This window comes from Rhinatrema bivittatum, chromosome 2 (assembly GCF_901001135.1).
Source record: "Rhinatrema bivittatum chromosome 2, aRhiBiv1.1, whole genome shotgun sequence".
Lineage (NCBI taxonomy): Eukaryota > Metazoa > Chordata > Amphibia > Gymnophiona > Rhinatrematidae > Rhinatrema > Rhinatrema bivittatum.
Window position 1 is genome coordinate 159,864,657 of NC_042616.1, and position 273,268 is coordinate 160,137,924.

A 273,268-nucleotide genomic window follows, 5' to 3' on the forward strand; every position below is an offset into this window, starting at 1 on the left:
GGTAAAGCCATGCTGACTTTGTTCCATTAAACCATGTCTTTCTATGTTCTGTGATTTTGATGTTTAGAATACTTTCCACTATTTTTCCTGGCAGTGAAGTCAGGCTAACCAGTCTGTAGTTTCCCGGATCGCCCCTGGAGCCCTTTTTAAATATTGGGGTTACATTAGCTATCCTCCAGTCTTCAGGCACAATGGATGATTTTAATGATAGGTTACACATTTTTACTAATAGGTCTGAAATTTCATTTTTTAATTCTTTCAGAACTCTGGGGTGTATACCATCCGGTCCAGGTGATTTACTACTCTTCAGTTTGTCAATCAGGTCTATCACATCTTCTAGGTTCTCCGTGATTTGTTCAGTCCATCTAAATCATTACTCATGAAAACCTTCTCCAGCATCCTGGAGAAGGCGGCTGACAGCGGGTTCGAGAACCGACGCCTGTAAAATTGAGCTTCAGCTGTCAAACCCGCTGACAGCCACCGCTTCTGTCAAAAAGGAGGTGCTAGGGTCGCGCTAGTGTCCCTAGTGCCTCCTTTTACCGCGGGCCCTCATTTGCATATTTTTTCTTTCTGAATCACGCGCCCAGGAGAGTGGCCTAGGTGCGCGCCGGGAGAGCGGGCGCTCGCCGGCTCTCCCACGGGTTTTTCTATATCGGCCCGTTTGTGAGTTATCCTCTTTTCAATCTGCTATTGTTATGCTCCAAGAAATCTACCTGAAGAAAAGGTATGAGCACTTGGTGAATAATAGAGATTTTTCTCATAGATTTTTTGCATCTTGTTCTAAAGGGAAATATGCAGGGGTATGTATTCTAATCACACAACATTTAACATTTGAGCTTTTGGTATTTTACCCGAATCCCAAGGGAAGATATTTATTACTTAAAAGAAGGGTGGGAGGCGCCGTGTACACCCTAGTTTGTGTTTGTGCTCCTAATCACGATCAGGAATCTTTTTTGACATCTTTGGAAAAAGTGTTAATCTCTCAATCCGAGGGAATACTGATAGCGGGAGGGGATTTTAACATGACTAGATTTCCTACCCTAGATAATTCTTTTGCGACAGCTGGTGGGCTGAAGTGAGCATGAAACAACTTGTCTCAAATGATGGAAAACTGGTCATGAGTTGATATTTGGTGCCAGCATTTTCCCTCTTCCAGAAACTATACTTTTTTTTTCTAAACCACATGGGTCTTATTCTCAAATTCATTTTTTTCTTGTGGATAAAGGGATCATGAATAACATATCACATGTTGATATTGGCAATATTACTTGGTCAGACCATGCTCCTGTATGGTTTGACCTTCAATTTACTAACTATGACACTGGGAAATGTTACTGGCATTTGAATGAATCTTTATTAAAAGATGAAATTATATACTATCAGTTGCATTCTAATTTACAGGAATATTTTCAATTCAATAGTCAGGAGAATGCCTCCCCTATCTGTGTATGGGAATGCTCCAAAGCAGTATTTCAGGGGTGATTGATTTCCTTAGTCTCCTACATAAAGAAGGAAAAGGATTGAAACTTTATCTCTACCTCACAAATCTACTTTATCTCCCTTAATTTTTAGGAAGCTAAATGTAGATAGAGGAGAACTAAGTGCTCTTGAAACTGAGGCCATTGCTCACCAGTTGGAACTGACACAACAAGCATATTTCGAAGGGGGTAACAAAGCTGGGTGATACCTCGCTCGTAGATTGAAATTCTTAATGACTCAGAACCATATTGCAAAGATTAAATCTACAGATGGCGTATGGTCACCACATCTCTTGACATCAGAGATTATTTTCCTAAATTTTATTCTCAACTATACAGCTTGATGCCACAGTTAGTGAGACAGATATAGATCTATATTTATCCATGGTCAAAATGCCTGCTGCCACCAAAGAACAACAGACTTACTTAGACAGGGAAATCACTATGGTCGAAATACTTCAAGTTATTACGTCACTTAAAGCAGGCCAGTCACTGGGACTAGATGGGTTTTTAGCTAGTTATTACAAGCGCTTTGCTCATGTTTTAGTCACTCCCTTATTGGTGATGTTTAATCACCTTAGGGAAGGGGGCTCACTTATGATGGGAAGTAATCTGGCTGGTATATTGGTAATAGCAAAACCTGGTGTTGTTATTATGTGTGTTTTAGTGGATCCTTGGGTGCTGTGGAGATGACCATGCCCATGGGGAGGAGCCCCGTGAGAAGCCACAGCACTGGGCTAGACTCTGAGACACTAAACACCAGAATTTGAACTCTTTTATTATATAGCTTGAAGTAGCCACCACGTGGCAGTGGTGAGTTGTAGTCCCAGGGACCTCGGCAGAGGGAGCCCTTCTTTCCTGGATAACATCAGGAGGTTCCGCAGCCAGGATATTCTGTGGATGAGACAGATGAGATGTTAGAGTACTCACTCGGTGTTAGCTGTTAAGGATGCGATTCCACCAGATAGTAGTCGTGGGTACAGGCACAGAGGCAGGGAGAGCAGGCCCTCGAGGAGCAAGTACCTGTTCCCTGAATGGCACCTGAAAATAGAACAGAGGGCCCCAGAGGAGCAGGTACCCAAGTTAGCAGTAAAACCCTGAAGGGCAGAAGGAGAGCTTCCTGCATTCAGCAGGGAGCGGCAGAGTAGCACAGACAGGAACAGACGAGTCCATTCAAGTTGTTGCCAACTCAATGAGCTAGCAAAAGTGAGAAAAAGATATACCCGGATGGGCGTGACGTCAGATGAGGTAACGCCCTCGAGGTTTGCGCCACTGGGCGTACTTAGACGTGGGTTGCGCGCGCGCACCCTAGTAGGTATCTGGGAGGAGCAATGGCATACGGCTGCACCATAGCCATTCCGGGGACGCCAGAGAGGTCAGCTTGACGACGCTGCGGTAGCCATCTTGCCCAGGTAAGCGGGAGGAGCCAAGATAGGGGTGCAACAAGCGGGGCAAAGCCGTCGAAGACCAACGGAAGCAAAACTTGGTGTTACGTTCTGTGTGTCAAACTAGGCAGTGGGCTCTTGGGTCATGGAAGAGATGATTCCACCCACAGGAAGGAGCCCTGTGGGGACTCACCACGACAGGCGGGATCTCAGCAGTGATAGACAACAGAGGCAATAGCTTTATGATTACCTAAATTTACTTGTTGTGGAACTGTGGTCACAATCCTAGCATTTAAGAAAGATTTAAGTTGTTCTACAGCAGTAAATGCAAAATTTTCTCCTTTTCCTTTAATAAGACATCTACAAGGATATCTTAAAACAAATGTATAGCCTAAGGCCACCACTTGAGATCTTAATTTAATAAATTCCTGTCTTCTTAATTGGGTGGGTCTAGCAAAGTCTGGGAAAATCTTAACCAATTGACCATAGAAATTTTCAGACGAATTTTGAAAGTACGCCCTCATCACATTGCTAATATCTTTTTCTATGACAAAGGATACTAACAGAGTACCCCTGCCCAATATCTCAATCGCCGAACTTTCTATAAACTGAGTAAGATTCTCTAACATTCCCAATTGGTTTCTTATGATTCTCCTATCCATCTTAGTCAGGAAATAAGCTTTATTCACAATTGGCAATTTAGATTCTTCAAACTTTAAATTCTCTAGGAAAAACTTTTTTAATGTGCTTTGGATATCTTCCCCTAAAGCACGTGGAAAGTTCAAGAATCTCAAGTTCAAATGTCTGTTGTAATTTTCCAATGACTCCAGTCAAAAAGGACTGGGATCCCAGATCTTTAATCATTTTAACATTCACCATTTGAGCTTGTGCAGTTGTTTTCTCAACTTCTTTCAGCCTTTTTCCAAAATCTTTAAAGTGGCCCTCCGCCTTAAGATTCAAGGCTTGCATTTCTGCATCCACTTTCTTATATCTATCATCTGCTTCTTTAACAAACTGGCCTATGTTGGCCATCAAGTCCCACAGCAAGTCCAGGGTCACCGTAGCCGGTTTAGGGGGAATTAGAAACTCACCCCTTTCCCGTTCCATCGATGACGCTGAAATTCCCACCGATAAAACCTCCAGCAGGCTCTTCTCCTCTTCACTCGGGTCAACTGGAGACATTGATGGTTCCGGATCTTCCAGACCCAGCATCGCTGCTGCTCCCAGCAGGCTAGAAGAGAGTCTCGAAAGTAGCACCACTTCACCAACTCGGCGTCCCCCCTCCAGCGGGTGGATGATGTCATCAAAGGGTGCCTCATGCTGGGGATCCGCCCGTTGCACAGGCGCCGGTGGTCGGTAATCCGGGGGACTGAGACTGACCTCCCCAGGCAGCGCTGGAGCTCCCTCTCCAAACGCCGCAGCGGGGACTTCGTCACCCGTTTTCGCCACCCGCACCTTGCCTTTTCTTTTCGCCGGCATCTTCAATCAAGGTAGGAACAAATCGGGAGCGTCTTTCTATGCGACTGCACACGCCGCCATCTTGGCCCTTCCAATCGGCAATAGCTTTATTATGCAGCAAGAATAACCCGAGGAGCGGGTTAATAGACTCAGTCCAAGTAAATAGCCTGCAAGCAGGCTTCTCCGGTAGTGGTCCGCAGAGCAGGGTAATCCGGGAAATACTTCTTCTAGATGAGACTTGTGCTGATGGTCTCCGGTAGTGGTCCGCAGTGCGGGATAGGCCGGAGACTGAAGCTGGAAGTTGCACAAGATAGTACAGATCCGGTAGTGGCACGTAGCGCGGGGTAACCCGGGGAATACCTTCTCTTGATGAAACTTTGTGCAGGCGATCTCCAGTAGTGGTCTGCAGCGTGGGGTAGGCCAGACGCCTGTGGTAATGATTGCACAAGACAGTATGGATCCGGTAGTGGTCCGCAGAGCAGGGTAACCCGAGAATCCACACGATGAAGGAAGAGTAGGTCTAGTACTCACTCAGAGTCAGAAGACGCCGGTTGTAGAGTAGGCACCAAGGAGACCTGGAACAGGAGCACAGGAGGGTCGTCCGAGGTTCATTGAAAGGTAACTGAGACAGGTAGAGATGGCTCTCCAAGGAGTGGATAGCCCTAGGTGCGACAAGGCCCCCGAGGTGATGAGGTTCATTGAAAGGTAACTGAGACAGGTAGAGATGGCTCTCCAAGGAGTGGATAGCCCTAGGTGCGACAAGGCCCCCGAGGAGCGGGTACTGAGATCACCTAGACAGGAACAGCAAAGCGAAGTCCCAGAATGGCGGAATTAAGCAGGACAGGAATCCTTGCTAACTCATAGCTTGGATGGTCAGCTGAGCTTAAGTATTGTAAGTGGATGATGTCATGCGGTGGGGACGTCCCCTAGTTTCCCACCATGACGCATACAAGAAGGGGGCAGGTGCACGCGCGCATGCCCTAGGTTACCCCGGATGCAAGTTGGCTGCCGGGAGCGCCCACGCCGTCCCGGGAACACCATGGAGGTTGGTGAGTGGAAGCGGAGGCAGCCATCCTCCCTAGACTCGTCACTGTAGGAGAAAAGGAGGTAAGCAACAAAGGTCGCAGCCGTCTGCGACCGACGGGCGCATCACCTGGTAAGGATGCGACTCTCTGTGGATCGTATAGGCCCATTTCGCTTATTAATTTAGATTTTAAAATTCTGGCCAGAGTTTTAGCTGAATGGTTAAATGTGGTCATCTCATCCCTCATTCATACGGATCAAGTAGGATTCATTCCCAATAGAATGGCAGCTGACAATGTTCGCAAAATTATTGATCTTATTTGGTGGGTCGAGAAAGAAAATATTCCCTCCTTGTTGACCATTGATGCCGAAAAGGCATTTGATATGGTGCATTGGTCTTTCCTATTCAAAACAATAGAGTAAATGCAATTTGGTGGTTTCTTTTTGGGCTGGGTCAAAAAATTATATGAGGCATGTGTTAAGGTCAATGTTGGGTATGGCAATAGCTTCCCAGTAGGAAGAGAGACTAGACAGGGTTGCCCATTATCACCCTTATTATTTACGCTCGTTTTAGAACCTTTGGCAATCAGTGTAAGGGGGGGCTACGGATGTGGTGGGCATTAAGGTTGGTTCTTTACATTCTAAGTTATCCCTATTTGCAGATGACATTTTATTTACTCTAGCCAACCCAGAAACTTCACACATTACCCAGGGGTAATGTGTAAAGTGAAACAATTCAGTGCTGTTTCAGGTTTCAAAATTAATTTTGAAAAATCAGAAATATGAATATTTCTACCCCAGATCACTTAGCAGTATTTATTCATAGGAAGTTCCCCTTTAAATGGGCCAAACAAAAAAATCAAGTATTTGGGAGTTTATCTCTGCAACTGAATTGTGGATCTATTTAATTTAAATTATAAAGAACCTGGAAAAATGGGATGGGTGTGGGTTCTCCTGGTTGGGGCAAATTGCAATAATTAAATTTAACATGCTTCCTAGATTTAACTACCTATTCTTAATGCTCGCGATTACTATCTCATCAGCTATATTGAAATCATGGCATAAGAAAATGTATTTTATTTGGAGACGCAGACCCCCTAGGGTTTTTCAGTGGATCATATACCAGCCTAAAGTTAGAGGTTAACTTGATATTTTTCAGCCTCACAATTAAGAGCACTTATTGATTGGAACAGGAAAGTAACAGTGAAGCAGTGGGAGAAGTTGGAACAATCTTTTATTGGACTGATATCTATACAAGCTTTACCTTGACAGTTGAGGACTTCTTTTACTTCTGAGAGAAACAGGAAAGGGATATCCCCATTAGGATTTGCTGCATAGGTCCAAGTGACCTAGAGTAGCCAGTGTCAGAGGCAGGATGCTGGGCTTGATGGACCATTGATCTGACCCAGTATGCACCTCCTGCTTATCTGTATATACACATATTAATAATGTAATTGAAAATATTCAATCTGTCATTTTGATGGGCATTTGTATGTTTGCTATATTGGGTTGATCATAATGTATCTTTCTCAAAGCAAGTAGTGAGAGCCTCGTTTATATACCTATGTTAGATTCAACAATTATGCAACTACCTTGATCAGAATAACTTTGCTACTATAATTCATGCACTAATCACCAGTTGATTAGACTACTGTAACTCACTACTGAATGGTATCTCTCAGTACAGACTGAAACACTTCCAACTCGTGCAAAACACTGTGGTCAGAATCTAAAGCACTGGACCACACAAGGCCCAAACTGTACTGGCCTTTTGCTTCATCTTCAGATGTGTGAATAAATAGTTCCCAGAGTATCTCTCTCTCCCTTCTCCTTGCCTCCTACACCCCTCCCAGAGAACCCTAATCTTCCCAAAAGGTCCTTCTATCAGCCCCGCCTTGATTTCTGTGAAACTGACCTGCACAAGATTTTGGGCCTTCAGCTGCTATGCTCCTAACATCTATGAGGAGGAATCACTATCCATTTGCTTGAAGTATGCTACCTCACTTTCGGGAAAAAAAGCAAAGGCAAGGCTGTTCAACCAGGCCTTCTTCCAGACAAAAATACAAATCATATAAAACATTGTTACTATAAATAAATCTTTAAAACAATAAATACAAAATTAAAACATACAGGATTTAAAAAAAAATAATTTTCAATTGAGAAAAGTTTTTGTATTCTTAAATGGTGACATGGAAAAAAGTTTTTCAAAATATTTTTTTGATTTATTACTTGTAAAAAAGGGGGGGAATCACATTGCATTTAATTTGTTGAAAACAATATTGGGTTTGTATAGTAATAATATAGTAATAAAATATGCTGAAAAGATGTGACCTTAAATATATATTCTCATGGACTCATGATGGTGGAATAAGTCATATGCTTGGTTATCAGTTGTTTTTATATCTGTCTGATCCACAAAAGTACTAGATCTATAAAGATGTGCATAAATAAATTTAAAAATAAAAATAAAAAATAAAAATAAAAAATAATATCAATATAAAATAACTGTGTATCATAGACAATTAAATTGTGTTCATGTATAGACTGACCTTATCGCTTGTATGGTCAATCATATTCTTGTAAATATGTTGTATCTAATAACTCCTGGATTCAAAAAATGCACTGGTCATCTAATGCAGCAAAGATGATTAATGCTCCTGATATAAACAGTGAAAGAATTAGATGTTGATTAAATATATATTTATGAAGTTCAAATAATTGTGAATAAGTGTACATACGAATGAAACAGGAATAAAGAGTATGTAAATAATTGATTTTTGTGAAAAAGTATGAAAAAAACATGTATTAATGTAAAAACATAAATAGTGAGTACATATAGATAAACTATAAAGATTGTGTTGATGTGTCATAGCGAAATCTATAGTGTATTTACTGGACAAGGTCATTTTTCAAAAAGTACATAGTGGACCGGATTTTAAAAGCCCTGCGTGTGTAAATCCGGCCGGATTTACGTGCGCAGGGCACTCGCGCGCCGGTGTGCCTATTTTGCATAGGCCGCCAGCGCGCGCATAGCCCCGGGACGCGCGTAAGTCCCAGGGCTTCGTAAAAGGGGCGGGAAGGGGTGTGTCTGGGGGCGGGTCTGGGGGAGTCAGGGGCGGGTCCGTGGGCGTGGCACCAGCCCATGGGTGTGGTCGAGGCCTCCAGACCAGCCCCTGGGTCGGGTGATGGCGCGCCAGCAGCCCGCTGGCGCGCGCAGATTTACGCTGAAAGCAGGCGTAAATCTGCCAACAAAGGTAGGGGGAGGGCGGGTTAGGTAGGGGAAGGGAGGGGAAGGTGAGGGGAGGCGGAGGTGAGGGGAGTTCCCTCCGAGGCCGCTCCGATTTCGGAGTGGCCTCGGAGGGAACAGGCAGCACGCGCCGGGCTCGGCGCACGCAGGTTGCACAAATGTGCACCCCCTTGCACGCGCCGACCCCGGATTTTATAAGATACGTGTGGCTACGCGCGTATCTTATAAAATCCAGTGTACTTTTGTTCGTGCCTGGTGCACGAACAAAAGTACGCGCGCGCGTAAATTTATAAAATCTACCCCAGTGTATTTACTTGACAAGGTAATTTTACAAAAAGTACATAGTGTATTTGCTGGACAAGGCAGTTCTTAAATATCACTATGGGAAAGTAACCATGAGTTAAAAGCATGAGTAATCCTTTATGTAAATAATAAAGTGATAAAGTGTGTGATCGTGAATCAGTGTGTTAAAAACCGAACATATATTCATTGAAAGAGTCAGAGTCAATTCAGAAGTTACTGTCAAAGTGTGTTATACATTAAGCGGCTCGCTATAAAATATTGCAAAAATGAAAAAATTAAAAACAAGGTTGTATATGACTCAATAACTATCCTATTTTTAATGATGCCAAGAATGTGATGTGCCTTACGGCGCGAATCAAAATAAAGTTTTCACTAATCACGGCGAACCTTGAAGCTCTGCCGCTGAATTATTTAAAAGTAAATTATGGCGCCAAACCAAAGTATTAATCATGGTGCTGATACCAAGTATAGGTAAATATCTTAGCTGATCAGTAGAAAATAAAGCATGGAAGTTCAAAAAAAATTTTTTATATAAAAAATTATTTTATCATATCACTAATATGAAGAGCACTATATTGTATATATATATAGAGAGAGAGAGAATTTTTTTTTTATTGTTTATGTGAATAGCAACGCTTATTGGGTAACATTAAAACTGTAATACTATATCATGAATATGAAACAAACAAAGAAGGGAATTGCTATCTGGTATAGTGCTTGGTGGTATTTAGCCCCGGCAGTGGAGAGCGGCTGTGCATAAAGACTAAAACATATTCTATCCCGGAGTGGAGTGATTTTTAAGAAAATTATTTCTCATGGATATATAAGAGCCAATGTATATATAAAACAACGATTCTTAAGATACAGTCTAAATATTCTGCGGATATCTAATCAAAACAAGTCATAATCGACTTGCTGTAAAAAATATTAAACGCTAAACTATTACATACAACTCAAGTACAGTCTTAGCTGAATATTTTTGAAAGGGTGTTTTACCTGACAGTCCACTAACGGGTGCAAGTCTCCACTTGTAATATCAAACATTGGAACTCTGCCGCTAGCTTGTATTTTAAGTGAGTTTTGGCACCAAACCGGGGCTGTCAATCAAATTGCAGATTATACCAGGGAATACTTGGAAATGTTATTTTAAAATTGTATTTGATTAATATTTTTTGAAAGAAGTTGAATACTAAGCTTGGCAATATACATATTATTAAATAATATAACTATCTGAATAAAAGAGCAGCAGTGGTGTTAAGGGAGGGTTTCATGAAGTGTTTTAGGATTTCATATGTAGGATGTGGGGGAAGGGGATCCATTAGAAATGCTAGATCAGTGTCCCAATTTGATGATTTTGTAGGGGAGAAATTAGCCAGTGAGTTAATCTTGGGGCATATATTAGGTCCTTTCACAGTTCCTCCTTTCAAGTTTATGCACTTATCCCCTGTAGCAGTAGTTCCATAGAAAAAGAGGAGGATAGGTTTTGGCTTATTCTGAATTTGTCTTTTCCGCCTGTGGGTTCAGTTAATGATTTTGTCCCAAAGGAGATGTGTACACTTCGTTTTGCTTCTTTTGATGCAGCCGACGCCTTGGTGCATAAGGCTGGCCAAGGAGCTTTGTTAGCGAGTCTGTTTTCGTTTGTTACCAGGGCACCCGGATAGTTTCCATTTGCTGGGTTTTATGTTTAGAAGTAAATTTTATTTTGATCGGTATTTGTCAATGGGATGTTCTATATCATGTGCTTATTTTGAAGTTTTCAGCACATTTGTTCACTGAGCAACAGTGAGAGTTCCGGGTCTTGAACCTATGTTACACTATTTAGATGACTTCTTATTTGTAGGCCCTGCTCTGCTTATGTGGGGATTCATGCATGTTGCTGTTTGGGGATTCCCATAATTGCAGGCAAAACGGAAGGTCTGGTGTCTCGTTTGACCTTTTTAGGCATTGAATTGGATTCAGACAGTATGATGTCTCATTTGCCTAAGGAAAAGGTGCGGAAGTTGAGGGAATTGGTATACCTGGTCAAAAGGGCCAAAAAAGTCACTTTGAAACAGATAGTCTTTGATTGGATCGTTAAATTTTGCATGCAGAGTCATCCCAATGGGTCAGGCATTTGTTAGAAGGCTTTCAGCAGCTACGGCTAGGGTGCGGTGTTCTCATTATTTTTTTGGGGGTAACACAGGGCATTTGCAAGGAGTTGGGTGTTTGGGATATATTTTTACAGGAATTTTAATGGGCTACAGGTTATTCAGGAGGAGTTGGTTACGAATTGGGATTCGGATGCTGCAGGGGCTTTGGGTTTTGGAGTTTTTTGGCAGGGAGCATGGTGAGTGGATAAATGGCCTGCAGCTTGGGTGGAGACGGGGATTACCAAAAACATCACCTTTTTGGAATTGTTTCCCTTGGTAGTGGCTATGTCTATTTGGGGTCAGAGGTTGCGAAACAAAAAGGTGTTGTTTTTGTTGTGACAATTTGGGGGTGGTTGAGGTAATCAACAAACAGGCTGTAAGGTGTGCTTGAATATCTGCATTGTTGAGGGAATTTGTATTGTTATGTCTTAGATGGAATACTTCCGCTAAGGCAAGACATGTTGCTAACTCAATAGCTGAGGCTCTTTCCTGGACTAAGCAGGAGTTATTTCAATGTTTGGCTCCACAGGCGGATGAAGAGGGAGAAGCTGATCCAGTGAATTTGTGGAAGATTAGGATGGCAGAGCTTGTGGATGATACGAGCCTCTTTGGCGCCTGCTACTTGGGTGGTGTATACAAAAGGCAGAGGTGTTATATCTAGTTTTCTTTGGGAGAAGGGTTGGAGAGGGGGTCTGGTGCCAAATGGGGTAATTATACAGTATATTATATGGGCTAAACGGGTAGGATATTTCTTGGCATCTGTGAGAGCTTATATAGATTTCGCAGTGAAGCGGTTACCTGGGGGTTGGGAGAGGGGGTGTGGTCCGTACAAGTTAAGGATTGTCCCATTGATTTTCAGGAATTGCTAACAATTGTGGGGCAGTTGCCTATAGTGTGCCATTCTGAGTATGAGGCGATTTTATTTTGCACGGTTTTTGTGCTTGCCTTTTTTGGTGCAATATGGGTGAGCAAATTGACCGCTAGCTTGACAGGAAGCTTGGGGGATTGAGGGTTATGTTATGAGATGTCTTATGTTGTCTGATGATTATATAAAGCTGCATATTCATCGGTCAAAGATGGATCAGAAAGGGAAAGGGGAAGTATAACTCTGTACCACCTTAATGATTTAAGGGTGTGTCCGGCTGGCTGCATGAGAGTTTTTATGGGTGCAACCAAGAATGGGGGGGTGTCTCCTTTTAGTATGTGCTATTTCCTAGTTGACGCATTATCAGTTTGCAGGGGTCCTTTGGAAGGTGATTCCGAGTTTGGGATGGAAAGAGAGTGTTTTTAGTACCCATTCCTTCCGCATAGGTGCAGCTACAAGTGCGTTTTGCCAGAAGGGGCTATTAGGAAATTGGGTTGGTGGTGATTTCATGCGATGTAGGGGTATATTAGGCCACAAAAAGGGTTGTTCCTCAAGAGCAGTTTTCGTTTTGCTAATGGTTTTCCTTTTTTGCAGTTGCTAGGATGGGCACATATGAGTCCAGGTGTGCCTGGGTTATGAACCACTTATTCATGCATTGGGCTCATTGGACATCTATCAGGTGTCCTTATGGTGACCACTTGGGTTTGGCAGCAGCTGGCAAGAGAATCTGTTGGTTCAACAGAAGAGGTATGAGATGGAACCAATTGATGTTGACTGTGAAGGATTTTCTTAGGACAAGGTTATCATCATTTATTTGGGGGGGAATGACTTGGGTCCCTGGTCATGTTGTGAGTTTTTAATGGCAGCCAGGAAGGATTTAGGTTGTTTAATGAATATGATGTTGTTTGTTAAGTTTGTATGGTCTGATATTTTAGTTAAGACGTAAGATCAAAGATCAGGTGATGTGGAAAAAGGGTGTTAAAAAAGTCAACTAACAGATGGGTAATTGGGTGGTGGCACAGGCAGGTTTCTGGGTGCGTCATGAGTGGGCGTTAGACATACGTTCTGTCCTTCATAGGTCGGATGGGATTCATCTCTCCGATGTTGGGCTTGGCCTTTTTAATAATTCTTTACAGGAGGCTATTGAAGAGGTGTTTAATATACAGTTGTAGGCCGCAGGGTAGAGGGCTGGAGGACTGTCCTTTGAATGTCTCACCTGTGGTGGTGAACCTGAACCTAAGTTTGTTACATTGTATTATGGGCACTTTGTCATGGGGGAATGATATGATGGGCTTGTGTAGTTGGCGGGGCTGCTACACAATGCCAAGAGCAGTATGTGAGGTCAGCAGCCATTGTGATGGTGACTTCTGCTGGGGCAAGGCAGAGTGGTATCGGTAGGTGGTGTGGATCACTGGAGGAGGGGCTCATGGTTTAGGTGGACTTGAAATGTCACACTGTTGGGATGTGGCAGTGAGACATCTTGAGGCCACTGGGGGAAGGGGAGGAGTTTGTTTGTGACTTGTTTAGAATTGTACTTGGCTTCATGTTGTATGCAATAAACTGTGGCCTTATTAATTCCATATTGGAGTCTATGTGTTGTTGTTAAGGGATTTTGGGAGGAATGCTGTTAAGTCCTGCATATCCATGTTAATTATATAATTTATATACTCACTCCCCAGCGAATTAATTCACCCTTAGACTTCAAATATTAGGTAGTGGAAACAGACACTGCTGAAACACACACCTAGAGCACATATGGTTTTCTGACTAAACTCAGAATAACTCCACATGGTTCTCCTATTCATTAGTTATTTCATACTCCTCTTAGTTTTCCTCCCTCATTCCCATGCTTTTTATATTTTTTAAGTTTATTTTTATACAAAGATGCATACTAATATTTTTCTAAATGAAAAGAAAAACAAGCTCACACTGACCCGATTAAGAACACACAACGCTAAGTGACTGACTATGCATTTATGCTTTGGCCAAATGAAGCGGAGTAGAAACTCTACGAGCTGGATACGGCGGACACCAAAGCGCTGGTTTCCGCTTAGGGAAGTTATTCAAGAGTGAGGCAAGGCTAGACGCACTTCAAATAGAAGTTTGAAACACACACCCTCGATCTTCGAGAGAAGGAGTACAGAGGGAGGCTTGAAACGCAATCCCCTCCACCTTCCTAGGGAGCAAGTTTAAGAGGTAAGCTCAGAGAGAGGCTTGAAACGCAATCCCCCCACCTTCCTAGGGAGCAAGTTTAAGAGGTAAGCTCAGAGAGAGGCTTGAAACGCAACCTTCTCCCACCCCCCGACTTCCCAGAGAGCGAGTTGGAGAGAGAAATTCAGAGAGGCGTTTGAAAGCCAACCTCCCCACAACGTCGATTTCCCAGGGAGCAAAGTTGGAGGTAAGTTCAGAGAGAAGCGCGGGCCGGCCATTGCCCCTACCATGTGACAAGGGTCGGCCAATGGCACCGCTAGCCCTTGTCACATGGTAGGAACTAAAGGCCACCGGCGCCATGTTGGTTAGTGGCAGCCAACGGCCGGGAGCGGCAGGTCGTTCCTGGGTACCTCGCTGGACCACCAGGGCTTTTGGTGAGTCTTGGAGTGGAGAAGTTATTTTATTTAAATTTGGGTGGGCGGCGGCGGCGGCATGTGGTCCCCGCCCTGGAGTCGAGTCGGGGTGGGGCTGTCGGTGCAAGGCAGAAGGCTCCTAATCCCCCTTGCACCAGCCTTGCCTCCAACCCCACCCTTCACTTCCCAGGGAGCGAGTTTAAAGAGAGGCTTGAAACGCACATTCCCTCCCCAATCGAATTTATAGGGATATTAAACACAAACATTCACTCTTCAGCCGCATAAGTGCGGCGTTTAGGATCCCAGCTGAGGTCTGTGAGGGGAGAGAGTTGCAGTAGTAGCCCTACTACATTCCTGGTTGCTCTGATGGTGATGAGCGCTTTTGGAGAAACCTGGTTTCAACATCTGGAGGATTACGTAGGCTGTGTGCTGGATTAGTCTATGCGAAGACACAGAAATAAGGTCAGCAAACCAGTTTTAGGTTATACGTTTTTACTGGGCTAATTTAACACGTTTGAAACATGCTTTGTAGACTCCTCTTCATGATTGATTCATTGTGCAACGATCTATAAAATAGAATTTCGCTCTCGAATCCTAGTTACATAGTACAATAAAAGGATATCCTTTGCAATTTGTTTGCTGACCTTTTATTCCTGAGGGATGTGTATGGGATCTGGTTCGCTTCCTTCTCGATTTATATTTAAGAGCACAAATTGCCATTCTGAATCGGACCCAGAGGTCCATCAAGCCTCGTACCAGGCGAGATTGAAGAATCTAAATATGTACACCCTGGAGGAAAGGAGGAGCAGAGGCGATATGATACAGACTTTCAGATACTTGAAAGGTTTTAATGATCCAAAGACAACGACAAACCTTTTCTGTAGGAAAAAAATCAGCAGAACCAGGGGTCACGATTTGAAGCTCCAGGGAGGAAGATTCAGAACCAATGTTAAGAAGTATTTCTTCACGGAGAGGGTGGTGGATGCCTGGAATGCCCTTCCGGAGGATGTGGTGAAGACCAGAACTGTGAAGGACTTCAAAGGGGCGTGGGATAAACACTGTGGATCTATAAAGTCAAGAAACCGCCAATGAAGAGTGGGTGACTCGCCAGAATGATGGCTACTGCCTGGAGACAATACCCTTATTCAATAAACGTACACATGCTTACTGTGACTCTAACATCGTTCTAGCTTCAACAGCAAGAGGAAATGTGGAATAAAGGATCTGCACTCACAAAGGGGGGAGTAGCTGGCTTGTTACGGCGGTTACTACCCCAAACCAAATAAGCCTGTTACTTCAATTTCTATGCATATACAGCATAGTTCTCTGCTTCAACGGCAGGGGAGAAGAAAAACTGATACTACACACATCCACCAGAGCTCTCTGCTTCAACGGCAGGGGAGAAGAAAAAAGGGTTCGCACTCACGAAGCGGGGAGTAGCTGGCTTGTTACGGCGGTTACTACCCCAAACCAAATGTGCCTGATACTTCACTTTCGATGCATATCCAGCATGGCTCTCTGCTTCAACAGCATGGGAGAAGAATAAACTGATACTTCAAGCATATCCAGCATAGCTCCCTGCTTCAACGGCAGGGGAGAAGAAAAACAACCAATAAGGGCTGTATAACATAGTCTGAGTAAAACAAATAAGCATGGGTGTAGCTTGCTTATTGCGGCGGTTACTACCCCTACTACCCCTAACTTATCAAGCTAGATATTTCACTTGGATGCAGCTCCATCACTGCTTTCTACATTAATGGTGGGGGTGGAAGGGAAATAGAACCAAGAGCTAAGAGAAACAGATAAGTATGAGAGAAAAAAGTGTGTGAAGCTTGCTGGGCAGACTGGATGGGCCGTTTGGTCTTCTGCCGTCATTTCTATGTTTCTAAGCCCAGCATCCAGTTATCCAACAGTGGTTTATCCAGGATACAAGTACCTGGCAAGTACCCAAATATTAAGTAGATCCCATGGTAGTAATAGCAGTGGCTATTCCCTAAGTCATCTTGATTAATAGCAGTTAATTGACTGTTTTGAGGATTGTGTTTATTGTATGAAGCTATAGTTTTAGAGATTACAAATGGAAACGGTTTGATCCTTTGCGAGGAGCAAAGTTAATCTTCCTGAGCTTAGGGTGGGGCTCAAGGTCCTGCACAGCATTTTGGTTAGTGGGTTACCAAGCTATTTCATTTTTGCCAAAAAAAAAAAAAAAATCAGTACAAGGCATTGCAAAGGGGAGAGGGGGTGTTATGATTTTTAAACAGCCTTTGAAAGTGGAGTAGCCTGAGATTAAACAAAAAATGGGCCAAGTTCATTTTTTTTAATCTTGTAGAAAAATCATGGTTTCCTTTGTCAGTTATATAAAAACAAAAGCTATTTACATGGGCCTGATGAGAATATAATTTAAAATGTAGTTGCTTTACTGAGAATCAAGAATATGTCTACCATACTTCCTTTCCCCACCTACTCATGTTAATGCCATTCCATCAATTGCTGTTTCAAGAAGTTTGTAATTGATAGCCTGGGTGTAATATGAGAGAGAGGGTTTGCCATCTTTTCCAGGTCTCCATTAAATGGATGAAAATGGAGTTTGTGTTTGACTTGGCTACTCCTTCCTGCTGTTCTGGGCTTCTAACTCAGGGCTCACGGTCACAACTAGGACAAGTTCATCTAAGAATCCATGTTATTTTAGGCTGATACATATTGGTGGGATGCTGCTGCTGGAATTTGATTTGAGTGGCACAGCAATATCCAATTTATGTAGGCTCATAATAGTGCAAGATAGTATAATACAGGCATGGCCAACTCTGATTCTTGAGAGCCACAAACAGGCCAGGTTTTCATGATATTTACCATAGAAATGACGGCAGAGGACCGAATGACCCCTCCAGTCTGCCCATGAATATGTATATGAGAGATTTGCATGAGATACATTTGCATACATATTCCATATGGATATCCTGAAAACCTGACCTATTGAGGCTCTCTAGGACCGGAGTTGGTCACCAATAGGAGCTTTGAAAAATAAATCAGAGAAACAAAGTTGAGAAATGTTCACTTCCAGCATACTATAAAGTAGGGCTTCCCAAACTTGCCTTGGGAGCCCCACAACCAATCAGGTTTTCAGGATATTCACAGTGAATATACATGAGGTAAATTTGCATATACTGAGTCTCCATGGTATGCATAGTCTTTGTAGATATCCTGAAAACTCGACTGACTGTGGAGCCCCTAGGACAGATTTGAGAAGCCCTGTTTTATAGTCTGTGCATTTGAGTATTTTTGATATTCTGGTAAACTTAAAACTTAAACAGTACAGTACCCAACATTGATGTAGTCCCAAACTAGTGGGTGTGGGGGAGTTGTATTTTGACAGGGGATGAGCTGCCATGAGACATAGGACCATTATATGCATTACTATGTGATGTAGTAGCTAAAACATAATTTTAGATATTATGTGAACATGAATGATCTCATATATTAATTTACCAGAACTGGTGAAAATTCATTCAGAGATACACAGCTAGATGGCTATAGACAGATGGACAAACCTACTGAAACTAATAGATGCTTTCATAATGAATGAAACATGCTTAAAAAGGAAGAATCTTAATCATAATTCCTTTTAAAGATTGATATGACTCTGTTTTAGATTAAAAAAGGACAAGCTGTCTTTTATTTTAAATTTATAGTATTACCTTTCTCTGAGGTTTTACTGTATAATGGCACTCATAGTTGCTTCTCATACTGCTTAGCTCATGATGATTTTCCTTTTGAAGTTGGTGCACATCACACCTTGTACAGACATTGTTGTTCATCAACAAACATGGCTGACTTAACCATGAAGAGGTAAATCATTCACAATTGCAAAATTGTACATCTTCAACAAATTTTATCCTACAGAGATAGTTACTTAATGTAAACCAGGAACCAATTAGTCACGGTGTTACTTGGGGTTTCCTCTTAAAATAATCAATTCCTTAAATGGTAACCAGGTAAGTTTACAATTGAGAATAAAGTAGAATGCAAAATAAATGACAATTGTTAAACAGTTAATTTAGAAATAAACAGAATTTTATCTTTCCTAGCATATAGACAGATGGACTCAGGACCTGTGGGTTATGCTTCTCTGCCAGCAGATGGAGAGTGAGCAAGCTGATGTCCCAGTATATATACTGCAGTGACCCCAGCCTGCCAGTTTTCCTCCATCTTCAGCAGATGATGGATGTGCATCTCCCTGTGGGGGTTGCTTCAGATTTTGGAAGAAGAATTTTAAATTAAATGAGGAAAAGCCCCGCTCTCTTGTGGTGATACCATTGTGGTCCCTCCCCCATTTGAGAATTCCTGAGGTGATTTCTGTGGTCCCTCAGAGGTGTGCCTTGGTCCAGTAGCTGGGTTTCCTGACGTGGACTTAGCTGATTGTACAGTTGAAAGGCAGTGGTGCAGGAGGCACAGCGCAGCGGTGATGACAGATCCCCTCTTCCCCCATAGCTGGAGACAGTCTCTGTACTCAGCCAGTAAGCGCTGAGCTCAGGTAAGCTTTCTTAAAACTTTTTTTTTTTTTAAATCTTCCAAGACAGGGGTTTTTAGGACTTTCTCCTGTCTCCATGTTCTGTGCGCCATTCTGACATCTTTCCTGCTTCCATTGGGATTAGGGGAATTGGGCAGCCTGGCAGGTTGAGCGGCCCCACAGTTAGGCTTTTTGTCTGCATGCTGCATGGTAAGCTGTGGAGGCATTTCCTGTTCTCCAGGTGGTGCATTGTCCTTTCGCACCAAGGATATGTCTCCCAAGGCCTACAGCCCAGGAGGGAAGGGTTAGGTCGGCTGTCATAGTTGGTGATTTGATAATTAGGAATGTAGCCAGCTGGGTGGCTGGTGGGCGTGAGGATCGCCTGGTAACATGCCCACCTGGTGCGAAGGTGGCGGACCTTACGTGTTACCTAGATAGGATTTTAGACAGTGCTGGGGAGGAGCTGGCTGTTGTGGTACATGTGGGCATCAACGACATAGGAAAATGTGGGAGGGAGGTTCTGGAAGCCAAATTTAGGCTCTTAGGTAGAAAGCTTAAATCCAGAATCTCCAGGGTAGCATTCTCTGAAATGTTTTTTATGTACATATGTTATATACTATATCAAATGTTCCATGTAATCCTGTTATTTCTGTTATAATTCGTTATATTTTATTACAATGTTATAATGTAAAATAGGGCTGTTACTACCCTATTCTTTTAGTTATCTGGAAACCGATGTGATATCTCGATCGAACGTCGGTATATAAAATAAATAAATAAATAAATGTTCCCTGTTCCATGCGCAGGTCCCCAGAGGCAGGCAGAGCTGTGGAGTTTCAATGCGTAGATGAGACTATGGTGCAAGGAAGAGGGATCCAGTTTTGTAAGGAACTGGGGAACCTTTTGGGGAAGGGGGGAGTCTCTTCCGAAGGGATGGGCTCCATCTTAACCAGGGTGGACCCAAACTGCTGGCACTAACCTTTAAAAAGGAGAGAGAGCACCTTTTAAACTAGAACAAAGGGGAAAGCCAACAGTCGCTAAGCAGCGCTTGGTTCGGAGGGAGGTATCTTCAAAGGATACTAATGATGCATTAGAATTAAGGCATCCTGACCGTGAGGTTCCAATAATAAGAAAAGTAGTCCAAGTGCCTGTAACTAAAAACTCACCTGAGCTAAAAAAAATTCTAACTTATCCCTATCAATTAAAAAGCAGAATGAAAATACAAACAAAAAACAAACTTTGAAATGTTTGTATGCTAATGCCAGAAGTCTAAGAAGTAAGATGGGAGAATTAGAATGTATAGCAGTGAATGATGACACAAACTTAATTGGCATCTCAGAGACATGGTGGAAAGAGGATAACCAATGGGACAGTGCTTTACCGGGGTAGAAATTATATTGCAATGACAGAGAGGAGCACCCGGGAGGCTTTATGTCCGGGATGGCATAGAGTCCAACAGGATAAACATCCTGCATGAGATTAAATGCACAATCGAATCTTTATGGGTAGAAATCCCTTGTGTGTTGGGGAAGACTATAGTGATAGGAGTATACTACTGTCCACCTGGTCAAGATGGTGAGACGGACAGTGAAATGCTAAGAGAAATTAGGGAAGCTGATCAAATTGGTAGTGCGGTAATAATGGGAGATTTCAATTACCCCAATATTGACTGGGTAAATGTGTATCATCGGGACATGTTAGAGAGAAAGTTCCTGGATGGAATAAATGACAATTTTATGGAGCAATTGCTTCAGGAATCGACAAGAGAGGGAGCAATTTTAGATCTAATTCTCAGTGGAGCACAGGATTTGGTGAGAGAGGTAACGGTGGTGGGGCCGCTTGGCAATAGTGATCATAATATGATCAAATTTGAATTAATGACTGGAAGGGGGACAGTAAGTAAATCCACGGCTCTCGTGCTAAACTTTCAAAAGGGAAACTTTGATAAAATGAGAAGAATAGTTAGGAAAAAAAACTGAAAGGAGCAGCTACAAAGGTAAAAAGTGAGCAAGAGGCGTGGTCAGTGTTTAAAAAACAAAACAAAACAAACCATCCTAGAAGCACAGTCCAGATGTATTCCACACATTAAGAAAGGTGGAAAGAAGGCAAAACTATCACCAGCATGGTTAAAAGGGGAGGTGAAAGAAGCTATTTTAGCCAAAAGATCTTCATTCAAAAATTGGAAGAAGGATCCAACAGAACAAAATAGGATAATGCATAAACATTGGCAAGTTAAATGTAAGACATTGATAAGACAGGCTAAGAGAGAATTTAAAAAGAAGTTGGCCGTAGAGGTAAAAACTTTTTAAAATATATCTGAAGCAGAAAGCCTGTGCGGGAGTCAGTTGGACCATTAGATGATCGATAGGTTAAAGGGGCAGTTAGAGAAGATAAGGCCATCATGGAAAGATTAAATTATTTCTTTGCTTCGGTGTTTTCTGAAGAGGATGTTGGGGAGATACCCGTATCAGAGAATGTTTTCATGGGTAATGATTCAGATGGACTGAACTAAATCACAGTGAACCTAGAAGATGTGTAGGCCTGATTGATAAACTGAAGAGTAGTACATTACCTGGACCATATGGTATACACCCCAGGGTTCTGAAGGAACTAAAAAAATGAAATTTCAGACCTATTAGTAAAACTTTGTAACTTATCATTAAAATCATCCATTGTACCTGAAGACTGGAGGGTGGCTAATGTAACACCAATATTTAAAAAGGGCGATCCGGTAAACTACAGACCAATTAGCCTGACTTCAGTGCCAGGAAAAATAATGGAAAGTGTTCTAAACATCAGAATCACAGAACATATAGAAAGACATGGTTTAATGGAACAGTCAGCATGGCTTTACCCAAGGCAAGTCTTGCCTCACAAATCTGCTTCACTTTTTTTAAGGAGTTAACAAACATAGATAAAGGTGAACCGGTAGATGTAGTGTATTTGGATTGTACACTACATCCACCTCCTAGAAGCCTCTCATGAGGGACTTTGTCAAACGCCGTTTGACAAAGTCCCTCATGAGAGGCTTCTAGGAAAAGGAAAAAGTCATGGGATAGGTGGCGATGTCCTTTCGTGGATTACAAACTGGCTAAAAGACAGGAAACAGTAGGACTAAATGGACAATTTTCTCAGTGGAGGAGAGTGGGCAGTGGAGTGCCTCAGGGATCTGTATTGGGACCCGTACTTTTCAATATATTTATAAATGATCTGGAAAGGAATACGACGAGTGAGGTAATCAGATTTGCAGATGATACAAAATTATTCAGAGTAGTTAAATCACAAGCGGATTGTGATAAATTGCAGGAAGATCTTGTGAGACTGGAAAATTGGGTATCCAAATGGCAGATGAAATTTAATGTGGATAAATGCAAGGTGATGCATATAGGGAAAAATAACCTATGCTATAGTTACACCATGTTAGGTCCATATTAGGAGCTACCACCCAAGAAAGAGATCTAGGCGTCATAGTGGATAGCACATTGAAATTGTTGGTTCAGTGTGCTGCGGCAGTCAAAAAAAGCAAACAGAATGTTGGGAATTATTAGTAAGGGAATGGTGAATAAAACGGAAAATGTCATAATGCCTCTGAATTGCTCCATGGTGAGACCGCACCTTGAATACCGTGTACAATTCTGGTCGCCGCATCTCAAAAAAGATATAGTTTCGATGGAGAAGGTACAGAGAAGGGTGACCAAAATGATAAAGGGGATGGAACAGCTCCCCTATGAGGAAAGACTAAAGAAGTTAGGACTTTTCAGCTTGGAGAAGAGACGGATGAGGGGGGATATGATAGAGATATTTAAAATCATGAGAGGTTTAGAATGGGTAAATGTGAATCGGTTATTTATTCTTTCGGATAATAGAAGCACTAGGGAGCACTCCATGAAATTAGCATGTGGCACATTTAAAACTAATCGGAGAAAGTTCTTTTTCACTTAGTGCACAATTAAATTCTGGAATTTGTTGCCAGAGGATGTGGTTAGTGCAGTTAGTGTAGCTGGGTTTAAAAAAGGATTGGATAAGTTCTTGGAGAAGTCCATTACCTGCTATTAATTAAGTTGACTTAGAAATTAGCCACTGCTATTACTAGCAACAGTAACATGGGATAGACATAGTTTTTTTTGGGAACTTGCCAGGTTTATGGCCTGGATTGGCCACTGTTGGAGACAGGATGCTGGGCTTGAAGGACCCTTGGTCTGACCTAGTATGGCATGTTCTTATGTTCGCCGTATTCCTCGGGACATGTTCATGGTGTCTCCTTGCCACTCCCCGCAGAAGAAACCAAAGCTTCCCTGAGCAGGGTGGGACTGAGAGAGTCCCGCTCGGAGAACACTGGCTCCGAAAGAGAACTGGGCTATGGAGCCCGGACCTCTAGATAATACCTGGCAAAGGGGTGTAGATTTCCAGGTTGCCGCCCTACAAATTTCCTGCAGCGACACTTGACATTCCACCCACGAGGCCGCCTGTGACAGAGTAGAATGAGCTTTAAGACCAACCGGAATCAGGCAGCCCTGAAAAATGTAAGCCGAAACAATAGCTTCCTTTAGCCAGCGTGCGATAGTGGCCTTTGAAGCTTTATGACCCCTCCTGGGTCCGCTCCACAGGACGAACAGATGGTGCGAGAGATGGAAACTGTTCGTGACCTCCAAGTAACGCATTAATGCCCTTTTAACATCCAATTTTCTGAGATCCCTAGACTCCGCAGCAGAAGAATCCAGGCCCACAAAGGAAGGGAGCTCCACAGTCTGATTTAAATGAAATGAGGAAACCACTTTCAGGAGGAAGGAGGGAACCATTCGTAAGGAAACTCTTTCCTCAGAAATCCTTAAAAAGGGCTCCCTGCCAGATAAGGCCTGTAGCTCCAATACACGTCTTGCCGAAACGATAGCCATGAGGAATACGACCTTCAACGTCAGATCCTTCATGGTCACTCTCTTCAACGGCTCGAAAGGAGCATGACAAAGGACCATGTTCAGCTTCCACGAGGGACAGGTGGTCCGAACCAGAGGACTGAGATGCTTAACTCCACGTAGAAAGCATGCCACATCTGGATGGGATGCTAGAGCTACGCCTTGGACTTTTCCCCGAAAACAACCTAAGGCCATCACTTGCGCTCGCAGAGAATTAAAGGCCAATCCTTTCACTAGACCAGCCAGCAAAAAGGCTAGAATATCTGCAACTGTAGTCCCGTGCGGCTGCTCCACATGGTCCAGGCACCAGGCCTCAAACACTCCAGACTCGCACGTACACCATGGAGGTAGAAGTCTTCTGAGATTGCAATACGGTTGTAATCACCGCCTCTGAGTAACCCTTATTCCTCAATCTCCACCTTTCAAAAGCCAAGCCGCTAGACAAAAGCGATCTTTTTAAGCTGCAACTCCAATTTGCGATCCTGCAAATCCTTCAGGACCGTGGCTCCTGTGATTGGGATAGTGGTCATCATGCTGAGACTGCAGCATCCACCTTCAGGACCTTGAGTAGGTCCAGTGCTGCCGCCTCCGGTAATGGGTACAATTTATCCATCGCTCGACTGACCTTCACCCCAAGATCTGGAGTGTCCCACTCCTTAAACAAAAGGTCTGTAACAGACATATGAAATGGAAATGATCGAGCCGGACCTCTGAGCCCCACCATCACCGGATCCATAGCCCCAAAACAGGAATCCTCTGGAGGAACCTCAATGCCTAGCTCCTCCAAAATGGCTGGGATAAGAGGCTTTAGCTCATCCTTCTGGAAGAGACAGACCACCTTGGGATCATCGCTCTCCACCATAGGTGTGCTCACCTGCTTGGCAGGAGGTAGTGGCTGATCCGGATATGCATCCGACTTCTCCCTAGGAGCCTCGGAGGGGACTCTGTCTTCCGAAGCATCCGAACAGGGAAAGGACCAGAGAGGGTGTTTAGCCTTGGTATCTCAACCCTGCTGGGCGACTTGGCGCGTTTGCCTGAAGGTGATCCTCTCCCAGCTAGCTGTCGTGGTATCTTTATAACTGTGGCTCTTAGTCGCCTTACGAGCCTTGAAAGCCTTATGCATCAACAATATGAATTTGTCGGAGAATGAGGAAGAAGACTCATCTGAGTCCTTCTCCTGCCCATCCTCTGAGGAACCATCCTGATTGGCTGGACTTTTGTCCCCCCCAGGGGCAGGAGGCCGAGGCGAGAGGGGCCATGGGGAGCTCCCCTCCCCCAGCGCTGCCCTTTATTGGTCCCTGAACGTTTTCAATAAGGTCTCAGTCCCTGCCCTGAGAAGAAAGGGATCCGGTGGCTGATGCTGCCGATTGGGCCTCTCAGGCTCCCGGTGTGCTCTGGAGCTGTCCCTGCCCGATTTTGTGCTACACTGCCTTCCTGGATGTGCCCTCCCCTCCCGACAAGCAGCCAGTGCAAATTCCGGTGCGAGAGAGCTGTGCGTGCACTACCACACGAGGAGCAGGCCGCGCTATGTGACTTGATCCCCAGCCTCTACTTCAAGTGTGCCGGAAAAACAAATTGCAGCGAAAAAAGGACCCCCAAGAGCTGTACGGCGCACGAACAAGCCTTGGAGCGGAGGAGAGGGAGAGAGATTGCAGCGAACACTAGGCCAGTCACAAGAGAGAGAGAAATACCTCGGCGGTTTCCTCCCCCCCCCCCCCCCCTTCGGGCACAGGCCTGCCAAGGGTGAGTGAGCCGGGCTCCCCGGTTTCACCCCAGCCGTGGGCAGTAGCAGGGTTTCCAACCCTCTGCTACCAGGGGGGATGGTCCCATCAGGACCTAGCAACCCCCTGGGAGGCTGAAACAAGCAGCCACCTGTGCTTATGCCTTTTTTACTTTTCTTTCCAATAAACTTTAATTCTGCTCTCTTATAGCCTCTTTCTTCTTTTTTTTTTTTTTTTTTTTAAAACAAATCCTTTCACTAACACCTAACACTCAACCCAGACTAAAGGTTTTGCACCTCCACCATCTGGAGACAGAGAAATACTGACACTCTAGGTGGCACCTCAGGGGTATAGGACGGAGTCCGTTAAAACTTCTCTGTCTCCATCTGCTGGAGGGGAGGCAAAACCCAGGAGTCTGGACTGATCCGGGTACGTACAGGGAATGCAATTTACCTTATTTACTTTGTTAGGTTTGGTTCAACTGAAGTGGAAGATGTTCGTTGGATCTCAAGTTGATTAAACTGGGTTTTACCTGAGACAGCTGTGCTGTTTTCCTTTACCTGACTGTTAAGGAAGGTACTATCATTTTGAGAGAGGATCTGTCTCTTAAGCCTGATAAACTGAAAACAGTATTCTCTATATCTGTTTTCTCTTTTAGTGAAGCCTGCAATTTTCTTCTGTATTGTGCTGCTCTTGCACTTACAGTAGAACTGTAGGAGCAAGTCCCTTCAAAATTATTTCAGCAGGGATACATCCTATTACTTCCAGTCCTGATTTTTTTTTTAATCTGTCTACACACCAACTACTCAGCTGAATGATCCTTACCACTCCCTCAGAAATCCTGTTCTTACCCCATGCTTTATTGGAATCCTATACTGTCCTTGTCTGTACCAGCTGCATTGGAAGGTTTATTCAATGCATCATCCACCTTCTCTGTAAGAGGTTTCTTTACATTACATTACTGGAGTCTACCTCCTTTCACCTTCATCCTATGACCCTCTTGTGTTAAAGCCTTTCTGTTGAGAGGCCTGCCTTCTGTGCATGGAAACCTTAGAGGTATTTAAATTTGTCTTTCATATCTCCCCTATCCCACCTTTTCCTAGGGTGCACATGTTTAGATGTTTGTTTCCATGGGTCCATTAACTCTCAGGATGGATTCCATCCAGTTTATATCTTTGAAAGTACGGTCTTCAGAACTGTACATCGTATGCCAAATGAAGTCTCACTAGGGACTTAAACATTTTCTCCTTTTTATTTTTTTTTTCTGCTGGCCATTCTTTTTTTAAGCACTGAAGCATATTTCTGGCTTTTGCTTTCTACTTATCGACCTGCTTGGCCACCTTAAGCTCATCAGATACAGTCTCCTCCAGATTCTCTTCTTTTGTGCTTGGAAGAATTTAATCCCCTCCACTGTACTGCTCCCTTAGGTTTTTGTAGCCCAAATTCATGACTATTTTTTTTTTAGCATTCAGTCATCACTGCCAAATTCTAGACCATATCTCAAGCTTCACAAGATCCCTCCTCGTTTCCACATCTTCCTTGGGATCTACTGTTGCATATTTTGGTGGTATCAGCAAAAAGACAAATTCTTCTGAAAAGTCTTTCCACAGTATCACTTATGAAAATATTGAAAAGAACTTATCTAAAGATTCTCTGGCCCTCCACTATTAATGCGTCTATCCACTTTTGCACTTCCTCCTACAACTCAAAAACTTGTTCTCCTGTTTTGCCGCCTTAGCTATTTTTTTAAATTTGCATCTTTGCTCTCCGGATTACTTTAACTTTTTACATTTTCCAGATAGTGTTGCCCAACTAACTCTTGCTGTGGCCTTTTATAGTTTATGAACGCAAACCTTTTTTCCTTATCTTTGCAGTTACTACTTTAGAAAACGAGTGGCATATTTTATCCTCTTACCTTTTTACCTACTTTCCTAACGAGGCTAATTACCCTTACAATATTTCCTTTGTTTTGCCCACTGCTTTTCAACTTTTCCCCTACATTTTTCCATCCAGTTAATTCCTTGACATACTCTTATCCCTTGTCCTCATTTAAACAGTTTTCCTGAAGTCTAGGATTCTTGCCTCGCCTACACTACCTACACCCACTGAACTACACCATTTATTGAGCCCTGAATCCTGATGATCATCCACTATAACACCTGAAACACTGTCCCTATTGATAAGTACCAGGTTCCCTATTTGCCCCCTCTTGTGTGGGCTACGTTACCAATTAATGGAACAGTTATCCCTGTAGAGAATCCAAGATCTCCTTCCTTCTAGATGACACTGCAGCCAGGATGTCCCAGTAAACATCTGGCAGAGTGAAATCACCTAGCAATAGCACGTCTACTTTCATAGCAATCTTGTGAATATCCTCCATTAAATCTCGATCCATTTCTTCTGCCTGCAGTGGATGCCTGTATATTATACCAATATAAATTAATGTTCCATTCCCTCTTTCCAGATTACTCCACAGTGATGCTACCTTCTCTTATAAGGACTGCTGTTCTGTTGCTTTAATATGTATAGTTCTACAGTATTTAGAAAAAATAACTGGTAATTGGAGAAGTGTAACACAAGCTATGTTTGCTAGTATTCTTGAAGTTGGTATTCAAAATGGCCTGTCCAGCTAAGGTCAGGACTTAACTGGACAAACTTGGGGTTTTAAATATGTCCTTCCTGCTGACCGGATAAGCTTTTTAGCTGGGCACATCACTAACCAGCTAACTTATCCAGATAAAAAAGAGGCGGACTTGGACTTGGCCAAGAAGCACTGAATATCACAATCCAGTGAAGTATGGTTGTGGCTCAGAGCAGGTCTAAAGTTATCTGGGAATGTGTACCTGGATATCTTTTACCATTCGTGGCTATATTGAAAATATAGTGGGGTAACTTTAAAAAAAAAAAAAAATAAAAAAATAAATTAATTTCTCCCAAACCTCCAAAATACTAAGAATATCAGGGCAGAGCACTCACTTCCCCCTTCACCCTCTATTTATCCAAGCATATCCTGTTGAATATCCATGACAAGTTATCCTGCTAACTTGTCTGCTTGCCAGGTTACTGAATATGGACCTCTGTGTTTTACACTTCAGTTTTTGTTTACTTCTGCTAAATCAGAGTTAGCTCTTCTCTCCTGGAATATTTATCAGGGACCCTCCACCTGGATAGATTTGGCAGGAGTGTTGGACTTTCACTATGAGAGACTCCTGCCAAATGGGTCCATGGATAGGACCACCTGTACACGTTCATGAATGGAGAGAGTCAGACATCTGTGGGAAGAGCGATGGGTACTCTGCACTGGTGAAATGCCCTTAAAAATCCACCCTGATGAGCTGCTCTGTATGTGAAATGATGCTGATCAAGTTGCTACTATCATGTTTGTTTGAAACACAGCACCTGATTTATCATGACTTTTCTGAAATTTTGGGATGGGGGGAGAAGAAAAACCCTTAGTAAATCAGGCCCACAAATTGAGGAGTTTGGGTAGTGCAGCAGTAGCTATTGCAGTTTGAAAGAGAATTTCTTGACTAACACATGTTTTTGTTTTATTAATAGTTGAGGAAAAGCTAAAGATGGCTGCTGCCACTCAAGTAGCCAAAGGATCTGCACGGAAAGCAAAGCCACTTACTGTAAAAACGTCTTTAAACAGCCCTTTTTCTGTGAAGTGGAACACAGTGGGAGGAGAAGACATGCACTTCATTCTGCAGATATTGCAAGAAAAGTTCAGACAGGTTGGACTCCAGAAGATCGAAACCCCAAACAGGAAAAGGATCCGCAGTATTACAAAAAGGGAAAACACACACAAAAAATGCAATAACACAATTGAAGAAACTGCAGCTGAGAAAGAGACACAAGATGCTGAGATCAAACAAGGGTGGACTAACTTTATCCTACGGAAGCAGCTTGCGCTTGGTATTAATGAGGTTACTCGAGCTTTGGAAAGAAATGAACTTAACTTGGTACTTGTGTGTAAATCTGTCAAACCTGCTCTGATGATCCTACATCTCATTGACCTGAGTGTAAGCCGGGCTATTCCTGCTTGCCAAGTCCCACGCTTTAGTGAGAATATAGCACCTGTTCTTGGCTTGAAGTCTGTCTTAGCACTGGGCTTCCGAAGGACCGCAGTGGAGTTTGTTGATGAAGTAAAGGCTATAGCAAGAAGGGTGCCTTCACTGCATGTTCCCTGGCTTCAATGTGCAGTGGAGCAAGACTTGACAGCACCTGTGCAGGGCATACAAGATACTGAGGCTATGGAGATGTCAACCCATGAAACTCCTCGGTGCCTTAAACGAAAATGTAGTCCAACTGGCATTGCTTCTGAAGTTGCTTCATCAAGTGTAACTTTACAGGCCCTCAAAATAAAAAAGCTAGTTCCAAATCCTAATAAAATACGGAAACCAAAGAAAACTAAAAAGCTGCCCTCCAAGTAATTGTATTGTGTTAAATTTTATACTTTTTCCTTTAAGATTTTGCCAAGCTTAATTAAAGTATCCTTGTCTGTTTTTTTAAAGTGGGTTGTCAGATTTATTAGAAGTGTTTATTGTTTATGTATCTCTAAGACTGGAACTATAGTATTTTGGGACAGTGACCCCTTTTTTTTTTTTTTTCCCCTTTTCCTTAAACAACTAACAGAGCTCAGTACAGGCTGCTTACATAGGGTTGCTCCAACGATGAAGCAAGCTGTCAAAACAAGGGGTTAGGGATATGACACTACTTCTCTAATGCTGTGGATTAGATCCTGCAGAAGAGTACTACACTACTACCTATTTTACCAAGAGCATGCTCTATAGGAAAAAGAAATGGAGCATGGTAAACTGTGCAGTAGTACCAAACAGTTAACTTTAGTATATCATGCCCATAATGTGGGATAGCTTAAATATTCTATCTATCAGAGCACCTCTTACCCAGTTACTGATCCAAAATGTGAAAGAGGGCAGGTAATGTGTCCTATTTTAACTGCATGTTGCAGCTTTTTATAGATGCATACCAAGTAGGGATGTGTATCAGGTGCTCGATCATTTGTGCTTTTGGGTTCGTGTGGCCGCAGGAAAATCTTGTTTTCCCGCAGATCGGCAACTTTTTTTTTTTTTTTTTTAGTAAAATTGTTTTTCGGCTTAGTGCGCGCTAACAAAATAACAAAAAGTAACAAACTGTTTTTTGTTAGCGCATACTAAGCCGAAAAACGATTTTCACAAATTCGGGGTGGGGGAGAGTGTTCGTTTCACGATTTACCTGATATATAACTAACTAAGAAATGGTACGATATTTCAATTCGTTATAAAAACTATTCACATCCCTAATACCAAGTGCTCTTCATATAGCAAGCAGAACTTTGTCCTCGTGGCTGTCATATGGAATATACTATAAAGATTGCAAATACTGTATTTTTAATTTTCATATTTAGCTGTAGAATAATTTAAAAATATACTAGCTTTCATACCCCACCCCCCAAAAAAAGGGTCATGCTGTATGTAGGGGATTATAATGTACTAAAATGCTACTCACTTAGCCCTGGGAAGGTGGAAAAGGCTGTGGTTTTCTCACTCTACCCCATCTCTTCCATTTGGGAAGGTAAAAATTACAGTGAACTTATTTTATTTATCTATAGAATTAGTCCAACATTTTGAAACTCTTCAACAGAATGACTAGCAAAAGGTAAAGTTTGCGTGCTGGTATAAGTTCACCTCTTTGTGCTGCTTGGAACAGAGGTGGAGTTGCCAACACCCATTGTTTTCTTTCCATGTTGGCAACTGCATCGTGTATGTATTCCTGGCAGGCAGGACAGCAGGCATGTGATATTTCAGCATGCATTATTTCCTTCCTGTTTAATTCAGCCAGGGTAAGGTACTTTGGGATTGCTTTGACAATTTCCCTCTCTACAGGGGAGCATCATTTTGAAGCAAGACTTAAGTGTTAGACTTTCATAAGCTAATGCTTGCAAGAAAATGAGGAAAGGTTCAGTGAGGTCAGTCTTTCATTTCTAGCAGCTGCTTTTTAAATAATTGCTTTGCCTTAACCAGGAGTGGAAAGTGGTAAGGCTCAATCAGCTGTTTCTAAGATTGGATGCCACTGTTATAGCATGGGTGTCCTAATGCAAGTACAGCTCCAGTCTGTTTCAGAATTTTGTCCTGTTGACCTAAGAAGAGTTACTGATTAAAATTAGTACGGTTCAGCAGTTGTTTTAGGAACACCAACATCCTTCATGGGTTGTTTTTTCCCCCTACTCCAGGTTTTTCCTTAATTCAAAAAGCTTAATATTAACATGCTTTGGGCTTACATGAGAGTAACTGGAGCAAGGGCTGCTGGTATTCATGACTAAGTGAGCATGGGGTTTCCCTGTTACTTTTTGTGTACAGGAAGCTGCTGCTTTTGTACTATGAAAGTTGATATCATGACTATTTTGAATAATTGGGTGAAGTAGAATACATATGTGCTAAGGGTTTTCTTTAGACTAGGCCCTGGATTGAGAGTCAAAATGGAGATGGATGTTGTCAAAAACAAATGCCTGAAAGGGGGTTTAATAACTACCTACCTATAAATCACAGTGCTGTCCCATGTTTAGAGTGGCTCAGGTTGATGCAGGCTTGCTTTTACTCTAGTGCAGTGCTTCTCAGGAGATGGGTCGGGACACACTGTGTCACAAGGTCCCTAGAGCTGTGGTGCAGAGCTAGCAGAAGACTACTCTTTCCTTATCACGCTGGGCAGGAGTTGGCTGACTTTTCCTTTATTGGGTATGATAGGAAGCTGCTCTTCTTTTTCTTCCTGGCCCAGTGTGAGGTTGTTCCTGCCTTCTTTACTCTGATCCTGTTCATATGGGTCCAGCCTGACCTGGCAGTGAGGCTCCTTGCAGTATGGGGCCTGCATATGAGAGAGGGGTGTGGGGTGTATACATCCTCTGCCTGTTCATAATATTCTCACCCTCATCTGCTGTTGGGAAAGAGAGAGGAAAACTCTGAATTGGACTGAAGCCTTTTTGGCTGGCTGGGACCCAGGCATTGGGGAAATGTGCTGGGCAGGAACACGTGGAAAGATAGAGAGGAAGGGGTGAGGGAAAGGAGATTGGGGTTCCTGACTAGCAAGGAGAGAGAAAAATGGAGGCAGATATGGAGGCATGGGCTACTGTGTTTGGGGGGGGGGGTGAGGTCAGGATGCTGAGCAGGAAGAGATAGAAAAGAGGGGGTCATATCTTTGCTGGGAAGGGCAGGGAGAGGATGGGAGAAGTGGATGTGTGGGGTATTGGGTGTCATTATGCTGGACAGGGATAGAAGCATGTTATGGAATAGCTGGGAGAAGTGAGAGGTGATGGGGGCATGAAGGGGAGTGACTGGGTACAGGAATCCTAGTATGGCAACAAAAGAAGTTGCCATACTAGGACAGAGCAAGGGTTCGTCAAGCCTAGCATCCTGTTTAACAGTGCCCAATAGGTTACAAGTACCTGGCAAGTACCCAAACACTAAGTAGATCCCATGCGCCTACTGCCGGTAATAGCCGTGGCTATTCCCTAACTCAACTTGATTAATAGCAGTTAATGGATTTCTCCTCCAAGAACTTTTCCAAACCTTTTTTGAACCCAGCTACACTAACAGCCTTAACCACATCCTCTGGCAACAACTGCCAGAGCTTAATTGTGGGTTGAGTGAAAAAGAATTCTGTTATCCAAAAGAGTAAATAACTGGTTCACATTTATCCATTCTAGCCCTCATGATTTTATAGACCTCTCATATCCCCCCTCCCCCAAAAGCTGTTTCTTCTCCAGGCTGAACAGACCTAACCTCTTTAGCCTTTCCTCAGAGTGGAGCCATTCCATCCCATCCCATGTATCATTTTTGTTGCCCTTCTCTCGTGCAACTTTTTTTTTTTTGTTTGAGATGCAGTGACAAATTGTATTCAGTACACAAGGTGTGTTCTCAGCATGGAGCAATATGGAGGCATTAGGACACTTTTAATTTTATTCACCATTCCCTTCCTGTAAAGGTGGTTGTAAATAGGATCAGTACAGTCATTAATCCTGAATACATTGGTCTAGGCCTCATCATCCAGAAAAGATAGTGATTCAGAAGGTAAGTCATGAATGTATTCACCCCAAATGTCCTTCAGATAAGCAAATTTTATTTGGAGATCTTTTTTTGGGAGTAAGGTAAATAGCTTGTTTGAAATGTTGCTTTGTAGCAAGGCAAGAGTGCTAGAGGTTGATTGGGAGAGAATAACCTATTTGGCTATGAGAGTTACTTTGACTGAGGTGTGGAAATGTCTGGTCTGTCCAAGAAAACACTCACAAATAGCCAAATGTGGGTCTAGTGAGATGTCCTGTTTCCATAGTCTGAAGACAAGAGCACCCAACTCTCTCCAGAAGCAGTGTATAAAGTCTGCAGTATGGTATAGGCAACACTGCAGTGAGGTAGAGGTAGTATCTTCATCAGATAGGCCTTCTGTTGAGAGTAAAATGCCTGATGTAGAAATGTATATTGTTTGTCATGTAAATTTACATTTTTTGAGAGAAGAGAGATTCTAGAAAAACAGTAATGTAAATTAGACAAAGTGAGTGAGACAGGAGCTGCAGTGGACCACTGAGATATCAGAAATGTTAAGTGAGATGGAGGTTGGGTGGCCTGTAAAACTTTATAAAACTGAGTGCCTTTCTGTCTCTTCCTGTCCGTACCCTCCAAGAGTTCTTGCAGTGGCTGGGATCTGAATAAGTGGATTGACCTGTAACATTTCAGAAATAAAATGGCATAATTATAAATAACCATAGAAATCTCTGGAGGGTAAGGAAAGCTCAGTTTGCAAGTTTTGGAAGCTAACTACTGTACATATCCAGCGAAATACATTTGAGAAAGCCTTGAGACCCTTTTTATTCCACTGAGAAAAAAGGCTTTGTTCCATGGCTGGGGGGAGGGGTGGGTTGCCTCTTCTGGGCATACAAGCCATTAACTCAGGTGGCAAGTTTAGCATATTACAGAGGGCTTTCCAGACGGCTTGGAGTACGTAGCGTGTCTGTAAATAAGGAGGAAGTAATTTATGGTCAATATGTAAAGCTGCCCCCAGAGACTGTGCTGCAACCCACTTAAGCTAATCTAATGCAGTAGAATAAGAGGCTTAGAAAACCCAGTCCCGAATGTGTCTGAGCAGACTAGCCAGATTGGAAAGGACCAAATTTGGGAACTTAAGCCCTCCATTTTTTTATAGGTCGAATTAAGGTATCGAGAGAAATTCTGGATTTTTTCCCAAGCCAGAGACATTTCCTCATTTCTTTGTGAATATGAGATCTCTTTTCTTTTTAACCATATGGGTAATGTGGAAAACACAGTCATTTAGATACTGCCATCATTTTTAAAAGATTAATTCTGCCAGACAGGGATAATAGTAAATTTTGCCAAGATTGTCCCTATAAAAATAAAACTGATAAATCTACAATGTTATATTTTGTACAGTTTTGCAGGATCAGTAGGGACATGTATAGTTAGGTCTTTTAATTGTTTTGTGACCCACTTTAAGGGGAAAGCTCCTGGCCATGTTGTTCATAATGTTCCAAGAGCAGGGATGGCAAACTCCAGTCCATGAGGGCTGCAAACAGGCCAGGTTTTCAGGATATCCACAATGAGCATGCATGAGAGAGCTTTGCATCCAGTGCATGCAGATCTTTCTCATGCATATTCAGGGTGGAAATCCTGAAAACCTGGCCATTTGCAGCCCTCACGGACTGGAGTTCGCCATCCCTAATCTACAGCTTTGGATTTTTCATAATTTATCTTCAGCCTAGCAAACCTGCTGAAGAGTGAGCAAGGCTGGTAATGATTGTGTGGAATGACTCAACTATATGAGCACATCATCCACAAAGGCAGCTAAGGTAAAGGTATTTCCATTTGAGGAAGAGCCTTGGATTTGGGAAGTAGCCAATTTCCTCAACAAGGGGTCGAGTGATAAGATATACAAAATTGGTAACAGGGCAACCTTATTGGACCCCTCTCTGAATCTGGAATGCTTTAGCAATCTGGTCATTAGCTACACTATGGGATGTAGGAGTTTGATAAAGAATGGAAATATTGTTTAAGATTGGACCCTGAAAACCAAATTTACAGAGGCCAGAGAACATATAGTCCCATGAAATCCCAAAGGCTTTTTCAGAGCCCAAGCCCACCACAAGAGTTGGGACTTGAGCTAAGCAAGCAGATTCAATTGCTGAAATGAGTCTGATAAAATGAGCTTCCACATTATGGCCTCTCACAAACCCAGTGTGATATGTGGAAACAATGGAGGGTACACCCTTACTCATCTGCTCTGCTGAGATGCATGCAGAGAATTTCAGATCACACTTTCATAGGGATATAGGTCTATATGATGATGCTAAGAGGGGGTCCTTCTCTGGTTTCAGGAGTACTGTTATAAAAGCTTTATTGAAGCCAGAAGGAAACATCCTTTTGACAGGCATCTGGGGGAGAAAGTAAGGGCCCTGCAAGTTGAGAGCATAGTAATTTGTAAAAATCAATTGTGTACCCACCTGGGCCAGGAGCCTTGTGGGATTTGGTTGGTTTTATCACTGTCAAAACTTCAGTTTCTGCTAGTGGGCCATTTAAATAATCTGAGAAGCCATTAGCTGAGGTAACCGGAGGTCCTCGAAGAACAGGTTTTCATTAGTGGATGTACCCTTCCTGTTCTCAGTGTCCAGGAAAACACCAGCGTTTAGGAGGGGATTTTTCCATGGAAAACAAATTATCTGTCCACAGTGGGCATGATCTGTGTTCACAAATGATGGAGCCTATATCAGCAGAGTCTACCCTGGAAAAAATATCCCTGCAAAGGAGACTGTAATCAATACTGGATAGGATAAGATGAGCTCGAGATCCATGCATCTGGGTGCAAAATCCACCCTATGTCAAGAAATTGTAATTTTTGACAAGTAGGTGCCTACCCCTGTATCCTTGATGTCCAAAAACCCTTAGGCAGTTTATCCAGTGGTGCCTAATGTATGCAATTGAAGACTCCTACCCATATCATGGCTCCCTGCCTATGGGTGAGCAGCAAGTTAATAACATTAGGGAAGAAGGTGTGGTCATAGGTATTGGGGCATATATATCACATAGCATTATAGGTTTGCCCTCCAGTTGCCCAAGCAACACCCATCTGTGTCTGTGAATTCTTGAATTAATGGGAAGGTTGTATGTCTGTTCACCAAAATGGCCACACCTCCTTTCTTACCCATTGCTAGTGAAAAATAGCAGGCTACTACCCACTCTCTGCATAATTTCTTACCTTCAAGTACATTTAAATGTGGCTCCTGAAGACATGTGAAATTTACTTTATGCTTTTGAAGTGAATGAAATCTTTTTTCTTTTAATGGGCAAACCCAAAGCATCAACATTCCAAGAGAGAAATAAAATATGAGCAGAGCAGGTGAAAAACAGCAAGAAAGAGTGGAGGAGTTTGCCAGCCATACCTCCCCCTCATGGGTATAAAGTGTATAAACCACTTTTCCTGTAAACAAGTGTTGAAGACAAATAGCCTGTAACTGAGTTTCCCAAAGAATTTCATATAGGAGCAGAAGATTTAAAAAATCCCCCCTCCCCCAAACGGAACCCATAGACTCAGCGAGTCACTACGGGAGATCATGTATAAATGTGACTGGATGTCACATCCTGTCACCCAACAATGAAAAGTATGTTAACAGTGAACTGCTATTTTAGAGAAAGAAATATCACTTATTTACCACCTCACCCATTTTTTTCCAGCAATGGGGGGGGGGGAGTCATAAGTAGCCCATGTCCTTTCATAGAAGACCTTCAGCTTTGCCAGGCATTGGAGGGTAAAATGGATCTGTTTATTCATTAGTTCTCCACATGGAGGTGAGAAAGCCATTCTTACCGCTGAGACTTTTGGGCTAGTCAAACCAAGGCTCCTTAGAAGTGTAGATAAATATTACAAGCAGCGAGAAAAACTTATTTGTGTACATAATTCAATATTTAAAGACAACAGTTCTAGGCCATGGAGCAGAGGGATTGCGTACACCTAGCCGGTGCACCCTTTCAATTTCTAGAGTCCCTTCCAGTCCATGTAGGGCCAAAGGCGCCGGGATCTAGTCAAGGAGAAGTCCACACCACACACCCTACTCAACTGACTCAGGGCCTCCAATAAGCCAGAGATTGGATCAAGGAGATCTAGTTTCAAAATCTTCAATCTTCTCTACTTATTCTTTTAGGTATTTTTCCATCATGGTAATCTTTTGAGTAAGAGTAAGCACATCATCCGCTAGGACCAAGGTTTTTCCCTCAACTTGGTCAATTCACGGTGCACATTCCGAAAGTGAAGTCTGCAGAGCTGTAATTTGCATGGAAATACCTGTATATTTTATTGTCTAGGGCTGCTATGACCACTGTTTTAATTTCTGCGGTTTTGTGATATAGCGAGGTAGTGCTTCCAGTTTTAGTCCCAGAGACCGCTCCAAGGGATGACACCATCTTGCCATCCAAACCCCGAGGTTTCTCTTTATCCTTTCTTGCAGTTTTCGGCAGCATCAAGATTGGAGACTTCTGCATAAAAGATGTGATTGATATAGCCAGTTTTATTTAGTTGCTTGGTAGATCTCCAGAGCAATGTGATATAGTAGATTGTTGAGCATGTAGGGATGCAGCGCCCAGACACAACACAGCATGTAATCTCATCTCCCTTCCTAATAATTCCTAATATGTGTTTGCTTTTTTGACTGCTGCAGCACTCTGAGCCAATTACAATGTATTATCCACAATAATGCCTAGCTCTTTTTTTCTGGGTAGTAGCTCCTAATATGGAACCTAACATTGTGTAACTACAGCAAGGGTTATTTTTCCCTATATGCATCACCTAGCCTTTGTCCACATTAAATTTCATCTACCATTTGGATGCCCAATTTTCCAGTCCCACAAGGCCCTCCTGCAATTTATGACAATCAATTTGTAATTTAACTACTCTGCATAATTTTGTATCATATGCAAATTTGATTTCACTCACCATATTCCTTTCCCGATCATTTATAAATATATTAAAAAGCACCAGTCCAGAATCCTGAGGCACTCCACTGTTAACCCTTTTCCACTGAGAAAATTTACCATTTAATCCTGCTTCCTGTCTTTTAACCAGTTTGTAAGAACATACAAACATGCCATACTGGATCAGACCAAGGGTCCAATCAAGCCCAGCATCCTGGCTCCAAGCCAGGCCATAAGAACCTGGCAAGTTCCCAAAAACTAAGTCTATCCTATGTTACTGTTGCTAGTAATAGCAGTGTCTATTTTTTAAGCCAACTTAATTAATAGTAGGTAATGGACTTCTCCAAGAACTTATTCAATCCTTTTTTAAACCCAGCTACACTAACCACATCCTCTGGCAACAAATTCCAGAGCTTTATTGAGCACTGAATGAAAAAGAACTTTCTCAGATTAGTTTTAAACGTGCCCCATGCTAACTTCATGGAGTGCCCCCTAGTTCTATTATCTGAAAGAGTAAATAACTGAGTCACAATTACCTGTTCTAGACCTCTTATGCTTTTAACCACCTCTATCATATTCCACCCCCAGCCATCTCTTCTCCAAGCTGAAAAGTTCTACCCTTTTTAATTTTTCCTCATAGGGGAGTTGGTCCATCCCCTTTATGATGCTGGTCACCCTTTTCTGTACCTTCTCCATCGCACCTATATCTTTTTTGAGATGCGGCAACCAGAATTATACACAGTATTCAAGGTGCAGTCTCACCAGGGAGCGATACATTTTCCATTTTATTCACCATTCCCTTTCTAATAATTCCCAACATTCTGTCTGCTTTTTTGACTGCCACAGCACACTGAACTGATGATTTCAATGTGTTATCCACTACGACACCTAGATCTCTTTCTTGGGTAGTAGCACCTAATATGGAACCTAACATTGTGTAATTATAGCATGGGTTATTTTTCCCTATATGCATCACCTTGCACTTATCCACATTAAATTTCATCTGCCATATGGATGCCCAATTTTCCAGTCTCACAAGGTCTTCCTGCAATTTATCACAATCTGCTTGTGATTTAACCACTCTGAATAATTTTGCATCATCTGCAAATTTGATTACCTCATGCATTGTATTTCTTTCCAGATTATTTATAAATATATTGAAAAGTAAGGGTCCCAATACAGATTCTTGAGGCACCCACTGTTTACCCTTTTCCACTGAGAAAATTGTCCATTTAATCCTACTCTCTGTTTCCTGTCTTTTAGCCAGTTTGTAATCCACAAAAGGACTTCGCCACCTCTCACATGATTTTTTAGTTTTCTTAGAAGCCACTTCTAAGGGACTTTGTCAAACACCTTATGAAAATCCAAACACACTACACCTACTAGCTCACCTTTATGCACATGTTTATTTAACCGCTTTTCAGAGTATGCATTTCTTCTCTAAAATTTGCTTATTCTAGTTTTTCAGTTTTGCATTACCTGCAGAGGTCATTGTGGGGTTTCCATTTCAGTTTTTGTTTCCACATTTGTAAGTTGTGGTCTTTTATTTTATATTCAGTGAAAGCAGGTCTGTCTGTGTTTATGTAACTGAGATGAGGTATTCACAAGCCTGCAAGGAGGTGTAGGAGTCTTATTTGTTGTACTCTCTCAATATTATATTGCACTGATAGTGAACTCCTGCCTTTTCATAGGTAGGGCTGGTGCTGTTTCATTTCTTGGAGGTAGTGCTGCTGTAGTATGGGAGGTTTGATTGATATATACAGAGTGGGCTTTTTCCTTCCGGTTTTGTATTTTATAATGCACCTACGAGGAGAGGGAGTTTGTGAAGCTGTTATTGCAATGAAACCAGACTATCTTTTTTGCATGGTTAGTTGTACAAGGGAAAGGCTTTGGTTCTGCTCCACACCCATTCCTGTTGATGCAGAGCATATGCTTATATCTACTCCCAAGATGGTTTGGGTTCAGTGTGTCACGCATGTGAGCATCAGCTCTCAGGTGCTCTAGTGGAGGCAGGGGGAGACAGAATGCCTTAGGCCTACCTGGCCATCCACGCAGCAGATAGAAAGTATACGGGGATCATTATGTCCCTTTAGAGCTGAAGCTCGACCAGCAGCTAGGGAAGTAGGCTACTTTTTTTTTTTTTCCTCTCTACCTTCTAAACATTTGACTTTTAAAATCTAAAGCCTTAACTGATAAGTAGTTTTTAGTGGCATCTTAGCTTTCATAAATAGTGCTTCTTGAACAAATATGAAACCAGTGCATAAGCTCTCTGCACTTGGTACACTGCTATGACTGGGAGCAGGCTACACTCCATTTCCCTGACTCTTAAGAGGTAGACCAAACAAACACTCAGGGACAGAGCCGATTTGAATCTAAAGGTGGGACTAGACATACAGATGCAGTTCTGTCAACCTGACTTAAGGGAAATCTTCATTTAATTCTTTCTTGGGCATCCTCTATTGTAATTAGAAAACTAAACTGAATCAAGTACATGACATACCTTATCAAACAAAGTGATGAGATTTTATAGATACCCAAATGACAGCTAGAGAGCATTTTCCAAATGCAAGGCTCTACTGCTATATAAATAGAAAGAGCTGAGGGTTATTATCAGACATATCTTCATGGGGTTCAATTTCTGTCTGTGTATAGGTATAGTAGGACTAGGGCTTAGCACTCTACCCCAACCAGACCTATAGCTGGGAACACCTCAGCTCTTGCACATGTGCCTCCTACCTATGGCCATGAATTTGCTAGCATGTACAAATCAAGTTATAAAGCCCTGTCCAAAATGCTTTTTTCCATTATAAGCAATTGCTATTTTATTCAGTTCAGTTTAGCACTTATGTTCATTTTCATTGATGGTTTTAGAAAAATTCTACAGGATGAAGTAGGTCACAGAGTATGAAAATTTATAAATATGCTGCTAGAGTTGCTTTTGTATCAATTGTACTTTCACAATATGTTGTGAGCCATGCTGAGTCTTTTTGTGGAAGAGGGCACCATAGAACTTGAAAGTGTCATGTAAAATGACATCAGACTAAGTTCAAACTATACTAACATTTCCTGATATCCTAAAAATCCACATCAATTAACCTGCATTCCATATGATTATTCAGATGTCTAGGGACACAGATACAAGCAAGCAGCACTAAACTATTTTTGTATCTTATTTACTTCAGTGTCTGAAGTGACTGCTACGTCAACTGTACTTTGTCAAAGATTTCCATAGCAGAGTATGGCAAGTATTTCTTATATTTCAGACCTTTAGATTGGTTCAAAGTACATAAACAAAATATTTGAAATGGTAATCAAAATAAATTCACTCAAATTCCAGAAGGTTCCCTGCGCATGCTGACAAATGTGCATATCATTTTAAAACACAACATGGTCTGAAGATTATAAAATGAAGCAGAGGTACAAGACACCTTATTAACCAAAAAAAAAAAGAAAACCCCCAAAAAAACAATGTAAATGCATGGCTTGAAATTTGAAAGTACAAGGTGTTAACTGTGCATGTCAAATTCCCAAAAGAGACCCCCCCCCCCCCCCCCCCCCCCCCAGATTGTTAATTTGTAGAGAAGTATATTACTCTGTATCATTACCCTATAAAAAACTGCACCAGAGAAATAAATGCACCATCTAATTTTGATTGTAAGTTTCTCTTGTGAAAAAGGGGTGAATATATACACATGTATATTTTCTCCCACTCTGTACAGAATGCATGTACTGATACCACAGCATGTATATTTGTATAGGCTGAAATTCTTAATACTGTCTGCATGTAAACATAGTGACTCATGAAAATACAGAACAGAGGAAGAGTCATAGCAGCCACTACTCATTGTGCATTCACAAGCACACATGGGCAGGCAACTCATCCCGTTAAGACCAGCATGCTCACAGCTTTCAAGCTACATGGTGCACACATTGTTCTTTGCAATTACAGCAAGCACACAGGAGAATATTTTCTTTTGTACTTTCAAGATCCAGGCTTACTCTGGAAAAAATTCTATTCCTTCAATACATTACGAAATCTCATTTATAAATAAGATCTTTTCATCAGGACTACAAAATTTTCATAAGAAAGAAAATTCATAGAGTGAGAAAAGAATGCAGTTTTTGCACAAATTTTGATTCATTTCAAACCTGTGAGTACAATTCTCCATTTCAGATTTTCTATCATCTTAAGACTGACTATGATCAGGGACAGAAGGGAAATGCAGGTGCTCTGCTGTAACCGGTAAAATAAGTGCAATAGAAAATACATAATCATGCTGGCAGCATGAATGGAATGCCTGCACTCTACAGTGCAAATCAACCCACTGATCTAGCACAGATCAGACTAAATCTTTATAGTGTACTAGAGTGGTAGCACTGCTGATGCAGAAAGTTTTAAACAAAATGTAGTAGTTAAATCAGCACATTACTACCCCCCACAGTTACATAAACAATTCAAGTCTTCCCCTTTCACTTTAATTTTGATAGTACTGTACTCTTTGAAATTTTTCTCTTCCAACACAATATTGACGCTAAGTGAATAAGCCATAAACACAGGTTTGGTTCCTTCATTCGGTTACACTGACATATAACACCACTTAAACAGAAGTGCAGCAGTTCATCACCAGATCTGCAGTTTCTCTCAAAATATCCACCACTGCAGTCAAGTCTGTAACAAAACAGGCAAGAGGCAGGAGAGAGATGCTCTCTTCCTCGGCAAGATGGCACCTCTCCATGTTTCTTGCTTGTAAATGTGAAAGGAATGGGCTATACACCACCAGTGAGGATGGATTTAGAACAATTCCATTTTACCCGACAGTCGATGCAAAATTGTACAGGTTTGATTTTTATTTTCTTCCATTATTTCAGGTTCACCAAATGATTTTTCAGTCTCATGCAGTTGTGCTTTTATGCATTATCTGAGCAGTTATTCCTGGAACACGAAAGCATAATCCCAACTTAACAGATGACCACAGAGCTCTAGAATGCAAGTAGAACTTACTGCAACACAAGGCCAACCTAAGGAAAGAGAGAAAATTTAGTAGCAGCATAAATACAAAGCCCATACATAAGAAAAGAGTATTTTAAAATGGGCTGAGTCAGGTCCTAAAACAGCTGTCTGAAGGAACACAGTAGCAATACACTTCCTCTACTGGTTAAAGAGCTGACTTTAAAGTCAATTAATTTTGGACTGTTTCTCAGCTGCTCCTCCCTATGGTTCTCTCCTGAATTCTTGGGAGCAGCCAGATTCAGAATAGTGCCACAATTCGCTTGTGAGCAGATTCATTCATGCTGGAATTGAGATATTAACTGTTATAATATGGATAAACTGCATGCAGGACAATTTAACAACTTTACAAAATGTTGCTGGGATACTGGTAGAAATGATGGCTATCAACCTCATTTTTGTGCTCAATGGGGAAATCTTTTGATAAATTGGGTCACATATCTTTCAGATATGATAGGGAGGGTTTTAAAAGTATCCAAAAAGGTATATCAGTAGTTCAGGAACTGTCATACTACCGGTATGAGATGTTAATCTTTTTAGATCTAAAACTACACATTTGTTTTCCTTTGGTCAAGCTGGTGCTCACCACCTTCTTTTCACTAGCATTGCTAAACAATTAAAAGCCTACATGACACAAGAAGTCACCGAGACTTCAGCATCTGCCATACTATGCTCCTTCAACAAGCAGACCATAAAGCCAGCATCTCTCAATGCATGCCATAGGCCTACCTCAAGCCAGCAGAATTTTTCCTTCTCCCTATGGCTTTCACTACTTTTCCTGATGCTTATCCCCTCTACAAACCACTGCAAGCATCAAGTCCACTGTCTACATTTTTCACCTACCCAGCCATTCTATCTTCTGCCCTGTCTAATGCGCTTGAGCTTCAAAATATTCCAATTCTCATCCAAGCCTTCATCTGTCTCCCAGACAGCATCTTATGCTCATCACTATCATCACACCTCTGCTCTCCACACTCTTCTCCATTTAGCTGGAGATATCAATCCCAATCCTGGCCCTTCAACCTTATCCCTAAAGCCCTCCTCCCTGCCTCTTTTCTCTAATACATTCCATGTGGAACGCCCGGTCTGGTTCTAGTAAGTTTTCCTACATTCATGACTGCTCTCATAGAATATACAAATGAAGGCAGAAAAGGACCAAACAGTCCATCCAGTCTGCCCAGCAAGCTTGTGGTAGCATCAAGTATCAGGCTAACTGGTTAAGGGTAGTAACAGCCGCATCAGCAAGTTATCCCCATTCTTATGTCTTCCTAGACCTTAAAATTTAGTATCATTGTTGGTTGCTATCCGAGTCTGATTCCCTTTTTTTTTTTTTTATTCCTTCCCCTCGCCATTAAAGCAAAGAATAATATTGGAGAAGAGAGCAGTATTGGAGTTGTAACAGTATGAAGACTTACTAGTTAAGGGTAGTAACCGCTACACAGCAAGTTACCCCATGCCCTTCCTTCATTTCCATCCTTTAGTCCTTAGGGATCCTGGAGCTATCGCAATGTGGGTGTACGCGTCCTGGGGGTCCAGAGAGCAGAGCCAGTCTCCTCTTTGTAGAAGAGGTAGAAGCGAGCTCAAGGTTACCATCTTGAACTTTTCCTGCTGGAGGTACTTGTTGAGGGCACGTAGGTCCAGAATTGGGCGAAGCCCCCCGGATTTTTGGGGGATCAAAAAGTATCGGGAATAGAACCCTAGGCCTTGTTGTAAAAGAGGGACGGGTTCGATTGCCCTTAACTGGAGAAGAAGGGAAACCTCCTGCTCCAGAAGGACAGAGTGGTCGGTTACTCTCCACACTTGTAGAGGTGGTGATTCCGGTGGAAGAGCAAGAAAGTTCAGGTGGTAACCTTGAGCAATGATTGCTAGCACCCATTGGTCGGTTGTGATTGATTGCCACATGCCATGAAAGTGGCACAATCGACCTCCCAATGGTATGCCTGGCAGAGGAATCAGGCTACTGCTCTCGAAGGGAAAGTCAAAAACCTGAAGCAGGCCCCGGCTGGGGAGCTGCTTGCGGCTTTTGCTTCTGGGGCTGGCGAGGCTGAGATTTTTGATAAGGCCTCGTAACTCGGGACCTTGTTGATGGAGGATAGTACTTCCTTGGGTGGAAGAATGACTTCTTAGAGTCCTTCTTGAAGGGCTGTCTAGAAGGGAAGTCAGAAGGTATCGATGAGAGCTGTTTGAGGGTCTCATGATGGTCCTTTAATTCAGCCACTATTTGCTGAATCTGTTCACCGAACAGATTATCTCCTATACAGGGCAGGTTAGAGAGCCTGTCTTGTACTTCTGGGTGAAGGTCAGAAGACTTGAGCCAGGCCCAGCATCTTGCCGAAATGGCAGTTGCAGACACTCTAGTGGAGATGTCAAAGATATCATAAGCTGTTCTTATCTCATGCTTTCCTGCCTCAAACCCCTTGTTGACAAGGGTTTGAAGATGTTCTTGAAATTGGTCAGGCAGGGTTTCAGAGAAGTCCTGTATTTGCTTGAAAATGACCCTGTTGTATTGGGTCATGTACAGCTGGTAAGAAGCAATCCTGGAGATGAGCATGGCCCCTTGGAACACTCGACGACCAATATTGTCGAGGGAGGGGTAGAGGAGTGTGGTTTTGTCCTTTTTGCTTTCTTTTGAGCCGATTCCACCACAACTGAGCGGTGGTCGAGCTGAGATTTTTGAAAGCCAGGGGCTGACTGTACCAGATAAGTAGTATCAGCCTTTCTGTGTACTGGGGCAATGGATCCAGGGTTTTCCCAGTTCTTTTTGAGGAGGTCAAGAAGAACTTGATGAATGGGAATAGAAGTGATCACTTTAGGGGCATCCAGGAATTGGAGAAGCTCATTCATTTGGTGCCTATCATCTTGCTCCCTCTGAAGCTGGAAAGGGACCAATTCTGACATTTCCTTCATAAAATTAATGAAAGAGAGGTCGTCTGGAGGAGAACGCTTTCTACTTTCAGTAGGAGAAGGAGGTGAAGGTAAATCATTGGTGTCTGTGGAAGTATCATCACCCCAGGTGTCATAAGGATCAGCAGGCTGACCTGTAGGATGAGAAGGGGGTTGGATACCCGAAGGGCCCGGCTGAGGCTCCGAGAAAATCGAAGGAATCACCGGGGGGCACTGTGGATGCCCTGGGGGGCATCGGTGCCGGCATCGAAGGCGCCGATGTGCGTATCGCTCCCGATGAATGAATTGGTGGCGAGGGACGACATGGCATCGATGGCTGAGGCAATACCCCCGAAGGAGGAATGCGAAACGGTGTTTCTCCTTCCGATGAAGCTGTCATCGGGGAGCGCACCGGGGCCATCGGAGACCCGGGAATTACCGGTGGAAGGGCAGTCATGAGCACCTCCATCCGGGATAGCAGCGGTGCCAGCGCTTCTGGAATCGGGTCGGTGACCGGTTCCACTCTCAGTGCCGGTGTCTGAGGGACCTGGAGTCATTGCATTGCCTTGTCGATGGCCTCCTGGACCAGCCGGTCCATCCAGTTCTTCCCGGAGACCTGGGGCAATCAGCTCCGGCTCCGTGACGGAAGAGGGAGGCTGAGGCACAGTCGGAGGGACCACCTTTACAGGCGGAATCGCGACTCCCAAACCCCGATCGGGTGAGGGTGGCCTCAATGTCCCGGTTGCAGGAGCAGTCTGTGCCATTCCTGGACGGGGCTTTTTCGATGGTGGCTCAGACGGTGGCGAGGTCGATGATTTCGCTCCCTCGACAGTCCGAGACTTACGATGCTGATGTTTCTCCCTTCGATCCCCTCGATCTTGAGGGGGAGAAACAGGAGTCGATGGCGTGAAGACGTCGATGGCAGGAGGTCACCAGACGGTTGTCGATGGTGGTGTGACTTAGACGGTGCCGGTTCCAATGACGTTGATGCGATGGACGGCGTCGGGGTGTGAGCACGGAAAAGGAGTCCCATCTTCTCCATTCTGGCTTTGGACCTTTTGGTGTTATGAGGGCACATTTGGTGCAAGTCGGGACATCATGCTCACGGCCTAAACACATTACACAGACTCCATGAGGGTCTGTGATAGACATGGTGCGAGTATAGTCCGGGCACAGACGAAAACCCGACGCCATGGCCATAGAAAAAAATCAAGCCGCGGTACAGTCGATGGCCAGTAGGCCACGAGGGCCAAACTCGACGGTAATAGACGAAAAACGGGAAAAACTTACCGGAGTACCGCGGCCTGAGAAAAGTTAGAGGAGGGACCCCTGTGGGGCAAAATAATTTTAAATAAGTCCGTGAGGAAAATTCCTGTCAGGAATCTCTTCAGAGCTCCTAGACCGCGAGGCTACTGATGCACGGAAAAAAGAAGACTGAAGGGGGACCCCTGCTGGCTGCAGGGTTAGTGATTGGGCTCCATCCTGATGATGTCACCCATGTGTGAGGACTACCATCCTGCTTATCCTGTGAGAACCCATGCTACTGAAGCAATTAATAGCAGTGGCTATTCCCTAAGTAAACTTGATTAATAGCTGTTAATGGACTTCTCCTCCAAGAACTTATCCAAACCTTTTTTGAACCCAGCTACACTAACTGCACTAACCACATCCTCTGGCAACAAATTCCAGAGCTTTATTGTGCGTTGAGTGAAAAAGAATTTTCTCCGATTGGTCTTAAATGTGCTACTTGCTAACTTCATGGAATGCCCCCTTGTCCTTCTATTATTCGAAAGTATAAATAACGGAATCACATCTACTCGTTCAAGACCTCTCATGATCTTAATGACCTCTATCATATCCCCCCTCAGTAGTCTCTTCTCCAAGCTGAACAGCCCTTTCAAATGATAAAGTGAGAAAAATGGTTAGGAAAAAAATGAAAGGAACAGCTGCCATAGTTAAGAATTTACAGCAGGCATGGACCTAGTTTAAAAATACCATTTTGGAAGCCCAGACCAGATTTATTCCACGCATTGCAAAAAGGTAGAAAGAACGCTGTATGACTACCAGTATGATTAAACGTTGAGGTGAAAGAGGCTATTATAGCTAAGAGAATATCTTTCAAAAAATGGAAAAGGAATGCAAATGAAGAAAACAGGAAATAGCATAAGCACCGATAAATTAGATGCAAAGCATTAATAAATAAGGCAAAGACAGAATTTGAAAAGAAGCTTGCCATGGAAACAAAAACTCATAAAACCTTTTTCAGGTACATTTGAAGCAGAAAGCCTGCGAGGGAGTCAGTTGGACCATTAGATGATCAAGAGGTAAAGGAGCATCTAGGGAAGACAAGGCCATAGCAGAGAAACTAAATTAATTCTTTGCTTCAGTCTTTACTGAAGAAGATATAAGGGAGATACCCATGCCATGAATGGTATTTAAAAGCGATTATTCAGAGGAACTGAAACAAATCTTGGTGAACCATGAAGATATAAGGCGGCAAATTGACAAGCTAAAGAATAGCAAGTCACCTGGACCACATGGTATACATCACAGTGTGATGAAAGAACTGAAAAATGAAATTGCAGACATACTATTAGTAATTTGTAAACTATCTTTAGAATCATCTACTGTACCTGAAGATTGGAGGTTTGCCAACGTATATCAAATTTTATAAAAGGTTCCAGGGTGATCCAGGAAATTACCGTCCAGTGAGATTGATATCTATGCCAGGCAAAATGGTAGCAACTATCATGAAGAACAAAATTACTGAACAGATAGATAGTCATAGTTTAATGGAAAAATGCCAGCATGGATTTAGCCAAGGGATGTCTTGCCTTACCAATCTGCAATATTTTTTTTGAAGGTGTAAATAAAAGTGGATAAAGGTGAGCCAATTGATATAGTGTATCTAAATTTCCAGAAAGCATTTGACAAAGTCCGTCATGGGAGAATTCTGAGGAAGTTAAAAAGTCATGGGATAGAAAGTAATGTCCTATTGTGTATTGGGAAATGGTAAAAAGACAGAAAACAGAGAATAAGGCTAAATGGTTAATCTTAATAGAGAAGGGCGAATAGATGAGTACCCCAGGGATCTATTCTGGGACCACTGATTTTTAACATACTTATAATTGACCTGGAAATGAGAACAATAGCGAGGTGATCAAATTTGCCGATGACACAAAATTATTCAACATTGTTAATTCTCAAGAGGGTTGTGAGAAATTGCAAGATAACCTTGCAAGTCTGGGCATGCAAATGGAAGATGGCATTTAATGTGGCCAAGTGCAAGATGATGCACACAGGAAAGAGCAATCTAAAGTATAGCTACATAATGCAAGATTCCATATTAAGAGTCACCACTCAGGAGAAGAATCTAGGCATCATCGTGGATATGTTGTTGAAATCTTCCGCTCAGTGTGCAGCAGAAGCTTAGAAAGCAAATAGAATGCTAGGAATTATTAGGAAAGGAATAGACAATAAAAAAGAAAATATATTGCTTCTGCATTGCTCTATGGTGCAACCACAGCTTGAGTAGTGTGTGTAATTTTGGTCACTGTATCTCAGAAAAAGACAGCATAATTAGAAAAGGTACAGAGAAAGGCAAACAAAATGATAAAAGGGATGGAATGATTCTCCTATGAGGAAATGTTAAAAAGGTTAGGGCTTTTCAGCTTGGAGAAGAGATGGCAGAGGGGAGATATGATAGGTGTTTATAAAATAATGAGCAGAATGAAACAGGTAAATGCAAATAGATTGCTTACTCTTTCAAAAGGTATAAAAACTAGGGCACATGCAATGAAGTTACTAAGTAGCACATTTAAAGTAAACAAGAAAACATTTTTTTTTTGCTCAACACATAATTAAGCATTGGAATTTGTTGCCAGAAAATATGGTGAAAACTGTTAGTATAGCTGGGTTTAAAAAAGTTTGCACATGTTCCTGGAGGAAGAGTCCATAAACCATTATCAAGATGGACTTGGGGAAATCCAATGCTTATCTCTGGGATAAGCAGAATGAAGTCTATTTACCATTTGGGATCCTACCAGGTGCTTGCGACCTGGATTGGCCACTGTTGAAAACAGGATATTGGGCTTGTTGGACCTTTGTTCTGAACTAGTATGGCAATTCTTATATTCTCATAAGAAAGAGAATTGTCATCAGCTAATTAGGATGACTTAGTCATCCATCTATTCTATAAAGATGAGTGTTTCTCTCATATCTCAGGTGGTCAGTTTTCTTAGGATGATAGATTCTAAGGTGGAAGAGGTCCTGGTACGGCAGTCTATACTGCAGGGAGTTCATAAGCTGACAAGAGCCTTTGTTGCTAATCACAAGTAGGAGAAATGTTACTGTGTGGGAATCCCCTGAGAGTGAGACTTTAAATGAGCATTTTTCCTCTCCTTCCTGTTTTCCAAAGTCTTTTTCAGATGCTTCAGGTAGATGTCCTTATTTTGGTAGTTACCCACAAAATTACAATTCCTGTAGGATGAGTACTTTTCTCAAAGATCTCCAGGACAGAAAGATTGGGTTACTGATGAAGCATGCTTTCTCTTCCACTGCTGTATCAGTATAAATTAACATCTGTGGAAATTATGTAACTCCAGTGCTCTTGTGCTGAGTGCAGCAGCTCCCAGAATGTCATGATATGGCATGGCTAGAGCAGGCCCCTCAAAGTGACCTACTAAAGGCTGCACAAATATGATGTGCCAGCGATGTCTCGATGGTACGCACTGACGGCACAGAGATGGACCCTGACTGAGCTGGTTTGAAGCCCAGACTCGGCAAGGTGCCACAAGTAGTCCCAACAGCTGGGGAAGGAGGCATGAGAATGGATCTAAGCGTTGCCCCGCACACCAGATGGAGAATCTGCTCGTGGAAGGTTTCCTAGAAGCCACCAGCACCTTGGAGATACTGTCCGAGAGGCCAGGGGTTAAAGTACTAGCCGCTCAACATCCAAGCCATCAGGGCCAGCACCCAGAGATTCGTATGGCAAAGGGTGCCCTGGTTCTGCGTGATCAGATCGGGCACGGTCCCCAGCCGGATGGAGGGCCTGATTGACAGGTCCCGCAGTAGAGGGAACCAGGCCTGTTGGGGCCTGGATCATGGTCCCTCTGTCCTATTGAAGCTTCAGCAGGGTCTTCAGGAGAAGTGGGAGAGGAGGGTACACATACAGCAGACCTCTCCCCCAGTGGAGGGAGAAGGCATCGCAGGCAAGATGCTAGTCCCCCGATGACAGGGAGCAGAACCTGCTCACCGTGGGATTATGTGGTGAGGCGAAGAGTCCACAGCTAGTGTCCCCCACCAAAGAACAGTTTGGTTGCTATCTCCGGGTTGAGGGACCATTCATGCAGCTGGAAGGAGGGACTCAGCCGGTCCACCAGCACGTTAAGAGTCCTACGAAGATATGTCGCACACAATGACATCCCCTGCGACAGGGCCCAGGTGCATACTTGTACCGTCTCGTGACAGATGAGGAACTTGCCCGTGCCTCCCTGTTTGTTGATATACTACATTGCCACCTGGTTGTCTGTCCGGATCAGGACTGCTTTGTGCGACAACTGGTCTCTGAACACCCATACGGTGTAATGGGTCGCCCAAAACTCCTGAAAGTTTATTTGACAGCGGGCATCATGAGTGGTCCAGAGACCCTGCGTGTGAAGGCCATCCAGATGGGCTCCCCTGCCCTGAGGAGAGGCATTGAGGAGCAGCAGATTGGAAGGGAATGCCCCGCTCTAAATTGGAGAAGTGTTCCCACTAGGACAGAGATGCCTGCAGAGGTTCCGTGACTGCAATGCAAGTCTCGAGGTCCTGACAGACCTGTCGCCACTGTGACCGCAAGGACCATTGAGACCTCCGCATGCACAAAACGGGTGAGAGGGGTAATATGGATGGAAGCTGCCATGTGGCCCAGCAAACGGAGCAGAAGACAGGCAGTCACCTGCCGGTTGCTGTGGATGACAGCTGCCTACGAGGCGAGGGCAAGAGCCTGATCGCGTGTTAAAAATGCCTTCGCCTGCACCATGTCCAGTCTGGCACCTATGAAGTCCAGCTGAGGAGACAGGCAGAGGTGAGACTTTGGGTAGTTGATCACGAACCCTAAAGCTTGTAGAACCTGCACTGCCAGGGCTAGAACACTCAGCACCCCTGCGCAGGTATCGCTCTTGATTAACCAGTCGTCTAGGTAAGGTAAGACATGCACCATACAACACCTGAGATATGCAGCCACCACAGTCAGGCATTTGGTGAAGACGCGATGGTTGAGGCCAACCCAAAAGGCAGCACCTTGTACTGACAGTGAGCCTTCCCCCACCAGGAAGCAGAGGTATTTTCTATGGCCGGGGAAAATGGCTAATTGAGCGTAAGCTTCCTTCAGATCGAGGGAGCAGAGCCAGTCTCCTATTTTGAGGGGGAATCAGTGTACCCAGAGAGACCATTTTGAACTTCGGAGAGTTCCGATTGAAGTATGACCTTCTGGGTGGACGAACCCCACGATGGACATGGGGGATAGGTCCCTGGGAGCAGACTGAAGTTGAGACTGTACCCATGACGGATTATGCTAAGGATCCATTGGTCCGAAGTGACATCCTCCCAGTGATGGGCAAAGCCAAGGATCCTTCCTCCCACTAGGGGATCTGTTGTCAGGGGTGTGTTCGACTGATTCGTGCTCCCTTGCTGCCAGTCAAAAGCTTGTAGCTGGGGCTTGCTGGGGCCTAAGCGCTTGCTGCTGGCGGGAGCAGCCCCTGGAGTAGTGCGTGGCGTGCGAGCCTAGGAGTCCGGAGGATAATACTTCCTCTGCCTATAGAAGGGTTTGAGGATTTCGTGGCCGAGAACGAGTATCGGAAGCACTAGTGGAGGAGCTGTTGAAGGGTGTTGTGATGGTCCTTCAATTGCGCTACTACATCTCTGAACTTATCCCCAAAGAGATTGTCACCTGTGCAGCAGAGGTTAGCTAGCTTCTCCTGTACCCCTGGGCGGAGGTCAGAAGCTCTGAGCCAAGCCATCCTACAGGCACTGATGCCCACTCTCAGCGACACAGGCAGTTATCTTGTTGTTGCTGAGGCAGACCCTCTGCAAGGTCCTGGACTCGCTTCCAGAGGTTTCGGCTGTACTGAGTCATGAATAGCTGGGTAGGAGGCAATAGGGGCGACCAGCATAGCGCCCTGAAAGACCTTCCTGCCCAAGGCAACAAGCTCCTTATGTTCTCCCCCAGGGGGGCAGAAGCATGGGTACGGGAGCGCCTGGCTTTTTTTTTTTGAGGCGGACTCCCTCAACCACCGACAGGTGGGTGAGGTGTCGCTTCTCAAATCCCATGGCTTGCTGCACCAAATAGGTGGCATCTGCCTTCCTACTGACAGAGGAAATAGAGATCGGGTGCTCCCACATCCGAAGGAGGAGAGGTCCTTGAAGATGTCATGGATGGGAACCGCCATGATCTCCTTAGGGCAGGGGTCGGGAACCTTTTTGGCTGAGAGAGCCATGAACGCCACATATTTTAAAATGTAATTCCGTGAGAGCCATACTAACTACAACCCCCCACCCTCCTGACACTCCCAAGACCTACCAAATTAATTTACTACAACCCCCTTCTCTCCTGACGCCCCCAAGACCTGCCAAATTAATTTACTACAACCCCCCATCCTCCTAACCCGCCCCCCCCCCCCCCAAGACCTGCCGGGGGTCCGGGAGCGATCTCCTGGACTTGGGCTGTCGGCTGCCAGTAGTCAAAATGGCGCCAACAGCCCTTTGCCCTCACTATGTCACTGGGGTCAACCAATGGTGGCGGTAGCCCCTGTGACATAGTAAGGGCAAAGGGCCATGGACGCCATTTTGACTACTGGCAGCCGACAGCCCAAATCCAGGAGATCGCTCCCGGACCGCTCCTGGACCCCCGCTGGACCACCAGGGACTTTTGGCAGGTCTTGGGGGGGTCAGGAGGATGGGGGATTTTGTTAGATTTTTACTTTTTTATTAAAGATTTGTCTGCGAGCCAGATGCAGCCATCAAAAGAGCCATATCTGGCTCCCGAGCCATAGGTTCCTGACCCCTGCCTTAGGGGCATCGAAGAACTGTAGTACTTCCAGCATCTTGTGACACGCATCCTCCTCCATGAGCAATTGGAAGGGGATAGCCTCGGCCATGGCCCTGACAAACCCTGCGAAGGACAGATCCTCAGGCGGGGAGGGCTCCGAGAAGGGGTTGTCAGAGTAGTCTGAGGAAGACTCCGTGGAGTCATTCCCCCCAATGGTCGTAAGGCCCTTCTTCCTCTCTAACCCTGAGCATCGCGGTCTGAACCCTGTGGTCCAGCTTCTCCTTAAAGTCCGGTGAGGCCAGGACTGAGGGAGGGGGATGAGGCGTCACAGGCTCTTCCTCGGGTCTCCGAGGTGGCACGGTGCCCAGCGCCGACATCGGTGGGAAATGCCTGGGACTCCTGGGGATATCGGAGGATGGGGCCTGCGACGGCCAGGATCGCTTCAGTGATGGTATGGCCACCGCCAGTACCATGCTGGAACCAGAGACATGCACTGACGACCGGTGGAGATTCTTGTGGGATCTCCCATGGTGCTTGGCCCAGTCTTTCCCTGGCGCCGAGGAGGCGGAGGACCCCAATGTTCGGGACACCGGTGAGATCATGGAGGATCTGTTATCGTCCCTGCAATCCTTGAAGAAGTTGAGAGAGGAACAGCGAGAGGGAGCGTATCCAAGGGCTCCCCGTGACCTCTCAGTGTTGAAGGGTCAGACACGGGTGTGGATGGAGCAGACTTGGAAGAACCGAAAAGCTTCTCCATCTTATCGAGACTTGCTCGACAGCCTTTGAGGGTCATCTGATCACACAGACGACACCCACGGTTGTGCAAGGCCCCCAGGCAGAGGATACAGACCTCATGCGGATCTGTGATGGTCTGCGGGCACTGACAAAAGCTGGATGCCATAAAAGCTACCCGGTGCACAGTCAACGACCAGCGGTCACAGTGAGGAGAGGTGTCAGGAATTGACTGCAAGGAGCAAAAAATAGCAATTTAACCTACCATGCCAAGGAGGCATAGACCATGAAGGGGGATCAGATGATGAAAAAACGGGAAACACACGATACTTTCGAGAAAACAAGACAAAGAGTGGAGCTCCACAAACTGCGAGGCAACTGCACCGCAGAAAAAAGAGAGACTGAAAGGGGACCTCATGTGGACATGCGGATAGTGGCATGCTGGGCATGCTCAGTGTGCTGGTCGAAGCTTCTAGAAACTTTGACAAAAGTTTTCCGTGCTGGGCTCCATTGGATGATGTCATCCACTTGTGAGGACTACCATCCTGCTTGTCCTAGGAGAAAAATAAATCCTGCATCATGGTTAAGAATATCCTCAGAATCTTACAACAAATGCCTGTTAAAATTTGTCACTGTCCATCAACATCCCTTATAAAAACTTTCTCCGACTATGGGAAAGGATATGCTTTATCTGATAAAAGCTAATTACATAATGTGATAATTGTGCCAGGTTTCTAAATCCTCAAATTTGCTTTCTGTTTCATGTTATATTTCTCTCTCGCCTTTCCTTTCCTTCTTTGGCTTGGTGCTTTTCTTCCTATTTCAAGTATTTTTTTCTAACTTCTCAGAACTGTTGCTTACCTCTTCAGCTGTCTGTGGAGCTCTCTTTCCGAAGCACTTTTTTCCTGCCTTGGGTTATAGCCAACTTTTGAGGGGGTGCGACCCATGTGATTGCACAGGGCGCTATAACTGAGGACCCACAGTACCGGCGCTTGATGGCATCCCCCTCTCCAATGAGTGCTTTTTCTAGTCTCATTTTCTATTCGCATTTCCAACTTTTATTCAAAAGTGCAGTAGATTTCACAAATGCCTGGCAACATCTTCATTGATTGCATTTTTGATTTGATCATTTCTACAAGGATCCCAGAACCTTTAGCACTATACTATTGAGACATGGTTTGTTACCAGAGTATATACCTCTCATCTTCTCCACCTTAAAATATAACAAAAACCAGCGTCAGGGCCTTCCAGTCCTTCCCCCCCTCCCTTCCCACACCAAGGGGGACACACTACAGGTCAGGAGCAACAGCATGGCGCCAAACCAGATCCTATTCTTTTGGGGCAATATTTTGCTTTTTACTTATACAGAGGTGGAGGGGGAGAATAATGAGAGACTGCAAGCACGTGAGAGCTAGTAAGCATCTGTGATGGAGCGTGTGAATTAGAAAGCATGTATATGAACAAGCACATGCACGTTAGTGAGCATGTGTGAGAGCACATATGAGCATGTGTGAGGATATGAGAGTGTAAGCATGCATATGAGTGTATATAAGAGAGGAGAAAGTTTGTGTATACCCCGCTTCCCCCCCCACCCTTAACTAATCCACGATAATCTCAGGGTGACTGGAATCAAAAGTTCCCAAATATAGGGAGTGGGGGAGGTCCAAGAGTGTGCGCGTGAAAGACAGAGCCTGTGTACATCTGTGTGAGGGAAAGAGGGGAAGTGGGGGAGTGAGTGAAAGCATGGGTGTATATATGAAAAAGGGAGGGTTTGAGATAATGAACATGTGAAATACCGTGTGCATGTGTGTGACACCCTGTCTGTGAGAACCTGTATGAGTGTGTATGAGCGAGAGAGCTTGTGTATGTATGAGAGAGAGAGAGAAACCCCACCTCCCCCAGATCATGACAATCGCTGGGTGACTGGAAATCAAAAGATCCCAGGTATGGAGAGCAGATTTTTTAAAATCCTTATTAGCTTTAATTATTGCGTGTTATTTGATGTTTCTACTGTTTTAAAATATTTTATTGATATTTTTGGAAATTTATAATGTTTTTAATTAACAGATGTTTTATTCATCAGATATTTTGAAATATTTTTTTTATTAGTATGTTTTGCTATTATGATTCAAGATTTATATTTCTTGATTTTAATGTTTGATGAGAAATGGTAATGTTGCACTGCATACAGCGTATAGCTTGTGAGCTCCATTTCAGTTGTTGTCTGCATATTTCTACTTATACTTTGTAGTATCTTTATTTTGTATTTGTGTTAGCTGACACTGTGGCTATATTTTGTGTAATCTATAAGTGTTAATCATCATCTGAATGAGATCTTGTATCCATTTTCTAAAACTGATGATGCAATGTTGCCAAATGATTTAAAGAATAGTTTTGCTGGGTGGCTAGAACTGACCAGGGCTTTCTTTATTGTATTTTAGGCCCTTAGGAGTTTTTCTTGTAATCTCTTATAGCTAAGTTGCCAGATACAGTTAACAGCAGATCAAGATATGCATTATCTAGGGGTTTGCTCTATTTCTTGGTTATTTAGATCAGTGATTCTCAACCCAGTCTACAGGTTTTCAGGATATCAGAATAGATTTGCATGCACTGCCTCCACGGTATGCAGATCTATCTCATGCATATTAATCATAGATATCCTGAAAACCGAACTGGCTAAGTGTGCCCTGAGGACTGGGTTGAAAACCACCGATTTAGACAAAATTTGAAATGTGTTGGAGATTTTTTGGCTCAGTTCTGCTGGTGATGTGTGATCAAGGGATACATGATTGATAGAAAATGAAAAATTTCTTTTTACTCTGTACTTGCAGAATTTCTCTATCTAGAAAATGCATATGTCTATATTTCTAAGGCAGCACAGGAGTGGTGGTGGTGGTGGGGGAATGGGGAGAGTGCTGATGTCAGGGGAGAGATAAAGGTGTGCCCACTGCTGCTAATCCATGTCAATCTGGAGGGGGGGGGGGGGTTTGCATGTTTGCCCTTTTCCCATCTTCTCCCAGTCTGACTTCCTTACCTTTGCTCCCAAAAAGTAGGGATCATTTGGGGGGAAACAAGGGGTGCCATCAATGATTTCCACACAAGGTGCAATCTGCCCTAGAGCTGGTCCTGCTGGGTTCACTTCACCATTTTGGTGCAGGAAGAAAACACTGGGAGATATTTCTCATGCATTCACATTGTCACCCATACTCTCTAGATCTCCCTTGTGCTATAAAACCAAAATAAAGAGATTGGCCACTGGCAGCAATATATGGGAACACATTCATGGAGCATCCCAACAGCAGCATACTCATCAGACCACCTATTCTAACTTAAAAAAATAAAATAAAATTGCAGACTACAGGTAATGGCAAACAGGCAGCTCCAGTTTTGCATTACAGCTCTGAAATGTTTCAGTAAATTCACTGGTTCCTTCCTCTTACCTTTTCAGATTCCATGCCCGGACACCTCCAATTGTAAAAATAATACTGCAAGTTGCCATCTCCTATACCGAACTTGAGTTTTTCCAGGAATGTTTTGTTCTCCATCAAATCTAGTGCATTGAACACATCAAATCCTTTCTGCCAATAGCAAAACATGTGTTAGTTAAAGAAAACACGCTACTTCTCATGTCCACACTCCGGCTTGCATTCAAATTGAAAATAAACTACAGAATACTGCATCCACTAACAGAGGAACTGTATTAGAACTAGATCATTGTTGTAGCTATGACGTAAATGGTGACATTTAAAAACTTACCTGTTATTTTTCTTTCCTTTAGTCTTGCCAAACCAGTCCAATTGGGTTATGTCCTCCTGCCAGCAGATGGAGACAGGGAAAAAAAAGCTAAGGCTGATTTCACTCCCTGATACTGCCTTCAGTTCTTCAGTTTTCTGTGAAAGCTAAGATAACCAAAGCAATGGTTTATTTTAGTTTCCAGATCACCAGTATAACTAAATCTGATGCAGCCAAAACACTTCACTCCATGTCATTAACCAGGGAATAAGATGATCTCTACGTGAAGGTCACAATTAGGCCAGCTACCTTCTGAGTGAGCAACAAAGTACACGTTATTAGTTTTCTGAACTTGTCAGAGCCCTTGATAGCTATGGCTTCCCTGGGTGGGTTCTGGACTGGTCTGCCAAGACTAAAGAAAAGGAAATTAACAGGTAAGTTTAAATTTCACTGGCCTTATCATCCATGCTAGACCAGTCCAGATAAGTGGGACATACCAAGCTCCACCCAGACTGGGTGAAAGGAAGCCATGACAGCTTTCAGGACTTCTGCATTCATGGTATAACCTTTTCCAACCTCAACCCCCAAGTCTGAAGTATTTAGAGCAGGGATGCAATTTAGATAAGGGTACTGCCCTGCCATTATTTCCTGGAAAGAGATTCTAACAATACTTGTTAAGTGTGTTCACCAGCCCTCTGGGACCTGCAAACTTTTGCTGGAGTGGGCCTAAGTGCTCATCTCCTTGATTACTCCTGAAATTGATGCCTTAGAAACCAATGTGCTTTAACAAGACATATCAATGACCAAAGACCTATCTGAAAATCAGAATGAACTAGTTAGCCACAAACATCTCAAAGATGACCTCCAATGGACTTAAGAATGGCCATCCTTGCACTGCCCTATATACTGCCTCTCTCACCGTTTAAACGATAAAAGTTCAATTCCAACAGAAGAGAAACACTACCCTCAGAAGAGGAAGAGTATTGTGTGAGAGAGTCAGGTGATGCTTTCAACTCAATCTCCTCTGTTGGAAGAACAAGACTGAAAGTCTCCTTCAACAGAAATATTATATCCTTCCTTTTAAGTGGCACTTACTGGTGGAATACTATATTTATGGTATATAAATGTGAGGTTGCAGTTGCTTTGAAACTGCAACAGAAAAGAAAAATGTGTATCTTATTTGGAAACCTAACAGATTATCTTGCTTAATAATAATAATTTCACAATCTACACCTAAAAAATGAATGTATTAACATATTATTTATACTCTCCCTTATTTTGCTACATTGTTGTTTTCTTTAAAGTTTCAATAAAAAGAGTGAACACTGAAATATCATTTCCTTAAAAAACTGAACTTGAAAAGTCTCCAAACTAGTCCAGTATGTGGTCCTCTTTCATGCCACCAAAATCTGTAACCTCTAACACTAAGTATTCTCACTAAATAGCCTGATTCAACAGCCAACACTGCTAAAGAGAATGAAAGAGATCTTTCTAGGGAAGAATCATCTGACTGGGGGAAAAAGGTGAACGCTACTACCCAGGAAAAAGATCTAGGCATCATAGTGGATATTTTGAAATAGTCAGCTCAGTGTGCTGCAGCAGTCAAAAAAGCAAACAGAATATTAGGAATTATTATGAAGGGAATGGATAATAAAACGGAAAATGTCATAATGCCTCTATATCTCTCCATGGTGCGACCACACCTTGAATACTGTTTACAATTCTGGTCGCTGCATCTCAAGAAAGATATAGTTGCAATGGAGAAGGTACAGAGAAGGGCAACCAAAATGATAAAGGGGATGGAACAGCTCCCCTATGAGGAAAGGCTGAAGAGGTTAGGGCTGTTCAGCTTGGAGAAGAGACAGATGAGGGGGGATATGATAGAAGTCTTTAAGATCATGAGAGGTCTTGAACGAGTAGATATGAATCGGTTAGTTACACTTTCGGATAATAGAAGGACTAGGGGGCACCACATGAAGTTAGCAAGTAGCACATTTAAAACTAACGGAGAAAATTCTTTTTCACTCAACACACAATAAAGCTCTGGAATTTGTTGCCAGAGGATTTGGTTAGAGCAGTTAGTGTAGCTGGGTTTAAAAAAGGTTTGGATAAGTTCTTGGAGGAGAAGTCCATTAACTGCTATTAATCAAGTTGACTTAGGGAACGGCCTCTGCTATTACTGGCATCAGTAACATGGGATCTTCTTGCTGTTTGGGTACTTGCCAGGTTCTTGTGGCCTGGTTTGGCCTCTGTTGGAAACAGGATGCTGGGCTTGATGGCCTTGGTCTGACCCAGCATGGCAATTTCTTATGTTCTGAGACTCCAAATCCATTCCCTGCAGGAGACAACTCTGCTCAGGTTCTCTCTTTCTAACCTCTTTAGAGAGATAGAAGTAGCTTTGTGACACTGGACTACTGGATATCACCCCGAGAGGCGTGCTAATTGAGCGAGATGCATGTGGATCTGCACCTAAGGTATTACTTTCAGACCCACTTCCCTGGAACCTAGGACCTACAGAACGGACCAAGCTCAGGGCAGACATGGAAACGGGAAATCTGGACACTGGGAGTCAGGCATTGAGCCCTTTACATCCAAGCCCATAAGGCCACTTTCTTCTTCTGATATGAGAGATCTTTTCTATACTCTAGATACTAGGAAATAAAATGAATTGCTGTTTGAAATAATAGTCAGTCTAGGGGTTTCACCCTTGCATAAACCTGGGTGTGGCTGAATGACTTTCCTGCTCTTTCTTTGCCCTGAATAATCAGACATCTGACTAAAGGAGGAAAAAGAGTCCCTCCCTACATAGCCGGCCTTTACTACCACTTGTCAAACAGATACCCATGGTCATTGTTAGCACAAGGGGAGAGCCTAATTGCTATCAGTAAGGGATACAGGAGTATGCATCTGAGAACTATCTGTTAGTGACCCCCCCCCCCCCCCCCCCCGAAGGAGATATGCCCCTGTGTATCCATGTGGGAAAATGCCTAAGAAGAGGTCTGGTATTTTGCATGGGGACCCAAAGAATAGGAGAACTTGCAGACTGGAAATAAATAGTACTACACCTCAACCTCTTTTTTTTTTTTTATTTATGCTTTTGAGGTAGAAATGTAATACAATAACAATCAAAATGGTTACAACTATGTCAAGTACAGAGCCAGCATGGAGACAATAAAATTGTAACATTACATACTGAACATTGATTATCAAAATATACGGGCCGAAACAGTAAAAATCACGCGATACAGTAATTTAATTTATTTAAATTAGGGCCAGTGGTAAAAAGAGGTGCTAGGGGCACTAGCGCGTCCTAGCGCATGTTTTCGGACAGGAGCAGCGGCTGTCAGCAGGTTTGACAGCTGACGCTCAATTTTGCCGGCGTCGTTCTCGAGCCCGCTGACAGCCACGGGTTCAGAAACCGGACGCCGGCAAAATTGAGCGTCCGGTTTTCAACCCGCGAGCCATGGGCCTATTTCAAAATTTTTTAATTTTTTTTTACACTTTTTTTTTAAACTTTCGGGACCTCAGACTTAATATCGCCATAATATGAAGTCGAAGGGTGCACAGAAAAGCAGTTTTTACTAATACAACTAGAGTGAAATCTTATTCTATTAACCTCTCCTGTACCAAAAGAATACAAGTTTACCAAGACTTTGACAGTGAGTATATGCACCTTATACCACAGTTACCAAAGGCAGTGGGTATGATTCTGGTTGCACAATGTTCATATTTAACATTTTTATATACCAAAATTCATGTAGCAAAGTTACATATCACTTCGGTTTACATTGTAACATTGGCAAGCATGTAAGAATGCGGTTACATAGAACAAGGGAGATAACTTGGATCAAAGGAACTGGGGAATAAAATACAACGAATAAATAAAAAATACAATGAATAAATAATAATAATAATAAGAGTCTTTGTGGAGCTAAGATTGACCTGTCTAAAGATCTAGGTGCGTACTGGATTAATGTCAGGAAGTATTTCTTCACGGAGAGGGTGGTGGATGCCTGGAATGCCCTTCCGGAGGAAGTGGTGAAGACCAGAACTGTGAAGGACTTCAAAGGGGCGTGGGATAAACACTGTGGATCCATAAAATCAAGAGGCCGTCAATAAAGAGTGGGTGGCTAGCCAGAATGACGGCTACTGCCTGGAGACAATACCCTTATTCAATAAACATACACATGGTTACTGTGACTCCAACATCGCTCTAAGCTACAACAGCAAGAGGAAATGTGGAAAAAAGGATTTGCACTCACAAAGTGGGGAGTAGCTGGCTTGTTACGGCGGTTACTACCCCAAACCAAATAAGCCTGATACTTCACTTTCAATGCATATCCAGCATAGCTCTCTGCTTCAACGGCAGGGGAGAAGAAAAACTGATACTTCACGCATATCCAGCATAGCTCCCTGCTTCAACGGCAGGGGAGAAGAAAACCTGATACTTCACGCATATCCAGCATAGCTCTCTGCTTCAACGGCAGGGGAGAAGAAAAACTGATACTTCACGCATATCCAGCATAGCTCTCTGCTTCAACGGCAGGGGAGAAGAAAAACTGATACTTCACGCATATCCAGCATAGCTCTCTGCTTCAACGGCAGGGGAGAAGAAAAACTGATACTTCACGCATATCCAGCATAGCTCTCTGCTTCAACAGCAGGGGAGAAGAAAAAAGGATTCGCACTCACAAAGCGGGGAGTAGCTGGCTTGTTACGGCGGTTACTACCCCAAACCAAATAAGCCTGATACTTCACTTTCAATGCATATCCTGCTTCAACGGCAGGGGAGAAGAAAAACTGATACTTCACGCATATCCAGCATAGCTCTCTGCTTCAACGGCAGGGGAGAAGAAAAACTGATACTACAAGCATATCCAGCATAGCTCCCTGCTTCAACAGCAGGGGAGAAGAAAAACAACCAATAAGGGCTGAACAACACAGTCTGGGTAAAACAAATAAGCATGGGTGTAGCTTGCTTATTGCGGCGGTTACTTCCCCTACTACCCATAACTAATCAAGCTTGATATTTCACTTGGTTGCAGCTCCATCACTGCTCTCTACATTAATGGTGGGGGTGGAAGGGAAATAGAACCAAAGAGCTAAGAGAAACAGATAAGTATGAGAAAAAAATGTGAAGCTTGCTGGGCAGACTGGATGGGCCGTTTGGTCTTCTTCTGCCGTCATTTCTATGTTTCTATGTAAATTAAAGTCATGGTACATGGAGCTAAGTTGCATTGTTTAATTACATATTATTTATGCGCATATTTGGATTGATCGATTACAGTGTTGGAATGCTGATCTGAAATATAATCTGATGGATTATATTCATAGATTTTTTTTATTTATGCTTTTATTTTTTATTTATGCTTTTATTTTTTTATTTATGCTTTTTTATTTATGGATTATATTCATATATTGGTTCATACACTGCTTTAGGAGAACTGTGGTACTCAGAATTTAATTAAATACATTAAATAGGTGGTCATTACATTTTTGGGCAGTTAACGTCAGTCAAATACCCTATTTTTAGGTATTTTACAGCGTTGCAGCACAGATCTTACAAGCCCTTTGTCATATGATTACTGTTTTAAGACCATATGAATTTCACCTCCTCAGACACTCCCCACCGTAGCCTAAGGTCTGCTTTCGCCAACCCCCTTGCCCCCAAATATCATCAATGTTCACAGCCACACCCCCCCCCCCCACCCAGCCATCTGATACACTACAGAATGTACCCTGCATGTTTCCTAGTGGCTGCAGTTCTGATCGCAGTACTGCTGTGAAATGCCAGAGACTGTAGTCTGCAATCATGTTGAGATTACCCAAAAAGCAAGATGGTACTAGGAAGCTCTCCCATATCATATGGGCCTTATACAATGGCTGACTTCCTGCAACAATGTGCCTCAGTAGAAGTGCTACTTATTACCATATATTTCCTAAGAGAAACTGCAGTTCAATCACAGTTATTCTGTAAAGTATGCCATACCTGCAGATTGCCAGCATAGCATGTTATACTGCAAGACTATAATCAGATGATCAGTTAGTAGATGACAAATGGTTAAACCTTTCAATTCTGGGCTGGGGAGAGAGGGAGGGAAAAGGTAGGGATCCCTGCTGGGCTTTGCAGGGTCCTTTCAATTAGAAAGATGATCCTACTCTCTCATCATTCTCCTCACCTCCTGCTAGCTCTAGAGAATGACAGGCTTTTATCATATAGCAAAAACTCATCACAACATTGCCATAAAGTACTGTCCTAAAGCAGGCTGTGCTGGCAGGTTTGGATTGCATGTCCGAGGTCACAGAGGGTTATCAAGAGAAATCTTGTACCATATATTCTAAACACCACGTGATCTAGAATATATGATAAAAGATTTCACTTCTGCTTGTTGAAAAAAAGAGTGTAGGAATATGTTATTTTGTAGCCTGTGGACAGCCTGCTTTCCTACCCCCTCGTCTCTCCCCGTCTCTGGGGAGGGACAGCACTACTGAAGTGTACCACTTATTTACCTCATATGTGATCTGAAAATCGGAATTTGGTCCCGGGCTCACTAAATAACAGAAAAAATTTATTGGTAAAGCATGATTATAAAACTTTCAAAGAGCAGGAAAAAGGTGTATGAATCCGCCAAAAGAGAAACCGCCGGTATCCACGGCATAGAAAACGCTAACATAAAGAAAATAAAGAGAAATAAGGGAGTACTATGGTTACCCATGCTTTATCATGCACTTTAGCCACTTTTATTCACCCACAAAATGGCAAACATACATTCCACCACACATCCTCTTGTGATACTAGTGGGGTTATTTATCATTATCTATTCCTGTAATTTACTTAATGTAGGCAAATGACCCGTAAGCTTAAAACTAGAATATCTGAACACTACTCCTGTATTCGCAATACTAGACTCGAGGCTCCTTTGGTAGAACACTGGGTATTGAAGGCTCATTGGCCATCTGATTTGTATTTTTTTGCTTTAGAGGAATCCCGTCAGCCTCCCTGAGGCGGGAATTTTTCTGCTTCCCTTATTAGATGAGAACATTGGATTTCCAAACTGTAGCTCTGACTGGTAGACCACTATGAGCCACTGATCATCCAAACTTCATGTCACTCTCGCTGACATCATTTTGAATGACAGCCTGTTTTGGCGTGCTTTTAAACCGCTCGAGCAATTCCCATCTCTTTTGCTTGGTTGAATCTCTTTTGGACGCATGATATAGCCCCTTTGACAATTACTTTCACTTTTTTTTTTTTTTTTTTTTTAAACTCTCAATGGTTATGGGTAACCAGAGTACTCCCTTATTTTTCTTTATTTTCTCTATGTCAGAGTTTTCTATGCCGCGGATACAGTCTCTCTCTTTCGGCGGGTTCTTACACCTTTTTCCTGCTCCTTTGAAAGTTTTATATCATGCTTTACCAATACATTTTTTTCTGACCTTTAGTGAGCCTGGGACCAAATTCTGATTTAACACCCTGATTTGGCATGTTTCCTTAGCCACCTTGATGTATAACTTTAAAGACCCTGTCATTCAGCTGTGTGCCACCACTTCAGACATTCATTCTGGTCTTTTCATGCAGGTACATGCTAAATCTTACACTCCCCCCCCCCCCCCCCCCCCCCCCCTTTTCTTTATGATATTCAGTCTTACAAATTGAATGTTCCCCTTCTTTTACATTTGTTTTATGTATTATTTAGATTACTCTGAGTTCACATTTGCCATCTTTCCCCTTTAACAGGTAGGTTAAATCCACTCTCTCCATTCTTCTGCCCTGTTCATCCTTTTATTCTGTCCATTTTATTCTGGGTTTCTGGTCAAATTTCGAGCAATTTTTCATATTGAGGTTCACTTTACAGTCTTGAAACACTATGGGCCAGATTTTATAACATGCCCGCGGGCGTATATTTGTGCACACAACCTGGCGTGAACAAATCTACGCCTGATTTTATAACATGCGCGAGCAGCCGCGCGCATGTTATAAAATCCAGTGTTGGCGCGCGCAAGGGGGTGCACAATTGTGCAACTTGCGTGCGCTGAGCCGAGCAGCCTTCCTCCGTTCCCTCCGAGGCCTCTCCGAAATCGGAGAGGCCTCGGAGGGAACTTTCCTTCTGCTCCCCCCACCCCCCACCTTCCCCTATCTAACCCGCCCCCCAGCCCTAACTAAACCTCCCCCCCCCCGACCTTTGTTGGAGAAGTTACGCTTGCCTCCGGGCAGGCGTAACTAGCGCACGCCGGTTCTCCATTCCGCAGCCCGGTGGCTGTTCCGGAGGCCTCGATGTCTGTCCCGCCCCCGGGCCGGCGCCCCGCCCCCGGCACGCCCATTTTTTCAAGCCCTGGGACTTACATGCGTCCAAGGGCTTGTGCGCGCCGCCGAGCCTATGCAAGATAGGCTCGGCACGCGCAAGGGGCGGCAGGGGTAGGTTTTCTAGGGTTGTGTGCGTATCTTACGCACACTACCCCTATATGTATTGTATTCTCATACTGTTGTATTTAAAATTGTTTTTTAGTGTAGGGATTTGTTACCTTCCGATTGAAGTAGTTATTAATTTACATAGTTATCTTCATAATTGATATGTATAATATTTTTGTATGCCTCCTGCATTTTGCCTTTTGTGGATTTGCGTTTTATTGTTATGGTATTCTGATCTTTGTTTACAGGACATACCTATTGAATCTGCTGCTGTCCCTCCTGAACGTTCCTTCTTTCTTGGGAACGATAAAATAGATGGAATAATGTCCAGTATTTACTTGTTGTGGAGGCACCAGTGTTACAGCCTCTAAGGCTAGCAATCTGGTCAGTTTAGCTTCCACTGCCAACCTCTTGGAAGGGTCATGGCAGGGGGATTCCACAAGCCTGTCCGGAGGGAGGTGGTGGAAATCCAGGTAATATCCTTCTCGAATGATGGCTAGGACCCACTTGACCAAAGTTATCTCGACCCATCTTTGATAGAACAGGGCAAGTCTGCCCCCTATGGCTTCTTCCTTTGGATGGGTCAGCTGATTTTCATTGTGGGGTGCGGCTGGGGCCTGGGCCCGAGTTGGCTCCCCTTTTGTTGTGCTTGTTCCAAAAGGACTGGCTTCGGCCTGTGGGGCGGGCCGCTTGATATGTGCTTCTATATGGGTTGAAGCGCTGTGATCCTCTGTCCCTGGAAGTTTGGGGGAAGGGTCGCTGGTTTCTCTTATTCCTTTCATCCGGTAGCCGCGGCAGTGGAGTCTCGCCCCATTTGTTGGCTAGTTTCTCTAGTTCGCTTCCGAACAAGAGGGTTCCCTTGAAGGGCATCCTTGTGAGTCTCGTTTTGGAAGATGCATCGGCCGACCAGTTTCAGAGCCAGAGTTGTCTTCTGGCTACCACGGCGGATGACACTCCTTTAGCTGCAGTGCGCACCAGATCAGAAGCGGCATCTGCGAACTACTTTGACTCCAACTCTGCGCTACATACTTCGTTTTCGCCACTAGCCTGTTGCTCTCAGCCCATCACACTTCTACTCCTTTTCACCTCCTTCCTGATGCGAACCTGTGGATTCGACTAGATCTAAACGTTCGAACCCGGCCCTTTCATGGGCCCCCTGTATATGTTATTTATATAAAACTTGTTTATTTGACTGATTACATAATATATTAACTGTTATATGTAAAATTGTTACCGATATTGTTTTTCTGTAGAACCTGTTATATGTAAAGCCTGTTGCTAAGTTATTGTTCACTGTGAACCGAGGTGATGTAGATCTATACGTACCGCGGTATATAAGAATCTATAAATAAATAAATAAAATAAATAAATAATACCGCTGGTTCCAGGGCTTCCCCGGGAGTGTTGTTCCTGGTCTGTGATAAGCAGGCACGTGTCACCACTGCACAGCAGGCCACGATCTGTAGAGACATAGCGGAGACGTCAAAGGACTGTTTGAGGATGGATTCCAGACGTCTGTCTTGAGCATCCTTGAGTGCTGCTCCTCCCTCCACTGGGATAGTAGTACGCTTCGAGACCGCACAGACCATGGCATCCACTTTCGGACATGCCAGGAGATCTTTGGCAGCTGGGTCCAGAGGGTACATGGCTACCAGAGCACGCTCCCCTTTGAACGTAGTTTCCGGAGCATCCCATTCCAGATCAATTAGTTGCTAGAAGGCTTGTAATAATGGAAAATGATGGGAGGTCTGACAGAGTCCCTCTAGTAAGGGGTTCGTCTTAGGTTCCCCTGATGCACTTGTGCCTGGGATAGCAAGCTCTTTTAAGCTGTGTGTGACCAGGTCTGGAAGCTCGTCCTTGGTGAAGAAGCGTCTCATGGTTCGGTGGGGCTCTGTCCCCAGAGGGAGTTCCCCTTCCTCCAGGGGTTCTGAATCCTCATTCAAGTTGTTCGTGTCCCCGAAGGTGGGGCTTCTGGGCCATGGGATCGCTTCCTGGGAATAGAGGGTCCCGGGATGTTGATGTCCTCTGGTGGGACTTGTGGCCGTATTATATGAGGCCCCGGTTGCATGTGGACGAAGGTATGCAGACCTTTGCATAATTCCAACCAGGAGATAGATGCTGGGTCTAGACAAGGGATGCCATATCCCTGGGGAGCCCCGTTTGAGGGGGGGTCCCGCTGTGCGATGGTAGGTCCGGCGTACTGTTCGAGAGGCTGGAACCCGGTACCAGCTGGGGAAGTCCATGAGTTGGATCCCCTAGGGCCTCTTCGCACTGTATACACAGGACCATGGCCTCCTCAGGCTGTACAGCTCTAATGTGGCATGCTGGGCAAAGGCTCTGAGCCTTGAGTTTCTTTTCCGGTGGTGCCATGACTTGTGCGCGTAAAATACAGTTTTGGTGCGAGCAAAGTGAGATGTGCGCTGTTGTGCGCACAGATCGAGTTGTGCGCGTGGCTACGCGTGTCATTTGTGCGCACGGCTCGCCTCTGTGCGCGCGGATCAGGGCGGCGAACAGGGCGGTGAACAGATCAAAATGGTGACCACCTCGGAGCGTCTCCACGTGGGAGGACCCTCGGATCTAACCGGGGTCTAGCCCTGATAAGGCAGATCAACCCGGCGGCACTGGTCCCGGCTGATGTCCTGTGCGACTCCTCGAGCTTCGGGGACCGGAGGCTTTTAAATAGATTTCTACCTTACCTTGTCTCTGCACTTCCCGGTCTTGTTCCAGGCGGTCTCCGGCTGCGGGGGGAGAGGTTGCACCCGCTGCCTCTCAGCCTCACCCAATGTCAGGGGCTAGGACCCCGCCATGGGTCGGCCACCGGACCGAGGCTTACCTCAGAGGGATTGCGGAAATCACCTCGGGAATTCTCAACTGGGGTAGGGACCCAATGGGTGTCACCGCAGGAGAGCGGGGCTCGTCTGTAGAGGTAAGAATTCTTCTTATTCTTTTGGTTTTCTTTGGTGAAATTACTCTAAAGCTGTGAGAGCGTGCATAGAGTACCTAACTGCTATGGAGACGGAAAATACTGAAGAGCTGCACTTCCTGCAGGGGTATATGTACTAGGGCTGACGTCAGATTGAAATCTGATCCGTCTCCAACTGCTATCAGTACACTATACCCATTGGTCCTGAGTCCATCTGCTACACGCTAGGAAAACAAACATTGCAAACATAAAACTTAGTTTATTAAATATTGTAAGTATATGGATAATAAATCAGCAAAGATAAATATCAAAAACAAATTCAGTATCACATTAAGCGGTACATAAATCAATACAGGTAAACAGGAAAGACGGACAAAGAAATATAAAGCAAAGGACACTTCCCTCATCCCTCTATAAGACAGTGTCCTTGAAAAACCTGGAAGACCGTGAGCTCGGGGACCCCAAAAAGAAACAGCTATTTTGCTCCTTGCGGATCATCCAAAGAAAACGGGCAAATGCAATTCCTTATATATATCCCTCTGATTTTAGAATATAAGAAATTGCCATGCTGGGGCAGACCAAGGGTCCATCAAGCCCAGCATCCTGTTTCCAACAGAGGCCAAACCAGGCCACAAGAACCTGGCAATTACCCAAACACTAAGATCCCATGCTACTGATGCAATTAATAGCAGTGGTTATTCTCTAAGTAAACTTTATTAATAGTCATTAATGGACTTCTCCTCCAAGAACTTATCCAAACCTTTTTTGAACCCAGCTACACTAACTGCACTAACCACATCCTCTGGCAACAAATTCCAGAGCTTTATTGTGTGCTGAGTGAAAAAGAATTTTCTCCGATTAGTCTTAAATGTGCTTCTTGCTAACTTCATGGAATGCCCCTTAGTCCTTCGATTATTTGAAAGTGTAAACCGATTCACATCTACTCGTTCAAGAGCTCTCATGATCTTAAAGACCTCTATCCTATCCTCCCTCAGCCGTCTCTTCTCCAAGCTGAACAGCCCTAACCTCATAGGGGAGCTGTTCCCATCCCCTTTATCATTTTGGTTGCCCATCTCTGTACCTTCTCCATCGCAACTATATCTTTTTTGAGATGTGGTGACCAGAACTGCACACAGTATACAGAGGCATTATGACATCCACCATTTTATTTGCCATTCATTTCCTAATAATTCCTGACATTCTGTTTGCTTTTCTGACTGCCATAGCACACTTAGCCAACGATTTCAATGTATTATCCACTATGACGACTAGATCTCTTTCCTGGGTGGTAACTTCTAAGATAGAACCTAATATTGTGTAACTACAGCAAGGGTTATTTTTCCCTATTTGCATCACCTTGCACTTGTCCACATTAAATTTCATCTGCCATTTGGAAGCCCAATCTTCCAAAATCACAAGGTTCTCCTGCAATTTATCGCAATCCACTTGAGATTTAACTACTCTGCATAATTTTGTGTAATCCACAAATTTGATCACCTCATTTATCATACCCCTTTCCAGATCATTTATAAATATATTAAAAAGCACAAGTCCAAATATAGATCCCTGAGGCACTCCACTGTTTACTTTTTTCCACTGTGAAAATAGACCATATAATCCTACTCTCTCTTTTAACCAGTTTACAATCCCAAAAAGGCCATTGCCTCCTATCCCATGACATTTTAGTTCTCTTAGAAGCCTCTCATGAGGGACTTTGTCAAACACCTTCTAAAAATCCAAATATACCACATCTACCGGTTAATGTTTGTCCACATGTTTTATTCACCCCTTTGCCCTTACCATGTGAGAAGGGCTAGTCTAGCGTCTGCAAGTTAGGTGTTTCAATTTGCACTTTAACAAAAGATTTACAACCAGGAAGATATTTTAGTACTAGTCTTTGAACTTCCCAGTTGTTGAGACACACCAGATGTCTTTTGGGGTTATCTTAACTCTATCAGCTCATTGTTGCCAGGAAGTCTCAGGAATGAAAGGAACAAAGACGGTGATAATATCATGCTTTTATACAATCCTTGTACTTAAATTATATGCAATATATTGATCCACAATCAAACATTAGAGCCTGTTCTGATCCATAGCTCTCTTCACAGCACAAAGACTTCCGGGGATCTAGCTAGCTGCCTAAAATTAACCTCTTGCCGTCGACCACTGAAACCGCACTAAAACTTGAAAACTGCTAAAGCAGTTTTTTGTTTTTTTTTTTAAAGATGAGACTAAGGAAGCCGAGTATGAAACTGAAAAACATGCAAAGCCTATCCCACAACTCAGAAGCCCTCTGGGTCCAGGGATCTGCTCAACTGAAGGAGGGAGTATGCAACTTTCATCTCCGGAGCTGCCCACTCAGATTTAGAAATTCCTCTTCACTGGTCAAACCAGACCTCAGTTCACTGCATAGGTTGCTCTCCTTCCATCTTCTGGAGACAGAGAATACTGGCAGACTGAGGTCAGCACATGAGCCTATAAAGGAGTGGTCAGCAAACATGTTAGTCTCATCTCCATCTGCTGGTTGGTGGGTGTAACCCAGCATCTGAACTGAACTGGCTGGATGAAGAGAAATATGCCTCTTCACAAAGTGGAAATAAGGAGGCGGCAAACTACATTATGGTTAGTCTGACCCCAGGAATGAGCATTAATGGAATTGCTGCTAAAATAGAGGATAATGCAGTTTCTGGAATTTAATGAATTACAAGATCAGAGGCAGTATGGTTTTACCAGAGGTGGATTTTGTCAGACGAATCTGATTAATTTCTTTGACTGGGTGACTAAAGTTGGATCAGGGAAGAACCTTAGATGTAGTGTACTTGAATTTCAGTAAGACCTTTGACACGGTTCTGCGTAGGAAAACTGCAAATAAACTGAATGCCCTTGTATGGTCCCTATGGGTTAAAAACTGGTTGAGTGGGAGGCAACAAAGGGTAGTGGTAAATAGAATTCACTCTGAAAGGGGGGATGTTACTAGTCGTATGCCGCAGGACTTGGTCCTTGGACTGACACTTCATTATGATGTTAAGTGATGTTGCATGATGATTATCAATAAAAGTTTGTCTTTTTACAGATTCTACCAAATTCTGCAATAAGGTAGATACCCAGGAAGGTGTGGAAATCCTGAGGAGGGACCTAGCGAAGCTTGAAGAATGGTCTAGAGTCTGGCAGTTAAGATTTAACACTAAAAAATGCATCATGCATTTGGGCTGCAAAAACCCAAGGAAGCATATCTGATGATATCAGGGTGGCCAAACAGGTGAATAAGGTGATAGCAAAAGCCAGAAAGATTCTTGGATGCACAGGAAGAACGGTCAGCAGAAAAAAGGAGATGATATTGTCGCTATATAAGTCCCTGATGAGCCCGTATTTGGAATACTGTGTATAATTCTGATCTTCAGAAGGATAGCCGTGTTAGTCTAGTGTAGCAAAAATGACAAGAGGCAGGTGGCATTTTATAGCCTAACCAATTTGAGACATGAACTTTCAAGGACAGAGTCCACTTCATCAGTGTCCACATTGACAAAGTGGACCCTGTTCTCAAAAGCTCATGTCTCAATAAATTGGTTAGTCTGTAAGGTAACACCAACCTCTTGTGTATAATTCTGGAGACTGCACCTTCAGAAAGATATAAACCAAATGGAGTCAGTCGTCTTTGTGGTAAAGCATATGTGGACAGCAAAAGATGTAAGTATACATTAGAGTAAATGCTGAACAGATGAGATAACTTGGAGGTAACATCTTAATGCTTCAGGAGGTGTTCCTCTTTCAATGGAAAGACAACTCTGGTATGAGGGATTATGGGATAAGGGTGAAACACTGGAGATTCAGGAGTAATTTAAGGTAATATTTCTTTACAGAAAGGGTGGTGTATGCATGGAGCAGCCTTTTAGTAGAGATGGTAGAAACAAGGGTGGTATCTAAATTCAAGAAGGCATGGGACAAGCACAGAATCTCTGAAGAAGTGATAGCGACTATAGTGCTGAGCAGCTGGTATGGATGGGCAGAATAGATAGGCTGTATAGGTCTTTTTCTGTCATCATGCTTCTATTTTTCTAAATTACATTTATTTATAAGCTTTTCTATACCGATGAACATTGGGAACATCTCATCGGTTCACATAAAACAAACTGAACGAGCTTTACAGATAACAAGGAACAGTTTACATAAAATTGATAAGAGAGCGAGTGAAGTAACAAACAAACAATGGGGTAACCACCTATGGCGAAGGGAAGAGGTAGAAATAACTCTTAACAGGTAACTAATTACAGGTAGGAAGTCTAAATATAATGTTGTCTAGGTAAATAAATACATGCAGAAAAATAGGAGGATAAGACGAGTAGGGGGGAAGGAGAGTAGTTAAGAGAATGCTTAACTAAGAGAATACATGGTTTGACCACAAAATGCCCTAGAAACCACTGCCCTGAAAAGCTTATATATGTAACAAAAATGGATAGAAAGCCAGAGAATGCCCATGTAAAAGATAAGTAGATAACATCAAGAACACTGAACTCCTGGTAGAAGTAACATTAAGAGCTTAAAACAATTCCTTACCCTTGACATTAAATGGGTAGAAAGGGATGGGAAAAGAAGCAGCAGCAGAAGCCAAACACTGCACTCATTGTACAATGCAAAGTATGCATATGTGAAATAACATGATTATATATTTTAACTTTATTTCAAGCAAAACATTTCCATTAGTTATAAAATTACAGGCAAGCAAAATAAGTACAAGAAGTTATCAGGCTCTGTTCCTTTTTTCAGTAGCATTTGGCATTATGTCTGAAATACAACTGATCATGCTAGACAAAATATAGTGTTAATATTTTTAAGAAAGTCAAACCAAGATAATAACTGGGCAATGTGAAGATTGTTTTTAACTGATTAAAGTCATTCAAGATGCACACCTTGAACTGAATCTCCATTCTAATCCATTTTAGTGTCCATCAGACAACAGTTCAAAAACCTTTGATTTGCTTTTTCAATTGGATCCAAATCCAGGTATGTTAATTTCAGTGTATTTTTTTTTTGGTAAGTTTTAAGGCAGGGCTTCCCAAACCTTTAGCTGTTTTGACCCCATTTTAGCACTTGAAAATTCACATGACCCAGAGGATAACAAAAATAGATTAACAGAGATGCGGTCCCCCTCCCAACTATCACTCCACTCTCACCGCACTCCAGCTGATCCTCTCTCTCAACCACCCTCCCCCTTCCAGCTGATTACCTTTTTCATCCCCCGGCTCCTCTCAATGCCCAAGCCTACCCCCTCCAGCCCTTTTTGCATCCCCACTGCTGATCCTTGTCAACCCAAGCTCTTCTTATAACCACCAACTGATCCTGTCCATCCCTTCCCCTCTTCACACCTACTTTCCAATCATTTTCTTGCAGCCCCCAAAGCTGGCCTCCTCTCACTCCCCCCCCCCCAGCTCCTCTCCTACATCCTCCAATCTTCTTTCATTCCTCCTGTTTCACCTTCCACAGTCAATCCCTTTTCAGCTGATCCAACCTTCAAACCCCTCTTGCATCTGATCCCTCCCCTCCTAACAACCCCATCTCTCAACATCCCCCTGTGCCAGGATCAATGGCAACATTTTCCTTTGGGTCCCAGGCTAAAGGTGGATGACAACTGGTGAGAAAAGAAGGCAGGCTAATGACAGGGGCTACATTTTTCTCTTGGGTAGGTTCAGTGGTGGGTGAGAAAAGAAGAGCAGTGTCAATCTTCATGGGCGCATACACATTCAGCCCTCTCATCATGGCTGATCCCAAGTCTAACAGTGGTCTGCAAGCAGCAGCTGCATTAATGCAGCTGCTTGCACTGGCTCACAGGGGACCTGTGAGCCAGTGCAAGCTCACAGTCCCTGCAGTGACCGTAATCCCTCTTTATTTAGGGCTTCTTATTACCATAGGAACTCATGCAAGAATGGGGCCCACTGTATAGCTTGTGAGTGCATGCTGGAGCACAAGCTCCACGCTTACTTCCACTAATGCTGCCACTTCAAAGGCCTGAGGAGTACTGCCATTTGAGGTACTTTTGAGTTCAGCTGAAGGTTGTTAGACCTCATTTGGTGGTCCGACCCATAGTTTGGGAAGCCATGTTAAGGTTTCATCCTACCTTTTTTTTTTATCAGCTGATTCACTCTTGCATAGCTCTTTTACTCATTACTTCTTCCAAAGTTATCTTAATTCCATGCCATCTGAACAAGCAATGGGATAAAACCAAAAGAGCCAGCCTGAATGCTACATCTAGCTCTTACCCAGGAGATATTCTCAGTCTCCAGAATTCTCTGGTTTCTCACAAATCTCTTGCTAGTTAGGCCAAATGCTATAGTGACCTCCTGTAGGAGAACAGGACACATAATTACTTCTAGTACTGCTCTTTATCTAATCACTAGTTGTAAGGTGTTTTTAACATAACTATCAAATGTTATTAGAAGAATAATACCTGACTATCCCAAACTCTAAGGGCCTATAAGTACTACTACTTCAGCATTTCAAAACTCCTTGAATACATTCATGAAAACAAAGGGGAATAGTAGATGACTGTCTGACAAGCATTTTGACTTATCTTCAGAACTTGAACAAACCTGTACAGTTTTCCTCCATCTATATAAACATATTGAAAGATTTGAGACTTCACTTATGAGGTCCAAATTCAGACATGAAGCTTATCCAGCTATCTTTTACCAGATAATCAATGGTGCAGGTGCATTAGCAAATGTTGCTTACCTGTAACAGGTGTTCTCACAGGACAGCAGGATGTTAGTCCTCACATATGGGTGACATCATCAGGATGGAGCCCAATCACAGAAAACTTCTGTCAAAGTTTCCAGAACTTTGACTGGCCCCTACTGGGCATGCCCAGCATGGCACTAACCCTGCAGCCAGCAGGGGTCCCCCTTCAGTCTTATTTGAAAGCTACAGGCAGTGCCGAAAAATAAATAACAAAACGTTACGAACCCAACACCGCAGGGCGGCGGGCGGGTTTCGTGAGGACTAACATCCTGCTGTCCTGTGAGAACACCTGTTACAGGTAAGCAACATTTGCTTTCTCAAAGGACAAGCAGAATGGTAGTCCTCACATGTGGGTGAGTACCGAGCTGAGGATGTCCGAACATGCACCAAATGTACCCAACGGCGTGCAACAGGCACAACAACTGGGGTGGAATTTGGTAGAGGGCATCCTGAACCCCACTGGGCAGGCGGAAGGGTGTTGGTACGTCACGTTGGAAACAGGTTACTCAGGACAGACTGGCCGAAGATGGAATCTTGTCTTCCAGCTTTGTCCAAGCAATAGTGGGCTGCGAAGGTATGGAGAGAACTCCAGGTGGCAGCCCTGCAAATGTCAGGAAGCGGCACCGATCGTAGGTGTGCTACTGAAGTCGCCATGGCCCTCACAGAGGGCCATGGCGACTTCATGGAATGCCCGCTTGCTGATAGCAGAAGGATATGCAGTCCGCCAACCAGGAGGAGAGAGAGTCTGCTTACCCACGGGTTGCCCTAATTTGTTGGGGTAGAAAGAGACGAATAACTGAGTGCTCTTCCTGTGGGCAACTGTACGGTCTAGATAAAAACCTAGAGCACGTTTACAGTCAAGGGTATGCAGAGCCTGTTCCCCTGGATTGGAATGGGGCCTGGGAAAGAAGGTAGGTAATATGATGGATTGATTAATGTGAAAATCCGTAACTACCTTAGGTAAAAACTTAGGGTGAGTGTGGAGTACCGCCCAGTCCTGCAGGAGTTTAGTGTAAGGCGGATAGGTAACAAGGGCCTGTAACTCACTAACCCTGCGAGCTGAAGTGATAGCCAAAAGGAAAATCACTTTCCATGTGAGATATTTTAGGTCACAGGAGTGAAGAGGCTTCATGAGCCGACAGAACCAGGTTAAGGTCCCAAGAAGAGGCCGGAGGACGTAAAGGTGGCTTAATGTGGAGCAAGCCCTTCAAAAAGCATGTTACGAGGGGTTGTACTGATATAGGGACATCCCCGACACTTTTATGGAAGGCGGCTACCGCAATGACATGCATTCTGATGGAAAAGGTCTTTAGACATGACTGACAGATGCTAGAGATAGTCCAAAAACTTTGGGATTGGACAGGAAAAGGGATCAAGGGACTGAACAGCGCATCATGATGTGAACCTTTTCCATTTATAGGAATAAGATTTTCTCGTGGAAGGCTTCCATGAAGCAATAAAGACACGGGAAACTGGGTCTGAAAGGTTAAGTGGTTGAAGGATTAACCTTTCAACATCCATGCCGTCAGGGATAAGGCCTGAAGATTGTGGGATGACGAGGCACCCGTTGTTCTGAGTGATCAAAAGTGGGTCCTTTCCCAAGGGAATGTGCCTGCAGATGGAGAGATCCTGTAGGATTGGAAACCACACTTGGTGTGGGGGCCAGTGAGGTGCTATCAGGATCATGGTTCCCTTGTCCTGACGTAGCTTCACGAGAGTCTTCGAGAGAAGAGGAAGTGGAGGGAATGCATAGAGCAGACCGGTTGCCCAGGAGAGGAAGAATGGATCTCTGGGCTGAGAGTGTTTGCTGCGAATGAGGAAGCAGCAATTGTCCACTTTGTGGCTCTGAGGGGACGCAAAGAGGTCTATCTGAGGATATCCCCATTGTTGAAAGGTTGAGTTTGCTACCGAGGGGTTGAGAGACCACTCGTGCAGTTGGAAGACGCAACTCAGCTTGTCTGCCAACACATTGTCCACTCCCGGCAAATAGGTGGCCTTGAGGTACATCGAGTGGGAGATAGCTTCCGCCCAAATCTGCACAGCCTCCTGACACAGAAGGAAGGAGCCTGTGCCTCCCTGTTTGTTGATGTACCGCATGGCCACCTGGTTGTCCGTCTGAATCAGGATGACTTGATTTGATAGGCGATCCTGAAAAGCCCTGAGAGCATATGGTATTGCTCGAAGTTCCAGGAAATTTATTTGGTGTTTGGCTTCCTCTGCAGATCGTCCACGTGGGCTCCCCACCCGAGGTTGGAAGCGTCGGTGGTGAGAATGGCTTGAGGATTTGGAACTTGAAAGGGCAATCCCTGGAGGAGATTGTTTTGATTTTTCCACCAGGTGAGAGACAGACTGAGTGAGTCAGTTATGTGAACAATGTTCGACAGAGGCTGAATAGCTTGAATCCATTGTGACCTCAGAGTCCAGTGCATGAGTCTCATGGCCAAGCGGGCCATTGGTGTGACATGGGCTGAGGACGCCATGTGTCCCAGAAGGATGAGGAATTGGTGAGCTGTTGCAGCATGTTGAGATTGCAACCGGTGAGTGAGAGACACGAGTGTTAATGCTCGTTGTTGAGGCAGAAAAGGTTTTGCTTGCAAGGTGTCCAAGTCTGCTCCAATGAACGACAAGGTTTGAGAATGGGCTAAACAAGATTTCTTGTAATTGACGAAAAATCCTAGCGAAATTAGAGTATGTAGAGTTAAATCGAGGGACGACCAAGCAGTTTGCCGAGTTGGAGCCCTAATTAACCAGTCATCCAGGTAGGGGTAGACGTGAACACCTTGGGTTCTGAGGAAAGCTGCAACAACTACGAGACATTTGGTAAAGACTCGTGGTGCAGATGCTAGGCCGAATGGAAGCACTCGGTATTGGTAGTGCTTGGGGCCTACTAAAAACCTCAGTACTTGCGATGAGCTGGAGTTATCGCAATGTGGGTGTATGCGTCCTGGAGGTCCAGAGAGCAGAGCCAGTCTCCTCTTTGTAGAAGAGGTAGAAGCGATCCCAAGGTTACCATGTTGAACTTTTCCCGCTGAAGGTATCTGTTGAGAGCCCGTAGGTCCAATATTGGACGAACACCCCCTGATTTTTTGGGGATTAGAAAGAACCGAGAAGCCTTGCTGCGAGTGCGGAACAGGTTCTATTGCTCTTGACTGGAGAAGGAGGGAGACCTCTTGATCCAGAAGAATGGAGTGGTCGGATGTTCTCCACATCTGCAGAGGTGGGGAGTCCGGTGGCAGGGAGAGACAGTTCAGATGGTAACCCTGAGCAATGATTGCCAATACCCATTGGTCGGTTGTGACTGACTGCCACATGTTGTGAAAGTGGCACAATCGACCTCCCACTGGTATATGTGACAGAGGAATCTGGCTGCTGCTTTTCAAGCGGAAGTAAAAAACCTGAAGCAGGTCCTGGCTGGGGAGCTGTTTGTAGTTTTTGTTTTCGGGCTTGGCGAGTCTGAGGCTTTTGATAAGATCTCGTAGTACAGGACCTTGCTGGTGGTGGATAGGCCTTCCTTGGACGGGAGAATGACTTCTTAGAGTCCTTTCTGAAGGGCTGTCGTAAGGAGAAGTCGGAAGGCATCGAAGAGAGCTGTTTAAGGGACTCATGATGGTCCTTTAATTCAGCCACCATTCGTTGGATCTGTTCACCGAACAGATTATCTCTGATGCATGGTAGGTTGGACAACCGGTCTTGCACTTCTGGGCGAAGGTCAGAAGACTTGAGCCAGGCCCATCGTCTTGCCGAAATAGCCGCTGCAGACACTCTGTCATACGATGTTCAAATCTCATGTTTGCCTGCCTCAAATCCTTTGTTTACAAGGGTTTGTAGCTGGTCTTGGAATTGTTCAGGTAGAGACTCGGAGAAGTCCTGTATCTGTTTAAAGATGACCCTATTATATTGACCCTGAAAACCTGGCTGTTTAAACAAGCCTACAATTTATGAACATTTCCCCTTAAGATAATACTAATTGTATGCTACATATACAATAATCTTTATCACCACCAAGCAGTTACTATACAATAACGCTAAACACATTCTTTGATCTATATATTTGCACTACTCTTACTTTTGTAAAGACTATTTTGATTCTTTAATCTGTCAATTCCAGACTCCCAAGTAATTTACATCTCCTGTTATATATTCCCAAATTATATATATTTGTATCGTTATATATCCTCCACCTGGTAAGTGCGCCCCCAATGGATTATTTGATGTTAATTATTTTCTGGTTTTAATTTATATCCGTTATGTACCATTCTAAATTGTTTGGATTGTAAAGCTTGTTGCTGATTTATTGTTCATTGTAAACCGAGGTTATGTTTTCTAACATGCCGCGGTATATAAAAATCCTTAAATAAATAAATAAATATAAAGCTGATAGGCAGCAATTCGGGAGATGAGCATGGCCCCTTGGAATACTCGTCGACCAATGTTTAGGAATTTTTGTTCTTTAGCAGACGGGGTAGACGAGTGGGGTTTTGACCTTTTTGCCTTTTGTGCCGCTCTACCACAACTGAGTGGTGGTCAAGCTGGGATTTTTGAAAGCCTGGGGCTGACTGAACTAAATAAGTAGTGTCAGCCTTTCTATGTACTGGAGCAATTGATCCTAGGTTTTCCCAGGTCTTTTTGAGGAGATCAAGAAGGACCTGATGAATGGGAATAGAGGTGATTACCTTGGGGGCATCCAGGAATTGGAGTAACTACATCATCTGGTGCCTATCATCCTGTTCCGTCTGCAGTTGAAAAGGAACCAACTCAGACATTTCCTTTACAAAATTTATGAATGAGAGGTCCTCTGGAGGAGAACGCTTTCTACTTTCAGTGGGAGAAGGTGGTGAAGGTAAGTCATCGGTGTCTGTTGAAGTATCATCACCCCAAGTGTCATAAGGATCAGCAGACTGTCCTTTAGGAAGTGAAGGGGGTTGGATACCGGGGGTCCCGGTCTAGGCTCCGAAAACATCGGAGGAATCGCTGGAGGCACCAATGATGGCATCGAAGGCACCAGTGCAGGCATAGAGGGCATCGATGGATGACTCGATGGCACCGGTGGACGTATCGGCACAGACAGATGAATCAGTGGTGAGGGACGTATCGGCATCGATGGCTGAGGCAAAACGCCCGATGGAGGGATGCAGAACGGTGTTTCTCCTCCCGATGAAGCTGTCATCAGGGAGGGCAGAGAAATTGGAGACCTGGGATCCATCGGTGGAAGGGCGGCCATCAGCGCCTCCATTCTGGATAGCAGCGGTGCTAGCATCTGGTCGATGACAGGTTCCACAAATCTGTGCCGGAGGAACCTGGAGATGTTGCATCACCTTGTCGATGGCCTCCTGAACCAGCCGGTCCGGTTCTTCTCGGAGACCTGGAGCAAGCAGCCCCGGCTCCGGAACAGAAGAGGGAGGCAGAATCATAGCAGGAAGGACCACCTTTACAGGCGGAATCGGGACTCCAAAACCCCGATCGGGTGAGGGTTGCCTCGGTGACCCAGTCGTAGGAATGGTCAGTGCCTTTCTTGGATGGGGCTTCTTCGACGGCGGCTCGGACGGTGGCGAGGTCGATGATTTCGCTCCCTTGATAGTCCGAGTCTTGCGATGTTTCGCCCTGCGATCCCCTCGATCTTGAGGGGGAGTAGAGTGTGTTGATGGCCATGAAGACGTCTATGGCGGTTGGTCACCGGTCGGTGGTCGATGCTGGCACGAAGTCGACGGTGCCGGTTCCGACGACGTCTATGCAATGGATGGAGTCGGGGTTTGAGCACGGAAGAGGAGTTCCATCTTCACCATTCTGGCCTTGCGACATTTTGGTGTCATAAGGGCACATTTGGTGCAAGTCAGGACATCGTGCTCACGACCTAAACACATTACACAGACTCCATGGGGGACTGTGATAGACATGGTGCGAGTACAGTCCGGGCACCAATGGAACCCCGATGCCTTGGCCATCGAAAAAAATTGAGCCGCAGTACAGTCGATGGCCAGTAGGCCGCAAGGGCCAAACTCGACGGTAATAGACTGAAAACGGGTAAAAACTTACCGGACTACCGCGGTCAGAGAAAAGTTAGAGGAGGGACCCCTGTGGGGCAATTTAACTTTAAATAATTCCGTGAGGAAAATTCCTGTCAGGAATCTCTTCAGAGCTCCTTTACCGCAAGGCTACTGCTGCGCAGAAAAAAGAAGACTGAAGGGGGACCCCTGCTGGCTGCAGGGTTAGTGCCATGCTGGGCATGCCCAGTAGGGCCAGTCAAAGTTCTGGAAACTTTGACAGAAGTTTTCCGTGATTGGGCTCCATCCTGATGATGTCACCCATATGTGAGGACTACCATCCTGCTTGTCCTGTGAGAAACTGAATTTACCCAGCTATCTGCGAGTTAGCCAGATAAGTTTATCTGGCTAACTTTAGGCCTGCTCTGAGAGAGTTCTAAAATTAGCTGGATATTGAACTTTGCTCTGCCCCAGATTATCCTTGCTTGTTCCTGATTTATCCGGCTAAGTTTTTAATTGGCTAACAGCTTATCCAGTAAATCAGGAGAGGTCAAATGGATAGAATTTCAAAACCTCAGTTTCAATGGTTAAATTCTAATTTAGCTAGACAAACCCCTTTCAATATGGACCTCCTAATGTTTTGGAGTAAGTTCCTCAATTTGCAGTGTACTTCAGCAGACAACTTATTCTAGATAATTACAGAAAACATCAAGGCACTTTGAAATATCTTCTGATTCAGCTTCTTTATAAGAGACTAATAGAACTTCTCTGGATTAGCTGCCATGGTTATCCATTATGGTCACAACCCTGTTAGGCACGCCCTTACATTCCAAAGAATCAGTATGAAGCTTTGAGGTCATACTTGATCAAAACCTCAATATGGAAAAACACATATCCAAAGTAGTAAAAACCTCATTCATGCGCCTGCGTCAGATACGCCAACTACAGAATTATCTAAACACAATAAGGCTACAGTAATCCATGCACTAATCACCAGCAGAACAGACTAATAATGCAATTCTTAATACAATGACATTTCCCTATACAATTCAAAATGCCTCCAGCACCTACATAATACAGCAGCAAGAATCCTAGTAAGAGCAGAAGCATCTGACCACATAAAATCTATTCTGTCTCAACTACACTGGCTACCAATGGAGAGCAGAATCAAATTCAAAACATTCTGCTTAATCTTCAAGTACATGAACAAACAGGCCCCAGAATCTCTCCCAACTCCTTCTCCCCTATGCCCTAATACAGAACTCAGATCTTCCCAACTGGCTCTACTTTCCACACTGCCTCTGGCCTCTGCTAGCCTGTCCTGTACCAGACTTCGGGCCTTTAGCAGTTATGCACTAAAGATCTGGAACATGCTTCCATTATCCCTATGCTTGAAGTCCCACTACCTCACCTTCAGGAAGAAAGCTAAAGCATGGCTTTTTAGCCAAGCATTCAAAACAGAAACTTCCTATCCATCAACCAAGTTACCACAGAAGTATTATTTCTACAGCAACAATAAAAAGAACTATTATTCTGTCTTTAAATATACAGATCCTCAACAAATATTGTTTGACGATCTAACACTATTGTAACCTATTTTATTTATTTTTTATTTTTAAGCTTTTATAGACCGTTGTATAAGTATGGACCATTACAACGGTTTACAATAAGGCACCCAATAATCATAATATAAAAGTTAACAGTGCCGTTTCTAAAACATCTGGTACAAAGTAAAAATTTAAAAAACAAACTGTCTTAAATTATGCCTATACTTAAAATCTAAGTCATCTATAAAATAATAATACCATATATCTATTCATCATAAAAATACTATTAAAACTAAATTTTCAAACTATCAATGCAAATTCTCACATAAAAGCTAGATAAATTTATTGTAATTCATTTTGAGGCCATTCATGATAAAAAGCAGAATATCAAATGCCAATAAACAAACTAGTTGAGAAGCAGCACATATGTTTTCCTTAATGGGACTTATTAAATTTTCTGGAATAGGAAATAAAAATAAATTACCAATTTTGCAATAATAAGTGCATCATTCATGAGGTCCAAGAGAGGAGTCTCCGTGTGAATATTGTAGAAGGAATATGCAGCCTTGAGGGTTTTATGAACAGGGTGGTGCATAACTGTGGAGGGTAAGGTATAGAAACTCAAAAAATCTGTTAAAATGCCATTAGAACTCTGTAAAGAAAGAGAATAAAAAATAATCAGTTAAGAATATATCATCTGCTACAGAAATCATACGTGGAGGCTCTTTATGAAATGCAGAGCACGAACTATGTAAATTGGTCTCTGTAGGGGATCTTTAATAAATGCATTGTCATTTAACTGAGATATGGGAGCATGGTACATAAATCATCCCCTGCCCTCCAGATTGGGTGCTGTGCTATCTCAGCAAGTCCCATTACTTGGTACATTGGAAACTATAGTGCATGGACATGTAGCCAAAGTGGGAACCCACTCTCACCTTAGTGTGCAAGGGTTCAGACAACAGGCATTAATTTGATCTTCAACTGCCTCTATAAAGTTTGTTGCTTTCTTGCCATTATTGAATTTTCATGTTATTGCAAGATTCCAATTGTCTTCTGGTTAAGAACACTGGCTCCATTCAAAATGATTTCACTGCTTTCTGGTGAAATTCGAAGGGATTTCTAAAATTCCCTAATACTCATCCACCAGGAAAAAAAGCCCTGCCTAAGGTCAAATACAGCAGCTGATCGCAAAATGCTTACATGTCACATATTTATAAAAATAATTTTATTATATCAAATTCTTGACTCAGGTTTAAGCATATCTAATGTCCCAATGTTTCAGTTCAAAACTGTTATAAACTTCAATTTTGGCTGGTGACTACAAAACAATACATCAAAAGGTACCAATGCTTAAAAAAAAAGCTGTCTCAAAATCATACAATTAAGGTAAGAAAACCAGAAGAGTGGCCTTGGGTGTGGTATAAATTGTGTGTTTACACAGTAAGCCAGTAGCTGAAGTATTCTAGGTGCCAAGGCTGTATGACCCAAAAAAACCCTACACCGGTAAGGTATGTAACAAGCTCCGAGTTTAAGTCATGTGCTTTAGCAGAGGACTGACATAATGCTTAATTTCTTGTGATTTTTTTCTATATCCTGTAGTAGCACAAATTGATATCTGGAATTTAGTGTAATTTTTCTATTTGCTCATTTATATAGGTTTTTTTAATTACAAAATGGGAATAAAGAACAGTCAGTGCTCAAAAAAAATTAATAAATAAAGCACGCCTATTCACTAGCCTTCCAATTAAGGGCTGTCATCTCGCTTTATATTTCCCACTCCCCTGAAAGAACCACTATGGTTACCACAAATATAAGGCAATAAAGCCACAAGAACTTTATTTCATGTGCCAAAATAAATCTTGGAGGAAAGACCCATAAGTGTGCAGAACAAAATATGATATGATTATATATACATACAGTATATGTGCAAGCACAAACTTTTACATATACCATGTATGAAAAAATATTGGCTTATAAAAAAGTTATTTGCCTGTCAGCTGGCCTCAAACAGTGGCATGAATTTGTCTACAAAACCATCATCTTACTTTTACTTATTAGCTATGACCTCTGCAACATCACTCATGATGGCTCATAAGTAAAATTAAGTTTGTGTATGTGTGTGCACACACACAAATTATCGATAGATAGATACAGATGGTGAGAAAGCGAGAGAGACAACCATATACATTCAGAGGGCACATATACATCCAGGTAAAAAGGGCTTTTGGAAAACTTCCCACCCTGTAACCTCTATGCAATAAAAATACTTATAGTGCCACAAGTGCCTACTTTTACCCACATTGTAATAGAGGCTGTCCCGAGTGTGATTAGTTCAGTGGAGAACGCAAAGTTGCTTATCTTGACAGGTGTTCTCTGAAGACTGCAGGACAAGTCAGCCACATATATGGGTGACATCATCCAATGGCACCAGCATGGAATGTGCTCTCAGTGCTAAAAAAGACCTAGTTTTTCTCAGCATGTGCAAGTATTCCCACACAATCGTTTCTGTATGAGTCCTCTTGCTCTTTTTACAAGCAAAGTTTCAACTCTGTGGGGAGTTGGGTGGGACTATAGCTGATTTGTCCTGCTGTCTCTCTCTGGGGGCAAGCAGATTATATCAGACACACAAGTGGGACTTCCAAGTTAAGGGATGCACGCAAGCATTTGTTATACTGTTATATTAACAGAGAAATTGCAAACTGGAATTTGAAGAGGCTAGAAGGAAAGCTGAAGCAATTAGTTGAATAAGTTTTTAAGTACTGCTTGGCCAAAAGTGCTATCCTGCTGGGAGGTGTCTTCAAGGTAGTAATCTTCAATAAAAGTATGGATAGAGGACCAAATAGCATATTGGTAGATTTCTTCTATGGAAGCAAAGCAAAGATGTGCTAAAGAAGTTGCAGTAGCTCAAACCTGATGTGCTTTTATCTTCTTGTGAAGCTGGTAGCCTGATTAAGTATAGCAATTCTAAATGCAGTCAGAAATCCTTGTGAAATTTGTTTCGTGACCAAAAATCTTTGTTTTACTGGGTTAAAAGAAATAACTGGAGTGATTTCCTGTAAGCCTTTGAGCTTTCTAAGTAGAAAAATAAAGTTCTTCTACAATCCAGGGTTTGAAGAGCTTGTTTACTCTTACCAGCATGTGTTTTTGTGTAAAAAGTTGATATAACTATGGATTAATCAATATATTCGCTCATTTTTTCATTGTCTTGTCTGTTTAGATTTTCTTGTGTGTGAAGAATTCAATAAAAAAGATTTGAAATTAAATGAAACTGAGAAACCACTTTAGGAAAAAAATACCAAGGATACTGCTATTAAAAATACTTCCCAAGAAAGAAATTTTAGGGCTGTTGTTGCTAAAGGCTCAAAAGGTGGTTCATGAGCTGAGCAAGAATAATGTACAAGTCCCAGAGGGTAGGTTCATTTTTTATTGGAGGAAGAGGATTCAGGCCTTTTACAAATTTAGCTGCTAGCTCTTCTTAACACTGATATGATATTGCCATAGCACTCAATTGAACTCTTAACAAATTAGTCTTTGATCCGGAATTAAAAAGATTTAAAAAGTATTTTAAGTCCAACTGAAATCAGAGAAACAAATGGATCTTTGTTTTTTTTTTTTTAGTTGTTATACAACCAATGGAAAATCTCTTCCATTTAAAACTGTAGGATTTTCTAGAGCAGGGGTCAGGAACCTATGGCTCGGGAGCCAGATATGGCTCTTTTGATGGCTGCATCTGGCTCGCAGACAAATCTTTAATAAAAAAGTAAAAATCTAACAAAATCCCCCATCCTCCTGACCCCCCCAAGACCTGCCAAAAGTCCCTGGTGGTCCAGCGGGGGTCCAGGAGCGATCTCCTGGATTTGGGCTGTCGGCTGCCAGTAGTCAAAATGGCGTCCATGGCCCTTTGCCCTTACTATGTCACAGGGGCTACCGCCACCATTGGTTGACCCCAGTGACATAGTGAGGGCAAAGGGCTGTTGGCGCCATTTTGACTACTGGCAGCCGACAGCCCAAGTCCAGGAGATCGCTCCCGGACCCCCGGCAGGTCTTGGGGGGGGGGGGGGGGCGGGGTTAGGAGGATGGGGGGTTGTAGTAAATTAATTTGGCAGGTCTTGGGGGCGTCAGGAGAGAAGGGGGTTGTAGTAAATTAATTTGGTAGGTCTTGGGAGTGTCAGGAGGGTGGGGGGTTGTAGTTAGTATGGCTCTCACGGAATTACATTTTAAAATATGTGGCGTTCATGGCTCTCTCAGCCAAAAAGGTTCCCGACCCCTGTTCTAGAGGAAGATTTCCTGGCTTCAAGAATGACTTCAATTACCCCTGAGAACAGATGACAGAATGGACTAGCTTGCTTTCAACGTCCAGACAGTGCCAGCATGAAATGGAAGACTTGGATAGAGAAGAGTCCCATTATACTGTGCGATCAGGGTTGGAAATATTTTCAACTGATTGAGCTGAATAATGGCTAAAAGCATTGAACCCACGGAAACCATATCTGCATGACCAGAAGGGGATTATTAAGATAATTTGTCCTTTGTCTTTTTAAGTTGAGAAGCATCATGGCGATGAGCTGTATCGGAGGAAAAACATTAGGAAGTCCTTAATTCCATGGGATGGAAAACACATCCGTTGCTAAGCAACTAGTTGTTGGTCTTTTTGAACAGTAAAGGGTTACTGTATGGTTAAACAATGCCGTGAACAAGTCTATTTGCAGAGTTCCCCCAAAGACCAAATATTTGTTCTGTTGTGCAGTTGTTTAATGGCCAGTTATGTAATTTCAGTGAATGACTCAAGTAATCTGCTATATGATTTTCTTTGCCTGGGAGTTGAACAGCACTGAGGAATATGTTCTGTGCACCCAATTCCAAATTTTGCATGTTTCTTGGCAAAGTTTGAAGATCCGTTCTCTTCTTGTTTTCTGATATAGTATATTGTTACTTGATTGCCTGTTTGGACCTCTTGCTACCGTTCTCTAACCATGGTGTGTATATATACACATATACAGATACACATATACATATGGAATTTTTGCTCTTACATATTCCAAGCCACTTGAGAATAAATGTTGTTGAAATGCGCTCCCAAACTGAGTGAAAGCATCTGTAGTTATGATCTATTGAATCTGAAGGAGATGAAGTTTGCCCATAAAGGAAATTTGATGATTAGGTCCATCACTTCACAAAGTGTATGAGGGCTTCTGATAGATGGATCTTGTGAGGAAGCAACTTTGATTGTTGGTTCCACTGGAATTTGAAGTGCCACTGTGCTCATCTCAGGTAAAGACAAGCAAAAGGTATGACATGTACTATGGCTACCACGTGACCTAACATTTTCCTGAAAAATATAGCTAAAACTAGTCTGACTGGACAAAATTACATGGATTAGACTGTCCTTTCTTTGATGGGAGAGGAAAGTTTTTCCTTTCATTGTGTCCAATGAAGCTCCTATGAAAGCTGCTACAACTGCGAGGCAATTCGAAATACCCTTGGAGATGCCACACGACCAAATAAGAGAACTCAATACTGGTCATTTGCTACAGTGAACTGCAGATACTTTCTGTGGTCTTTGCGAACAGCATCTAGATCAGACTTTTTAATAACTTTTATGATAATTGACTGCCATTCAGTTTATAAATTAAGTCAAATAAGTGGAAAATATGCATGCTGGCATCCTTTAGATACAGAGTACTTAGCCAATTAACTTCCAAATGTCATAGAATTGTGCACAGAAAAGTAATTTTGATCTTTTCCTTTTTCTTGTGTGTGAAAAGTACGCTGAGCGGTTATTTATTACATCATAGAACATTCTACACACAATCTGGTAAAAGCAAAACTTAGGTTTACTAAATGTTGTAATATATGGTATAATCCAACAAACGTGCAGGAGACAAAATCAGCACGCCAAAAATTATCCACACAAAAGAGAGGGGAGATGCAGAATAGATATACAGTCCAAACGACTTGAATAGTAAATAAAGTAATTTTTTCTTTTTATTTTTCTATGAGTTCAAAGCAGCTCATCCAAAGCTCATTACAATATGAAACAGTCCTCAACAAGGTCCCTCAACGTGGACCAGTGTTTCGCCCAAAGCTGCGTCGGGAAGGACTAGTAAAGTGTATAATTCCAACCACTAGAATTAAAACAAAGACGAAGTTCATCAATACATACATACAGACTGTAAATATGGGCAAAACTCATCATGACGCCAAGACACATACCTTAGCTAATCGTCCATATCTGAAAAGAGGGAGAGCGGTCAGTACCTACTAGAACAGGAATTTAAAGGGAGGATTTTGATTGGTGCAGCTTTTCGCGTCAAACACCAGCATAAAACGCATCCACCAATCATAATCAAACAGCATCAAAGAATATACTGAGACCCCGTTAAATAAAATGATGCCATTCTATTTCATTGTTAAGGCCCCCAGGAGCTACAGTCCAATCTGTAGATCCATTTTTGCTCCCTGTGTGTCAATATTTCAGAAAAATTGCTCCCTCGCGCAGGAGGAGGTACAATATCAATTACCAGAAATTTAAAATCCATCTCAGTGTGTGCACAACTGACCCAATGGGGAACTAAAGGTGCAGATTCTCGGCCAGTGCAAATATTAGAACAATGTTCAATCATTCTAGTACGCACCAGTCTGATAGTATTGCCAACATACAATTTTGGGCAGGGGCAAATGACCACATAGATTAACCCCCGCGAGGCACAAGTTGTTGAAAAATTGAGGCGGTAGGTCTTGCGGGAAATGGGATGTTCAAACATAGTGCTAGAGAGGATGTGAGGGCAGGCAGAACAGTGTCCGCAAGGTAAATAGCCAGAGTGACCAGAGAGATTGGGTAAACAGTGTCACTGAGCTAAGAATGAACCAATGTGTTTCTAAGGTTAAGGCCGCGTCGAAATGTGAATCGTAGTGGATAATCAAAACATTTATGTAAGGCAAGGATGGACAATGACTGCTAATGATTGTTGTGAGATCTTGAGTGTGTGTAGAAAATGGTAAAATGCAATTAATGATATATGGTATGAAATCAATAGAGAGAAACACTATCATAATGAATATTAGTACAAGCACACATCACAGTAGGCATTACATAGATTAATCAAGCAAATAAGACTGCAATCACAGAGATAAGAATAAAGAAAAGGTATTATACAAAGAATATGCTCCTCATAGGTCCTTCTTGCTATGGAATCGTGTATTCTCAAAATGAAGGACTGTGCGATGCAGGGAACGCCACATATAGAACCAACTATTTGCTCTCTTGTTTGTGGCTCATTCAGTGACTCACAATTGCACACAGCTTTATATATCTTATTCTCTCTGACTTTAGCTCATTGTCTGCAAGTTAGGTGTTTCAATTTGCACCCACACCTCTAACATTAGCCATCTGAAGTTGTCAAGCTATAGCAATTAAGACTCACAGTTACAGTAAGATTTACAACTCTGGCTATGGCTATTAGAGAGATATCCTGTACTAGTCTCCTGAACACTGATTCTCATCAATTTTCTCTCTTAGAAGAACACATGTTAGAGGAACCAAATGTCTCTTGCCTCCTACCTTACCAGCTCATCAGTAACAGCCAGAGTCAGTGTGCTGAGACAGTGTTTCAGGCTTTAATAATTCTTATGCTTAAGCTGTACTAAGCTGTGTGCAATATACATATTGATGCACATTTATTGATTTACTGAGGGTTGTTTTGATCCATAGCTAACCCCACTTTTGTGTTTCAATGTCTTCCGGAAATCTTAATTAGCTCCCTAAAATCTACTTACATTCCACCAACAATTTCTTGGACCAAAACAGATATCTGAAAGATTGTCAAGAAAAATGTGGATTTGTGATATCTTGTTATATTAGCAAGCTAGTGTACATGAATTTGTTTCTACTATGTTCCTTAAAAATTATATAATGTGACACTGTAGCATGTATGTGTTCTTCTTCATATGAGTTCAGTTCTTGATCTAAGTGATGCTCATGAAACAAACAATAATCCCTTGTAGTAAAGGCTACTGCACTGTAATGTGTAAAAATAATTCTAAAATTATGAACACTTAAACCTTGAAAGATTCAACCTATTGTTCAATTTCTATACATGTTTCAGAAACTTATGTGCACCAAAACTAAAAATGTATCCATAAAACTTATATTCAGTCTGTACTAATCTTAGACAGCTATCAACTCATTCCAGCACTCAGTACTAGGAGAGAGCTGTTTATATTAGACACACAGTTCACTTATCTAAAGTGAGACAGGAGATAGAGTTGTTTCCTTAAATCATGTCTCCACTTTGTATATGTGACCTTGCATTGTGGCCTGTGTAGGCAGCAAGGTACCAAACTATATTTAGCAAAAGGAGAACAATCTTAAAAATGTTCTAGCAAAATAAATGATCATTGGAATCATACAGTACTACAAAACACAATGCATTTCTCTCACCAAAAATCTAGAAATAAGCACTAAGAAAGGAAATGTGCAGATAAGCATACATTTTCAGTTCTGTCAAAAGGGAAAAAAATGTATATCCCCTTGACAAGGAAAATTACTGTGTGCATTCGTAGCCATTAGGGCTAATGGTATAGGACATTTTAGAATATGCCAAACATAAGATGGTTTAAATAAATATTAAGAAAAGCCAATAATATCCCAAGGGTTAAATTCCGAGGCTTTACTGTTTTACACTTATTATGTGCATGTGATATTTGTGAATGATCCTAATACTAAGTATATAAAATGCAATATAAAAAAAGTTAAAGCAATCAAAGCAGCAACAGTCTTTTGTATAGAATGTTCATAAAGGTAGTCCAAAAAAGAGCTGAAGACAAGAATAAGCAGCCTAGATGGTCTTTTGCATCTCTTCTTGTATCAGGGCTTGTGAATTCATTCTGACGACAGACAAGCAGCAATGTACAAAGTACCTTCACTAAAGAGGAAAAGCAAAGTCTATTAGTCCATTGCTCTGTGTAATTGATCACATGACCCTCACCATTATTACCTAAACCCCATCTAAGCTCAAGTACACTTGGAGTTTAATTGATCCAGAAATCTAGCCAATTAACCCCCCCCAAAAAAAAAAAACCAACCAAAAACAAAACAAACCTCAGCAAAGCGTACTTCCAATCTACTAGGAGTGTCCGTGGCTTGGCATCAGTATATTGTCATCCATTGCAATCTCAATTCAGGTAGTTGTATACATGGTTAGCCTATTCTGACTTTTGGGGGCAACTTGCTGTCAGAATACATAGGCCACCTTTCATTGTGTATTCAAGGTCAGGCTTATTGTGCTCAGTGTAGCCTGCATAACAAAAGCTCCAAAATGTGCAAGTTATTTGGGTGTCTCTCCACCCTGTGATGAAGTATGGTTTCTGGTCCTTGTTCATCAACATCTCTCACTGGCAATGCACAGCTTGCTAATCATTTTTATCTATCTGGAACAGTTAAACCCAGGTATAGCACATACTCCCCCACCCCACTGGTGGTACAAGAGGTGAAAATCTAAACAAACCCATTTCAAAATCTATTCTAGTTCTTTCTAAAAAGAAAAAATTACTATCTGAATGTAGGATTGGCATACAGACAGCATATACCAGGAACATAGAGAATAGTAACTAAGGACTAAAAACTGCATCAATTCAGATTTTATCATGAATGTGAGAAACAAAATGTCATCTGCAAGTATGTATGTAACTAGGTATTAACTAAGTATATCATAAAAATATATCATTATAATCAGTTATTACATTTCAAATAAAAAACTATTTCATAAACAAAACAGTATCTAAGTAGGACGACCTCCCATAGAACAAAAAAAAAAAAAGCAAAGATACAGCTTATGCATTCATAAATTCTAAGCACTTCAGTCCATAAAAATGAAAGGTTGAAGGGGTCTTTCTGCTGCAAAGAATGTGATTGTTTTCTCTCCACCCGGTCATAGCGTCCCTGACAAACGACATGTACAGTTCTCTCAACACAGTATTCTTGAAGCTTGTCATTAAAGCAAAACCTTTGCACTGCTATCATTAAGTCAGATGCATGTGTATGAATTAATACCTGATATGAAATAAACAAAAATTCAAATTAAGTAAAAAACTATGATAGGAAGAAATCTTTATAATTTCTGAAGCAAAAAGCAATAAGATAAGAAGGAAGCTTATCTCATCTCATATCAGATCTTTGTATAAACAGCTACAAACAGCTACTTTGCTCAAAGATCAAAGCACTCAGGAAACTGCATGTTTCAACTCATACCTCTGAAGAGAATCTTCTTTGTATATTACGTTTTATTTATTCTTATCTGTGACTGCAATCTTATTTACTTAATCTATGTAATGTCTACTATGATGTGTGCTTATATTGATATTCACTATGATATTGTTTCTCTTTACTGATTTCATACCATATATTTACATTTAGTAAACAAAGTTTTTCTTTTACCAGATTATATGTAGATTGTTCTATGATGTAATATAGAACCCTCCTTTATTTGCATGCACAAGGGGACTTAACATCAAACGTCTGGTTAGAGCACATATTCTGCACAGCAAATCGTTTCAGATATCACAGGACATACCCCATGTAACAACTGTGATTTATGTGACACCACCATTTCAGGTACACGATGGATTGCTGCTGATTCAGGTATAGGGGTCAACAGATGGAGTAACACTAACTGTCGCGCCACGTTGTCTATGCTCTGCAAAGCCCTTGCTGTAAACTACTTGTGGGTAGAACACCACACTCAATTGGGTTTCACCTAATTAAACAAAGGAGTCACATCTCCATGAGGGATGAACGGGCTCCTATGGTATCACACTGTATTGAGTTTGGTCACTCATTTCAAGATCTTGTGTGGACTGTGTTAGAGCAAGTAACTCCTCATCATAGGGAGGTGATCATAGGACACTACTCAATCACTGAGAAAAGTTTTGGATATTTAAAACACAGTGGCTCTGTGCGGTTTAAATGTCAAAATAGACTGGCATACCTTATAACATTCTAACAAGGTTTACTTATATTTTTGTTAGAGTTTACTTTTAATCAACAGCCGGCATTTCGCACCCTTTTGCTTTTAAAATGGTAGATTAAAGCCACAGACAGACATCTGAGCACCGCTTCTAAGACAGCAATAGCGCTGCAGCGCTGATGCTGAAAATCTTTATAACAGTGAGTTATGACATCTCTAGTTTTAGTGTTCCAGTTTAAGATGAAGCAAAATTATTAGCATTTTTAATATCCATCCATTGCACTTCCTAAATATGGGAGAAGATCTGTAATAGTACATAATGTCTGTGTGCATACTATTTTGTGTTTCAAGGATTTCTATTATTTTAGAAAATGGGATCTCCACGAATATCACTAGTGTGTATTTGAATCACCCCTGAAGGAATAAAGGAAGTTTCCTTCTGAAACACTGCAATATCTGGTTTAACAGAAGGTTGTGATATACATCATGGATATTAAACATACTGGGCAAAACAGACGGTTGTTATAAATATCTTGGGCATCTCCCAGTTCAACAAGCACCGAGATAAATGCAGTTTCTTAATATATTTTTGATAAGAGAATGCAGTAAAAATCGACAAAATATATGCAAGCACACACTATCATGATGAATGACTGATGATCAAAATTTTCAGCATAAAAACGTTTGGTTGGAAGCACTTGTTTATTGTGTCCACCCAGTGCTATATGATAGTCATTCATATGTCTGATAAATGTTTACATCCCCACATTTTATGGATTGTTGAGGAGAGATTATATTTATGATTATTTGAAATTCTTACACTTTTTGGGTTCTTTGTTAATAGTAATATATAACCATACAGCCTATTTTTCACATTGTGTTTGTTTAAATCTCAGAGATCTAAGCTATCTTCTTGAGAATGAGAAAACACTTGAATATAAACTATTCTCTTCCAATGTTGGGACTGGCTGTACTGCTTTGGCTAATAGGAGAGATGAAAGCTCCCTTTGCAAAATCTGTAGCTGCTTGGGAGGAATGCAAGGAATGACTGGAGGGCTATGAAGAGGTAAAGTCTAAAAATTCAGATAACACACATTACGGACCTTTAGTGACCACTAATTTGATGTAACTAGGGATCATTGAGAATTAAAAAAAACTGAAGCCTTCATGCCACTGGAAGACTGGAAACAAAGGAGGCACAACACTTGGCAATCACAAAATTAGAACTAGGATTTGCAGAGCTGATTAGCTTTTGGTTGCATCCTTTCTTTTGTGCGCTGCCTGACCAGCTGCTGCTGCTGCTCTTGTAGACATGGCCTTTGGTAAGAGTATAGTTGGTGTCGCCTGTTAGAACATAAGAAAATGCCATACTGGGTCAGACCAAGGGTCCATCAAGCCCAGCATCCTGTTTCCAACAGTGGCCAATCCAGGCCATAAGAACCTGGCAAGTACCCAAAAGCTAAGTCCATTCCATGTTACCATTGCTAATGGCAGTGGCTATTCTCTAAGTGAACCTAATAGCAGGTAATAGCAGGTAATATAGCAGGATAGAGGTCTTCTATATAGTTGAGGTTGGTATTTCCTATTGTGAAACCACAGATCTGAAGTAGCTACTGACAGTTTGGCGCGTAGAACAATTTATTAGGTCCACTGTTTCCTTAAACCTTTCAAAGAACAAGTGATCTCCTGTACATGGACCTGATGCCTTCATTCAAGCTAACCTCCTGCCCCCTACTGATATGAAGGAAGTTCTTGAGGCAGTGTCATATATGGCATAGGATGAACATATAAGATGCTTTGTGCACTTCTCTGCTTCATTAAGAAGTAGTCTTGAGAATCGAATGAAGCTGAGAAGAGATTTGCTCAGTTCTGGAAGACGTTATACACCTAAAAAGGGAAATCTCCAATGTGGAACCTCTCAGGACCTCTTCTGAACCAACTGGTGCAAAATATATTGCACTATATGAATCTGGTGAACTGATATCCTGGACGTTAACATGGCCGACAGATTTTTTTTTGCAATATTACCCAACATCTTAGTCTCTTTCCCTGGAGGGGTACTGCAGTGTATTTTGGAACTTATTACGTTTTTTTGAGGGCTGACTTCACAACCAAAGACTCATGTAGAAGTTGAATCTTCCTGTAACCCAGATATGACTGGACTTTATATTTTAGATCTAATTTCTAATTTTCTGGCTATTGGTAATGTTGTAAGCATGGAGTATCACCTTCTTGAAAAACTCTGTAGATAGAACTGCTACCATCTGATGGAGTTTGGATATACTTTAAGACTCCAAAAGTTTTATTTGATTTAGATACTGGTGTCTCGGATAATTTTCTCTTCACAGGTGGAGAATTTAGATAATGTTTCAGATCTCTGTAAGATAGAGCCTGGAGAGACATGTGGTCACAGGCTGCACAATTAGAGACAAGGCAGCACAGGTAGTAGTCGTGGAAGTCAAGACTGGACATCTGAAAGTCATATTTTGAACAACTGTTTAAAAAGATTTTTACCTAACAGTGAAGAGAGATGGAGCCAAATCAAAGAATGGTAAAGGAAGAAATTTTTTTTTTTTTTTTTTAAAGAGACTTGAAAAAGTACATGTGTTGTGTGGAAAACTATCAATAAACATGTTTTACCCCCCAAAATAGATGGAGAGGCTATGCGCAGAGAGAGAGGATGCATCCTTTTGCTTTCGTGGAAGAGAAGAGAGACTGAATAGACTCATGCAGTGACAGCTGTGTGGGAACACCTGCCCATGCTCAAAGACATCTAGGTCTTCCTGAGCAAAAAGAGCATGATCTGTGTTGGTGCTTCAAATAACGTCATTCATTTGTGTGACTGATAAAGTACTGCTACGCATGGAGAAAACAACTCGTGTAGGTTTGGAATCTTCAAACTATATACATTGTTTGGGTCAGAAAAAGTAGGTAAACATCTTTGTAGATACTTTTCAAACCAATAGTATGCACATACTTTCTCTTTGAAAAATGATGACAATTCTGTAGGTAAAAGCACCTGTAGACTTATCACTTGTTCACAAAGTTTTGAAAATTGCCCCATAGATGGCAATAATCAGCCACTTCTTCACAGAAAATGGCATTTTACCTGAGGAAATGGGTTGCTTGAAAACTGCTTCTCCTTAATACAGGTAAAAGTATGTTTGAAGTTTTACTTTTACTTGCATAGTAGAGAGGTTCTCCCTGTGCTGGAGATAAGTTGGGGAAGCAACAACACATGGCTTTGTATTTTCAAAACTACGCACATTGAGGTAGATTTTAAAAACATACGCGCGTGCGAACAAAAGTACGCTGGATTTTATAAGATATGAGCGTAGCTGCACATATCTTATAGAATCCGAGGTCGGCGCACGCAAGGGAGTGCACATTTGTGCAACTTGCGCGTGCCGAGCCCTGCGTGCTGCCCGATCCCTCCGAGGCCGCTCCGAAATTGGAGCGGCCTTGGAGGGAACTTTTTTCCTACCCCCCCCCCCCCCGCACCTTCCCTTCCCCTACCTAACCCACCCCCCTAGCCCTATCTAGACCCCCCCTACCTTTATCGGAGAAGTTACTACTGCCTCTGGGCAGTAGTAACTTACGCGCACCGTCGGGGAACTCGGCCACGCCCCTGGTCCGCTCACACGCCCCCGACCCCCTAACCACGCCCACTGGCCACGCCCCCGACTGCCCCTTTTTGCAAGCCCCGGGACTTACGTGTGTCCAGGGGCTTGTGCGCGCCGCCGAGCCTATGCAAAATAGGCTCGGCACACGCAGGGGGGTTTGGGGTAGGTTTTCGGGAGGTACGCGCGTACCCCTTTGAAAATCTACCCATGGAAAAAGTACCAGCAGGAAAAATAGGCACAAATCTTTGTAGGTACTTTTTCCTGCGGTGTTTAATTATTACCCCCTACCAATGTGGGAAGTTTAATTGCTGTCACATACTGTATTTCACAATAGCTCACAGTTTTGAGGATTTACACTAGTTACCTCTACTACAAAGGTGTCAATAATATGATCCTGAGGAAGGAACCAATGAGCCACCTCTTCTTCGTCCAATAGAGGAGCAAGATTAAATTGCTTCAGGTAACCATTGAGTAACTGCTGTACAGCTTTGATATCTTTCCGTTCCATTGGTCTCAAACCTGACGTTTTTGTGGCCTTGTCAGATCAACAAAAAAAAATAACATGGAAGAAAGGGTCTTATGCACGGGAACAAGAAACAGGTTACAGAACACACAATAATCCACTGTACCTGAGGTAAGGATACATCTCATTGTAAAATGCCTGTAGCATGGTGTTCTAATGACTACTTGTTCTGGACTAAAATACATTTTTTGTATGTTGTGAAATCCCTTATTAACCCATCATAAGAATTATCCAAAGATGTCATTGTATAGAGCTTTTGAGACCACACGGAGCCCTTCCATCAGATGTTAAGGGACTAATGTGGTCTCAAAAGCTCCTGTACATCAATGCCTTTTGATAAGACTTATGCTGCTCCAACCAAAATATTAAATGCCTCCAAATTTATAACAACTCTATAAGCAAAGCCATATGAAGTAATGTTATAAGCTTTCCTACAGTGGCCTTGTATTTCAATTGGGTGTACATTCTTCCAGTGCAACTGTCATACAGGCTGAAGAACAATCTTGGTCCCTGGCATTTGACCTTTTAGAATTACCAACACTTTGGCAATTCTTTTTCCATGGTGATTCAGAAGAAGGAAAATTGCTGTGGAACTGAAATCAACTCATCCCATAAGGGGAAAAAAAAATCTTTTTCAACTCCAAGATCTTATATTGAAATAAATATGAACCTTTACAGTTGCTTGCTCATTGTGGATGTTTCAATTTTAGCACACAGACTGCCTCATGCTACACCAGGCACAAAGAGCCTTACTGGCAGGCTTGGATTTGTTAATAGGGTGTGTGGGGGGCGTGTGCGCGCATGCGTGGGGTGCATGTGTGTGTATGGGGGGGGGGGGGGGGGGGTGTGTGTGTGCATGTGTGCGCGCATGTCCCAGATCTGGAATTCCTGCTCCCTCCTCTCCTTCCTCAATCCAAGAACCTCCCTCTCTCTCTCCTCTTCCCCATCCCTAGTCCTCTTTCCTTTACATTCTCCTCGCCCCATTACTCTTCCTTCTCCACATCCTGAAGTCTCTTCCTTGTACTGATTCTTAATATAACTTTTTTTCACCCAATAAAAATTAAATAAATAATACAAATAATTATGGTGTAAAACTACTTTATTTTTATAATGCAATATAAAATATGGAAATGTCTGCCAATTTGCTTCAGAATTTTTTTAATGTTTGCTACAGGATCTACCACTGAGCTGCCACAGGAAACTAGGGGACTGTGTCTTAGACCTTCTGCTCCCTGATGTCCAGCCTGGGGAGTGGGAGGGGGTGACAGCACCAACCATGCCTAGGGGCGTCATCATAAATCCATTACTGCTTGCTGGTAATTATTAGCAAATACAGAGAATGTCTAAGAAATTTTTTTTTTAAGAAAATTTTTAAAATAAGGACCTTCATATCACCTTGTGGATACTGGAGCAAGAATTTTGTTTGCCAGTCTTTTCACCATTCAAGGTACACTTTAATCATCTGTCCAAAACTCAAGTGAAATTTAGTACTTTTTATTTTTAAACTTTTCAGTAAAAGATACTTCCTCATTCAGCAGAGCCCGACATGATATCACGTTTCGCCACAGCAGGAAGAGTTTGTATCTCCAAATTAAATGTCACAATTCTCTGTAAAAAATTGAATTTGAAATAAGCAAAATGGCACCACAAGAAGAATATTCATTCAATTTAAATTAACATTAATATATTCTCACGACAAGTGACAAGTGCACAAGGCTACTTGGAGAAGGAACAGAGCATACATGGGGAGAATGCGATGCATGTATGCTTGGCGTCCTTCACGTATCGGACGTCTTGATTGGCATAGATGTAATTAGCATATTCACTTCAAAGTAGTGATGGGAAGTATTCACATAAATGCAGAGCACTCGTGAGTATATACTAATGTTAATTTAAATTGAATGAATATTCTTCTTCTGGTGCCATTTTGCTTACCGTATTTCAAATTCTATTTTATTTTTTTTTTTACAGAGAATTGTGACATTTAATTTTGAGATACAAACTCTTCCCGCTGTACAAGAGTTAATTGACAGCCCCTGAGGCAGTTATGGAGAAATGTGATATCATGTTGGGCTCTGCTGAATGGGGAAGTATCTTTTACTTAAAAGTTTAAAAATAAAAAAAAATACAAAATTTCACTTGAGTTTTGGATAGATGATTAAAGTGTACTTTGAGCGGTGAAAAGACTGGCAGACAAAATTCCTGCTTTAGTATCCGCAAGGTGGTATGAAGGTCCTTATTTTAAAAATTTTCTTTAAAAAATTTCTTAGACATTCTCTGTATTTTCTAATTTGTTGAACCTACTTGGCAATGTGTTTTCTATGATAGTTAATTTCTGTTGCATTAGACATTGTTGACTATTTTTGGGGCAATTATTAGTGCCATGCGAAAGGAAAATTGGTTCTTTCTTGCTAGTTTTCGTTCCTGTAGTACCACAGATCAGTTCAGACTCCTGGTTTGCCAAAGGATGGGAAACCCATATCTCCCATGTCTAGACGATAGTGCCTTGCAAAAATATGTAATGACTTCCAAGTCGCTGCCCTGCAAATCTCCTGTGGAGAAATAAGCTGAGCCTCCGCCCACGAGGCCATCTGAGAATGTGTAGAATGAGCACGCAATCCCTCTGGAACCGGACAACCACGAATAATGTAAGTGGAACCAATAGCCTCCTTAAGCCAACAAGCAATAATAGCCTTAGAAGCCTTGAAACCTCTTTTCAGACCGCTCCACAGAAAAAAGGTGATCTGACCTCCTGAGGTCATTCATTACCTTAAGATACCTCAACAAAGCTCTTCACACATCTAACAACATGAGCTCCCTCGCATGAGGAGTGGATGCAACTACCATAGGAAAGGCTGGAAGCTCCATTGTCTGATTCACGTGAAATGCCAAACCCACTTTCAGCAAAAAAGAAGGTACTGTCCTCAACGAGACCCCCAAATTTGAAATCTGAAGGAATGGGTCACAAAAGAACAGAGCCTGCAACTCAGGAATCTTCCTAGCCAAACAGATGATCACCAGAAAAACAACCTCCAATTTATGATCCTGAATGTCCTTCAATGCCGCGGACCCAACCACAGGGATAGTCATCCTCTTAGTAACCACCAAAACTGCAGTAACGACTTCAAGGAGGGCAAAAAGTTCCAATGCCTGTTCAGACAATGGATAAAGCTTCACCATGGCCCTTCCCACCGTTAACCCGGAACTGGGAGCTCCCCATTCTGCTTCCACCAGCTTCTTTATCGACTTGTGATATGGGAAGGCCATCAAGGGGCCCCGCATCCCATCCAGGACCGGATCCGCCCCCTGCAAATCAGAATCCTCCTGGGGGTTCTTAATCCCTAGAATCTGAAAAGCCAGAGGCAGCAATCTTCCTTTCTAAAAAGGCATACTACCTTCGGGTCATACTCTTCAGGGACCAGGACTACTAGATCATCCCCTTCACATCCAGCCACTGGATCTACCAGAACATCCTGGTCAGGAGCTTCCTCTGCCCTCACGGGAGCTTCGCCAGACTCATCCCCCCCCCCCAGGCCAGAACCTGAGGGGGGAACCCAGCAACCTCTGGACAAGGGAAACCCGTTGTCTCCGAGAACAAATCTATTTTGGGCCAACCGTACACCCCTCTGTTGGCTGAGCCTGCAGGGACCATGAATCCCTAGCCACACGAGCTGCCTGCTGCTTGGCCAGGTAAGCAGCATGTAGCAGCAGCACAAAGTCTGTTGAGAGTGGCCTTAATACTCCAGACCCGCAGTAAAAGAGCCAGAGACCGGCAGAATGGCGCTCCCTTTCTCTTCAAAGTTCCCCTGAATGCGCCCAGACACAGAACGGGCCATAGACAAGCATGGGGGAGCATCCCCCTCCCCCCCGGCAGCGCAGGAACAGTCAAAAGCAAATCCAAGATGGCCACCATTCCCACGCTTATCAGGAAAGGATCAGCACCCCTGCCAGAGCCCAGAGTGAAGCCAAAACGGAAGCGGAGGCCCTACAATACTATTTTTGCGGCTGTAGGGTGATCAAATGAGCCCTCCCTGCTCTCTGAACATGGCGTATAGCCCATGCCTACTAAGCCGCGACCAAGTTGAGCCGCGGCCCATTGTGAACCGGGAGAAGCTGCCCGAAACACATGCGTGAGAAAAACAAAAATAAAATAAAACTACTTCAGCCGCCAAACACTGAGGAGGAAGTTGCCCTCACAGCTGAGCCGTGCTGCTACTGCCTTCGGTTCTTTTGATAGCTCACTTTTCTTTCCCCCCCCCCCCCCCCAAATCTTTACTCAAATTCCCTGAGACACAAAGTCTACAAAAAAGAATAGACTGCCTCAGACCAAAAGCATACCTGGAGCCTGCAGCCGCCTGAGCGGCCTTGTGAAGGGGGGGGGGGGGATCTGGACCACCAGATTTACACCCCATAGGCGCATGGGCCGAGCACACACAAGGGTCACCTGGTTCGCTCACCTCAACCAGATAAGGAAGAACCCACCAGGATTCAAAAACCCCCAGGAGGAAGGCTCAAAAAGAAAAAAAAATTGCCCAGACTGCAGAACTGAGGTTTTTCCTCTTATCTACCATTTGCTGGAGACAGAGAAACACTGAGGAACTGCAGGTGGCACACGTGGTTAAGTAGCAGTGTCAATAAAGCTTTCTATGTCTCCATCTGCTGGAAGGGAGACAAAACCCAAGAGTCTTGACTGATCTGGGTACATTCAGGGAAATGCCATTTTCAGAGGTCAATGTTCAAAATTAATTTACCTGTGTAAGTAGCTATGTACCCAGGTAAAAGGACTCTTTGAAAATTGCCCAGCTTACATCCAGGTAAAAGTACATACCGTATTTTTCGCTCCATAAGACGCACCTGACCATAAGACGCACCTAGGATTCAGAGGGGGAAAATAAAAAAAAATAATTTTGTGCTAAACCGGCTCTGTTCCTGGGCGTCTGTGCGTCTTATGGAGCAAATTAGGGGAGCGCATAGCTTTTTTTTTCCTCCCCATTTTGTTTTCGGGTCTGGGGAGGGCCATTTCGGTCCACTCCCCAGATCAGAAAACTTTTCTTTCTCTGGGAACCCCTCCCCCCCCAAAAAAACCCCATCCCAACCCTTTAAATGAATTAACAACCCCCCACCCTCCTGACCCACCTCCAAGACCTGCCAAAAGTCCCTGGTGGTCCAGCGGGGGTCCAGGAACGGTCCGGGAGCGATCTCCTGGGCTTGGGCCGTCGGCTGCCAGTAAACAAAATGGCGCCGACGGCCCTATGCCCTCACTATGTCACTGGGACTGACCAATGGCAGCCGACAGCCCAAGTTCAGGAGATCGCTCCCAGACCGTTCCTGGACCCCCGCTGGACCACCAGGGACTTTTGGCAGGTCTTGGGGGGGTCAGGAGGGTGGGGGGTTGTAGTAAATTAAGCTGGCAGGTCTTGGGGGAGTTAGGAAGGTGGGGGGGGGTCGTTAGATTTTTAGTTTTTTTTTTAATATTCGCTCCATAAGATGCACATACATTTTCCCCCCACTTTTGGGGGAAAAAAAGTGCGTCTTATGGAGCGAAAAATACGGTATATTATGTCACAATGCACAAACTTTTATCTGCAGTCAGTGGAGGTTTTCCTAAGGGGTGAGGAATGAAACTCCCCATAGATTAACACATTCAAAACTAGCCATATTTTTCAGGGAAAGAAAAAATACTCAGCAGAAAAATCAGTTGCAAGTCTCAAGGCAATTTTCAAAGAGAAAGAACCCAAATACTTTCCCTTTGAGAACTGGTAATAAAGCTCAAGTCTAAAAATACATGTAGACTTTGCAGCAAAACGCATTTTGAAAATTGCCCCCTTGATGTTTGTACGTCTGAAAGACAAATGTTATTTTTGCTGGTTTCTTTGTCTAATCTACCTCATAGCACTAAACAAAATAAGCTATATGTGATACAATAGTTCTTTTTCCCTCAAAGTTATGTCTCAGATATGGCACTATGTTGAAATCACTTCATTTATAATTTTAAAAACAGAGCTGTTCTTTGGAATTGCCCTTGTTTTGCAAAACATTTCCTGCACTCAGTCCTGATGAGCTATATAGCAATCATGGGCCACCTTTTTCCTTTTCTTCCAAAGGGAAGTCCCCTTACTACAGCAGCTGACTTCTGAGGCACCTTAACTCCAGACTCAAAAGATTTCAAGTTGAGATACCTCTACTCACAAGGTTGTATAGCACTAAAATATGGTACAAGGATCAACCAACCATTAGAAAATATCTTATTAAAAAGTTACTGTGTGCGCAGTCTGGAGGCTGATGTGCACCAACAGAAATTCAGTCTCTCCCTCAGCGGGCTCCATGTGAATGTCTCTCTCTCTCCAAGTGTTTATTTATTTATTTATGGCTTTTATATACCGATGTTCCTGTACTAGTACATATCACGTCGGTTTACATAGAACCAAAGTTGGAAATTACATCAAACAAGAGGGTACAGATAACAGGGCTAACTTCGTATGAACTTATAGATAAAGCAGTGAACGACTTAAAATAAAATTATTATAAATATAAGAATAAATATACAAAATATAAATAAACAAACATTCAACAAACTTGGATTTACAGCAGACTTGAAAAGCATGAGTGCATTATAACATACAGCTTGCGGGGAAATAATGAGATTAAATTATAAGATTAGATATCTGTTTCATATCTGTTTGATTAGATATCTGTTTGATAACAGATAGAAAAAAATGATAGTAGGCTGTTTCAGTAACCACAAAAGATCTCTGAGCACAAAACTGAACTTACATCTGGCAGCCTGTAGAGCTTCATTGTTCTCTGTAAAGTCATATTTCTACTCAAATGAGAAAATTTCACTTCTACCAGTTTTCTAGGGTTTAGTGATCGATGCCAATACCTGGAAATAAAAAACAAAATTCCTGATTTTGATGTTTCTTCTATTCATAAAGCATTACCTGCCTTACCAATCCTATCTTCTCAAAATTTTAAAAGTGTATTAGCCATTTCTGCACAGCTGTTTACAGAAATTTTAGTCTATACATAGGAGCAAGGGCTGAGTTCAATAAGGGCAATCAGCAACTGCTAACCTAAATTCTGCCTCTAATCTCCATTTCAGGACTGTTTTTACCTCTCAATATTCCTGAGTTCCAGTCTTCACACTCCATAATCTTGTCAATAAACTGTCTAAAGATGAATATCTGGATGTACAGGCAGGGTTTAGAAATAAAGTTATGTCCCTCTCAAAGAGTAATTATCTGCTGAATGTAAAAAGGAGTAGATTCCAGTTCTCTAAATATAATGTTATTCCAGTGTTATTTGCTCCAATATATTCAGTTATGTCTTGCATTTCTTTTAAAACTTTACCTTTTTATAAGACATTTTTATAGTTGTAGGATATGCAGCTCGTTGCCACAGCTGATGCTTACAAGCAATGGTGCTACAGCAGCATTACTATCAACTAAAGCAACACTGACTCTACAGCAACCAATACAGCAGGACAGGTTAATCCAGTTGCAGAAATTTGCAAAATTTTGAATTTCAGTTGTAAACCAGTAACAATTTAGAAAAGGTTTTGTTTCGCCAGCTCTGGCAGTATCCCTTTAACAAGACATACTGAACCCTAAGCGCAAGGAAAGCAAAGTTATTCACCTGAACCAGGTGTTCTCTGTAGACAGTAGGACAAATCAGCCACACAAGTGGATGTCATCATCCAAGGGCTCTGAGACAGATAGCTCTCCCAAGAAAGTCTTTAAGAATAGGTGCGGGTATTCCCAAACAGTTGCCATTGTGCAAGTCTCCTTAGTCTTTGTAGCAAGTTGATCTTTAACCCCAAGGGGAAAAGGGTCAGATTGGGTGGCTAATTTGTCCTGTGGTCCTATGGAGAACACCTGTTACAGTTAAGCAACTTTGCTTTCTCCATGAACAAGCAGGACAAGTACTATTTATTTTAAAAAATGTATTACTTGCATTCTACAAAATCAAAGTGAGGAACAATGAAATATCCATAAAATTTCAAACACAATCAAATAATCAACATTAAAACAAAACAACGCAGAACAACAGATTTATTTATTTATTTTTATATACCGACATTCGATCTGAGATATCACATCTGTTTACATTCAGGTACTATAGGAGCATTAATATCCAGGCCTAAGGGCTCAAAAATATCATACAAAGCCTGACCACTATTAAAACCGAAATATCTGTATAAGAATTTTTCTTCCAAGCAAAATACTTCATGGAAGAGGTAAGTCTTAAGTGCCTTTTTAAATGTCAACATATCAGCCATCAACCAAAGAGCTTCAGTAAGAGAGTTGCTTCAGTAAGAGACCTGCAACCGAGAAAGCCCAACTGCGAGTTTCGACTAGATGTAATAATTTTGGCAGGGGTACCTTTAAAAGGCTACAATTTGTACAATTTGTAGATCTAAGCAACCTAGATGGTTTATAAATCCATAATACAGAACTGATCCAAAGGAGGGGTAATATAAATCAGTTTATGGATTGGATTAAGATTTTAAATTTAACCCACCATTGGACTGGTAACCAATGCAAGAAGGAAAGTACAGGTATTGTGTGTATTCGAACTGGGGTAGCAGTCAAAATGTGCGCTGCTGAGAAACTCTCAAAGAACTATTAATTAGTAAGGTTCAAAGATAAACAGATGAAAATTTGAAGTTAACGTTGAAATTGCAATGGATATTATTAAACCGGAGTTTCTGAAACGATAAACTTGTGTGTTGAGAAACTGGTATTTAAAAGGTTAGTATGGGTGAATTATATCAAATATCGTTGTGTGATTAGACAGCTATAGAGTGTTTATATTGTGTTTATGTTTGGAAGTAGGTGTGGGAAGTGAACGCTGTTACATTGACTAAGTCCCTGAGGAAGCCCCAGGTAGGGGGTGAAACAAAGATCTTTGACGGACCGAGAGGAGTTTTGATCGTTATGGACCGGAAGGAATTTGAGAGTACTGCGGATTGAAAAGAGAAACTCTATCTTGATTTGGAAACACTTGATTAGTTGGGGTTGAAATAATTCAAAGAGTAATCTGTTCTCAGTTAATATTGTTTGAACTGACCGATTGGGAAATGATATCTATTGTAATGAAACAGTGATGAAATAGTGCAATATATTTATTTTTATTTTTTTCTATACAGACATTCCTGTAAAAATACAAATCATATCGGTTTACAATGAAACTTCAACATTCACTCAGGGGCGGTACAAGGCACATTGGTGCCAGTTAACAGTGGAAACAGGTCAAAAACTCATCTGAACATATCCTAAAAATCATATAACTCATCTTAACATGACATAAAAATAAAATCCTCTCAAATCATCTCTGAAACAGAAGAAATGGTAGCTAGAGCAAACAGAAGAACTGAGAAGTGGACTGAGGTGTCCAGCTGGAGTGTTCGTTTAGGAGAGAGAGGTAAAAGGCGAAGGGAGATTAGGTGTCCTGAAAGGCTTGGCTAAAAAGCCATGTTTTCAGTCTCTTTTTGAAGACAGAAGGGCAAGATTCTCGTCTGAGGTCGGGGGGTAACGCATTCCATTGATGTGGTCCAGCTGTTGATATGTCGCGTTTTCTGAGTGATGTTTTGGCTTGGGGAGCATACAAGGTGTCTTTGTAGGCACTCCTGATTGGTATAGACGAGGTATGTGGTTTTAGTTGAGTGGACGTGTGGAGGGCGGTGAGGTTATGGATAGCTTTATGGATATTCGTGAGTACCTTGAAGAGGATCCTGAATTTGATGGGGAGCCAATGTAGGTTCTGAAGAGTAGGGGTGATGTGTTCCCTTTTTTTGGTATTGGTAAGTAGCCTGGCTGCGGAGTTCTGAACCATCTGAAGGGGTTTTAGGGAGTAGGCTGGGAGACTGAGTAGAAGGGAATTGCAATAGTCCAGTTTCGACAATATGACTGATTGAAGTACCAGTCTGAAATCTTGGAAGTGAAGGAGTGGTTTTAGGTTTCTGAGGACTTGGAGTTTGAAGAAGCACTCCTTAGTAGTGGTGTTCACGAACTTCTTGAGGTTGTATACATTAATAAGTGTTTGTTTTGATATTTATAGTATCATTATGTTTACAGATATTCATGTTTTTAAATGGTATGAATGTGTGAGATTGTATGGATGGGATGAATAGATAGTTTTAAAGTGTCTAGATAGGATATATTAGCTATTGTGTGAGATCAATAAAATTTATACAGATATTGTATTTCAAGATTGTATGTATTTAATACTCTTCTTGTATGTGTAATTAGTGTACCAGGTAGGTGGCCTCTGTTTTTCGATTCACCGGTGGTACAGATCTTGGATGCTCCCAATTCCTCTTCAACAAGTCAAGGAGGACTTCATGAATGGGTATGGACATGATCTCCCTTGGGTGCATCTACGAACTGGATCACTTCCAGCATCTTGTGTCTGGAGTCCTCTTCCATCTGAAGTTGGAATGGTATGGCCTCAGACATTTCCTTTATAAAATTAATAAAGGACAGGTCCTCTGGAGGAGAATGTCTTCTCTCCTCAGGGAGAAATGGCTCTGAAGGTAGATCATCAGAATCCTGTGAAAAATCATCGGTCCAAGGGTCATAAGGCTGATCACCTGCTCCCATAGGCTCTCCAGAGGGAAGTAATGGTGCTATAGCCAAAGGATCAGGTCTAGGCACCGACGGCATCGGAGGAGGCACAGACGGCATTGATGGTGGCACCGATTGAGGATGATGCGGTATCGATGGTATTGGCGACATCGATGGGCGAGTCGGTGGCAAGATCCCAGATGGCCTGGGCATGGGTTCCGGCCTCGGTGCTTCCTCATCGTCCGATGACAAAGGAATCGGGGTGGAAGGCGTTTGACATACTGGTATCCTCAGTTCCATCGGTGGAAGGGCACTGATCAACGCATCCAGCCTGCAGAGTAGCGGTGTGAGTGCCGTGGGAATTGAGTCAGCGACTGGAGCTGGCATCGGTGTCGAGGGAGGCTGGAAGCCCTGCAGTGCCTTTCCGATGGCCTCTTGGATCATCCAGTCCAATTCCTCGTGAAAGCCTGGGGCGAGGAACCCCAGCTCCGGAGTAGGAGGCAGCACTGGCGTAGCCGGAGGGTCCACCCGTGAAAGTGGAGTCGCGGCTCCCAGCACCAATGAAGGTGGTGGAACGCCTCGGTGACCCAGTCGCAGAGGAGGATGGGGCCTTCTCTGGATGGGATTTCTTTGTCGGAGGCTCTTTCGACGCAGATGCCGAGGGCTTGCCTGGATCAGCAGACTGAGCCTTACGATGACTGTGTTGACACTTTCATGATGTTTCCCTCGGTCCTTCTCTGGAGCCGAAGAGGAAGAGGTGAATGCCTTCGAAGTAGTTGCTGCTGGGTGGACAGCATCGGTGTCTCGCTGCTGGCGAGAGGTCAATGGCACCGGCTCAGACGATGTCGAAGCGCTCGATGGAGTCTGTGGCTTTGCCTAAAAAAGAAACTCCATCTTCTCTGAGCGGACCTTATGGCCCTTTGGTGTCATTTGGGCACATTTGGTGCAAGTTAAGACATCGTGGTCTGACCCCCAAACACAACACACAGACCCTATGCGGGTCTGTGATGGACATTGTCCGAGGACAATCGGGGCACCGACAAAAACCAGCCACCATGGCTTCAACAAAAATTTAGTCACGATGCAGTCGATGGCCGGTAGGCCCCGAAGGGAAAACTCGATGGGAATCGACCGTAAATAACGGTAAAGCCTTACCTGATGACTGCGGACTACAGAATCAATAGGGGGACCCCTATGGGGTAGAATTTTTTTGAAATTTTAGAAATAAGTTCCGTGAGAAAAATTCCTGTCAGGAATCTCTAGAGAGCTCCTTAACCCGCATGGCTACTGCTGCGCAGAAGAAAAAAAAAAAGAGACTGAAGGGGGACTCCTGCTGGATGCAGGGTTAGTGCCATGATGGGCCTGCCCAGTAGGTGCCAGTCAAAGTTTAGAAACTTTGACAAAAGTGTTTCCGTGATTGGGCTCCATCCTGATGATGTCACCCATATGTGAGGACTACCATCCTGCTTGTCCTGCGAGAAGGGAATATAATTAATTTTACTGGATGTTGAATAGCTCAGCATTGTAGCCATGGAAACCAAATTTGGCAAAGCCACAGTGGATCTGTCAAAATCATTTGACCCTTCTTGCTTCTTAGCTTCTGAAGTATCTTGGTTATAAGTGGAATTGGAGGAAATGAGTATAGCAGTCCTTGGTTCCACAGAATTGAGAAAGCTTCTGCCACCAGATTATTCTCTGCTGGTATCCTAGAGCAGTACATGAGAACTTTGTTCAATGGTGTTGCAAACACATCTATAATAGGAGTCCCCAGAGTTCAAACTGTTTCTGGGTTACTTGATTGTCCAAGGAGCATTTGAGTGGCTGTAACTGGCGACAATCTATCTCCTGGGGAGAGAAAACTAGATAGACAGTTTGAAGAAGCATTTTGTCACATTTGACTAACTGTGGGGCTGTCCCGCAGATGGCCTCACTCACCTTGGATGCCATCATGCTTCCTCCTCCTCCTGGGAGCTTCACAGGAAAGAACGCTGAATCTTAAAGGACCCGTGGCAGGAAAGACTCTGTGGCACCCTCTGATTACATCAGATGCTGGCTCCATTTAAGCACCTCTAAGACAGCAGCTCAGTGCCTCAGCAACAGGTCCTCCTGCCTTGCCGCAGTATGTGTTTGCTTGTCCTTCCCTTCGTTCTAGCCTGCCCAGCCTGGTCTTATTCCAGCCTGCCTTGCCTTATTCCTCTCCTTTATCTCATTCAGCCTTGCCTCCTGCCTGCCTTCTCCCTCCTTGGGCTGACTTTTCGTGTTCTGACTTTTGCCTGGACCTGAGGTGAAGTCCAAGATAATTCTGATTTTTTTATTTTTATTTTTTTTAATCAAAGGCTCATCCAAAATCAGGCTGTGAACTGTACCCCATGATCCAAGAGAATATGAAAGGTTAATTCATATAAGCAAAAGATGTGCTGAACGAAACACATGGCAGTTCCAGTGCAGAAGGAAGGCCGGGAAGAGGTATGAAGTGGGCCATCTTGGAGAAGCAGTCCACCACTACCCAGATGGTTGTATAGCCATTAGAGAGGAGAAGGTCAGTGATGAAGTCAATGGCCAAATGGATCCAGGGTTTCTCGGGGGCTGGCAATGGTTCTAACAGCCCCAAGGGTGAGCATGGAAGCTCTTATGCATAGCACAATTGAGGCATGACTCCACATAACATCACACATCGTTTTTCACTTCAGGCCACCAGTTTGTGTCCTAGCAATTCCTGGGTACCCTGCCAGGTAAGAGTTATGGGCCCACTTGCGTACCCTTTCTCGGAGTCATTTGGGAATGATGGTTTTCCCCGGCAGGACTAACCCAGCTGCTGCAACCACAATTTTTGATGGGTCAATGATGTAGCGAGGAGATTCTGGGGACTCTTCCATCTCTAAGGACTGAGAAAGGGCATTAGTCTGTTTATTCTTCGCTGCTGGTCAGTATCATAGTTCAAAGTCAAAGTGGTTGAAAAATGACCTGCCAAGGGTTTAAACGCTGGGCCTGTGGAAGGTATTCCAGGTTCTTGTGATCTGTTTCTTCTAGTGCTAGTTTCACAGCCAGCAATTCACGATCTCCAATTGTATAAATATTTTCTGGAGGCGTGAACTTTTTAGAAAAGAAAAAGCATGGCGTGAGGGTCCCTTGATCATTGTGTTGAGCGAGGACAGCCCCTACTCCAATAAAGGCATCTATTTCTACAATGAAGGGTCTTGATGGATCTGGGTGGTGGAGGCAAGGGTCCCTTAAGACTCCCTTTTGAGATGGGTAAAGGCCTATGTGGCTTCTTCGGTCCAGTATCTGCTGTCAGTGCCCGTTTTGGGGAGCCACCAGGGAGGTGTACCCGGGCACACTGTATATATATATATTTTTTTTTTTTTTAGATGACTTGTGAATGAAATAAAGAAAAAACTCCCTAGAGAAACAACTGCAACTACTAGCAGCTGTAATTTTTGAGAACACAAGAATACAGCCTTTCATATTAGCAGAAGAAAGAAAAAAAAAAAAAAGAGACATATGTGGTGGTGTCAGCTATGTAGGAACACGTGTGCATGCGCATAAATACCTCCTTGGTCTTTCTGAACTCTGAGAGCACTGTGTCTTGGTGCTTTTGAATCTCAAACTAAAAAGAGCTCCAAGAAATCTCTCTCAAAACACCATTTTTAATTCATCTTTTCTGAAAATGAATAAGGATATCAGAAAGCCTGACACATGAGACCAAACAAAACATCTGTCTGTCTTCTTGATCATGAACCCAATTCAATTTTTATTTATTTATTTTATTGTATATAAAATCTGAGACATTAAGCAGTCTTTCAAATTGTTCCAAATGTCCAAAAAGTGAACAGTTCTTATGTAACTTTAACTGACTGCTTCAGGAGTAAAAACAATAAACAGCTTGAAAAGGCATTTTCAACTAGGATGCCAGCATCTCATCCTGTCATCACTAGCTGAGGCCATCTTGTGTCTTTTATCCTTCTTGCATCACGACCGGAACATGTCGTCACTACAAACGTAGACATCAAAAACAGTTAAGAGCATCTGCTGGTATACGAAGAGCAGTGTTAACCACATTATATAAAATTTTTCACGGTGGCACAATCATACTTAGATGTAAATGAATTTCCTATATTGTTAGCAGATACAATGGCACGAATTACAAACAGTTAACACATCAAAATCACTTTATGAAGAAAACATGGTCACAAACATGGCTTCTAAACCAATATTATGTTGCATTTGTGAGTGTTTATCCCACATGGAATGTCTGAACACTTCTAGTAATACAAAGTTCATGGTTCATAAGACTGAGCTTATATGATTATAAAAAAAAAAAAAAAAAGACAATTCCAACTCAGAGTTCAATCCTATAAGAAAGATAGTATGCAAATAATGAAACCAAAATTGTTCTCTGCATAAGAGATATGTAGCATAATCTTCACATCAACTAAGGAATGATTTTTCAATTACTCCAGAGTTGCCTAAAAAAAAAAATCAATGCACAGCAGTTCCTAGGGTGGCTTATTGCCTTGAATTCCTCCATATTTTTGAAGATATGCATTTAGGAAATTAATTTACATCTAAGTATGATTGTGCCACCATGAGAGATTTTATATATTGTGGTTAACACTACTCTTTGTATACCAGCAGATGCTTTTGACATCATGTTCCAGTTGTAATGCAGGAACGATAAAAGACACAAGATGGTGTCAGCTTGTGATAACAGATTGAGATGACAGCGTTAGAGTTGAAAATACCTTTTCAAGCTAAGCATTTTAAAAAATGTTTTCACTCCTGAAGCAGTCAGTGTTCTGACAAAACATCAGCTAATGTTGGGTAGGTTATTGCATTAGTTAAAGTTGGACAAGAACTGTTAATTCACTTTTTGGATATTTGGAACAATTTGAAAGACTGGTTAGTGTCTTTAGATTTTATATACAAAAAAAGAAAAATAAATTGAACTGGGTACATAATCGAAGACCAATGGAGACAGATGTTTTGTTTAGTCTCGCATGTCAGGCTTGCTGATACCCTTTATTCATTTTCAAAAAAGATGAATTTAAAATGGTGTTTTGAGAAAGATTTCTTGAAGTTCTTTTTGGTTTGAGATTTCTATTTAAGTATACTACTTGCACTGTTTGTATGTGGTTGGTGCTATTGAATGAGATCACCAATTGTATGGTCAATACTTGTCCTGCTTGTCAATGGAAAAAGAGGCTCATCATTAGAAGGAAAGGAAGTTTGGCATAGAATCACCTTTCTGTACTGTTTAATAGCAACAGATATAGACACTCCATTCACTTTCCCATCTAACCTTCTGCTCTGGCAGAGCATGAGAGCAACTACAGAGAAGCAGAGGAGCATAGCTCAACAGCAACTCTTGATGGAAATCTGAATTTTTAATCTTTACAAAAGTGTCAAGTGGAGTGTACTGCAATGATTCTGCAGCCTGTTACTAAAAATACCACATGGGTAACAATGGAAAGCAGAGTTGCTTACCTGTAACAGGTGTTCTCCTAGAACAGCAGGATGTTAGTCTTCATATGTGGGTGACATCGTCAGATGGAGCCCGGCACAGAAAACTAACTGGCACACTGAGCATGCATAGCAACTAACTGACACACTGAGCATGCCTAGCATGCCACTATCCGTGCATCCACAAGGGGGCCCTCTTTAGTCTCGTAACATAAAATTAACAAGCGAAAAATAAAACAAAACACAGGAGAACCCAACTCCACGGGGTGGCAGGTGGGTTTCCTGAGAACTAACATTCTGCTGTCCTAGAAGAACACCTGTTACAGGTAAGCAACTCTGCTTTCTCCTAGGACAAGCAGGATGGTACTCCGCACATGTGGGTGAATACCAAGCTACAGGCTGCTCCTGGAAACAGCAACGATTAACAGCACCTGACTGGATGCCAACGGGCACAAGAAACTATGGTGATGCTGGCAACAGAGGGAGGCAGCCTGAACCCTAACAATGGGCCCTAGGCAGGGAGAGCTGGGTTTAAGGCTAGAAGAGATTGTGACGGACAGATTGGCCGAAGCTACTGTTGTGCCAACCATCCTTGTCCAAACAGTAGTAGGCAGCGAATGTGTATAGGGAACTCCACGTCGCAGCCTTGCAGATTTCAGCAATGGGAACTGCCCACAAGTGGTCTATCAATGCTGCCATAGCTCTCACAGAGTGAGCTTTGACACGGTCTCCAAGCTGAAGGCCCGTCTGCGCATAGCAAAAGGAGATACAATCCGCCAGTTTGACAGAGTTTGCTTGCCCACCGCAACTCCCAATCTATTTCTATCGAAAGATATGAAGAGTTGCATGGACTGTCTATGACCTGCTGTGCGTTCCAGATAGAACGCTAAGTCACTCTTGCAATCCAAACTAGCAGAGCCCATTCCCCCTGGTGTGAATGAGGCCTCTGAAAAAAGGTGGGCAGAATAATCGACTGAGTTGAAAATCAGTCACCACCTTAGGCAGGAACTTAGGATGCGTACATAAAACTACCCTATCATGGAAGAATTTCGTGTAGGGCGGTTACATCACCAAAACCTAAAGCTCACTAACCCCGCGTACTGAAGTGAATGCCACCAGAAAGAGAACCTTCCAGGGAGGAACTTCAGATCACAGGAGTGCAGAGGCTCGAAAGGATTACGCGTGAGCTGCACCAATACCACATTGAGGTCCCAGGACACAACGGGAGGCCCAAGGGGAGGCTTCAAACTGAAGCAGACCCCACACAAACTGTCCTACCATGGGCTGCACAGAGATGGATGTACCACCAACACCCTGATGGTAAGCACTGATGGCACTCAGGTGTATGCTGACTGAATTGGTTTTCAACCCAGCCTCCAAGAGGTGCCACAAATAGTCCAGCAACTTTAGAGTGGGGCAGGCTAATGAATCTAAGCCTTGACCCTCGCACCAGATGGAAAACCTATTCCACTTTAGACTGTAAGACTTTCTGATGGAAGGCTTCCTGGAAGCTAGCAGTACCTGAGATATGTCAGAGAGGTCAAGGGACCGCAGGACTAGACTCATCATCCAGGCCAAAGTTAACATAAGGTTTGGATGGCGCAGCCTGCCTTGATCCTGCGTAATCAGATCAGGGGAGGTCCCCAGCCTGATAGGATCTCTGATCGACAGATCCCACAGGAGTGGGAACCAGACCTGTCTTGGCTAATAAGGGGTCACTAGGATCATGGTCCCCTTGTCCTGCTGAAGCTTCAAGAGTCTTCATTACCAGCAGAAGTGGAGGATAAATATTTTTATCAATATATGTGTATCAATGATCTGGAAAGAAATATGACAAGTGAGGTATTTAAATTTGCAGATGGTACAAAATTGTTCAGAGTAGCTAAATCAGAAGCAGATTGTGATAAATTGCAGGAAGACCTTATGAGACTGGAAAATTGGGCATCCAAATGGCAGATGAAATTTAATGTGGGTAAGGGCAAGGTGATGCATATAGGGAAAAATAACCCATGCTATAGTTACACAATGTTAGGTTCCATATTAGGAGCTACCACCCAAGAAAGATATAGGCGACATAGTGGATAACACATTGAAATCATCGGTTCAGTGTGCTGTGGCAGTCAAAAAAGCAAACAAAATGTTGGGAATTATTGGAAAGGGAATGGTGAATAAAACGGAAAATGTCATAATGCCTCTGTATCGCTCCATGGTGAGACCGCACCTTGAATACTATGTACAATTCTGGTCGCCGCATCTCAAAAAAGATATAGTTGCGATGGACAAGGTACAGAGAAGGGTGACCAAAATGATAAAGGGGATGGAACAGCTCCCCTATGAGGAAAGACTAAAGAGGTTAGGGGAACTTTTCAGCTTGGAGAAGAGACGGCTGAGGGGGGATATGATAGAGGTTTTTAAAATCATGAGAGGTCTAGAATGGGTAAATGTGAATCGGTTATTTACTCTTTCGGATAATAGAAAGACTAGGGTGCACTCCATGAAGTTAGCATGTGGCACATTTAAAACTAATTGTAGAAAGTTCTTTTTCACTCAATGCACAATTAAACTCTGGAATTTGTTGCCTGAGGATCTGGTTAGTGCAGTTAGTGTAGCTGTGTTTAAAAAAGGATTGGATATGTTCTTGGAGGAGAAGTCCATTACCTGCCATTACCTTCAGGCAGCAAAAACACTGCACGGAGCGGCAGTAGCCCACAGAGGCATTCACGGAGCGGGATGCCAGTGGCCAGTAGTTGGTGTTCCACCTTCAGGCAGCAAAACACTGCACGGAGCGGCAGTAGCCACAGAGGCATTCACGGAGCGGGATGCCAGTGGCCAGTAGTTGGTGTTCCACCTTCAGGCAGCAAAACACTGCACGGAGCGGCAGTAGCCACAGAGGCATTCACGGAGCGGGATGCCAGTGGTTTGGTGTTCCGCCTTCACGGAGGGCTGCCATCTCCAAAAAAAACAAAAACAAGAAACAAACAAACAAAGCAGGGGTGGGTAAGAATATGGGGCAGGGGGTGTGGCCTGCTGGTTGCGGCGGTTTGCTACCCCTGATTGAGCTGGATGATCACTGGGATGCGGATACGGCGCTGCTCTCTGCATGGTGGAGGGGTGGAAGGGAGTTGGGGCCGGAGGGTGCTGGAAGCCAATAGTGATGGATGGGAGGGAGAAAAAGGGTGGGAAAAATAAATAAATAAATAAATGGATGAACTGCGTGGCTTGCTGGGCAGACTGGATGGGCCATTTGGTCTTCTTCTGCCGTCATTTCTATGTTTCTATATGTTTCTAAGTTGACTTAGAAAATAGCCACAGCTATTACTAGCAACAGTAACATGGAATAGACTTAGATTTTGGGTACTTGTCAGGTTCTTAAGGCCTGGATTGGCCACTGTTGGAAACAGGATGATGGGCTTTATGGACCCTTGGTCTGACCCAGTATGGCATGTTCTTATGCTCTTATACAGAAGCCCCTTGCCGCAATGGTGGGCAAAAGTGTCCGAGGCTGGTAGTCAGTCTGCCCTGTACAGGGAGAAGTTGCAAGAGGAGGCAAAGAGGTCCACGTCCGGGGTTCCCCATAGGCGGAAGACCCAGTCCGCCACTGCTGGATAAAGCTCCCACTTGTGCAGTCAGAACACCCGACTCAGATGGTCTACAACCACGTTCTCTGTCTCTGCTAGGTACATTGCTTGCAGGAGCATGTCTTGAGACAGAGCCCAGGCCCATATCTGTACCTCCTCTTGACAGGAAGAATGAGCCAGTGCCCCTGTTTATGTACCACATCACCACCTGATTGTCTGGATCAGGATCGCTTTGTGGGATAAGCAATTCTGAAATGCCCAAAAAGAGTATAACGGATCGCCCGAAGCTCCAGGAAGTTGATCTGGCATTGAGACTCCTGAGCTGACCAGCAACCTTGCGTGCAGAGGCTGTCTACATGCACCCCCCAACCCAGGTGGGAGACACTGGTGGTCAGTATGATCTGGATCGGGGGAACTTGAAACAGAACCCCCCTGCTCCAGATTGGACAGATCCTCCCACCAAGATAGGGAGACCTGAAGGGGCTACACGTGCACGGAGGTCCTGGGTCACTTGCGCCCACTGAGACCACAGTGTCCACTGTGCTCTGCGCGTGCACAGATTGGCCAAGGAGGTAACATGGCCAAATATGCCATGTGACCCAGAAAGTGAAGCAACAGGTGTGCTGAAACTTGCTGGCGTCTGTGGACCAAACTTGCAAGGGATGACAGGGCACATGCTCAATCATGAGGCAGAATGCCCTAGCTTGAGCAGTGTCCAGTCTGGCCCCGATGAAGCCCAGGTGTGTCAATGGGCTGAGATGGGACGTGGGGTAATTGATCACAAAACCCTAGAGACTGCAGCACCCCTGTGGTCAGAGCGCACCCTGCTGAGTGTTGCTCTTGACCAGCCAGTCAGCCAGGTAGGGGGGAACATGTGCACCACCCTGATGGCGGAGGTGCGCCCCCACAACTGCCAGGCACTTGGTGAAAACCTGAAGGGGCTGTCACAAGGCTGAAATGGCAACACACTGTACTGAAAGTTTTTCCTTGCCCACAAGGAATCTGAGATGCTTCCTGTGACCAGGGAAGATCTAGATGTGGGCGCAGGCATTTTTTAATTCAAGTGAGCACAGCTAGTCTCGTCTTTGAAGGAGTGGGATCAGGGTGCCCCAAAGAGACCACATTTCTCTTTGAAAAAACTTGTTCAAGACTCTTAGGGTCGAAAAGAGGGCAAAAGCCCCCTTGTTCTCTTTGGTATCAGAAATACCAAGAGTAGAACCCTCACCCCCCATTGGCGCAGAGGGACAGGGCTCAGAGGGAAATCTTTGACAAAAGTTTTCTGTGCCTGGCTCCATAATGATTTATTTATTTATTTATTTAACAATTTATATACCGACCTTCATAGTAGATTACCATATCGGATCGGTTTTACAGTTTAACAGAGGGAAAAACTAGAGTAACAAATTCACGTAAACGAAAGATAACCAAAGCAGGAATAAGTCAAAGTTACAATCAACAGGGGGCGGGAACTTGGAAGCTTGCAACAAGCTGGAAAGAAGAAAAGGCCAGTAAAGTAATTTTACCGTAGAGTACAAGTTACAAACTTAAGAACGGTGCTTTAATCTGAAGTCTAAGAGACCATTTATTTTTTCTTTGAGAAACGGAGTGACAGGCTGGGTAAGAAAGAAGGCTGGGTAAGAAAGAAGGCCAGCTAGTGATTGTCTGGTGGTTCAGGGAAGGCTTGGAGAAAGAGCCAGGTTTTAAGTCTTTTCCTGAAAGTTAATAGGCATGGCTCCAGTCTGAGGTTTGATGGGATACTGTTCCAGATGGAAGGGCCTGCTGTCGAAAATGGCTTATTCTAGGACAAAATATTTTAATAGCCTATATTGTTCTTACTCTTCAGAATATATCACTGAAGCTTTCCAGCTTATATTCTCCCACTCACCCCATTAAGTATATCATGTCAGGCCTTTCCGTTGGAAGCATTAACATTCCCAGGTGACCACTTCTCCAGAACAATTATAGGCCCACTATTAATTTGAGAAAAAGCTGATATACCAGCGAAGTGGTGAACAAAAACCCACACAAACTGGCCATTAGAAGGGTGGAGCTCTCTGTCCACAGTATTTCCTGATGAACAGACGAGGCCCACGATAGATATGGGAGACGGTCCCGCAGGGGACATCCCTGAAGTTTAGCCTGTACCCTTAGTGAATGATGAAGAGAAGAACTCACTGGTTCAAGGTAACGTGGGGCCAGTGGTCCTCAAAAAGATGCCGCCTGCCCCCAACCTGGAGGGCAGGGCACCTGGGGTACGGCAGCCTGGCTAATGCTCCCCTGCTCCCAGTCAAAAACCCCATAGCGGGGCTTTGTTGGAGGGGGGCTGGTTGAGTCCTGAGGGCCCACTATTGCCTGGGGCAAGGCTGTCCCTTTCCACTGTGCATAGCATGCACAGCTTCTGCCTTATTTTTGTTCAGTTACATGTAAACCGATGTGATATCTCGATCGAATGTTGGTATATAAAAACAAATAAATAAATATTTCCTCTGGTGATAGGACTTCCTAGAGCAGTGGTTCTCAACCTTTTTCCCCATCGTGACACACCTGACAGATCACACTCACATGTGTGACACACTGCTCATTACAATTTATGACGGAAATAAAAAATATAGGTCCAGTATTATTTTTATTATTAAGAATAACACAAGAAAAAGATACATATTCTGTCTGAACAGAAATTGCATAAACAGTAAACATCCCACACCAAAACAGCACCAATTTCCAGCACGTAACAGTAACCACCTTATCTAAGAAAAGGCACACAAACTATAGACCAGTGAGAGCCTGACTTCAGTGCCGGGAAAAATAGTGGAAACTATTCTCAAGATCAAAATCGTAGAGCATGTATAAAGACATGATCTAATGGAACACAGTCAACATGGATTTACTGCCTAACAAATCTGCTTCATTTTTTGAAGGGTTAATAAACATGTGGATAAAGGTGAACCGGTAGATATAGTATATTTGGATTTTCAGAAGGCGTTTGACAAAGTCCCCTCATGAGAGGCTTCTACGAAAACTAAAAAGTCATGGGATAGGAGGCGATGTCCTTTCGTGGATTACAAGACAGGAAAACAGAGAGTAGGATTAATGGTCAATTTTCTCAGTGGAAAAGGGTAAACAGTGGAGTGCCTCAGGGATCTGTACTTGGACCGGTGCTTTTCAATATATACATAAATGATCTGGAAAGGAATAAGACGAGTGAGGTTATCAAATTTGCGGATGATACAAAATTATTCAGAGTAGTTAAATCACAAGCGGACTGTGATACATTACAGGAGGACCTTGCAAGACTGGAAGATTGGGCATCCAAATGGCAGATGAAATTTAATGTGGACAAGTGCAAGGTGTTGAATATAGGGAAAAAATAACCCATGCTGTAGTTACATGATGTTAGGTTCCATATTAAAGCTACCACCACAGGAAAAAGATCTAGGCATCATAGTGGATAATACTTTAAAATCGGCTCAGTGTGCTGCAGCAGTCAAAAAATAGCAAACAGAATGTTAGGAATGACTGGAAAAGGAACAGTGTGCAAATCCAAGGCTCTTGTGCTAAACTTTCAAAAGGGAAACTGATAAAATGAGAAAAATTGTTAGAAAAAAACTGAAAGTAGCAGCTACAAAAGTAAAAAATGTCCAAGAGGCGTGGTCATTGTTAAAAAATACCATTCTAGAAGCACAGTCTAGATGTATTCCACACATTAAGAAAGGTGGAAAGAAGGCAAAACGATTACCGGCAAGGTTAAAATGGGAGGTGAAAGAAGCTATTTTAGCCAAAAGATCTTCATTCAAAAATTGGAAGATGGAACCAACAGAAGAAAATAGGATAAAGCATAAACGTTGGCAAGTTAAATGTAAGACATTGATAAGACAGGCTTTGAGAATTTGAAAAGAAGTTGGCTGTAGAGGCAAAAACTGACAGTAAAACTTTTAAAAATATATCCGAAGCAGAAAGCCTGTGAGGGAGTCAGTTGGACTGTTAGATGATCGAGGGGTTAAAGGGGCAATTAGAGAAGATAAGGCCATCACGGAAAGATTAAATGATTTCTTTGCTTCAGTGTTTACTGAAGAGGATGTTGGGGAGGTACCCGTAATGGAAAAGGTTTTCATGGGTAATGATTCAGATGGACTGAATCAAATCACGGTGAACCCAGAAGATGTGGTAGGCCTGATTGACAAACTGAAGAGTAGTAAATCACCTGGACCGGATGGTATACACCCCAGAGTTCTGAAGGAACTAAAAAATGAAAATTTCAGACCTATTAGTAAAAATTTGTAACCTATCATTAAAATCATCCATTGTACCTGAAGACTGGAGGATAGCAAATGTAACCCCAATATTTAAAAAGGGCTCCAGGGGTGATCCGGGAAACTACGGACCGGTTAGCCTGACTTCAGTGCCAGGGAAAATAGTGGAAAGCGTTCTAAACATCAAAATCACAGAACATATAGAAAGACATGGTTTAATGGAACAAAGTCAGCATGGCTTTACCCAAGGCAAGTCTTGCCTCACAAATCTGCTTCACTTTTTTGAAGGAGTTAATAAACATGTGGATAAAGGTGAACTGGTAGATGTAGTATACTTGGATTTTCAGAAGGCGTTTGACAAAAGTTCCTCATGAGAGGCTTCTAGGAAAAGTAAAAAGTCATGGGATAGGTGGCGATGTCCTTTCGTGGATTGCAAACTGGCTAAAAGACAGGAAATAGAGATTGGATAAGTTCTTGGAGGAGAAGTCCATTACCTGCTATTAAGTTCACTTAATAGCAGGTAATGGACTTCTCCTCCAAGACTTCTGGTCGAGGAGGACTTCTCCTCCTCGACCAGAATTGTACACAGTATTCAAGGTGCAGTCTCACCATGGAGCGATACAGAGGCATTATGACATTTTCCGTTTTATTCACCATTCCCTTTCTAATAATTCCCAACATTCTGTTTGCTTTTTTGACTGCTGCAGCACACTGAACCGACGATTTCAATGTGTTATCCACTATGACGCCTAGATCTCTTTCTTGGGTTGTAGCACCTAATATGGAACCCACATTGTGTAATTATAGCATGGGTTATTTTTCCCTATATAATTATATGTAATTATATATAATTATATGTAATTTTTGACTTATTCCTACTTATTGTTATCTTTCGTTTACGTGGATTTGTTACTCTTGTTGTTTTTCCCTTTTGTTAATCTGTAAACCGATCCGATATGGTAATTTACTATGAAGGTCGGTATAAAAAACTGTTAAATAAATAAATATATGCATCACCTTGCACTTATCCACATTAAATTTCATCTGCCATTTGGATGCCCAATTTTCCAGTCTCACAAGGTCTTCCTGCAATTTATCACAATCTGCTTGTGATTTAACTACTCTGAACAATTTTGTGTCATCTGCAAATTTGATTATCTCACTCGTCATATTTCTTTCCAGATCATTTATAAATATATTGAAAAGTAAGGGTCCCAATACAGATCCCTGAGGCACTCCACTGTCCACATCCCTTCCACTGAGAAATTCCATGTCTATTCCAAGTCTATTCCATGTTACCATTAGCAATGGTAACATGGAATAGACTTAGCTTTTGGGTACTTGCCAGGTTCTTATGGCCTGGATTGGCCACTGTTGGAAACAGGATGCTGGGCTTTATGGACCCTTGGTCTGACCCAGTATGGCACTTTCTTATGTTCTTAGGAATTATTAGGAAGGGAATGGTTAATAAAATGGAAAATGTCATAATGCCTCTATCGCTTCATGGTGAGACCACACCTTGAATACTGTGTACAATTCTGGTCGCCGCATCTCAAAAAAAGATATAGTTGCGATGGAGAAGGACAACCAAGATGATAAAGGGGATGGAACAGCTCCCCTATGAGGAAAGTCTGAAGAGGTTAGGGCTGTTCAGCTTGGAGAAGAGATGGCTGAGGGGAGATATGATAGAGGTCTTTAAGATCATGAGAAGTCTTGAACGAGTTGATGTGACTCGGTTATTTACACTTTTGAATAATAGGACTAGGGGGCATTCCATGAAGTTAGCAAGCAGCACATTTAAGATTAATCGGAGAAAATTCTTTTTCACTCAACGCACAATAAAGCTCTGGAATTTGTTGCCAGAGGATATGGTTAGTGCAGTTAGTGTAGCTGGGTTCAAAAAAGGTTTGGATAAGTTCTTGGAAGAGAAGTCCATTAACGGCTATTAATCAAGTTTACTTAGGGAATAGCCACTGCTATTAACTGTATCAGTAGCATGGGATCTTCTTAGTGTTTGGGTAATTGCCAGGTTCTTGAGGCCTGGTTTGCCCTCTGTTGGAAACAGGATGCTGGGCTTGATGGACCCTTGGTCTGACCCAGCATGGCAATTTCTTATGTTCTTATTATTCCAGGCCTTAAGACACCAATACATATCCTATTAGGAAAACGGACCAAGTCAGGCTGCTATAGAACCCTACACAGAAATTACACGCCAGCAGAAAACCTCACCTGAATCACATGTGCTGACCCTCACCTAACAAAGAATAAAGACCAAAACGCATAACTAGAAGCATGCATACAAAAACTGAATTGGAAACCGCAACAAGCCAGAGTCTCTTTATGCAGTGCAACAAAGGAAAAAAAGAAACATCACCCATCCTTACAAAACAATCAAGAAATATAAAATCAGTAGCAGTAAAACCATACTAACAAAAAGAACAGATTATTTCAAACAGTGGATGAATGAAATATCCAATAATTAAAAAACTCATAAAAAATTTCTAGATACCAATAAAATATTTCAAAATAGCAGACACAAAGACCCAGTAATGAAAATAAGGATACAAACAATTTTTGCTCTGCATACCTGGGACTTTTGATATCTAGATGCCCTAAGATTGTTTTGAATTAGCAGGAGGGGGGATGGTTTGCTTGCAAATTTCTCCTCTCTCTCTCACACTGGCTCTCAATCGCTCACAAATACACGTGCTTTTTCTCTCTCACTTATATAGGCTCTTAATTACACACACACACACTGGCTTTCAATCACAGGTTTACACACACTGGCTTTCAATCACACACATACATGCTGTCTTTTTCTCTCACACACAGACTCATTTGCATGCTTACAAACATGCTCTCTCTTTCTCTCATTTACACACAGGCTCTCAATCACATACTCACATGCTCCCTCACCTAAACCAGCTCTCAATCACACACATACTCTCTTTCACATGTACAGGCTCTCTCACTCACAAACAAACACACAGGATCTCAAACACACATGCTTGCTCATTTACTCACTCTCCCCCCTCCCCAAACTAGCGGCAGCAGCAGCCTCCTCCACTTCTAAACCCTAAAGGCAGCAGCAATCTACTTCATTTTCAGCCCTCGCAGAGAAAGGGATCCCATCGACCACGGGGGTTGACGACGTTCTTTGTTTTTTCTCCGAGCCACGCAGCTCATTCCTCAGGCTGCGCCTCTCCTTTTCTTTCGGCCGACGCTGCCTGCACTAGCATGGTCTCTTCTTCCCGTGCATGCACCATCTGCTCACCACTTCCTCTTCTGGGCCACGGGGTGGGGGGCGGGAAGAAGAGAGCATGCCGGTGCCGCTGACTCCAGCTGTCCTGCCCGGGCTATCAGCATTTTAAGCCCAGGCGGACGACCATTTTGCTCGGGAGGGGGAGCAGCTGGGTCAGCGGGGGAACGGGAAGTGTGGCGACACACTTGTGTGTTCTTGGCGACACACCAGTTGAGAACCACTGTCCTAGAGCCCTATCATGAGGATTTCCTGACCCAGGATGACTGGTCAGAAGTACTGGACGAAAGGTGCTGAAGGGTCTCATGGTGGTCCTTCAACAGGACCACTGCGCCCCTGACATTATCTCTAAAGAGATTCTCCCCATGCAAGGCAAATCTGCCAGCTTCTCTTGGAACTCCGGGCAAAGTTCCAAGGCACGGAACCAGGCCATTCTGTGAGCTCCAATGCCCGCTGCTGCCACCCTGGCCGCCATCTCAAAAACATCATAGATGGATCTCATCTCGTGTTTACCCACCTCCAGATCCAGCTGTACCACAGCCGAGAAGGCATCCTGCTGCTTCTGGGGCAGGCGCTCCGACAGCTCCTGGACTTCATCCTCAAGTTCCAGTTGTATTGGGTCATATACAGCTGGTAGGAGGCAATATGGACAATGAGCATAGCTCCCTGGTAGACCTTTCTACCCAGGGCATCCAACGCTCTATGCTCTCGACCTGGAGGAGCAGAGGCATGGGTGCAGGAGCGCTTTGCTTTTTTGAGGGCAGACTCCACCACAACAGATTGATGTGGGAGATGGCACCTCTCAAACCCAAACATTTGTAAATCGCATCCGCCTTCCGACTGACTGGAGGAACGGTCATGGGATGTTCCCAGATTGAGCACCAGCTCCTTAAAAATGTCATGGACTGGGAGCGCCACTATTTCCTTTGGGGCATCCACAAACTAGAGGACTTCCAGCATTTTGTGCCGGGCAAGCGATCCTCAGCGAGGAGCTGAAACAGGAATGGCTTCCGCCACTGCCCAGACAAAGCCCACAAAGGAAAGGTCTTCTGGAGGGGACCTATGCCTCTCGTCCAGCGGAGACGGTTCTGAGAGAAGGTCGCCCGAGTTATCTGAGGAGGACTATGAGGTATCATCCCCCCATGGATGATAAGGGGCCTCCTCCTCGCTAAGGTCCCCTTGGGGCAGACATGGAGGGTCCCTGCCCAAGCCTCTTGGTTTAGGCACCAAGGGCATCGAGAGTACAGTCGGCACCACAATTCTATGGCCCGGGACTGGGGAACTAGCGGCCCCACGGGCAACATCAGCCGTAATCGACTCTTCTTTCTTGGAGGACCCGATGATGGGAATAGCTCTGGAGGAGGGCATCAGTGGCTGTTGGTGCACGGATGGTACCCCGGGCACCGGCTATGTCGGTAGTATGCCCAAAAAGATGACTAGACACTTGAGCAGGGTCACCAAGAGATGGCACAGGCTTCAGTACAGGCATGGGGACCAGCTCTGATGGCGGCTCGATACCCTGTAGGGCTCATAGCACCACCAGCTGAACCCTGCGATCCAACTCCTCCTGAAAATTCATTGAAGAAAGGATGGAATGAGGAGGAGGAGGAGGAGGAGGAGGCGGCAGCGTTTCCAGAGCCTCCTTGGAGGCTTGGTGCCCAGCACTGTCACCGGTGGGGAACGCCTGGGGCACACGGGTCTGATAGAGGTCGAGGTCACTTCGGTGCTGGTCGGCGCCCGCCGGTGCCGCACCTGTCCCAGTGCCATGTAGAGACAGCGACCGGTGATGATGCTTGCGGGACTTCCCTGAATGCTTGGCCCGGTCCTTCCCTGGCGCAGAGGAAGGTGAAGATCCCGGATGGCTTGGAATGTGAGGACACTGGAGATGGCCCTCTAGAGAGAGAGAGGGTCCCAATAGAGGAGTGGAAAGGGACAGTGCTATCTAACGGCTCCCCACGGTCTCCCAGTGTTGATGCCCCCTGATGCCAGAGTAGATGGATCAGACATTTTGGGTCTAAAAAGCTTCTCCATCTTATCCAGCTGGGTGCGACGGCCTTTGGGGTCATCTAATCGCAGAGCGTGCACCCCCAGATGTCAAGCGACGCCCTCAGGCAGAGAATACAAACCTCATGCGGAGCAGTGATAGGCATGGCCCGCAGGCATTGGGGGCATTATCGAAAACCAGATGTCATAAAAAACAGCCAGTGAGCAGTGGATGGCAGGCAGCCACTGGAGAGTGACACCCCCAGGAATAAACCGCAACAATGTAGAATTTTACACCTACGGTGCCGTGGGAAGGACAGAAAAGGCAGAAAATCAATCGGAAAATACTTTGAAAAAAGGAATGAAGAGCAGAGCTTCACTACTGAAAGGCAAACACTGCGTGGAAAAAAAGACTGAAGAGGGACCTTGTGTGGATGCACGGATAGTGACATGCTGGGCATGCTCACTGTGCCTGTCAAAGTTTCTAGAAACTTTGACAAACGTTTTCTGTGCTGGGCTCCATCTGAAGACGGCATGTGAGGACTACCATCCTGCTTGTTCTAGGACAAAAATATTTTAATAGCCTATATTGTTCTTACTCTTCAGAATTATCACTGAAGCTTTCCAGCTTATATTCTCCCACTCACCCAATTAAGTATATGTCAGGCCCTTCCGTTGGAAGAGCACTTCTCCGGAACAATTATAGCCCACTATTAAGTTGAGAAAAGCTGGTATACCAGCGAAGCGGTGAACAAAACCCACACAAACTCCCACCTTTTCTATAATCATAAAAAAAACTGTACTAGAATGGTTATAAGTTACAAAAACACAAATTAACTAGCATGTTCCAAAACTAAACAAAGTTGTTTACGATATTCCAAGAAGCTGCTTCTAAGGAAAGTTTCTGGAAAGAATACTGGTTCATATTTTTTTAGACCTGGGGCTATGAAATACAACTTAAAAAGTCAAAACAGGGTGTACTCGTGCAGGTAATCAAGTCCTCAGCAAAGAACAGTTCATTTCTTTAGCTAGAGCAGAATGTGAATCTGGTAGGTCTCTGATTCAGAAATTTATTTTTTTTTTAAAGACTTTGTAACAAAAGGCAGGAAGAAGCTGCTGAAAAGAGAAAATGACTCTTCACTAAGTACCATTTGCCTATGGGAGTGCAATGCTTCCAGAACTTGTACTTGTTGGGAATGCACTAATTAATCTGGAACCCAGAGTGCCAGACTGTGGGGAGTTTTCTAAAATGCAACTTGGACTTGTTCCATTCATGAATTCTTACTATAATATCTATAGCAAGTCATAGCTAGTTTAAATTTAAACAGTGTTACCTGAAAATTTTTCAAATAAAATATGCACTAAAGAGAAAACACTCATTACTACAGTGAAATAGTGAATGAACAGTAATTTAGAATTGGCTATTATGACAGTGGTTCAATTAGGATGAAGTTATTTTTTGGCTCATGCAAGCTATATCCAAGAATATACAAGCTGCTACTAAGCATTATGGATAGAAAAGAGGGGTCTTCTATTACACAGTTAGATGAAAGTTATTCACAAGGTGTCCCAGCTTCTCCCTTTCCTCTTCAGTTTTGTAGCATGAGCTAGCAGAAGAGAAGTGTTTGGACAGGTATTTTCTGGTATGGACCTGCTGTGCAGCAGGGTACAATGGGACAAAGAGAACAAGTCCGAACCTCTAGAATCTCTCTCAGTAAGTTTTATTTTCTGTTGCCAAACATTACCTTCTATGCAAAAAACATTACTATGGTGCTTCTTGTGGCAGCCTACTCTACAGTCACTTTCTGTGATTTGCTAGTACCATTCCCTGCCCTAAAAGGTTCAAGAAGCAAGAGCTGAAAATCAATTTTAGGTCACTCATTGTTGATGCAAAGCTCTACCCCACTAAGCCAGCTAAGTAGCCCAAAGGTTGTTTTAATTTATTACTAAAAACACAGATTTTTGTTCTTCAAAATGTTATAAATTACATACAGTACCCATGGCTGAACATCTGCTAATATCTGTCAAATTTTGTCAATTTTCATGCTGCACTCAAAAGTGGATTGGTGTATACCCTTCTGAATTTCACAGAATAGTTGCAATTGAAATTAAATACACTGGAAAGGGATAGCATTTACTCCTTACTATCTATGGTAAGAGTTTGCAAATTTCTTGGCCTTCAGACTGTACCTCTCAAATGGCCCTCCACAGAGACCAGAAGAGAAACAGGAGCCATGCAGATGTGGAAACACAAATGCCGGCAGCAGCAGTCAGGGGACAAAACCACTGCACGCTCTGTCCTTAATGGCAGCCAAATCTCCTACTCTCTCTCCGACACATGCTTCCTGTTAGATCGGAAGTGCAGAGCACAAAGCAGCAAGGAGGCAGGACCAACTGTGGGAACATGGAATGCAGCAGCACTTTTTTTGTCCCAATGTTGTCAGAGAGTAGTGAGAGGACTAGAAAGAGACAAGGGTCTGTAGGGGGGAGCAGATGTGAGAAAATCAGAAAGAAGTGTTAGGAAGGAGTAAAAGCCAGAAAGAGGGGAATTGTGGATCTGGGGAGGCTAAGAAAGAGCAACCCCCCCCCCCCCAAAAAAAAAAACAAACCAACAACAAAAAACAGAAGATGGGGTGGCTGAACAGGAACAGAGAATAAATCAACTGGGTCTGTATGGTAGGATCAGCTGAAGTCCAAGTGGGAACATAGGCACTTATGTAGCCAGGTTTGTCTGGCCTGATAAGCAGGGGACAAAGGAGTATCATGACAAAAACTGTCCAGGATAAAGACATATTTTACAAGTAGTCATGTTCTATGGCTGGGATATATTCTTAGTGTGGGCAGGAACAACTAGTCAGATTGGAAGAATCAGGTAGTCTTTTTCTGACATTGTTTATTATGTAACTGTGAGTGGTGGTGCTGGGGGAGACCTCGGAGGGTGAAAGAGCCAGATAGAAAAGCTGGGAGGAGGAAAGAGTCAGAGAATGGAGATGTGGGGCTAGGTGGGGAAAAGAGCAAGAAAAATGGGATGGGTAGATGTAAAGGTGAAAGCACAGCTCCAGAAATTAGGAGGAGGGAGAGAGAAAGAATGGGTGGGCTGTAAACTAGCAATGAATGTATTCATCTTGACAGCACCCCAAATACAGACATCACATTTAGTCCACCAATGGAGGACAACTGTTGCTGAATGGACCTCTTGTCCCACAAGTGTGTGATTCCATGATCTATGCGGTCTGGTTTTCAAAATATTTCTACTGCATAGGCCCTATAACAAAATCGGGCCCCATGTGGGAATTTTGGGGGCTACTCTTGCGGTGGTCTGTAGAGCCTGCAATACCGGCAAGTAGCCACAGGCTTAGGAAGGGACAACCCCCGCCGTGTACACGGCCTGAAATATCCCTTCCAGGTTTACTCTCCTCGTGAATTTCACGGATCAGTACGGGTGCCACTCGTTTCGACCGCAGCTTTTTATGAACACACAGAAAATTGATTTCTACCATCTTCTTCATGCTAACAGGAAAAGGGAAAAAAAAAGCATGAAAACATTAACACAATCAACAAAAAATTCACATTTCTGTAATTTATGCTGACAGAACTCCAGCTAATAGATTTTTTTAAGGGTACATTAGGATCTTTCCTATTTTAACTTGTAGTCATGAATTTTGAAAAGTGGATACCAAAAACCAAAACTGATGAGGTATCATAAGTTCTCAGTTTACAAAGGAAGAATATGCTGCAGCACAGCTGGATTCTGCAGAGTATTAACTTGCCTGTTTCTTGCCTCCAGCTTCTTTTTTGATCCTAAGTCATGGACCATCTTCCTACATTGTGTACATATACTTTTAAAAAATATAATAAAGAAATATTTTTAATATACTTGTGGTTGCTCTCATTAGGGCAGTGGCTCCTGTTTTGAAAATCTCCACGAGATCAGTCTCTTCTTGCTGTTCTTACTCCATTTATCAGCATCAGCGTAGAAGCAATACCCCTCTACTCTACCCCAATTTGTTTGAATTCATATGCTGAGATAAGCTATGTCTGGGGAGCTTTCAAAAACTTTAAATGCTCAACAGCACCCTCTGAGATGAAATAGAAACTAGAATTTTAAAATGTTGTCTCTCACAGACTTTTTGTGTAACGTGAACACTAAATTTCTCCACTACTACAGAGGTCTGGCTCCAGGATTCTCTTTTTTTGGGTGGTGGAATGGGGGTAAGGCAGCCAGGAAAATTGGAAGGGGTGTTGGAGAACAAAAGCAGGCAAGTTGGGGGTATGGGAGCCATTTAGAACTCCTTGAGGCTCTTAGGTTTTCAGTGCTCTCAGACACCACTTGAAGCAAATTTCTGGTAGGGTTCATACCTGGAGAAGTCCAGGATTTTGCATCGCATTGATAATCAACAATTATATATTAGCAGTTAAATCATGTGATGAGCAATGTTTCGATAGGCATATAGTATGTTAAACTTTTCAGCATGCACCTGCCATACAAAGAATTATATCATGCCTACACTCCAGTACCACAGAGCAAATGATAGAATAAAAATACGTACTAGCAGTTCAATAAGCACATGGGACAAACTACTACTATCACTACATAAACCATCAACTTATACAGCCAAGATACACAACTTTGGTCATTGAAGGCCATTAACAGGGCCAGTTTTCAAGTAAACAAGTTACACAAATTAAGATGATTCTATGCAAATATGCCAGATTAATATTCTGTGGATATCTTGAAAACCAGGTCCATTTGTAACCCCTACGACCATAGTTGTGCATCTTGTTTAGAGAAAGTGTACATATTTGGACATAACCAGCAAGACAGAGATGGTCAACATGTCTAACTTCAAAGAAACAAATCAATTTCTTTTTAAAAAGAATGGAACAATTTAATGCATTTAAATGGAGGTTTAAGACATTTTTTCTTCACATTCAAAATGCTACTTGAAAATTGGGCACCCTATTGTACCTATTTGAAAGTTGGGTACAATATAGTACAAAAAAATAAAAAAACAGTTTTTTCAGCTTTAGTATCTCTAGCTCCAGTTTAATGCTTTGATTGCTTATTTCATCCTTTTCCTGTGCTCGCTCCTTTGTTAGCTCTCCTCTTTCATTATCTACTATTAGCAGAGTTTGCTTACCTGCAACAGGTGTTCTCCAAGTACAACAGCCTAATAGGCCAACACATGGGCGACATCAGATAGAGCCCTGACACGGAAAACCTATGTCAAGGGGGCAAGATGGTGTGAGCCAGGCACGGAAATGCTGAGCTCCGTTACTTGTAACTTTTTCTTAAAAAATGCCTGCAAAAAAGAAAAGGAAAGCTTTGAATCTTTCCTTCAGAATCGTAGGTTATTACAACTCAGTGATTAATAACTTCCTACGTACCTGCAAAGACACTCGAAATGGGAGACGTAGTCTCCGCTGTGGGAACCAACGAGGGAGCGCTGGTCTCACCTGGAGAAGTCACTAAGTCCCCCGGATCTTCGTCTGCCCGAGATTGCTTCTTTCCCCTGCTACTCTCAGGCAGCTGTGTCGCAGAGCCATGTTGAGGCAAATGCGACACCAGCAGGAGGAGATCAGAGAGCAGAAGATGCCGAAGCTCCATTACAGCCCCCAGTGTGCCTTGAATCTTCGGGAGTGGAAGTTTTGACTTCTACGCCTCCATGTTGACCCCGACACGGGAGAGGAAGACACAGGTTTTGGAAGGAGCGACAGCTGCCATTGAAGGGGAAGTTCTACTGGCCGGAATATCTCCTGTGGTGAAAGTGGGTGAGTTTTTTCAGCGTCCCCGCTTTCAGATGCCCAGTAAGCCAGAAAAGATCATGTTGGAAGCTATATGGGACCTAATGGCAGCATTAGTGAAGTCGGTTGGGGAGTTTCAATACAAATTAGAAACTGTTGATCATAAGTTGGACATTTACGACACCAAGCTAGAGGAAATTAAGTCAACACTGGAAATAGTGGAAGCTGGATTGATGAAATCCCAAGAATGTAACGCTAAAGTTGTGAAGGACATTAATGTGGTTTCATGTAAGTTGGAGCATTTGGAGAACCATTCGAAACACTTAAATCTGAGATTTTTTAAAACTTCCCTAAGATAGTAGGTGAACTCCTTATATTACACTCAAAAAAATATTTCACGGAAATTTTGAAATTCTAGGAGGGAGAGATTCCCTCAGTGAATAAACTGTACCATCTACCTGTGTCAGCAAGGAATAGAGATATATTACAAAAGCAGTGTAAATAAAGGGAATCTGACCAAATTCTTGGAGGTCTCGTCAGCTGAATTCTAACGAATGTGCTACACTAATGGTTTCCTTTATTTCAGAAAGAGATATTGCTGAATTATGAAAAGAAATTTTAGAAATATAGAATTGCCCTTTCGGGGTTTACAGATACGTGTATTCCCAGATTTTGGCTCCTGTCACACAGGACAGGAGACGAGAAATTTCTTGCATTGAGGTCTCAAGTAGTTGCCATGGGGTTTCATATGTTCTAAAATATCCCTGTAAATGTGTCGTAAATCTCCAGAGTGCATTTATCTTTTTTACCCCGAGCAATTAAAATCCTTCCTTAATGCTAGGAGGATCGTTATTACCCTCCTTTAAGTAGCCTTAGTGAGAGGATCATATTTTAAATGAATGTCTTTATTTAACGTTAAGCCTGATTCTTGCATTTATTTTTCTTGGTTTTTTGACATCCCTTTATACTCTGCCCCCCTTGGCAAAATTTCTTTAAAGGGGAATGCAATAATGCTCGATTATGTTAAGATTTAAAATGTGTTATTTCATGTATTTGGTCTATTGCATTTCTATTTTCTTTGAGTGAAATTTATCATTGCTGTAATCTTTAAAATGATAAAAATAAAATTTAAAAAAAGTCAAAATTTCTAGAACTTTCACTTACCACACAGGGCATGTCCAGCATGTCCTATACCACATGGGTTCCCTCTTCAGTCTTATAACAAAGTTATATATGAAACAACAAATAGGAGAAACCCAACTCTGCGGGGTGGCGGGTGGGATTTGTGAGGACTAACATAACATCCTACTGTCTTCAGAGAACACCTGTTACAGGTAAGCAACTCTGCTTTCTCTCCAAGGACAAACAGGATGGTAGTCCTTGCAAATGGGTGAATACCTAGCTACAGGCTGCTCACCGACATAAAAGGGTGACCAACAGACACAACAATGATGCTGTTGGTAACAAAGGAGGGAGATAGCCTGAACCCAAATGGGCCCTAGGCAGGAAAAGAGTTGGGTTCTACACCTCAAAGATTTCAGAGGACAGATTGGTCAAACTTACTGTTATGTCAGCCATCTATATCCAAGCAATAGTGAGATGTGAGTGTGTGGAGAGAACGCCATGTTGCAGCCTTGCAGGTTTCCTCCATGGGAACTGCTTGCAAGTGGGCCACTGACACTGCCATGGCTCTGACAGAATGAGCCTTGACATGACCCCCAAGATACTGTCCTGCCTGGGCATAACAGAAGGAGATGCAATCTGTTAGCCAATTAGATATTGTCTGTTTGGCAACGGCAATACCCAACTTATTCCTATCAAAAGAAACAAAAACGTTGGGTAGACTGTCTATGGGCTTCTGTCTGCTCCAGATAGAAGACCAAGACTCGCTTGCATTCCAGTCCAAATTATGTAGGGCTCGTTTGCTTTAGTGTGAATGGGACTTGGGAAAGAATGTTTTCAGGATGATGGACTGGTAAAGATAGAAATCTGACAACACCTTAGGCAGGAACTTAGAGTGTGTATGCAAGATTACCCTGTCTTGATAAAAGTTAGTGTAAGGTGGATAAGTCACTAGGCCTGGAGCTCACTAACCCTGTTGCGCTGAGGTGACTGCCACCAAAAAATATGACCTTCCAGGTCAGGTACTTCAGGACACAGGTGTGCAAAGGCTCAAAAGGAGCTTTCAAATCAGCTGAGCTAACACCAAGTTGAGGTCTCAAGACACAGCAGGATACCTTAGGAGAGGCTTCAATTGAAGCAAGCCCTGCATAAAACTATAGGCTGTAACAGAGATGGGGCGTACCATCTATACCATGGTGGTATGTGCCAACTGCACTCAGATGAACTCTAATGGAGTTGGTTTTCAGCCAGCCTCCGATAGGTGTAGAAGGTGATCGAACAGTTTTTGTGTGGGGCAGGAGAATGGATCTAGGGCCATAGGGACCCTCATCCTTACTGAAACCAACAGGGGACAGGGTCGTAGGTACAGGCACTGGTGGAGCTGGATGGGAAGCTGCAGGGCTTGGCGTCTCAGCTGGCCTGGGTGGAGCTTCCTCTTGCGAGGAACCAGCAACAACCACTGTATCGGTAGGGGGATGCTGCTGTGCCCCTATGGGTACAAACGCCGGCCTGGGAACAGATGCCTGTTGGGTCAGTAACGCACTGATGAGCACACTGAGCTTCTCCATCAGTGGTTTTAAGATGGAAGGTACCAGTTTCGGTGCAGTTGGTGCTGCAGAACTGATGCCCTGCATCGCCCGCTTGACCACCAGTTGGACTCGCCACTCAAGCTCCTTCTCGAACACTGCAGATGCCAACACTGACTGGGAGGAAGGAGGGGTGGCAGGATCCTCTTTGGAACAGAGTAGGATCAGTGACTGGCATCAGGAGAGAATGTCACGGACGCCTGGCACCAATGGAGGACAGGCACTGCACACTGCAGGAGTAGCTTTGGGGTTATCAAAGCATGAGCCGGTGCATCCCCATGACTGGCATCGTGCATTAACGAGGTCTGATGCTTCATCGGCTTCCCTTGATGCTCGACACAATCCTTCCCTGGTGCAGAGGGCCGATGACAAGGAACTAGATGTTCGCAGCCTGGAGAAGCATGACTGTGGTCAGTTTCTGGCACCCCTATCTGCATACGGCACACCGGTCTTGCCGATGTCAATGGCTTAGTGTCCACTGTTGCGGCTCCAAGTCCTTTGATGCTGATGCAGATGGTACCGATGGCTCGGTCCTTCTCTGACCCGAAGAACTGTTCCATCTTATCGAGCCAAAGACAATGTCCCTTTAGGCTCTTCTGTGCGCATATGTGGCAACCTATGATGTCAAATGATGTCCCCCAGGTAGAGAATACATACATCATGGGGTCCATGATAGACATGGTCCTTTGGCACAGAGGACATCGCTGGAAACCAGACGCAGTCATGATGGGGCAAAATAAATGGGACGCATGATCAAATCGATGGCGGCTGAGGCTGGTGGGGACCAAAGCACCGCTGCCGCAGTGATCTCAACACAAAAGGAAACTTACCGATAAACAAAAACCCTGACTAAGAATGCTACAGGAAGAATCAAGAGGGACCCAGGGTTCAACGCAGATGGGGGGGGGGGGGGGGAGAAATTGCAAAAAACAGAAAGGTTTTCCAGAATAGGTAAAAAGGCTGAAAAGAGCTCTCCGACCATGATGCTGCAGTTCCGCAGAGAGAGAGACTGAAGAAGGACCCCCATGTGGATGTGTTGTATAGGACATGCTGAGCATGCCCAGTGTGGCAAGTCAAAGTTCTAGAAGCTTTAACATAAGTTTTCCATGTCGGGGCTCCATCTGATGATGTCACCCATGTGTGAGGACTACCATCCTACTTATCCTCTGAGAATGTCCTTTCTCTGTCCAGTTAAGTCATTTCCATTTAAATGTTTGTTTCATTCATGAAGTCTCTTTCAATCTTTTCTTTTATCTGCATCTCTCCTTTCCCTCAGCCAAGTATGACTTTCCTCTCCTCTCAGCCTGTCTCTCTATGTCTCTTACCCTCCTGCAGTTGCACTCTCACCCCATTTTCTATTTCCTCCCACTAAAAGTGTCTCTTTGAACAATTCTTTCTCCACTAGTCTCACTTCCCCATTTTTTTGTCCCCTTTCACCTTCTATTGGCCAATGTCACTTTTCACTAAATTCTTAAATCTGTTTCCCTTCCTCTCCTACCCTATACCCAATATTCTCTCCTTTTCTATCTCATAAGCTTCTCTGTTCTAACACCCAACTTATCCTTTCCTCTTTAAAAAAGATGTTCTCTTACCCTTACCCTTCCGCCTGTCCTCTCAGCCTCTCCCTGTACTCAACCCTGTTTTTCTGCTCAACCTGTCCTCCACCTCTACTTATAACAGTATCATCTCCTCTTCCACAAAAACATCTTCCTTGCTAAACCTAAATTTTCTCCCAACTTTTCTGTCACCCCAACAAAGTCTCTCTTTTTGCTTTAAACTTCCCACCCTCAGGAACTCAGTTTCCCTCCTCTACCTCCTCCCAAAAGCTCCTCTCCTCCTACTTCTATTCTAGCTTGTATCCCCCCCCCCCCTGCCACACTCTTGAACTATGGCCATTCCCTCGTGGCCTAGGTTTCTTATCCCCTGGGGCTCTCTCTTCTCCTTTCATCTACTCTATGTCCCCTTCCCCTTTGACAGCTACTCCCTAAGTATTCTTCCCTTCCTCCTCCCCTGCATATTTCCCCAGGTACGGTTTCTTTTTTATGCCATGTAGTTCAGCTAAAACACTGAACAGTGCAGTGCAGACACTCATGTTCTGTTCTCATGGCACCCGTAGACTTCAGCTGGCAACACATGATTACTGTAGGAGCGCTGATGCCACACCAATAGTTTTAACTGATTTATGCAAAGAAGAAGAGAGTAGGGCTTTAAGTATGTGCTTCTGGTTGGAGATCCAATCCTCCCTTACTCCCCCAGGAGTTGTGTGCTCACCAGTGATGAGTGACTTTTTAGGCTGACAAGCAGGATTCAAGTTTTTTCTTGTCCTGCAGCACTCTGCTAATAGAGAGAGTATACAATCTTCCTGCCAGTAGACAGCATTAAAGAGGAAGAGCTGCATATTCCCCAGGACTAGAAGACCTCCTCTCTCCTACATACTCATTCACTCTTCCTACTGTAATCACTTACCCCCTTCCCAACTTTCCTCCCTGCAGCCTCTCAACTCCCCCTCTTCCCTAAGAAGAGGAAGCCTATCCCTGCTATTCCCAACACTTCTAGGAGCTCTACATGTATAAAAGGTGCTAAGGTATGACTTGCAGTTTCTGCTTCTGAATCTTGCACTCCAGCAGAGCAGCATGGGTATTGCTCAAGGTGAGAGTTTCAACAGCAGTAACTACAAGTTGCAAGCTGAGCTGGTAGCAGTGTCAGAGGCAATACGGATAGGCTTCCACAGCTCTGGAGGAAGGAGGTATGTTGAGACTACATGAGAGATTGGATGAAGAAGGGATGCTGTGTGGAGGAGAAGGAAGGAAGGGAAAATGTTGGAGGCTAAAGGGAAGAAAGGGTGGACGAGGTGGAAGAGGAGAAAATAAGGGAAAAGTAAAGAGGCTCACAGGGTAGAAAAATTAGCAACTACTGTTTTAATAATCTTTTAAAATCTACAAGTTCTTATGCAGTTTTCTCAATTAAATTATATTAGAGAGGCACAGAAGAAAAAAGTTTATATATTTAAGCATATTGCCAGTACAGATTTCTCCCTTAGGTCTGGCAAGGCCTATATTCCTAAACAGCTATTTCATTTCCATGATGGGTACATGAAGATGGCAAGACTCCCTCATTGAGCTTCCTATACAGCTATTTCAGTTCCATGATGGGTTCATGAAGATGGCAAGACTCCCTCAGTGAGTTTCCATGCAGCAGTCTTGCTGCATTAGACATTTTGCGGGGTACTGTAGATATCAGACCACCAAATGAAGGTCAAGGCTTTTGCAAACAAGAACTATGAGCATCTAAAGCAGGTTAACACGATGACTTTGGTAAATACATAATCCATTCTCACCGAGTTAACTTGCTACATGTGCTTCAATTTGGTGAAGTCCCTCCATTTTCTGCTGATGCATCTTGCTAAGACTTATGTGAACTTTGGAGCTCTAAAGCTCAGATGTTCAAAATTATAATAATCTGAGAACTTTACCACATAATGCTTCTGGATCACCAGTGATCGGGCAAAGTCTTTTCAACCCTTGGTTATCGGCTTTGATGAAGTCATACTAGCACAGGACTTCAAGTGCTATTAATGCACAAATTTTCTTGCACACTTATTCCAGGCTTTATATTTTTGAAGTCCACCCTTTGATAGTGATGATACCAGAGGCTGTGAAAACAGGGAATAGTTACTTGCCACATAGAGACGAGCCAACTGTATAAATTAAGTCAATTCCAATAGGAAATCTGTCCAGATAGTAGTCAAGATCAGTCCAAAAAAAAAAAAAAAGCCGTTTCAAACAGGCTTGGTAAGACTAATGCCAAATGTGTCTTCGAAGAAGCTGTTTCAAAGAATCCTCTCAGGCTTCATGATAGTACCAAGTCCCAAAGGATATCCTTAACCAAAGAGGTCAAAAACATTGCTTAAGCCATAGCTCATTTTAGTGACACAAGCCATAGGTTATCGTCTCTCTAACAGTTATACTCTCAGACCAGAGAATTTTGCCTGAAGGGAAAAAAAACTGGCATCGTCTTCAAGTAGCATAAGTAAATTGAACATTGATGAGCAGCTTGAAACCAATATTCCATTAACAGTGTGATATGGTATAAAACTATTTGTTTTACAATGAACTTGTTAAAAAAAATTTTTTTGAAAATTTCAAACATCTAAAAAGGTGTCATTTGACTCTGCCACTGAAAGAGAATCTCATTTCTTAGCTCTAACAATGTATTAAATAACCATCACACTCTGAAATGTGAGAAGAAAATCACTTACTTGTCATAAATGCAGATGTTAGCAGGAATGGCACTTATGAACCCTACTAATTTCTTGTTTGAAGATACTCGAACTCCACAGTGCCACTGGGGTAGCCAGCCAGGAGGGCGCAGTGCCCTGAAACAAGTTTCATACTATAAATCTGCATTTAATAGAACATGAAAAAATATGCAAAAACCCATACAACTTCATGGAAAAATATAGAAAAGAACTTTCAGCTTACCACTGCAAGAACTCAGAGGAATAATCAAATCTGAACATATTGTCATCATCTTCTACATAGTTTCTCATTTAACAATGTGTAGAGTTCTTTAGCTGTGAGGATTTAAAAAAAAAAAAAATATATATATATATAAAAAGTACAAGAATAGCTTAGGATCCAGTAATACAATGAAAACTAAAGCTAAATAATGTCAGTCAAAGTAAAGTACTTAACAACAAGGAAATTACGTACCACCTCAGCATTGCTCAAATCCAAAGTGTCCCACATAAAACCTTGGGGCAAAGAGTATGGCTCCTGACGAACATTGTCTTTATCTGGTTCAATTGCACCATGCGACGTTATAACTTCATCTAATATTAAAAAGAAAAAAAGAGGGAGGAAATATGAATTTAGCCGAATTCACAAGGCAACAATCCATTTCAACCGTTAAGAAACTGTAGTCATTTGAATGACAATATCTGGCTAAAAAAACGACTTCAGCATGCTGAGAAAAGTACAGTAGAAATCTCTCAAGTTTACAACCATGCATGTTAGTCCTGCTGACAAAACATCCACATATGGCATGCCTAGTAGGTAAAGATGGATTTCTCAATACATTTCTGTCAATGTTGAACGATTTTGGAGATTTTACAACTGTGAAACAAAAGAAAATAGACAAAAGAGAGCCCCTTCAGTAGGCTTCTGAGCTTAGATGTGCTGAAGGATGCTTGAGATTTTCAGAGAATACATTACTACTCAGTCCTGTATTATTGGTTGAGGTGCCTAGTCACAATTTTGGCCCCTAACAGTTGAAAATGCATTAAATGGAAACAGATTTTTCAGCCTACTAGTTTTTGCAAATAATTGTAAAACCCCTCCTTGCCCGTAAGAACCTTGGTTTGTTTATTGTTTAATGCAACACTGTCAAGAGTAAAGTCCTGACTGTTCATGACCTTATATGTGGGATGAGCATCCATATTTTGGCAATTGTGGAAAACTGGTTGTCAGTGGATGGAGGAAGGTAGTTTTTTTCCCAGTTATGTCCTTCAGGATGTAAAATCATTTTTTAATCCCAAGTAGATAAAATGGGGTATGGAGGGTGCTGTTATGAAAAAGGAAAGATGGGCAGTTTTCCTCAAATTGTTTTTAATTATCCGGATGATTACGACTATCTTCTTTTACAACTTTATTTGGACTGTAATATTGGTCTACTAGTTGTTTATTATTCCCTAAGAATCAACATGGGAAAGTTAAATTATATAAATATATTATTAATCTGAGATTTTGATGGTAATCGATTTTAAAATTGCAGATTAATGACTAGTCATGTTTACTGGCTCAAAGTTTTATGATAGCCCTGTCAAAATTGGATTTGGAGTAAATGATTGATGCCTCTAATCATGTACTAGACCTTTTATGTTTAACCTTTTGAAGGGAAATTGTGATGTGAGATCTTTAGGCAGCAGGCCAGTTCCTTGATCAGACCACTGTGTTTTAATTTTCTTCCTTCACTATGAAGGAGGAGTTTGGTGAGGAGAGGCCAGTTAGTGGGTCATGGAGGTAGATTAATCAGGAGATAAAGAAGAAACGTACTGGTTCAAATGAAACTGACAAATTAATTAAATGGGGCTCCCAAATGGACAACACCTCACTACCTCTCCTCTCTTATCCCTCTCTACATCCCTCCTTGTGCACTCCCACTCGTCGGATAAGTCACCTCTATCTGTGCCCTTCTCCTCTACCTGCCAATTCCCAGACTCCATGCTTGCGCCATGTGCTTGAAATAGTCTTCCTGAGCTGGTGCATCATGCTCCCTCTTGCCATGTTTTAAATCCCATCTAAAGACCCACCTTTTTGAAACCGCTTTAAAACCTTTTGCCTGATTGTCTGCTTTTAGTCTTAACTAACTTCTTTTTAAACACTGTCATGCTTTATACCCCAAGTCTCTGTTCCTGTATATGTTTGTCTTATTAGATTGTAGCTCTATTGAGGAAGGACTGCTTTTGTATGTTTGTACTGAGCTGTGTATGTCGTGTAGCGCTATAGAAATGCGAAGTAGAAGTAGAAGCAGCAGCAGCTCAAATCACAGAAATCCTGAATGAGCTATCCCCTTGAGGCCAATGGGTAGAAAGAGGCACCAACAAACTTTCTCACAGTTGATTTTTATAAATTGAAAGTAGCAGTGCGAGGTTTGGAGAGGAGGTGGGTGAATTATCGTGACTCACTCTCCAAGAAGCAATGTTTGTAACTTGACTAACAAACAATAAAAGACAAGAAGAAATTATTTTTCATGCCATTGAATCTGCAGAGAATGGTCCCAGGGAGCTGTTTACTGTAGTAAATAGGCTTCTGCGGAAGGATGTGGCCAAGAATAAAGATGAAATGATTATGCTGGATAGTGACAGTTTTGCCTCACTTTTTTTTCCAGTCTAAGATTCACAATTTATGTATAGATAATTTCTGAACAACTCACAATGGCATTGGTGGGTTTTGGTGCTTCTGAGATTCATCCTGGTCTTGCACTATGACTCAGCAGTTCAAAGGTTTCAGGTATGATTTATTCTAGAGTTTAAATCTTATGCTGTTCATCATTAAGGGGAACATCTTGCACCTTGGATCCCTGAAGAGAGCAGCACATGTGATTCTAAGTCATCTTTTGAAAATGTTTGAATGGTTCTTTGAGCAAAGTTTGGCTCCTCCTTGATAGCAGGCTTCTGTTATCCCTATGCTTAAAAAATCTGGATTAGATTGTTTAGACTGCTCAAATTTATCAACCTGTCGCCAACATTTCATGTTGGCCCAAACTCACAGAATAAGCATAGACTCGTTATACAATTTTCTGGAAGAGACTAGGGACTTGGAATCCCATCAATCGGTGTTTTGAGCTGGTCATAGGTCAGAATAAGTATGTTTCGATACAGGATGATATTTTATGCCTGACAAATAGGGGTTGCAGGGCTGGCCAATTTTGGCTGGTTTTGAACTTGCTTTTGGGCCCGGTTATCGTTCCATTCTTTTAGACTGGAATAGGGCTATTGGGTTTAATGGTCTGATTTTGAGGTAGATTTCCTTTTTTTTTTGTAAATCTGGGGAGCTCAGTTAGAAGGTCCCCTTGCACACACCCCTATCTGTCCCCATTTTCTTCAATTATGGGACAACTTAGGCATCACCTTTATCTCCTCTATTTTTTAGGATCTTTATAAAGCCTTTAGTAGGTTTACCAAAGTCCATTGGTTTTGAAGGGGTACTTCTATGCTGATGTACTGGTGAGTAAGGAACGGTTCAGCTACATGTCTGCATTTAAAGTTTACTGGAGGTTCCCAACTAGTTTCTTGAGGATAAGTTGAGCTCCAAGAAAAACAGATCTTGTTCAGTGGTGGCAAACAGTCTGGGGGATTTGTCCATTCCACTTAGGACTGATTCATGTACTTTCAGTCCTGCGCCAGTTGTGAAAGGTCTGGATGTTACCTTGGACTCTAAATTTTGTTTAGGTTTTCATATTTCCAAAGATCATTTGGGTTGATTTTTGGAAGTTAAGAAACGTTAGGAGACTGCATCTTCTCAGATTTAAAACCTATTAAAATACTGTGGGCCTCTCTGGGTGGTTCACACATACAAGTGGTTCAGATGTGGCAGCTAGAGCAGTGCTGGAATGCAAGAAAGGCTATCACTTCTATGCTATGCATTCTACATTAGCTCCACTGTCAGGCCCGTACAGTAAACTGCGCGAGAGAGCCGGTGCTTGAGGCGAGCGCCGGCTCTCCCGACACACCGGCCCATGCACCTCTCCTGGGTGCATGATTCAGTATGTAAATTAGGGACCGCGCTAATAAGGAGTCGCTAGGGACACTAGTACATCCCTAGCGCCTCCTTATTTCTTCGAGAACGTTATCACAAGATGAGTTAAAACTTTTGGCTAGAGGATTATCTTTTGTACCTACTGCTAAAGTTGATATTTTTGATGTACAAGTTCATTTGTACCGTTTCTTCAGATCTTTGAAATTGAAACTTTTCTTTTCAGATTTCCATCCTCCACAAGATGATTCACTGGTGACAGTGAAATCCAGATGGGTTCCCCCTGGCCCAGTAGACCCTATGCTGTTAGCTTTTGAGAAATTGGTACAAAATGACATTAAATTGCTGACACAAGATAATCACCAATATATTCACTTTAACTTATCAAAGTATGAAAGAACTCTTCTATCTTCTTTGTCCGAGGACCCCTTCCATCATTATTAAATTGGCGGACAAGGGTGGGGGTGTGGTAGTTATGAACAGGGCAGATTACAAATCTGAGGTACTTCGTCAGTTGCATGATACGTCATTTTATCTCCCCTTGACTTCAGACCAGACAGAAACGTTGAAGTTAGAGATAGCTTCGATTGTACAGGAAGCGGTTTCCCACCATTATATTACTAATCGTGAGGCTACTTTTCTCACTATCCAATGCCCTGTCATACCGGTATTTTATGTACTTCCCAAAATTCACAAAACACTTGTGAATCCACCAGGGCGTCCAATCGTGTCAGGGATAGGCTCGGTTTTGGAACCCCTCTCACAATTTGTGGACATTTTTTTGAGACCTTTTGTCCCTACCATTAAATCATACGTACGTGACTCTTCTCACCTTATTACTTTATTAAACAGTGCCAATTTTCCTTCTACCACCTTTCCTATTCATTACCCCTGGATATCGTATCCCTATATTCTAACATCCCACAAGCTGATGCCCTTACAGTAATTCAAAACATTTTAGACTCCCGAATAGAGCCATCTAGGGTTCCAACATCGTTTCTAATGCAGCTTACTAATCTAGCATTAACAAAAAATTATTTCCGGTTTGAAACCTCATTCTATCAACAGATTAAAGCGACTGCAATGGGTGCCACGATGGCACCCAGTTTAGCATGCCTATACGTAGCTCAATTCGAAGAGTCATTTATATATCCTTCTAATTGGTGGCAATTCATACACTCATGGTATCGTTATATTGACGATATTTTGTTAATTTGGTTAGGGACAGAAATTCAATTTTATTTATTTTTTGATTGGTTAAATCAGTGTAACCCCCCATTTACAGTTTAGTTTTTGCCTACATCATTCGATATAGCCTTTCTGAACTTATTAATCTCGAATACAGGTTCAGGTTTTTCTACTACTCTTTTCCGAAAAGAGACTGCCCGTAACACTATATTAAAGTTTGATAGTTGCCACCCTAAAAACCTTAAGAAGAATATCCCCACTGGACAATTCCTGAGATTACGTAGGCTATGCTCATCCACGTCTGACTATGTAGAAAAAGCTAAGGAGATGCTCTCCCGGTTTAGACTGAGAGGGTACCCTTATAAAGTTTTGAAGTCTGCATTTAAGAGAGCCCTATATGTGAATCGGGACTGGTTATTTCTTCCTTCACGAAGAGATGATAACACTTCTTTAAACTGTATTTTGCCTTTTTCACCTCCTAGCCATGCGATATCCAATATTCTTCGGAGACATTGGTCTTCTTTAGCCCTTTCAAACATGTTTCAGGCCTCCCTGAGATTCACGTACCGGAGAGGGAGAAACCTCCGGGATATCCTGACAGATTCAGACTTCTTATCAAATCGTTTTGTTGGCACACAGGTGGGAACACATAAACCATGTGGAAACTGCTCGGTGTGCAAACATACAACTGTACTTTCTCAATTTATTGAACCTCACACTGGAAAGAGCTATGCTCTACGTCATGACTCGGATTGTGCTTCTGAAGGTGTTGTTTATATTATACGCTGCCCCTGTGACAAACTATACGTGGGCAAAACTAAGAGACAGATACGCACCCGTATCATAGAACACAGGTCTAATATAAAACACTCGTAATTTGGCTCCTCTTGTTGACCATTGGGTATCACAGTCACACACAGTATCTGATTTATTCTTTTTTGTTTTAGAGCTTGTTTCCCCCTCCTTGCGAGGTGGCGATTTTGACATTTCACTTACATGCTGTGAACAAAGATGGATACATCGTTTAGACTCTGTCATACCGAAGGGCCTCAATAAAGAAATTGAATGGTTCCATTTTACCTGATACTGATAGGGTGCAGCTGTTACCTTCTTACCTGTGATTGGCTGCTTGTTCCTCTATTTTGATTGGTTTGTGAAACCTGTTTGGCGCGAATTTTTGACAGCTTTGAAGTTCATTTTACTTCATGCTCAAGCGCGCTCCATGCCTGGAATTTATGAACTCCGTCTAAGGTAAAACTGATGCGTGTTGAATTGTATTTATTCTGTACCGGTACCATGCTTTCTAATACAGTCCTTTATAATTATTTTTAGAATTCCTGTAACAAAAATCTTGGGCATCCCTCCCGACGCAGCCGTTTGCGAAACACGGGTCCGTGTCAGGGGACCCCGTGTGCATGAAAGATTGTGTTCAATATATACAGTGGAGTTGCCATCCTTTGAATAAAAGAATTTTTGGATTTATACACTTATTTAAAATCTGGGACTGTATCACTTTATTCCAGCATTTGTTCTGGTTTCTATAGTTTAACTGAATGCTGGCTGCAGCTCGGTTTGCTTGTGGTTTTATATATTGGGAATTATTTCTACTTTTTTGTACACTATGTTGAGCAGCCTTTTTTGGCCTGGAGAGGTGGCTAACAAATATTAATAAATAAATATGGCTTTATAATGTTAAAAAAACACTCCAAACATCCAAATACTTGTTTTGAATTGCACTGGATGATTTTCGTGATGTCTCATTTATGCACAGAACATATGACATATGAGCAGTGATAACACCTTGTCGAGGTACTCCAATCTCAATCTGGTATCATTTTTAAGGGTGAAAGTTCAGTCTGCTGGGCCTTTCACTGGTCTTTTGATTGGAACTGCCAACCAAGGAGTCAATTAATTCTAACTATGATGGAAATTTTGTTGACAAATTTGTTTCAACTCTGAGATACTTCTACAGTTAAATCAACAGAGGCCAGATAGTAATCATACCAATATTTGATTTGCTTTGAGAATTTGGAACTCCACCTGAATGTATATTAACATTTCAAAATCAGCAAAATGAAAATAGTCTTTGGAGAAATGCTTCCTCGTGGGTATAGAACAGAGAGGTAAAATCACTTAAATTTTATTTTCCTTTGAATTTTCAGGTTAGATAGCCTGGAAATTGTGTTTCCTTCCCTGTGCTTGTCAAAGGAATACTTGGGTCATTTTAAAGAGTCTATGATTTATGAGCAGCTTGGAAGAGGGTAACGCAGCAACCGTGAGCAAAAGTTATTTTTATCCCCAAAAAATATATAGCTAGAATGACTATATAGCTCCATGTCAAAGTGGAGAAGCTGAGACAGACATGTTTTTATCCCACTGCATAAATACAAGCCGATACAATACGGATGTGCTAAAATTGTGCATTCATTTTGGGCGCCTGCTTTCTTAACGCACACTCAGCCACCTCTCCTGGGCACGCAACAGAATATTTAAATGAGGGGGGTCACACTAAAATGGAGGCGCTAGGGACAACTGCATGCCCCTAGCACCTCCTTGGCAGCAGACACCCAGGAGAGGTGGCTGTCAGTGGATTAGAAAATGGACACTCAATTTTACGAGCGTCCCTTTTCCTAACCTGACCACAGCACACTTTCATTTTTTTTTTGTACCCTTTTGGTTCCTCCGACTTAATATCGCCAAGATATTAAGGCAGAGGATGTACAGAAAAGCAGTATGTTCTGCTTTTCTTTACAGTTTTTTCTCAGTCGACAAGCAATCATGTATCAGCCATAATGCATGGGGAGTCCCAAGGTGAGTATTGCATGTAAAGCAGCTACTTAACAGACAATCCAGCACCACCAAGTCGAGAATGGACTACTGGGTGAACAGGTTGTGCAAAACTGCTTGTCCAAAGTTAGTCTCTTTGGGACTTGTCATCCAGATAATAGTGGGACATAAAGATTAAACTGACGACTAAGTAGCAGCCTTGCATGGACCTTCAATGGAAGTGTCCCCAAGATGATCCTTTGAAGTTACCATGGCTCATACCTGAGTCTTGACAGAGTCTGTAATCCGTATGCCAGCCAGCGCATAACAGTGCGCTATAAAGTCTGCTAGCCAATCAGAGTTTGTTTGGCAACTGCCCTGCCTAACCTATTGGGATCAAAGGGCACAAACAGTTGAGAAGCTTAACAGTGAGGTTGAGTCCTCTTTAAATAATAAATAATGCTCTCTTACAGTCTAAGGAGTGAAGAGTCTGTTCTCCTTTGTGCGTATGCAATCTTGAAATGAATGTCAGCAGCACAACAGCTTGAATGATGTGGAAAACAGATACCACTTTTGGAAGGAACTTAGGGAGAGTACCCAAACTTCAGTTGGTAAAAAATCAACACAAAAAAACCCAAACTGCAGGTATGGTGAAAATGAAACTAGACTCTGTAATTCACTTCACTTAGTGTCAAAGTGACAGCAACAAGAAACCCACTTTCCAGGTGAGAAACTTCAAGTCCACCAACTCAAGAAACTTGAAGGGAGATTTCATGAGTTAAACTAAGTATCGTGTTCAAATTCCAAAGGACTGGAGGTTTACTGACCAGAAGCTTAGCTCTCTGGCATTCTATCATGAACTTAGATAAAGGATGAAGAGAGATTGGAGCCCCCTTCCACCTGCTGTGATACACTATAGTGGTACCAAGATGAACCCTAACTGAAGAGATGCTGAGGCCTGAAAACAAGAGGAAAAGTAGGTATTGAAGCAAGTTCCTTGGGCCACAGGAGAAGGAATTCAACTGGCTGCTCTTCAACAATGTTAAGAACCTCTTCCACTTGAAACTGGAGAATTTTCTGGTTGAAAATCAGCACATCGTCTACCCTCTTAGGAGGGAAACTACCAACCGTTGACATCTGTGCTGTGAGGGCCAGCAATAGCAAGGTTGGATGGCAGAACTTGTTCATTTTTCTTGTATAATAACTGAGATATCCCAAAGGAATAAGAGAATGACTGGATAGACAGATGGATATGGATACTGTAGGAAGGCCAATACTGTGGAATTACCCTTACTTTGTTTTTTGAAGGACTTTCTGCACTATTCTGGCAATGAGAGGAATTGATGGGTTGCCTAGAGTAGAAAGATGCTCTAATCAGGAAACAAAATCTTCAGGAGCAAATCTGTAGTTGCTTAGATGTATGGAACAGAGCATTTCAACCTTCCTGTTATCTTGAGGCAAACTAGTAATTGGAGAGCACAAGTGATTTCCAAAGTTATTATTTCTTGATCCATCATGCAGAAGCACAACTTTGCTGAGATAGTCCGTTAATGCATTCTGGATTTCCAGAAGATAAGTGGGCCTATAGATGCATGTTGTGATGATTGGTCCATAGCCAGATTCAGAGAGCCTCCTCACAGAGGGTGCAAGAGCCCATGCCTTCCTGTTTGTTTATATACATCCATGGCCACTGGGTTGTCTGTATCAATATTCTCTTTTTTGATAAGACCGGAAAAGGATCTTAGTGCATAATGGATGTTTCATAGCTCCAGAATGTTGATTTGCAGGTGATTTTCCACTAGGGATCACAATCCTTGGGTCCAGATGATACCACTGTGCACTCCTCTGCATTCCACATTTTCTGGTAGAGGCATTGGTGGATGAGTTCACTTGAAGCACTACGATATGTAGTGAGACACCAACCTCGAGAACATCCGGGTTCATCTACCACTTGAAGCATATTCATAACTCAGGAGTTACAGTGATCTGATGGGACAAAGCTGGGACAGTTGATCCCTCTGGCCTTAGATGTCCCACAGAAGACTCCTGCACACATAGACAAGACAGAAGAGCCACATTGCTGGTGTCAAGTCCTATGGAAGAAGGGACCTCACCAAGCCCAACAAAATTCCAGCTCTTCTGATAAAATGAAACACCTTTCTCCTTGAAGTATCTATCCAGGCTTCTATAAACTGTATCCTTTGTGAAAAGGACTAAATTGGGCTTCAGGAACACCAGGGACTGGAGAAGCTGAAGACAATCTTACTGGAGACAAGCCTCTCACCAACAGTCAGCCAGGTATGGGAACACGCAAACTCCCTAATGATGAAGCTGTGCCGTTATGCAAGAGACATTTTGTGAACACTGTCCGGACTACTGGCAGGTCAAATGGAAGCACAAACTGGTTGCACAAACTGACTGCATATCCATCACCATGAACCTGAAGAACTTTCTGTGGGTGGAATAAATGGGAATGTACACATATGTATCTTCAGATTCAGAGTCCATAATTAATTATACGGCTGAACAAAAGGCAGAATTGTTTGGAGAAAGTTCATCTTGAACTTCTCTTGCACTAACAATCTATTCAGCTTCCATAAATACAGGATAGGCCTCAACCCCCCCTAATTTCTTGGGGATTAGAAAGTACCAGGAATAGAACCCCTAGCCACATTCCTGAGCTAAAACAAGCTTGATAACCTTCTGTTGAAGGAGAAATGTGGCTTCCAACTGCAGTTGAGCAGATTGAGAGGGATCAGAGCTGAAGGCTGCATTCCATTGGATTGGAGAAGGAATGTCCAAAAACGGATCCAGGGCCTAGGCTGAGATTGTTGCTGGATTCAGCTGATGCCTCTCCCTCTGCTGATCTCTAGAAGGCAACTGCTGCAGAAATGTAAGAGGAGCTCGATGATGCTGAAAAGGATGGAAGAGGTGGTCTCTGGGAAAAATGGATACTTGCAGGCAAAATGCTGGCATCTGGTAGGAGCTGGCTAGTCTCCTGTCGCTACAGACAGCAACTGCAGAGGGGATTGATGATGCTTAATGAGAGCCACCATCTCCTGCACTTTACACCCAAATAAAAGTTCTCTCTGGTACAGGGTACATCCACCAAGTGATCATGCACATCTTCATGAAGACCACTTGCTTGCAACCACTTAAGCTTCCTGGCCACCAATGCACACTGAGCAGAGGATTTCAAAGTAGTGTCCGCAATGATGCCTAGATCCTTTTCCTGGGTGGAAACTCCTAATATGGAACCTTAAACCATGTAAGTACAATATGGGTTATTTTTCCCTATATGCATCACTTTGCACTTGTGCACATTAAATTTCATTTGCCATTCAGATGCCCATCTCCCAGTCTTGCAAGGTTTTCCTGCAATTTCTCACAACCCGCTTCTGATTTAACAACTCTGAATAAATTTGTGTCGTCTTTCCCTGCAAGTACCAGTACTTTATGCTTGATTTTGAGTTATGTTTATATTCTTGTTTTGCTGAAATAGTCAACCTCTTTTCAGCTTCAATTTCTTCACTGATTATGGGACATTAGCATCTAGGATATGTTGATATTTAGTTGAATCCATTCTTCCTTCTACCCACACAATTTTTCCTGTGCAACTGACTGCCACACAACCTCCCTTGGTATAATAGACCCACCCTGTGCTTAATGATTTGGCAAGTGTTTTTTTTCTACAAATGCCTCACCCTTTTTTTTTCCCCCCAAATGTATCTTATGTGGCTATGGCCGAACAGTTCAGCTTTATTTTTCTCAATCCAAAGCAATTTGTTCCAAAAACATTTTAGGTTCATCAAGGTTTTGTTTTCCTTTGTGTACTTTAGACAATGACTTGGTTGTGATGAAGTCATAGAAAGATTTCCTTCTGAAAACTCTCCCATGCAGATCATTGTTGTGTAAGAACCCACTGTACTGTAGAGCACTATTCCAGTGGCAGCTAAAGTTTTTCAGCAGATCATTTGTAGCTCTGCAAATTCTATTTTGCAAATCTGATCAGTTTCGGGCAGTTCTATCAGAAATTTTTCTTTGTCTTCTAGATCTTGCCCTAATCTCAGTAGTTCCCTCTACCTTCTACTACATTTATTGCCAGACAGATTAGGAAGTAGTAATGCTAAAGATTCTTCTTAAAAAAGTAATCTGGATGCAACACAATTAATTGGAACTATGAAAGAACAAGGAATTGGCAAAGCCATATTATACATCACTTATTTTATATACCGGTATATATATTTTTTTTAAGTACATTCAAAGCAAAAGACTATGAGGTAGTCAGTTGGGTTGCTCGATGATGGGGGCAAAATGGATCCAGGAGGAGGACAAGGAAATAGCAAAACTGAATGAATTATTTGCCTAGGTCTTTACTGAGGAGGATGTTGGGAACATTCCTTTATTTATTTATTTATTTCTCAAGATTTTTTAACAAAACAACAATCAAATTAAAACTTGTTACAGATATACGGAGTCTTTAAGCAATCAAAAAACAATTTTAACATAAAAAAGTATAAATTCTTTACTCCATGTTTTCCCTAAGTCCTCAACAACGGGGGATCAAGAATAGGAAATAAACAAGGCATATCTATAATACAAAAAGCTTTGAAAGTATTGAGACGAACTAACTTGGTTTGCCTAATTTCTATAAGTCATAGAGCAGGGGTCAGGAACCTTTTTGGCTGAGAGAGCCATAAACGCCACATATTTTAAAATGTAATTCCATGAGAGCCATACAATATGTTTAAAACTAAATACAAGTAAATGTGTGCATTTTATGTAAGATCATACTTTTAAATTACAATAAGTCTCTGAAAATATTACACCAGGCCTTAAGACACCAATACATCTCCTATTAGGAAAACGGACCAAGTCAGGCTGCTATAGAGTCCAACACAGAAACTACACGCCAGCAGAAAACCTCACCTGAATCACGTGCTGTCCCTCACCTAACATAGAATAGAGAGACCAAAACGCATAACAAGAAGCATGCAGAAAAAACTGAATTGGAAACTGCAACAAGCCAGAGTCTCTGTATGCAGTGTAACAAAGGAAAAAGAAACATCACCCATCCTTATAAAACAAATCAAGAAATATAAAATAATCAGCAGTAAAACTGTACTAACAAAAAGAACATATTTTGAAACAGCTGATGAGTGGAATATCCAATAATTAAAAACTCATATAAAACATTTCCAGATACCAACAAAATATTTCAAAATAGACACAAAGACCCAGTAATGAAAAATAATAAGGATACAAAAATTTTTTTGCTCTGCATACCTGGGAACATTTGATATCCAGGTGTCCTGAGATTGTTCTGAATTAGCAGGAGGTGGGGTGGTTTGCTTGGAACTTGCTCCTCTCTCAGTCACATATCAGCGCTCTCTCTCACACTGGCTCTCAATGACACACCTATACACACATGCTCAGTCCTCACATATACACATGTTTTTTCTCTCTCACTTATATAGGCTCTTAATTACACATTTACACACATGCTGTCTATCTTTTCACGCTTACACACACACACAGGCTTTCAATCACATAAATACATGCTGTCTTTTTCTCTCACACACAGACTCTCATTCACATGCTTACAAACATGTCCTCTCTTTCTCTCATTTACACACAGGCTCTCAATCACATACTCACATGCTCCTTCACCTAAATCAGCTCTCAGTCACACATAGACATACATGATCTCTCTCTTACTTATACACACAGGCTCTTAATCATACATACACATTTTTTTATTTTTTATTTAAGTTTTTTATATACCGGCATTCAAGACTGGTAGTCCCATCATGCTGATTCACATAGAACAGGAGTGCAAATTAAACTTAAACTTAAAACAATAGAGCGGAAAAAGCAGTTACATGTAACAGGGATAATAGAACTTGGCGTAGGAAAAAAAAGAAAAGAACAAACCATGATTTCTCTCACACACAAAGGATCTCAATCATACACACATACTCTTCACACAAACAGGTTTCAATCACAAAAACTTACACATACAGGTTCCCAATGGTAAACTTACATTCATGCTCTCTCTCTCTCACAGGCAGGCTCTCAATCACAGACATACTCTCTTTCACATGTACAGGCTCTCAATCATTCACATACATGCAATCTCTCACTCACACACACACACACAGCGCCCCCCCCCCCCCCCCCCCGCGGCCCGGAAGAGGAAGTGGAGAGTATCGGGTGCCTGCGCAGCAAGAAGAGGCCACGCTAGTACGCTCGGCATCGGACCGAAGAAAAGAAGACTGCAGTGCGGCTCGGAGGAAAATGAAGAGGTTCAGCCGCGGCCGATGGGACTCCGCCTCCACGAGGGCTGAAAATGAAGAGGTTAGCGTTGGGAGGAGGCTGCTGCTGCTGCGAGTTTAAACCCCTTATCAAGAAGCCTACTCTAGACCCCAAAGACCCCCTCCAACTACCGTCCCATATCCAATCTTCCCTTCATTGCCAAAATAATGGAAAAAGTAGTAACGCCCAACTAATGGACTACCTAGAAGACAACTGCATCCTCCACTCATCCCAATTCGGCTTCCGTAAGAACCTGAGTACTGAAGCCCTCCTGCTTTCCCTTACAGACTCTCTCCTCACTGGTCTTGACCAAGGACACAACTTTCTCATAGCTTTCCTAGACATCTCAGCTACCTTTGATACAATAAGCCACGACCTCCTCATCTCCAGTCTCTCAAACATAGGTATCTCCAACACCGCCCTCCTCTGGTTCAAATCCTACCTAGCCAACAGACGCTTCTCTGTAAAACTGAGCAGCTCTGAGTCCTCTCTTTTCTCTCTCGCCCAAGGAGTACCCCAAGGCTCCTCTCTCTCTTCCACCCTCCTTAACATCTACCTCCTTCCGCTCTGTCATCTTCTCTCAGACCTCGGCCTCAAATTCTACATCTATGCTGATGATGTTCAGATCATCATACCCCTCCATAAAACTATCTATCTCCACTACCCTATGCCTTACCTCCATCAACTCTCTACTCTCCTCCCTACAGCTTGCCCTCAACGCCTCCAAAACCAAGCTCCTCCTCGTCCACAGCCATCAAACTTTAAGCTCCTACCCCCTAACGACCCTAAGACCCTCTCCTTAACTGCTCAGCCCACTGTCCGAAACCTCGGTGTCCTAATCGACCCCCTCCTGAATCTAAAAACTCACATCAGCTCCGTCCTGAAAGGAGGCTTTTACAAACTCAATATCATCAAAAAGCTCAAGCCTCTACTTCACACCCATGATCTTAAAACAGTTGTCCAAGCCACCCTCTCATCCAAGCTGGACTACTGCAACTCCCTATACCTTGGGACTCCCTCACTCTACCATCAAACCCCTCCAGATACTTCAAAATGCCACGGCGAGGACTCCTCAGCAACACATGCAGAACAGACCACATCACCCCAGTTCTTAAGGACCTCCACTGGCTCCCCCCATCTCATTCCGTATCCTTTTCAAAACCCTCACCATCATTCACAAATCTATTTACAAGAGCGACTCCTCATGGCTCAGCGAACCTCTTCAACTCTCACAATCAGCACGTCCCACTAGAGCAAACCTCGCCTGTACCCTACAAGTCCCACCCCTCAGAAGGCCCGCCTCTCCGCAACCAGGGACCGCGCCCTATTCCATCGCAGGTCCAACCCAATGGAACGCCCCTAACTGCCCACCTCCGCCTTGAGTCATGCCCCATGAAATTCAGAAAAATGCTCAAAACCTGGCTTTTCCACCAGGCCTTTCTGGACTAGCCCCCCCTCCCCCTCTATTCACCTTTGATTCCCCCACTCTTCACCTGACCCCCCCTTTCCTTCTATGTAAATATGTTTATTCTCTTACCTTCCCTGAATTATTTTTTGTAAATATGTTATATATTATGTAGCATCATTTCCATTTTTTTGTAAATATGTTCATATCCCTCTCCCCCCCCCCTTCTGTAGTTTCTCTAGCTTGATATTTGGCTCCTCCTCATAGCCCCTTTTCTATTGTTTATTGTTCTCTTGTTTCCCCACTCCCCGTTCGTTTGTAATTTCTACCTTTTCGTTACGATGTAAACCGATATGATGTGTATTTTAATGTCGGTATAAAAAAGCCGTTTTAAATAAAATAAATAAATAAAATAACCTGAATTTTTGGTGTTGCAAGTGCTTCTTGCAGAGAGTCTTATTGATTATTAAGAATGTGGTCAAGTTTTGCACAGTTCCTTCTGCTGGCCAAAGGTGGTCACAGACTTCCTTTTGGATTCAAGTGATTTATCTTCATTTGTCACTAAAAATTATGGAAGATTTTAGAGAAAAAATAAATTAATTGTTAGGTATGATTATGCAGGTAGTTTATAGGAAAAGAGCTGATCCAGTGGCTCAATTTGATCAAAATATAAGGGGGTCAGGAGATCTCTAAGTGACATATCAGCAGTTTGGATAAGGAGCACAACAAATCGCCAGTCCTGCTTGATTTGAAATAGCCCACTGCAGATGGCTCCTCTGCTGCAAGGTTAATTTCACATCATCCCAAAGCATTTGACATCTTAGCAAGGGGAGAGACTATGTACTGAAAGGGTGAGGAGCCTCAGTGGTAGACGCCAAGCTACTCTGAACAGGAATATGATAAACATTGCAAAGGAGTTGACCCCCAGGCCCTTGGGGAATATAATAAGGACTTTCTGATACAGACAACTGGGGACTCACTTGTTCCTCCTTAGGTGCTTATGGCTTCTTACAACAGACCCTTTGATATGCTGAGTCCTCTAACAGGTCCACTTCAGGTGTACCCATGGGGAAATCCAAACCCACAGGTTTAGACATTTCTAATTGCTTAACCTGGTACAAGAAAGTGGCTGAATACCTTGGGGAAGCTATATCTCCACCCTTAAATACCACAGGCTTATACACTTTTGTCCAAAGCTCATTTAATTGAGCTTTTATGAAGCTAAATTCTTTGTAGTCTTTTCTAATGTATCTTTCAATCCAACATTAACAGATTTTTGTTTCCTTTGGTAAGCTTCCTGCCACCAAAACACACACCTCTCTCTTCTCTGGAACTTTTCATTTTTTCCAAAGAAGGGAATATATTTTACCGCTTCAGAATTGGCTACTGATGCACAGTACTTTTTTCACCTTTCCCTGGATACACAGAGTTAAGCTGTAAGCAAATCAAACAGTAATCGGACTCAATGAACTTAAAATTATATAGTCAAGCTGAAAAAGACCTTAAGTTACATAGAATCTAAGCCCTTTTGAAATTACCCCATGCTAATTGGCCCAAAGGGATGGTTAACACGGGAAATATCCCTTAATTGTACAAACCTTCTGTCCTCCCTGTATCCCCTGCCAAAAATCTCAAGAATGTTCTGCTCCCCCTCTCAAATAAAAAGCAAACAAACATTCTTAAGAACCCACTGATCTCCCCTTAAGGCCCCTTCCCTCCCCCCAAATCTCTCAAAAACATATTGAGCCCCCTGAGGTTTCCCTCCCACAATTTTAAGAATCCCCTGGACAACTTCACTCTTGTGCAGCCCTTCAGAAAAGGGTCCCAGTGCCATGTCTTCAGAATGATAGTTCAGTATCCAGGGATGATTTGGCATCAATTAAAATTCTGAACCTTGCATGTGTGGATCAAAGTGCAAGGCATCACTAGATCTCACTGGCCACAGCCTGTAGAAAGTAACAGACTATCTTTCTGCCAGCTCAATACTGAGAGCCCTTTCTAAGGGTCCTAATGGTGGGCAGGGAAAGGGGGGGGGGGGTTTCTTCAGATTTTGGGGTAAAGGAGGCATGTCTTTTGAGGGGAATGCTCCTAGGGATGCATCTGTTGTGCCACAGGGCTGTGGTTTGTCACCACATCCCCTGCTTCTATAGACCTGTGCTGTCCAGAACTGTGGCTTGTGTGCACTCTTTGCAAAGTATACACATTGGCCTGCAGAATGTGTCCCCTTGCAGTCATTGGAGGCTGCGTGGAACCTGATAACCAAAGGCCACTTTTCTGGGCCTAAGTGTATTATATATTTATTTAAAACTTTTTTATGCTGACATTTATTTGCATATCACATCGGTTTACAAAGAACGGGTAAACATAACTTTGGAAAGTAAAGTAAAGTTACATGTAACAGGGAGATAAAGGAACAATGGGGGTATAAGAGACAAAATAAAGAGAAGTCAGGAGGACCAAGGCAAGGTGTTTATAGTTGAACTTGAGGCATAAGTAAATAAACTTGGATGCTGTAGGGTTGGGGAGGCACGTATCAAAAAGGGGGTGGGGGGGGGGGGGCGGCGTTATGTGAATGCCTGTTTGAATAGCCAAGTTTTTAGTTTTTTCTTAAAAGTCTTGGTACAATGTCCTTGGTGCAGGTCAGGGGGCACAGAGTTCCATATTGATGGTCCACCTATGGATAGCACCTGTTCTTTGGTGGAAATGTGTTGGGTGAGTTTGGGAGGGTGTGAAAAGGAATCCTTTGTAAGCAGATCTGGTGGGTCTATTAGAGGTAAGGTAATGTAAGGAATCATTAAGCCAGTGAACATTCTGGTTGTGAAGGTCTTGTGATGTCTGGTTGTGAAACTCTTATGGAGAAATCTGGAGGGGATCGGGAGCCAATGGAGGGTCTTTAAGAATTGGCGTAATATGATCTTTTCTGCGGGTGTTGGTGAGGATTCTGGCCGCCGCGTTTTGCAGCATTTGGAGAGGTTTGATCTTAGTTGTGGGCAGACCTAGGAATAGTGTGTTGCAGTAGTCGATTTTTGTGAATAATGTAGCTTGAAGGACTGTTCGAAAGTCATTAAGATGAAAGAGGGGTCTTCGTTTCTTTAGAACCTGCGCAATCTTTGGTGGTGTTGATTAATTTTTTTAGATTGAGTTGGCTGTCCAAGATGACTCCTAGGTCTCTTACATACTGGGAGAAAGTAAAGGAGGGGTCCAAAGGGGGGGGGTTGTAGTGATCCAGAGAGATAAGGAGCTCTGTTTTGGACGTGTTGAGGGCAAGACTGAGGTTTGTGAGGAGGTGATTGATTGATGTGAGGCAGTCATCCCAGGTTCTGAGGGATTTGGACATCATCCGCTTAGATATAGTGTGTAAGACCTAGGTCAGCAAGGAGCTGGCATAGGGGCAAGAGGTAGACATTGAAGAGGGTCGGGGGGAGAGGGATGAGCCTTGGGGAACACCTCAAGTTAAGTTAATGGGGATAGATTCATTATTGCCTATTCTGACCTTGTAGTATCTGTTGTTGAGGTAAGATTCAAACCAACTAAGGCTGTTCCGGTGATGCCTATTTCAGAGAGACGATCTATTAGAATGTTGTGACTGATAGTATCAAAAGTGGATGAAATGTCTAGCATGGCTAGAATATAAGAATGGCCCTTATCTAGTCCTTTGAGGAGGGAATCTGAGAGGAATATTAAAAGGGTTTCTGTGTTGAAGAATTTACGGAAGCCAAATTGGGATGGGAATAGAATATTATGTTTTTCCAGGTGTTCGGTGAGTTGGAGGTTAACTACCCTTTCCATGAGTTTTGATAGAAACGGAAGGTTGGAGACTGGCCGAAAGTTTGAAGGGTCTGAAGGGTCGATGCTAGGTTATGGGTTTGAGGATGGCTTGTTTCAAAGGGGTGGGAACAAATCCAAGGGAGAGGAAGCAGTTGATAATTTCTGCTAGGGGTTTAGCTATGATATCTGGGATGGTCAAAAGATTTTGTTGGGATGGTGTCAAATGGGTGTGAAGATGGTTTCATTTTCTTAAGCAGTGATTCAATTTCAGAAGAGGAGGTGGTTTTGAAGGAGTCAAGGGTGATATTAGGATTTTTAGGAATGGATTGGGGTGGGGTGGGGGGTAGATGGTGGGAATCGTACCATGAGCTTGGCGATTTTGTTGTGGAAAAAGTCAGCAAGTTCGTTGCATTTGCTTTTGGCTTCATTATCTGAAATGGGGGGGCGGTGCAGTTTTTGAGAGCTCTGAGACATATGATAAAAGGCTTTGGCATTATTTTGGAAATTGTGGATTTTAAGGGCATAGACATCTTTTTTGGTTTTAAGGATGGTAGTTCTGTAGGAGTGGAGAGCGTATTTGTATGCGGCTAGCAGGGTGGGGGAGGGGTCCTTGCGCCATTTCTTGTCTTTAGCTCAGGAGAGTACCAAGGTTTTTTTGTGTTGAAAGCAGGGTTTAGTTCTTTAGACACTAATGGGCATATTTTGTCAGCGATGTTATTGGTTATCTTGTTCCAAGAGGAGAAGGCAGTGTCTGTGTTATGGCTATGGCTGCTATGTAGCCGCCTCACCACCAGAGGTCCCCCACGAGCATGTTCTTCTGGCTGGCCCACTCCTTCCTTCCTGTCTACTCTATACCCCAGACTTTCCTTTATAACCCTGTCTAGCAGTTCCATCGGTGCTTCAGCATCGAGCTCGCCTGGGCTCCCTGCTCTAGCCTTCCTTGCTTTGCTGTGCATGTGGCCTACGGGCCTTCGGGCCCTTTGCCTTCTGTGTGTGGCCTTCGGGCCCTCAGGCCCGCCCGTCTGTGGGTGGCCTTCGGGCCCTCAGGCCTGCCGTATGTATGTGTGGCCTTAGGGTCTCTGCCTTGTCGTCTTCAGGCTTATGTGTTTCATGTCCAGTGTAGGGTTGTCCTGGGTTGTCTGTCTGTCTTGTCTCCTTAGGTTCCCTCAGTCTAATCAATATACCTCCAGTCAGTTTCACCCTTACCTGCATGCTTTCAGTATTCAGCCTTACCAGCACCCAGTTCCTGTTCACTTTTACTTGCAGTCACTCTCATACATACCTCTCATACATACCATGAAGGTACTCAAGCTCACCCATACTTCCATGCATCTAGTATCAGATATTGCCAGCCTGTGTTATACTCCATCTGTCTATTCCACCTTCAGATTACCATAGGGTTTTCTTATTCCTGCCTGCACCAGCCAGTACTAGACACTACTGTCTCTCTCCACCCCGAGACACTCCTCATAGTGGTGTTCACAACATGAGACCTGTGCCCAGTCGTAACAGTCGGCTTTAGAACGGTCTAATTTATTGAGGGCGTTAGTGAGGAAGAGTATAAGTTCCTCTTTAGTGCATGGTTTTCTGAACTGTATAGTATTGATGTGGTTGGAGCTGGGGCAGGTTGTTATCTTTATGGCAAGCTTGGTATTTAGAAGTGAGTGATCAGACCAGGGGACAGGGGTGCAGGCAGGTGTGTCGGCGGGGAGGAGGTGGGAATTTATAAATATCAAATTGAGGGTGTGACCTGCTTTGTGGGTGGGGTTGGTTATGATTTGTTTAAAGCCCATAGCAGAAATGGAAGATAGAAAGGCTTTCACAGGTGAGGGGTGGGGGAATAGTGTCTATGTGGAGCTTGAAGTCCCTGAGGATAATGGCAGGGATGTCCATATCTATGTGGTCGGCTATAAATTCAATGATGGTGGAGGCGTTGTGATCAAGGAGACCTGGGGGAGTGTAGACTAGGCAGACTTGTAGTTGGGAAGATTTGAAAAAGGCTATTTCGAATTTGGGGGCAGTGTTGACTGTCTGAGAGATTAATTTGAGTTCTTTCTTGGCTGCCAGTAGGAGGCCTCCCCCCTCTTTTTTTGTGCCTAGGTAGGGAGATTATATCGTAAAGATGTGTAGGGAGTTGCTTTAGGAGGACTAGGTCTGTTTGTTTGAGCCATGTTTCTGTTATGGCACAGATGTCTGGCTGGCTGTCAAGCAAAAGGTCATTGAGCTTTTTTGGTTAAGGATTGGGAATTGAAGAGTATGAAAGAAAGTGCAGTAAGGCCGAGAAACTGAGTGAGGGGGGAAATCATGATTGGCACAAGGGATCTTACGTTGGAGGGAGGAGACGTTGGTGGGGATTTTTTGTGGTGATAGGGCTGGTATTTGAGAGTAGGAATGGGTAAGTTAGCATGTCTGGATGGTGGTGGGTGAGTGAGGAAAAGGAAAAAAATATGGTGGTAAGGTTCTAATGTGAATGAGGATATATGGTCAGGAACGAGTGGGAACAAGGAAGGTTTAAATAGAATGGATAGACGAGGGGGGTAGGAGAACCTGAATGGTGAGTGTGAGTAGTTTGGGTAGGGTATTATCAAATGCGGGAGGCCAAGTTACAGAAGGTGAGAAAAGGGATAGTTTATTTAGATTAGGACCTGTGTAGCTGGGAGGCGTTGAATGAAGAAAGGTATAAATGAGGGCTTCATTTTATCAGCTAACTTTATATAGTATGTCTAGTGTATATGTTTAATTTTTAGTACTCCTGCATACTCCATGAGCAATGCTTGTATTTGTTTGGCAACCAGAATCAAGTCAGGGGCTAAAAGACACCTATTGCTTACTGCTGCCTGGTAACAGACTGAACCACATTTGTATTTTTTGTAACTTATTTCATTAATTTTTTTTTTTTTTTATTTAAGAGAAAAATTCTACATTCTTGATGTTGAGACATTCTAGAGCAGCAGGAGGCAAGGACACCAAGCTGTTGAACTGAACATGGAATCAGACTCAGTTTGAATGAGTTTGTGGACCATGACAGTCCCAATACCTGGAAAATTGTTATTCTTTTCTCTTTCAACATCATTCCTTTTTGTTTATGAGAACCCGTGGCTGACAGAAACGAAGGAGAGAAGTCAGATTGACTTGATGTAGTAGACATGCTGTCATTGTTATTTAGCAGTTTCGGCAGACTGATAACATACTGATATCTTTTCTAGACTTTAAATGGTGCATTAATTGTATCTGTACACTTTATTGTGGAAATAATTAATTCTTTTTACTCCAAGAGTTCTCAAGAGTCCTTGCTGGGCCCTATTAGAAACCTTTTTCTTGCCACAAGCTGGTTTCTATTAAGTCCCAAAACTGAGAACTCCAGAAGTAGAAAGAAATAAGAATTATAGACACAGTAACTTTGTTAGTTTGAAACAGTTTGTAAAACTATGTTTAAACTACAAAGATTATGTAATGCTATAACACAGCACTATACATTCACAGTTGTGCAATTCAACATAGGCAATTTTTGGAATTCAGAATAAAAAAAAAAAAAAAAGATCAAACAAACATAAACAGTCTGGTATAACTTCATTTGTTCTTCCTTATGCAAACTTACCAAGTTTAGGTACAGGCTGTGTATCCCAAAACTGGTATTTCCGTTTGCTTGCCTCATCAAGGTTTTTAGCTGGGCCCTGGCACGCAGAGAGAAGCTCCATAGCTCTCTGAATATCTTGCAACTTCTGCATTGGAATAGCTGGATTCTGTGAACAAAACAAAACAATAAGAATATAGAGAAAGGAGCCAGGCTGGCTGGGTGGCTCAGTGACAGTGCTGTGTACTGTCATGCGGAGGACCGGGTTTGATTCCCAGATAAGAACAGTCACTTCCCAGGCCAGCCAGAGCTAGGGATGCTGCAAAGGCAGTGTTCACAGCTTCTTTGGGGGCAGGGAGGAGAAGTCCCAGTCACTGAATAACAGTAACACTTAGCAGTTGAATTTATGGACTTTGGCTGCATGGCTCCAGGCTAAGGACTGCTACTGGAATGATTAGTCTGAGTGAGTTGGAAGCAGATATAAGAGGAAAAAAAATCCCTAGTGTAGGCCCCATGGTGCCTGATCCCTGCCCAGGTTCTGATGGAGTTGGAAGCACAAAGGAACAGGAGCAAACTGCCACCATCTCTGCACCCCCACCCCCCTCAAAAGAGAAGAGTATTTATTTATTTATTATGTTTATATACCGGCATTCGATCTCAATCAAGATATCACACCGGTTTTACATTCAGGTAAATACATGTAGGTATTTCCCTATCCCCAGAGGGCTTACAATCTAAGTTTGTACCTGAGGCAATGGAGGGTAAAGTGACTTGCCCAAGGTCACAAGGAGCGACAGCAGGACTCGAACCCTGGTCTCCTGGTTCACAGACAGAAAGGCGCTGATGGCCACTTATAATACAGAACTCTAGTAGCCGCTTGCCCTAGAAAAAACTTGAACCTTTGTATGGTGTCAATAAAACCTTTTCATTGTACTAAAAAAAAAAAAAATGTTGTGGTACCTGAATTTGAGACTACTTCGGTCCCTTCAGAATTGTTCTGAACAGTTTTGAAGAAGGAACCTGTGTGTTCTCAAAGGATCTGGTATTACAAGGTGACCGATGCAATAAGTTGCGCGTTAAAACGGGTGCTCGTATTGAGCGCCAAATCACCTAACGCGTACACAGCCACCTCTCCTGGGCGCCCGATGCAATATTAAAACGAGCTGCTGCGTTAAAAAGGATGCGCTAGGGAAAAATTGTGCATCCCTAGCGCTCAAACGCATCGGGTGTCCAGGCGACGTGGCTGTGCGCTCACAATGCATTGAGTGAAATACGAGTGTCCGTTTCTTCAGACCTGATGCTTAGATACAGACCAGCACCAGTGGCTGACCTGACCAAAGCTTCCTCTCACCCCAAGATCTGGCCTGATGGGCCAAGCGGTTCTGGTCAGACCCAGGGGTCCCCTAACTGAAAGGTCCATGGTCTTAAAACAGCGCTTGCCAGACCCCAAATCCCCTCTTGGCAGTAGGTGAAGGAGTGAAAACGTTAAATATCAGGCACTTAATTTATTCACTTTTTCACTTACTGCCGGTTGATCCATTTACTGTCAATTGTCAGTAACAGGACCAATCCCCGGATAAAAGGATTTTGGGGGGGGAGATTTGGGGTCTGGCAAACAGTTTTAAAATATGGACCTCCCAAATGCACCATTTCAGGTAGAAGACCCTGGGGTCAGACCTTGAGGGGGAGCTTTAGTCTGCCCAACCGCATGAACTTGAATGCCTGCCTCTAAGCAGGTATTAAGTTTCTCATGGTGGTAGGAGATGTGCTAGCCAGTCTCTTGCTTAGCATGTCTCTTTGCATTGCAGGGTAATAGCTAATTAGACCAGTGGTCTCAACAGGTGTGTCGCAGAGCCAGCAGAAGACTGATCTTTCCTCTGGACAGGATCTTTCAATCTGGACGGGAGTTGGCTGATTTCTCTTTTATTGGGTTTGACAGGAAGCTGCTCGTGCTTCCTTCTCCTCTTCCTGGCCCAGTGGGAGGTTGTTCCCTCCTCCTTCACCCAGATCAGAGTGAGAAATCACCAACTCCTGTTCATATAGGCCAGACAGGACACTAACTTTATCTTCCTCTGCCTGGCCTAGCAATGAGGCTGCTGATGCTCTCTTCACCCATGGGGCCTGGATGTGAAAGTAGGAGCATAACGGAGAAAAGGTGCATGCTCTGTAGATCCGCTGCTGCTACTGCCTCATCTTCCTCTCCTCAATGCTTCTTGCCCTCATCTGCTGCTGGAAAAGTGGGAGGGAGACTCTGGATTGGACTGAAGGCTTTTATGCTGGCTGGGAGTCAGGAGGAGGGGGAAAGGTGCTGGGAAGGAAGGCCTTGGGAGATAAGGAGTCGGGAGTTTGCTGGGTAGGAAGGGGTGGGGGAAGAATGTTGGGTAGGGAGAGGTGGAGGAAAAAGGGACTGGGGCTGCTGGACAGGGAGGAGAGATGGAAGTGAGGCAGAGATGGAGCTGTGGGGCCTGCTCAGTTGGAGGAGAGGAGAGGTCAGGGGAAGCTGAGCAGGAAGGGGTAGGAAAGAGGTGATCAGAGGTATGCTGGGTAGGGAAGAGGGAATGGCAGGGAGAGTGACGGCACAGGGAAGAGGATGCAGGGGTGGGGGGTGTTGGTAATATTGGACAGGGATATGAGGATATGAAGGGATGATTGAGTAGTTGGGAGAAGTGAGGGGTGATGGGGGTATGGAGGGGAGTGATGGGGTACAAGAGCCATACTATGTCAGTTTTGAGAATATGCATTTCTTCTCTTTGAACTTTGCATAGTGTAGGAGGAAATATATTTCTGTTTCTAGTTCTCCAGTTCTGCTTGCAGTGCAAAAGGTGATCTTGGGGTTTCCAATCCAGGTTTTGTTTGAACATTTGTAGTTTTTTATTCTATATTTGGTGAAGGCAGGTCTGTCTGTGTTCTGTGTGTGTGTGTGACTGAGATGAGGTACTTTACTAGAGGTGACGCTGTTATTGAGATGACACCAGAATCAGAATATCTGTTTTGTATGCTGAGGTTTTTGGGGTTTTTTTTTTGGGGGGGGGGGGGGGGGGGGAATTGCCATACTGGGTCAGACCAAGGGTCCATCAAGCCCAGCATCCTGTTTCCAACAGTGGCCAATCCAGGCTACAAGTACCTGGCAAGTACCCAAACACTAAGTAGATCCAATGCTACTGATGCAATTAATAGCAGTGGCTATTTTCTAAGTCAACTTGATTAATAGCAGATAATGGACTTCTCCTCAAAGAACTTATCCAAATCATTTTTAAACCCAGCTTCACTATCTGCACTAACCACATCCCCTGGCAACAAATTCCAGAGTTTAATTGTGCGTCGAGTACAATAATTTTAGTAATAGAATTTTCTGATTAGTTTTAAATGTGCTCCATGCTAACTTCATGGAGTGCCCCCTAGTCCTTCTATTATCTGAAAAAGTAAATTACCGATTCACATTTACCCGTTCTAGTCCTCTCATGATTTTAAACAGTTGTACAGGGAATTGTCTTAGTTCTGCTCTGCACCCATTGTTAGGAAGCAGGGGACTCCTGTGGAGGCAGAGCATGTGCTTATATTAAGTCCCATGATGGTCATGTGTTCAGCGTGTCACACATGTGAGCGTCATCTCAGGTGTGTCCTGATAGAAAAAAGGTTGAGAACCACTGAATTAGACTATTACCCTGCAATTTGCATGCACCCGCGCTAAGCCTGCTACGTTTCTTTTAGTGCAGGTTTTTTTGGCACTAAAAGAAAATTATTCCTTACCTGCTAATTTTCGTTCCTGTAGTACATAGGATCAGTCCAGACCGTGGGTTATGTCCCCCGTCCAGCAGATGGAGTCAGAGCAAACTTCCGAGGGTGCTGACATATAAGCAGGTGCACCCTCTAGGGATCCTCAGTATCGAGAATATCAAAGCCCAGAGAAAACAACACTAGACAGAAAAGTAGGATGGATCAAGCACCAATCAAATTGTAACCACAGAACATCTAACCAATGCAACTTGCAAGGAGAACTGTGAAGAACAACAACAAAACCTCAGAATGTAGGAGTTGGAGGGACAGGAGATAGAACGTACACGAGCAGGCGTCTGACCATTACTTAAGAAACCCGGGTGGGCGTCTGGACTGATCCTATGTACTACAGGAACGAAAATTAGCAGGTAAGGAATAATTTTCTTTTCCCTGTACGTACTAGGATCAGTCCAGACCGTGGGATGTACCAAAGCTTCCCTAAACCGGGTGGGTCCCTGAAGACCCTGCTCGAAGAACCCTGTCCCCAAAGGAACCCGAATCACCTACCGGTAGTTGCAACCGGTAATGCTTCGAGAAGGTATGCAGCGACTTCCATGTCGCTGCGCGACAGATTTCCTGAATGGGAACATGTTGAGACTCTGCCCGGGACGTGGCCAGGGCACGCAACGAATGAGCCCGGACTACCTCCGGGGGCGCCTTCCCGGCGCCGATGTAGGCTGAGGAAACCGCTTCCTTGAGCCAACGTGCGATAGTCGTCTTAGACGCCTGCTGGCCTTTCTTATTACCGGACCAAAGCACAAAGAGATGGTCGGAAGCCCGGAACTCATTGGTCACTTCCAAGTAGTGCAGCAGAGAGCGCTTCACGTCGAGACGCCGGAGGGCCTGAGGCGCATCCGACGGGAAGGCCGGCAATTCCACCCACTGGTTCAAATGGAAGGACGACACCACTTTAGGTAGGAATGAAGGCACCGTACGTATAGAAACTCCCGAATCCATGAAGCGGAGAAACGGTTCCCGGCACGAGAGCGCCTGAAGCTCGGAGATGCGTCTCGCCGAGGCAATGGCGACCAGGAACACCGTCTTAAGTGTGACGTCTTTGAGGGAGGCCTGCCGTAGTGGTTCGTAGGGAGCCTGTCCAAGGAGACGGAGAACCAGGTTGAGATTCCAGGAGGGATAGGGATGACGCACCGGCGGCCGCAGGTGCTTAACTCCCTTGAGGAAGCGCGAGACGTCCGGATGAGACGAAAGGTCTGGATGTCCCGTGGTACGAGCCAGGGAGGCTAGAGCCGAGACTTGCACACGCAGGGAGTTGTAGGAGAGACCCTTCTCCAGGCCCTCCTGGAGGAAGGCCAGGACCTGACGGAGCGAAGGCGCCGTCGCGGAGGCCCCATGTCCAGCACACCAGACCTCAAATACCTTCCAGACCCGAACATAGGCGACTGAAGTGGATGTCTTACGTGCCTTGAGAAGAGTGTCTACCACGGCTACTGCGTATCCCTTGCGCAGGAGACTCTGCCTTTCAAAAGCCAGGCCGCGAGACAAAAGTGTTCCGCCTGGTCCGAAAATACCGGACCCTGATGGAGTAGCCGCGGAAGGTGTGACAATCGCAGAGGTCCGTCCACCACCAGGTTGAGTAGGTCCGCAAACCACGGGCGCCGCGGCCATTCTGGCGCCACCAGAATGACCTGCCCTGGATGATCTTCTATCCTTCGCACCACCTTGCCCACCAGAGGCCACGGCGGGAAGACGTACAGCCGAACATGAGGTGGCCAGGGTAGCACCAGGGCGTCCACTCCTTCCGCCCCGTGATCTCTCCTCCGACTGTAGAACCGCGGAGCCTTTGCGTTGCCCGACGTTGCCATGAGGTCCATGGCAGGAGTTCCCCAGCACCGCGTGATGAGCGACATTGCCTCGTCGGAGAGAACCCATTCCCCCGGGTCCAAAGTCTGCCGACTCAGGTAGTCCGCCTGAATATTGTCCACGCCTGCGATGTGGGAGGCCGCCAGGCGGTCGAGGAACCGCTCTGCCCAGGCCATGAGGCGGGCCGCTTCGAGGGCCACCCCCGGGCTCTTGGTGCCTCCCTGTCGGTTGATGTAGGCTACCGTGGTCGCATTGTCCGAGAGAATCCGAACCGCACGCTGCCGGATGAGAGGCAGGAATTGGATGAGCGCCAATCGGACTGCTCTGGTCTCCAGGCGGTTGATCGACCAGGACGCCTGTTCCTGTGTCCACTGCCCCTGAGCTGAGCTTCTGAGACACACGGCCCCCCAGCCGGTCAAACTGGCATCGGTTGTGACCACAATCCATTCCGGCGACTCCAGGGGACAACCCTGCGCCAGGTTCCTGGGGTCTAGCCACCAACGAAGGCTGAGTCTGGCCGCCGGCGGAAGAGGTAGTATCGCCTGATAGTCCTGCGAGACCGGTTTCCACCGCGAGAGTAGCGCCATCTGTAGGGGCCTCAGGTGTGCAAAGGCCCAAGGTACCAGGTTGATTGCGAAGGCCATCGAACCCAGGATCTGCAGGTAATCCCTCGCTATTGGGACCTGGAGAGCGGCAAAATGGAGGATTTGCTCCCTCAGCGACTGGGCCTTGTCCGGCCGCAAGAAGACTTTGCCTTGAGCTGTGTCGAAGCGTGCTCCGAGAAAGTCCAGCTGCCGAGACGGAAGGAGACTGCTCTTGCCGAAGTTGACTACCCAGCCGAGAGACTGCAGAAATTCGACCACCCGGTCGACCGCCTGTTGCCCCTGCGAGAGGGACTTCGCTCGGATGAGCCAATCGTCCAGGTAAGGATGTACTAGAATGCCCTCCCGGAGCGCAGCCGCCACCACCACCATGATCTTGGTGAACGTCCTGGGTGCCGTTGCCAACCCGAAGGGGAGGGCCTGGAACTGGAAGTGCTGTCCCAGTATCTTGAAGCGGAGGAGCCTGTGATGGTCCGGACATATCGGAATGTGTAAGTAGGCTTCCGTCAGATCCAGGGAAGCTAGGAACTCCCCCGGATGAACGGCCGCTATGACCGAGCGGAGGGTTTCCATGCGAAACCGGGGTATCCAGAGGACCTTGTTGATTTCCTTGAGATCTAAAATGGGACGGAAGGATCCATCCTTCTTGGGCACCACGAAGTAGATGGAATAATGACCCGAGCCCACCTCTCCGGAGGGGACGGGTGAGATGGCCCCCAGGGCTAGGAGCCGGTCCAGCGTGCTTTGTACTCCCAGGCGTTTGTGACTTGACCCGCAGGGCGAGAAGACGAATCTGTCTTTGGGGCGATGCCGCAAATCCAACGCGTAACCGTGCCTTAGAATATCCAGGACCCATTGATCCGTGGTGATGTTGGCCCACTCCTCGTAAAACCAGGCTAGTCGTCCACCGATCTTCGGGAGGAGGGAGTGGGCCGGCCTGACATCATTGGTTGGACTTGCCGGAAGCTCCCTGCGCCGAGGAATCCCTTGGTGGTCTGCGGCCACGAAAGGACCGGGTCCAAGACTGAGACCTGTTCGAGGGGTTTCTCGGACCCTGGGGCTTGGAGCTCCGAAATCGCCGTTGAGAGCGGGACCGATTCCTGGAGAAGGAATTGGACGGACGATATGACCTCTGGCGGTCCTCGGGCAACCTATGTACGGAGTTTTCCCCCAGGGATTTAATGATCTGGTCAAGATCCTCGCCGAAAAGGAACCTACCCTTAAAGGGTAGAGAACCTAGGCTGGACTTGGACGAGGAGTCCGCCGCCCAATTCCGAAGCCACAGCAGTCGCCTGGCGGAAACAGCCGAAACCATGGTCCTCGCCAGGACCCGCAGCAAGTCGTGGAGAGCATCGGCCCCGTAGGCAATGACGGCTTCCAGCCTGTCCGCTTGCGCCGCTTCCTCAGGTGGCAATTGCTGTGAAGTAAGGAGCTGCTGCACCCACCGTAGCCCCGCACGCTGGGTGAGTGAACCACAAATGGCTGCGCGGACCCCCAGCGCAGAGACCTCGAAGATCTTCTTGAGGCAGACTTCCAACTTCCTGTCTTGGACATCGCGGAGGGCCGTTCCCCCTGTAACGGGAATCGTGGTCCTCTTGGTGACGGCAGAGACTGCCGAGTCGACCTTGGGTACTTTAAGCAGGTCCAAGAAGTCTCCGGGGAGAGGGTAGAGCTTGTCCATGGCTCTGCCCACTCTGAGCGACGCCTCCGGCGTGTCCCATTCCCGCACCAAAAGGTGTAGGAAAGACTCATGAATCGGGAACGTTCGCGCCCGGGGACGTAGGCCCGCCAGGACAGGGTCCCCTTTGGAGCTTGCTGAGGCTACAGAGGGAGCCGGAGGCCCAGGCGGTTCGACGGGCGGGTCGAGATCCAATTCCTGGAGGACGTGTGGGATGAGGTCAGACAGCTCCTCCTTTCGGAAGATCCGGAGCACCCGTGGGTCGTCACACTCCAGGTGCGCTGCCAGGACCGAATCCTCATCAGCCGTCGAAGCCGGGTCACTCCCAGGGTCCTGCGGTGGGGTCGCTCCGCTGGGTGGAAGAGCCAGGAGCGTCTTCTGGCCGCCCCCCGAGGGCGCTGGATTGGCCCCCCCCACCCCCACCAGCCGGGGCATCTTCGCGGGCGTGGGGTTCGCTTGGCCACTGCCGGGCGACCCCCCCGCCGGCTGCAGGCTCTGGCGGTACGCCTGGTGCATTAGAAGAACAAAATCCGCCGTAAACCCCCCTGCCGGTGGGGGGACGGCGAGGGCAAGGTCCGTGGAGGGGCCCGAAGCGATGGGGGGGGGAGGATGGGGCTCGAATCGGCCTCAAGCGCGGCGAAAACCCATGCTGTGACTCCTCAGCTTCCGAGTCAGCAGCGCTCTCTAGCTCCAAGATGGCCGCCGCTCCCGCCAAAGGAGGGGGCGGGGCCCTTCCCCTCAAGCCGCGGCGCTCCGAGCCTGACGGCGAAAAAGGCGGGGAAGTTGGCCCGGACTCCCCCCCGGGGAGAGCGACGCCGGAGGAGACATCCCGCGATCCGCCCTGCCCCGGGTCGGCGCCGGGAGCCCCCTGAAATCGCTGCATGGCGTCCGGTCGGGAGGGAGAACCCCTTCAGCGACCGCCCCTGGGGCCGGATCCGGGGAAACCGCGCCGCGGGAGGAGCGGGCTCGTCCGCCCAGGCTCAACTCCGCGAACCCTCCCCTCAGGAGCAGCAGGGGAATGGGACTTCCCTGCTGCCGCGGCCCCGGGGAATGAAAACGTCGCGGGGCCGAGGGGGAGGGGTTCGAATTGCGGCGCTCCGAACAGGGGAGAGACTGGCTCCACCAGCGTGCCCCTGAGCCGTCCGACGGCGAAGCTGTGAAGAAAAAATTAACAGCAACACAAACTTACCGCCGGAGAGAGGAGGAAACAACAGAAGAACAGAAGGCAGACAAATGAGAAAGTAGTCCCGCTGGCAAGCTAACCAGGGCTGCGAGACCCGGGCAGGGGCTCAGAGAGACTCCCTGAGAAGAGAAAAATTTTTTTTTTTTTTTTTTTTTTAAACTCTATTTAATAATTTAGAACCCAGGCCTGCTTGATCCTGTCCTGAAAAGAAAAAGATAGAAATAGTGGGGCAGAAGCCACCAACTGGGGAAGCAAAGGTTCCCCCACTCGCATCTGCTGGAGTCAGAGAGATACTGGGGATCCCTAGAGGGTGCACCTGCTTATATGTCAGCACCCTCGGAAGTTTGCTCTGACTCCATCTGCTGGACGGGGGACATAACCCACGGTCTGGACTGATCCTAGTACGTACAGGGAAAGCCCTTTTTACATATCAAGGTTACCTTAGCACTGAAAAACCTGTGCTAAAATGCAAGTAAAACCCATGATAGAGTTTATGTACCTTAGATCCAATGCAATAAGGGGGCGCTAAACCTGTCACAACCATCAAATTACTATCTAAAATAAGCTGAAGCTTCTCATGAAAACATTACAGTTTTGAATAAATAAATCAGAGTTCTGTAATGGTTAATGTAGTATACAATGAAAAATAGCAGTAAGAAGCAACCAGTTGTCTGTTACCATGAATGAATATACTTTCTCAAACCAGCTGCCCTCTGTGAGCCCTTTTACTGCCTAGTTATTAAACTTTATCAAAGATTTCTATTAATTACAACATGTTTTTAGACCAGCGCTTCCCAACCGGTGTGCCAGCATCAGAAGTGTAGGTATGTCAGGAAACTTTTCACTAGCCAGCCTGAACTGAAGGTAAGAAGGGCTGGGCCAGGCCAAAGCCACTGTGGCAATCCTTCAATTCTATCCTCCTGGTCAACAGGATTTCTTTCAGCAATCAGTGCTTACCCTATGCTGCCTCCTCCTGGATGCAGTCAGAGCCGCACTGGGCCTCAAAGTCTCGCATGACCTGCCAGCCCTACACAGTTTTGTTTGCAGAAGGAAGCTAGCAGAGGAGAAAGCAACAGCAGGTAAGCACTGTTCGCTAACTCCCTCACCAGCAGGAGGATATCATGGGCAGGAAGAAGAGGAAGGGTGTGGTGGGAAGAGAAGGAAAGGTAATTGTGTCAAGAGGTAGGGAGAGGAAAGAAAGAGGAGGTGATTATAATAGAGGTGGGGAGAGAGGGAAAGGAAGGGAAGGTGGTTATACCAGAGGTTGGGAGGGAGAGGAGGAATGATTATGTCAGGAGGCTGTAAGGTGGAGGGAAGGTGATGATGTGCCAGGATGAAGTGAACCCTGTGACACATACCACACACAATGGAAGGTTGGGAACCACTACTCAAAAAAGTCAACTATGTCTGGCTGCGTTTCTCCCAGAAACTAAATGTCGTATCAAGGGATCAGTATGAATCAGGCCACTTATCATACAGAGAGGCTATACAAATGATTCACAGAACTGCTACAATGTGTGCTGCACACAAACACCTGGAAACAAAAACACAAATCACCTCAACAGCACACAAGCAGCTTGTTAGAAGTCACACTGGATACTGTACCCAGGGAAACAGAGAGCAACTACGGTAGGCAGGTCTAGTCTTTGGAGCTTCTGTGGCTGAGCTGTCACCAAAGACTTAATAAAGGAAGGAGGAGACCAATTTCAATCAATCGATCTGTATGGATGAATGAAACAGCACATGTATAATCATGGAAAAGGAAGAATAACTAAGATTTGGGTAGCTAAAAATGATCTTTGGAAACTTTATTCCATAAGCCTAAAGATAGGAATAAGCTACTGCTTTAATCCAATTCACCCCCTGTACCTCTGAAGAAAAGTATCTCAGTTTTTGCGCTTTAGACAAAACTGCATGAATGTACAATAGGCATGTGCAGCAGGAAAAATTGTTTCATTTTAAAATTCATTTTGTATGGACCCTAATTTGTTTCTTTAGTTTCAAAACAAAAAAAAAAATTTGGCTTTTGTTTTTTTTTTAGTTTGATTCATTTTTGTTTGGCATTAAAGTCAATAGAGGAAGCATTACAGGTAATTTTCAGCCTATACTGGGCTTCAGAATAGGGGTTCTCTCATCAATTGTCTTAAAACTTGTGGGAAGAAATCAACGGAATGGTGAAAGAACTTCAAGATACCTAGAAAGACTGAGGAGACTGGAATGTGGTACCCAAAGTGGCATGAATAGCCTGTGACTCCGTAAAGGGGCAAGGAGTACCAGAATTGGGGGGATTTCACCAAGTCACTGTAAGAAGAGCAAAGAAGAAAAAGTGGAGACCATAAACTCTTGATGGTATCTCATTTGGTAAACTGGCACCAAAAATGACATTAGTGCATCCTAAGGCAGCATGAATGGGACAAAGTTGAAAAGGTGGCAGTAAAATCTCCAAGACAGGCACTGATAAATGGGCCAAGCAGCACAAAGAGTGGCTGGAAAGCTCCAAAGCATGAGAGGTGCAAGACATCCCCCCCCCCCCCACCGGCTGGCAAGGTGTTAGCTCTGAGGTACAACAGCAAGGCACAGTGACTAAGGGAACTCTAAGGAGTAATCTCTGGGCATGGAAGCAAGGCTGAATGGCACAAAGACCCTCAAGGTGCAGGACGGAATTTAGATTTTCTTGTAGAATGGGTTTGCCAAATGTAAAGATTATCACAATTAGTGCATCACAAAGTTTCTCTAATGATTGTGGGGTGGTTTTCCAGGAAATTATTCAGGGCTGCTTTATTTAGAGACCATTTCCCACATCACTAAGCTGCCCTCAGCCTGTTCCATTTCCTGGTTTTATATGAAATCTCTGGCACTATTCAAGATTCATCACATGCGTATATCAAAATGTTTTCTATTGTGCATCTTTTGTGACGTGCTACGTGTGATAATAACCAGACCTTACACTTTGAAGGCTCTCTTTGTGCTGCTTGGCCTCTTTATCAGTGCCTGCCTTGGAGATTTTACGCCAACTTTTCTGCTTTGTTCCCCTTTCATTTGACTTATTTTATTTATTTTAAAACATTTCTTGCTTGCCCTTCCTACGTTCAGGGTAAGGGACATCATAACATCCAAAATCAGTTAATAAACCATAGTAAAAATAGCATACATCATAACAATAAGAAACAATATAAAATAACATTTCATAACAGAACATAATTAAAGAGTGAAGGCTGCATAACATTTTAACACTCAAATACCTGCTTAAATAGGTGGGGTTTTAGGGCCTTTTTAAAGAACTTGGGCTGCTTCAAATTTCTAATTTCCTTAGGGAGTGTGTTCCAAAGTCTTGGGCCTGCTATTGAAAAGGAGGTTCCCTGATTTCATCTAGGTGAGCTGCTTTAGGCGAAGGAGTATCTAACAAATTTTCGCTGGATGAATGCAGATGGTGGGAGTGTGAATTTTCATAATAGCAGTAATCCAAGGGGAGCATAGGTTATTAATGACTGAGAAAATAATGGTAGCCAGTTTATACTGTATCCGATAAGTTACTGGAAGCCAGTGGAATAATTGGAAGTCAGGGGTAATGTATTTGCAAATTGGAATACCAGTTAATAGGCATGCAGCGGAATTCTGGATGATCTGAAGAGGATGACTGGCATATATCGGGACAACTATGAATAGCGAATTGCAGTAATCAATACCTAAGAAAAGAAGAGTTTGCAGAACAGTGCAAAAATCATTGGCATCAAGAAATATAGTTTAAGGTGTTGCAATAATCTGAGTTTGTTGAGCTTGCTGAGCTGAGTTTGTAGAGCTTTGATGTAGTACTGGATCAATAAGTACACAGAGATTCCGGATAGATTCTGAAATTGTAATGCACTGGTTTCTGCTAATGCCACTTTCTGTGCCAGTTTGACATGAGAAGCCATCAAGGGTTCATGGCACTGTTGCTGGTAAGTGGTAACCTCTTTTAAAGCCTTGGGGTGTTCCTCTCACATTTGATCTCATCTTGGTTTGCTATACTGGACTACTTTTGGGGTTCTTGCTGTGCCAACCTGGCCAGTTTTGGACACATTTACCTTTGCTTTATCTGCTCTGCTTTCGCTATCCCTGAAAAGATTGTTGTAATCTTCACATCCTCAGTGACATAAAAACAATGATTTAATATATTGTACTGGTACTGTAATGTCCACTGACTGTGCCAGTACCACACTGCTGTATGAAGAACACAGAAAAACTGTTGCAGTGAGTGTCATACTGTCTGCTCCACACTACTCTGACAGACAGGCTTCACAACACAGCCTGCTATGCTGCACTCTCTATCTTGCCCTCTCTGCTCACTTATACCCAACTGCTTACACTATGCCTGCTGCCAGGCAAACAGAGAATGAAGAAGTATACCTAAAGCTTCAATCAGAGAGGAAAACAGAACAGCAACTACAAGCAAAGCAATAAAAACCTGCTATGAGATACAGATATTGTGACATATTGCTGCTTCACTGCTATCTAGTGTGACAGACTGTTGCTGGCACAATGAGACTATAAAATGTGCTGCAGCAAAAAACTTTAGTAAGAACTCGAGAGCTCAGAGTTACGCTTTCACACAGATTATGTATTGAGAAGCAATGTAGAGCAAATCTCTGACATGCTCAGTCTTCAAGATCAGTTTGCCAGCATCACTATATTCGGTCTGCAGCGATAGGTCAGACTGGCAAATTGCTTCACTGTGATCCGTTTTTTCTCTCATCTCCTTGACAACATGCCCATTTTCCTCTTCTCTGCTGCCTATGGGTCGGGTACCTTTTGCACCTCTAGGTTGAGAAGGGTTCCCATCTTATCCAAGAATTTCGGGTAAGAGATCTTCCGGGGGTGAGCATGGTTCCGGTGCGTCCTCTGGGGGATCGGAAGGGTATCTCGTGGATGACGATGGGGGCGACAGCGGTGATTCCGACTCCACTACCGTGGGTGACTTAACCCACGGTAGTGGAGTCGGAATCACCGACTCCACTACCGTGGGGTATGGGTGTAGGTTGGGGAGGACCCTGTGGGGAGAGACCTTTGGGTGTCTCTGTGAAGGATGTCATCTGTTCCGGTTCTGCTTCCTTCCGAGGAGAAGGTGACGTGCTTCCCGTAGAGGACGGCGAGAGATGGAAAGTGGAGTCTAGGACTTCAAAGAAGCCCACCAATGTGGTGGAGAGCTGTGAAAAAGCTTCCGTTGTCTGTGGGGGCATTCTCAGCTTCCGGGATGTGCCACTGGTGGATGGTTCGGTGGGTGTTATCCCCAACTCTAATTTTCTTTTCTTTACACTGGTTGACCTGGATCCGAGTCATCCGTGCCGTGATTGGAGCCCTGTGACTGAACCAGCGACTTCTCTACCAGGGAGGACGAAGACGATGATGTGACCCAGACATACTCCTCTTCCGAGTGAGTAGATGATCTGCCATACCCCACACTCCTTGTAGACCCAGATCTTTCAGACACCCTAGGAATAGGGTACCCTTGTCCCAAGGAGGGTTCTGCAGATGTGCCCGGTACTGACGGAGCCCGGTGTTTCGGCGTCCCTTGCTTCTTGTGTTTCTCTTTTCTCCCCCGGATCTCCAGGGTATGTGAGGATGTGCATCGGCTCCGTAACGGCGAGGCAGGTGTTGCTGACCGTATCCCAATCGTCTGCGCCACTTTTGTATGGCGTTTCGGGTGCTCCATCTTTTTGTTAGGAATGCAAATAAAGGGAAGAGGAAAAAGAATTATGGTTTTCTAAAGAAGTAGCTGAAAAAATAAGGGAGAAAAGGCTAGCATTCATAAACTAAGATCGCAGAAATAGGAAGACTGGCAACAATATATGGAAAAATTAAGAGAAACTGGGAAGTAGTCAGGAATGCAAAAATTCAAATGGAAGAAAATAGCAAATACGGTAAAACAGGGGGACAAGACTTTTTTTTTTTAAAGAAATATTAGTGATAGAAGGAAGTGCAAAAGTGGCATTGTGAGACTCAAAAGTGAAGGGGAGGAATATGTAGAAGTTGATAAGGATAAAGCAAAATTGCTTAACAAATATTTCTGTTCAGTATTCACCGTGGAAGGGCCTGGAGCAGGACCACAAAGAACAAACACAAATAAGATTGGAAATGAGGTAAACCTCAATCGATTTTCAGAACAGCATGTTCGTGAGGAGCTAACTAAACAAAGTAGATAAGGCGATGAGGCCATTTGGGATACATCCAAGGGTACTAAAGGAACTTAGAGATATCTTGGCAGCTCTGACTGACTGACGTTTTCAATGCTTCTTTAGAGTCTGGAGAAGTTCCGGAGGATTAGAAAAGGACAGATGTGGCTCCTATTCATAAAAGTGGAAGAAGGAGAAGGCTGGGAACTACAGGCCAGTTAGTCTGATCTCTTTGGTGAGCAAACTAATGGAATCGCTGCTAAAACAGAGGATAGTGCAATTTTTGGAATCCAATGGATTGCAAGATCCGAGACAGCATGGTTTTATCAGAGATAATTCCTGTCAGACGAATCTGATCAATTTCCTTGATTGGGTGACCAGAAAGTGAAGTAAGGGAGAGCGCTAGACGTAGTGTACTTGGATTTCAGCAAAGCCTTTGACATGGTTCTGCAGAGAAGATTTATAAATTGTGCGCCCTTGATATGGCTGATTTAGAAACTGGCTGAGTGGGAAGCGACAAAGGGAGGTAATAAATGGAGTTCTCTAAGGAAGGGGTAGTTACTAGCAGTGTGCCTCAGGGACTGGTCCTTGGACGGTTCTTTTTAACATTTTTGTGAGCAACATAATGGAAGGATTGTTGGGAGAGGTTTGTCTTTTTGCAGATACCAAAATCTGTAAGAGTCGACAGCCAGAAAAAAAGAAGAACTATGAGGAGGATCTCAAGGAATGGTCTAAGGTCTGGCAGCTAAGATTAAAAGCTAGAAAATGCAGAGTAATGTATTTAGGATGCAAAACCCAATGGAAAGATGCAGTATTGGAGGTGAAATTCTACTAAACATAAAGGAAGAGCAGGATCTGGGGGTAATTGTATTGGATGAACTTAAGGTGGCCAAACAGGTGGATAAAGTGTCAGTAAAAGCCAGAAAGATGCTTGGCTGCATAGGGAGAGGAATAGTCAACAGAAAAAGGGAGGTGATATTACCCCTGTACAGGTTCCTGGTGAGATCTCACTTGGAATATAGTGTACAATTCTGGAGATGGTACCTTCCAAAGGATATAAACAAGATGGAGTCTGTCCAGAGGGTGGCTACTAAAACCATCCATGTTCTTCATTCAAAGCACATGGGGTTAGACTTAAAGATCTTAACATGTATACCCCAGTGGAAAGTCAAGATGGGGAGATATGACAGAGACAGTCAAATATCTCAAACATTTCCATGCACAGGAGGTGAGCCTTTTCAATGGAAAGGAAGCTCTAAAACAAGGTGTCATGAGATGAGTGTCAGTGAGTTTCAGGCCTTGCTTACCTGCAACAGGTGTTCTCCTAGGACAGAAGGATGTTAGTCCTCAGGAATTCCACCCGCCTCCCCACGGAGTTGGGTTCTCCTTCTGTTTTGTTGTTTAATTTATTCGCTCATATTTTTCTCTGTTCAAGATTGTTACAAGACTTAGGTGCCCAAAAATTACACGTCCAACACTTAGGTGATCCACATCTAAGCACCTAATTAGGCGCCCAAGGCTTAGATGTCCCAAAGATAAGCACCCTAAAAAACTTAAGCACACAGTACAACTTGTGCACACAGGAAAGAGTGTGGCCACTACGGGCACCATGTAACTTGGATGTACAGACTACAAGGCCGACTGTGCATCCAAAAACTGGGTGCACGACCTGGACGCACAGCTAGACATGTATGCCGAACATACAACCCTGTAGAGGGCAGCCTAAGAAAGCGAGTGAAATGCCGTTGTGGTCTACCACACTGCGCAAGAGCCTCAGAGTGGGACCTAGCCTAGGAGACTACTCAACCCGCCAGGCTGCCCATGTCCCTTGACCTCCCACGGAGCAGGACAAACGTCAGAATGGCGAGCCAAGCACAGAGACTGGGGGGAAGGAGGAAGCCCTACGCAATAAAACCTCCTTCTAAGTCTCTGTATATTAGATTAATTTTTCTTTTTTTTTTTTTTAACTTACTGGAGCTCAGTCTTACCTGGCTGAGTACGGAGACTGTCTCCGGCTGCAGAGGAAGACGTCATGTACCGTCAACACCACACTCTGCTTCCTGTACCTGCTACCTTTCAGCTGCATAAGCAGCTAAGTCCATGCCGGCTGAACACCAGCTACTGGACCCCAGTGCCCGAAGGCCATGTCTAACACGGACCGCAATGATATGTGTCCTCTGCCTGGAGGCATCGCATGACGTCTGGGGTTGTCACAAGTGTGCCCAAATAACCCTGAAAAGATGTTTTGCCTGAGTCAACAAGATGGAGAAACTCTTTGGGTCAAGGAAGTCCAAGCCATTGACTTTGGCATTGGGACCGATTTGGACCTTGCAGCCTCACTGATGGACACATTGACATTGGTGGGACCATCGGTTCTGCCGATGTCTCCAGTAGATAGGGACGCCGGAGACTGGCCACGCTTGGTCTTCTCCAGGTGGAGGAAGTTGGGTTCTTCCTCTTAGACCTCGGCACTGGGGAAAGACAGGGCCGAGCACTGAGGGAAGCCTAGGAAGCAGTGGCACCGGTCACCTTCGATGCACAGGGTTGTGCTGGCTCATGCTTGATGCCCTTGAAATGACTCCAGGGTGAGGAGCACCTAACCTCCATCAATGCCAGGGGTCCATGACGATCTCAACCAGTCCTGGTGCCAGTCGCTGATCTACCACAGGGATCTGAGGAAGATCTGGCCACCACTCCTTCCTCCCAGTCAATGTTGGCTTTGGCAACTTTTGAGGAGTAGTTGGAGCAGTGTGTCCAGCTAGCGGTGGAGCGGACATTGCAGGACATCGGTCCTACGGCACCAACGCAGGTCCTGTCCACTTTAGAACCACTGCTCACCCACACTGCACCCTGTCAAGGGGCAGGGCTATCCATCCTGTCTACAGAATAGTTCAGGTGAGCAGGAAGGCACTTTGGACAGCCTAGTGAATTGGGAAAGCTAAAGGCAGTACTTGCGATAACGTGGCGAAAATATAGGGAAACATGGTGTATCTTTACCATGAATGCTCTAGCTTTTCCTCCCCTCCCATCGACATTCCTACTAGAAGTCAGAAGGAACAAAGAGCACAAGGAGGCAGACTGCTGGACTGCAGGGGTAAGAACAAGTCGCTTGGTTGTATATCTCAACCCCAAGAGAATAACTCACTGCCGATTCCAGTAGGGAGTTACCTACTGAGATAAGAGCCCTCAGCTTGCTTGGAACAGCTGAAATAGAGAAAATCCCCCAGGGAAGAAATACAGAAACACTCCACCAAGAGACTGGAAGCAGAGGTGCCCAAGCGCAGACCCCTATCAAATAGGATTTCTTCACCAGCCTGGAAACACAGGGCAGGGGGGTCAGTGTGTCCTCAGAACAGACTGCCACAAGCCTGGCTTAGGTATTAATACCTCAGCCATGATTACATATAATTCCCCCAAGGAAGCACGTGGCTTCATCAGGATACAACAAAAAGCCTGGAGGGCACCGGACAGCTGTGCCTGGATGTCTCAGCATCCCAGGATGCCTTGAGTGAATGCAGACCTCAGCGCTTGATCCATCCAAGGCCGAAACCCCTGTCGCCCAAGGGCTCTCAAGAACCCCGGTGGTTGATGGCCTCAAGGATGACCAGGGTGTTCAACGGCGATCGATGGCCAACACGCCCAATGGCCTCCATAGTGGCTCCACACCTCAATGTTATTGAGGCAGCTCCACACTGCAACTAGGAAGACCATTGCCTCAAGGCCATGCACCTAGATGGCATCGAGGATGCCCACGTCCACACCTCGATGGGACTGAGGGCATCAATGGCATAGAGGGCCTTGGGGGTGTTTATGGCCCTGAGGGCATCAATGGCATTGAGGTTATCGAAGGCAGTTCCAATGTTGAGGGGAACCATGGTGCTTGATGGCAACCCTGGTCCCTGACACTAGGAGGTCGGTGCTGCTACTCCGCCACTTCAAGGCCCAAGGAGCTCGATGTCTCCAGTGCATCACCACAGATGCCAACAACACAGAAGGCCCTTACAACATCGAGGGCGGTCATATCCCTCAATGGTATTGAGGGTGCCCTGGTACCTCGACGGCGTCAAGGGTGACCATGGCACTCAATGGCAGTCCTGTTCCCCAACACAGTTCTGACAGACGTGTCAGATAATTGGTGCGCTGGACTCAGATGTGTATGGGCAACTGTTACTGGGCATGGCACCAAAGGTGTGGCTGCAAGCTGCTTGTCCAGGCTCCTGCTCACCCTCTCTCACAAGGAGACTACACTGCCATACTGGGCAAGCAGAAGGGAATCTACATCATCCAGGGCTCCTTCCTGTGGAGACTAATTTCTTTGAATGTGAGGAAGATTATCTCCCTCCCCCCACAGGTACGGTGTGTTCCTCGATCTCTTCACTACCTGAACCTCCAGCGATGCCAATCAAAACGATGAAATCCAATTCACATTCAAAAAACCCCCTTTTTGAATTATTTTTAATGAGATATTTGAACATTTAATAGCTCACAATCTGTGAATCTTGTCAATAAACCAGCGTTGTTCATGCAGGAGGTCGGCGGATCTAGTGTCTGACCCAAACCAACCTCACTGCTGAAGGCTGAAAAATTTTTTTTTAAGAGACGGAGGGCAGGTTTCATATATATGAGTTTCAAGCCCCAGCCAGGGTGTACTCAATTCTGTATATATAATCATAAACCAAACCACCACCGTCCAATTTTTTAGAAAACTCTGTGCAACCAATTCAAATTAAATCTTCATGTCCCGATGTGATGTTTTTATATTCTTCTTTTAAAAAATATCCAAACACAGTTGACTTGACAAAATATTTTAAAAAAGTCCCGACTTATCTGATGATGATTGAAAGCCCGACGTAGCCACGTTTCTGGTCCGCAAACAGACCTTTCTTCAGGGGATGTTATCCTGTGTGCATAGTAGCCGGTGAATCAAAAGTCTTCTGTGGATAATCGATTGTTTCTTCAAACAGACGCCATGAATGCGTTCAGCGGTGTTAAACAGTGGTGGTTTGGTTTATGATTATATATACAGAATTGAGTACACCCTGGCTGGGGCTTGAAACTCATATATATGAAACCTGCCCTCAGTCTCTTAAAAAAAAATTTTTCAGCCTTCAGCAGTGAGGTTGGTTTGGGTCAGACACTAGATCCGCCGACCTCCTGCATGAACAACGCTGGTTTATTGACAAGATTCACAGATTGTGAGCTATTAAACGTTCAAATATCTCATTAAAAATAATTCAAAAAGGGGGTTTTTTGAATGTGAATTGGATTTTACAGTGTGATTCCCCCAAAAATTGTTTTGGGTGCTTTTTGATATTTGGAATCAAAACGATGAAACATGGAACTCCTGCCCAGGTAGAACTTGGGCGAGTCCCTATGCTTAGCGGCCTACATGGATCATGTACAAACTGCATTCTATCAGTCATGCCATCATCTGACAAAGGTACAAAAAAAAAAAAAAACACAGAACAAGGAGAGGACACATATACTAAACTGCAGATGTGGTATTTATTTAATAAGGGATAGTATTAGACTCTGCCAGGCTGCACAGCGAATAAGGCCTGCCATGCAGCTGGCAGACAGTAGAAAGAAGAGAAGAAAAAAAGAAAACAAAACTACTGCAAGGTATGGGAAAGAAAGATAACTGCAGCTCTAGAAAAAAAATCACTTACAAAAACTGTGAGGAGAGCACAAAGCTGAATACCCACACAGCTCCCGCGACCAAATGGCTCAGTGGAAAAAAAAAATTGACTGAGGGACTCTGCCTAGGGGGCAGAGTGACTACTTCAGCTGCACATGCTCAGTAGGGCATGTTTGAAAGTTCTAGAATCTTTGAGATCAAAAGTTCTGGACAAAGGCTCCATCCGACGCCACCCATGTGTGAGGACTACCATCCTGCTTGTCTTCGGAGAAAAGTAAATACTGCCCTTATATTGGTCATTAGTGAGAGTCCCCCACAAGAGGCTCTTCAGGAAGTTAAAAAGTCAAGGGATAGGAGGCTATGTCCTATGGTGGACTGGAAACTATTTAAAGGACAAGAACAAAAAGTAGGACTTAAATGGTCAGTTTTTCCAATGGCGAGATATAAAAAGTGGACATCCTCAAGTATCTGTACTAGGACTAATGTTGTTTAACTGGAAAAGGGAACAATGAATGAGGTTATCAATTTGCAGTTGAGAAAAAAATTAATTGTAATAGGACCTTGCAAAACTGGGGAATTGAGCATCTAAAATGTTAGCTGAAATTTAAATGTGGACAAGTGCAAAGTGAAGCACACAGGGAAAACTATATGGACAAAAATTAGGGTTCCACATTAGGATTTACCACTTGGGAAAATATTTTGGAGTCATCATGGACAATAGGTTGAAATTCTGAGCCAGTGTGCAGCAGCAGTCAAAAAAGCAAATAGAATATTAGGAATTATTCAAAATGTAACAGAAAAAGCTGCAAATATTATAATGCCTCTGTAGAGGAACATGGTGTACTTCATTGAATACTGTGTGCAGTTGCTTTTGTTTTTAGGTGGAGCAGCCAGAACTAGAAACGGGTCAGAGAAGGGCAACAAAGATTTGAAAGAGTAGGGAACAGCTCCTTTAAGAAGGAAGGCTTAACGAGTTAGGGTTCTTTAACTTGGAGAAGAATGGATACAATAGAGGTTTATAAAATCATGAGTGGTGTGGAACAGGTTAATAGGGAACAGTTGTTTACCCTTAGAAATAGCACTAGGATTACAGGACTCCATAGTTCCCTCCAAGTTGAGTGCGTGAGCGATTGCTCATATTTTTGGAGCGTCACTCTTGTTTTCCATGGTTTCTCACAAACATTTTTCTCTGTGCTATTTACAGAAATGCAATACTAACAATGGCGCTCAAAAATTGCTATTCATTTTAAAACATTTGCACACACGTAGTCATTCCTTGAAGGGAGCATTGCAGGACACACCATAAAACTAACTGGTAGCAAATTTAAAATAAAATTTAAGAAAATATTTTTCAGTCAGTGCACAATTAAGCTGTAGAATTTGTTGCTGGAGGATGTAGTCAAGGCTAATAGTATAGCTGGATTAAAAAAAAAAGTTTGGATAAGTTTCTGGAGGACAGGTCCATTAATCATTATCAGCCAGATAGACTGAGGGTTACCATTCTTTAATTCTGGAAGCAAGTAATGGGGAATGAATCTCCACACTCGGATGAGTATGTCCATGCGACCCAGAATGGCCACTGTTGGACACTGGATGCTGGGCTTGATGGACCAATAGTTTGATCCAGTAGGACACTTCTTATGTTATGTTCTTACTGTATTCAGTTCTGGAGGCCATATCATGATAAGGAAATTGAGAGGGTAAAAACAGTTCAGAAAAGGACAACTAAACTGACACAAGGCCTGCAACACAAGCTCTACAAAGAGAGGCTTAAGAGACTCAAAATGTGCTCACTAAAGGAAAGAAGGGACAGGGCATATGGTAGAAACATTCAAATATTTTACAGGCTTCAATAAAATACAGGAAGATAGACTTTTCTATTTAAAAGGAAATTCAAGGACAAGGGGTCATCATATGAAGTTGTTGAGAGGAAGTTTCAGAGGAAACATGATAAAATACTTCTTCACTTAGTGCATTGGTTTTCAATCTGGCTTGGGACACCCCAAGCCAGTTTGATTTTTCCAGGTATCTACAATGAATGTATTTAGAAATTTCTAGATCACTTATCAATATTGCTAAGCAGTTTACAATACATTCATAAAACACAATGCGTGTGAGAGATTTGCAAACAGTGGAGACAAGGCATGCAATTCTCTCATGCATATTCACTGTAGATATCCTGAAAAACCTGAATGATTCAGTGTGTCCTGAGGACTTGGGAGATGTCTGGAATAGCCTATGGCAGCAGTAGCTGCATATTTAAAAGTTGTCACAGTTTTGGTTTCCTGGGACAAAGACAGAGTACACTGATAATAGCACATGTATGCATGTGTTGGGAGGGGGAAGAGGGGAGGAAGAGGAGAAAGGGAGGGGCTGGTAATAGGTAGAAGAAATTAAAGGGAGAGGACTTGTGTAGTTGCTCAATCATATGGATGTTTAGTGGGTCAAAGAAGGAAGAATACAAGCCAATGGTCAGAGTATGGCACTACTTCTATGATGGGCTTCCAAGAAGGCTGGAATATCCTGCATGGAGTGGCCATATTTATAACCCCCACATCACAAGCACTGGATGGCCAGATGTTTTAGAGAACAGCCTCACTATTTGGATTGTTGTAGAGTTTGGTGGTAGGACATGGGAAGGGGGGCTGGATGTTGGATTAAGCACAGAACATGTAAGAACCAAAGTGGAAGCAACAAGGCTTGAAATGGCATGCCAGCAGAGGTGGTGGAGGCCAGTGCTAAAGGAATTTAAACACGGCTGGGACAGATATAGAGGCAGTGGTAGGAATAGGGTTGAGAAGTTCGCAAAAAGACATGGGGTATGGTAGTCGGGAGAGCTAGTTTTGGTGCAAGTATAGAAATTAAACTGGATGGACCAATTGATCCTTATCTGTCATTATCTACTATGTTACTATTTAAAATCTGATAGTTTTCTTGGGATGAAATCAAAGTGCCACCTCTCTGCACAAAATTTAAAATGTGGCCCCAAACAGCATACTACAGCTGAAAAAGAATCACACTGGAACAGTCTGAGTACAGGTACATTATAATACATCAATACAGCAACACTACAGCACACTGAATGTGTACTGTGAAAACAGTAATAAGATCATACATCATGCTTGAAAATGTTTATGCTGGGAAAATCCTATCACCATAGGACATTGCCTTGATAGACAAAGCAAACAGACTCATACTAGTTATCTTATGGCAAATCCAGGCCAACCTTAACATAGTACAGTACTTACCTTGGTGCTGTTCTGGTGTCCTTTGTCAGTGATCACCAACCAGAAAACATTAAACAATGGTGTCAATCACCTCTTAGCGATGCCCAATCTGACGGGTAAAAATTATCACAAAAGTTATAATTAAACTGAGCTCTCACCTTTGAAGGCTGTTGGATTTTGATCTCCTGGGAGTCCGATGCTGAATCAGACTTGGTGCCTCCGGAATTTGGTTTCTCCTTTTTTCTCTTCTGTTTTTTCTTCTTCTTCTTAGCTCCCAAGTCCCCTCCACTACTTCTGCTGAGAAAATCAGAGAATACAAAATGCGGATAGAAAAAGTCCTACAAGCTAAAACACCTCAACATGTGAAGAAGCTGAACGGTATGGAAAAAAAAAACACACAAAAAAAACCAAAACAGAACACACTCCCCAAAATTAAAAAAGAGCAGGTAAAGTATAAAGCAGGATGCTTTTGGATGATGCTGTGCTTTGCTTCAAATTTGACTTCTATAAAACTAGCATCTTAAAAAGAGTGAACAGAGATATGACACAGCCTTTTCAATAAACTTCAGGAGACTGGCCTGGAATTGAGAATGCTTCATTCTAATGGCTCACAGCTGACAATAGTTCATTATTTCACTGGATCTTGAAAGTAAATGGAAATGTTCATCATAGTGGTTCTTAATTTTTTCCACATTAAAAACTATTGAATTGTCGCGCATGTTATAAAATCGACACACATATGGACGCCCACACGAGAGTCTTAAACTCTACCTTTGCAGATCCACACCCCTTCATGTATGCTCTTCTGGCCAATATTTCTTAGACATTCCTTCTCCCAAATTGGCACATCTCTGTAACCAAGGAACACTTTTTCCATCTATGGCCCCACATTATGGAATTCTTTGGCCAGTCACATTCACCTGACCCAAGGTAGCAAAGAATTAAAAAAACCAAAAACCTCTTAAAAACATACTTGCTCGCCAAAGCTCTTTCTCCATCTCTGAATGACACTCTCTAAATGATATGCTCCATGTGTCACTCTGATCTTAATTAACAACTGCTATACATTATTTTTATACAGTCTTGGCTATGATCCCTATGTCTGCTCCTAAGTGGCATTTCTGTAAAATGATGTTTTTGTTGTTTTTATATAAACCGTGTATGTTTTGTTGAGCTCTACCCCAATCATTTTGGAAGGGTGGGTAACATACTTTTACATAAATAAAAAATATTTTTCTAGCATTTAACCTTCAAAAGGAAGATTTTGATAAAATGAGAACAGTAAGAATATAAGATGTGCTACACTGGGTCAGACCAAGGCTTCATCAAGCCTGGTATCCTGTTTCCAACAGTAGCCAATCCAAGTCAAAAGTACCTGGCAAGTATCCAGACATTAGATAAGTCACAAACTACTTACTGCTTATTAAAAAATGTGCAGTTAGACAGGTAAAGAGTTTACATCAGGCATGGACATTGTTTAAAAAAAAACAAAAAACAAAAAAAACTTAGACGCCTAGACTTAACGCAATCCAAGCATTAGAAAAGGCAGAAGGAAGGTCAAATGACTGCCAGCATGGTTAAAAGGTGAGGTGAAAGAGGGTATTTTAGCCAAAAGAACTTCTTTCAAAAACTGGAAAAAGGATTCAACTGAAGAAAATAGGAACAAGCATAAATATTGGCAAGTTAATGTAAAATATTGATAAGGGAGGCGAAAAGAGAATTTGAAAAGAAGCTGGCCATAGAGGCAAAAACTCATAATAAAATATTTTTAAAATATATTCACAGCAGGAACCCTGTGAGAGAGTCAGTTGGACTGCTAGATGATCAAGAGGTTAAAGGAGCGCATATTAAAGACAAAGCCATAGCGGAAGGACCAAATGAATTCTTTGCTTGCGTGTTTACCTACTGTAAGAGGATGTTGGGGAGATACTCGTGCTGAGTAGCCTAGTGGTTCAAATCCCACTGTCGTTCCTTGTGATCGATACCTCAGGTACAAACTGGAGATAGGGAACTACCTATAATACCTGAATGTAATCCGCTTTGATGTCTACTTTGAAGTGCCAAAAACCTAAATATAAAAATCTAAATAAATAAATAATTGAAAAACCCCATACACACTTATAACTTTCAGAGTCTGGCACAAACGTAAAAATCCAAGGTGCCTAATATTTAGACCATGGTACCTGATGGAAGAGATGCCAGTAAGGCACTGTGATAACTGCTGTGGCCCAGAAAGTAGCTACCACTGGCAAGCCCCAGGTGGTAAAGCTCTGAAGCAGCTGTCAATGGCAGGGAGAAGTTGGCCCAGAGAGAGAAGCAAGGGAAAGAGAGAACAAAAGAAAGAAAAATGTAGAAAAACAAACCTAAAAATAGACAAAATACTTTGCCTGGTTTCTAAAAGCTTTTGGCTGGCACTTAGACTTCCAATATTTTTTTCCACTCTGGAGTCTGGTCTTGCCTAAGCAAAATTAAAGGTCCTCAACTCCTCCCAGAGAGAGAGAGAGAGAGGGCATTAACTGCCAGTAAATGCTCTCTCCTGTTGGTCATTGTTACTTAACTACAGATTTCAGTCAAAGTTCTGCAGAGCCTTCTGTGGAAAGCATAAAGATAGACATGATGAATGATATTCCTTCACTTGCAATGAAACATCAGAACCAGAATGAGAACCCAGGAGTCTAGGCCACAAAAACTATGTCCACAATTCAAACTTTTACATCTAGTGCATTTCTTCTAAGTAGATGGGTTTACAAACTCAGCCCTAGGTAGCTTTCTGCACACAGCAGCAAACAGATATTTCCTTACATTCTTGGAGGAGTAAAGCACAGAAGGGACAGTCTCAGACAAAAATTTCTTTATTTATATATTGGGTAGCATCGAAAACTTTTTTTCTCAGCATTTCCCATATTTTGCTGCTCTATTTGTACCCAAGTTTCAGGTAAGAACATAAGAACGTAAGAAAATACCATACTGGGTCAGACCAAGGGTTCATCAAGCCCAGCATCCTGTTTCCAACAGTGGCCAATCCAGGCCATAAGAACCTGGCAAGTACCCAAAAACTAAGTCTATTCCATGTTACCACTGCTAATGGCAGTGGTAACAATTTAGTTGATGATGTTCTACTGTGATATGTGTCCCTAAGCTTGAGACCAACATGGAGATGGCAACTGACCCAGAATCCTCTGCTATCTTAGCCTTTCTGGCTATGTGAACTTTAAATGCCCTGAGCCTGACCTGGAGGAATTCCAAGGACACCTGGACAGCAGTTGAAACTGGCGACAATTTGTGATGCCTAATTATAGGGTCACAAGTGCAGAAGTCAATGGTTAGAACCTCAGGCTAGAATGTCATTACAGGGGTATCTGTAAGCACAGCACACAGCCTAAGATAAAATCTTGCTGTTCAGGGCAATTGTTATAATAGAACAAAGGATTATCTAAAGAGTGATGATAAATGGGCCCCAACTTGGAAAACTGTTCAGGGTGGTTTAGGGATACTCTATCATTCTGTTGACATGACAACCTATATAAATGATACTCCAGATGGTCAAGCAACTTAAGACTTTCTGACCTAGAGCTGTATTGTATTTTACCTATAAAAGAAGGATCAGTTCATATATATCAGTTTGTCAGAGAAGTGGCATCCAGCATCTCCCAAGAATACTTATATTGCTCAATAAAAAAATTATACTTTCTACAAAATCTAAGTGTTCTTGTATCCATGGAGAAGCACCTTAAAGCATGTTTGGCGCATAACAACTGGTCACTGATGGCAATTAGCTGCTTTATGACATCATCATACACGCAGAGATTATCAGTATTTCTCAGCTTAACAGACCATTTTTTTTCTCAGCAAGCAGCTACAATTACAGTATCTATTTTCATTTCTGCATTTTGTCAATTAGTATACTAAAACAATTAGTATTTCCAATGCACTCTTTTTCCACCTATCACACTATGCAGAGCAGGAGTCGTCATGTATAATATTACCTTTTATTATGCTGTACACATTGTATAAGTAGTACTGAACAACCATAGTTCTAGATGGATTAAGGTGACTAAAAGGGGTCTCTCAGGAGTCCAGACTTTCCGCTACCCTATTCAATATTTATCTATTCCCTTTATGTAAGCTGTTTGAGGCCCTAAATCTGGCAAGACTGATGTCTTCACCGTGGCAGCCGGCATAAAGAGGTCAAAGCAGGATCCTCCGACTCCTTGAGAAAAAAAAAAAAAAAAAGAGACACACCCTAAGGCCATGGCAATAGCTCACATGGTTCTTGCAGGGCTCAAACAAAGATGCTTGAAATCAATATGGAAACTACAGTGGCTATTCGTACTGATCTTTCCTCGATGTCTCCTTTCAGATATGATTAGAGGAAGTTGAAACTAAAGCAGAGTCACTGGTAATGGCGACAGCCTCGCTTCCCCAAATGTGGATCACTCACAATGAGAGCTTGCAAACTGGAACTGCCATAGTAATATGTGAATCCTTGGCGTCCATGAGTGAGCGGAGAGTTCTAATATGATAAGCTTTTTGACAAAACTGATCCCGGAATTACAACTTCAATTTGACTTATGTTTTGAAATAGAAAAGAGCACATAGGATTCCATCCAGGCCTTTCCAGAACCCTTGATTTCCGAGGCCCATCATTTTCAGGCTACTCCGCTATCCTCGGGTTCTTGAAGTGCTTTCCTTGGCCCGCACCAAGGCACCCATTACTTTTAATAGCAACTTGCTTCTTTTTGTACCAGATCTGGCAAAGACTACAGCTGCAAAGCATTCCTGGCTCTGGGAGCTTGTTATGACCTCATGTATCCTGCACGGATGAGGGTAACCTGCCACAAACGAAAACCTTTGAAATGCCTGAGGAATTAGACTCTTTACTTTTATCTTTGGAATCTGTGCAGGCAGTAGTGACCTGTCGGCTTGATATGATGCCCGTTGCACAGTTCTCTTTCCTGCTGACTCATCGGGATCAGCTCCGGTGTTTAGTTTGTCGGATGTTTAACATGGATTTATGTACATTCATGTCATTTGACCTACACCAGTGCCTCGCTGAGAGCACACTGGTGCTTATTGATCATTGACTGATTTTTTTCCATTTTGGAGCGATGCCCATCATTTCCTATTTCCAGTTGGATCTTGCTTGGCTTTTGTTCCTGCCCTGAGGATCAATTTTTCAATGCTGCCAGTGCTACTGGCTCTGGTCACTGTTTATTTTATATCTCTGTCTCATGCTTTTTGTTCTTTTTCCTTCTTTTTCTTTGGAGGGTTGCCTATTCATTTTCCCTGCTGAGGGATTTTACAGCTTACCTGTAGTGGTGCAATTACAGATCTTTGTGTATGGTATGCTATTGTAATATGGGTTCTGTCTCTGAATTGCATGTAATCCCCCTTAATGTTAATGGTCTTTCACACCCAATTAAGGGAAAGAAAATACTGTCATATTTAAAATCTTTGAAAGCTGATATTGCTATGCTTCAGGAGACGCATGTTTCCTCCTTAGAGTCTCAAATTGAAGCAAGATTGGGTCAGGAAGGTTTTTTTCAGTCCTGCAGTGCAGAAGCAGCAAGTGGTTGCTCTTTTTGTTTCATAAGAGGTTGGGGGTTGTTATGGTTTAGCAGTGTTTAGGTGGATTCTTGGGTACTGGGGCAGATGACCACACCCATGGGGAGGAGCCCCGTGGGGAGCCACAATACTGGGCTAGACTCAGGACGCACAAACACAGAGTTAGATCTTTTATTGTACAGCTGATGTATACCACCAGAGGTGGCAGTAGTGAGGTGATCCAGAGATAGCAGTCCAGGGACCCTCGGCAGAGGGAACCCGTCTCACCAAGTTGGTATAGGGAGATCCAGGTGTAGGTTTCCCAGCATGGCAAAGCTGTAGATGAGATAGACTGAGAATTAGATTACTCACTAGATGGTAGCTGTAAGGTTGGCGATTCCACCAGGCTGAAGTAGATGGTTGCAGGCACCAAGGCAGGAGAGCAGGCCCTCGAGGAGCGAGTACCTGATCCCACTAAGGCACTTGAAATGAAAGCAGAGGGTCCCCGAGGAGCAGGTACCCAGGTTAGCAGTTACCACGAAGGGCAGAGAGCTTCCAGCGACAGCAGGAAGCGGCAGAGTAGCTTAGACCAGACGAATCCAATCCTTGCTAACTCAATGAGCTAGCAAACATGCGTAGACTAAATACCCAGATGGCATGACGTCACTTGAGGGGTATGCCCCCGAGGTTCGCGCCATAGCTGGAATAAAGACGTGGGTAGCGACCGCACACCCTAGGAGGCCCTTGGGAGGAACATGGCGATAGGCAACGCCAAAGCCTTTCCGGGGACGCCGGAGAGAGCGGCTTGCAGACGCGGCGGTGGCCATCCTCCCAAAGCTAGTGGGGAGAGCAGAGAAAAAGGTGAGGCACAAGGGTCGAAGCCGTCTGAGACCGACGGATGCAACAGGGGTTCAGGTTTTAAATCATGTTGCTGACAGTGAAGGCAGATGGGTTTCGGTGCAAGCTGTAATTGGGACTGAGCAATATACCTTTTTTTTTTTTTTTTTTTTAATTTGTATGCTCTAAACTCTGATGATCCCACTTTATTTCAGGCAATTACTTCACAACTCCTTGTGATGGGCCCTCAAAGTTAAGTCATGGGTGGTGATTTTAATGGAGAAATTACTTACCTGATAATTTTATTTTCCTTAGTGTAGACAGATGGACTCAGGACCAATGGGAATAGTAGATTCCTGATAGCAATTGGAGACGGATCAGATTTCAATCTGACGTCAGCCCTAGTACATATACCCCTGCAGGAAGTGCAGCTCTTCAGTATTCTCCTCAAAAAGCAATTGTGCATATATGTATGACTGACTAATTTGGCTAACTTGATTAACTTTTATAACTTAGTTAACTTAATTAACTTGAACTGGTTGAATTGGTTATAGCTGGAGACCACCAGTGCCCTCAACCGAGAAACGTCGACACCCGGTAGGATGGGTGTTCTAGTTGGAGGAAAGCGTGGCTTACCCGTGAATCACTCGCTGTTGGTGATGTCCCTCGAGAATTCCATGAATAACGGCAGCCGTGGGTGGAATGCTGAGTCCATCTGTCTGCACTAAGGAAAACAAAATTATCAGATATCAGGGATGTATAAAAGCTACTCCCGAACCGGGTGGGAGGCTGCCCGTGACCCACTTAGTACTGCCCTTGCAAATGCTGTATCCTCTCGAGCCTGAACATCCAAGCAGTAAAACCTGGAGAAGGTGTGGATGGAGGTCCATATCGCCGCCCGACAGATCTCGGCGGGTGACAGCATCTTGGTTTCCACCTAGGACACTGCCTGGGCTCTAGTGGAATGGGCCTTGACTTGTAAAGGCAGTGTTTGCCTGCTTCTATGTAGGCCACCTTGATGACTTCCTTGATCCAGCAGGCTTTGGTTGCTTGAGTGGCCGCTCCCCTTTGCTTCTTCCTGCTGCGAAGGACGAATAGATGGTCCGTCTTTCATACGGATTCCGACCTTTCCAGGTATCAGACTACAAGTCTGCCGATGTTGAGATGGCGTAGACTGCCAGACTCTTCCGAATTCTTATGCTCATCTGGTGATGGTAGTGAAATGGTTTAGTTGAGATGGAAGTGAGACACCACTTTGGGGAGGAACGACGGAACTGTGCGTAACTAGATGGTTCCCGGAGTGAGTCTGAGGAATGGTTCCAGGCAGGACAGTGCTTGTAGCTCAGAGATATGGCGGGCCGAACAGACTGCCACCAGGAAGGCTGTCTTCAATGTTAATAGTTGGAGAGACAGGCCGCGAAGAGCTCTGAAAGAATCTCCTACTAAGAAATCGAGGACCAGGTTGAGGTTCCAAAGAGGCACCGGCCACTTTAGGGGTAGTCTGATCTGCTTGACTCCTTTCAGAAAACGGGAGACATCTGGGTGAGAGGCTAGGCTGGCGCTCTCACTTTTGGTTCCGTAGCATGACTATGCGGTCACCTGTACCTTGACGGAGTTGAGAGACAATCCCTTCTGTAGCCCGTTCTGCAGGAATTCCAAAACCGCCGGAATTTTGACTGAGCGTGGGATGATGTTGCGGTCCCCACACCAGGCTTTCAATACGCTCCAAATCCTTATGTATGTTAGGCATGTGGAGAACTTGCGTGCTCGGAGTAGGATGTCAATTACTGCCCCCAAGCATCCGCTCTTCCTCAGGCGAGTCCTCTCTATGGCCAGACCGTAAGAGAGAATCGAGCTGGATCCTCGTGGAGGATCGGTCCTTGTTGGAGCAGGTCTCTGTGTGGAGGTAGAGGGAGGGGGCTCCTTGTCAGCAGTCTTCGTATGTCTGCGTCCACGGTCTTCTTGGCCAGTCTGGGGCCACTAGAAGTACTGGTCCCCTGTGGTGTTCTATCTTGTGGATGATTGCGCCCAATAGGGGTCACGGCGGGAAGGCATATAACAGTCTCATGTGGCCAGGTCTGTACCAGGGTATTGATTCCCTGGGACTGGGGTTCCTGCCTGCGGCTGAAGAAGCTGGGCACTTGAGTGTTGGACCGGCTTGCCAGGAGGTCCATGGTTGGTGTTCCCCAACGGTTTACTATCAATTGGAATGCTGTGTTCAAGAGCCTCCATTCTCCTGGGTCTAGACTTTCTCTGCTGAGGTAATCCGCAGCAACATTGTCTTTCCCGGCAATGTGGATGGCCGAGAGCTCTTGAAGGTTCGCTAGCACCATGACATTAGGGGGTCTATTTCCAGAGACACCTTTTGGCTTCTGGTTCCTCCCTGGCGGTTGGTAGGCCACTGTTGTGGCATTGTCTGACATTACTCTGACTTGTCTCTGCGTCTGTGACTGAACCGTAGGCAGGCTAGTCTGACTGCCCAGGCCTCTAGGCAATTGATGTACCACCCTAACTCTTCTTTGTTCCATTGTCCCTGAGTGGTCAGCTCCTGGCAGTGTGCTCCCCATCCTTGTAGGCTGGCGTCCGTGGTGAGCAGGATCCAGGATGGTTAGGATAGTCTCGCACCCTGGCTCAGATGGTCTTCTTGTAGCCACCATCATAGTTGGGTCCAGACTTTGTCTGGGAGCTGAAGACGTATGGTGTAGTTCTGGAACAGTGGATTCCATCGTGATAGTAGTGAGCGCTGTAGGGGTCTCATGTGAGCTCTTGCACATGGCATTACTTCCAGTGTGGATGCCATGAGGGCGAGGACCTGTAGGAAGTCCCATGCTGTGGGGCCAAGCTCGCTCAACAGGGTTCGTAACTGGGTCATCAATTTCGATCTCCTTGTCTGTGTCGAACCGGACTCCCAAGTATTCTAGAGATTGGGAGGACTGCAGACAGCTCTGGTTTGTGTTGACCACCCACGGCTCTCCAGTAGAGTTTTGACTCTGTTGGTCGCCTGGTGGCTTTCCTCTGGGGATTTCGCCCTGATCAGCCAATCGTCTAGATAAGGGTGTATACGGATTCCTTCCTTCCTCAGTGTTGCTGCTACGACAACTATGATCTTGGTGAACATCCGGGGTGACTTCAATGCCAGGAAAAATAGTGGAAAGTGTTCTAAACATCAAAATCACAGTACATATAGAAAGGCATGGTTTAATGGAACAAAGTCAGCATGGCTTAACCCAAGGCAGGTCTTGCCACACAAATCTGCTTCACTTTTTTTTTGAAAGAGTTAATAAACATGTGGATAAAGGTGAACCGGTAGATGTAGTATACTTGGATTTTCAGAAGGCGTTTGACAAAATTCGTCATGAGAGGCTTCTACGAAAAGTAAAACATCATGGGATAGGTGGCGATGTCCTTTCGTGGATTGCCAACTGGCTAAAAAAAGACAGGAAACAGAGAGTAGGATTAAATGGGCAATTTTCTCAATGGAAGGGAGTGGGCAGTGGAGTGCCTCAGGGAACCGTATTGGGACCCTTACTTTTCAATATATTTATAAATGATCTGGAAAGAAATAAGACGAGTGAGATGATAAAATTTGCAGATGATACAAAATTGTTCAGAGTAGTTAAATCACAAGCAGATTGTGATAAATTGCAGGAAGACCTTATGAAACTGGAAAACTGGGCATCAAAATGGCAGATGAAATTTAATGTGGATAAGTGCAAGGTGATGCATATAGGGAAAAATAACCCATGCTATTGTTACACAATGTTAGGTTCCATATTAGGTGCTACAACTCAAGAAAGATCTAGGCGTCATAGTGGATAACACATTGAAATAGTCGGTTCAGTGTGCTGCGGCAGTCAAAAAAGCAAACAATGTTGGGAATTATTAGAAAGGGAATGGTGAATAGAACAGAAAATGTCATAATGCCTCTGTATTGCTCCATGGTGAGACCGCACCTTGAATACTGTGTACAATTCTGGTCGCCGCATCTCAAAAAACATATAATTGCGATGGAGAAGGTACAGAGAAGGGCTACCAAAATGATAAGAAGAATGAACAGCTCACCTATGAGGAAAGACTAAAGAGGTTAGGACTTTTCAGCTTGGAGAAGAGATGGCTGAGGGGGGATATGATAGGGGTGTTTAAAATCATGAGAGGTCTAGAACGGGTAGATGTGAATCGGTTGTTTACTCTTTCGGATAATAGAAAGACTAGGGGGCATTTCATGAAGTTAGCATGGGGCACATTTAAAACTAATCGGAGAAAGTTCTTTTTCACTCAACGCACAATTAAACTCTGGAATTTGTTGCCAGAGGATGTGGTTAGTGCAGTTAGTATAGCTGTGTTTAAAAAAGGATTGGATAAGTTCTTGGAGGAGAAGTCCATTACCTGCTATTAAGTTGACTTAGAAAATAGCCACTGCTATTACTAGCAACGGTAACATGGAATAGACTTAGTTTTTGGGTACTTGCCAGGTTCTTATGGCCTGGACTGGCCACTGTTGGAAAAGGATGCTGGGCTTGAGGGACCCTTGGTCTGACCCAGTATGGCATGTTATGTTCTTATGTGCTGTGGCTAACCCGAATGGTAGTGCCAGTCCAGGATTGTGAAGCATAGAAAACGCTGATGCTCTTGATGGATCGGAATGTGTAGGTAGGCTTCCGACAGATCCAGGGATGTAAGCAGCTCTCCCGGTTGTATCGCTCTTATTACCGAGCGTAGGGTTTCCATACGGAAGCAAGGAATCTTCAGGTGTCTGTTGACCGACTTGAGGTCCAGGATGGGCCTGAACGTTCCTTCTTTCTTGGGAACGATAAAATAGATGGAATAATGTCCAGTATTTACTTTTTGTCGAGGCACCGGTGTTATAGCCTCTAAGGCTAGCAATCTGGTCAGCGTAGCTTCCACTGCCATCCTCTTGGAAGGGTCGTGGCAGGGGGATTCCACAAACCTGTCCGGAGGGACGTGGTGGAAATCTAGGTAATATCCCTCTTGAATGATGGCTAGGACCCACTTGTCCAAAGTTATCTCGACCCATCTTTGGTAGATTAGGGCAAGTCTGCCCCCTATGGCTTCTTCCTTTGGATGGGTCGGCTGATTTTCATTGTGGGGTGCGGCTGGGGCCTGGGCCAGAGTTGGCTCCCCTTTTGTTGTGCTTGTTCCGAAAGGACTGGCTTTGGCCTGAGGAGCGGGCCACTTGATATATGCTTCTATATGGGTTGAAGCGCTGTGATCCTCTGCCCCGGGAAGTTCGGAGGAAGGGTCGCTGGTTTCTCTTAATCCTGTCCTCCGGTAGCCGCTGCAGTGGAGACTCGCCCCATTTGTTGGCTAGTTTCGCTAGTTCACTTCCGAACAGGACGGTTCCTTTGACGGGCAACCTTGTGTCTCATTTTGGAAGATGCGTCAGCCGACCAGTTTCAGAGCCAGAGTTGATTTCTGGCTGCCACGGAGGATGACACTCCTCTAGCTGCGGTGCGCACCAGATCAGAAGCGGCATCCACGAGGAATGATACCGCTGGTTCCAGGGCTTCCCCAGGAGTGTTGTTCCTGGTCTGTGATAAGCAGGCGCGTGTCATCACGGCACAGCAGGCCGCGATCTGTAGAGACATAGTGGAGAAGTCAAAGGACTGTTTGAGGATGGATTCCAGACGTCTGTCTTGAGCATCCTTGAGTGCTGCTCCTCCCTCCACTGGGATAGTAGTGCGCTTCGAGACCGCGCAGACCATGGCATCCACTTTCGGACATGCCAGGAGATCTTTGGCGACTGGGTCCAGAGGGTACATGGCTGCCAGAGCACGCCCCCCTTTGAACGTAGTTTCTGGGGCATCCCTTTCCAGATCAATTAGTTGCTGGACAGCTTGTAATAATGGAAAATGACGGGAGGTCTGACGGAGTCCCTCTAGTAGAGGGTTTGTCTTAGGTTCCCCTGAGGCACTTGTGCCCGGGATAGCAAGCTCTTTTAAGCTGTGTGAGACCAGTTCTGGAAGCTCGTCCTTGGTGAAGAAGCGTCTCATGGTTCGGTGGGGCTAGGTCCCCGGAGGGAGTTCCCCCTTCCTCCAGGGGTACTGAATTCTCATCCGAGTTGTCTGTGTCCCCAAAGTTGGGGCTTCTGGGCGGTGGGATCACTTCCCTGCGCATAGAGGGTCCCGGGATGTCGATGTCCTCTGGTGGAACTTGTGGCCGTATTATAGGAGGCCCCAGTTGCATACGGACGAAGGTATGCAGATCTTTGAAGAATTCCACCCAGGAGATAGATGCTGGGTCTAGACTAAAGGAGCACCGTATTACTGGGGAGCCCTGTTTGGGGGGGGGGGGGGGGTCCCGCTGTGCGATGCTAGGTCCGGTGTACTGTTCAAGAGGCTGGAACCTGGTACCGGCTGGGGAGGGCCTGAGTTGGATCCCCTAGGGCCTCTTCACACTGTATACACAGGGCCGTGGCCTCCTCATGCTGTGCAGCTCTAATGTGGCATGCTGGGCGAAGGCCCTGAGCCTTGAGTTTCATTTCCGGTGGTGCCATGGCTTGTGCGCGTAAAATACAGTTGTGCGCTTAGGTCTGGTGTGCGCTCAGGGAGATGTGTGTGCTTTTGTGCGCAGAGATCTAGTTGTGCGCCCGGCACAGTAAGCGCGTGGCTATGTGCGTCGTCTGTGTGCATAAGGTATTTCTGCGCACGGATCGGGACAGCGAACAGATCAAAGTGGTGACGGTGACCTTGCGGACAATATGGCGACCACCTTGGAGGGTCTCCACGTGGGAGGACCCTCGGATCTAACCGGGGTCTAGCCCTGCTAAGGCAGATCAACCCGGTGGCACTGGTCCCGGCTGGTGACATGTGCGACTCCTCGAGCTTCGGGGACCGGAAGCTTTTAATTAGATTTCTACCCTACCTGGTCTCGGCGCTTCCCGGTCTCGTTCCAGGCGGTCTCCGGCTGTGGGGGGAGAAGGAAAATACCTTCACCTCTTCGCTCGAGGTTGCACCCGCTGCCTCTCAGCCTGACCTGATGTCGGGGACTAGGTCCCCGCCGAGGGTCGGCCGCCGGACCGAGGCTTACCTCCGAGGGATCGTGGAAATCACCTTGGGATTCTCAACTGGGGGAGGGACCCAATGAGTGTCACCGCAGGAGAGTGGGGCTCATCTGTAGAGATAAAAATTCTTCTTATTCTTTTGGTTTTCTTTGGTAGAATTACTCTAACGCTGTGAGAGCGTGCATAGAGTCCCTAACTGCTATGGAGACGGGGTATATGTACTAGGGCTGACGTCAGATTGAAATCTGATCCTTCTCCAACTGCTATCAGGAGTACACTATACCCATTGGTCCTGAGTCCATCTGCTACACGCTAGGAAATCAGCCCTTGGATCTTATTCTGGACAAGCAATCTAATGCTATAATCTCTCATACCAAAATTCCCAAGGTTCTTACTAGTCGTTGACCCTTGGTAGCTTTTACATCCCTTAGCTAAAGACTATGCTTTTTTTCTCCTCTCCCCATTCTACATACTCCCAGATAGATTATTTTTTTACTTCAGGTACCTTGGTCCCTAACATTCACTCTGCTGCAATCCATCCCATTTTGGTTTCAGATCATACTGCAGTCTCTTTGACAGTTAATCTTTTTTCAACTGCGAAAGTTCATCTCAGGACTCTTGGCTGACTCTGCTTATATTGGCTATCTTCAAGACAAAATTGTTGAATACTTTTTACATAACACCACCCCTGACATCTCCTCTCCAACAGTCTGGGCGGCATTCAAGGCCCCTAATTCAGGGGAAATCATTAACTATAGCATTACTAGGTGCAGAGCCCAAAGGGTGGAGCTTTCCCGAACTACAAGCTTCAGTTGCTCAGTTGGAGCGGGCCTACATTTCTCGCCCTACTTCTGATACTTTACTTTCCTTGCAGAAGGCACATTATGATTACAACAATCTTGAGTTTGCATGCTGGGAAATCTCTTTTCATTCAGAAGACTCAATGCGCTAAAAACAAGTATGGCCACCTTTTTGCGAGTTACCTCAAAGAGAGGAGGGGAAAAAAATACATGCATGCGATCACAGTTAAGACCACACGTTAACGAATGATTCAGAAATATTGAAGGCAGAGACTTTTATCATGACCTTTATACATCAGGAGTCAACCTCTCTTCATTCTGCTAGTAATCAGTTTCTTTCACAGGTGCACCGTCCAGTCCTCAGTCCTAACCAGCAGGCCAGTTTGGATTGTCCCATCACAACAGCTGAGATTTCCACTGCCTTGTCCTCTTTGAAAGGAGGGAAAGCTCCTGGACCAGATGGCTTCCTCTGCTGACTATTATAGGGCCTTCCAGATATTACTAGTTCTTTTTCTAAAATGGTATATTCTCCCACCTCTAATTCTTTTTCTCTGAAACTTGTATAGTGGTGCTTCCAAAGCCAGGGATAGATCCTCAGCTGGTTTCAAATTACAGACCTATTTCCCTCCTTAAATCCGACTACAAAACATTTGCTAAGATTCTGGCTGTCATTATAGGTGATCTTATACATCCTGATAATCCAACGTTTGATAAAGATGGATTATCTCCAATAACACCCGTCCTTGCGCTAGTCAAATCCATGCCTTCTCCAATGATAGCTCTCTCTCTCTCTCTCTCTGGATGCTGAAAAAGCATTCAGAGTTGAGTGGGAATATCTTTTTTTCTACTTAGCGTTGGCCCTTCCTTTTTGGCCTGATACAGCTTCTCTATCATCACCTATCAGCTTGTCTATATATTAATAATAGACTTTCTTCCAGTTTTGAGTTACAAAGAGGTACCAGACAGGACTGCCTCTTGTCCCATTTTTTATTCAACCTGGCTTTGGAACACCTTTTGCTGGCTATATGACAAAAATTGGGCCATTGAAGGTCTTACTCTGGGTATGGATACTTATAAGTTATCAGCTTATACTGTCTTGTTATTCATTACAAATCCTGTCTCCTCTCTACCACATTTGTTCTCTCTCATCTCTGCCTACTCTTCTTTTTCAGGTTATCAGGTTAACTGGCATAAAACTGAGTTGCTTCATTTAAATTTGCTAGGGGCCCAGGTTGATGTCTCTGCTTACGTATTCCAAAGAAATAGAAAATGGTCTTAAGTATCTGAGTATATGTTTTTTTGGATGATCTACTCTCCACCACCACTCACTGTGAAGCCTCTCTTTTATAAATGCTCCACGATTCTATATTACACATTGGTCTCCCTTACACCTAAAGTGGTGGGGACTCCTTGATATAATCAAAATGGTACTTGCTCCTTGTTTAAGTTATATGTTCTCCATAATACCCTTTTTTTTTTCTGGCAATTTTTATGAACAGGTTGATCGTCTGCTCACCCACTTTCTCTGGCACTATAAACCTCCCCAAATTACCATCACCAAGTTAAAAGCGGATAAGTGTCGTGGGGGAGGTCAATTTCCTGGATTTCTATAGCTACCATCAGGCTTACATACTACAACAAGGCTATCATTGGATGTCCGATTTACTTCAATTACCTGATAGCCCTCGTTGGGTGAATATTGAACAGGGGTTGCTTTCTCCTTTTCCCTTAGGGACCATCCCAGGGATGTCTACTACCCACTCCGTTAAGAGGAAGCCCATTTTGAGCTCTATTTATAGGGCATTCTTGGAATATGATCGGATGTCGACATCTTTCTTTCCCTGTCTGGCACTTTTCTAAGTTGGCATCCCTTTGGCTTCACTCCCATATTCGCATTTGAGGCAAATGTTTAAATTGGAAACACTGGCAAGACAGCAGTATATGGTTTTTACCCTCTCTGTTGAAAGACAATTCACTTCTTTCTTTTTCTGAAGTGATGGTTAAATCATTCCATTCCTAAATCTGTTTTATGCTTGGTTGCAAAACCATGGCGGGTTAACATTTTCCTTTGTGTCTAAATTTTGTGTTTCTGTTTTTCCTAAAATGTATACATAATAGATTTTGGTTCCTTAGGCCAGTGGTCCCCAACCTTTTTTGTACCAGGGACCGGCTTCAAGCAAGACCATTTTTCCATGGCCCGGCAGGGCGGGGTGGGGGTGGGGCAGGGGCGGGGCTTTGGTCATATGGGAGCGGGGTTATGGAGGGGGTTGGATTTTAGTGCACACTTATTTAATTATGACATTTATAATGTGAATGTGACTCAACTCACCATAGGTTCTCACATGCATGACACACTGACCCATGATTGTCACGGGACTAGATGTAAAAGTACAGTTTGCATCCACGGGAACCCCCCTGACCCACAATAATGGATGTAAAGCAGAATTATGACATTCCCCATACAACTCACCCTACAAAAAAGATATTCTGGTTCTGGTGTCATCTCAGTAACAGCAACTCAAACTCCTTCTACTTCCAGGCTCAATAGCCCTACTTATGAAAAGACAGCAGTTTACCACCAATGCATGTCCTCTTGAGAAAACACAACAAATAAGACTGATACAAACGCTTATATGCTAGTAAAATATCTCATCTCGGTAACAGACACAGAACCGACCTAACATACTCCCAGGATCTGTAGTAATGCACATAAACTAATCCGCACACAGTTACACCTGTATTATGGAATACACTCAAACAGGAGCAACCCTATCTATGAAAAGGCGACACTACAAATATTAAATCAGGTCTTAAAAACCAATACACCTCTTATTAGGAAAACAGAACTAGCAAGCAGCTATAGATCCCCACTCAGAAATAATTGTAAAACTATACTAATAAGCAGAATAAATGTTTCAAAACAGCTATGAACAGAATAACATCCAACAATTAAAAACTCATAAAAACTATTAAACATGCTCCAAACACCAATAAAATATTTCAAAAAAGCAGACATCACACAATTAAAATGGCAGTCAAGAAAAATAAACTTAAAAAGCCACCTTTACTTACCTCCTCCAGCAGCTCTCCTACTCCCCTTCCCTGCAAGCCGTGGCACACACCAGAAGCAGCAGTAGAAGCTAAGCTCTATACTCATGGGCCTCTTCCTTAGTGCCCATGTCTCTCACACACACACCATACCAGTCATGCCCCCATGACCAGTTTCTGTCTCTCACACACCAATCATCTCCCAGTCTTTGGCACACGTACACCAGTCACCTTCCTGAACAGTTTCTCTCATGCCATACACACACACACAGGCTTCCCACTCACATGTTCTACTTACATATATGGGCTTCTCACTCTCATAATCACTTTCTCTGTCTCTCTCAAACACACACACACACACTCACCAGTCTCTCACTCCCATGTTCTCTTTCAGATATACAGGCTTCTCACTCCCATGCTGTGTCTCACACACACCCAGGTTTCTCACTCCCATGCTCACTCTCTTCACATGCACAGGCTTCTCATTCCCATAATCACTTTCTCTCTGTTACACACACACACACACCAGTCTCTCTCATTTCCATGCTCACTCTCCACATGCACAGGCTTCTCATTCCCTGAATCACATTCTCTCACATTCACACTCACCAGTCACCTTACCAACCAGTCTCTCTCTCTCTCATGCATGCACACTCACCCAGGTTTCTCACTCCCATGCTTTCTTTCACCCCCTCCCCCCCAACACCAGGCTTCTTACGCCCATGCTTTCCCACATACCCAGACTTCTCACTTCCATGCTTTTTCTCTCTCACACACACAAACACACACATCAGTCACCTCCCTGACTAATGTCTCACACTCTCACATACACAGTCATCTCCCTGAGCAATCACTTTCATTGTCTCTCACATACACACACACACACACATCAGCTCTCTGACCAGTCACACACTGGCTGGCTGCTTCTCTCACTCACTTCCTCTCACAAATGGGAGCTGCAGCAGCCCCCGCAGGCCAAGAAAGAAGAATCCCATCGGCCGCGGGAGGCTCATGCTGCTGACTCCTTTTCCGATTACCGGCTGCTTCGATTACACGTGGGCCAATGCTGCTGCCGCCGCTATTTTTCCACGCGGCACGGCTCTTTCTCCTTCCCGCGCACCACTTCCTGTTCCGGGTCACGGGGGGGGGGGGGGGGGGGGCAGGCGCGGGAAGAAGAAAAGGCCAGCCACGGGTGTCACAGCTTCCTCAAACACCGCTGCCGTTCCCGCTGGGCTTGAACGTGCTGATAGCCCGGCGGCAACAGCAGCAGGGAAGGAAGAGCAGCGGGAGAGACTGGGAGCACGCGACACACCTGCCGGTGCTTGGCGGTGGCGCCACGGACCGGCAAAAATCCCCAACGGCCCAGTCCGCGGACCGGTGGTTGGGGACCCCTGCCTTAGGCCATTTGGCTTCTAGGATCTATAAGTCTTAAGGAATCAGTCTTCCCTGTTCCGTCTGTGTTGCAGAAATTATGGCTTCATGAATCCAATTGTTCTTCTGATGATGGTGATTATTCTTATTTTTGGTGTTCTTCATTACTTTCCAGTTTGACTCAATCTTTTTTTTTTTTTTTTAATCTCTCATAGAGCGGTGTAGACTCCCTGGAAATTATTCAGGGCGGATTTTACAACTTCTCTCTGCTGTTGGTCATGTGCACCTCCTAAAGCTGTGTTGTCCCACATGTTATTTTTCTGTCCCATGGTGCAGCCCTTTTGGCAGCGAGTTTGGGGAATTCTCTCTCATATTTTACATCTGGACTTCCTGCTCACATACCGCATTCTTATCTTGTGGGCAGCGACCTTGCCGTTTGATCTCCCTCCTCCACATAGGAAATTCTTGGATTTTTTTCCTTGCGGTCACTATTCATCTAGTCTTGTCATTCTGGAAAAATAGTGAATTACTCAACGAACACTATTGGTGGAATTCAGTTTCTCTGTATTGCAAGAATGAAAAAGCTGTTGCTGTTAAATTTCATCATCTTGCTTCTTGGTCTCAGGTGTAGAAATCTTTGGATGATTATTTTGAATCTTCTATTATACCGTGCCATTGCACTTACTAATGTTAAGAACATAAGAAATTGCCATGCTGGGTCAGACCAAGGGTCCATCAAGCCCAGCATCCTGTTTCCAACAGAGGCCAAACCAGGCCACAAGAACCTGGCAAGTACCCAAACACCAAGACGATCCCATGCTACTAATGCAATTAATAGTGGCTATTCCCTAAGTCAACTTGATTAATAGCAGTTAATGGACTTCTCCTCCAAGAACTTATCCAAACCTTTTTTGAACCCATCTACACTAACTGCACTAACCACATCCTCTGGCAACAAATTGTGGGTTGAGTAAAAAAGCATTTTCTCTGATTAGTCTTAAATATGCTACTTGCTAACTTCATGGAGTGTCCCCTAGTCCTTCTATTATCCGAAAGTGTAAATAATCAATTTACATCTATTCATTCAAGACCTCTCATGATTTTAAACACCTCTATCATATCCCCCCTCAGCCGTCTCTTCTCCAAGCTGAACAGCCCTAACCTCTTCAGTCTCTCTCATAGGGGAGCTGTTCCATCCCCTTTATCATTTTGACTGCCCTTCTCTGTACCTTCTCCATCGCAACTAAATCTTTTTTTAGATGAGATGACCAGAATTGTACACAGTATTCAAGGTGCGGTCTCACCATGAAGTGATACAGAGGCATTATGACATTTTCCATTTTATTAACCATTCCCTTCCTAATAATGTTTTTCTTTGTCTTATTGTAATAGGCTAGTGCTGCCCTCTTTTGTTGTATTTTTCCCTCTTTTTGTTTTTCTCTGTGAGCCTTGGTTACTATTTTATTTCTTGTATTTCAAATGCAATAAAAAAAAAATTTGAACTCAGAATATACACCAATGATATCCAGCTGTTTTTCCCCATTAAATATTCCATTTCATTTGCTATGAAAGAATTGGGGATTTATCTAGACGCTATTCAGAAAAGCCTATGCCACAATCATTTATCATTAGTCTATCAAAGACAGATTATTTTCTTTTTCCATCGGTGCAATATAGATGGCCCACCATTTTTTAAGTTTATTGGACATTAAACAGTATGTTCGTCAGTGGTCAGAGGCCTAGGTGTTTCCCTTGATAGAAATTATCGATATCATCTCATTTCAAGAACCAGATTAAAGTAACATTCTTTAGAATCCTCAACTTTAATGTATCTTAAACCCTATTTATTTATTTTATTATTTATTTAGAGTCTCTTCTATACCGATAGCCGTTTGCACATCATATCGGTTTACATAAAACTAATAACAAAGAACAATCGAAAGACAAGTAACAAAAAATATATAAAGGGAGATAAGTGTGTTACGATATACAATCGAAAGACAAGTAACAAAAAATATATAAAGGGAGATAAGTGTGTTACGATATATAAGTTTTAAGACCCAGAACTATATATGGGGGTATCTTAGGCATTTACAGTAACAGGAACTATAAATAATGCTGAGGAGCATAACAATGTATACGACAACTATAATACAATACAATGTACCAGGAGACAGCGTTCTTAATCAGTTTCCATGGGAGGGGTAAAAGCCAGGGGTGGGGGGCAAACCCTATCTCAAACCCAATGATTTTCAACTTATCTTTCTTTTTATTTAATGGTTTTGATTATTGCAATTCACTGCTCTTGGGAATTTCTGCGACACATATCAGATTACAGTTACTCCAAATCTCGGTTGCCAGAATTTTGAAGGGATCTTCAAATTATGATCATATATCCCCGGTACTCTGAGAATTTCACTGACTTTCTAGTCATTACAAAATACACTATGAAGTACTCACTTTGATACATAGGATAATTTATAAATCCAACAATTATGGCATGGCTAAGCCCCAATTTGCATTTAACTAGCAGAGTGTCATATAATCATGTTATAATGCTAGTGTTATTCTCCTGAGGTTGGCTCCAAGCCCCTTCTCTCTGTTTATATCTCTCTACTTTGGTTATCCTTCTCTTCATTTCCAATTCCAAGTTATTCACCCTTGTTATAATGTAACTTTTTTACCTTCTGCTCCCAATCTGTCTCCTCTTTTGAGGTTTGACTAGTTATTGTTAATGTACTATCGTTCTATGTAAACCGAGTTGATTTGATCTGTATCAAGAAAAATCGGTATATAAAAACCCTAAATAAATAAATAAATATACTCCTCAGCATTCACTAAGTTCAGCCAATACCGGACTTCTTGATGTATCTTCAGTACATCAGGCTCACATGGGGTTGGTATGTGATAGGGCAATATCAGTGGCCGAGCAGAGACTTTAGAACACCATGCTTGCTCTACGCCACACCTTGATACCAAAGAGTTTAAAATAGCTCTAAAAACCAGACTATTTAAAGCCTCTTTCGAGGGGTAATCACATTTTGAGTTTAAGGAACATAACCCAAAAAAGTAACTGCTTAATTTTTGTTAATTGAATTGAATAAATATATAGAGGCATTTAAATATATTTGATGATATCCTCTATTGAAAGACTGGTCGAATAATGTGTCAGTTTTATCACTTTGCATATTTGTGATGGTTTTATGTATTTTATTTCATCATGTATGTTTTGTATGCCGCCATTATCTGTGGAGTGTGCGGCTTAGAAATTAAATAAAATGATTTAATAAATTTGATATACTGCTTAGAGAAGTATAACTAAGCATTTCATAATAAAATTACATAAATCTTTAAAAACAAAAGGCAGACATAGCAAAGAATCTTAAATGTATTATGGGAGTGTGAGACTTTTGGAAGGCAACATGTCCACCGTCCTGCCTTTCATATTTTTTCATCAAATGAAGCATCGGAAACATAAAAATACCAATAGGAGCTAAAAACGGAGAAGTATTTTTATTTTGCATGCCTTGTAGTTTGAGAGATTCTCCCTTTAGAATAATTCTGGGGACCTATATACCAATGTAGATTCAAAAAAGTGTTAAGCAAAATTATCTGGATGGAAAAATTACACATTAACAGCCTATTTTCTGTGCAATTTTGAAAGTGTAAAATTTAGTAATATAAAAAAAAAAAAAAAAAAGAAAAAAACCTTAAAAAAAGTTTATTCTAGCCAGTAAAATACAGAAATACATAAACTAAAGATAACCAAACAATTCCCCTCTAATTCATCTTCATAATCCAGACAAACCATGTTTCTGAAAAATATTTAGCTTTTAAAAATTTTTTTTAATATTTTGAATTAAAGAAACAAGAGTGAAAAATAGAAAGTAAAAAAGATCCAGTTGTTCCAAAAATGTGCTGCAAAAAATAAATAAAATCACATGATATTGAACAGCCAATTGAGAAAAAGGTGATTAATAATGAAGACATAGCAATACATTTCACTGCAAAAAAGGAGGTCATGTGATATTAAAGAGCTGTTAAGAATAAATGAATGGCTAGATCGAAGCCATTCATCTACTCTTAACAGCATTTGACTAGAAGGTGCTCTAATCCAAGATCTTATATTTCTTGTCATTATTGACCTTGTGTCCCTACATTGATAACCTATGATTGTCTTTTTTGGAATGTTTAAGTTTTTACAAGATGTTGGAGACTGTTTCTCATAAGAAAAATATCTGATGTTGAGAATTTAAGTTTATATATTGTCCTCATGTTATTTTATGTTTTGGAGCTGAAACTTTGTGCCTTTTATGTTCAATCTGTTTTTATTTCTATTCTGCCTTTCAAACACTTAAAAGCAGATTACATTCAGGTATTGTAGGTATATCACTCCTGACACAGCCTTTGAGTGAAACGAGGGACTGTGTTGGGGAAATTATTTATTTAGGAGTTTTTATATACAGTCATTAAGTTATTCACCATCATAACGGTTTACAATAGGGCACCTGTATCAAAAAAATATGGGTCGTACATTACATAGGGGGTGCCATTAGTTTTTGGTAACAAAAAGGCATTTAATTGGGGGATTGAGTGTTTCATGGTAATATGTCCTGATGGTTGACTACAGTCAAAATAGGTTGAACTAGTTCAGTAAGGAGCATTAAATTAGGCATTTAGTGCTTTATGCCGCATATCCTTGATTAATTGCCTGCATCAATTTTCTTTCTTGAAGGCTTGTATAAAAAGCCAGGTTTTGAGATGTGTTTTGAAAAGTTTATGATTGCTCTGGAGTCTAGGGTCCAGGGGCATGGAGTTCCATAATATGGGACCGGCTAGAGACAATGCTTGGTCCCTCACTTGGGTAAGTCTTGCAGTTTTCACAGAAGGAATGGGAAGGAGTGCTCTGTTTGCTGACCTTAAATTTCTGTGTGGGACATGTACTCTAAGTGCTGTGTTCAGCCATTCTGCTTTATCGTCATGGATAAGTTTGTGTACTAAGCACAGTACTTTGAACTGTATTCTTTGTTCTATGGGAAGCCAATGTAGGGTGGCAAGTGTATCTGTTGTGTGGTCTCTTGTTTTTTCCAGTGAGGATTCTAGCTGCAGCATTTTGTAAAATCTGTAGAGGTCTTACTGTAGTGTTGGGTAGGCCTAGTAGCAGGGCACTGCAATAGTCTGTGCTGGCGAAAATCAGGGATTGGCGTACAGTACAAAAGTTTGGTAAGGATAATAATGGTTTCAGTTTTTTGAGTATCATGAGTTTAGCATAACCTTCCCTAACCTTTAAAGATATGTGTTGTTGGAGGTTTAGTTCATTGTCAATTATTACTCTGAGATTGCGAACTTTCTTTGCTAAGTCAATTTGTTGTTATTGAGAAATATTGGAGTTTGTGTGATATTCATGCTTTTCCTTTCTAAGTGTATAAATTCGGTTTTATCAATGTTGATTATTAGCTCCATTTGGTTTAGTAGTTGTTTTATTATGTCCAGATACATCATGGCTAGGCCTATTGTTTTTTCAATAGTTTCATCAATTGGTAGGATTAACTGGATGTCGTCAGTGTAGATGTAGTGTATGATTCCCAGTCCAGCGAGGAGCTGGCATAGCAGCAGAAGATATATGTTAAACAGAGTAGCGGACAGTGCTGACCCTTGTGGGACTCCTGTTTTCAAGGTAATCTTTTCGGATAGTGTGTTTTTAATTTGAACTTGAAAAGTTCTGTTATTTAGATATGATCTGAACCATATGATTGTTTTGTCTTGTAGACCTATTTCTTCAAGTCTTTTGATTAGTATTATGTGATTCACTGTGTCAAAAGCTGCGATAAATCTAGTAATATCAGAATATATTGTTTTCCGTTATCGAACCCTCTTAGTATATTATCTGTTAGAGCAAGGAGGAGTGTTTCAGTACTATAGTGCTTACGGAAACCATGCTGAGACGGGTAAAGGATATTGTTATTATCTAAGTGCTCGGATAGCTGTGTTTGTACTGTTTTTTCGATTAATTTGGCCATTAGAGGTAAGTTTGATACTGGTCTGTAGTTTGCTAGTATTTGGGGGTCCATGTTTTTCTTTTTGATAATTGGTTTGATGATTGCTCCTTTCAGTGTGTCTGGCACGTACCCTTCTTCTAGGGAGTAGTTTATAAGTTTTGCAAGAGTTGGAGCAGTGATTTCAGTAAGCTTTTTAATTTCCATTATGGGTAATGAATCAATTTGGTGTGGGACGGGATTTAGTTTCTTTATCATGTTCTCAACCTGGTTGTCGGTTATATCGTCAAATTCGGACCATGGTGTCACGTCTCTTTTACACATTTTAATCTCGTTTGGGTGCCTTAGGTATTTTGTTTCTTAGGCTCTCAATTTTATCATTGAAAAATCTTGCTATTTCATTGCATCTGTTTTTGGGTATATTCTCCGGTGAGTTTGCGTTGTCTTTGGTAAGATTATCGACTATTTTGAATAGAGTTCTGGGGTTATTCATGTGTTTTTCTATCTTTGTGCTAAAGTATGTTTTTTTGGCTTCGAGAATTGTTTTTTTGTAGAAGGCTAGTTGTTTTCGATATTGTGTCAGGTGGTCAATCGATTTGTGGTTTTGCCAGATTTTCTCTATTTTCCTAAGTTTGTGTTTCAATTCCTTAATGTGTTTCGTGTACCATGGGTTTTTTTGTTTTGGTTCTTTTGCGATTATGGTCTTTTGGGGGTTTATGTCATCCACTAACTTTCTAGTCATGTTGATCCAGGCTGTTGTTGCTGTAGTACAGTCAGGGTGATTAAAAGATTTAAGTTCATCTTGTAGTTTGTCTTTCAGTGTTTCAGTGTTAAATGGGGGGCGATAAGTGATTATCATTGGTTTCTTTTTTGGATTTTCTGTTACTTTTGTGACTGCTAAAGTGGTTTTGATGAGGAGGTAATCTGACCATGGGATTTGTGTGTAAGTAGTGCTTTTTTCTTCGAGGTGGTTAGTGTTTATGAATGTGAGGTCAAGTGAGTGTCCGGCCCTGTGTGTGGGTTTGTCTGTGATTAGCTGAAAACCAAGTGCATTCATTGCATCTAATAGTGTCTGGCAGGTATTAGAGGGGGGTATTTTATCCATGTGTAGATTGAAATCCCCTAGTACTATGGTGGGTTTTGCCGTGTCTAGGTGAGCTGTGAGGAATTCAATTAAACGGTGATATGTTTAATTCTAATAAACTAGGTGGACAATATAAGAGGCAGATTTGGAGGCTGTGAGTTTCAAAAATGGCGATTTCATGATTAGTCGGGGGAGAGATGGATTTTAATTTACATTTGAATTGTTTTTCTATTATCAACAGCAATCCACCACCTCTTTTGTTTATTCTGGGGATTGAGAAAATATCATAATTTCTGTATGCTAATTGATTTTTTACTCCTTTGAAAATTTGTAACTGTATAGGAAGCTCGAAAAAAGCATTTATGAATGAATTACTTCCTGTAAATAATTAAAGACAGTCTCATATTTGGGACACTACACTTTTTTTCCTCTGGAACTACCATTAGTGAAGTGTGTTCTCTCTCAATCACATTACTTCAGCATACCCACAAATGAGCCAACATATGTCCTTTAATTATTCAGACACTAGTAAACATAAAAGTTACAGAAATCAATAAGATTTGTTCTGCATTGATGTGATCAAGGGAAATTTCAAAGTCATGGAATAGGAGGCAGTGTTCTATTGTAGATTTGCAAATGGTTAAAAGATTGGAAACAGAGTGTAGGACTGAAAGGTCAGTTTTACAAAATGGAGAAAGGTCATTTGTGGAGTACCTGTGCTGTTTAACATTCATAAATGATCTGGAAAAGGGAATGCCCAAGTAAGGTCATTATATTTGCAGATATAATTATTCAAATTTGTTAAAATGGCAGCAGATTACAAGAAACTACAGAAGAACCTTGTGAGGCTAGGAGTCTCGGCAACTGAAAGGCAGATGGTAACTGAATGTGAAAAAGTGCAAAGTGATGCACATAGGGAAAGATAATCCCACTACAGATACAAGATACTGGGTTTTGTATTGGGAGTTACCACCCAGGAAAAGGACCTTAGAGAGTCTTTGTGGACACTATGTTGAACTTCTCAGTTCAGTGTTTGGTGGCAGTCAAAAAAGCAAATAGAATGTTAGGTATGACATGAAAACATCATATTGCCTTTGTATTTAGCCATGGTACAATCTCACCTTGAATATTGTATGCAGTTCTGGTCACTTCATCTCAAGATGGACATAGCAGAACAAGCAAAGTTGCAGAGAAGTGCAACAAAAATGATTAAAAAAAAAAAAGAAGAAGAAGGACTGAGAGTCTATGTAGGTTAGGGCTTTTCAGCTTGGAAAAAAAGATAGCTGAGAAAGGACATGATAAAAGTTTATAAAATCATGATTGGCATGGAATGAGTAAATAAAGAACGATTTACCCTTTCAAATAATAATAAAACCAGGAAACGCCTCCCTGAAACTAACCAGCAGATTCAAAACAAACCACAGAAAGTACTTTTTCACTCAACAAAATATCAAGTTGTGCAATCTGTTGCCAGAGGATATGATCAAGGTGACTAGCATAGCGGGATTTAAATGAGGTTTGGACATGTTCCTGGGGGAACGTCCATAACACATTAGCCAGGTAGACTAAAGAAAGCTACTGCTATCCCTGGGAGCCATAGGAATAAGATCTCCTTTATGGGATCTGCCAGGTACTTATGACCTGGATTGTTCTCAGTCAGAGATAGGATGCTTGGTCTGATTGAGAATGGCAATTATGTTCTCATGAGATCATAGCATTCTAAAGTAAGACATAAACATTAACTTAGTCCAATAAAAATGTTAATTACCAACGAATTATTTCTATGCAAAGAGACAGAAATGATCAAAACTTAAGTATCAACAGCAAAAATTTAGTTTTTCACCCAAGTATCAGACCATGACTCTGAAAAACTATCCCCAACATAAGAATTTGCCATACTGGGTCAGACTGATGTCCACCAAGCCCAATATCCTTTCAACAGTGGTCAATCTAGGTCATAAATACCTGGCAAGACCCCAAACAGTAAACTGATTCCATGCTGCTGACTTCTCCTCCAGGAACTTGTCCAAACTTTAAGCCCAGCTACGCCACCTACCTCAACCACATCCTCTAGTAATGAATTCCAGAGCTTGTTTATTGAGCAAAAAAAAAGGGGGGGAGCTCGTTTTGAATGTGCTGCTTACTAACTTCATGGAGTGCCCCCTGTCTTTTTATTTTTTGAAATACATTTACCAGTTCTATTCCACTCATGATTTTATAGACCTCTATCATATCCCTCCTCAGCAGTCTCTGCTCCAAACTGAAAAGCTCTAACCTTGTTAGCCTTTCCATCCATTTTACCATTTTGGTTGCGTTTCTCTGTACCTTTTCCAGTGCACCTATCATTTTTGAGATGCAGTGACCAGAAATGCATATAGTGCTCTAGATGCAGCCACAGCATGGAGTGATAGAGAGGCATTATGACATTTCCCGTTTTATTCTCTATTCTTTTCCTAGTAATTCCTAATGTTTGCTTTTTTGACCACCACCACCACACACACACAAAGGATTTCAAAGTATTGTGCACTGTGATGCCCAGGTCCTTCTCCTGGGCGGTAATTACTAATATGGAACCTAAACATTGTGTAACTACAGTGTGGGTTACTTTTCTCCATGTGCATCACTTTGTACTTGTCCACTTCATCTGCCATTTAAATTCCCACTCTTCCAGCTGCACAATGTCCTCCTGAAATGTTTTCACATTCATTTTGTGATTTAACAACTTGGAATAATTTTGTGTTGTCTGCTAATTTGATGACTTCACTCACTCTTTCCAGATCATTTATAAATATATTAAAGAACACCAGTTCCAGTGCACACCATTGTTTACCCTTCTCCATTGAGAAAACTGATCATTTAGTTCTACTCTTTGTTTCCTATCTTTTAACCAGTTTGCAATCCACAACAGGATGTTGCTTCCTATCCTATGACTTTTTAATTATCTCAGGAGTCTCTCATGGAGCACATTGTCAAACACCTTTAGAAAATCCAAATACAGTACATTCACCGACTCACCATTATCCGTATGTTTATTAACTGCTTCAAAAAATGTAGCAGATTAGTGAAGCAAGCTTTCCCTTATGTAAATCCATGCTGGCTGTGTCTCATTAAACCATATTTTTCTATATATTCTGCAAATTTGTTCTTTAGAATAGTTTCTATGAGTTTTCCCAGCACTCAAGTCAGACTCACTGGTCTATAGTTTCCCGGATCACCACTGGAGCCCTTTTTAAAGATCGGGTTTACATTGACTACCCTCCATCAGGGACAACAGAAAATCACAATGATTGGTTACAAAATTATCAGTAACAGATCTGCAATTTCATTGTTGAGTTCTTTCAGAAGAGCTTGGGAGCTCTCTGTTGCCTGGGGCGGCCGCGGAAGCTCACGTGCTGCTGACGGGAGCAAGGGGGAGAAGGATAGTACCTTCTCTGGCGATAGAAAGACTTCCTCTGCACTTGCATCACAGACCTCCTGGGTGAGGAGGATGGGTCCGGAGTGCCAGCAGAGAGCTGTTGGAGTGTCTCATGGTGGTCCCGCAATTGAGCCACTGCAGCCCTCCACCTATCTCCAAAGTGATTCTCCCAAGCACACGGCATGTCAGCGAGCTGTTCCTGAACCTTTGGACGAAGATCCAAGGCCCGCAGCCATGCCAATCTGCAGGCACCAATTCCCACTGCAGAGGCCCTTGTTGCTGTTTCGAGAACATTGTAGGTCGCCCAGACCTTGTGTTTTCTGCACCCATGACTGAAGGGAGCCCTGCTGCTGCTGAGGCAGCTGCTCGGCTATCTCCTGCACCTGCTTGCAGGAGTTCCCGCAAGTATTAGCTCATGTAGAGCTAGTAGAAGGAGATGCATGCAAGAAGCATGGCTGCCTGGAACACATTCCACCCTGTGCTTCTTCCCCAGGGGCACTGAGGAATGGGTTCGAGAAAGCTTGGCCCTATTGAGGGCAGATTTATCGGCCACCGATGGTGGGGGAGCTGACGCTTATCAAATCCGGTAGCTTTCTGGACAAGGTAGACCCCAGCTGCCTTCCGTTAACTGGAGGTACTGTGATGGGGGTGTTCCCATATCCACAACAGCAGCTCCTTAAGGATATCGTGTGCTGGGACTGACATAATTTCCTTAGGAGGCTCCACAAACTAGAAGATCTCCAGCATCATGTGCCTGGCATTTTCCTCCGTCAACAACTGAAACAGAGTATCTTCCGCCATTACCCGCACAAAACCTGGGAAGGATAATTTTTCCAGGGAGGACCTCTTTCACTCATCTGGAGGAGGTTGTTGAGGGGAGACCCTCCAAGTCCTCTGAGGGGGGACTTTGTAGTATCACCCGCCCAGGGGTCATAGGGACCTTCATTCCTCACTGTAATCAACAGGAGATGAGGTGTGAAGTGCTTGGCATTCGTCCAGAGGCACAGTCACCAGCAAACCCGGGGCAAAGCTGGACCCGGGGGGGGGGGGGGGGGAACAACAGGGCATGGTGTTTCTACCAACATAGGCGGAGCTTGCTCGGAGGAGGAACCAGCAACAACCACTGCATCGGTCGGGGGAAGCATCTGTGCCCCACTGGGCATCGATGGCCTCCAGGGAACCGGTGCCCGCCAGCCCAGTAACACACTGGTTAGCACACTGAGACATTCCAAAGCAGACAAGACCAGAGTCTGTGCTATAGGACTGATGCCCTGTACTGCTCACTCCACCTCCAGCTGGCCACGCTGCTCCAACTCCTCCTCAAATGTTGCCAAAGCCAACACTGACTAGGAGGAAGGAGTTGCTGCCAGATCTTTCTCGGATCCCTGAGGTGGATTGACAACTGGCACCAGGACAGTAGAGACTGTCATGGACCTCCAGCATCGATGGAGGATGGGCACTCCTCGCTGCAGGGTTACTTTGGTGGCATCACGGCATGTGCCGGTGCATCCCTGTGCCTGGCACCATGCATTGAAAGCAACCAGTGCCAATGCTTCCTCGGCTTACCTCAGTACTCAGCCTGGTCTTTCCCCAGTGCTAAGCTCGAAGATGAGGAACCCGACCTCCTCGACCTGGAGACAGAGCATGGCCAGTCTCTGGCGCCCCTATCCACCAGTGGCAGCGACAGAACCAACAGTACCACCGATGTTGGACTGGTGTGGCTCCAAGGACCATAGGTGCTGGCTGATGCCTAAGTCAATGACTCAGACTCCCCCGACCCGAAGAGTTTCTCCATCTTGTCGAGTTGGACACGATGTCCAACTTCGGGGTCAATTGTAAGCACTTGCAACAACCCCGGATGTCATGCGATGCCCCCAGGCAGAGGACACATATCATGGGGGTCTGCGATAGTAATTGCCCTCGGGTACCGGAGGCATCTACAAAAACCGTAGTGGCCATGACCAAAATGAAAAAAAAAAAAAAAGGAGGGATGCAAAATGACAATGATGGCAGTGGGTAAAGATGACTGGCAGGCACCGAGGCACCGCCGCCACAAGGGAGATCGAAGTGAAAGAAAACTTACCTGAACACATCGAGAAACCTAGCTGAGGAGTCTACAGGAGGGACTGAGAGGGACCCAGTGTCGATGAAATATGAGAAACCCAATGGGGAAGAAAAAAAAAAAGGGGGGGGGGGGGAGTTTTCCACAAGTTTTAAAGAATAAAAAATTAAAGCTCACTCACACCACGATACAAAAGCTCTGCGGAAAAAAAAAACCAGACTGAAGGACCCCATGTGGACGCGTGGTATAGGGCATGTTGAGTATTCTCAGTATGCCAAATCAAAGTTCTGGAAACTGACAGAAGTTTTCCATGCCAGACTCCATCTGATGATGTCACCCATGTGCGAGGACTACCACGATGTTTGTCCTTGGAGAATACATGTAAGCCCTCTTACGGAGCATCCCATTCCTTCAAAACTATCTGCTTTAGGACCACATTTAAGGGAAAAACCTTTGGAGGCTTCCTTATTTATGCAAGATTGGATCCCCCCCCTTTGAAGGAGTCCTCTACGTTAGAGGCTACCCGCATGCAGAAAGCTCCTCTTTTGCAAAAAATCTCACTATTACCATTACTCCTCCGAGAAGCCCAGTCTTCCCTCCAAGAAACTCCCAGGTATACTGGGCTCGGACATCTGCTGACCAGAGTTCCTCCTTAGAATCCAAGATGGTCATTAGTGCTGGTGAAATTTTGTCTGTAAAGTTGTCCCTCACTCAATTAGGGCCATGCTTCCTCTGTCCACACCCCCTTACCCCTGGGTTTGAGTTCAACAACCCAGCTGTAGAACCAAGCTTCTGTATAGTGTAAAATGTCTGATGCATCAGAAATACAAAATCCATCCAGTCTAAGGCCTAACCTAGGCCTTGGGAGATTGAAGACTAGTGCAGTGGATCTTAACATCCAACTGTTGGAGACAAAGATTACTGGTAACTGCTTCCTCATTGCTTAGCTATGTCATCACAGGAAAAAGGTATGTTCTCTGGCTCCATCAGTTGAGGGGTGGAAAATCCCACTTGTAAGGACTGATCTAGCAGGAAGATAAGAACTGTGTCCTTTTTAAGATCTCACTTTGCCTTTAAAGAAAAAAACCCTAAGCACAAAGTAATCCTGCAACTGACTTGTATGTGACCTTCTTTATAACTTATTTTAATTATTTTATTCTCTTAACGTTTTATTGTAATTTATTTATATTTTTAACCTGTAGTGTACATCACTAATTTTTTTTTTTTTTAATTAGAAAGGCAATTAATCAAAACTTATTATAAACTAAACCTGCTGGAATATTCCAGAGGAATATTCCATAATCTGTAGGAAGAAAATACAGAGAATAATAATCTATACAATAAACTGATCTTATTAAAGTATACTTAGAAAAAACACTTTTTAGCATTCGCCTCTTCTTATCTGTTGCTACCCCATTACACTTGTAAGAACTTTGGGGTACATATTTACCATCTTTTTTTGTATGCTTTTATAATCTTTGCATAGTTTAGGGTACTTTGTTCCTCTTTGTAGCTGCAGTTCTTTGTGGAAATCTGAGCAAGCCATGGGCACTTCTTTGCAAAGTAAAACAAGGTCCTGTTGGCACAAACACACTGCTGACAGGAATCTGCAGCATTGTTCCCGTCAGCTGAATACTGATGATACTTCACAAAGAGGTAAAATCTCTTCACTTTTTTCAGATGCACAGAAAGCTTGCATGTAAAATGACCCTATAACATTACACTTGTGATTAATTTTCAAAGAAGTTACACATGTAAAATTAGTATGTACGCATATGCAGCTTATATTTGTGAACATTCTATTTTATAAATATATTTACCTGCACCAAAAAAAAAAGAAAAAAGGGGAGTGGTCTAGGGGCGTTCCTGGGCGAGAGCCAAGAGGTACATACATAAAGGTGAAATTACTACTTTGCTCTAGAGGAAAGGAAATTATCAGCTGTCAGGCCAGTCTATCTACAAGTGAATTATGCACTCCAACCAGCAGATGGAGACAGATCAAAGGCTCGCTGTCATCGCTCATATCACTGCACTGACATCAGCCTGCCAGCAAATCCTGTAAAAGCTACTATGGATGTGCTGAAAAATATAAACACTCCAGTTCAATTCAATGTATTTTGCTATCCCTTAACTTTTTTTTTTTAAACTTCCAGAACAAAGAAGAATCACAAAAAACAAATAAGAACAAGTGAATGAATGAATGAATGAATGGTCAACATGAGGGAAAGAAATCAAACCCTTTTCAACTCACCAATGCCCTATACCGTGCACAATTAATCCTCTATACACTCTTCCAGGACTAGCCGCCATGAATCTAAGAGCTCATAAGACAATGGCAGGGAGGGAGTAGGGACCAGCCTGACTGCTCTAGAGGAAAGGAAATCCAGGTAAATAGCAATTTCACCTCTCTCTGCTTTCAATCAGGCTGCTCCATCCATAAGTGGGATACACCAAAGCTATTCCCTCAAAAGTTGGGATACTGCCCATGCTCCAGTTGACACTGCCAAGGCAAAGAACACATCTTCCTTTACCTGGACATCCAAACGATAATGTTTCAAAAAGGTATTCGATGATGACTACGTCGCTGCCCAGAAAATCTCCAATGGAGATAACGACTGAAGTTCTGCCCACAAAGTAGCCTCAGCTCTCGTGGAATGCGCTCGTTTCGGTTCGGTTAAAATGTACATTTGCCTCCACATACACAGCCGTGACCACTTTCTTAATCCAACGGGCCATTGTTGCTTTAGAGGCAGCTGCCCCTTTTTGTACTATACAAAATGAAGAGATCCTTTGTCAAAACAACTGGTCACCTTAAAGTAACACAAAAAATGTCTGTGCACATCCAAAGGACAGAGCAATGCATATTCCACTGAATTCCTCTCCTTGTTCAAGGAAGGCAAGGAGATGAACTAATTCATATGAAAAGCCAACACTACCTTAGGAAGAAAGGAAGGCACCATACAAAGATGCCACCTATCCTGAGTGATCCTCAGGAAAGGATCCTGACATATGAGAGCTGCAATTCCAAAATTCATCTCACTGAACCCATGGCCACCAGGAAAACAGTCTTCAAATTAAGCAGCCACAAGGAAAGGCTCTTAAGAGGGAAAAATTGCATTCTGGCTAGAAAGGAAAGCACAAAATTAAGATCCCAAAAGGGGCACCATAAATATGAACAGACTGACAAATGTGCTCGATACCCTGCAAAAAACTGCTTATAGTCAAAATGGATGATAAGGCCTACCTTGGATCGATCCTCTACAATAGGACAGAGTCGCTACCTGAACCTTCAAGGTATTTTGGGTAAAACTCTTAGCGAGACCCTCCTGAAGAAAGTCCAAGATCGCTGGTACCAAAGCGCAGTTCAGTAACCACTGTCATCTGGTACACAAAATATTTGAAAACTCTCCATACACGTAGGTACGGCAGGAAAGTATAAAACTTCCGGCCTCATATCAGGGTTGCTATAATCTCAGGGGAAGAACCCCTCTTCACTAGACAGACACTCTCACGGGCCAAACTGTAAGGGAGAACAGATCCAGATCCTCATGAGCCACCGGACCCTGACACAGATGGTTCCCTAGCTCCAGGAACCAAAGAGTATTCTCACACAACAGATGAGATGGATCTACAAACCAAGGCCTCCGAAGCCAAACTGAAGCCACCAAAAGAACTAGCCCTGGATGCCTCATGACCCTCTGAAGGACCCTGCCTATCACTGGCCAAGGAGAACACACATACAAGATCTCCCCTTCTGGCCACTCCTTTATCATAGCTTCTATTCCTGTTTCCAGGGACACTTGTGGGACTTAAATGATTTATATAAACCTTCACCGAGGTATTGTTGGACATCACTCACACCGCCTGCCCAAGCATCCGGGGTGAGAATTCTAGGAGGGCTAAACCAATAGCCCTTGCTTCCAGATAGTTGATGGACTACAATGCCTCAACTGAGGACCAAAGGCCCTGCATATGAACACCCTGACAATGGGTTCCCAAGCCTTTCAGGCTGGCATCTGTAGTCACCACTGTCCAGGCAGGAGGTGCTAAGTCCACCTCTTTGGTTAGATGACTCCAGTCCAACCACCACTGTAAGCTCCTCATGACCTCCAACAGAAGAGGCAGATGCATCCCATAATCCTGAGACAAGGGGCTTCAATGAGACAGTTGCCACCATGGAACCCAAAGTCTGAAGATAACTCCAAACTGTAGGGTTCCTTACCTCCCAAAGCCTCTGGACCTGAGACTCCAATTTCAGGATGTGCAGATCCGGCAAGCCTCCATATCATACCGCATCCCAAAAGACACCAGGTTCTGTGATGGATGCAGACTGCTCTTCGCTAGATTGACCACCCAATCTAACTCCTGCAGCAACTGAACCACCCTTTGCATGGCTACTTTGCTCTCTTGAAATGAATTTGCATGGCTGAGTCAATGGTCTAAGCACAGGTGCACCAAAATACTGTCTCTGTGCATGGAAAAGGTCATGGGGGCTATGGCCAACCCAAACAGCAGCACCTGAAATTGGTACCCCAAAACCACAAAGCGCAGAAATCTGTTCCCCTCAAATGGGAAAATACAGAGACAACTCCATCAGATCCAGAGAAGTGAGGAATTCTTTTTTCTGCACCTTACCTTCAAAAATTTGTTTGCGCCCTTCAGATCTAGGATGGGGTGAAAAGAACCCTTCTTCTTTGGCACTATGAAATAAATGAAGTAGGGATCCTGTCCCTCTTGGTTCTTTGAAACCAGGACAACAGCCTTCAAGGCAAGTAAGCGATTCAGGGTAGATTGAACTGCTGCCTACTCTTCTATGGCATGACAAGGCAAAACCATAAACGTGTCAAACAAGATGCTCGAACACTAGGGCATACCCATACTGCACTATTTCTAGGACCCACTGATCTGAACCTTCTCTGTAACTTTTCTAATTGTGCTATATTTTTTTTTGAGATGTGGTGACCAGAACTGCACACACTACTCAAGATGAGATCGCACCATGGAACGATACAGAGGAATTATGATATTCTCCATTCCTAATAACCCCTAGTATTCTATTTGTTTTCTTGGCTGCTACTGCACACTAAACAGAAGACTTCAACATATTTACAAAAATGACACCTAGATCCTTTTCCTGAGTGGCGACTACTAATGTAGCTATAATTTGAGTTACTCTTCCCTAAGTGCATCACTTTGCACTTGTCCACATTAAATTTCATTTGCCATTGGCATTCCCAGTCTCCCAGTTTTGCAATTTCTCAATCCTCTTGCGATTTAACAACTTTGAAGAATTTTGTGTCATCAGCGATTTTGATCACATCACTTGTTGCTCCCATTTCCAGGTCATTCATAAATATATTAAAAAACAGTGGTCCCAGAACAGATTCCTGGGGCATTCCACTATTCATCTATTTCCAATGAGAAAGTTTACCATCTAGACGTACTCTGTTTTCTCTCATTTAACCAGTTGGAAATTCACAATAGGACATGCCCCCTTATCCCATTACTTTTTAATTTCCTAAGGAATCTCTTATGAGGGACTTTGTCAAATGAACACATCAAGGTGCTCACTCTGAGGAAATGGAATTGCTCCCGCACAAGAGGATCTATCACCTTTTAAAACAGCCTCAGGAGAGTTCCAATCCAAATCAATTAATTCTTCCATTGCCTCATGCAGCGGGGAAAAAATAACAGGAGGACTTCCTCAAACACACCATAATCAGATCCTTTCTTGTAACAGAAGGACTCACCCCAACTGTAGTGGCAGACAGGACACTAATTCCACTCTACGGAATAAGCTCAGTATATTTCTAAGGGCATCACCCTCAGGAGGATCCAGATACCCTCCATCACCCAGGGAATCTGAAAAATGCCAGAGGGCATCTGGCCGCTTTCTTTTTCTGCCCCAGTAATCGCCAACATTTGAAGAAAGAACTAGAGGGAATCCCTCATAAAGAGATCCCTGCCCCTTGCAAAAGGGCCTGCAAGCCTTGAAAAAATTCCAGCCAGGGCAGAGCAGTAGTGTCTGATCCTGAGCCAGGCAAGGAAGAGCACCGCCTTGTTCCAGACTACCCTCATATCAGGGCCGGGATGCTCACCGCTACAATCAAGCTCCTGCCCTGCTCTGCCTGGTTGATCCTCCTTCGTGGGTACAACCACTCTGCCAAAGACACTACTCACTCACGGCTCCAGAATTGCCTGTCACCATAAAGTCCTGCAAAGCCATGCCCCCTTTAGCCACAGAAAACTCCCAACACAATCACTGAACTCCCCCTGGCCCCTTCATCTGCATTACAGGCCAAGCACAGCACAGTCTTTTTCCCACGATCAGCCAGCACCAAACTGGCTGCACCACGCAGATCCCTAAAGTAATGCCAGCCTCAGTAAGATAGAAAACAAATACCTCTTCCTTGCCAGTTACGTGCACTGCTGAGCAATGCACCCACTCTCCGGAGCTGCTCTCAATCACCACCGTTGGCCCAGGAAAGCCAAAGTTCTTCTCCCTCAAGCCGTCCCTTTATTTATTTGAACTTTAAGTGCTGGGGATCTCTTCATGCAGCAGTGGACGACATCGAGCCCCAGAGAAGGGAGGGAACACATCAGGGCAAAAAGACGACAGAACGTCACCGCTGGAGCTATGTGGTCAGAACCCCTCCAGCTCCACTGGGGAGAGAGGGAGCTCAGCTATCACCCTGGGAGCTCTCCGACACTAATTCTAATCTTCTAGGGCCAGAGCTTGGATAGCATGTCCAAAATCTGCGGGAGACAAATTACTGGCAGGCAGCCACTGATCACTATCTCCATCTGCTGTTTGGCATGCATAACCCACTTGTGGATGAACTAGCCTGACTGAATGCAGAGGAAGTTGCTATTTTATAAGAGATTTATGCATATGATTAGGCAATTTATTTGTGCAATTTTACATCTGCTTATTATCTAGCACAACTGATAAATTCATCTGTTGGCTATTCTTGGGTAGAAGGTCTGGATGAACTGGAGGAGTTTACGGTGCTGTACTTGGAAGGTCTCAATGAAGTGGAAACATACTGCATGAACTGGTGGAGATATTGGCATTGGCGATTTCAAGTATGCATATTTTAAAATATACCTGTATATAAATCAGGGTTTTACACGAAGAAGTTATATTTTTCATGCATATAACCTATACAATAATGGTTATAAAATAGAAAAAGAATGCACTTTTATTGCACTGCAGATATTTGTGATTATGTTGGCTAGTACTATACTATAGTAGATCTTTGCAAGTATATAGGGCAACGTGATGTTCTTTGAAAGTTACCCTGATAGTTGCTATCTACAGAAAGGCATTACAGACAGTAGGGTATATGCTCCTTCTCATGTCCCGATCAGAAATCTGTATATGCTGTCTATGTTACAATATTATTTATTTGTATTTATATTCCGCTTTCCACACTTTTTTTTTTCAGTGCTTCAAAGTGGATTACATTCAGGTACTGTAGGTATTTCCCTATCCCCAGAGGGCTTACAATCTAAGTTTGTACCTGAGGCAATGGAGGGTAAAGTGACTTGCCCAAGGTCACAAGGAGCGACAGCAGGACTTGAACCCTGGTCTCCTGGTTCGTAGCCCACTGCTCTAACCACTAGACTACTCTTCCTTATAGGGATTCTGTTTCCCATAAGATTATTACAGGGTCTCTTTTCCATGCTTTTAAAATGCGACAAGGTTTATGTATGCTCTGCTTAATCAGATATTTTCTTCAGACAAACCACAGAAAAAGCTCACTAAATAGGGTCTATGAGTTTAGCCACTATATAAATCCAGTGACTCAAGAATGACTAACTACTGAAGCGTGGAAAATAGAGAATTCGATAATAAACCACTTTTAACTGCCCATGACTGGCACTTAAAAGAGGAGAGACACTTTGACCTCTTGGCTCCTGGTTATAGTCTATCAAGCCTGGGTGAGCAAATGCATCAACAACACTGCTGCAACACATGTGGACTGTGTGCAAATAAAAGACATTCAAATTGGCTTTCGAAACCCAACTTCAACCAATGAAGAGTTATTTAAAAAGTGACAAATAATTTACTTTCATTAGTCTTATTGCTTCAGTTTCCTCCAAACAGTAACAAGGGCATAGGAAGTGAGCTGCAATTCATGGCCAAACAAAAGTTTAAGGCAAAACTGTTGGTGTCAGGGCCAAACGTATTTAGAATTTTTTCCCCCATTTTGTGTCTATGGGAAAAAATGCATAGTGCAGGGGCCCCTTGTACAGGCAGCACTGAATAGTCCTATTAAACTCTCTCCCTATTTAGGCTACTCATAAGATTTTAAAAGATTCAGGGCTCAAATGAGTTATGTATGCTTTTCTATTTTTCCACTTTTCAGATTTCTATTATCCTGTTTCTTCACTACAGTGAGAATGCAGAGCAAAGGCTGTTTGGTAAAGTAATTAAACATGATCAGCAGTCAGTTATCTAAAATCAGAATGATTTAACATTTTATACCAACTAAAGATAATCAACCTTATTTCTAAGGGTGTTTTGGGAGCAGCAGGCACCCAACAATTCCACATTCTGAACATCAATCAGTAATAGCATGCTCTGGGGGCCGATGCAATAAAGTCGCGTAGAAAGCAGGCGCTGAACAGTCAAGCACCCGCTCTCTTAACGCACGCATGGCGCCCCAAAGGTGGGCGCCATGCAATATCAAAATTAGGGGATGGCGTTAGCAAGGATGCACTTGCTAGCACATCTTTGCTAATGCAAACCCAAATGGTTTTTGTGACTACTGTACGCCGGTCACAAAAACAGATGCTGATAAACCCAGCGTCTATTTTCGTGACCATCGTACGGCAGTCATGAAAACTGACGCCGATAAACCCAGCGTTGGTTTTTGTGACTAGTTTCAGCAACCTAGTCACGAAAACCAAACGCTGGGTTTATCGGCGTCGGTTTTCGTGGTTGTTCGCCAGTAACGAAAACAGGCGTCGGTTTTTGTGATGGGTCAGACTATCAAATTTTTTTTTCTTTTATTTCTTTTTCTTCTTTTTTTGATGCGCACATCTATTAACGTCTGCTCCTGGCAGGCGTTAATAGATGACAGTTAAATGTGCATCTGAGACGCACATTTTTCTTTTTGCATCAGGAGTGAATGCCTAATAGCACTCTTCACATGTGAATGAGGCTATTACATTCACTCCACATTGGACGTGCGTTGAATATGCGCTAATCCCCTTATTGCATTAGGGGATTGATTAGCGCCTATTCTACCCTCGTCCAACTGCACGTTAAGTGCGCGCTCAGCTCAGTGCACCATATTGCATCTGCCCCTCTGCAAGAAAGGAATAACAGTGCCTAGAATCTCTAGGGATGTGCTTTTGTTTCATTTACTGCATTTTTTTTTAATAAAGGCACACCAAAATGAAACAAAAAAAAACAAAACAAAACTCCTTTTTCGCTGCACACCCCTAATAATCCCTGCAGATTTGTTAAATTGATTTAATCCAATTTTAGGTAGCCTAGTACAAAGTATAAGAGGAGAAAAAGCTTTTACTGCAACAGGTTTTAATAAACCTGGACAAGTCTCAGGAATTACTACCAGCAAGATTACAGAATAGTTCTCTATTTATTTATTTATTTTTATTTATTTAAATCATTTATATACCATTTTACCAAGTACATGACATGACCAAAACGGTTTACAATACACTATCAAAAAATAAAAACCTAACTAAAATGTAAAATAAAATAGCCCCCCAACTGCATTAAGCAAAAAATTAAAATTAAAACATTAAAAATTTTGGAAAAAAATTACAGTCAAAAAAACTCATGATCAATTTTCAAAATAAAAATAAAATTTAAACTACAGTAGTTTTTAACCATTAACTTATAAACAAGAGAAAGATAATAACCCAGCACTTATTCACTGTAATTAATCAAACAAGAGTATGATTCTTAGCTACTGAATTTCATGCCTTTGCAACAAAAGTAGGGTTACAAGTTTTTAACCCAATCAATATTGGAATGACACCTTTTGCTGGTCAGAGAATTGTGTTTGCTTAATAAAGGAAAGGTATAAACTTAATCTTTGCCAGAACTTTCTATTCAGTTGAGTAAAGAGATGATTCAAATAACACCATCATAAATAAGCAAATCAGCTCTAACAATTTGAGAAGTTGGTATTTCCAGGATAGAAAATATATTTGTTAGCTGAAAGTAGCAGTGCAAGATTTCTCACAATCATAACTATGTTGATTTGAATAACTTATTTTCTTCAGCAATGAAATTGATGACTAAAATTATGAAAATGTTCAAAAGTATGGCATAAGCCATCTTCATAGCCACAGAGATTTTATTTGTAAGTGAAAGTTTAATCCTCCTGCTTTGACCATGGTTGTAATGCTTGTGTGTCACCAGTGTGGTCATATAATAGTAAATATAGGTCATTAACTCCTTATATTTACTGTTATATTTATAAGCCACCTAACTGAAAGACCCTAAGCAACATACAAATCCAATATAAAAAATACTATTTCTAATAGTTAACAGAAATAATGATAAGGCAGACAAAAAAAACCAAACAAACCCCGAAGACTCCAATCCTTACATTGTTCAAAATCTTGTTAGAATTTGTTTCGGCCAAAAAGCCAAGACATACCTTTCCACAGCACATGACTTAGACTTTAATCTTAGATCAAAAACACAGCAATAGCAGCCATGTTCTACTGAAGTAAGCCTAGTCTATAATGGTTGTTGTAGTGCCCACTTTGGCGAGATGGCAGACAAGAAACGTATGAAGAATTACTGAGAAAGACACAAAATGCTAGCTAGGGTTCTGTCGATTTTTTCATAATGGCCAGTTTAACTTGTGTGTGCCTGCCATAAAAGCAGGCTACTTCTCAAAGAGAAGCATGCAAAACCACTGCAGGTCAAGGAGTAACATAAATAAAAAGCCAAAGTAATGGAGGGGAGTTTGGAAACATCAGAATTTGGGCTACCCATAAATAAATTTACAAGCAATTAAACAAAACCATTAGGAAGCCCCTTCTTTATGGCCTAATTTTTTATTTTCACTGCCGTGGAGATACCAGTGCTTAAAGTTTATGAAAGCTCCTCTGATTTAATTAGTATCATAAACTGGGGAAAATCACTAGGCTGTTTATCATCTGAAGCCTCAGCAGGCATTGGTACCTGTAACCTGAGTATTAACAGTTCAAAAGTAAACTGAGGACCATTTTTTTTTGTTCTAAAATGTTCAAAACAATGCCAAAGGAAAAATGCCAAAGGAAACACAGCGGACAGTCAAGAAACAAGCAGATTAGTATTTAAAAAAAAAAAAAAAAGACACAGCCTTAAGGAGAACGTGGTTTACTTCGTGGAGGTTTCTTTAAGCGCAGCAGCATCTGCCGGAGACGCGGCCAGAAGAGGCGGGAGGGCCAGCACAGGGCCCTGCTGAGCTCGGTGCACGGGGGAGGGGAGGGGGTCACTGCCCGGGCCTGGCAGCGTTTCTGCGACACCCCGCACCCCCCCCCCTTCCAGGGCCGCCACGGAACAGGCCCCGGCCACGGTGCGAGCCTCCTCCGGCGCTTGCTGGGCGAGGGGTGACCACCGAGTACCCAACGCTGCTCGCTCAACTCCTGCTGGCCAAACGGGCTAGACCTTGTGGGTCGGCCCTACTGAAGCCGAGCCCGGGCTGGTGCAGCGCCGACGTGGGGCTGCTTTCCTCCATGCCGGTGTCACCCTCCTGCAGCAAGCCCCAGCTAGCCTTCGGCGGGACCGGCTCCAGAGACGTCCGGGGTCCCGGGCTGGGCGGCCGTCGCCGCCGCCTGCGTCCCCCCCCTTACCCTTTGGCGTGCTCCATCTCCTCCTCATTGTCGCCGTCTATGCCGCAGGTGTCCTGGTCGTCCAGCTCCAGGCTCTGCTGGCTGGCCGCGGACTCACTGTCCTCCGCCATCACGGGAGGGAGGGAGGGAGAGCGAGGCGACCCGGAGGAGCTCCCTCTAGCTGCTGTCCTCCGCCAGGAGAGAGAGAGAGAGAAAGACAGACAGGAAACCCCCGCCCAGGTACTCCCGCCGTCACCTCCGCCTCCTCTTCGACGGTGGAAATAAAAGGCCGCCTGCTCCTCTCACAAGCTGCCGCCGCCGCCGCTGCTGCTAGAGAAGTTCACTTTTTTTTTGTTGTTGTTTGCCTCCAGGACCCGAAAGGGCGGCCCGGAAATCTGTCCTTGCTGAAACTGAAGAGACAGTGGTATCGGCTTCCCTTGTTCTCCATCCCTCTCTGCAAGCTCCGACGCCAGCAGAGCAGGTTTTGTGGGGCAGATAGAGATTGTTTTATCTCCCGAGTGAAATGCATTTGGTGGCGGCCACACACCTCTGCGCCAGTGAGCCCCTAATCTCTAATTTCTTGTGAGTGAGGTTTGGACACGTTCCAATAAGAAAAGTCATAAAACGTTATTAACAAGGTGGACTAGGGAAAGCCTTCGCTATCCCTGGACGTGATACAGTTTTGGGGCGCTTCCGGGTACTTTGGCCTAGACTGGCCTCTGGCAGGGCAGGCTGCTGGGCTCCATGAACCTTGGTCTGACCCTACATACCCTTTAATTACCAGGAAAGCCTTTTTTCAACTCAACCACAGGCCATTTGACTTGTAACTGACTCGGGGTTATTCTAAACATTCATTCAGCAAATAAAATATTTGTAGAATATCACAGTTAAATCCCCTCCCTGGACAATTGCACCTATCTACAAACCTGTTTCCCAGTTGATATTTACATTTCCCAGGGAGATGCCTTAAGAGTTGCAGACTAAATACCTGTCTATTTCTGATCCCAGCTTAAGCACATATGAGATATACTCTTCACCTCGGGTGGATTTTTTTTTCTTAAAATGATTGAATTATGAATGTATATGAAAGATGTGAAAATAGTCAGTAGCAAGAGTTGAAGCCTTGCGAACTGATGCTACTGCTCTCTGGTTTCAAACTTGTACTTTATGTGTCTGCACCATATGTCCAATATATGTGCACATATTTTTCTGTACAGGCATGAAAAGTTAATCCACAATAATATATAATTAATTTTACTGGACAATGCTGTCATATCTGAAAGTAAGGGTTGTGAATAATGTACAATGGAAACAATATATTGCATTTACAGGAGGTAATTCTGTACAGCTAGTGGCGAATACAGGTACACTGTATAAGCGAATTTTCAAAGGAAAATCCCAAGCAGGTTCCACTTCGAAAATCTGACCAACAGGGGGACAGAGGGTCCAATGTACCCACAAGAAATCCACATGGACTTTCGCTCCCCTGCTTCTTTTATGACTTAGGTACTTTTAATGGATGTCCCGTTCAGTTGGTCTGTCCCGCTACCCGCCGCTCGGGTCCCGCTACCCTCCAGCCCGGGTCCCAGCACACATTCCCCTGACACCACGGCCGGCTGGCGTGGAGCAAGTAAGTCCACGCTGCCACCACCAGCACGCTGCAAGGATCTCCCTAGGCGCAAACGTGCTTGATGTGCTGGCACTTAAAGGGCCCACGATGGGAATCCTCTCGCAGCACCCTCTGATGACATTATTGGTCTATGAGTATATAAGGCCACTTCTGCCGCTCCTTGCCTTGGCAATAGGTCGACTCCTTTGGAATAGCAGTTTGCCTCTGCGTTCCTGTTTCCTCTGTGTGTCTACTTGAGTTCCTGGGTCCTGTTCCTGGTTCCTTCACAAGTCTAACCTTCTCCTGACTTTCTGTCTTCGTGGTCTGCCTTCCCTCATCTGTCTTCAGCGTCTCGTCTGTCCTACTGTTCCTTCTCGCCCTTTCGGATCGGATTGCTGGCTTTGACTTTGGATTGTACCTAGTTGCTGCTTGACCTCCACCTGCCTTTGACCATTGTCTGCTCATCGACTTGCTTGAAATCTGCCTGCCCAGAATACTGCCCGAACCACGACATTAAACAAACTCCGCCTGCCTCTGACCACAGCCTGCATCGGTCTCTGCTGAACAAATGAAAAATAGGGTTTACTATAACCTAACTAAAGATGAAAATGTGGCTTTTAAAACACTTCAAGAGAAGAAGAAAATTGTTATTAAACCATCAGAAAAGGGAGAAGCGATTGCAGTTTTGGATAGGGAGGATTATATAAAACAACTAAAGTAGCAGCTCAGTGATACTTCTTGCTGTTTACCCACTCCAGCCATTAAAGTAGCTGTTCAGATTCTCAAAGTTGAAGAAGGGTAGTTCTTGACCAGTAGAGAAAGGGTACGTAACTTCCAAAAAGTCCCAATTATTCCTACAATTTATATTCTACCCAGAATACATAAATATCTAGTCAGTCCTCCAGGCTGTCCTTTAGTTTTTGCTATAGGATCCTTTTTTGGAGCTCTATCTATTTTTACAGAAGTCTTTTTAAGGCCTTGTGAGGGAGTCTACAGAAAATTCCCTCAGACCACCTTAAGGGACCAGCCACAGCTAGCCAGCCCAGTCCTCCTTAAGTCCCAACCCAGCAAGAGATTCTGGGTCCAGAATGGATCTCTTCAGCCTAGTATAAGAAGGCAGGGCCCAGAAGGGTTAGACAGACTTCAGGGAGGAAGCAGGAAGCCACTGGATGAGAAAACCTGCTATGTTTGAGGATTGTGTGTCACCTGAAGTTAAGGTGAGCTGCTTCATTTATTTGTGTTGTTTTGCACTTTGTTTTTCACTGTAAATAAACTGCACACAAGTAAAACAGCCAGAGCCTGCCTCCTTATTTCTTCTGGCTGTTTCCAAGCCGGTATTGCCTCAGTTACCACATATGGTGGCAGAGGGGGATCTTTTACTTAAGCAGGAAGCATAAGCAGGAGTCCACAGCAACAGAAGCAGAGAAAAAAACCCCCTGCTGAGTTGTTTTTTCTTTTCCTGGGGCCTCCCAGTTCCGCTCACCCAGCTGAAGCTACAACAGGGGGGATAACCCGCCTGTGCAGTCAGGGTTCAAGCAGCTAGTCAGGGCTGGACAGACCAGCAGGTTTTCCCCCAACCCCCCTCCCCACCACACCTTTCCTCAGAGAGTTACCCATTTTGGAGGCAGTTGGTCCAGGTCATTGCTACAGGGCAGCAGAAACTGCAGAGCACCTGCAAACCCAAATTGATCAGCAGCAGGCACTGCGAAAACAGGCAATTCAGCAGCATACAGTAGCCAGTCGTCTCTTGTCTACAACGCTACTTACGTTGAGCCCAGGAGAAGATCCCAATTGTTTCCTGAAAAACTTTGAATGCTCAGCTTAACTGGCAGGGTGGCCAGAGGGCATATGGGCTACTTATTTGGGGAATCTACTCACCAGGAGTAGTCAAGATGCTTTCCAAACCGCCAATCCGGAAGAGAGGGCTACATACCAGGAAGTCATAGCCACCATTCTAAAGAGATCAGGACTCACCCTGGAAGCCTACTGACAGCGGTTTTGGCAGGGAGTTCTTCAGGCTGGGGAAAACACAACAAATCTATTCCATAGACTGAAGGATGTCACTTGGAAATGGCTGCACCCGGAAGGGAAGACCGGACTGGAGGTAGCCAAAGCGGTTTTGCTAGAACTATTTGTAGACGGCCTGGAACAGCTTATGCTACGGTGGATCTGCCAACACCCAAACCTTATGCTGGAAAAGGTGCTGGAAGTGGAGGAGGCCTATTATCAGGCCCAGACATGCCTGAGTCACCTCATTTCCCAGAGATACCACTTGACCTGGGTAGAGGACAACAGGATCCTAAGAGTCAGAGGACCCCACAACTGTAGCGCAGACCAGGCTGGACCTTTCTCCTCAAATGCAAACCTCAGCCGGGCGGCCATGTTTCAGCTGTAGAGAAAAGGACCATTTTGCCAGAAACTGTCTCCATAGGGAAGATGAACCAATGGAAATTCATGCAATGGCCCCACACTTTTGTAATTTTGTGGATGTCCCAGCTAGGGAGTCTCTACTTTTATGATTGCCCAGGCATTAGTGGAATCTGGGAGTGTGAAAACACTTTTACAAAGAGAATTACTGAAGCAAGTTCAGATTGACTACAATAGAGTAGTGACCCTGGCACGCATCCACGGGGACCAATGGCAGTATCCAACAAGCTGGGTACAACTAAAGACCCTGGTTAGCCAAGACAGAATTGAGGTGGGAGTTCTTCCTTGTCTACCCTACCCCATGGTGATAAGAAAGGACTATCCAAACTTTAAGAGCCTCTGGAACCAGCTCACAGTGGTTCCAGAGGCTCACAGTGGTTCAGCCACAACACTGAATAATTGGAGTTTCCAGAACTCTTTCCCTTGGATGATCCAGATCTGTATCATAAAAACTCTAAGACTCCTAAGTCCCGGAGTCAACAACAACAGGGGAAATACAGCTATGCTTCTAATTTAGAAGCAGCCAAGAAGAAAGGTTTGGAGTCAGAGGAAGAACAGCAACTCACCCAGAATATCTTACCTGACCCCTTTGAGTGGGAAAAGAGGGGGCACCTGGGAAGCTTCTGGCAGGCCAAAGAGAGGATGAGTCTTTTAAGTGGGCCCAGGAGCATATACAGAGGGTGGATGGAAAGCTAGTCCCTAGAGTGCAGGTTACAGACCCTATTCTTCCTCATTTTGTGATGAAAGGGGACCTACTTCACCGAGTCATAAAGGGAAGTATAGTGGGGGAATGGATAAAATAACTCCTAGTTCCCAAACCATATTGCCAGAAAGTCATGCAACTAGCCCATAGCCACCTTCTAAGTCAGCGGTTCTCAACCGGTGTGTCACCACACACCAGTGTGTCGCCAAGAACACACAGGTGTGTCGCCACACTTCCTGGTCCCCCGCTGACCCAGCTGCTCCCCCTACCCAAGTGAAATAGGTCCTCTGCCCAGACGGAACGTGGCAGGACAGCTGGAGTCAGCGGCACCGGCATGCTCTCTTCTTCCCGTGCCCCGGAAGAGGAAGTGGTGAGCAGCAGGTGCATGCATGGGAAGAAGAGACCATGCTGGTGTGGGCAGCATCGGCCCGAAGAAAAGAAGAGAGGCGCAACCTGAAGGATGAGCAGCGCAGCTCGGAGTAAAATGATGAGAAACGTCAACCCTCGCAGCCGACGCGATTTTCTTTCTCCGCGAGGGCTGAAAATGAATTAGGTTGCTGCTGCCTTTAGGGTTGGGAGGAGGCTGCTGCTGCCGCTAGTTCAGGGGAGGGGGGAGAGTGAGTGACTGAGCAAGCATGTGTGTTTGAGATCCTGTGTGTGTGTGTGTGTGTGTGTGTGTGTGTGATAGCATGTATGTGAATGATTGAGAGCCTGTATATGTGAAAGAGAGTATGTGTGTGATTGAGAGCTGGTTTAGGTGAGGGAGCATGTGAGTTTGTAATTGACAGCCTGTGTGTAAATGAGAGAAAGAGAGAGAGCATGTGTATCTCTGTGTGTTTGAGAGCTGGTTTAGGTGAGAGAGCATGTGTGTCTGTGTGTGATTGAGAGATGGTTTAGGTGAGGGAGCATGTGAGTTTGTGATTGACAGCCTGTGTGTAAATGAGAGAAAGAGAGCATGTGTGTCTGTGTGTAATTGAGAGCTGGTTTAGGTGAGGGAGCATGTGAGTATGTGATTGAGAGCCTGTGTGTAAATGAGAGAAAGAGAGAGAGCATGTTTGTAAGCATGTGAATGAGAGTCTGTGTGCGAGAAAAAGACAACATGTATGTGTGTGATTGAAAGCCTGTGTGTGTAAGCGTGAAAAGATAGACTGCATGTGTGTCAATGTGTAACTAAGAGCCTATATAAGTGAAAGAAAAAGCATGTGTATATGTGAGCGATTGAGAGCCAGTGTGAGAGAGAGAGAGAGGAGAAAGTTGCAAGCAAAACCATCCCTCCTCCTGCTAATTCAAAATATTCTCAGGGCACCTGGATATCAAATGTTCCCAGGTATGCACAGCAAAATATTTTTTGTATCCTTATTTTTCATTACTGGGTCTATGTGTCTGCTATTTTGAAATATTTTCTTGGTATCTAGAAATGTTTTATATGAGTTTTAATTATGGGATATTCCATTCATCAGCTGTTTTGAAATCATCTTTTCTTTTTGTTAGTATTGTTTACTGCTACTGATTTTATATTTCTTGATTTATTTTATAAGGATGGGTGATGCTTCTTTTTTTCCTTTGTTAGACTGCATACAGAGACTCTGGCTTGTTGTGGTTTCCAATTCAGTTTTTGTCTGCATGCTTCTAGTTATGCGTTTTGGTCTCTTTACTCTTTGTTAGGTGAGGGTCAGCACATGTGACTCAAGTGAGGTTTTCTGCTGGCGTGTAGTTTCTGTGTAGGGCTCTATTGCAGCCTGACTTGGTCCGTTTTCCTAATAGGAGATGTATTGGTGTCTTAAGGCCTAGTGTAATATTTTCAGTGTTGCCTTTTCTTAGGTAAGGTGGTTACTGTTTGCTGGAAATTGGTGCTGTTTTGGTGTGGGATGTTTACTGTTTATGCAATTTCTGTTCAGACAGAATACATATGTTTTCCTTGTGTCATTCTTAACAATAAAAATAATACTGGACCTTTATTTTTTATTTCCGCTGTGAATTGTAATGAGCAGTGTGTCACAAATGTGAGCATGGTCTGTCAGGTGTGTCACGATGGGAAAAAGGTTGAGAACCACTGTTCTAAGGGATCACCTGGGGGAGGAAAAGAACTGAGAGAAAATATTGGCACAGCTTTATTGGCCAGACTTACATAAACAGGTCCAGTTGTACTGCTGATCCTGCCCTACGTGCCAACTCTCAAAATTGAGTCCACTTTTGAAAGGGTGGGCATGGACCTTGTGGGGCCACTAGAAAGATCTATTCGAGGAAATAAGAACATCCTCATCATTCTGGACTATGCCACAAAATATCCGGAGGCAGTAACGCTAAGTAATATGAAAACCCCAATGGTGGCGACTGCCCTAATGCAGGTTTTTTCACGACTTAGGCTGCCCAAGAAGATCCTGACGGAGCAGGGAGCCCCGTTTCTATCCAAAGTAATGAAATAGCTCTGCACCTTGCTCAAGGTAAAAACACCGTGTACCTCGGTGAATCACCCAGAGACCAATGGCCTCATCGAGCACTTCAATCAGACGCTCAAACAAATGTTGAGGAAATTTGTGGATGAATACTGCAAGAATTGGGACTCATTGCTATCATATATGCTGTTCACAATCCACAAAGTGCCACAGAGCTTGATGGGGTTTTCATCTTTTGAGTTTCTGTATGGGAGGAAACGAAAAGGAATCTTGGATATAGCCCGCAAGACTTGGGAAGGCTAAAGGAATCTCTGGCAGAACCTCATTGACTACGTTTTCCTATTGCAGAATTGCCTAAAAGAGGCTGGGGTGGGGGGGGGGGGGGGGATATGCCTATGCCTATGCCTAGAGAAGGCTCAGGATACCCAAGCATGAGGTTACAATTGCCCCAGGTTCCAAAGAGTATTCCAACTGGGAGACCGCATCCTTGTCCTCCTCCCATCTTCGGAAAGCAAGTTAGCCTGTGGACAAGGAACTTATAAAATAGCCCAACCAGATAAAAAAAACTAAAACTCAAGTCTACTATATAAACCTTCTGAAGAAGTGGATTGCACAGGAGTGTGGTGTGGCGCAAGAGAGCTTGGTTCAGAGGCTGGACCTGAAGTGGACCGAACCCAGATTCCCTTCGGTGAGCAACTGTCCACTGCACATTCAGCTGACTTACAGCATCTGGTAAAGCAAAACAAGGAGATCTTCTTGAACCTACCAGGTCATATCCACCTGGTGCAGCATGACAGCATTATGCCTCCTGGCAACAACCCTATTGGATTCCCAAGGCCAGACACCATGTCAATGATACTGAAGATGCTCTGGCTCAAGGTTATTGAGGAGTCTAACAGTGATTGGTCCTCACCCATAGTATTGGTGCCAAAGCCAGATGGGATGACTTTAACAAGGTCAATGAGGTCTCAAAGCTTGATATGTACCAGATGCACCAAATGGATGAGCTGATTGAGTGTCTGGGCTCAGCCTAGTTAATCTCTACTCTCAACCTTACAAAAAGGTATTGGCAGATCCCTCTCATGCCAACAGTGAAGGAGAAAACTGGGTTGTCTACGCTAGGGGGACTTTTCCAGTTCACCGTCCTCTCTTTTGGATTCCATGGCGCTCCTGCTACTTTTCAGCTCTTCATCAACTGCCTGCTCCAGCCACATCAAGGGTATGCAGCTGACTACTTGGATGACATCGTAGTGTACAGTCTGGACTGGAAGACACATCTAAGCCAAGTCCAGGCCATACTAACCAGTCTAAGGAAAGCAGGACTGATGGCCAAACCTAAGAAGTGTTGATGGGAGGGCAAGAAAGCCAGTATCTTGGCTACACTCTCAGGAAGGGTAAGGTCCATTCGTAGACCTAGGAGACCGAGGCAATCACTCGGGTGCCAGTCCCACAAACAAAAGTGAAAGTGAGAGTGTTCCTATACCTTACGGGATACTATAGAAAGTTTATCCCGAACTACTGGGAAAAGGCGTAGCCTCTGTCAAGGCTGTTGTTGAAGAAAACAGCAGAAAAGGTCCAGTGATAAGCTAAAACAGAGACAGCCTTTCTAGTTCTGAAAGAGGCATTATGCTCTGAACCAGTCCTGAAAAATCTGGACTTCACTGAACCATTCATGATGCAGACTGATGCCTCAGAAGAAGGCTTGGGAGCAGTCGTAGCCCAAGAGAAGGATGGCAAAGAACATCCTTTAACATTAGCTGGCAGCTGATGCCACTGTGAGAGGTGTTACTCAACAGTTGTAAAGGCGGCCTCTGCAGTCAAGTGGCTTGCACTATGACCTGCTGGAATGGCAGTTCATACTCGGATGACCAACTGCTCCTATGGATTAATAGAAACAAGGAGTCCAATGAGAGGGTGATGAGATGGATCCTGGCCCTACAGCCCTTCAACTATAAAATACAGCATAGGGCAGACAAGGAAAATGCCAATATGGATTTCCTGTCCAGAAAGGTGTCCCTGGTACAGGCAGGTGCTCATCCTGGCATGGCTGAGCTGAGGGAGAGGGTTCTAGTAGCCTAGTTTGGCCTCTGTTAGAAACAGGATGCTGTGCTTGATGGACCCTTAGATCTGACCCAGCATGCAATTTCTTATGTTCTTATGTTCTTAACTCCCTCAGACTACCTTAAGGGACCGGCCACAGCTGTCTGGCCTGGTCTTCTTTAAGTCCCAACCCAGCAAGATATTCTGGGCCCAGGAGGTTCCCTTCAGCCTAGCCTAAGAAGGCAGGGCCCAGAAGGGTGAGACAGGCCCTGGGTAGAATGCAGGAAGCCACTGTATCAGAAAACCTACTATGTGTTACCTGAAGTTAAAGTGAGCTGCTTCATTTATTTGTTTTGCTTTGCACTTCGTTTTTCACTGTAAATAAACTGCACAAAAGAGAAACAGCCAGAGTCTGCTTTTTTTTAGTCCTCCTAGCTGTTTCCAAGCTGTTATCGCCCCAGTTACCAGTAGCCTTTTTGTTGTGAATATCCCCTCATATGTAACAGATTCTTCATATATCATTCACAGTTTTAAATTCCATTAAGTGCACTTTAGACACTGAATCATTGTTCACAAGTATTCTGCAAGAGGAAGTTACACTTAGCAAAACACAGACTAATTTGAGAGTACCCATAGAGTTATATGCACATTGGCTGAAACTGCACTTACTAGGAACTATTTCATGTTCCAAGATATCTTATCAACAGATAAAGGGCACTGATATGGGCGCTGCCTTGGCTCCCAATATTGCAAATGTATATGTAGCTAATTTTGATGAACTGTATTGAACAAATCATTCATTTCAGGACAACATCCTCCTTTGGAAGAAATATATAGATGTTTGATACTTTGGGGGTCATAGTGTTGAGAATCTAAGATGATAATTTTCAAACCAGCATGTAGGCGCACATTGGTGCATTTGCATTAGCCCATGTCCAGGGACGCAGCCATTTTATAACTTGTGCGCATATATGCGTGCATAGATAAAATAGCCTGGCCACAAGCACATTTGCACTGAATTTTAAGTGGATGCATGTATGGGCACGTAAATCCTGCTTCTACCACATAAGTCGAGATTTTAAAAGTGGCTGTTGCCATCAGTTCACCCAGTTAACAGCTAGGTCCTTCAAACTCCTGGTTTGATAGCCCATACTTCCCCTAATTAACCCAGACACTTTAAACCCCTCTGAAATGGCTCGATCCTTTTATTTTATAACTTTCACGTCATCCATAGCTAACAAAGTTATGCGGAAGCGGACCTCTGCACGCGCTGAGGTGCATAAGTATTTATACGCACATCTCTTGGCCAGGCCCTAAAACACCCATGTCCCACCCCTTTTTGGAAAATTTTCAGATGTGCACACAGTGGGTTTTACATGCATATCTGGGTGCTTTTTAAAATACGGTTGGCACATGTGAGTCCAACTTCTTAGCGCATCCCCTATTTGATGTGCGCGCCAGGCTTTTAAAATTCACCTTTAAGTGAGTTTCATGACTAGTTGAATCAAAGAGATCACAATTTGAAGTTCCAAATAGTGATTCAAATGAAATTCCCTTTTTAGACATCCTAATAAGAAAAGTAAACCGTTTCTTTATGATCATATATATTGGAAATTGACAGATTGCAACAAATTGTTGCATTTTCAAAGTCGGTTTGAAAGAAAATCTGCCGTGAGCCAATTTTTGAGGCTGAGAAGACAATGAATATGAAATACAGACGGAGAATATGAAAGGTTTTTAGCTAGATTATATCCAAATAAATATATTACACATGGATATTTAAGAGCATTAAAATTCATTCAATAGGGACCAAACTATTAAATGGATCGGAAAAAGAAGATGAGAAATTAGTTTGTCCTTTTCATTTTTTACATTTAACGACAAGGGTTAAAGAGATTTTATGGAAACATTGGCACATTATTCAAGGCCTAAATTGCTTTAAGGAAAATGACTTCATTGAAGCATTTAAAAGAGGTCATAATTTAAGGGACAGACTCATTCCATCAGTATTAGAGCCAGGGAATGAGTTTGCAGTAAAACAGATAGGACATTTTAAATGTGGTAATTGTATTCTTTGCCATCAAATGATTCAGAGTGGTTCTTTTATCTGGATTATTGTGTATGTGATGTAGTATACTTTTATTTATATTGCTTTTATAAAAATTAGCATCTGAATATACAGTATTGTTTCTTTAATTTATACTCTTAGTTTTATCTATTTTAATGCGTATTTTTATATTTATATATTTATTTGCTTCATCAGTATTGTCCCTTTGCTGTATACCACTATAATTGTTGCTACCTGCCATTGTGGTACTTTACCTCTCTTTCTTTTGACATTGAGCCTGCCTATTGAAGCCTATGAACTCCTGATTTAATTGGTGTATTTTAAGCTCTTATGTAACCTCTCACTGCTAGCAATCCCAGAAAATAAAAGTTGGTTGTTTTAATATACTTTATCTTACTGTGTTTCTGTACAATAAAATTTGAAGAGTAGTCAGAAGGGGCTCATAGAGGGGAGATCTATGTTGCTTGGTTCCCTGTCCAGCTCAGGAAAAACAACTCTTGTCTCTGGGCTTAGGTCTACTACTCCATCTGCATGCCCCATCTTTCAGTGAATTCTACTGAGAGACTGGTGCTGTGTTTTCAAACACCAGACCATCTCATGTTTTATGTATTCTTCCAGGAAAGGTTACATTAGTAAGACTGGAAAGGGAATAAGTGGAAGAGTAATGGGAGGGGTCTCAATATTTTTTTTTGAAAGATTATTTCCAAATATATAAAGGTCCAAATTCAGTAAGCTGGCAAGTTTTCCAGCTAAAGTTAGCTGGATAACTTGTCATATTCAGTAGGAGAAGTCTCCCATTGAATATACTCATTAAAAGTTCCAATTTATTTTAGCCAGATACCTTTTTACTTAACAATATATTCTCTATATCCAGATATCTGGCTGAAGTTCACCTGGTTAAGATTAACCCTACCCGGCTATATTCAGAATAAAACTGGGTACCTAAATGAAAAACAGTATGAGGTCAATATTCTACTCCTGGGGGAATTTTGCACAAAAAAATTTAAAATTCTGTGCATCAAATCTTAAAATTCTGCAAAATTCTGCAAACTTTATATTGGTCAAAATAACACAGTTTACATGATGGTCTTTAAGTAATTACATTTTAAATTAATACAGAAAAAGTTATTACTTAGAGATGCAGAATTTTAAATATTTTGAGCAGAATTTCCCTAGAAATTCACTGTAAGAATGTCCCTTCCACTCGCTCTCCCTACTCCCCTGGCCACTTTGCCCTCTCAGGCCCCAACTCCTCCAACTGCCAGTATCTCTCCCCTCCACCTCTAGGCTCAACCCCTTCCACTCTATCGCCAGTCCCAGAGTTTGACCCCGTTCTCAGTACTGCCCCTCACACAGGCTCCTTCCATCCCTCCCTCTCTCACACACATGCTCCCTCTCTCTAGTACACATACACACACCCTCATACAGGCTCCCTCACTCTCGCACACACACATCCCCTCATATAGGGTCCCTCTCTCTTGCATACATACCCATACAAGCTCCCTTTCTCTCTCACACATACATCGTCACACAGGCTACATATGTCTCTCTCTCATGCACCCCTTCACACAGGCTCTGTCTCACACATACACAATCCCTTCACACAGGCTAGCACCCTCACATACACACGATCCCTTTTTCATACACACGAGCTCCCAATCTCTCACATATATACACACTCCTTCACAATCTCCTCATATAGGCTCCCTCTCTCTGGCACCCACACTCAAGCATCTCTCCCCCACCCCCCCCTCACCTCCCATGTTCTCTCTCACACCCTCCCATCCCCTCTTTTCTCTGACAGCTCCTCCTCTCCCCCACACCCCCTCCCCTTTCTCACACCTCTCTTCCTCTCCTCACACAAACACACATTCACTCTCACCGGGGCCTTCATCTTCGCTGCAAGCGGAGCACACTCCGCAGCACATGGTGGCCTTCAACTTCGCCGCGAATGGCACGCCAGGGCCTTCATCTTTGCATGCTCCGTTCCCAGCATGCCGGGGTCTCCTCTGCTATTTTCTGCGTAGAATTTGGCAATTCTGCGCAGGGGGGGAATTCTGCACAAATTCTGCTCTCTGCAGTAGTGCAGAATTCCCCCAGGACTAATATTCAAAAGCCATTTAGATGAATAACTGGAAAATTATCAGTCTAAATGGCTAGCTGGCTATATTTAAAGCCGTATGTAGCTAAATTGTAGCCGCATAATGAATGAATTTAGCTGCATAAGTTGGAATTTCAGGGGTGGGTGGGAGGTGTTTCCAGATGGGTGAGATATTCGGAGTTAGCCGCTTAACATATGCGCCTGGGGCACTGGGGGATCAGGCCTAAAGATCCAGAAGGTTTTTTTAAAATATATTTAAATAACTATATTCTGAATGTAGCTGGTTAAGTACTAAGTTTCCAGGTACATGCACCTGGATAATTTTAAGGCTGCTGTAAGCCAGTCCTAGAATTATCCAACTAACTTAACTGAATAACTGTGAATATTGGTTAAGTTTATATATCATTGCTTTGCCCTGTGAGGAAAGACTAAAGAGGTTAGGACTTTTCAGCTTGGAGAAGAGACGGCTGAGGGGGGTTATGATAGAAGTGTTTAAAATCATGAGAGGTCTAGAATGGGTATATGTGAATCGGTTATTTACTCTTTCGGATAATAGACTAGAGGGCACTCCATGAAGTTAGCATGTGGCACATTTAAAACTAATCAGAGAAAGTTCTTTTTTTACTCAACGCACAATTAAACTCTGGAATTTGTTGCCAGAGGATGTGGTTAGTGCAGTTAGTATAGCTGTGTTTAAAAAAGGATTGGATAAGCTTTTGGAGGAGAAGTCCATTACCTGCTATTAATTAAGTTGACTTAGAAAATAGTCACTGCTATTACTAGCAACGGTAACATGAAATAGACTTAGTTTTTGGGTACTTGCCAGGTTCTTATGGCCTAGATTGGCTACTGTTGGAAATAGGATGCTGGGCTTGATTGCAGAATTTTAAGTTTTGATGCACAGAGGAGGAAATTACATCACTGAGACTATCAGTTGTCTGAGCTCAAGCTCCTCCACCCAGCAAATTAATATCAGCTGATATCTCAGGCATCTGAATATATTTCTCACTTCATGCTCTCCTGATCGCTTGGTTAGTAGTTGCCAATGACACTAAAATGAAAATCGGTTGATTTTTGGAAGTTTTCCTACCAGAAACTGGACTTGACATCTGAGACCGACTCAGAAAACATGGCGGCGAGTGATGGCGCAGATTCTGAAATTGAAAAAGATGGCATCCCTCTGCTATCGGAAACTGACTTACCCACTAGAGCAGAGTTTAGAAGTTGGTTCTGTGATCTCCAGCAAGACATAAAGACCTACAAGAAAGGAATGATGGAAGATATGAAAGAGGAAACATCCGACTTGGGACTTCGGCTTTTCTAATTTGAGACACGGTCTATTTCCCTAGACGCAGAGCTCTGTCAACTGAAAGGGGACTATAAATATTTACAATCGGAATATGTCTCTTTATCAGAGAAAGTAGAAGACTTTGAAAACCGTTCCCGCCGCACTAACCTGCAATTTTGTGATATGCCTGAGTCGCCTGAATTCCAAGACAGCTTGGCAGTGGTTTTGCCAATATGTTAAGCTCTGCTAACCACATAGGATCCTTCAGGCCCACTTCCCTCACACAGCATTAAACTGGAGAAGGCCCATAGATCTCTAGGGTGGCAGTTGCTGAATTGCCCCCGGGACATAATAGCCTGCTTCCATAGTTACACTACTAAGGAGAAAATATTTAATGGCTAGAAAACAATCATCGTGGAAATGGGAAGGCCACGAGGTAATGGTTTTGGCCGATATCTCACCCATCACGTTCCTCAAACAGCAAGAGCTGCGTGAGATTATCAGCATACTTTGCACGACGGGATTTGTTATCGCTGGCTCCATCCCTTCGTCTTGTGGTTTTCTATCAAGGGCGTTTCTTACCATGTGAAATCTGCTGAAGAAGCAACTGCGATATTATTGGAGGCCAGCTATACAGTTCCTGAACGAGGCCGAGGTTCTCAAACGTCAACCCAGGAAAAGAATGATCCTCTTCAATGGCAACACATTGGAAAGGGAGGGTGTTAGGAACCTGTTAGGGAGTTAGCAATCTGTTAGGAACCTGCTAGGGAGTTAGCATTCTGTTAGGAATCTGATCCTGTGGTAGGAGGAGTTAGCGATCTTGTTATGAGCGAGCTCCTCTGGAGGGAGGAGCTAGCTATCTGTGATGGTTAAACTCCTATGAAGGGGAGGAGTGAGCAAGCTGATTGTGAATGACACCTCAAGAGGGAGGAGTTAACAATCTGTTATGAATCTCCGTACGGAGTTAGCAATCTGTTATAATCTACTCCTGAGGAAGGAGAAGTTAGTATACTGATATGCTCAGCTTCTGTAGAGGGAGTAGTAACAAATTGTAATGAATCTGTTGCTGAAGACTCCTGGTGGGGAAGGAGTAGCCATCTGTTACCAGCGGAGTGCTTGGAGAGGACACTCAGCTGTAGAGGAATGTAGATAGGTGAATTCTTGGGCTGATGGCAGATAACTGCGCCCCCAGGAGGATATCCTGAGAGGGACCACCGGCTAGGCTTGAGTACAGAGACAGACACAGATAATTCTTTTATTAGACAGGTTAGTAGAACCACCAGAGGTGGCAGTAGTGAGCTGATATGCCCAGCAGGGCTGAAGTCCCTCAGGTACTGGAACAGCGATCCCAGGGTTGCTGAGCTGTAGAGAAACTATAGATAGTGAGTAGACAGGGTATGCTGTGTTCATAGCCAGAACTGGATGACAGATCTCACATAAGGTCTTTAGAAAGCTCAGTAACTGGAAAGGGTTAGGCCCTCGAGGAGCAAGTACCTGGTTCCAGGGTAAGCTCTGAGAGAGCGATGGTAACTCACAATTGTCTGTATCTGTGATAGCTTCCAGGCAGTAGAGAATCTTCAGAGTGTTCAGGAACATGGGCCCTCGAGGAGCGAGTACCGGTTCCTATTGGCAATCTGAAATAGAGAAAAGAGAGCGAGGCCCCCGAGGAGCGGGTACCCCTGGTAAGTCCGAGGAGGCTGAGTAGCTTGGACGAATCCTTGCTAACTCAATTCGTTAGCAAATACTGAGATTTTTTATATTGGAAGCGGATTATGTCAGTTCAGGGGGACGCCCCTGAGGTTCGCACCCTTGCTGGTACATTATTCGGAGCGCGCGCACGTTCTACGTCATCAGGAACATGGCGGATCCACAGCATCGTGCCGCTCCGGATACGCCAGAGGAAGATGGCAAGAAGACGCTGTGGCAGCGAACCGTCCATCAGGCCCGGAGGGAGTCGCCACAGTGGTAAGGAGGGCGGAGTGAGGGTGTCGAGCTGCGACGGATGCAACAGAGGGAGAAGATTGTATAGAAATTCAGCAAGTTCTACTGCTTCTAAAAGACACAACTTGAGACTTTTGAAGTGGTTTCTTTAATAACTTCTCTGCTGTTCAGGCTCAATAAATTTTAATATGCCTGTGATGTCTATTACTGCTCTTCTATTTTTTAGAACAATGAGCGGTGGCCAGTTAACTGTGTTTTGCAATTTTTATTTGGGCTCGCTTGGGGGGGATGGGGGAGCCATGTATCTCGTTGAATAGTCGTCCTCAGGTACTAATGGAATCTTCCTATCTTCTTGGCTATTCTGTAGGGGGATGGGACGGGGGTGAGAGGTGAGAGACAGCTACTTTTCTTATTTCAATGTTTGCCTTTTATTGCAGGCAATCCAGTGGAAATATTTTTTCACAGGGAGATCACTTTTCTGTCCCAGTACTCTTCTCTCGAAATACTGTTCTTGCTTTGTTTTTTTTTTGTTTTAAACTTTAGGATGGGGTCTTTTTTATATTTGCTTGGTTATTTTTGTTAAACTATCATGGCTTCTTTCAAGATGTTCTCTTTAAATGTCAAAGGGCTTAATAAGCATCACAAATGGTGCTTATTGTTTTCTGATTTGCAGAGACTCCAAGTCACGATAGCCTTATTGCAGGAAACACATTTAAAAATTAGATACAAATATCTTATGCGTTCTAATGTATACATGTCTCAGTTTTGGGCAGCCTGCACCAATAATGGTATATAACCAGGTATATGGGGGATCCTTATTTGAAAGGATTTTCTATTTTGAATGCATATCATGCTATAGAGATCCACAGGGCAGATACATAATTTTGGTGCTATGGGTAGGGGAAATGAAATATACAATTGTTAATTTGTATGCTCCTAATTCTGGGCAAAGTTTGCTTTTTACTGAATTGGGGAGATCTTGCTGGCAAAAGCCAAGGGTTATCTCCTTATCGGGGGTGACTTCAATATCACTATTAATCCATCTTTAGACAATTCTTCCAGCTCTGGTGTGTCTTCCAAGAATGATCACGAGTCTTTGAGGACATTCCTGACCCAGTTGAATGTACTTCATGTATGGAGGTCTCGCTTCCCCAGATCCTGGAATTACACTTACTTTTCCAGTGCACATAAATCTTATTCCAGAATTACATAGAAATGACAGCAGAAAAAGACGGCGCATCCAGTCTTCCCAGCAAGCTCCCACACTTATTTTCCCATACTTATCTGTTTCACCGACCACCAAGTTCAGGGCCCTTTTTGGTAACTGTTTGATTCAAATTCCTGCCACCCCCTGCCGTTGATGCAGAGAGTAATGTTGGAGTTGCATCAAAGCTAAATCATAAGGCTTAATGGTTAAGGGTAGTAACCGCTGCATCAAGCAATTTACCCCGATGCTTGTTTACCCAGACTGCACATATCAATGCCTTGTTGGATTTTGTCTGAATGTAAATCCTCTTTTCCACATTTCCCCCTGCCGTTGAAGCAGAGAGCAATGCTGTATATGCATTCAAAGTGAAGTATCAGGCTTAATTGGTTTAGGGTAGTAACCGCTGCAATAAGCAAGCTACCCCCACGCTTATTTGTTTACCTAGACTGTGTAGTTCAGTCCTTGTTGGTTGTTGTCTGAATGCAAATCCTCTTTTCCACATTTCCCCTTGCCGTTGAAGCAAAGAGCAATGTTGGAGTTGCATTAACTGTGTGAAGGCTTATTGAGTAAAGTAGTAATCACCAGGTAGTAGCCATCACCATTCCAGCAAGCCACCCCCATGGCTCTTCTCTTCATTCCCATCCTCTAGCCTTTATGGATCCATAGAGTTTATCCCATGTCCCTTTGAATTCCTTCACAGTTTTAGTCTTCACTTCCTCCAGAAGGGCGTTTCAGGCATCCACCACCCTCTCTGTGAAGAAATACTTCCTGACATTGGTTCTAAGTCTTCCTCTCTGGAGTTTCAAAATCATGACCCCTAGTTCTACTGATTTTTTTCCAATGGAAAAGGTTTGTTGTTGACCATGGACTATTAAAACCTTTCAAGTATCTGAAAGTCTGTATCATATCACCCCTGCTCCTCCTCTCCTCCAGGGTATACATATTTAGGTTCTTCAATCTCTCCTTATAAGTCATTTTATGTAGACCCTCCACCTTTTTGGTCATCATTCTCTGGACTGCCTCCATCCTGTCTCTGTCCCTTTGGAAATACAGTCTCCAGAACTGAACACAGTACTCCAGAAGAGGCCTCACCAAGGCCCTGTACAAGGGATCATCACTTCCTTTCTCTTACTAGATATTCCTCTCTCTATGCAGCCCAGCATTCTTCTGGCTTTAGCTATCGCCTTGCCACATTGTTTTGCCAACTTCAGATCGTTAGACACTATCACCCCAAGGACTCTCTCCTGCTCCGTGCACATCAGCTTTATTTTTGGCCGACAAAGGGATTGTAAATAATATCACCACGGACAGTGACTCCATAACTTGGTCAGACCATGCTCCTGTTTGGCTGTTAATAGAAGTTGTTTATTATGATACAGGCCAATTGTTTTGGAGGCTCAATGATAACTTACTGGAAGATGAGGAATTTACAAAGCAACTTCACATAGCTATTCAAGATTATTTAGATATCTATGTCACCGATGGCATGTCCCCTGTGGTAATCTGGGGCTGTTTAAAAGCAATTCTGAGAGGCAAGATGATTGCTCGGGTGTCCTATGTTAAGAAAATGAAGGAAAGGGACAGAGTGGACTTGCTGTTATGTTTAGCCCAACTAGTAGCTATTCTTAATTTGACAGCTTCTCATTCTAGTTTGCGCCAATTGGAAACCTGCAGATTGAAATTGGCAGAGTTGGACTCTGCCTTAATAGCTCAGCATTTAGATCTAACACATCAGAGATATTTTGAGGGTGGGAACAAGGCAGACAAATTATTAGTGAACAAATTGAAGGTGAGGACAATCCAAAATAATGTGGTTAAGATTAAAGATGAATTAGGTACTATGCTCACTGCAAACACAGAGATTTGACAGAGGTTCCTTCGATTCTATTCAGAACTTTATAGCGCTGCTCCTTACATTGATAGTTCAACGATTGAAAATTTTCATAACAGTGTTCCTTTGCCTACTTTATCAGAGGCACAACGTACAGGTTTGATTAAGGAAATCTCCCAATTGGAAGATTTTACAGGCGATTAAACAATTGAAGCCTGGGAAATTGCCTGGCCTAGATGGATTCACAGTCAGATTCTATCAGACGTTTGCACCCTTACTCATTCTTTGTTTCATGAGGATGTTTAATTCCCTGCGGGGTGATCATGCCTTTCTGCAGAGTTCCAATTTGGCTGGCATTACTATTCTGGTGAAACCTGGGCGGGATCCCATGGTTTGTGGATCCTACCATCCAATCTCACTCTTCAATATTGATTTAAAACTCTTAGCTAAAATCTTGGCAGATCGGTTGAATGGTTTTATTTCAAGTATCATTCACCCAGACCAAGCTGGTTTCATACTCTGCCGTATGGCCTCTGATAATGTGTGTAAAACTGTAGATTCTATGTGGTGGGTTCGATGTGGGCAATTCCCTTTTCTACTTTTATTTATTTATTTATTTGTTTAATATTTTTATATACCGCAATTCATGTAGCAGAGTTACATATCATTTCGGTTTACATTATAACAATAACAGGCATGTAAGAATGCAATTACATTAAAACAGGGGAGTGAACTAGGATAAGAGTGAACAGGGTAAAAACCATAGGGGTAGATTTTAAAAAAGTGCGCCTTCGCGTACTTTTGTTGGCGCATCAGGCGCAAACAAAAGTATGCTGGATTTTAGTAGATACGCGCGTAGCCGCTAAAATCCTGGATCGGCGCGCGCAAGGCTGCCGATTTCGTGTAGCCGGCGCGCGCCGAGCCGCACAGCCTACCTCCGTTCCCTCCGAGGCTGCTCCGAAATCGGAGCGGCCTCAGAGGGAATTCTCTTTCGCCCTCCCCTCACCTTCCCCTCCCTTCCTCTACCTAACCCACCCCCCCGGCCCTGTCTAAACCCCCCCCCTACCTTTGTCGGGGGATTTACACCTCCCGGAGGGAGAAGTAAATCCCCGCGCGCCAGCGGGCCGCTAGCGCGCCGAGACGCGACCCGGGGGCGGTTCCAGAGGGCGCGGCCACGCCCCCGGACCGCCCCGGGCCGAAACCACGCCCCCGGGCCCGCCCCCGAAATGCCGCGTTCTGCCCCAAAACGCCGCACCGATCGGCCACGCCCCCGACACGCCCCCCTTGAAAAACCCCGGGACTTATGCAAGTCCCGGGGCTCTGCGTGCGCCGGCAGGCCTATGGAACATAGGCGCACCGGCGCGCAAGGCACTGCTCGCGTAAATCCGGGCGGATTTACGCGAGCAGGGCTTTTAAAATCCGCCCCACAGCTTATAAAATCATAGTTATATTGTGAATCTTTTGAGCGATTGGCTATAGCTCTGGGTGAGAAATTGGGTTAATAAATTTTTACGGACTATGGATCATTTATTTGTGATGAGGAAAAAGAGATGGAGTGTTACTCTAATAATTAAACAGGTTGATAGACTGGTGGGTAGTCTATACTTCTCACAATAGATGCTGAAAAGGCATTTTACTTAGTACGTTGGACTTTTCCTTTTATTACATTAGAGAAAATGCAGTTTGGAAATGTTTTCATTCATTGGATTCGTAAATTGTATGATCATCCCACAGCTCGTATATAGGCTAATGGTGGATATTCTGCCCCATTCCTGGTTGGCCGTGGAATGAGACAAGGGTGTCCTTTATCACCGCTGCTTTTTGCACTTTTTTGGAAGCATTCGCTATCTGCATACGCAATAATCCTAAAATTAAGGGTATAGAAATTGGGGATTTCTCATCAAAATTATCACTGTTTACTGATGATATTCTGTTCACTGTATGCAATCCAATTGCCTCCCTTCTGGAAACTGGGGTAGAGATGACAGCTTTTAGCTCAGTTTCTGGATTTAAAATTAACTGGGAAAAATCAGAGATTTTGATTGTCACCTTGCCCACTTCCCAGGAAGAGAGGCTGCAGAATGCCTTCCCCTTTAAATGGGCCTCAAAAAAGATCAAATATTTAGGGGTGTATATTGAAAATTAGGACATATTTCACTTAAACTACCCCCTCTTCTAGCTTGTATTTATAAGGATATGGAGGAATGGGATAGGTACCATATCTTCTGGCTATGTAGAATAGTGGTGACTAAAATGAATATTTTACCCAGGCTTACCTATCTGTTTTAGACTATTCCTTTTGAAGTACCGTCTATACTGTTATCTCGCTGGCAAAGGCAATTGATGCAATTTATCTGGAAAGGTTAACCTTCCCAGAATAGCTAAAACAATTCTTTTTCTATCCAAATTACAAGGGGGCTTGGAGGTTCCTAATTTAATCAGATATCATGCTGCCTCTCACCTAAGAGCGGTTATAGATTGGCATAAAGTAACTTATCGGAAGTCATGGGTACTTTTAGATCAGACTATTATAGGGGTAATGCCATTGACTGCTTTGATGTGGCAACCCAAACAGACGTGGAGGCCCTTAGATGCAATCCCGACCGCCTTGTCCCACACTTTGAGCATTTGGGTGAAAGGGAAATGCCATTTGATTGATGATAGGGTATATTACTTAAGTACTTCTTTATTTCATAACACTTCTTTTTCACTAGGCCTTCCAATCTCATCTTTTCACCTGTGGAAATCAAGGGGCATTTTAAGGTGGGAGCATTGTGGGGACCTATAGGTCTTATGGATTTCCTAGAACTACAATTTAAATATAATTTACCTGCTAAGGGGGTTTTCTCTTTCTTGCAACTGTGACATTTTATGCTTGGATCACAGATCACACCTAATCTTTCCCGGGGAGTATCTTTTTTTTGCATCGCTGTGTAGACACGCAGGCAGAACTACCAAAGTTATTGCCAAGCTATATAGTTTCATGACTAAAGACCTGCAGCCCTCACCTTCACATATTAAGGCCTGGGAGCGTGATCTGGAGGGGGAGCTACCTGGGGAAGGCTTGGAGAACAGTCTTTCACTACATTGGGAAGGGGTTGATTTCCTCCACCCGTATTGAAAATGGGTATAAAGAGTTTTGTTTCGTTGGCACTTTACACCATAAAAACTGCACGAGATTTCTGCTTCGGCTTCAGACAGGTGCTGGAAGGGTTGCAATGGTCTAGGCTCCTTTTTTCATCTTTGGGGGTCCTGTCCTTGCATACAAGCTTTTTGGCAAGAGGTAGCAGAGTGGATTCAAATACTTCTCAATTGTCCTTTTACGCTGTCTCCGGCACAAGCTCTGCTGAATGTTCTGATTAGATTTAGGTGTCAAATATCAGAAAATATTGGTAAAGCAAATCCTTGTAATGGCTCATTGTGAAATTGCCCTCCTGTGGCATGATCCTGGCTCACCAAGCTGCCGGGTGTTACAGTCCAAGGTGACTAAGCTTTACCATCTGGGCATCAAAATATCGTTCTGTTTACCAAGATATGGTCACCATACATTTCTTGGAGGGATTTTCTTTCTAGCCACCCTGCTAGCTCCTCTAGTTGAGTTATTATTGATGTGAACTTCTTGATATGACTTTCTGGATATCTATAAGCACCCCATTCTCTTTTTCTCCTTTTCTTTTTACTTCTGCTTTGAGATTTGCTGCTTTAATTTGATTTACATTTGTAGCTGTGGGGTAGAGGGAGTGTTGGGGGGGAGGTGGGTTCCGGGGAAATGAGTATAAACATTAGAGAGGACCGCAAGAATCCTTGTGATTTGTTTCTGCATCAACTTTATTGTTATTTCACACTTTTCAAACTTACATGTATAGGGGAGCAAAGGCTCTAACATACTCATGATGCAAACCTATTGCTAATTACATATGTACTAGTTTTTTTTTTATCTATATCTGAACACATTGTATTGTAACCATATTTGGAGATCCCTTCAAGAAGTTGTGTTTCTACTTGTCTGTACTTTTATAGTTTTGTATTTTCGGTTCTCAATAAAAATCTTAATTAAAAAAAAAAAAAAAAAAAGAAAGAGTCCCAAGAGCTCCACACAATACCCTGGGCCACTTCTCTCAAACTCTTTAGTCTCAGTCCTACAGGATTCTCCTGGGTGTGGGGTGAGGGAGCAGGATAACGTGCTGAGCCCTGTGTTTGAACTTTTTGCTTTTCTGATAGGTCCCAATAACCAAAGCCAAAGCAAAGCTGGTCTTCTAACACAACGTTACTGATGATTTGTAATTTAATAACAAAGTATGGCACTTTGTACAAATATTTTCCAGAAATCAAATAGGTAAATAGGTGAATCTATGGTTCTTGGATCCCCTAAATCAATCCTCAGGGTCTCTTCTTTATTCTGAATTAGAATTTTGAAGCATCCCTGAGTACTATGAACAATGGGGTTGTTGCCTCAGTTTAAACCCCAATTTAAAAAACAGCTTGGTGCCACCATGAGAAGACTAACAAGAGGAGAACCCTGACTGAAGGAGGTGAGAGGGACAATAAAATAATGCCGACCAAATGTTGCAGCTGTTCTGGGAGCCTGATATCTTACCCCATGGGAGCCTTCATCCAAAGGCTCTCATCCATCCCCCTTGCCAATGCTCATCTAGCCACGCCCACTTTCATTAGACCTTTAAAAATGGGCTTGGAGCCATTGTGAGGCGGCCAGCTGTAAGGCAGCTTGCACCCCTTAGGGTTCACCTTTTGGGTGGCCCTGAGAGTGGATTTGAGAGGATTAAGAGACAATTAAGATGTGTGGTCGAAACAAGTGGTTTCATCCATTCGTTGTGTTGGGTCGGAAGGTATGGAAAGGGAAGGAGGGGGAAGAGGGGAAGGAAATCAGATAAGGTGCTTATACCAATGAATAGAGAAATTGAATTTTGGATGAAAAATTATGTTGTTAAAGTTGTTGGGTTATTATTGAATGCATGGTCTGTGAATAGAATACTTTTTATATTCATGATTTAATTGATAATTGTAAATCTGATTTGGGGCTAATTACAGAAACTTGGTTAGCAGAAAGTGGTGGCATAGCTATACCTCAAATGTGTCCATCTGGTTATCAGGTAGTATTTGTGTCCTAATTACAAAGGAGGGGTAGAGGAGTAATGATGGTGTTTAAAAATAATTGAATGGTCGTAAAAGCAGAAGATTCTTTTCCTGAGGAATATGAAGTGTTATACTTGAAGCTTTCAATATATTGTCTACTTGACATAAAACAGCCTAAACAGGCAATCTATAATGAATTAATGGAATGTATTACTATGATGGCATTTCATTTCATACACCATGGATATTTGTGGCTGGAGGTTTTAAATTACATGTAGATATGGGATGCAAGTTTGTGACTAATATTTGGGATTTTTTAGGAGATAGTGGTCTGATTTCATTAAGAACAGTACCAACACATGTAGAAGTATGGCCAGCCAGCTTGGAATCGTGCGCCCAAAAGAGCACTTTCTTCCTGAGTCTTTTTGGAACGATTGTTTTACCAGCGGGTACAGACTGGGTGGATGCCAAGAGGATCTTCTTCGGGTCAATTATGTGCTGTGGCTCATCAGGCACATCCTCTGAATGAAAAGAGCATGACAGAGCGTCTCCTCTGGTGTTTCTATCTCCAGGGCGGAACTTCAACATAAAATCGAAACGATTAAAAAATAAGGACCATCTGGCCTGTCTGTAATTCAGACATTGTGCGTGGCGGAGATACTGTAGATTTTTATGATCTGTGAATACGGTTATTTGATGTTGAGCGCCTTCAAGCCAAGGCTGCCATTCCTCGAATGCAAGCTTTATTGCCAAGAGCTCTTTATCGCCGATCCCATAGTTTTTCTCGACTGGAGAAAATCTTCGTGAGAAGAAGGAACAGGGACGTAAGGCTTTCGAGTCTCCTGTTTGACTCAACACAGCCCCTACACCCACATCTGAAGCATCAACTTTGACGATAAAGGGTCTGTTGGGGTCTGGATGCCGCAAGCACGGTTCTGTGGAGAAGACAGTCTTCAATGTCTCAAACACGGAAATGGCCTCCGCTGACCATTTTGAAGCGTTAGCACCCTTGCGAGTCATCGCAGTCAAGGAGATAGTGGTCTGATTTCATTAAGAACAGTACCAACACATGTAGAAGGACATATTTTAGTTTTGATATTTGGTCAACTGCATTAAAAGGTGAATTTTAAGAGTTGCAAAATGAGCACATGCATGCACAAATAGCACATACTCGTGCAAGTGCACATATTCCCAGCAAGTGTTATTGCTGGGAAGGCCAGCAATAACATATGAATGCGTTGTTCATATAGTTATCTGTACATATTTACACCTGCTAATCATCTGGTGTAAGTTAGAATATAATTATTTATATTTATGTGGTGTGGTGCACTGTAGAAACCCTCAGAACACCTTAAAAGACTGGTCTCAGCTGCCTGGGCCCGGTCCACCACCATAACACAGGGCATTCTGGGTGTAGGGTGTCTCCGCTGAGCTGTAATAAAGTGTAGGCTCCAAGGAGAGTAGAGGAGGCCCTGGAAAGACGAGGAGAAACCAGCTCCATTTAAATATTGCTTGGTTGATGTGTTTTGACAAGACGTATTGCTGAGGGAAGCTGCTTCTATGTAGCATTTGATTGTATATAATAAAAATGTGCACGAGAAAACTGGAGTCCAGACTGTAATCTATCCTCCAGCCAGCCATAGACCACTTCTGCAGAGTGACAATTTATTATCTGTATTGAACAAAGAACGATTTTGTGGACTAATAGATTTTTAAAATAAATATAGCCAAATACTGATGGGGTGAGAGGTCTGGGTAAATTGGGAGATATATAGGCTGAAGAACCAGGGAGATTTTGATGACCTAGAGACAGAAAGGGCAAACTGGTGGATTAATTGGTAAAACTGGCAATTTCCTTTACACGTGCATATTATAAAATTTGAGAGTTTACATGAATAAAAGCCAAGTACTAAGAAAAATACACGTGTTAAATTTCCACATGTAAATGATTAAAATTAGGAGCATAAATATGCACACATAGCAGATGTCTGCTACTTATCCAGATACATTTTGACTTATCTGGCTAAGTGACGGCAAAGCCATAATTTAGCCGGATAAGTCTTAAAAAGTGCTACTTAACAGGATAAGTCTTCAAATGTTAGTTATCCATCTATTTTACTTATCTGGCTAAGTAGCACTTTTCTTTTACCTATCCAGCTATCTTACTTAGCTGGACATTTGTCATCACTTAGCCAGATAAGTCAAAAACTTTGCCAGCTCTATTTAAAATACATGCTGCATATTTTTTGATAGATGAAGATGTTCTTAAGTTGATTTCAGTGTAATTTATATAGTATGCAGGCATTTACATAGACACTATAAAATGTGTGCATGCACACATGCTTCCATATATTTGCATATATGGGCGGGCTTGCACATGTATTAAAGTTACCCTCCCTGTATTGAGTCTGCACTACAAAGGGTCTTGGAGAGTACCATGGAGGGATCATTTTGTGATAGGATTTTCATATAGGAAAGGAGGTAATTCTGGGAAACAGGAAGTTAAATCTGTACAAAAAGACAAGGTGCAAAATAAATATAACACAATTTAATTAAATTATAGAAGCACAGATATAAGATTTTAGAGATAATTCAGAAGAAATGATAGTGGATTTAGGGTATGAGGGAGTGGAGAATTTATTGAATAAAGTAGCACCATGGAAATTTATGAAAGAAAATCTAGGAAGGACTATGAAATTTGAAAAGTCTGGTGTTTGGAAAGAATATGGAGAAAACCTTGTACAGTAGTAAATAGAGAGGGAAACATTGGATAGAAGTAAATGGAGAGGGATAGCTAATCAATATCATGCAGTGCTGAGGGAAAAAAGGAAGGGTTATTTGGGAAAGATAAAAACAGCAGGCCCAAACACTAAGAAGTTGTTTCAGGTAGTAAATAAGTTACCTGGGAATGAGGTAATACATACCTTTGATCCCAGTTTAATTCCAGATAGTGAAGAGTTTGCATTTTATTTTTATGAGAAGATTGAGGGGTTAAGGAGTGGATTTATAGAAAATGAATGGAAATATGTAATGATAACCAGCAGTGAATGAGAAAGGGAAATGAGATCAGAACAACAGAATTTGATAATATTTGATAATTTAGGATTTATGGAGTTTAAAAATTAGTAAGCCATGTAAGAACCATTTATTGTATTCTTGATCCCTGCCCAGCAAGTCATGCTATTGAATATGTGAGTTAGATAATGAATACCCTGCTGGAAATAGGTAGGGTGGCTGATAAACTGGGTAAGTCAGTGATTATGCAGTTTTTGAAGGCAGCATCATTAGATGGGAGAATGTGCTCTAATCTCTGATCGATTACCTTTATATTTTTATTGGCAAAGGTGGGAGGAAAGGCTGAAACTGAGCTTATTATTACTGTTATGGCTGCTGGCCGTGGCGGTCCGCATCCGGGGCCGGTCACTCATCCCTGCAAAAGGACTGCCTCTGAAGCTCCTGCAGGAGCAGGCAGCTGTCCCCGACACTTTCTTCGTGGCCGTTCTAGCCGCTACTGACCTGGCCGCGTCCTTCGGCTTGTCTCTCTTCTGATTGCTGGCTCCTCCCCCGCTGGGCCTGCCTAGAGCCACGAGTACGACTGATCATTGTATTTAAAGGGGCCACGATAGGAAATAGTCTCGGCCCCTCCCTGGGAACTCCTCCTTCCTGAATACTATTTAAGGCAAGGTCTGCTCCTCAGACCTTGCCTTGGTTTCTTGGCTCCTGGTTCTGTGTTGATCCTGAGTTCCTGATCCTGTTTCCTTTGCTCCGCTGCCTGCCCTCCTCGGACCTGCTCCTGTCTTCCTGCGCGGTTCCTGCTTCTGCTCCCTTCCTCCTTGGACGGATCTTTTGGCTTCTGACTCCTGGATCGGCTTCCGACCAGTCTTCTGGCTCCGACCCCTGGACCAGCTTCCGACCATTCTTCTGGCTTTGACTTCTGGACCGGCTTCCGACCTCAGACTGTACATTGACTTTTCTCCTGCCTTCATGGAGGTCCACCTAAGTCCAGCTGGCCCCACATACTCAAGGGCTCAACCCGGGGGGAATGGGGCTGATACTGGTGAAGCTCCAGCTGGCCCTCGCTTCAGTACAGCCTCGCCTTCCGACGGTAGGGACCTGTGAGGGTCTTCTCTCTCAGGTAGCGCCAACTTTACCTCGGACTAAATATCCACCTCTCAGAACCACAACAATTACTGCTTATTTGGAAGAAAATAATATTTTGGACTCCCGTCAGGGGGGGGGGGGGGTTTGTAAGGGACATAGTTCTGAGACCATTGTAGTATCAGTAATTGATAATGTTCTATGTAGAGTTGATTGCAGGGAAACAGTTATGCTAGTGATGTTGGATTTTTTTTCAGCTTTTGATTCAATGGTTCATGAGATTTTAATTCAGAGATGTATAGTTATTTACAAGGAATAGTACTGCAATGGATTACTTCTTTTTTGAAATATAAATCCTATCAGGTATTGACTAAAGGGAGGTTGGTGAATATGCAAATACATGATCGTGGGGTCCCACAGAGATTCTTTCTTTCTCCATTGTTGTTTAATATCTTTTTGCAGCAATTAGGGGAATGATTTGTTCTTTGGACATACAGAGGTACTCGTATACTGATATCCAGTTGATGATTCCTTTGGGAAAATATGTGGATGGACTTATTCAAAATTGTAATGGTAAGATGATAATAGTACATTGGATCAAATATAAGCTAGTTTAAAATTCCACCAAAAAGTGAGATTTTGAGAATCAATGCAAAGTCTGTTGAGGAGCAACCATTACATGTTTAGGTTGATTCTTCCAAAATTTGTTCGGCAGAAAAAGAAAGGGACCTTGGAGTTTCCTAACTCTAAGTTTGAGAGCAAAACACAATTTTTGAAGATAATGCAATTGGTATTTTGTAAATTAAGAAATTAAGAGCATTTTTAGAAATGAGTAGTTTTAAGATCATAATTCATTTATTAATTGTTTCTCATTTAGATTATTGTAATATATTGCTGGTGGGATTATCTAAGTGTTCCTTACTACAGTCAGTACATAATGTGATTGCTAGAATGCTGATGGGCTGTTCTAAAACAAACATTAATGATGACAATGTACAATAAATTGATTACCAATTAAAGCACAGGCCTGGTTTAAGATCTTGATTTTAGTATTTAGGGCATTTAGAGGGGGTAGGCCCTAGATCTCAGAAATATATTGGAGTGATTTCAAGCAAGTTGTAGTTAAGATCAAGCCAAGGAGTATTTAAGGATATTCGTGGGCTTATGTGAGAGCTAGAATGTTCTTGGTAATTCCACAATTCTGGAATCAATTGCCACCTAAGATCCAACAAGAAATGGACTACTGACATTTCATCTGGGCAAAGTAGCCGAGATTCATGCGCAAAACAAACGTAGTTTAAAGAGATAAGTATAATCAGAAATAAACATTACGTTTTAATGAGCAGAGATAGTGGGTAATGTGAGGTGTGTGTTTTAAAAATAACATGGGTAATTTAGGGGAGGCATTTTTGCACTTTTAAAAATTAAAAAACATAAAAAGAATTTAAATGGACAAACCTTCAGAGAGTTGGTAAATGACGTGATCAAAACAGTGTTTAAGACAAGAGAGGGGTTGTAGCCCTGTAAGGGCAAGAGCCCATGAGACTGGAAGCACTATACAATATTCTGATACCACTCTCCGTTGGTTGTTGTCTTTTTGATTGATTTTTTATATTGTTAATGTTAACATACAATCTGCTTGTTTGCAGTTTTCCTCAAGTTGCTATGTAAATTTGTTTGGGTTACAAAATTTGAGGTTGTGAGCCAGTATATAAGAAATAAAAAAATTAGACATGTTTTTTCCTCAGATAATATATTGGCCCTATAAATGAAGATAAGACAACTATGTGGTTGGTCTGAATAAGATCGTTAACGGTGCTGATGAGGGTACAGTGGGTGATAAGATAGCTCCTTGGTCGATGAGGATGGGATTTCACAATAGTGAAGATATGTGACGTGAAATAGGTTTTCTAAAATTATACATCCACAAAATTCCTTGTCCCATTAGGGACAAGGAATTGGAGCCTAGGACCTTCCCCAAGGAAATGGAGCTGAGAACAATACTCCTCTCCTTCTGACTTTCAACTACAAAAATTCACAACTCCTCTAGGGCCTTCTGTCTTAGACACAGGAAACAACCACTGTACCAGCCTCACATGGGGATGCTGTGGCAAAAAGGGATTTGTTTCTCTCTCTCTTTCTCTCTAAATACATAGCCTTTCCACAAGGGCACACATTTGTAGGGATCCCAGTGGGGCCCTAAAGGAGCACCCTGGCATTTTGAGTTGGCAGTTATGTTTTTCAATTCCCTATTCCTGGTGGACTAGGCCTCACGTCTTTGTGTCCCAGGATAGGAGAGAGGCAGATACCTTTTCGGGTCACAAACTGGTTGGTTAGGTTGCATCAGGCTTTTTGCAATTTAAGGATTTTGGTTTTTACTTTTTTTAAATCATCTATAGTACCTGAAGATTGAACAGTGACCAATGTAATGCTGATTTTTGAAAGGGAATCCAGGGGTGATGTGGGAAACTATAGACCAGTAAGTCTGACTTCAGTGCTGGGAAAAATCATAGAAACTATTCTAAAGAACAAAATCACAGAACATATAGAAAGATATGGTTTAATGGGACACAGCCGGCATGGATTTACACAATCTGCTACATTTTTTGAAAGGATTAATAAATGTGGATAATAGTGAGCTGGTGAATACAGTGTTTGGGTTTTCAGAAGATGTCCGTCAAAGTCCCATATGAAAGACTCCTGAGAAAATTAAAAAGTCAAGGGATAAGAGGCAATGTCTTGTTGTGAATTGCAAACTGGCTAAAAGATAGGAAACAGGGTAGGACTAAATGGTCAGTTTTCTCAATGGAGAAAGCTAAACAGTGCCGTACCTCAGCGATCTGTACTAGGACTGCTTTTTAATATATTTATAAATGATTTGGAAAAGATAATGACAAGTGAGGTGATTAAATTGCAGACAATACAATATTACTCAGAGTTGTTAAATCATAAGTAGATTATAATAAATTGCAGGAGGACCTTGCAAGACTGGGAGACTGGGCATCCAAACAGTAGATGACATTTAATGTGGACAAGTGCAAAGTGATGCACATAGGGAAAAATAACCCTTGCTGTAGTTACACGATGTTAGGTTCCATATTAGGAATTACCATCCAGGAAAAGGGCATCATTGTGGTATCAATCTTAAAAGCAAACAGAATTTTGGAATTATTAAGAAAGGAATGAAAATAAAATGGAGAATGTCATAATACCTCTGTATTGCTTCATGTTGAGACTGCAATTAGATTACTGTGTGCAATTCTGATAATCAGATGTCAAACAAGATATAGTTGAACTGGAAAAGGTATAGAGAAGGCTAAAGAGGTTAGGGCTATTCAGTTTGGAGAAGAGATGTCTGAGGGGGCATATGATAGAAATCTATAAAATCAGGAGTGGACTAGAATGGTAAATGTAAATCAGTTATTTACTCATTCAAAAAATACGACTAGGGGACACCCATGAGGTTAGTAAGTAACACATTTAAAACAAATTAAAGGAAATTCTTTTTCACTTAATACACAATTCAGCTCTGGAATTCATTGCCGAAGGATATGCTGAAGGCAATTTGCATAGGTGGGTTTGAAAAAGCTTTGCACAAGTTACTGGAGGAACTGTTATTAGCCAAATAGACATGGAGAAAGCCATTACTTATCCCTGAGCATTAGTAGAATGGGTTCTATTTAATGTTTGGGTACTTGCCAAAAACTTGTGACCTGGATTGGCCACTGTTGGAAACAGGATACTAGGCTTGACGGAACCTTGTGCTGACCCAGTATGACAATTCTTCTGTAAGGAAAATGTACCTTGTAGAGTCAATACCATTTGGTCGGGACCCGATGGATTGGCATGTGCTGGTGACTCAGTGCTGTCCAGAAGCCACCTTGGCATGGGAGAAGCAGGAACTATCTCACCGTGAGTTTGATGTGTCACTGAGCTTTCACATATGACCTTGCTGGTGACTCTTGATGTAGTTCAAGTGGAGCAAGGGAGGACCAGAGTAGATGCAGCCATCAGAACAAAAGGATGTGATGAGGCAGCTGATCAGAATGAGCCTGTCATTGGCATGGAGGCAAACTCTGGGTAGGAACAGCAGTGTGAAAGCAATGGAGGTGCCTGGATGGATGCTGATGCAGCAGTGCAAGGGATTGGGGTGACTACAGTGACAAGTGTTCTTCGATGGGGAGTGAGCCGAGATTTAGAAGGAACCTCCCTCCCCCCACTTATCTTCAGTAATAGTTCCCTTGGGGATATGTGGGAAGTAGTCTCTCACAGAGAGATGATGTTCTTGAACTCAATTTCACAATTATGTAATTTCTCCAAACAGACTGCAGCTAAACTAAGTAATCATGAGAAGTTGGGGGAGATTAAATTTTCTACTTTTGATGGGTCCTTGTCAAAGACGGCCTAATTTTACACAGTAAGCTGGAATCCCTGGAGATATGTGCCTGCAGGTAGTTCTGTCACAAGCATTGTTGAACTTCTTTGCTATTGGGGAGGATGGGGGGGGGGGGGGGTCCAAGGGAGTTCTGGAGGGGGCTGGGCGGTGCATCCAAATAATATTTATAGAACAGGGAAAATGGCAGGGGGCCCAGTCTGTGGAGTGGCACATTATTAGAAATTTTGGAGGGGGATGGGGGGCTCCACGAGTAAAATAGCACCTTATTTACGATTTCTCTAACTTGTTCACTACCCGGCCTATTGAATATGGACCTCCACTTTTTTCTGAAGTTTCTGTGCAAATGTATTATTCATCATCAAGGTAACAAGTTCATTTTTTGGACCCTTCCTTTCTGGAAAGATTTCTTGTAGGTAAAACTGTATAACAAGAGATTTATTAGCATTTGGCTACTCTTCCTGCTAAGTTGGTGGGGGTGGTGTTTTGGTTGGGGATCAAAATGTAATTGCAGCAATTGTAGCTGTATCCTTTTCTTTTTAAGATGGTTACTTCTAATTTGTTGCTTTATTTTCCCCTGTTACTGAGGATTGGCCAAAAATTATGTATATGGGTTACCCATAATTATCTTTTCTTTTTTTAGTTTCTTTTTTATGTTTGCTTCTGTAGGATTTCTGATTGCTTGGTGATTTACTCACTTGATGTTCTGTATTTTGAAATGAAAAAAAAGAAAGCAGTGGAGAAGAAAAAAATAACCTTCTCAGTTTGTCTACAGTGGAGAACATCCAAATGATAAGATTAGATTTACAGCAAAGTTAAGGGAAAGCATCACCAGGAGGCAGAAGTCCCTATTCCCATGAGCTGATGAAAAAGACTCTTCTCTTCACCTGTTTTTACCACAGATCATCCACTTCATTCATCATAAGGGTTTTTAACTCACAGGCTCATTCATCAAAATGCGTTATGACGTTAACGCATGCAATAACACGTTTATGCATGCGATAACACTAGTGCATGGCATGAATGCAAATTTTGGGAAGGGGTGGGATTAGGGAGGAGTTTGGGTGGGAATTATGAAAATGAGGGGCAATATTGCACCATGCGAAAGCATAACGCATGCTATCTCATAGTTTTAACACTGGAAATAACAACATCTTTCTTCCTGGCGTTAAGCTGTGTGATATGCCCGAAATAGCCGAAATGCAATTTGCGATAAATTTTTCGAATTACATTTCGGCCATTTCTGGGCTTAGGAAGGGAGAGGGGTGGAGTGGAGGAGAGCAAAAGAGGGGGGGGGGGGGGGAGAGAGAGAGCCTCTGGGGAGGCCCTCACAGTGTGCAACCATTATATGCCTATAGGAGGGCTTCTAATAGCTCGAGGTGAGGTGTTAGTGGTGGTTTAGGGGCCAGTTTTTCATGCAGAATGAGACGTATGAACAGCACAGTACACCTCGGTGAGGATTTGACTTCATTTGGAGTGAGGAAAGTCTCACAAAGATTACATTTTGTACTATGTTATCTCGCCCTAGCTTGATGGTATCCTGTTATAGATTCTATCAAGCTAGGGTGAGAGAACACAGTAGAAATGTCATCTTTGTGAGACTTTTCTCACTCCAATTGATGCCAAATCTTCACTGAGGTGTACTGTGCTGTTCGTACGACTCACTCTGCATGAAAAACTGGCCCCTAAAGCACCACCAACACTTCACCTCAAGCTATTAGATGCCCCTCCTATAGAGATATAAATACTTGACTACTATGAGGGCCTTATAGATAGGTTCTCTCTCTCTTAGCAGGAGATGCAAAATAGGAATTATGACAGGGAAAAGTTTATAAAATTTCCATAAACACACCCCTTTTTCTTAGCACAGGCGTTATCCATGCATTATTATCTAGGGTTTAGTCCTTAAAGGTGATTTTTTTTAAAGCACGGTGCATGCCAAAACCAGCACATGCCAAGCAGATTTTAAAAGGCTATGTGCATATGCACATAGTTTCCACTATGTGCACAAATGAAAAGTTCTGAAAAAGGGGCAGGGCATGGACGTGGTCTGAGTGAGGCAAATAGTTTCTGGTTTTCATTTTGAAATTTGCGTGTAAATACTTATGTGCACAGACACGCATCAGAGTCCCCTACCGAGTAACTTTACTTCTGCTATGGACGGTGTGTAAGTAGTAAAAGAAAAAGATAAGGGCAGATCAGTGGGGTTTTGAATGAGGGCGCCAACAGGGGAGAAGGAAAGCTATTAAATTAGGGGAGTTTGGAAATCCTATCCCTTACCTGGGCGAACTGGGAAAACTGGAAATGGCCTTGGCAAGCATCTAGTAAAATCCCCCCACTTACACAGTAGAAGCGGCATTTGTGCACACAAGTGTGTGCCCACTTAAAACTGTGCGCACACGTGCACGCTGTCAGTCCATTTTATAACATGTGCACACATACGCACGTGTTATAAAATGGCCGCCTCCCTGGGCGCAGGCCAACGAACGCATGCACATGTGCGCCCACTTGCCTGTTTAAAAGTTACCGAACCAATGTGTAGTGTCTGGTGATACTGCCAGAAGACAAGGAGATCTCTCAGATGGCAGCCTGCATAATCCTCCTAGCGGATTTTGAAGTAGGCCCAAAGATTCTGGTTAATAACTGTCACACTGTACTTTCTATTCTGTTGGTATTGCTCAAGGCTCCATCCTGGGCTCATTATTTTTCTCTATTTACAATAGTTCTATGGGTGCTTAAGTCTTTTCCTTTGAGTATTTATATCACTCATTAATTGTTCGATCTTTCTTTTCTTTGCTCATCCTTCTTCTCTTCCCAGCTACCCTGTTCTTGATGCTATATCTTATTGCGTATACTCACACTTTCTAATGTTAAACTCTCTCCAAAACAGAAGTCCTAATTTTCTCTGCTTCTTCTGATCTTACTTCTGGGTTTTTTTCACAGTTGACTCTCTCCCTTTCTAGTCTGGTCAGAATTTTCATAGTAGGCATTGTTGCTGAGACTTGTTTAAAAATCACTTATCCAAAATTTGCTCCAGTCTGTTTCCCACTCCACATCTACTGAATCTAGTCCTATCTTACTTTTGAAGTTTGTCCTTGTCTTCTTAACACTGTTTTCTTCTCTCATTATTGTAATAATCTCCTGGCTGGCCTTCCTGGCTCCTGTTTTTAACCTCTCCTGCTTCTTCGGAACTGTGCTACATAGATTCTTTTTCTCACATTACTCCACTTCTCCAGTCACTCCACTGGCTCCATGCTAAGCATCAAGCAATTCTAATGTATCCATGGTCTATTTTTCTGATAATCTGACACCATATTCCTATTTTATTCTCTCTGCACTGAGTTGAGCATCGCGAGGACAATTTTCAAAGCCATTATGTGGATGAAAATCATTTTATCTTTGTAATTCAATTGTCTGAAAATTACCCTTGCTCAATGTGGCTAAAGGAATGTGCACCATGGGACGCCATGTGTACTTTCGGCCATATGTAGAGGCATTCTGGAGGGGGGAGGGGAAGGGAAGAGGAAAACTATATGTAGGTTGCATTTTCAATTCTGTACTTGTTTTCAATGAAAAAAAAAATTTCTAAAATTTAAAGCAAATCTCTCAAAGCAGAATTACCAATTCAGTATAATCAGTTGTTTCAAATCTAAACTCAAAATACAAGAGCTGTTACTAGTGATGTACAAGGAAAAATCATGTGTTTGAAAATGACAGGTATTCATGAAATAGATCATTGTGAATGCTTATCAGCAAGTTTTGCATTTAGTTACTTAGTAATGCAAATTAATTATTAAATTTGTCTCTTAGTCTTCAGGATGCTGCTAAATGTGTTAATAAAAGACTGGATTTAAGACAAAAGGACACCTCCAACTCTAAAATCATTCAAATCAGTCATTCTTTTATTTTTTAACCCATTAAGATCAAGAACTACTTCAACCCTTCCTTAGCTTTGTTATATTGCTTCTTGCCACTATGTCCCCCTATAAATTCATCAGCTGCTCCTGCCTCCCACCAGGTGTTCTCATTATTTATTTATTTATTTGCAGATTTTCTATACAGACATTCGTTTAGAAAAACATCACATCGGTTTACATTCAAGAATAGCACTCTTCATAGCACTCTCTTCCCCATCCATGATCCCTTTACCTTTTTTTTTTGCAATATTTTTATTACAGTAATGCAAAATTACATAATACACCATGGTGAGCATTAAGAATTACATTTTAACTATGCCATATTGTCTTTTTGTATATAACAAACAAGAATAACTTCAAGAACAAAGACATACAATCATTCACACCATTCATACCTTCCTTCTAGTTTTTTTCCCCTCAACTATTTACACCTCAACCAAGCATGTTTACTGATCACATATTTGTACATTTCATACATTTTTTCCAGGCTAATACATATTGTACATTCAATACTTTGTGTAGCAGTTTAATGTCTAGATCTTCAATGGATTCTCATTCTCTCATTTGATTAATCCATACAAGTACAGGTGGAGGTTGTACATTCACCCAATATTGCAATATTACCAGTTTAGCTAAAAGCAATGCAATTTGAGCAAATCTTTCTTCCCTTGTTATAAAAATATAGCCCAAGTGGCCTCCCCCATTATTACTTCTCCCAAGAATGGTGGACAGACTTCTATAATCATGGTTATCTCTTATCTAACACAGCTGACCAAAAAGAATACAGTCTAAGACATAACATAGAGCTATGAATCATATTAGATCATGTCATTTATGGATTATATAAAATTACAATTCTCTTACTTTAGTATTAACTATTATTTTAGTTAATTCTTGTAGAATCTTATACAAATGGTCACTGGTTACCTCAGTTCCAAGTTCAATAGACCACCAAGTAGCTAATTTATTCAGTATACTCCTAGAGAACTTTTCCATTCGCAACTTGTATCAATAAGAAATCTTATTACAGCTTTACCAACCCCAGACATAAAGGGCCAGATTTTAAATCTTACGTGCGGGGGGTACATTTGTGCGCGCTACCTGGCTTGCACAAATGTACACCAGACTTTATAACATGCGTGCGCTACCGCGTGCATGTTATAAAATCCGGGGTATTTTTATCATATTATTATAGGGGCTATAATATGTTCAAGTATTAATAGATTAAGAGTCCATCTTGAACCGACGGAGGACTTTTTAAGAAAAACAAAAAACTTTTTGATAAAAATATTTTTGAATTAATAAAACACATAAGGCGAATGATTGAGAAGACCGGTTGGTGGTCCTAAAAAAGGTCACACGATGTCAGGCTTGCTGACGCCTTCTATAGCCACATTTGATTTGATTTGATTCCACTTTAATATTGATAGCATATGGTTTTGGTGGATATTTTTGACTCTTTGTGCTAATAAGAGTGTAAATATTCCCCAATAGATATTTCCTATTGTATAAGGATCCTGCATCAAACACGTAGCGACCATTTGTATTGGCTATAACCTTTTCTATTGTAAATGGGAGATCCTTATGTATTAAAATCAAGACTCCTTTTTGCCGGGCTGAAAAAGAAGCTGAAGCTATTTGCCTCATCCAATCTCTCTTAAATTTAAGATGTTCTTTTAATGTCAGATGTGTTTGTTGTAAGAACACTATTTGAGAGGCTGATTTTTTTGAAGAAGAGGAGAACCTTTTTTCATTTTATAGGAAAATGGACTCCATCAACATTCAGAGAACTAATCTTCAAAGAATCTGTTTTCATTTTGAACATATAAGAAATTAATCCTATGTCAAACCCATCATCAATGCAACCAAAAGAAGGAAGGGTCCAGCTTAGAGACCCCTACACAATCGCAATATGATCAGCCCAGAAAATAGGAATAAAGTTGTCATATTCTAGGAATAAAAGTTTTTCAATATGTATAAATAACACGTATGGTTATGAGGCTACAGCTGGGTCTTCATATATACTCCATTCACGCCACACAGACACACCAGACACGATAAAACAACAGCAAACAAACAGTAATAGGAACCGGTTGAGAAGGACTCAAAGGGTCTGCATCTTCTTCCCGATTCTTCATCCTCTGCGGGAGATGCACCCAATAAGGGTTTCACTTAAGTCCCCAGAAACATGTTGCCCAATTCACTTTCAATGAAAAAGCTAGGTCTTCTTGGCTTGGTAATATATAATTCTGTCAACTCAAATGTAGTTAAGATAATAAGCCTTCAATTTCATGAAAGCTATTAAAACATATTTCAAAACTATCTAGTGGCATGTGGAAGTACATTGGCTGATGAACACAAAGTATATGGTCAGGTTAGCAGCGAAAGAAAACAAGCAGCAAAAATATTGCAGTGCACTCCAGATTTCTTCCAATTGCAAACAAGGAATTAATTATTTATTTAGGAGGTATAATATAATGCAAATAATCCTCCCATAAAGCTGATTTGAATGCTCTTTGAAAACAAATTGAAGATTCACCTTTCCTTCTCATGCTTAGCTGTGGAGAGTTAGCATATTAAGTAAAACTGTCAAAAGTAACAAACTATTATGTAGGACTTTATATATATATATATATATATACACAGCCATGTCTTCCGACCCCCACAGATAAATACATTGGTGATTTCTCTGTACCCCCTTCAGTTTCTCACAGGTTATATAAGAGAAAATAAAAGTATTATCTTTAATAAAAGTTGGCAAACCAAAAAGGAAAAGTTAGAGACAAGAATGATCAGATTTGCTCACCCAAATTGTCCAAATATTTCTTCGTCTGGTCTTTTTCCTTTCAATATCGTTATGGCATTACCATTGAATACTTTTATGCAAATTGCTAATCCTTGTAACTGCTCTTTTTTTCATTTTTTTCAATCTTTATTTCCTCATAGCATCTTTCCTTAAAGTTAAAAGCTACCATGTTAGATTTTTTAAATACTGCACTTTCCCTCTGATGATTATGTCAAATTTGATGGCATTATGATCACTGTTGCCAAGCAGCCTCACCATCATTATTCTTTACAACAGGTCCTACAATCTGCTGAGAATCAAGTGTTACTTAGCTCCTTTTCTTGTCAATTCTAGCTGCTCCATGAAGTTATTTATGCCATCCACAAACTTTACATCCCTAGCATGCCCCAATGAGATATTTATCCAATTAATTTCGGGGTAATTGAAATCTCCCATTATTATTGTGTTGCCTCTATTAGCATTTCACAATCTGATTCCTTTTCCTGATCAGGTGGACAGTAGTATGCTCCCACTTCTACACTTTTCTCTTTCATGGAATTTCTATCTAGAAGTACCAGAGAAGTCTGTATCTTTTCAAAATTTTTATCCTACCTGATTCTAAGTCTTCTTTAACAAACAGTGCTACCCCCACCACTGGTTCAATCTTTCCTGTTATTTTGATCCATTTTGTATCCCTGGATCATAGTATCCCATTAGTTATTCTCTTTTCACCAGGTCTCTGAAATGACTATTATGTCTATATCTTCTCTTAGGGGTAGATTTTAAAAGCCCTGCGTGCGCCTATTTTGCATAGGCCGCCAGCGCGCGCAAAGCCCCGGGACATGCATAAGTCCCGGGGCTTCGTAAAAGGGGCGGGGAGGGGCGTGTCCGGGGTCAGGGGGTGGTCCAGGGCGGGTTCATGGGCATGGCGATGGTTCGGGAGCGGGCCGGGAGGGCGGTCCTGAGTCCCCGGCACTGCGGCCTGTGCCGGGGGATGCCAAGGCGGCGCGCACAAGTTACGCCTGCCTCAAGCAGGCGTAACTTGCACAACAAAGGTAGGGGGGGATTTAAGTAGGGCTGGGGGGTGGGTTAGATAGAGGAAGGGAGGGGAAGGTGGGGGGACGCGGAAGGAAAGTTCCCTCCGAGGCCGCTCCGATTTCAGAGCTCAGCCTGCTTCTGGAGTTCTGTGTACGGAACTGGGAGCATTTCTGAGAATACAATCTTGGATGTTCTGAATTTTAATCAATGAGCATCATTCCCAACAGTCTTCACCAGGGGGTTATACAATGGTGGAACCTAGTCCATAAATGCAAAGGAAAATAAAAATAATACTAATTATTTTTATAACTCTATTGGACATATACAGCCCTGTACAATGGTGACAAGGATTCAGGTACAAGTCCCTTCCCTAAAGAGCTTACATGCTAAGTGGGAACTTAAGGCAATAGGAGATAAAGCGAATTACCAAGGTCACAAAGAGTATTTGTGGGAAAAGCATGATTTGAATCCCATTAGATGACCAAGGGGTTAAAAGGGCTCTTAGGTAAGATAAGGCCATTGCAGAAAGACTAAATGAATTATTTGCTTCCGTGTTTACTAATGAGGATGTTGGGGAGATACCAGTTCTGGAGATGGTTTTCAAGGGTGATGAGTCAGACGAACTGAACCAAATTACTGTGAACCAGGAAGATGTAGTAGGCCAAATTGACAAACTAAAGAGTAGCAAATCACCTGGACCAGATTGTATGCATCCTAGGGTACTAAAGGAACTAAAAAATGAAATTTCTGATCTATTAGTTAAAATTTGTAACCTATCAATAAAATCATCCATTGTACCTGACGACT

At 43.3% G+C, this 273,268-nt stretch overlaps 2 protein-coding genes across 4 annotated transcripts; one reads left to right on the plus strand and one right to left on the minus strand.

The window, feature by feature from the left end:
* The first annotated feature begins 14,135 nt into the window (after positions 1-14,135).
* Positions 14,136-30,101, plus strand: RPP38 (ribonuclease P/MRP subunit p38). Of its 3 annotated transcripts, none has more exons than XM_029588817.1 (2): positions 14,136-14,286; positions 29,152-30,101. In XM_029588817.1, exon 2 carries the CDS (start codon positions 29,169-29,171, stop codon positions 30,024-30,026), a length of 858 nt encoding a protein of 285 aa, XP_029444677.1. In that variant the 5' UTR covers positions 14,136-14,286; positions 29,152-29,168; the 3' UTR covers positions 30,027-30,101. The 3 variants fall into 3 exon arrangements, with proteins under 3 accessions (XP_029444677.1, XP_029444675.1, XP_029444676.1); XM_029588815.1 differs by lacking the exon at positions 14,136-14,286 and adding an exon at positions 14,360-14,473; XM_029588816.1 differs by lacking the exon at positions 14,136-14,286 and adding an exon at positions 14,573-14,914.
* A 13,282-nt stretch (positions 30,102-43,383) lies between these two features.
* Positions 43,384-231,837, minus strand: NMT2 (N-myristoyltransferase 2). Its single transcript, XM_029588818.1, is given in 15 exon segments — positions 43,384-43,574; positions 58,648-58,785; positions 85,017-85,184; positions 99,487-99,657; positions 106,420-106,528; positions 132,078-132,103; positions 132,105-132,161; positions 132,163-132,250; positions 141,452-141,568; positions 141,675-141,736; positions 141,738-141,766; positions 141,902-142,024; positions 164,489-164,633; positions 188,698-188,833; positions 231,547-231,837. Coding segments are annotated over 15 exon segments (1,500 nt in total). The 5' UTR covers positions 231,657-231,837; the 3' UTR covers positions 43,384-43,553.
* Between the last annotated feature and the right edge of the window lie 41,431 nt (positions 231,838-273,268).

Bases quoted from the DNA above. Each gene is read 5' to 3' on its own strand.
- RPP38 (XM_029588815.1), top strand. From the start codon at position 14,398: ATGTTGGTTAGTGGCAGCCAACGGCCGGGAGCGGCAGGTCGTTCCTGG. The intron at 14,474-29,151 runs GTGAGTCTTGGA...TTTTATTAATAG, and splicing joins CTGGACCACCAGGGCTTTTG to TTGAGGAAAAGCTAAAGATG.